Source organism: Panthera onca, chromosome B1 (genome assembly GCF_046562875.1).
Source record: "Panthera onca isolate mPanOnc1 chromosome B1, mPanOnc1 haplotype 2, whole genome shotgun sequence".
Taxonomy (NCBI): domain Eukaryota; kingdom Metazoa; phylum Chordata; class Mammalia; order Carnivora; family Felidae; genus Panthera; species Panthera onca.
In genome coordinates, this window is record NC_138342.1 from 81841042 (window position 1) to 82084834 (window position 243793).

Here is a 243793-nt window from a genome sequence, read left to right on the forward strand (position 1 = left end):
CTTACCTTTCTATTTTTGTAGGGGAGGAAGAACTTTTTCTCTACCCTCTTAGGGTCTCCAACTGGGCCTGACATAAACTGACAGAAGACAGATTAACAGAGAAAAGCATACAAAATTTCATGCATATTTTCATATATACATGGTACTTAGTCTTCATTGGAAAATTAAAACACAAAAAGCTGTTAAGCCTGGGTGCTTACATACCAGGTTGATTGAACAAAGTACAGTAAAACCTTGGTTTGTGAGCATAATTCATTCCAGAAGCTTGATTGTAATCCAAAGCACTTATAGATCAAAGCCAATGTCAAGAACCATTGGCTCAGCTGTGGTCATGTGATGCTCAGCATCACGTACTACTTGTATTATAAGACATTGCTTATTTTCAAGATAAAATTTATTAGAAATGTTTGCTTTTCTTATGGAACACTCACAGAACAAGTTACTTGTAATCCAAGGTTTTATTGTATAGTAATTATGGAAAACTATCTAAAATATATGGGGAAACTAAAGGAAGATGAGGGTTATTTCAACAAGATTTGTTTGTATAGATTCTTCTCAGCCTTGAGCTCCCTCTCTGGAGATGAGAATTTTCTTTCCCTCCAGGTGCAGGAAAGGGCTGCTTTTGCATGGGAGTTTTCTCTCTTGTTTTCAGGGAGAAAAGGAAAGATCATAGCGCCTTTCTTGCACCTATTGTTTTTCAAGTAACTTTAGCTCAAAATAGTCAATATACCAAGTCAGCATATGTTGGGATGGCAAGTTCTGAAAACCTTCATTTACATTATCTCTCTAAAAAAGGTATAATACCACTGCTTAGGGTTTTATTTATTAAAGTTTAATCACTTCCCAGACTTGCTCCTCAAGATTATTTTGATTAGGGTTGGAGGTATTCCCAAACCCTTTAGTCCTAGAGTCCTATACAGTCCCCAGGTTTTTTACTACAAAGTCACTAATTTAAGCAAATGTTTGAGTACCTATTCTATGCCAAGCACTTTTTGATGTTCTGGAAATAACCTATGACCTAGACAGACACTATTTCTGTTTTTTGAAAAATGCTATAAAAGTAGTTTTCCCAGGGAGCAATCTTACTTTTTCTTATTGTTAAGTTCTTGGGTAGCCTCTCACTGTTGTCACTATTCCCAAAAATAGATCATTGGGAAGTTTATTAAAACTTTAAATAATCATTTTATATAATAAATAATAATTTCCCAATTATCTATCATATATTGGCTTTTCTTAAAATATAGCAGTGAGGATGATCCTAACTTTTCTATTCCTCTTAAATTTAACAGTAGATAACTTTAGATAACATGTGTAGAATAGGCATTGCCGTTAATTCATGTTAAAGAGTTTGAATTAGGGGCATAGAATTTGAAAGTTGTCATTAAATTATTTGCTACATTCACATACTTCTCTCATTCTTCCCTCACCTGACAGTGTTGAACTTTCACCTGAGCCCTGTGTTTTGAGCAGCGATGGTTAAGAAATCCTTGTACCCTTTTGTGTTCCAGGAAATGACTGTCCTCAAAGCACAAACTTGGCCTCACATATTCCAAGATGTCTTCATCCTTCCTCATAACTCCCATATTGCAGATGACTAATTTGTTTACCTACCACTATAAAGCCCCCAGACTCCCCCTTTTTCTTTGAGATATTCGTCATTAATAAATTTTCTCTCTAATGCAATCATTCATATGCAATCGTCTCTTGAACTGTCCAGTAAAATTTGTCTTTTACACACCAAATCATAATGCTCAGTGCTACCTTAACACAAACTTTACTGGGTTTTTATGAGAATTAAATGATTTAGTATTTGTGTAACATTTTAAATGATGTCAGAAATCTAGTATGTGTTCAACAATGTATTATCTGTAATACCTGTATTATCTATTACTATCATCATTATTTAATTGATGTTAATTCCTAATCAATGTTAGCAAAAAACTATTTTTCAAATTGTTAAAGAAAAATTATTCATGATACTTGTTTAAGATAGTAAGGCAGACCTAATTCCAAGTGGACCATTGCAGTGTTATAGGGATAATGCAATGGGTCTCACAGTAGGGGAGAGAGATTGGACTCAACTCCCAATATAGCATGGGCAACTGGGATGGGGGTCATTACTAAGAGGAAACATTAGGGGTAAGAGGGGGTGGGATGGGATTCTGGCTAAACCGACCCAATACGGTTCTCGCTGAAGGCAGGCCACGATGTTCAGACATCACCTGGGGGAATGGTGGCAGATGAGGAGCCCAATTAGATATTGAGGGTGATCAGATATGGAAGATGGGAGATTTTAGTTACACCAACTTATCAAGACTCTTAATAAAAGTGAACAATGCTGAGAGGGTCACTGGAGTCCAAAAGTCAAGCCTAGTTGAAAAAGAGTTCAAGTGAACTCAAGTAGAGTTTGATCAAGGAAAAAAATCTTTGGCATCAGGAAAGGGGTCTGGAAAAAATCTCATCTATATATTGTATTGCTGTGCTGCAATCTGACCTAAAGTTCCCAGAAGAAGAGCAGGAAAATGTCAAGAGGGGAGGTACAGGGGAAATATCAAAACTGAGAAAAGAAGTGGTATTCTCCTAGATTCCCAATCCTACTTCTAGACAACAGAGTGAGCAATTTCCTTCCAATCTCACCATTTGAAATGTGTATCCTCAGACCAAATCCCCTACCCCTACTTCATAGCATCACAGCTCTCATCTAGCAGAGACCTCTTCCTTCTTCAGTGCCTCCAGCCTAGAACAGTCCATCCTTCCTCTACACCAATATCCTTGACATTCTAAGGTAATTTAACAGCTCCAGTTCCTTTAGTTCATATTTCTTTTTTTCCTTGACTCTATAGACCTCTCATCTCCATTCTATCAGCCAGGCATTTACAGAAACTTTACTTTGATCTTCTCATCACAAGAAATCTGAGAATCTGAGAACCCTCAGATTCTTTAAATCAGAAATCCCTCTCTTGTAATAGAATTTCTTTTTTGAATGTCACATTTACATTTGCATGTTATAGAGGCTAACTTACTTTGTACCTTCATTATGACTTTCAATTACCTAACCATTCTGTCTTTCTCAAGTTAAAAAGGACCTCCTTGCTTCCCAAGACTCTCTTCAAACTCAATGTGTTCAGGGATATGTTCAGCTTTAGGGAAGAGAAAGTACAACTAAAAGTGGCTGGAATCAGAATTCTTTCAGAGTTGCAAATGTTTAAAAGTAAGCTGAGTGTGGTCATTTAATCTTTGGAGTGGGCAAAGATGTGAAAGATTATCTCCTAAGCAGCTTTGTCCATCTACCTTCATGTAGCAGCATATGAATATGTTCATTCCTTTGTGTGCCAAGACATGGAAATGGATGGGAAGGACTGGCTTAAAGGAATAGAGGTTTACTGTCTCACCTGACATGAATGTTGGGAGAGGCATTTCCAGAGTGGTGCCATGGTTCCACAATGCCATTGGACACCCAGGCTCTTTCTACTTTCTTGGTCCACCATCCTTATCATACTATCATTTGTCTTCTTTAATTGTTGCCTCACAGTACCACATGGCATCAGTTCCTCCAGGCCTCAAAACCACAAACCAGGACAAATAAAAAAGAAGAAGAACAAGAAGAACAAGAAGAACAAGAAGAAAAGAAAGGGGGGGGGGGGGGGTAGTGACACCAGATCACATCTTATACCTCATTGGCCAGAACCAAGTCACGTGGACACTTTAGTGTCAATAGAGTCTGAGAATGGAATTTTTAGGTTTTACAGCTGCTGTAATAGAGTCAAATAAGAAAAAGGGGCGGGAGGTTGGTGGAATGGGTGTTATGTGAGCCCATCAATCTATAATATCTGACACACCAAGTTTCTAGGGTAATTCTATTTTTAATTTTTTGAGAAACCTCCATACTGACACAGCAAGTTTCTAAGATGGCAATATTTAATATAACCATCTCTAGCGGAAGTTTAATACTCTAGACGTATGGTATCTCACCCAAACCTGAATCTTCCCCAGTGTCTACTTCTAGCCTCTTATTGAACATCAGAATGATGCTGAAGGAAGAACGAGGCTAATACAATTATTCTCACTCTGCAGTTGAAATCTGACCCTTGTTGTAGCTCCAATTCTCAAACACAATCCTAGTTGTGGTTATTGTGGGCTTTCTTTTAAAATGGCCATCCCTTTTCTTCATGAGATTGAAAATAATACCAAATCTGTCTTGTGTCATATCTCATGTCATATATAGGTCAAAATTCCTTTGATGCTATTAATATGAATAGCAAAAGCAGAAAGAGGAGTGGGGCCAGGTCAGGAACCCAGCCAAGTGACAAAAACATCGAGACTAAAGAGAGGGCTAGTGTGAAAATTTAAGCTGAAAGGAAGTGATCAAGATTGTAGCTGTTATTTGGTAACAAGGTAAAGAGGCAGGGCAAGAAGTCAGGAGGGCTTGCACTACACCCAAATAAAGCTATGAGGACTGCATTATACTCTAACCTGGTCTCTTTTGAAGGCTTCTGGCCCTGCCCCCAAGAATATGCCACAGCACTCTGAACTCACCATAGGGCAGATTAATTCAGCTAAATACCTTTGCTATAGTTTCTCCTAAATTTCTATTTCTTTCCTTGGCATTTCACTTTATTTCAGTCCTACATTTCTAACTACTCACAGAATAACCCTACTCAGATGTGTACAATGTGCACAAGAACATTATAGTGATATCTGAAGCAAAATGGAAAATAAAGTCACCTGCACTACTACCCATCCCAGTGGGTTAAATTCCAATTTGTAGGATATAAGCTGTGAAAAGCTTCTTGGATGGATTACCAGGAGGAAGAAAGGTGTAGGGCGACTAAGCTCCACAGAATCTTGACACCTTGGTTTAGATGACTAGGAGCTGAAAAAAATCGCCATTTCAAAGCTGCCAATAGTTTTTTGTTTCAGAAAAACATGATGACATATTTGGGAGAAACAATCCCTTTGTCCTGATTAAACCTATTGAATTTTTTTGTTATGTTAATACAGAGCAAAGACTACAGTTTAAAAAAAAAAGAAAAGGGTTTTGTTTAATTATGCAAAAGATTGTTCACTTGGTAGAGAAGAGTTGAATTTCCAGATTTGATTCCCTTGAGTGAATGTCTCCCCTGAGATTAAGACTCCTTTATACCTGAAAAGGGTTGCTTTTTCTTGGGAAGATGTGAGTTGAGGACATTATTGGTAGAAGATAAGGACCTGGGGGCCAGAGGTTGAAGGAACTCTTTATATAAGACACATTGTGAGCCCTGGGCAGGAACAGCAGTTTTCAGCTCCAGATGGTGAAATATGATACAGAGTTGAGGAGGCAGCCTCCTCTGCCCAGAATCTTTCATCAACTAACACCCCGAGGAATGTCAGCTTTTAGAATCTCAGACCTGGAAACAGCATTCAATGTTTCCTGGTCTTTCTTTGTCTCTCTCTCTGTCTCTCTCTCTGTCTCCTTCTCTGTCTCTCTCTCTCTCCCCTCTCTCTCTGCATCTCTAACTCTGCTATCCCTCCAGTGGTTTCATTATCTCTTGCGGCAAACAGCCATTCTCCATAAGACAAGAAATAGGACCAATGGCATCTGTTTTCACAGACTTTCACAGACTTTCAAAGACTTCTAACTTTAAACTCTTGTTTAAAAGCAAGGCCTTCTTCCTTCCTTGCTATCTCTATCTAGAACAATCCTGATCATGATAATGTGACTCGGATCATATGACTTACCTCACAGAGTGAGAAGTATTCAGACTGACCTGGTTTTAACCACACACCTAGAGATAGAAGCTTTATCACTAGAAGAAGTCAGTGATCTGACTGGTGTACTTGGCAGCTATAAACAGTAGCTACCTCTTGCATTTTGTGAAAAGTTGAGTAAGATTTATTTCCCAACTCTGGGCATATATCCACTGTTTCAGAGCCCCATCTGTACTGCCTTGTACTCTCAGGCAAGCCCTTAAGGAAAGAGAGAACAGACATGTTGTCCAAATGCTGGAACACTAGCCTGAAGAATGGGACCCAAATATTTGTGAATGAAGAAATGAACAAAAATTCTGAATGCATTATTTCTTAGACCTTTCCTACTATCTACTTTGTTCACCTTACTTCTTTCCTTCATGTAATCAGGGTCAGGGAATATAGGGAAGAAGAGTGGTCTTATCTGCCCTGACTCTTAACTGGATATTAGGGGAAGGGGTTTGAGGGATACAATCTGTCTTCAACAACATAAACTTGAACCATTTAATCCCCATAAGTCTGTGAAGTAGGAATATCCAAGATTTTGGATCTTTAAACATGTAAATCAGTCAGCATGAGTGTGATAAATTTAAACTGCTATAAGATCAGAATAGATATTAATATTTATCATTATTATATTTATTGAGAAAAAATTTTCTCATAATTTTATTTAGAAAAATCAAGGAAATTAATTTTTAAAAAGAGGGGAAACAGTTTGACACCATAACAGTAATATAACTGTACTCATTAAAGAATTATTTACAGCAGATTCCTAATTATCATTCAGGACAATAACAATTATGCATTATCATTAATTATGTATCAAATTTACTGGAGTGCCTGGGTGGCTCAGTGGGTTAAACATCTGCCTCTTGGTTTCAACACAGGTCATGAACTCACAGTTTGTGAGTTTGAGCCTCACATCTGGCTCTGTGCTGACAGCGTGGAGCCTGCTTGGGATTCTGTCTCCCTCTCTCTCTGCCCCTCACCTACTCTCTCTCTCTCCCTCTCTCTCAATAAATAAATAAATAAACTTTAAAAATTATGTATCAAATTTACTTTGCAAATTTTTCCAGTTTTATTGAGATGTAATTGACATATACTATTGTATTAAAGGTGTACAATATAATGATTTGCTATATGTATATACAGTTGACCCTTGAACAACACGAATTTGAACTATGGACAGGTTTTTTTCGACAAATGACAGTACAGTACTGTAAATGTATTTTCTCTTTCTTAGGATTTTCTTAATGAAATTTTCTTTTTTTCTAGCTTTCTTTATTACAAGAATACAGTATATAATACTTATACAAAATATGTGTTAATCAACTGTTTATGCTGTCAGTAAGGCTTCCAGTCAACAATAGGCTATGTGTAGCTAAGCTTGGGAAAGTAAAAAGTTATATGCAGATTTTCAACTATGCAAGGGTTGGGGCACCACATTGTTCAAGGCTCAACAGTATTGCAAAATGATCACAACAATAGTTTAGTTAACATCCATCACCTTACACAGTTACTAGTCTTTTTTCTTGTGATGAGAACTTTTAAGATCTACTACTCTCGTAGCAACTTTCAACTTTCAACTTTCAAATATACAACACAATATTGTTAACTATAATCACCATGCTGCACATTACTTCCCCAAGATTTACTCATCTTATAACTGGAAGCTTATACCTTTTGATCACCTTCATCCACTTTCCCCACCCCTCAAGGAGGATATTGGCCTGTAATTCTCCTTTCTTGGGGTGTCTTTGTCTGGTTTTTGTCCTTTTCCTTTTCTGGTATCCATAATGCTAGCCTCATAAAATGAGCTCAGAAGTGTTTCCTCTTCCTCTGTTTTTTGAAAGAGTTTGATAAGGACTGATATTAATTCTTCTTTCAGTGTTTGGTAGAACTCATCAGCGAAGCCATCTGGTCTTTTTTGGAAGGTGTTTGATTACTGATTCAGTCTTCCTACTAGTAATTGGCCCATTCAGATTTTCTATTTCTTCATGGTTCAGTTCTGGCAGGTTCCATGTTCCTAGGAATTTATCCATTTCTTCCATGCTATCCAACTTGTAGGCATACCATTGTTCATAGTATTCTCATGTCCATTTCATTAAGAACTATTTCTGGAGTTCTTTCTTGTTCTTTTGTTTGCAACACATTCCTCTTTTTCTTCATTGGCTCTGTGTTGACATCTGTGGATTACATAAAACAGCCACCTCTCCCAGTCTTCATGGAATACTCTTATGTAAATGATGAACATATTCGTTCAGCTCACCCTGAGCTCTTGGTTGTCTCTCAAACTGCTATGATTGCACAATCCACCTTCTTTTTTTTTTTTAACGGCTCCTAGTAGCTGAAGATGTACCAAGATCTGTTGGTGTCCCAAAGGGGAGGATCTCAGTCAGCACCTAGACACTGGCTGTTTGGATGCCAAACCCAAGATGAGGTGTCACCATCTTGGACTGGACCCTTTTGCAAATTCTATGTGTTTCTGATGCTTAGTTTTGAAATCTTGGTTGTCAGCATTTGTTGTTAATATTGCATGGTCATCTGCCCATGTATAAAAAAAAAAAAAACAAAAAACAAAGAAAGCATTGATCAGTATCTCATCATGAATGCCTAATTGTTCTCTAATGTTCCATGTATTTGTATTACCTTGGAAATTTCTTAAGATATCTTACATCTGTGATTTTTTTAAGTATCCAAATAGGCCTCTTTCTGGGAAAACCTGGGAGATGGGTATTTTTGTTTGCTCTCTGTGCTGGGCCCTGGGAGGAGAGCCAGTTACGAACTTTTTCTTTGATTGCTACAATCCTGTGGGTACCCACTAATATAAGTCCCACTGGCCACCAGAGCCAGGTGATTAAGGGATGTGTCCCCTAGGTGGCATCCACAAAAGCCAGGGTGTCAGATGTGTGCATAAGCTCCTTCTAGGTGGACAACGGTCCTGTGGAACAAGCAAGAGGGATGTAGTGATAACACCTTCAGGTCTCCTGGCCTGGGAAGAATCATAGTCACCCCAGATGTGTGCTAACTTAGAATGCTGACCTTTAGACAACAGCTTTTAAAGTATACAAAAAGGCCTCTTTCAGGGACAGGGAAAGACTGGGAGAAAGGGATTTCTGTTTGTTTCTTCTGCAATGAACTCTAGGTAGATAGCCACTGTGAGTCTTTGTGAGGAGGCCGAGAACTATCTCTTTGTTGGCTATATCCCTATGGGTCACATGGATGCGCGCTCCACTGGCTTTCAGAGCGAGGTGTTCTGGGGGACTGTCACCCAGATGGAAGTTTTAAAATTTGGGGCACTAAATGTTGGGTCCAAACCCTTCACTCCACAGGAAGAAGCTGGCAGTTGTAAGTTCCCTCTGGATTGCATGTTGCTATGCCAGGGGTGAGGTTAACAGCCCTTCCTACCCATTTCCACATGGGTATTTTCTTCTTCACCCAATGTGTAGGAGTCACTCAAACGCTTTCTGGATTTTACTGGAAGGAATTGCTTTGTGTGGAGCTATAGATTCAGTATGTCTGTGAAATGAGGTGTCACCACCTTGGACTGGACCCTTTTGCAAATTTTATGTGCTTATGATGCTTAGTACTGAAATCTTGGTTGTAGGCATTTGTTGTTCAGATTGCATGGTTATCTGCCCATGTATTTAAAATGAAACCAAAGAAAGCATTGGTCAGTATCTCATCATGAGTGTCTGACTGTTCTCTAATGTTCCATGTATTTGTTTTACCTTGGAAATTTCTTAAGATGTCTTACATCTGTGATAAGGTAATCGTAGGTTGAAAATTGACACTATGACTATTGAGAACTCTTGATGGAGACAAGAAAAACATTCCTTCAAACCAGTAGGTTTTATGGCTGTCAGATACAACACTTTCTCTTTAGAGCAAATACTTTGAAATGACCACTTTACCATCCAAAATGTAATTATTTGGTGATATAACCGACAAATAATTTTGGCCAAAAAAAGGGCTATATAAGCCCTATCTATAATACAGAAGAGAAATAAAATGAATTTCATTTAAAATAAAATTACACATATATTGTTATAAATGTATGAGCACAACTTTATTTACTTAATATGGCTCTCCCTTTGAAAGTCAGCTCTATGAAGGCAAAAGAATCTATTCTGTTCACTGATATATTCTCACGTGCATAAAGTGGTGCCGGACATATGGAATATGTCACAATAAATGTTGAATAAATGTGACATTTAGGAATGCTTTTGTTTACAAATAAAACAATTAACAGTAGATTAAAGCCTAAATACATTTATTGTTTATATTATAGGAAAACCTGGTTCATGCCACAGATTCTCTGCATTGTCATTATCAAGGTGCCAATGATATCTTCCCCTATTTTAGCAAGTTGGTTGCTGTAGCTGCAAACATTATGTCTTTATACAATAGGAAGCAGAAGAAATTATAACAGAAGAAGAATATCTTCTTACTTGTTTTTTTTTTTTTTTTTCAGGATGCTAACTGTTTCCCAAATGTCTACAGTGGACTTCTTCTGAGGTCTCATTGGCCAGAATGGCTTCACACTGTCATTTCTACATAAATTACTGGCAAAAGGGAATGAATAACATAATAAGCATATATACCAATCAAGGTTTATGCCAGGGATTGGACACAATGCCATCTAAACAAAATTGGATATTTTTTAACAAAGAATTAGGAGACATGATGTCTTTCTACCTGATAGTTCAATAAATATTCTTAATTATAAATTTATGATAAATAATAAGGTTACCTTTTATAATTATAATAAATTTACCTTTCTATAGTAAGCATTATAATAAGGTTACCTTTTTAAAAATTTTAATTCTAGTATAATTAGCCTACAGTGTTGTATTAATTTCAAATGTACAATACAGTGATTCAACAATTCTATACAATACTCAGTGCTCATCATGATAAGTGTACTCTTAATCCCCTTTACTTATTACACCCATTCCCCCACCCATCTCCCCTTTGGTAACTACCTGTTTGTTCTCTATATTTTAAGACTTCGTTTTTTTATTTCTCTTTTTTTCTTTATTCATTTGTTTTGTTTCTTAAATTTCACATACAAGTGAAATCATATGGTATTTGTCTTTTCCTGACTTGCGTATTTCACTGACATCCATGTTGTTGCAAATGGCAAAATTTCAAATTTCATTCTTTTTTGTGGCTGAGTAATATTCCACTATATATGTATACCACTTCTTCTTAATCCATTTATGTATCAGTGGAAACCTGGGCTGCTTTCATATATTGACTATTGTAAATAATGCTGCAATAAACATAGGGGTGCATATATCCCTTCAAATTATTGTTTTCATATTCTTTGAGTAAATACCCCATAGTGCGATTACTGGATCATGTGGTAGTTTTCTATTTTAATTTTCTGAGAAACTTCCATACTGTCTTCCACAGTGGCTATGCCAGTTTGCATTCCTACCAACAATAAATGAGGTTCTTTTTTCTCCACATCCTTAGTAACACTTGTTACTTGAGTATTAGATTTTAGCCATTCTGACAGGTGTGAGATGATATCTCATTGTGGTTTTGATTTGCATTTCCCGGATGATGAACGATGTTGAGCATCTTTTCATGTGTCTGTTGGACATCTGTATGTCTTCTTTGGAGAAATGTCTGTTCATGTCTTCTGCCCATTTTTAAATTGGATTATTTGGGGTTTTTTTGGTATTGAGTTGTATAAGTTCTTAATATATTTTGGATACTAACCCTTAATCAGATATGCCCTTTGCATATCTCCCATTCAGTAGAATGTCTTTTAGTTTTGTCGGTGGTTCCCTTTGCTGTGTAGAAGTTTCTATTTTGATGTAGTCCCAATAGATTGTTTTTGCTTTTGTTTCCCATGCCTCAAGAGACAGATCTAAAAAAAAATGTTCTATGGCTGATATCGAAGAAATTACTACCTATGCTCTCTTCTAGGATTTTTATGGTTTCAGATCTCACATTTAGATCTTTATTCAAGTTTGAGTTTACTTTTGTGTATGGTAAAAGAAAGTGGTCCAGTTTCATTCTTTTGCATGTAGCTGTCCAGTTTTCCCAACACCACATGTTGAAGAGACTATCTTTCCCATTGGATATTCTTGCCTCATTGTCAAAGTTTAATTGACCATATTAATGGGTTTACTCCTGGGCTATTTATTATGTTCCATTGATCTATATGTTTCCTTCCTTCTTTCTTTCTTTCTTTCTTTCTTTCTTTCTTTCTTTTCTTTTCTTTTCTTTTCTTTTTTTTTTTTTTTTTGCCTGTACCATACTATTTTGATTACTACAGCTTTGTAATATAACTTGAAAGTCTGGGATTTTGATACCTCCAGTTCTGCTTTTCTTTTTCAAGAATGCTTTGACTATTCAGGGTTTTTTGTGGTTTCATACAAATATTAGGGTTGTTTGTTCTAGTTCTGTGAAAAATACTATTGGTATTTTGATAGTGATTGCATTAAATATGCAGGTTTCTTTGGGTAGTATAGACATTTTAACAATATTAGTTCTTCCAATTCATGAGCATGGAATGTCTTTCCATTTGTTTGTGTCGTCTTCAGTTTCTTTCATCAATTTTACAGTTTTCAGAGTATAGTTTGTTAATTTTTGTTAAGTTTATTCCTAGGTATTTTATTATTTTTGGTGTAGTTGTAAATGGAATTGTTTTCACAATTTCTCTTTTTGCTGCTTCATTATTAGTGTACAGAAATCCTATGACTTTCTGTATATTGATTTTGTATTCTATATCTTTATTGAACTCATTTATCAGTTCTAGTAGCTTTTGGTGGAGTCATTAGGGGTTTTTATATACACTATCATGTCATCTGCAAATTAATAATGTTACCTTTTAAATTTTAATGCAACTGAATAGGAAAAAAAAATTCCAGACTGATGGTGTATCACTTAATGTTGCTTTTAGCTGAATGAAACAGAAACAAGACTAAAATGGATTACCAAAAAGGGTTTTTTTGCTGTTGTTTTTGCTGCATTTTTTGTTGTTGTTGTTGTTGTTGTTTTAGTAACAAGAATTCCCAAAATAGGCAGTCTCAAAAACTGATAAAATGGTTTTATGATGTCACCAGAAACTCAAGCTTTATTCTGCCAGACCTCATGCAACTTTCTTTCTTTGGACCATAAAATGTCTGTTGTTCTCCTAGCATGTTTTTACTCTATGCAGGAAAAAGAGGGAGAAAAAGGGAAAAACGCAGAAGATGATTGCCAGGCAAGTTGGCCACCTTTCAAACAGTGTCTACTAAGTGATTTTTGCTTCTATCTTCTTGGCTAGAACTGGTTCACAGGTCCACCACTGTCTGGGGAGATAAGTATTTGCACTTGATTCAAACAAAAATTTGGATCTGTTATTAACAAATAAGGGGGAGAATGAATATTTTGCAGGCAACTACTCGTGTCTCGTATTTTGGTCACAAAATATTTTCACAATGGCTGCCTTTGAGTGGTGAAATTATAGATGAGTCCTATACCTTTTGTATTGCCTGAATTGTTTTCAACATGGTGTTGTTTTCTTTTAACTGGAAAAGAAAACACAACAAAGCTATATTCATTCTGAAGGAGAAAACAGAAAGTTTGAAGATTTTTTTTTTTTGCAGGCTGTACCAAAATATCCCTGACATTAAAATGTCTGTTTCAAATAATCATGTCAAAATAGTCTTACTTGCCCCTCTCATGGAGAGTCATGGCTTTGGAAGTTATTCCTCATGACCTCCATTATTTGCTACAAATAAAGTTTACTTTACATGATAAATAAAATAAAATATTAATTTAAAAACAAAATACTTTTACTGAATATATAACTTTGGTTATACTCTTTGAATCTTAGTTAACTTATCCATAAAATAAAGACACTACAGTCAACTCTCAAAGTTATTGTAAATTTTAAATTAAATAATGTATACAAAATAGGGGCACCTGGGTGGCTCAGTCGGTTGAGCGTCCAACTTCGGCTCAGGTCATGATCTCGCAGTTTGTGAGTTTGAGCCCCGCATGGGGCTCTGGGCTGACAGCTTGGAGCCTGGAGCCTGCTTCAGATTCTGTGTCTCCTTCTCTCTCTCTGCCCCTCCTCGACTTGTCCTCTGTCTCTCTATGTCTATCAAAAATAAATAAAATGTAATAAAAAACTTTAATAAAATAATTAATGTATACAAAATATATAGCATAGTTGTCACCAAATGACAGCTTTTATTTATTAGTGCTTGCATAAATGGTAGATAATATAAAATAATCCTTTTAATTAACTATATAATTTATGTATTTTACTTAGCTATATCTTTTACATTAGCTCATTTCTACTGGGCATTTACTAGGTAACAGGAACCATGCTAAGTGTCTTGCCTATATTAAATCATTTAAACCTCAAAATGACTCATGAAGTAGGTAGGATTATTATTTATTTTACAGACAAAAAAAAAAAAACCCTGCAGCTTAGAGAAGTTAAGGAAATTGTCCAGGGTTATATAGCTAGGATATGGCAAAACTAACATTTTGATCCAGGAGGTATGACACAAAGTGTTCATCCTTAAATAGTCTACCAAAACACAAATCTAAAATGCCTCAATTTAAAAATTATAAAAACATCATTAGCCTGGTTATAAATCAATTCTTCTGAGATATTACTCGTTATTTTAATTTCTGAATCTAGCAAAAAGAACTGTAGAATCAGCTGAATACATTTTGAATAATATTCAAAAATGTAAAACTTGTCATTGCAATTTTTCCTCATGATATCACCCTGGTTGAAAGTGCTGTATTGAATAATTTCTGAAAATTCTACTATAAATTCTCAGCTAAATATATCAAAATGTAAAATTTTCAAGATAATTCATGTACTGGTTTACAGTTTGGCTACATCAATCTGGAAAACTAACAACACTGTGAAAAAGAATCAGCAATCTGTAACAAAGAGTAATAAATATAGATATTCTTTCTCAGATATTTTACTTACATAACTGATGTATTAACTGCCAAAAAGAGTCCACTCATAAGTATGAAATTAATAAAATGAGAAGAGAATAATGGATTATTATATTTAAAAATACTAAGTGAAATCACTATATAAACAATTTACAAATTATCTTAGCTGAATCTAAAAGGACTATGTTAATTAGCAAAATACATTGGTAAAAAAAATTTAGACAATTTTTTAGTATTACCACTACAAGGCTAACTGCATTTACCAACACAAATAAATTAAGTTCAGTAAAAGTTAATGAGTGCCGAATATCTTCTTGCTGATTACCAGAAAAGGCAGAAGAGTCTAAGAAATGATTTTTTAACGTGCTTATGAAGCACAGAGGTTCACAGAAGAAGAAAGGATTTTACGTGGAGCTCAGTCAGAAAAGCTTCAGATAGAATATAACAGAATGCATCTTTAAAAGATAAATAGAAAACTTCTTTGGATGATTTCAATGAAGAAAAGCATTCCAGGCAGAAGGACTAATATGAGCAAAAGCAGAGTGTATAAAACAGTAGGGTAGTTTGAGTAATTGCATGCTTTTCAACACTCCTGAACATGAAGTTTTAGGAAAGTAATATGAGATTTAATGATAAAGCAGGTGATTAATGGAGGATCTTATCTGCCCTAATTGTAGTTTGAGCTTTATCCAAGCTCACTGGGGAGACATTGAAAGATTTATATCAATGAGGTAATATGGTTATCTGGAGTTTTAAATCAATCACTTTCATCACTTGCATGAAGACTCTTGTATCATGAAACATCTCTCTTTGCTTCTAAAACCATATCTTGCATTAAAAACTGTATTGAAGGGAGCCTGAGTGGCTCAGTCAGTTGAGGATCTGACTCTTGGTTTCAGCTCAGGTCATGATCTCATGGTTCGTGGGTTCGAGCCCTGCATCAGGCTCCGTGCTGACAGTGTGGGGCTTGCTTGAGATTCTCTCTCCCTCTCTCTCTGCCCCTCCCACTCCTTTCTCTCTCGCTCTCTCTCAAAATAAATAAACTTAAAATAAAACTGTTTTGATATTAGTATATCTATACCAGTTTTACTTTGGTTAGAGTTTGAATGGTCTGGAATTTTTTTTTTTTTTTTTTTTTTTTTTTTTTTTTTTATTAAAAATTTTTTTTTCAATGTTTTTTATTTATTTTTGGGACAGAGAGAGACAGAGCATGAAAGGGGGAGGGGCAGAGAGAGAGGGAGACACAGAATCGGAAACAGGCTCCAGGCTCTGAGCCATCAGCCCAGAGCCCGACGTGGGGCTCGAACTCACGGACCGCGAGATCGTGACCTGGCTGAAGTCGGAGGCTTAACCGACTGCGCCACCCAGGCGCCCCTGGAATTTTTAATTCTTTAAATTTTATGCATCCTTTTATTTAAAATGTTTCCTTTGAACATATAGGAAAGAACTTCTCCCCCTTTGACAATAGTCTTTATTGAGACTATTTAGAATATTAACCCATTTATATTTAATACAATTTTACTAATAAAACTATTTGCTTTCTAATTGTCCCATCTGTTTTATATTCCTTTTTTTTTCACTCTTTTGAATTAGTCAAATAATTTTTACCGTTCATTCTCCTTTTCTCCACCATTAGCTTATTAGTACAAACATTTTAACTTTTATTTTAGGAGTTGCTCTAGAGCAAGGTTTCTCAACCATGTTATGACTAACATTTGCATTGAATAATTCTTTATGGGGAAGGTGATGTGCTGTTCTGTGTTTATTGTAGGATGTTTAGCAGCATACATAACTTCTACCCACTACATACCAAGAATACCAATGACCCTCTTACAAACAAGACAATCAAATGTTGTTTTCAGACATTGTCAAATATCTCCTGTGGGGCAAAATCTCTCCTCACGAGAACCACTGCTCTAGACCCAGACTGTCCAATATGTTAGCTAGTGGCCACATGTGAGCATGTGAAATGATCAACAAAATTGATGAACCTCTAGCCAGACTCATTTAAAAAAAAAGAGAAAGAGAGAAAGAACCCAAATATTCTTTTTCTTTTCTTTTTTCTTTTTCATGTTTTTTTTTTTTTTTTTTGTATCTCCTTTATGCGTAAAGTTAGGTTGTTTGAGATTTTTTCCTACTCATTGATGTAGGCCTCTATTGCTATAATTTCCTCTTAAAACAGCTTTTGCTGAATCCCAAAGATTCTGCACTGTTGTGTTTTCATTTTCATTTTCATTTTTCTCCACATAATTTTTGATTTCTTCTTTGATTTCTTGGTTGACCCATTCATTGTTTAGTAGCATGTTATTTAACCTCCATGTACTTGTGGTCTTTCCAGATTTTTTTCTTGTGATTTATTTCTAGTTTCATAACGTTGTGGTCAGAAAAGATTCATGGTTTGACTTCACTTTTTTTGAATTTGTGGCCTAATATGTGATCTCTTCTGGAAAGTATTCCCTGTGTGCCTGGGAAAACAAAATGTATATTCTCCTCTTTTAGGATGGAATGCTCTGAATTTATGTGTTAGATCTATCTGGTCTAGTGTGTCATTGAAAGTCACTCTTTCCTTGTTGATTTTCTATTTGGATGATCTGTCCAATGATGTAAGTGGGGTGTTATAGCCCCTACTGTTACTGTATTACTATTGATTAATTTCTTTGTTATTAACTGTTTTATGTATTTGGGTGTTTCATGTTGGGTGCATAAATATCTACAAGTGTTATACTTTCTTGTTGGATTGTCCCCTTTATTGTTATATAGTGTCCTTTTTCATCTCTTTTTTACAGTCTTTGTGTTAGTCTATTTTGTCCTATGTAAGTATTGTTACTCTGGCCTTCTTTTGACATCCATTTGCATGACAATGTTTTTCCATCCCCTCACTTTCAATCTGCAGGTGTCTTTAGGTCTGCAATGAGTCTCTTATAGGCAGCATATAGATGAGTCTTTTTTTTGTTTGTTTGTTTTTTAATCCATTCTGTCTCCCTATGTCTTTTGATTGGAGCCCTTATTCCATTTACATTTAAAGTAATCATTGATAAGTATGTATTTATTGTCATTTTGTTACTTGTTTTGTGGTTGTTTTTGTAGTTCTTCCATGATTGTTTCTTCTCTTGCTCTCTTCTCTCATGGTTTGCTGGCTTACTTTAGTGATATACTTCGATTCCTTTTTCTTTATTTTTTGCATATCTATTACTAGTTTTTGATTTGTGGTTACTATTAGGTTCGTATTTAACATCTTCTGTGTATAGCAATCTATATTGAGTTGATGGTCACTTAAGTTTGAGTCTGTTCTGTACTCCTCTGTCTCCACATTTTAGGTGTATGCTGTCATACTTTACACCCTTTTATTTTGCGAGTCCTCGCACTGATTTTTACAGATACACTTATTTTACTGCCTCTGTGCTTTGTATTTTTCTTACTCTTATAATTTTTCCTTTCCACTCAGAGTGCCCTTTAACATTTCTTGTAGGGCTGGTCTCACGATCATGAACTACTTTAGCTTTTGTTGGTCTGGGAAATTCTATCTCTCCTTCTATTCTTAGTGATAGCTTTGCTCGATAGAGTATTGTTGGCTACAGACTTTTTTTTTCTTTAAGCACTTTGAACATATCATGCCACTCCCTTCTGGCCTGCAATGATTCTGCTGAAAAACTTGTGATAGCCTAATGGGGGTTTCCTTCATATGTAATTGTCTTCTTTTCTTGTGCTGCTTATAAAATTCTCTCTTTATCACAACTTTTTGCCATTTTAATTACGATGTGACTTGGTGTGGACCTCCTTGGTTGATTTTGTTGGGGAATCTCTGCCTTCTTTATCTGGATATTTGTTTCCTTTCTCAGATTCAGGAAATTTTCAGCTATTATTTCTTCAAATACATCTCTGCCCCCTTTTATCTCTCTTTTTCTGGGATTCCGACAATGAGAAATGTTATTACACTTGATAGAGTCACTGAGTTCCTTCAGTCTATTATCATTTTGCACATTTTTTTTTCTCACCTGCTCAGCTTGATTACTTTCCAATACTGTCTTCTCTGAGTTTCTATTTCATTCTTCTCTTTCTATAGCCTGCTGTTTATTTCATTAGTTATTTGTAATTTCATCTATTGTGTTCTTCATCTCTGATTGGCTCTTTTCTATGGCTTCTGTCTCTTTAGTAAGGGTCTCACTGATGTCCTCCACTGTTTTCTCAAATCCAGCCAGTGCCTTTATTATCATTACTTTAAATTCTCTATCAGACATATTACTTATATATGTTTCACTTTGGTATCTTGCTGTGATTTTGTCCATTTCTTTCATTTAGAACATATTCCTCTCTCTCCTCAATTTATCTGCCTCTCTATTTCTGTGTGTCAAGGAGGTGAGCTACATCTCCTGCGCTTAAAAGAAATGGCCTCATGAAGAAAAGTTCCTATAGTACCCTGCAGTGAGGTTTCCCTGGTTCACCAGTATCTGGCACTTCAGGGATGTCCGCTATGTGTGTTCTGTGTGCCCAGCTGTTGTGCCCTTTTCCTGTTGGCTACCTTTTCCTTCAGTTCCATTATCTGCAGAGGCTTTCTTTGCTCATGTGGGCAATGTTTGCTCCCCAGCCACGGTGGGGCAAACAGTTGTAACAACGTGTGCCCCGTCTACTTGCAAAATGAGACCTGCTGCCACCCACTGGGACCAAGGCCCCACAAAGCATGCTGGTCAGGAGATGGGAGACACAGTGTTAGGAAGGTTTGTGCCAGCCTTCTGGGGGTAGGGATCCACAGTGCCCAGATTGAGGCAAATGTGACTAGGAAGGGTGGATTCCCTAAAGCACAGGGGGACAGGGCTTGGTGTAAGCAAGTTTGGTAGTGAATGTGTGCTGGTTCCCACTGGTTGCCATCTGTTTTAGCTGGGTAGCAAGGGAGGTACAAGATGCCTGCCAGCTTCTTTGTTCCTGGAGAAGTCCCTCTGGGAACCCTGCCCCTTCTGGGATATACTCTGAAATGCTAGGTAACTCTCCCTCCCATTTACCCCAGGCATTTTACACACTGCAGATTCTATGTTGTAACTCCTTGTGCTGTTTGTTGTACTGTCTCTTTAAGGGCAGGGACTCGGCTTCCTGTCTGCTCTAGGTTTTCCCAGAGCCGAGCCCTCAGATTTTTAAAATTCCAGCCTTTAAGTCTTTTAAGACTTGGTTGTAAGAATTCGGCCCCTCTAGTGTACAAAACCAAATGTTATGAGGATTTGTCTTCCCCATGCAGACTCCCTGGTGTGACAGTCTATTTCTTGCCCTTCATGCCCATGGCTTCCTAACCACCCCTCTATAGATGGCCATGGTCTTCCTCCCCACCATATCTCCAGCCTTCCTACCCTCTTCTCTATCTTTAGTTGTGGAGTTTGTTCTGCCCATCTTTGGGCCATTTTCTGGGTTATTTCACTGATGTGAGTGTTATCTAGTTGTATAAGATCTAGGGGATAAGATGAGTTTAGGATCCTCTTATTCTGCCATCCTGTGACTTTAGAACACTTTCACACTATTAATTACTCCTTCTCTCCTTTTGTGTTATTGCTGTCAAGTATTTTAACTCAAGATATTATAAATGTCATTTGCCATTACTATTATTGTTTTATACAGTTAATGCTAACCCACATTTGACACGTTCTGTTACTATTTGCTGCTTCCTGCATTTCCATGCTTCCATTTGGAATCATTTCTTTCTGGCTGATGCACTCCCTTTTTTGTTTCTTTTAATGCACACCTACTATTGATTAATTCTTTCAATTTTTGTTTTTCTGAAAATGTCTTTCATTTCAGGTAAATGAATTATTATATGTATGTACATTTATGTCACCACAACCTAGATCAAGCATTCTAGAAGCATTTCCACCAGTCTAGGAGGTTCCATTATGCCTTTCCTAATCAATATTTCCCCAAAGGTAATACTATCCTGATCTTTACAACTATAAATTAGTTTGCCAGCTCTTGAACTTCATATAACTGGACTTACACAATATGTGCTGCTTTGGGCCTGGTTTCTTTTGCACAAAATTGTGTTCATGAGATTTATCTATTTGATTGCATGTGGCAGTTTTATGAATAATATTCCATTGCATGACTATACCATAGTTGATTTATCCATTATTATATTGATGTAGATTTGAGTTGCTTCCAGATGATTGAGATTATGAATAAAGCTGCTATAACCATTCTTGTACATGTATTTGGTAAACACAGTATTCACTGTACTAGGAATGAAATTGTAGACTAACAGATGACTGCCAAACAAATTCCCAAAGTAGCTATACCAATCATCCTTCCTATCAACAATTATCATTATGAGAGTTCATTTCTTCACATCCTCACTAACCCCTTGGTATAGTTCATCTTTTTATTCTTAGCCTTTCTGGTGGATATCAGGCTTTGAGTATACAGAAGTCTTATGAATATATTCTGACCTTTGGCTTCCCTTTTTGCCTCTTAATGGTGTCTTTCAATAGACATAAATTTTTAGTTTTAGTGAAGTCCAATTTTGTTCTCTATTATGGTTATTATGATTGATTTTAAGGATAATTGCTTACTCCAAGAATATGAAGATACTTTCTTATTATTTAGTCTAGAAGTTTTATTATTTAACATTCACATCTAGTTCTATGATCCATCTTAAATTATTATAAACGCTTTTGGAGAGAGAGAAAAAACATGAGTTGGGGTGTGGGGCACAAGGAGAGAAAGAGAGAGAATCTTAACCAGGCTCCATGCTCAGCACAGAGCCCAATATGGGGCTCAATCCCATAATCCTGGAATCACAACATGAGCTGAAATCAAGAGTCGGATGCTCAACCTACTGAGCCACCCAGGCACCCCAAATTATTATAACTTTTGAAGGATATATTTGCAGGTTTGTTATTATAAGGCATTTGCTTTCATTTGATTACAGAAATTATTGTATTGTTTGGTATTTCCATCATTGCTGTTGAGAAATCTCATCGTACTTCTTTAAAGAGTTTTTTCCTTCCAGCTGCTTATAAAATGTTCTCTTTGTAATCACTTTTAGCAGTTCAGCTATTAATGTACCTACATATGATTTTAATTATCCTGCTTGGAGTTCATAAAGCTTCCAGATTCTATGACTTGATATCTTTCGTAAATTTTAGAAAATCTAGGTCATCATCTCTTCAAATATTACTTCTGCTCATTCTCTCCTCTCCTTCCAGAGCTCAAATTACATGTAACTTAGAATATGTCATCATGCCCCAAAATTCTCTTATGCTTTTTTTTCCATTTCCTATCTCTTTTTCTTATTCTAATTCAATCTGGATAATCTTTTCTAATCTTTTTTTTCTCATTTATCAATCCTTTCTTCAGTCATGTCTAATCTGCTATTAAGCTCATTAAGTTCTTATTTGAGTTACCATAATTTTAAGCTTTTTAATTTTCAAAAAATTTGTCAAAATTTCTGTTGAAATTTCTTTTATCTTTTTCCTTGAATGTATTGACAGTTACTCTAAATTTCATGTGCAATAAATACAATATATGGATCTCTATGGATTTATTTATTTTATCTGTTTTGTTTTTTTTCTCTCACGTTGTGGTCTCATCCTGGAATATCTATAACTTTCCACAAAATACTGGAAGTTATGTATAAAAATTTGTAGTGATAACTTGAATCTCTGATGCTGTCTTTCTCCAGAGAAGACTTAATTCTTTATTTATGTATTTATTTTTGAAACGTTAGAATAGGGATAATCACCTGAACACGCTCTGGGGCTATACCAATTCAAAGTTTTGGTCTTTGTGATAACTTTATATCTTTTATTTGTACCATTTCTAGTGGGCCTCAACTGAGAGTCTAGAGTGTTTACCAAATCCTCTTTCCTTTGATGGTCTCTGAACTCAAATTTTATCTCCCCAGCATCATGAGAAATGAAACCCCTGTGCAGTTAATCAACCTCTTGGCCACTGCTTTCTATCTGATATCTAATCCCCCGCTATTGTACACAATTAGTGTACAGTTAGTACATGCCTGGAGGGGATAAGCAGCACAGATTGTTGGGATCATCTCAATTTATATATACCTCTTTTTCCAAAATCCTGGGTTCAGGGTTTCTTTTCCTAGTTGCTTCAAAGCCAATTTTTTACTTTATTCAGTTCTGTTAAAGTTGTTGTTGGAAAGTAAGTAATTATGATATAAGCTGGTCCATCTATACAGAGGTAAAAATCCTCTAAATCTGTCTCTGTGGATTATGTCTGTGAAAAAGAAAAAATGGAGGAGAAAGACCAGTAGGAAGATAATAACAATCTGAAGTATTGAACTTCAATCTGAGATTAAGACAAAGAGACAAAAAGTATATTGAAAAGTGAAAATTACTAGAATTTAGGGATCAGATGTGATCAGATATGTAAAAAAAAAAAAGATTCAGAAGCGACAAAAAGAACCAAGCATGCTTAGATGATGGATAGTGGTGCCACTAACTGAACAGGGCACACAAGATAAAACAGAATTGAGGGGGTCACAATGGAAAGGGATGTGGTCAAAAAGAAGAGATAATAAATTCTGCTTTGATTATGTTCAAGGTGTGTGTGGACCTGTTAAACAGAAATAGCCACTAAACAACTAGATTTGGGAAAAGAGGTTTGGACTATTGATACAAATGTGTAGTTACCTGAAATATAAGTGGTGGTTAAAATTATGATGCATGCAAAACGATATGCTATATTTATCAGGTGTTGGGCCTACAATTATGCAGGTAAAGTTCTATATGCAGAATAAGTGAACAAGGCTTAGGACATAACCCTGGAAAACCTGGATAATTAAGCTAAAGGAGGCAAATAAATGTTTAGAAGCAATATCAATTAATTATATACAAAAATACTACAGCAGTCCAAACAAAAACCATCAATCCCTTTTTTCAGTTATTCTGTGAAAAATCTTTTCTTCCCAATGTTAACTTTTCTATATTCTTTCTTTGTGTAGTTCTAACTTAACAAAGCTAGCATTTTAGTAAGCCCATAGTAAAACGGTTATCATGTATTTCCATAAAGATTTATGAATCTGGAACAAGACACAAACACCAGAATGATAAAGGAAACAAAGGTAACATGAATAAATTCAAGCTGGGGTTGATCTGGTATTATGGGTTTAGAGAATAGGCTCTTGGGGCACCTATGTGGCTCAGTCAGTTAAGTATCCACCTCTTGATTCCAGCTCAGGTCATGATCTCACAGTTTGTGGGATCAAGCCCCATATTGGGCTCTATGCTGACATCATGAAGCCTACTTGGGATTCTCTCTCCCTCTCTCTCAGCCCCTCCCCCACTTGCACACACACTCTCTCTCTATCAAAATAAATAAACTTAAAAAAGAGAGAGAATACTTTCTAAAGTAAGACTACAGGTTGTAAAATCTGAATGCCAAATTTGCATCCCGACTCTTCCACTTACTAGTTGTGTGACTTTGGGAAAGATGCTTAATTTCTCAAAGCCTCAGTTTTCTTATTGATGAAATAAAAATAATAGCAGTACTTATCCCATTGGGTTGCTATTACAGCAAAATGAAAGAATGTGTGTAAAGTGTTTAGCACAGTGTCAGGTATATAATAAACTATACATAAATATGGGAAGGTATATAACTTCAGACCAATTAAATTATATAAAGGTAAAATTGGTGTGAACATTCACACCACGGTTGGATTCAATCTTAAAACACATTTTACCTATGTCCAAATGCCAGGGGAACTTAATTGCAATGTTTTTCACCCCTTTGATTACCAAAACTAATCAAACTTTGAATATTTCCTTTTTGCTATGTTGTCCCCTAAAATGAAAATAAAGATGAACTTCCTACATAGAATGACCATCTTTTTGTCAAAGCATGTGAATGACCATGTTCCTTCCTTTAATTGCCTTTGTATATGTAATGGAGGTAATTGTAATATATGCCTTCCAAACTAGAGGGAAGGGTTATTGGCTTATGCAAAGGTATATGCTATATTTATCAGGTGTTGGGCCTCAATCAATCATACCGTCAAAAGATCTAGTTACTGCTCCTGTTAAAATTTCATGTGATTGGAATTCTCCTGGGGAATTAATTCTCCTAAACCAAGAACAAAATTTGTATTTGGCCAAGATGATAGCTTCACTCTTGAAACCACAAATTTTTTTTTTTTTTCCTTCCCCTCCCCCATGAGTTAGAGTGAGAGAGAGCCAAAGCATAAGAGACTGTTAAAAACTGAGAACAAACTGAGGGTTGATGGGGGGTGGGAGGGAGGGCAGGGTGGGAGGGAGGGCAGGGTGGGTGATGGGTATTGAGGAGGGCACCTTTTGGGATGAGCACTGGGTGTTGTATGGAAACCAATTTGACAGTAAATTTCATATATTAAAAAATAAAAAAAATAAATTAAAAAAAAAAAAGAAACCAACAAATTTTAATGATTGAAAAGCTAAATACTTGCTATTTATCCAAAGATAATAAGCAAGTTTATATTCAGCACTAACTGTATTGACTTTACTTTCTTTTGCCCTCAGAGATCTTTTTTCAACATTTTTTTTTACCTCTAATACTGTCTCCACTTGAATGTGCTTAGTTAAAATGCACTAATGCATTCAGAAAACATTCTTCTTTCTTCAAGAAAGCCACTTTACCTGGGTGCATGGAAAAGAAGAAACTTGTTGACTCTATTCTCTCATTTTCCATATTTTACAAGTCAGAAATGTTAAAAATGAGGCAGCTACAATGTATTCTTAAGAGTCTTTCAGCTTTAGGTAGCAGAAACAATACAAATTATTTGGTACTCAAAACAAATGTGTAGGCAAGTAACTGCAATGCACAGGAATGGCGCTGGCTTAGACACAAATAAATCAAGGGTTTCAAACTGCATCATCACAACCTTCATCACTATTGAAGTCTTCACTGAAGTCTGTATGTCTCTTCCTCTATTTCTCTCATCTCTCTTTTATCTCTCTGGAAAAATATGTGTATTGGTTTTCTTTTGCTGCTTTAACAAATTATCACAAACTTGATGGCTTAAAACAATGCAAGATTTAGTCTCTTCAAGTTCTGAAAGAAGTCCAAAATAAGTCTTGTAGGGCTAAAATCAAGGTGTGGACAGGAATCATTCTCTCCAGAAGTTCCAGGATAGAATCTGTCCCTTGCTATGATGGTTAATTTTAATGTGTCAACTTGACTGGGCCACATGGTATCCAGATATTTGCTTTAAATATTATTCTGGGTGTGTCTATGAGGGTGTTTTGGGGTGAGACTAAACATTTGAATCTGCAGGCTAAGTAAAGCAGATTGTGCGTGGGCCTCATCCAATCCATGGATGATCTGGATAGAACAAAAAGGGCAGAGTAAGGAAGAATTTGCTCTCTCTGCTTGTTTTGGATATGGGACATCAGTTATCTGCCTTCAGACTCAAACTCAAACTGGAACTTCATCATTGTTCTCCTAGGTCTCTCTAGCTTGCTGACTAAATATCTTGGGACTTCTCAGCCTCCATAACCACATGAGCCAATACCTTATAATAAATCTCTTTATGTTTTTTTTTTTTTTCTGTTTCTCTGGAGAACCCAAACTAATGTACTTGCCTCCTCAAGCCTTTGGAAGTTGCCAGCATTCCTGGTTTGTGGCCACATCACTCTAACTCTCTGCCTTTATGGTCATTTTGTTTTCTCCTCACTCTGTTCTCCTGCTCCCTCTTATAAGGACTCTTGAGATTACATCAAGCCCACCCAAAATGAAATATCCAGATAATCCAGGATAATCTGCTCATGTCAAATATTAATTTAATCATATCTTTAAAATCTCTTTTACCCTGTAACATATGCACAGGTTCTAGAGTTTCAAATGTCAACATCTTTGGAGGGCCGTTATTCATCCAACCAGAGAGGATGTCGTGTTCACCAATTCTAGCAGAGAAATCCTAGGGAAGACTCTAATTGGCCCAGTTTAGGGAACATGTACATCCCTAAGTCAAACATCATGGCCAAAGGGATGTCAGGATTAGTCAGCCTAACTTGCATGCCTACTCCTGAGGGATGGAATGGAAATGTTGTAACCATGGTCCAATTAGGTTTATAGGAATTTGGAGTGGAAAGGCTCCCCAAAAGAAATGTTGCATTACCAGAAGAGAGGAGGGATGGTGGTTAGACAAAAACAAACAAACAAAAAAACCCACAACAGATGCCCAGTACATATCTGAATGCTCTTTGGTAACAACAGTAGAACTCTTCTTATTTAAAAATTCTATGTGTGAGACTGTGTACTTGTCTGTATGTTTTCAGTCTGGAACAACAACAACAACAAAAAAGACTTGAATAAGGGAATGGGATTTAGAGGTAAACCAACCTGAATTTATAGTTTGACTCTACCCTTTTTGGCTGCATATAACATTTGACATGTTATTGAAATTTCCTGATTTTCAGTTTCCTCACAGGTAAAATAAAGTCACTTACTATATTGCACATGGATATTTGTCATGTTTCCAACCCAGTACATTTGAAAATATCTTTATTATAGTGGAATATTCCTGGGGAACCTGGGTGGCTCAGTTGGTTAAGCATCTGACTGCAGCTTAGGTCATGATCTTACAGTTTGTGAGTTTGAGCCCCATGTCGGGCAGAGTCTGTGTCTCCCTCTGTCTCTGTGCCCCTTTCCCACTCATTCTCTGTCTCTCAAAAATGAAAAAACATTTTTTTAAAAAGATATTTATAGTGGAATATTCTCAGTCTTAAGAGTGCTGCTTCCACAGGGTAGAATCCAGAAAACTAAATTCCCTGGGGTGCATGGGTGGCTCAGTCAATTAAGCATCTGACTTCAGCTCAGGTCATGATCTCATGGTTTGTGAGTTCAAGTCCCACACTGGGTGAGCTTGAGCCCTGCTTCAGTTGAGCCCCACTTCTCTCTCTCTCTCTCTCTCACACACACTCTCTCTCTCTCTCACTCTCTCTCTGCCCCTCACTCACTTGCACCCTCTCCCTCTCTCTCTCAAGAAAAAAAAGAAAAAAGAAAATTAAATCCCCAGCCTCTCTTGCATCTAGACCTGAGGCTATGACCGTGACTCGGCTTCTCTATTCAGACTTATATGCACCGGAATTTGCATCAGTAAGTAAGCAACAAGTAGGAGTCTCCAGTCTGAATGCATTTTTGCTGCTTCTTTTGATGGTAGCAGCAATAGTGTACGCAGTTTCTCAGTGGTTTGATGGTCAACTTCCTGGCACATAAGTGGCATGGGGGCTTGGGGAGGAGCTGGGAATTGGCACCACCTTCCCTAATGCTCTGTAGGACAGCAAGAGAAGCAGTGGTTTCCTCTTTAGTCCAACTGTACCATATGGTGTTGAGAATTGTTTCTAGGAGTATAAGTTGAAAGTCCAGTTCTCTAGGCCTTCTAACAATTCTGCAAGCCAATGAATATCCTTGTAATAAACTCCCTTCTCTGCTTAATTAGCTAAAGAGAATTAGCTTCAGTTGCTTGAAATTAAGAGTGATGACTGATAGATCTACCTCAGGGTTGGTGTATAATTAAACAAAATAAAGTATTGTCACATAATTGGGCTTCTTTAATTTGCCTGCCACTTGGGATCATCTCCCAAATACACTATCTGTGCCCAAGCTCTTGTTTCAGGGTCGGCTTTTGAGGGAACCCAAGGAGGACAGACCACGTTAAAGGAAGCGCAATCCCAAGAAAACAGTAAACATTGACTTTGAACATTTCAGATAAAAAGAGGCATTTGAAACTAAAATTCCAAAGTGAATGCCCCAATCATTCTTTTCTTCAAGTCAAATTGCTTGAACATGGAATTTTATTTTTAAAATTTTGGAATGATTCCCATGACTTTCTATGCCATTAAGGTATCTGGCATAGATTATTTATTTTCCACAGAAATGTTGACAAAATTCTCTAAAGGGAATAGTATTTTTAATATATCAAGTTATCTCTGTGTTTATCCCAGAAGTAAAAGGTTTCATATGTGTTTGCACTGAAAATAGTGCTGAAATTTGAGAATGTACTTAAAAGGAGAAGACTAACATGCAGTAATATTCTACTGGTTGGAATGTATTTTACAAGAAATCTAATTACTTTCACAGAATAGTTGAAAACCTTAGACCTAGAATATGTGAATGATTTTCATTTGAACAAATTAAGAGAATTGATTCATCTTTGTTGCAAAGCAATCTAGTTACATTTAGTCAGGGAACATTCACAATGTTTGAGCTCAGTGTTTCTGGAAACCTAAAAAGAAAACTAGAGCACATTTTCCCTGCAGGCTATAACTTGAAAATTCAATTAAGATTTATTGATAAAAGACTGCACCAGCTAAAATATATTATCCTAATTTAGGAATCAATAAGCATTTCTGTGATTTTTATGCACTATAAATTATATACTTTAATTTATACCTATCTGATGTCCAAATGTGTTGGCAAATAAGATGCCTAAAGCAACGTATGGGGATAGAATAGAATTCTGCTAATGTTGAAAAGATGTGGCATTTGTATTCTAAGCATAACAGAGCTTATGTGGACTGTTTTAACAACTTGCATACTAGAATCATTACATTTATATAGTGTCCCTTCTGTCTCTAGTCTTTTACACCTGGCTGAGCCACCCACACACCATAAAGACAGACTGAAAGCACTGAAAGTTTTAGGCAATTGCCTCCACACTTTCCCATTTCTCTTCCCCAAAACTTATACCTCCTTCTGGCCTGCTTTGGCTTTTGATAGCCTGTATGTGTAATAAGGTTTCAGGTGGGGCTGAATTTAGAACAGTGGCTGGGTGGCTCAGTTAGTTAAGTGGCCTACTCTTGATTTCAGCTCAGGCTGTGATCTCAAGGTTTGTGAGTTTGAGCCCCACTTCAGGACTCTACACTGTCAGTGCAGAGCCTACTTGAGATTCTCTCTTTCTGCCACTCCCCTGTGTGTGCTCTCTCTCCCAAAATAAATAAATAAACTTAAAAAAAAAATATTGAATGACAAACTGGCAACATTTCTTTGGTTAGTTTCCTGTAGCAAGTCCTCTTGGAGATGTCTGTTTTGCTCTCACTTATGTAAGATGGTCAGGCACCTGTTCTCATGGGGCGAGTCTCATAACCTCATGTTTTTCCTAAAGACTTCTTGATATACAGAGCATGCTTTTAATGGAAGGTATGGGGAAATTTGCATACTGATGAAGATGCCATTTGAGAAAAAAAAATGAATCAAGATCTGAACAACTTCCTTTTTGAGATTTAACATTGTTAGAAATTTTCTGACAGATTGAGGTGGTTCAGTCCAAGATTTTTCATTGGAAAGTAGCACCAAGGACTCTGAAGTAGAACTCTCCCTCAGTGATTTGTCTTTAAGACTCAGCCAACTCAAGACCTAGATGTCTAAAATAAGCACATGGGATGCATGAAAATACTCCAGTAGCTTCCGGTAATGGCCTAGCATAGATCCTTTGGGGACCAATGGCTGAATGTGTGCAAGTATAAATTTGAAAATTAACTATGCTATAACTGTAGAGGGCTAAGGGATCTGGCCAAGTAAAGGATATCCTTGTAGCAGTGGATAAGTGTTCCTGAGACTGTGTAGAACAGGTGCTTAGTAGAGATACCAAGTACAAAAGCGGAACACCTCTGGTGTTAAAAGACTTGATAGACTTTTTGGATCTCTCCTCTAGCTTCTTTCTGAAAGCTGAACTGACCATTGTGAATGATTTGTTATGGGAAGATCACAGTAGGCAGACATTGGTGTTTCTGCAAATTTGAGAATGAGATATGTCAGGCTGATAAACTCAGTTGTGGTTTCCAGCTCTATTTACTTTTAGAGTTTTGAAGCCTCCCTCTATTTTTATATCTTTGGGTATAAGCCACATATATTGTGAAACTTAGATCACAGTTCTATTTTTTTAATGGGAGTGTAATAACTGAGCAGGAAAACATAGTTGATAAATTTACTTTTTAAATATCAACATAAGTCAAAATGTTAAGAAAAATTTTAAGAACAAGAAAATAGTGTATAGATTTATAATACCCTTTTTCACAAATCTCAGTGTTTAAGTGAACAGTAGGGAGCTGGCTAACTGAGAAAGATCCTGAGATACAGAATGATTGAATGATAAGAGAAGACTATTCTGTGTTAGAATGAATAGGTGGCAAGTAGAAGACCTAGACAAAAACAAGACCAAATATAGCCAAGAAATTTACATTGTTTGTCTTAACTCTGTACTTTAAAACCCGATTCACACTCCCATTCCTTATATAGCTGGCACCCAATAAAGAAACAGAACTTTGGAAAAAAATATGTTAGAAAACAAAATGAAAGAGGGGTACCTGGGTGGCTCAGTCGGTTAAGGCACCTGGGTAGCTCAGTCAGTTAAGTGTCCAACTTTGGGTCAGGTCATGATCTTCGGATCAGGTTTGTGAGTTCCAGCCCCTCGTGGGGCTCTGTGCTGACAGCTCAGAGCCTGGAGCCTGCTTCAGATTCTGTGTCTCCCTCTCTGTCTGCCCCTCCCCCACTCACACTCTGTCTCTCTCTCTCCTTCAAAAATAAATACATATTTAAAAATTTTTTTAATGAAAGAAAGAAAATCAGATTTTAAAAATAAGGTACTTAGTAATAATCTTAAAAATAAAAGTATAAGATTTACTTGGGAAAAAAATGGGAAATAGAGATATACTTTGTATAGAATGACTTAATAATATAAATATGAGAATTTTCCCAAAGCTTAATGGGTTAAATCAATGTCATCCCAAAAAAAATTCCAAAAAAGCTTCCTTTTTTCTTTTTGGACTTGCAAAAATAATTCTGGAGTTCACCTATAAAAATAAATGTATTAGTGTAGAGCCAGAATACTTCTGAAAAAGAATATTAATATGAAGGGAAAATACCTACCAGATGTTACTATATGTAAATCTTCAACATTACGGAATATGATTACTAGCAAAGAACAGACAAATCTGTGAAACAAGAGAATTCAGAAATAAACCCCCAAATATATAGGAATTTACCACATAGTAAATATATCTTTTTGAGTCTCTGAGGGGTGAATGGATTATTCAATAAATGATACTGGAACAACAGGGTAGCAATTTAAGAACAATCTCACAATAAATTCCAGATAAGTAAATATTTAATTGTGAAAATAAAAACATAAAAGAACTAAAAGAAAAGATGAGACCTTTTTTTTTTTACAATCTTAGAGTAGGAGACTTTATAGGAAGATTGAAAATCCAGAAGTCATTAAGAAATAGAGTCATACATATGACTAAACAAAAACTAAGAGCTCCTACAAGACAACAATAAATATTACAAATAAAGACAAAACACAACCAACCAAGTAGCTGGAGAAAAAATAATTTGTAACACATGACAATTAAGTTCTAATTTTTTTAATATACAAACAACATTTGTTAATCAATAAGAAAAAAAGCAACCGAATAGATAAAAATTGACCTAGGATATAGACTTGGAAATACACTTAAAATATTTTCTTTCAGAAAGAAATGATGCAGGCACAAAACAAAGTCTCTTTCGTGAGTCTTAATTCTAGTAGGCAGGGCTGATAATCAGCTGGTAAGTTTTGTACAACCACACTAGTTGCTATTATGACTTATGCCCAATCCGATTGATTAGTGCCCATACCCTTCCCTGTTGTTAAATATTTTAAATATCATCCCTGCTAGTAGAGGATTAACAGACAATAAACCAAAAAAATATACATACCAGAGTTTCTCAACCTCTTCACTACTGATATTTTGAACTGAATAGTTGTTTATGTTGGGGGCTGTTCTGTACATTGTAGGATGTTTAACAACATCTCTGGCCTCTAACTCACTATATGCCAGTAGTAGCAGCTCATCCACCTCAGGAAAATCAAAATGGTCTCTAAACATTGTCAAATGCCCCTCCCACTGTTGAGAACCACTAATACATATAATATGCCAGGTAGAGCATTATAAAGTGTTATAAAGGAAAATAAAGGTGGGTGGGGAGTGACAGAATGGAGGGAGGCCATATGCTACTTTCAGTAGGGCGGTCAGGTAAACACTCTATGAAAAGATGACATTTGAGCAGCAACTTTAAAGTGAGTGAACTCCCTTTGAGTGTGAGAGAGGGAAGAGGATTCCAAGCAGAGGAAACAGCAAGAGCAAAGACTGAAACATGAGCAGGTCTGGCATGGTTGAGGAATAGTGAGAAAGCCACACTAGTTGGAACGGAGTGAGAGAGGGATTGATAAATGAGGTCAGAGAAGACTCCAAGAGTCAGATCTTTTAGGGTATTCCAGGCTTTGGAAAGAACTTCAAATTTTACCTTGGATAAAATGGAAAACCACAGGACAGTTTTGAGAGAAGATTGATATGATCCATCTTATTTTAACAGAAAAAAAAGGAGTAAAAATAGCTATGAATCTATGAAAAAATAATCAACTTCAGTTGTAATTAATTCAAAGGACTTTAAAAAATTGATGTATAATTTTTTTTCACCTAGGATATTAGCAAAGATTACAAAGTTGAAACATTCAGTGATACCAAATCTTTAGGGAAATAAGCACATTCCTCTGCTTTTAATGGATGTAAACTGGTACAACTTCTTTGGAGGACAATTTGTCAACACCTATTAAAATTTAAAAATTGATGCAGTAACTGCATTTAAAAGGAATTTAACATACAGATGTACTCCACAAATGTACAAAAACATAAAATTATTTCAGGGGCATTGTTTGAAATATTAAGAATTCAGCATTTTGCTCAGTGTTCACTAACATTGGACTGGTTATATAAATTACAGCAAATCTATATAATAGAAGTTGTGCAGTAATCAAAAAGTTTAAGGTAAATCTACATAGGCTGATATGGAAAGATCTTCAAAATATATTGCTCATTCAAAAAAAATAAAGCTAAATACAAAGCAGTTTATCGTATAATTCCATTGTTATTTAAAAGGATTAAAAAGATGTATGTGTTTTGCCTTAAGGATACTCATTTTCTTTATATCTGATGTCAATTAACTGATTTGTTCCCTATGTTTTTCATTAAACACAATACAAGATGATTACTAATGAATAGTTCCTTTTGTTTGCACGATTGATTTTTAGAATTTTGTTTACTTTGTAGATTTATTTTGGGGGACTCTGCTTTTTAAGATATTACATTTTTACATTTATATTTTAATTTAATTTCATAATAAATATAATAATTCTACAAGTAAAAATCTGATGAACTAGTATATGGTTAGAATATTCTTGGAGAGGTACATAGAGAAATGTTAACAATGATTATCTCTGGAGAATGGAACCAGAAGTGGATGGAGTAGGAAATTTTATATTTCATTTTATACCTCCAAGTACTCATTTAAGGGTTTTAGCATGTTCATATTTTCTACAATATCAATAATACTTCAAATTAAAAGAATACAATCTTCTGGAATACTAGTGCTATTCCATGAACAGTCTCTATACCAGTGGCTTTGAACTCCTGTCTTCTGGGCCTGTCTCTTATTCCTGGTCTAGGATTACTTCTTGGAAATAATGACAAATTTGGTTTTCCTGGTTTTTATGCTCAATTCTCTGAACTCCATTTGCATTTGGTCTGGCTTCCATTCCTCCTAGTGCTCCAGGTAACCACCTCATGTGATTTCACGTGTGATCCATCTGTGTGCTTAACTGGCACCCACTGGTCTTCCATGAAAGCGGGCCAGACCAGAGTTTCATTAACTTCCAAGTACAAGCAACAGTATCACTTAGGGAAAGTGATGGCAAAGAAATAGTGATATTTAATACAAATTGACTTCATAAAGGTGCTCATTAACTATATTGTATTCAAGTTGAAGATAAAAACTGGTCGTTGTTGCATGCTTTTATTATAAAGTTGTAGGTTATAATGAATGGCTTATATGGTTTAGGGCTGTGGGCATGCCTCGCTCAGAAGAGGTACCCACACCATATACAAACACAGTCATTACAAAATAGTAGACGAAGTTGGGTAATTGCTTTCTTACTGGCACTCAACAGGCTCATTTTTGGTGCCACACAGGCCACAGAATCTATAGGAATATTGTTTCAGATTGCCTTGGGGCCACATGTAGTTTGCAAGGGAAAACTTATCTGTTACCCACCCCACACCCCATGGTTAGTTTCCTGTCAAGATTCTTAAACACCACTTTCTGGCCATTACTCCTACTTCTCACGTGTAGGTTGAGTACTTTTCATCTCTGCTACTATGACAGGTTACCCTGAGTTGCTAACATGTAGCCAATAATAAATAATGGCATTCCTGACATTTTACAAGGAATAAAACAATGTACATAGGTGTACATGTCACTTTTTTGTTGTCCAAACTTATTTCATGCTTTTTCTAACCTTTATTTTTTGCCTAGTGTCTAACATCTATTTCTGAGCAGAGTTTTCTAGTTAAAAACTTCCTGATTTGTTGACATCTTCTGGCTAAGTAACTGTCAGATTCCCATTTGGCCTTTAAACTTTCTTCAGCTCCAAGTGAATAAACACTAAAGGGGAAAAAAACACAGATGCTCAGAACCAGAGTAAATAGCATATGTTTTTTTCCTCCTCTGCCAATGCCAGTAGTGGTATTGCAATCCTAATTAATAAATGTGGTTTACTGAAGCCAAAAAACAGTTATTATTTTTTCCAGGAATTACATTAAGACAGTATTAAAATGATTATTCAGGTACCCTACTCTTTAAGGACAGATGAGATTCTATATAACTGTCTGAAAAGCTAATTTGATGAAATCCTATTTGGTATTTTAATTACAGTATTGGGGATATTATTACCATGAAAAACAAATTCTCCAATCGCCGAGTGAAAAGCTTTCAGGAAAGAAAAGATCGCTGTGGTGGTCATTAATGTGGTTTGCTGGGCACTGTCAGATAATAGCACTCCGGATTATCATTGCATCTAGAGATCAGCTCTTTCTGCCTTCAGGTTTTGGACATTTGGACAGATCTTAGCAGTGCCTTTCCTCCTTCATGATCTACCTTTCATTTTCCTTCCATTACAAAACCTTAGGAATTTCTCTTTTACCAGGGCGTGTCCACATTCTACATAAAATTCTCCTACCTCCTATGTTTTTAAAATGTGCTTATGGACCTACACAGATACATAACTAGCACATGGTATATTCCTTGGGAAAATTTTTTAACTTTAAATGATATGTTAGTTTAATTCCCTATTGTATCAATTTTGTAAGTTTTAAGTTTTACATACTGAATAATGGTCGAGATCTGCTATGAATTATATATATATATATACATATATACGTATATATACATATATACGTATATATGTATATATATGTATATATACGTATATATATATACGTATATATACATATATATACATAGTAAACCTCACTACTAATGTAGAAAGTATGAGATATAATCAATAGAACTTTAATTTATATTCAACCAGCCTCAAAAGAACTGCTACCACTTTGTATGTGAATATCTATTTTATCTGAGATGTAAAAGGAAAAAACTGAAATTTTACTTGCCATCATAATAATTATTGGGAAGTGATAATAATGTTGTGTAAGTCTTTCAAAAATATATTTTATGAGAAATTAAAATGTTTTGATGTTTTAAAAATAGGTTCTTAAATTTAAGATACATGCATTTGCAATATGAATGGAAGGTTTCTTGAAATCTAATTTTAATTACCTGCTTTGAAACTTGTGTGTTTTGTGACCATATATAATAACTGATGATTACTAATAAATAGGTAACTCATCAATTTTTACTTATTTAATAGTTATATTGTATTATCAGCTCTCACAAAGAATAATTACTTACAATTATTATATTTAGTTTTTTTCTTTTCAAGTACCTTTATGAAACAGAGTTTCTAAAGTTCAAAACAAAAGCAAAAACATAATTTTGACCCAGATCTTTTTCCTGTATATGACTCATGTATATTCTCCTTCTAGAACTTCTTTTGAAGTGATGACAGGCCAAAAGATGGAAGAGGGAAACAATAAAGAGAAATCAAAATTTCACTGCAGTTATTTAATATTATTATAAAGTCAATTCACCAACTTTAAAAGAACAGATAGGAAGTGGTGAGAAAAGAGATCAGAGAGAATAAGTAAACAGAGATTTGATGAATGGATGAGAAATGGATTTCATTCAACAAGTAAAAAGAAGCCAGTAAAATTTCCTGATCAGGGTATTGACATAATAAAAATTATCTTTGCAAAGATTAATCTGCAACAAATTAACAAGATGGGAAACAAAATGATATAGGAATCTGTTATAGTACAGAGGTCCTGACTGCCTGGAGTAAAGTAGTTCTTATGCAGAGGCAGAGAGTGTATAAGAAATACTGTGAAGAAGAAATGGGTAGAGCTTTGGGACTAATTGGTATAGGTAACAAATGAGAGGGAAAGATGAAAGCAACTCTCAGGCAATACGTTTATGTTGCAGCAAAGTTATTTGTTTTGTTAAGGACATCTTCTGAAGATTGTCATAGCTACCAACAGGATACCAGCTATAATTAAAAATCCCGGGGCGCCTGGATGGCTCAGTTGGTTGAGCATCAGGCTCTTGTTTTGGGCTCAGGTCATGATCTCACAGTTTGTGAGTTTGAGCCCCTCATTGGGCTCTGTGCTGACATTACAGAGTCTGCTTGGGATTTCTCTCTCCCTCTCTCTCCCTCTGTCCCTCCCTGGCTCGCTCGCTCGCTCTCTCTTTCTCTCTCTCAAAAAGTAAATAAATAAACATAACAAAGTTAAAAATAAATAAAAATAAAAATTCGATGACAGGCATGCCTGCCTGGCTTAGTCAGTAAAGCATGCAACTCTTGATCTTGGGGTTGTGAGTTTGAGCCCCATATTGGGTATAGAGATTGCTGAAAAAATAAAATCTTTTGGGGTGCTTGGATGGCTCATTCAGTTAAGTGTCCAATTCTTGATTTCGGCTCGGGTCATGATCTCACAGTACATGGTTTTGAGCCTCGCGTTGGGCTCTGTGCTGACAGTGCAAACTCTGCTGGGGATTCTCTGTCTCTCCCTCTCTCTCTCTGACTCTCCCCTGCATGTTCTCTCTCATGTTCTCTCTCCTTCCCTCTCTTTCTCAAAAATAAATAAAAATTTAAAAAATTAAAAAAAATAAAGTCTTTAAAAAATAAATAAAAATAAAAATCCAGTGACAAAGAGAGAAACACATACTAACAAACAAGTGCCATTAACTCACATAATGCTTTTAGATGAAACTATATTTTATGAATCACAACAGCCATATGTGTGTTCATATTGTGCACTGTTGGGTTCTTCTGAACATTGATATTGAGATGAATGCTACCTACCAGTGGCTGTGACTATAACATCTACAATCTTTGGAAGCAGTTGAGCAAAACTTGAGGAAACCTATTTATTCAGTTCTCAGATACTATCTAGCTCAGAATGGCTTCTTTGCATGAACTCCTTAATTCCCCAGGGGCCAGTCATCCATAGATTGGCTACCAACTGGATGAAGAGAAACAGGAGTGTTATACTGTTACCAACAGTGATGGGAAAGTTCACAGAAGGAAGGACTCTTCTCCCCACCAAATCCCTGGTGTCCTTGCTTTCTTAGATGAAGTGGGAACTAAGAATTATCTACCATACAATCTTAGTTTCCTAGGGCTGCTGTAAAAACATCAACATAAATTTACTGGTTTAAAATAACAGAAATCTATCTTTCACCATTTTGGGGGTCAGAAGACTGTTTATGGTGTTTATAGGGTCATGCTCCCTCTGAAGTATGAAGGGTCTGAGGAAGAATCTTTGTTTGCCTATTCCAGATTCTGGTGACTCCTGGAAATCCTTGGTATTCCTTGGTTCATAGTCCTGCTTCATTCCAATCTCTGCTTCTGTCTTCACACGGCTTTCTACACGTATCTGTGTGTCTTCACCTCTTCTTATAAGGAAACACCTGTCATTGGATTTAGGGCCTGCTTTAATTCAATATAACCTTATCTCAAGAGCCTTAAGTAATTACATCTGCAAAGACTCTATTTCTGAATAAGGTTAACTTTCTGAGGTTCTAAGTGGACAGAGATTTGGGGGAAACACTGTTTAACCCACTATAGATACCTAAGTAAAAACCTAAACATGTCCCAGGCATGCTCCCACATCTTGTAAAGAAAAATGTTGCCTCTTTACAGTTGCTGAGTTATGCAAAGGTAAAAAAGCAATAAGTTCTGAATCTAAAGATCAAAGGAAAAAATAGCCACAAGGCTACATTGGGAGTAGGTTAAAGCAAAAATGTTTTGATTGAACACAGCAACACAGGGCATTAAAGAAAAGGCACAGTTTCCAAACTCCAGGTTTAAATTCTTGAGAACACAGCCTTCCCACGAGTGCTGGCTTTTATACACACACCTTTCCCTACTTGTGATAGACACATTCTGCCTTTATTTCACTATGAAAGAAGGAAATGAAGGAAAGAAGATAGGACATATTCCGCAGGCTTGTTATCGGACTTTCTTTTCATTAAACAAAACCCTTTTATTTTGTCAATTGATGTTTAAATTGTACATTTAATGCTATCTTCATCTTTCCTTTCATTCTCTAGTTTAGCATATTCATCCATTGAAGCCCAATTGTAATATTTTATTTTATCTAAAACACTCTGTTTAGTCATGTAGAATAGAATGTGTGCGATTTTTAAAAAATACTAGTTTGTAATTCTTTTTGAAGTTTGTGTAAAATTGTGACTTTTTAAAAACTCATCACAATTTTTTTTCTGAACATGAATATAATTTGCATAAAAAATCAGAAAGAGGTAATATGAGAAAAGATATTAGATTTATAAAACTATCTTCTTTCTTATTGTTGCTTTCACATTCTTATACAGCAAATGAAAGGAAGAATTACATCACTGTAGGAATTCAGTAAGCTTTTCCTAGATAAGACTAAATTTGTCCTCCTGTCTGAATTAAATAAAAACAGAAGAAATATGGTTAGCCAGAATAATAGAGGCTGATGATAAAGAGATGAGTGAAACTGTGCCCCTGCTATTGAAGTGCTAAACAAACTAGTGGCAAAGAAATAATTATAATGTGATGCATGCTTCAGTGGTGATATTTACGTATTGCTATGACATTATAGGAGTTAAGTTGGTCAGAAAAAGGCTTCCCTGGGAGATGGCATTTGAGCTAAATCTGGAAGGATAAGAAAGACTTTGCCAGGCAGAGATAAGTTGGAGAAGGATGCTCTAGGCAAAACAAAGAGCTATGCCAATTTGTGAATTGTATTGTGTTCAGAAAATGTTAAGACAATTATTGTATTTAAAGAATAGGGTTTGTGTGCCAGATGGAACATGGCAGGAAACAAAGATAAAATGATAAAGCAGATTAAGATCAGGTTATGATGTGCCCTGTCCATGCGGTAGGTATAATATTTTACAAACACTACATCAATGCACTTTAATGTCTCCATTAAAGCATATTCCTTTGCATGCTTGCACTTCCAAAGTCAAGCCATGAAGCTTATCATACCAAAGTATGGGAGATACCATAAGATAAGGCGGCCTTTGATTAGCTTTAAGTCTCAAAGCAGACTTTTTTTTTTACTTCTTTAGGAAGATAGTAATTGAAAGAGTCAGGTTTAAGAAGGGAGGAAAAAGGATTTACTAAATTCCTTGATCTCTCCCCCTAATATTTCAAAAGCTAGCCTAAATAGTTTGTATAAGGGAAAGGCAATCCAGAAAGGAAGGTTATGTGGGAAGAGTCTGCTTCTTTCAGTCTTGTTCATTAAACAGAAAGATGAGACAGGAAGAGTGAAACCAGGGGCATGTTTCCTCTCTCCTCCTACTTCCTGCTTTGAAAGCAGTAGGGTTGCAGGTGGAGGGTGGGGCATGAGAGGGAAAAGCATTTAGAAGTGTCAAAAAGTGAAATTAGCAAGATGGAGGGCTTTGGACCTAGGGACTCACTCCTTAGGAGTAGTGCTGGGGAGGCCATAGGCCTAGACAAACCCCACCCTTCACTCAGTGCAATGTTCAACACGGCATAGGAACCATGATGTGGAGGTGGGGATAAATGATGGCCACATAAACAGACCTGCAGCACATCTCCTGGCTGCTCATGGCTTATGCATGTCCTACAGGAATCTCAGAAGTTCCTGAATGCTTTTGAGAGGGAAGCTGAAAGTGCTGAGAATGCCAGTAGACCAGCCTAGCCTGGGGTCATAGAAAGGATACTCTGTGAGAGAACTTAAAGTCCCAGAGCAAATGACCAGGCTTCAATAGTGAGTGCCATCCCATCCTCCCAAAAGCTGCACCTCGATGTTTACCAGTCCAAGGAGAATACTCATTCAGCCTTTTCACTGTAAAGGTTAGCCCATCAGCCAAGTAACATATATTTTTTGAGCAGCTGTATTCTTTGCTGTGGGGATACAGAGATGAAGGAGACAGGCAGAACTTTGTGAAGAAGTGATATTTGACTTGAGCCCTGATTGGTGAGAAGAAGGCAGCACATGCAGATCTGGGGGAAGATCTGAAGTGAGCTAGGGCACTGTGAATGAGGAGGACAATGGCAGAGGCTAGAGTCAGAGAAAGACGCAGAAGCAGAAGATACAGAGCCTTGCAGGCCATGGTAGACAGTTTGGATTTTATTCTGATTACAATGGGGAATCATGAAGAGTTGCAGGAAGGGGAGTGACATGATCAGATTTACCCATTAGAAAGATCCTTCTGTGGGTGTCTGGGTGGCTCAGTCAATTAAGCATCCGACTCTTGATTTCGGCTCAAATCACGATCTCACAGTTAGTGAATTCAAGCCCGCAGTGACAGTGCAGAGCCTGCTTGGGATTCTCTCTTTCCCTCTCTCTCTGCCCTTCCCCTGCTGTCTCTCTCTCTCAATCAATCTCTCTCTCTCTCTCTCTCCCTGTCTCTCTCAAAATAAATAAACTTTAAAAAAAAGATCATTCTGGGTGCCATATAAAGGGCAGACTGTAAGGGACAAAAGTGAAAACAGGGAGGTGGGTCAGGAAGCAATTTTAGTATTTCAAGTGAGAGATGACAAAAGCATACTTATAACAGCAGAGACAGTAAACGTTGTTGGATTTGGCATATATTTTGGAAGTAGAGCCAATAAGTCTTGCTGATGAATCTGACTAGGATGTGAGGCAAAGAGAGGAATGGAGGCTGTTGGATTGATCAACTAAGGCACAGTGGCCATTACTTGATGGGAAGATTTGGTGGGAGATGAGTGAATTTGGGGAGAGGTGGAATCAAGAGTCTTGTCCTGGCAGTGTTAAGTTTGAGATACCAGTTAGACATCCAAGTGGAGATACAAAGTTGGGAGATAGATATACAAGTTCAGAGCAGGACAATATAGGGTTGGAGATGAGAGGTTAGTCTACAGATTATCTGTCGCATATAGATCATATTAAAAGCCAACAGGCAGGATGAGGTCATCTAGATAGGGAACAAGGAACCCCCCTCACCACCGAGAAGTCCTGTGAGCTGCACCACCCTTTCTTCCCAGCCTAGATACTCTTAGAGAGTAATGGTGGAGGGAGAAGAAATCTCAGAGACCAAGCACTCTACAAAACACTACACATTTTATCCAAAGGGATGTTTAAAATTATTTTGCTGGATTACATTTACAGGTTTAGATTAAAATTTAGATTTTCTCTTACCCACCACACAGTAAGTGAGGGCTTATCAAATCAGCCCTAAACAAAATAAAGAAATTCCATTTTCTTTGATTACCTGAGCATGGTGGGAATAAATCTGAGATCTTGCTTCATATATAACTTTAAACCAAATAATTCTTACCAACCTACACATAGTTCAAAAAAGTCAATATAATATTTTAATGTCATATCTAAAAGAAATAAAAGGAAAGTAATTTATAATAAAATAATATGTATTTCAATATGTCAGTGCTCAGACACGACTACACTAGAAAATATGAAGTAGTCAAATGCTTGCATCTATATATAGACTCACCATAAATGTGACAGCCAGAAATGTGGATGCATTTTTGGCAACTCAAATACCCAAACAGCATCCGCCATCAATAACACGATTCTCCAAAATGGCAAACAACTTTTGTAAGGTTCTGAACAAAACCTAAGTACATACTTCCCTCAATTTGCACAATACTTCCATTTCTGTAAAACCACTTTTTAGATGCCTAAACAGGCTTTCCACTTACATGAATTTCTCTGGAAACACTGTGCAAGATATGAAATAATTTTGCATTAAGCAAGAGTGTCCATGCATTATGGGCCATTTAGCTTCCCTGGCCCGATAAAAATTAATAGTACTCCCAAATCATGTGACAACCAAAAAGGCATTCATAAATTTGCAGATATAGGGAGTAGTATTACTCCCATTGAAGACTTCTCTTTAAGTAACATCAGATCATTTTTTAGTTAATATAGAGCCAATGAGAAATTATAAGCAGAAAGGTGTTCACACACTGGTGTTTTGGAAGATACCACCAATGGTATTGTATAGATTTAAATGGTGGAAATCAGTGGCTTAGAGTTCCATTAAGTGGTCTTTGCAATAATTCAGATAATAGAAAATAAAAACCTAGATCAAGATCATGGCATTATGAAGGGAGGAGAATCATAATCTAGACACAGCCTTAACAAAATGAAAAAATCAGAAAGTCCATTATACATAGATTCAGGAAGAGAGAGGAATGTGAGATGGCTCTGTATTTTCTAATTTGGGAGAAGTGATAATGTCATTCACTGTATTAATGAATATAAGAAGAAAAGCAGATTTGGAGAACAAGAGGGTAGAAAATAAGTTATATTCCACTTCAAGAAAGACTTGAAGAAGCTGCAGGACAGTTTTGTTTCCATCCATTTTACTATGACTAATTCATTAAAAAAGAATATATTGACTCAACTATTTGCCTGTCACTGGGTTTGTAGCAGTAAGACAATCATATTCTCTGCCCTCGAGGAATTTACTATCTAATAAGAAAGAAATACATCGCATTTATTTAATTATAATAGTAGTTAGCACAGTTATGATAAATGCAATAAAGACTTTGGCATCCAATGAAAAGTTGGCCTAATTAGTCTGGGCAGCAAGGAGATGTGCCCTGCCTGAGAGGCTCCAGGAACATTTATGGCCCCCAGTTTCTCAGCTGTACTTCTCTACAGCACTCTGCACTGCTAGGATTTCACATTAGTTGAGAATCATTGAGATGACCTATTGTTCAATTTCCTTAGCCATCATCTTTTTGTGGTCTCTGAGACAGGCCTGCAACCTTTATTATCTATCATGGCTTTCAAGTGAGAAAAGAGCTGTTAAATCTTTCATGGATACAAAGTGAATTCATTAGGAAAAAAATAAAATAAATCATTTTTCCGTAACCAGACTTTTTCTCACCAAACGCCTCTACCTCTTGGTAGAGTTGTGACAGCAACTGACCTTTTTGAAGTCTCATATACATCCATAGAGCTAGATACTCATACCGGTGACCCTATGCCAGAGAATTTTCAGGTATACCTGGAAATGTCTACTTGTCTTTCAATGTCACTTCTCCCACTATGTCTATAAAACTCCACCTCCACTTTCCTGATTTATATGGGCAGCCTACAAGAAAGCTGGTTCTTTCAAAAATTGTCTTAGACCAGCAGTCTTGAGGAGACTAGTAAGGCAAAAAGCCAATCTAAAACTGCAGAGCAGTTCCAGCAAAATCAGCAGATCCTCAGCCAGAATTACCTGACACTTCCCATATACCAAAGGAGACTTGGTCCCACAGGAATCCCTCCTTACTTACACGTTGTGAAGAAAAACTGGTGCAGCAATTTCTCAAATGAGAGAAAGCTTTAGTTATTATCAGAATAAGAGGGGAAAGTGTTATATAAAGTGGACTTTGGTGAGTTATAAGACTGTAGATGAAATAAGTTCCCTATTAGAATCTGACCAACTGATATTTAAAACATCTGTGTTCAAATCACTCAGTATTGAACTGGCCAGGGGAAATGTGGAAGATTTTCTACTTTGTAGTTTTCACTGCAAAACTCTTTTAAATGTAATTTTCATGAATAAGTGACTACTACAATGTAACTCATAGTTTGAAAAATCAATATTTGTGTGAACTTCGGAATTTTGCCTCTGGACCTAAACCATAGTTAACACACACACACACACACACACACACACACACACACACAACTTTTTTTTTTTAATAGAACAAATACAAAATATAAGCCAGGCTACAGTGAAAACAGAAATATCTATTAAATAGAAATAGAAACAGCTTTTAAAACACCTAAAAGATCATTAATTCGTAAAGCCCTGATCATCCTCCAAACACATTTAGATCAGTTGAGAAAACCTAGATGATTAGAAGGTTTATGGAATATTAAATAATTAAATAGAGGTGTTTCCAGGGGGTGCCTGGGTGGCTCAGTCACTTAAGCCTCCAACTCTTGATTTTGGCTCAGGTCGTGATCTCATGATTCATAAGTTCAAGCCCTGCATTGGCTCCGCACTGACAGTGTGGAGCCTACTTGGGATTTTCTCTCTCTCTCCCCCTCCCATGTGCATGCTCTCTTTCTCTCTCTCTCAAAAACAAAATAAAATAATCTTTAAAAAAATAGAGGTGTTTCAAAAAAAAACTATAAGAAAACAAAAAAATGAGGTGTTTCCAGAGGCAAAGAGGACATCTGTAATATGTTTTGCATCTGTAATATGCTATTTTACTATTATCATTGACAATTTGAAGACTATAGACACAGACATCTGTTTGTAGAGCAGATAGGATCTATGCAACATCTACAGAAGAGTAATTCATTTGTGTTGATGTCTAATTAGAAAATTGTGAAAAGCTATGTACTAAAATACTCCAGCTATTTTTAAGAAATAGAAATAATATAGGGGCGCCTGGGTGGCTCAGTCAGTTGAGCGTCTGACTTCAGCTCGGGTCATGATCTCGCAGTTGAGGAGTTCAAGCCCCACATCAGGCTCTGTGCTGACAGCTCAGAGCCTGGAGCCTGCTTCAGATTCTGTGTCTCCCTCTGTCTCTGCTTCTCCCCTGCTCATGCTCTGTCTCTCTCTGTCTCAAAAAATAAAGATCAACATTAAAAAAAAAAAAGAAATAATATAGTGTGTGTGTGATTGTATAAATATATAAGCACAAGTCACACTACTATTCTCTTTTAATTACAGTTTCAATGAAGATAGAATCAGTTGCATTTCTGATATGATAGGTGTACCTTTAAAAAATATATGTATAATTTCTCTTTCAGTAACTAAAAATGATGACTGTGGAAAATACCAACCTATCTTAATAACTAGGGGTCAGAAAAGGGATGATGATAAATACATTCAATCCTAGGGCATATATTCAAACCAAGTATGTATAAATAATGAGGTGTCCCTTAGCTATAATCTCTTTGGGAACCTCTTTTCAAATTCAGATGTGAGAACTGCAAAACACAAGCTGATGCAATATTCTGAAAAATCCTCCAGAGGCAAAAACATCTACAAAACAAGCATATCAAATGAATTGTGTTCAAGAATTTAAACCAAAATGGTAATGCTAAAAGAGCAATATAGGATCATGAAAATAAAATTATTTTGCATTATCATTTTAGATCATTCTCTCTGTTTTGGAACTGAAGTAATTACTTTCAAGAATATATTCCTTTTATGAAACCTGAAAGCTATTATTGTTTTATCTGTCTTGGTTTAAAAAAAAAAAAAGCTATTACTTTTATGATAGCATTTGACTTGGTAAAAGTAATAAAACTATAAACTCCCTTGTCAAAAGCATGGAATTATTTAAATAGATCCCACTTTGACCACACAAACATGATAAAATTAAGAGAAGTTTAATGTTCACAATAAATCCCATAGGATCTGAGAATATTTTTATGACCTTGAATATGAAAGTTCCCATGAGAAACATTTGCGTTTTTTCACTGCATAAAAAACAAAGCAAATTGCAAATAAGGTACAGAGAACTTAATCAAAAGTATTTCACCAAATGTTAACAATTGAGTACCTACAAAACCATTGTGATAATATTCTCATTGACTAGCTAACAAGGAAAAAAAAATTTAATTTTTAATTTTAAGTAGTTTTCTAAAAGTATAAAAAAAATCCTCACTCTAATCCTGGTTTACAGTTTAAAATGTTAATATATGATAATGAGGCTACCTTCTGAATTACTAGTGGAAAGTAATCACTGGGATAGCTGTTTTTATATTTTAATGTATCCAATGGAAAAAAAAAATAGTTCTGTAACTTTGGCAAGATACAAAAACTTCTAATAATTTTTGTAGTTAAACTTCTTATGCATTATTCAGTACTTACATACTATTGTTTTATACTGATATGAATAGCAATCTCACAAAGCACTTACAAAATTTAGAATCTTTGATAGAACAGGATTAGTATAAAACCTACATTAAAAATTTGTTTCTGAATTATAAAATCAAACATATTCAAAGTAAAAGAAAAAATTATATGTTTGGTATCTATTCATATTTCTATTGATTCTTCTATGTATTTGTCCACTTCTGTTTTTCTCGTGGGTTGTTTGCCCTTTTCCCATTGATTTAAGGGCTCTTTTTATATCAGAGACTGGCCCTTCAGTTAGAGAATGTGTCAAAATTTTTTCCAGATATTGCCTACTACTATTTAGTGTATCTAAGACAATTTTTCTATATACATGCTTATACAGTAACTTTAGATTTGCTCATTTAGTGACTTCTAATTTTCATGATATTCTTTAAAATATCTACCTCATTCATGTTTTCTTCTTATACATTAATGATTTTGTTTAATAAAACTTAAGCCTTTGATTTAGCTATTTTGATTTTAAGAGTAAAATGAATAGCCCTATTTCTGATTTTTCAAGTAGCTAGCCCACTTATTTCAATATCATCTATAATTTATTTTCCCTCTGACTTGAAATGATAATACTTTCTGTGATTAACAAAATAATGCTTCCCCAAAGAACTCCATATCCTAATCCCCAGAACCTGTGAATAAATTAAGTTATGTGGCTAAGAGGAATTAAGGTTGCAGATGGAATTAAGGTTGCTATTCAGATGAACTTGTGGTGTCGAGATTATCCTGCATGATCTAGGTGGGCCCAATGTAATCATGAGAATGCTTGTAAGTGGAAGAGGGAGATAGAAAAGACGGAATCACAGAGAGATTTGAAAATATTATGCTGCTGGTTTTGAAAATGGAGGAAGGGACTCCAAATAATGCAGGCAGCTTCTAGAAGATGGAAAAGGCAAGAAAATGTCCTTTAGAGCCTCCAGAAGGAATATGGTCATGCTAACACCTTAGCCCGGTCAGACCCATTTTGGACTTAGACCTCCAGAACTGTAAAAATAATAAATTTGTGTTGTTTTAAGGCAGTATGTTTGTGATAGTTTGATACAGCAGTAATAGAAAACCAGTATGTCTTATTTTACGCGTGAGAAAATGAGAATTAAAGTGACATTAATTTCCTAATTAATGGCACATTTTGGTTAATATAAAGGGATCCTTATTTTTAGGCCCACAAGCTAAACTTCTTATATTTACAAATAATAAAAAATTAGTAAAAGAAAGAGAAAAAAATAGAACTTAAAAATATAGCACAAATAATTGAAGGGTTGAACTATAAGTAAACTGAAAAAAAAAATAGGAGGTAACTGCTGCGCAGTTCAACATTACTATGGAGACCTATAGTAGATTACCCTGAGGATTGGATAATCAGTTCCTTTAACTTTAGAGTATAATTTTCTATGAACATACCTGACATTTTTAGAATTTCCAGAGCTACACAAATGAATGGCCACAATAATGATGCCATAAAATAAAACTTTTACTGAGAACAAGGAAAACTTTGAAATATTATGCAACCTTACCTTTCTACTCAATGTATGATCTCCTTTCCACATAAAGGTTGAACAGAAAAACTTTTCCTATCAGTTGAAAGTGTCATGTAAGCAGAGAGAATCTTTCCAAGTGTGCTTTCTCATGCATTTTTCTGGTGTAGAGCAAGCATGAAGCACTAGGCTTTGAAAGAATGTTCAGAGATTTACAGTCAAGGTAACACTGTAAATTTAGGCTTTGGTGTACCCCTGTAGCACCAAAAATGAATCAATAATACGTAAAAACATTAGGAGAGAAAACCAAAAAGATGTAGTCAAACTCAAACATGAGGTAGGTCTCCATGGATGAGAAACAGAAGAGAAATGCCAGAAGTTCTGCTAGACTCTAAATCCAAAAGCAAGCACTAGTAGCTAGGATTTTGTTTCTGAAGGCTAACAGAGACAACAATATGGCACGCAAGATGGAGAACTGAAATGACATCCACTGATCAAGGCTAGGGCCTGGGGTGGAACTCACCTCCTAAAAGGAAAATTAAAAAACACTGTTGTATCTGCTGCTTTGGTCACAGTACATATGGAGCTTCAGGCCTAAGCAGAGAGGCACAGCTCCTTGACTGTGGAAAAAAAGCAAGTTATTAGGTGGCTTGAGGAACAGATCTGCAGTACTGTCAAATCAACATGTACTGATGACTCCAAGTTCTATTATAAAACTCTATTTTAGCCTAGAGATTTGGAAGAGGCAACCACACGACCACCAGCTAAGCAGAGGTGAGCACAGAAGTAGAGATAGAAATGCAAAGTAAAATTTCAGAATACATACGTGTGTGTGTGTGTGTGTGTGTGCGCGCCTGTGTGTATCCAAGAACAACAACAATAAAGTCAACAATTAAAGGAATCCATTCCAGATGAAATTAACTTAGAGAACAGTCTAACAAAGATATTTAGATAGGTGTTTAGCAGGTTCATTGATATAAATGAAGACATAGTTTTCTTTAAAGAAGAAAAAGAGAAGAGCTGAAAATTTTCAAATATTGATTTAGACTAGTGGATAGGACTGACCATTTTCAATGGTCATTATCAATTTCATTTTTAGTTTCTTAAAGTACATATATCCTCAGCAGTATAGTTTCATTAATACTAGAATAAGTACTTGTTTGAAAATATCTTAACTGATACATAAATTAACTTATGCAAACCTACCTGGTTTTGCCATCTTTGGGTGTTTGTACTTTCTATGGGCTTGTAGTAAACATAAAAAGAGAAAGAAAAATTTGTCCCAGTAATACAGTACTTAAATTTTGTGTCATAAAGCTGACAATTGCTGTTCCTTTAATGTCTTCTGATATGTAAACACTGTAGCCAAATAAAAGATAAAGATAAAAAAGGAAAAGAAAAAGAAATCTGAACAAAAGGAGACAGAAATAAAAGAAAAAAAAAACCAGGTAAATATGAGAATCATAGAACTTACAGAAATTAAAAATGAAGTTATTTTTAAAAACACAATAAATTGAATAAAATTCACAATAAGACATAATAGATACAAAAAAGAGAATTAGTACACTTAAAGATAATATCAAGAAATTTACCCCAAAAGTAGAACTTAGAAACAAAGAGATTTATTATAAAGAAGATAAATAGAGGATTTAAGGGTTGATATTTATTGAAAAAGAGCAGATGACAGACTGCAAAGCTTTACTATGTGTCCAATAAGTATTCTAACAGGAGATAATGGAGGAATAGTAGAGAAACAATTATTGAAAAAATAGTACCTGAGAAATTTCCAAACTCAAGACAGACATAAATCTTCAGATCAAGAACACTCTAAACATCATGTAAAAAAATGAAACTAAATTCATATGAGGTGTATCCTACTGAATGTATATAACATTAAGAATAAAGATTAAAAATACAATGAGATACATCTACGCACTACTAGAACAGCTAAAGCACAAGGAGCAACTAGAACTTTCCTACATTGTTGGTAGGATTATAAAATCAGACAACCACTTTCAAAAATATCTTTGTTATTTCTTATAAAAACAAACAAACAAATAAACTGTATGAACCAGAAATCACATCCCTAATATTGACCTAAGAGAAAGAAAAGCATATGTCTATAAAAATATCTGTAGGAGAAGGTTTATAGAAGATCTATTTATAATAGCCTCCAAACTGGAACTCAAAAATTCATCAACTGGTGAAAAGTGAGTAGATAAAAAAAATTGTGGAACATCTATACAGTGGAATGCAACTTAGCAATAAAAAGACACAAAGTATAATGCATATAAAAATATTAATAAATCTCCAAAGCTAAGATAGAAATTAAACACAAAATCTTATATAATCCCATTTATGTAGCATTCTGAAAATGGCAAATCCATAGAAATAGTAATAAGATCATTGTCAGAGACTGGAGATAGGTGAAGGGTTGAATAACAAGGGACATGAAAGAATTTGGGGGTTGATGGCAATGTTCTATATATTGAGCTATACACATGAAAAAAGTGGATTTCACTTATGTAAAATACACCTCAATGAACCTGAATTTTTAAAAAAGAATGAAGAAAAATATTAAAAGCTATCAGAGAGAGAAAAGGAACACATTTTAAGACTTCTCCTTGAAAAATAAAAGGCAACAGAAGGCAAAAAATTATTAGATTTAAAGCAACGAGGAAAAAAATATATATAAACCTGAGCTTTTATAACCAGTCAAACTATCATTCAAGAATGAGGCAGGGGCACCAGGGTAGCTCAGTTGGTTAAGCGTCTGACTCTTGATTTCAGCTCAGGTCACAATCTCACAGTCCTGTGATGGAGCCCTGTGTCCAGCTTAGTGCAGAGTCTGCTTGGGATTCTCTCTCTGCCCCTACCTCACTCATGCTCTCTTTCTCTCTCAAAATACATCAATAAACTTAAATAAAAAAGAATGAGGCAATTATATTTTCAGATATATAAAAGCTAAAAGAGGTTACTGCTTATGGATTCTGACGAAAAGAACTAATAAAAAATGTCTTTCAGCAGTAACTAAAATAAAACCAGTAGGGACATATGAACATTTTTTTTAATGGTGTATAAAACTCAACGAAAATAAATTTAATTAGTACTGAGGGTAAGACAATTCACTGCTTTCACATTTTAAAAAGTCAAGCAATTCTAAGACTAAAGAGGATAATAATGGATCATTAAAACATGCTAAGATCATTTTTATGTTTGAAGAAGAATGGAAACACCAAATAATTTAAAGTCTGTGAGAAAAATCTATAGTTAAATATTATGCCAAAAAAATAAAGATTACAACTAAAAGACAAAATATAAAATCAACAATAAATGACTCAGCAGATATAAAGTGGAGAATAGAAAATTTTTGTAATAAGTCAGAAAAAAAGTTTTAAGTAACCAAAAAAAGAATGTGGGTATAAAATATAAAATAACTTAGTAAAAATAAGTGCAGCCATATCAGAAATATTAATAATTGAGATTATTAGGTTGGATAAAACAACAAAATTGCTGTATGCTGCTAACAATACACTAAACCTAAAGACCACACACAACAGCTGAAAATAAAAAACAAAATATATCTTATGCAAATACTAGCAAAAGAAAGTTATTTTAGCAATATAATATTTGAAAAAAATCAAATTAAAAAAGGGGTTCCCGAGTGGCTCAGTCGGTTGAGCATCCCAACTCTTGGTTTCAGCCTAGGCCATGATCTTAGGGTTCACGGGATCAATAAAAAAGACTAACTCAAAAGAATGAGATGACAAATCATAGACAAGGAGAAAATGTTTGCAAAAGACACATCTGATCAAGGTTTGTTATCCAAAATTTACAAAGAACTCTTAAAACTCAACAATAAGGGGCACCTGAGTGACTCAGTGAGTTAAGCCTCCAACTTTGGCTCAGGTCATGATCTCATGGTTCATGAGTTCAAGTTCCAAGTTGGGCTCTGTGCTGACAGCTTGGAGCCTGGAGCCTGCTTCAGATTGTGTCTCCTTCTCTCTCTACCCCTCCCCCACTCATTCTCATTCTCTCTCACTCTCTCTCTCTCTCTCTCTCAAAAATGAATAAACATTTAAAAAATGTTTTAAATAAATCTCAACAATAAGAAAACAGCCTGATTAAAACAATGGGCAAAAGACTTCAATAGACATCTCACCAAAGAAGATATACAGATAACAAATATGCATATATAAAGATGTACCATATCATATGTTATTAAGGAATTACAAATTAAAACAATAATGAGATACTATTACATATCTATTAGAATGGCCAAAATCTAAAACGGTGACAACACCAAATGCTGGAGGGGATGTGAAGCAACAGGCATTCTCATACATCCCTAGTGGGAATGCAAAATGGTATAGCTCTCTGGAAGACTTTTGGAAGTTTGGCAATTTCTTAGGAGGCTATACATATTCTTGCCTAACGCCCCAGCCATTGTGCTTTTCAGCATCTATCCAAAGAAGTTAAACACTTATGACCGCACAAAAATTGACACACAGATACTTATAGCAGATTTATTTATAATTGCCAAATTTTGGAACAAAGATGTTCCCCAGTAGGTAAATGGATAAACTGTGATATGTCTAGACAATGGAATATTATTCAGCACTAAAAAGAAATGAGCTATCGAGCTATGAAAAAACATGGAGGAATCTTAAATGCATGTTACTAAGTGAAAGAAAATAATCTAATAACGTTACATACTATATGGTTAGTATTTTATGACTTTCTCAAAAAGGCAAAAACATAGAGACAATAAAAATGTCAGTGAGTGCCAGAAGTCGGAGGAGGCAGAGGTGAAGAAGCAGAGCACAGAAAAATTTTAGGGTAATGAAAATACTCTATGATTTTATAATGATGAATATATGTCTATTATACATTATACATTATACATTTGTCCAAACCCACAGAATTTACAACACCAGGAGTGACATTTAAGTTAAACTAGGGACTTTGGGTGATTTTGATGTGATGCAAAGGTTCATCTTTGGTTAAAAAAAAAAGTATTCTGGTGAGTGATTTGATGATGGGGGAGGCTATGTACATGAAGGGAAAAGGGAATATGAGAAATATCTATGCCTTCCTCTCAATTTTGTTTTAAACCTGAAACATCTCTTAAAAAATTAAGTCTCTAAAAATAAAAAAGATGCACTATTTGGGCAGTGGTGTCTTTATAGGACTAGCTTGGCTTCAGACTTCCAACTTAGTTCCTATATGTGTAGCTTCCAAGATTGATTCCCCTTTCTTCCCAGAGATTCTGAGAAATATCCAGTAGTCTTTACCATAATCCTTTTCTGTTGATGCCTAGAGGAACTGTTTTTATTGCTTATAGCTGAAAACCTAAACTGATACAGCTCTGAGGTCCAATCTACCTGGAAAGTAAGGGAAGAGTTCATCATATAAACTCTGTTGAGAAACAAAGACTGTGCCCTTGGGCTGTATTGTTGGGAATCTGGGCCTCATGACATTAGGTGAAAGTTTGAAGAATCTAAGAGTATGCCAAATTCCACTAAAACTCTACTGAAACTTCTGTCTGAGGTCACCTATGATTTTGTTACTGTTATATCCAATGCATTTTCTTCTCAAGTTTGATATTTTGGCTATATCTGACACTGTTGACCATTCCATTCTTCTTGAAGCTCTATAGTCTCTTGACAGAGAGAATTTTGAGGGCAGAGATTGAGCAGATGATCTTTGTATTGCCAGTACATTGCATTCTGCAAGCAGAATGGCATTCAATGAGATTTCAATGAATGAATAAATACATATTTTATTTTTAACTACAACTAAAGGAGAGCGCCTAATCGAATAAAGCACACAGGAAATTTTGGTTGATAGGGAAAAAAGAACAGTAATTCATTTTGACTGTTTTGAGTCCATTGTAATTATAGTGATTAATAATGGCATGTAAGCAAATTGTAAAGTAATGCAAACGTATCAATGGGGTTGGTCTATTTGTTAACATATGTTGATTTATCAATTAAATTAGGGAGTAAAAAGATAATGAAGGATATAAAAACTGTATGCAGTTGTCAAGATCCCAAAGAACATCAAAAGTCCAGTGGATATTCAGTTAATCATACAGGTCTTTACCTCAACAAAACCAAAAGTACCTTGCTGGTTTAACAATACCATCTCATTTTTTGGAGCTTCAGAGATCACAGACTGATTACCACATCTAGATCAAATCTGAAGATGAAAGCAATTTTCACCTATACAAAAGCAAACCCAGCTCCATTGGAGGTTTATAGTTAAATAATATTTATACCAAGATCAAACTTGCCTCAACCTACCAGATATCAATCTCATGGACATTCATCGACCAGGAATAGGGGTCAGAAGACTTTAGTCTGTGGACCAAGTCCAGCCTCTCATCTGTTTTTGGAAATAAAATTTTATTGTAACATAGTTGTACCCATTTGTAAATGTATTGTCCAAGGCTGCATTTGCTCTATAATAGCAAAGTTGAGTTGAGATAGATATAATGTGGCCCACAAATAGCCTAAAATATTTACTATCTGGATCTTTACAGAAGAAGTTTGTTGATCCCTGATCAAGAATATATGAATATATGAAGAAAGCAGAGAGGTCTAATTTAGATTTTTGAACTTGTACAAGGAGCCTTGAAAATGTGAATTCTTTCTATCCTATTGTCAGAACTAAAGTTTCTCCCTCATCTCCTCCCCTCTCCATCTCACCTTTTCCTTATAGTTAGGGCTTACAACTATCAACAGTTTGTCATAATTAAAATTTGTGATTAAAAACCTATGGTGTATCAGAATTCCATGTCCACTTGTTAATTCACCTAATTCTTTTTCCTAGTTTCTCACATTGTTCTTACTTGCAAAAAAATAATGGTCCCTTTTTGCTAATACTCCTTCTTCTAACAATCCTTCATCAATCTATTTCTCTGCTCTTATTTTTTTCACAAATATCTTATATGTAATACTTCCTAATGTACATGTTCTTAGTAACATTTTCTCCCAGCTCCACACTTGTTCATGAATCATTTATCTGTCTCCATAGACTTCATCATCATTCTGTATGGCTTAATTCCCTCTTGCTTTGACCTTTCCTTTAAACCTCACACCTGCATTTCCAAATGTACATCTTCATGTGGGCGTGTTGCTTTCCTACTCACACTTGTCTGGTTTGACATCTAAATCATTGTCTCTACGCACAAAAAAACAAATCATAAAATACACACAAAAATAGCACAGCTATTCATTGTTTACATTCCCTAAAGCAATTAAATGCACCACTCTCTTACTGGTTGCCAAAGCTAGAAACAAGGGAACCTTCTCAACCATCTACATCGAACCAAACCTAAAATTCTGAAGAGTCTTCAAATTAAAATGTATTCGGGAATTGTATTCTTTACATTTTATTTTTTAAAGAGAGAGAGAGAGTGCAAGCTGGGAGAGGGGCAAAGGGAGAGAGAGAATCTTAAGCAGCCTCCACAGTCTACACGGAACCCAACGCGGGGCTCAATCCCACAACCCCCAGGTCATGACCTCAGCTGAAATCAAGAGTTGGATGCACAACCAACTAAGCCACCCAGGTGTCCCCATATCATTTTTATTACCCTATTTTATATTCTCATCATCAAATAACTTTAAAATAGTAGCAACCTATGTTCCTGGTTTCAATTGACTATTTCTCTAATTGATCACTCATATTATTCTCAGACTTATTATAATATGAATCTGATCATGAAACATCTCTGTTCAAAAACCTTCGAGATTCCCCCCCCATAACCCCCAAAGCAAAAGTTTTAGAGTGGCATTCAAGGTTGATTATGCCCTGAGTGTCTTGTCTTGTCAGATTTATTTCCACTCAAATACCCTCTTAAATTTAAGTATAATAACATTTGATTATTTTCCATTTTCCAAATATATGTGGCATAAGAGTTGAGCCATTCTTCCCATCCACACTCCTTCATAGACTTTCCTAAGCACTTGAGAAAAAAATAGGTGGTCATAGTTTGGCTGACAATTCCATTTTGGTTTACTAAGAACCTAATGCAAGCTGGCTGAAGAAGAGGGAAGGGTACAAAGAGGACCACGGAGATTCTGAGGAAATAATAAGGCAATTATAAGAAAGAGAAACTTTGCAGAAAGAGCAGGGTTTTGAGCTGTTTTGCTGTATGACTCCTTCCTCTGTTTTCTCATTAAATCTTTACTAAGTCTATTTTTCTAAATAATACTCTACACAGTTGGATTTATTTAAGAGCTAAAACTGAGTGGCCTGGCCTGAAGGAGTACATGAGGTAAGTCCAAGCTGACCTTGGATTCCATTTAACTGCATATTTGTTTGCTTCCACCTTTATTTTATAAATGTTTTTGAAGGCATGAATCAGGTTTATAGGGACTGATCTCTGCTTATGTGATTGATTTGAATTCTATTAGTCTCTAACCTGTATTTTTCCTTTAATTTCTATTTTAATACTATCTCTGTGTACTATTCTCCTAATCCTTCTAGTATAATCAGCTGGACAAATGAATTGGCTCATTTCCACAATCTTATCTCCTCTCTATTGGTGTCCCCTGCTGTGTTACTCCATTTGGGTTTTATGAAAGACCTACATTAGTACCTGTCTTCAGTAATCAAAAGAAATATGAAGAGGATTTTAGCTTTTACAAAAAAGGTGGAAGGTGGCATTTGTTTTGCAGTGAGACCTTACAGAGGCAGCAGCACCTCCAGCAGCGCCCCGGAGCTTTTTCCCCTGGAACTACACTCAACATCTCAGCATGAGGGGGCATAACTTTGAGCTGTGTCTGTACCTGTGCTTTATCTCAATCCCTTTTCTGCATCTGTTAGCAAGATATGTCCTAAGGTATGAGGAAAGCCCAAGAGAGATTATTTTGAGGGGTCTGGAAACGCTCACAAAATTTTACATAGAAATAAATGGTAATTACTTCTTCACTTTACATCATTTTGGCTCACAAATGATTTCATAGAAATGCTCTACTTTCAAATCACAGGGAGACTCATGGGGTGGGGGGTGGGGGCGTAATCCTCTCACTATCACCAACATAGCACATGCTTAGAAAAGCTCCTTGTTGGGGCGCCTGGGTGGCTCAGTCGGTTAAGCGTCTGACTTCAGCTCAGGTCACGATCTCGCGGTTTGTGAGTTCGAGCCCCGCGTTGGGCTCTGGGCTGATGGCTCAGAGCCTGGAGCCTGCTTCCGATTCTGTGTCTCCCTCTCTCTCTGCCCCTCCCCCATTCATGCTCTGTCTCTCTCTGTCCCAAAAATAAATAAACGTTAAAAAAAAAAATTAAAAAAAAAAAAGAAAGAAAAGCTCCTTGAGGCTACTTATTCCTTCCTTGAATCAGAAATCAAAAGCCATTAAAATTCTTTAGAAAACAGCTGTTGCGTTTGACTTCTTTACCACTACCAAACAACAGTTGTTGGATATGACCCCTTCTCCCACTAAACAGCATTAGATGTGAGATACTTTTAATGAGGCTTATGATAGTCTATCTTTAAAGCTCTCTTCCAGTGCACTAAATTAGAGCATGCAATTGGTGTTTAAAAGAAAATCATGCCAGACATTATTTTAACAGTGCTAATTAACAAAATCCTAACTCTCATTGTTGCTACATTCTGGTACAGGGCAAAAACAAACAAATAAGACAAGATTATATCAGACAACAATAAGGCTGTGGGAAAAATAAAACAGAGCAATGTGATAGAGTGACTGACTGATTACTTTAGATTTGTTAGCTTCAGTACATTAGAGATGTGAGGCAACTGAGGTACTCTGCGATATTTGAGCTGTGACCAGAATGACAAAAGAAAGCAATTATAGAAATATCTGAGAAAGGAACATTCCTGACTGAGGGAATAGCTAGCTCAGTGGCACTGAGGAGGAATGAACTTGGCATGTTCAGGAACAGAAAGAAAAGGCAGTGTAAGGGGATGGAGAGTTCAAAATGATGACAAAGATGCATGCATGGGGATACATCACATGAGGCCATGCAAGCCATGGTAAGGAGTATGGATTTTCTTCTAAGTGAGATAGGAAGTTTTTGAAAGGTTTTAAGCAAGAGAGTGATGGATCTGATTTACATTTAAAAATGAAGACTCTATCTGCTGTGCAGAGATGAGATTGTGAGGGGGCAAGAGGAAAAGTAGGAGGCTCATAAAGAAGTCTAGCCATGAGAAGACAGTGGCTTGGGCCAGGGTGGTGTAACAGAGACAGAAGTGGTCAGATGTGAAATATGTTTTGAAAGAATGAAGAATCAGATGGATTGGGTGTGGAGATGGGAGAGGAACAGAGAGAGAAAAAGAAGAATCAGCCAAGACTTCCATGTTTTTGGCTTAAACAAAATGAGATGGTAAATATTAACAAAGAAGCAGACTGGAGATGGCAGGACTACTGAACTTTCTTTTCTGGCCATTTCAGATTTGAAATGCTTATAAGACATGCAAGAGGAAATGCCATTATAGGTAGCTAGACACACAAATCAGAAACTCAGCGTCAAGATCAGAGATGACGTACAGACCAGGGACTAAATAGAGACTATCAGGGAGTGCATGTAGAGCAAAGAAGGGAAGAGAGAAGAGGAGATGTTTAGAGGGTATTTCTACCAATATTTTGGTGACAGCAGAGGAGAAGGGCCTCTGAGTTCGGAGGACAAGCAGAGCGTGAGCTCTTCTTTCTTTCTGAGCTCCAGACTCCTACATCCAATGTCTATTTTATAATCATCCCGAAACAACCAACAAGATATCCTTTTCCTCTGTTACTGCTTGAAGAAATTCTAGGATTTTTCTGCAATGACTTCCTCCTTTTGCCAGATTATTTTCCTGATGCAAATCACACCCCAACCCCCCCCCCTGCGCCCTCCCCCCCCCCCCCCCCCCCCCCCCCCCGGTCACTTCCAAACTCAGCATACTCTGTTCTTTGACTTTGGCATCTAGATGTTCATGCTTTCCCTGATGGCACAAGTCCTGTTGTGCTTTTTGTTTCAGAGGTACCTTTGTGTTCTGTGTTGAAGCATTTCATACCTCATCTTAGTAACTGAAGAGTTTAAGAGAAGTACTTGAGGCAGAGAGCCTGGCCAATTAGCTTAATCTTCACCACTGACTAGAAGTATAATCTTTGGTAAATCCTTGAAACTAATCTACCTCACTTCTAAAATATATACTAAAAGTTATGGAAAAAACATTAAGTGAATGAGTAAATTAATAAATGTATATAATAGGTACCTAAAGACCAGGAGTTAGATCAGATCTCTTTGTCATCTAGAGGTCTTGACAAACACTAACAGTTTTTATTCTCTATGATTTGGTGATTAAGAATTTTGCGTAAGAAAAAATAAACCAGTAATACCAGTCTCTTCATCCTCTCTCTTATGCCAATTCTCATCTTTCAATGTGAAAGTCATTGTTACAACTATTGTCTGCATGTAGTTGGGGCTTAAGAATTGTATTGCAGTGAGACTTTTTGGCATGAAGTCTCCAGTACACCAAGAGTTGCCAGAAGGAACAGTAACCTAACCCCAAAGACAGTTTCAATGTTTTACTTAGGCCTATATTGCTAAAAAACCCAGTGTCCATCCTCTTTGTTCTACTCAAAGGACATGGTTTCCAAAGTGCGGTGTACAAAACAATGGGGAGCAAGAATAAAATATTAGACTTGACACATTTATTTTGTGTCTAAAAAATATGAAGGGATTTATACTTTTGTAATACTTAATGCACTAACACGGTTGACCTCAATGTTCCACAAGTCAAACACAGTAGCATGTACAGGAGGCCCAGGAAGGGTTGGCATTGAGGTGCTCATAAGTTGATAGTTTTTCTAGGTGTTATACCGGAATTTACATGCTACACAGAATGTTGTCAATGTGGTTAATTTTTATAAGATTAGATCTTTAAAATAACAATGGAGATTTTATATACTTTGTCTAAGACAAGGTGGGACCATGAAAATATTTTTACCACATGGTAGGCAGTTCACTGGTTATCTCCTAAAAAGGATTATCCAACTAAAAGTTGAGTAATATTTATCTTTAAAAAATTTTTGATAAGTGTGTCCACTTTGCTGAGCTTTGCTATGAATACAAGTGACTGTCAGATATTTTTGAAACCAAAATAATATTCTTAATCAGTTTCTTCAAGGTAAAGGTGATATTTTCAATAATGAAGGAAAAACTGCTATTCAAAAGACATTTGTGCTACAGAGAGATCATTTTTAAAATAGTTACTTGGAAATGTCCCACTGTTTTGTTGCTGAAAACAATTTAAATGTAAAACTTCTAATATCTACACACTTAAAAACATGGAAATAGAGTTCTTAAAACTGTTGTTAAAAATTTTCCAGGTGAGTAGTTTCAATGGGTTTTAAACCCCTTTCTTAAAATTAGAAAAATGCAATAAGTTCTGATTTGTTTCTGAGAACAACTGACTGATGTTGGGGATGATACATGTTTGCTAGCTACATTTCAACAAAACCCTTTGCATAATTGGGAATGGGATTTAAAAATAAGTATGAGTTATCAAACACAGATAATGGTACACTTCTATCTGGCTGTACTTATTTTTGTGCGATAGCTCTTTCAGCTAAAATAGACATTAAAACCAATATGGGAATAAACTGAACTTAGAACCAGACCTCTGAGCCACTATATCATTAGATATTAAACCAAGATTTTTTTGCTAATGTTTTGTTTTGTTTGTTTTTGTTTGTTTTTTGAGAGAGAGAGAGCAAGTGCGAGTTGGGGAGGGGCAGAGAGAAAATCCCAAGCAGGCTTTGAAATGTCAGTACAGAGCCTGATGCAGGGCTTGAGCCCATAAACAGTGAGATCATGACCTGAAATCAAGAGTCAAACGTTAAACTGACTGAGCAACCCAGGCACCCCTAAACCAAGATGTTCTAAATTAATGATGTATGTCAACCAAATTGACATCACCAAAAAAGGCAAAAGGTTGTTGAACCATTGATAAATAGAATGAAACAGAATGATAAATAGAATGATGAATAGAATAAACAGAATGAACAATTGATAAATAGAATGAAACATTGATAAATAGAATGAAAAGATAATGGAATGAAACCAATGATAAATAATAGAATGAAACATTGATAAATAGAATGAAAAGATAATGGAATGAAACCAATGATAAATAGAATGAAAACTATTATTTAATCTTTTTTTTAATCTCATCATTCTTAATTTCTATTTTGTTTGTTTTATGAAGTATGTATTATAGTCTGGGGTGCCTGTGTGGGTCAGTAGGTTAAGTGTCCAACTTCAGCTCAGGTCATGATCTCGCTGTTCATGAGTTTGAGCCCTGTATCAGGCTCTGTGCTGACAGCTCAGAGCCTGGAGCCTGTTTTGGATTCTGTGTTTCCCTCTCTCTCTCTGCCCTTCCCCCACTCATACTCTGTCTCTTTCTCTCTGTCTCTCTCAAAAATAAACATAAAAAAACTAAGTACATATTATAGAACATGATTAAATATATATAATTAATAATTATATAATTGTAATGAATGAGCAATATTTAAACATTTTTAGTCAGGAGTGCAAAATCTAAAAAGAAATTTGGAGATCACTGCTTTAGTAGAACCAATCCCATGATGCCTCAAATTCCCGTTTACTTCACCCATCTCTGGAGGTACAAGTGCCTTTATTATCAATTACAACCTGCTGGTCCATTTCTATACTGCTTTTCAGTCTTCTAATCTGACTGAATCCCACTCCCATCTCAACCTTTCCACTCTGCCCTCTAAAAAGCCTGAGTCTGGATCACCAACTTCTTGTGGTAGCTAATCTCCTTAGATAGCTCCCAATGATCACATCTCCTGGTATTGACAATATTGTGAGTTTCTCCCTGGAATCTGGATTATCCTTGTGACTCACTGTAATAAATAGAATGTGGCAGAAGTGGTACTATGCCAGTTCTGGGTCTAAGCCTCAATAATTTCTGTGAGCTTCCACTTTTGTGCATTTGGGAGCTCTGAGCTGCCATGTTAGAAGTGTAGCAACACTGCTGGAAAGTTCATGTGGAGAGGGAGAGACCCTGAGACTATAGGGAGAGAGACAGGGAATTGTCCTAGCTGAGCCCGGCTTTCCAGTCATCTCCACTAAGGCACCAGATATGTGAATGAAGCAACTTGGATTTTCAAGCCAAATCAAATCCCAGGTGACCTCAGCCCCATCTGACATCATGCGAATTGGAAGAATCACTCAGCTGGGCCCAGTCAACCTACAGTATCTCAAGAAATAGTAAAATTATTACTTTAAGTCACTGAATTGTGGTATGGTTTATCAAGCAGCATTGATAACAAAACCCTCTGTTATATTCTTAATCTTCTAGAAACTTTCCCTTCCATCTTTTGACTGAAAACTGACTTTCCAGTTGAGGACATTTTACCCTACAGTCCTCTCAAGTGACAGCTGCTTTTCCCCTCACACCCCACCTATGCCAGGGCCAATAAACTGAGCAGGTATTGTCCTTGCTCCCCACTGTCCTCCTGCAGAGACCTCTGCTCTCTTGAAGCTCATGCCATCTGGCTATATCCTTCCTAAATCATGCTGCTGCCATCTGCTGATCTCTTGGCCATTCCTTTTACTCAAAGACAAGCTAGCCCCTGGCTCACACTCTGATTCCTGCTTTTGTCATTGTGCTCTATAATTTCAACATCCATGTGAATGACTCAGCCTATAACCTTCCTCTTAGTTCCTTGACTTCTTAAGTTTTCCTCTCCTCTTTGGCCACCTGATCCCACGGTCATACCCTCGAATTTATAAACGGAACCACCTCTGAAATATAAATTTCAAGTATCTCATTCTTTTACCTCACATGTGCTATTAACCACACTGAAACACTTATTTGGCCACATCAGAGTCTCTAATAGGCAATGACATGTTGAAGGAAATAACACAATCAGACTAACATATTTTTTCATTGATAATTACAAACTTCATACGGACATTCATCACTGTCCACAATACTAATTAGTTTCTGCATTAGGTTTGCATTCATAATTTTGGACACAACTATTTTATGCCATTTCTTCTCACCTCAAATCTCCTATTTCCCCTGCCCCTCCCCTTACCCTCCATTAATGATGTCTCCTCATGCTTCATAAATAAAATAGAAATCATTCAATGGAGACTCCACATCTTCCTGACCTCAAATCTACCAACCCACCTGTAAGTGGGTTAGTATCTTCACTCCTGTTACAGAGATTCACTTCAGGTGTCTGTCTCTCAGGCTCATCAGCCCACTAAGAGCCCTGGGTCCCATCCCCTCTTGCTTTTCCAAAGGTTTTGTACCTCCAATTATTCTGTCTACTTTGCATCACTGAGAGACCATCCACTTCAGTGTAAAAACAAAAGATATTTTTATTTTATTTTTCAAAAAAAATTAATGTTTATTTGAGAGAGAGAGCACAAGTGGGGTAGGGACAGAGAGAGAGGGAGACACAGACTCTGAAGCAGGCTCTAGGTTCTGAGCTGTCAGCACAGAGCCGAATGCAGGGCTCAAACTCATGAATCGTGAGATCATGAACTTGAGCTGAAGTCAGAGACTTAACCAACTGAGTCACCCAGACACCCCAATTAAAAATATTTTTAAATACCATATCTCCCTTTAAAACATTTTTTAAATGTTTATTTATTTTTGATAGAGTGCACACATGCATTTGCATGCGAGTTGGGGAGGGGCAGAGAAAGGGAGACAGAGGTTTGAAGAGGCTCCACACTGACAACAGAGAGTCCTCTGTGGGGCTTGAACTCATGAACTGCAATACCATGACCCCAGCCAAAGTCAGATGCTTAAAACTGAGCCACCCAGGCACCCCAAGTCCCATATCTCCCTTATTATGCTATTTTTCTGCTCACCTCCGCAGAAATTCTTTTAAAAACGCACACAAGCAATCACCTGCTAGCCCTTCTTCAAACTCTAAATCTGGCTTCACTTTGGGGCACGTGGGTGGCTCAGTCCAACTTCAGCTTGTGATTTCATGGTTCAGGGGTTTGAGCCCCACCTCCAGCTCTGTGCTGGCAGCTTAGAGCCTGGAGCCTGCTTTGGATTCTGTGTCTCCCTCTCTCTCTGTCCCTCCCCCATTCGTACTCTCTCTTTCAAAAATAAATAAACATTAAAAAAAAAAATCTCTGGCTTCACTTCCCAGTATTCCCAAAAATTATGCTTACAGAATTACCCATAATCTTCTCATTGCTAAATCCAATAAATATGATTTTCTTGCCCTCTTGTTTCTTTCTCAGTTTTCTCCATTTGAATACAAGGCATCACCATCCATCCAGTCACTGAAACCAGAAATCTCAGCCTTAATTAGCCTTAATTACTTACACTTAATTCCTCCTTGACTCTCTCACCTAAATCTAATTCATCAATAAGTGCAGTCTTTTTGCCTCTATACCTGTAATCTTTTTACTCTTCTTCTCCACTACAACCAGCCTGGTGCAAACCACATCATCTCTCACCATCAGCTCTTATTTTTTCACCGGAGCCAAGGTGATCTTTCCGAATTATAAACTGTACTTAAAATGAAATCTTAACTCTGAAACATGACCTATAAGACCCATCTGATGGGATTATAATGGTAATATTTATCCTTCCCCTCCACTCCACACATTCCATACAAAGGAGAGAAACTTCCCTCTGAAGGAAGAAAATTAAGAAAATACTCCTGTTTTCTCTCAGCAACTGCCCCCTTCACTCTCTTCCTTCCTAAGCCTTCCATCCCCTGAAAGATAGAGCTAAATTATCTCACTGATGAGTTGGGGAAAGGGAACTGAGAATGTGTGGCCAGAGATTTCTTGGGTTCTTTCCTTCAGAATGACTTAATTCTCCTCTGCCCTTTAGTAAATAGCCTGCCACTGGAGGGAAAACCCACAGTTCAGCTCTCTTTGGGATGACAGGAGAGTTGGTTTGTTCAAGGCCATGGCAGGGGGAGGAATGCTAGTATGCCCATTTGGCTCTCCTTGCTCATTAGCAGTATCTGTAATATAGCTGCTAATTTGACCTCCAGCTAATCTGACTCCTGAGTCCTGTATCTCACTTGGTTTTAAATTCTGGGATAACACAGAGGGCTTTTATTTATTGGTACCTATTAACACATCAGATTCTGCAATATTTGAGTTTTCACTGTCTCTGCGACTTCATTTTTTGCCTCTCGTACTATTATGCTTCAATTATTCTGGTCTTTTTTCATTTCCTAAAACATAGTCACAATTTTCCTGCCTCAGGATCTTTGCACTTGTGGCTCCCCCAGCTCCTCCTCTGGTTTTTTGCATGATCTGCTTCTTATCTGCAGGTCTCAGATTAATTATCTTGTTCAAAGAGTGGCCTTCTCACACAATGTTAGTTACAGAATGTTCCTTCCTCACTGCCATTTTTGTCCATTTTAGCTCCTTATCTGCTCCTCTCACAGTACTTATCATATGTTTATGTTTTGTTTATTTAGTTGCTTTTTGTCCTTCTCACTCAAATGGATTCAATGAGGAAACAAGTCTTCATTGTGAACCGCTATATACCCAAGTCTCAGCTCACAGTAGGCTAGTAATCACTGTTTGTTGAATAAATGAATGACTACATGAAAACAGTAACTTAGAATTAATATCTGACTTGTTGAACTGATAATTACAAAGTGTTAATTCCAGTAGATTTCCATGTGAATTTTTCATATTCCTATAATTGTTTCATTCCCAGAAAACTGGGAATAGGTTTGTTTATCATAGAAATTGGATTTCAAAAGTGCAAATGCCTTAGAGAGATGATTATGTCAAGAATACAGGAGTCAATCAATGATGTTTACTGAGAGCTTACACATATTGAACAATTACTAGGTTCTAGGAAGGAAAGAAAAACATTAAAAAGTGGATCTGGATAGTGGATTGGGAAAGACAAAAACCCATGAAATGATGAAAGCATACATATATATGTAGTAAAAAGTCAGAAAAACGTATAGAAAAAGTCAGATTAGAGAACTATTAATAAATTATCAAAGATACTCATATATGTAATATCACATATGTGTCATCTGTACACATAGGTTTTAACTAATTTTCATACATTTGGTATACCAAAGTAAGTTTAATATTAACTAGTCAGGTAAGTGGAATAATGCCCCACCCCAACTCCAAAATGTGCATATCTAAGTCCCTAGAGCCTGTGGATATGTTATTTTACATGGCAAATGGGACTTTGTAGGTGTGACTGAATTAAGGATTAGGAGATAAGAAGATTACCCTGGATTGTCCTAGTGGGGCCCAATATAATCACAAGAGTCCTGGCAAGGGAAAGAAAGAGTCAGAAGAGGAGGAGAAGATGTGATTGCTGGCTGGAAGGAGCACACAAGCCAAGGAATGTGGGCAGACTCTAGAAGCTACAAAAGGCAAAGAAACAGATCTTTCTCTAAAGCCTTCAGAAAGGAATGCAGCCCCCTTGATACCCAGATTTTAGCCCAGTGAGCTCCATTTTAGACTTCTGATCTCCAGAACTATAACATAGTAAATCTGTGTTGTTTTCAGTCAATAAATTTGTGTTAATTTGTTATAGCAGCCATAGGAAACAAATACATTAAGCAAAAACTATATTCAGTCTTTAATACTTCAGAATCTTGCAGCCCCTCAGGATCATCACTATAAGAATCAATTATTAGTGAACTGTAGGTAAATAGACATGCTGGTTAATGAGGCTTTTCTATTAGAAAGTCTGAATGAGCCAGTTTTTATTATAGAAGCTTTATAAGTACTAAGAATTGCTTAATCAGGGTTGAATGAGATTAAATTAGGATATGTCTCCTTAAGGAAGTCTTTAAGTGATTTTTAAAGTGTTAGAAGAGGACCCCTGAAAAGGAAATGATGGAGATTATGAGAGATCTGGAAAAATCCAGAGGAAATAGGCAGTCAATGGTGACTTGAGCTACATAGAAGTATATGGAGGAAGGATAATGTAATCAAAACTCCTCTTTTGAATTAGTTTATTTTTATTTAAAAGGCCACTCTCAAAGGGGGCCTGGGTAGCTCACTCAATTGAGTGTCAGACTCTTGATTTCAGCTCAGGTCACGATCTTACAGTTTCATGAGTTCGAGCCCCACGTCAGGCTCTGTGTTGACAGTGAGGAGCCTACTTGAGATTTCCCCCCCTCTATGCCCCTTCCTAGCTCACACACTCTCTCTCTCTCAAAATAAATAAATAAACTTGGGGGGGAGAAAGGCCACTCTCAAAATGCTTATAGATGTTTCACAAGAGGAAAGGATGATTACAAGCCTTGGGTATAGATTATTAGATTAGCTTCAGTTAACTCTGAGAAGAAAACTATTCCTAGGTAGAAACTAAATCAGACAGGTAACTTTGCCAGTATAGAGAGGTAGGTAAGATAAGATATAGGTGTTTCTTTCTTGTGCAGTGTCATAGTGGAAGTGAAGTTAGGGGTAATGAAACAGGTTGACGTTCGGCAGTGTGATGAAATGAAAGGGATGTGGACTTTGAAATCAAACAGACCAGGTTCAAATTCTGGCTCTATCTTTTTTTTCGTCATGTGACATTAGGTAAATTAATCAAACTATTTTGTTCCTCCATTTCCTTATTTGTAAAACACCTAACTCATGTGGCAAGTACTGGAGGTTAGTATTACATGAGAGTTCTTGACACATAAATAATCCCAAGAGCATCAAAACTAATTTCAATTACTTCCCAGTTTTGCCTTCGGCCAGTTCAGGGTCAGAGGAAAGGACTGTTGTAAGACTTAGAGGATTTCTCTACCAAGTCGGTGAAGATGTGTATATGTGGGCAGGTGGGGTAGAGAGTCAGATAATTTTAGGTAGTAGAGCTAAGTGCCTCTATCAGAACCAAGCATCATGAAAAATATATTCCTTAAATTTGAAAGGCAGTTCATGCTTTTTTCCCTTGACAAACTTAATTCACAGTTTTTACAAAGATGAATTGAGAGTCAGAGACAAAGTGAATTGCCCCCACCCAAGACAAAATTAACTGCCACAGACAGAAGTCTTTAAAGGTAGAATGGGCCTCAACATTCTTGTGTCCTGAACTTTCTTTCTATGGCATTGTACTCAACCATCAGTTCTCTTGGTGTTCTGAAGTCACCTATTTTTTTTTTTTTTTTACTTTGGCACAATTTTCTCATTATTATGCAATGTGGAACATACAAAGGAGTAGAGTTGGTAAAGAACCTGTAAACTGAGACCTCATCTTTCTCTAAGCTGACATCTTGCTAATGAACTCTTTAAGGACTGACTTAAATTCAAAGTTTAGAGATGAAAAGGAATGAAAATTTACCCATACTTATCCAGTGTTCTAAAAACATAGAATTATAATAAATCATTGCATATTATGATTTCAAATCCTAGATGCATAGCAAGTTTCTAACTCTCTTTTTAATGCAATAGAATGGCAAAGCCAATTGAGATTAAAATAGACTAAATATCATTTCAAATAACTGAGCCTATATCCTAATCAAAAGTAGTTGTGTTAAATTCACAAATAAAATATTATAGTAATGCAGGGATTTTGTCTTTTATATTTGTAAATTTCAGAGAAACAGGGACAAAAAATACTTTAAATACTTTAAAGACAATGAATAAAAAGACAAATAAAGATATTTTACAATATAGTATTATTTTTTAATCTGATGAGGTCACAAAAAATATAAGGTATTTTTCCTCAATACATTTATTTCCATATTATTGCAGTGTGGATTCAAACCAGAGAGGCTTAGATCTTATTTCTGCTTTATTTACTAGTTATAGATCCTAAGTTAAATCATTTAACCTCTCTGAACATGTTTCATTATCTGTAAAGCTGAGATAATAATACCTCACTCATAGTGCTGCTATATTATTTAAAATAAGCAATACTGGGGCGCCTGGGTGGCTCAGTCGGTTAAGCGGCCGACTTCGGCTCAGGTCACGATCTCGCGGTCCGTGAGTTCGAGCCCCGCGTCGGGCTCTGTGCTGACAGCTCAGAGCCTGGAGCCTGTTTCAGATTCTGTGTCTCCCTCTCTCTGACCCTCCCCTGTTCATGCTCTGTCTCTCTCTGTCTCAAAAATAAATTAAAAAAACGTTAAAAAATTTTTTAAATAAGCAATACTACACAATACCTTATCGGTCACGAAGCCAATACCATTCCCTTAGTAAATTTCTCAGGACTATCCACTACTCACTATCCCCACTGCTTCTATTTTAGTTCACCTCACACCTAGAATATGATAATGGTCTCCCAGCCTCCAGTGTAGACCTCATTCTTAGCCACTTTTCACTTTGCAACTACTAAAATATAAATTTAACTATGACATTTTCAAACTTCAAACCTTCAAACCCTTCAATAACTCCCTGCTACCCTCAGGATAATATCTAATACCTTACCTCAGCCATCACGGCCTTACAAGATTTGATCCCTCTTACTTGTCCACTTTTGTTCCATGACTTCTCCCTTTCCCCAAATCTGTGTACACCTCACCCTAACCATTAATGGCTTACAGATTCTTCAAAAAGATTCAAGCTCTTGTCTCCAGGCCCATACATATATAGCTTTCTGTTTCGTTGACTTTTATTCATCTTTCAGGTCTCTGCTGAGATGACATCTTTTCGAGGAGGCTTTCCATGATAGGGTTAAATGTCCTACCTATATTCTTCCACACTACCCATCTTGGTAGTTATAGCACTGTATTTTAACTATTTACTTGTCTGTCTCTGTGCTCTTTGAGGGCCAAAACTGTGTCCTAGTCATACTTGTATACCAGTTCCTAGGTAGACTGGCACTTGCCCTCAACAAATACTGCTTTCTTTAATCTATTACTTCTTTTCCTGCCCCTATACTGTTTTCATCATGTCATTCTATTTTTTAATTTTTTTTTTAACGTTTTTATTTATTTTTGAGACAGAGAGAGACAGAGCATGAATGGGGGAGGGGCAGAGAGAGAGGGAGACACAGAATCGGAAGCAGGCTTCAGGCTCTGAGCCATCAGCCCAGAGCCCGACACGGGGCTCGAACTCACGGACCGTGAGATCATGACCTGAGCTGAAGTCGGACGCTTAACCGACTGAGCCACCCAGGCACCCCATGTCATTCTATTTCTAAGAAACTTTCAGTGACTCTCTATTTCCTACCTTATCAAGTTTAAATTCCTTGCTTGGCATTTTTAACCCCCCACAACATGTCCCTCATACTAAATTTCCAATCTTATTTCTAACTATGCCCTAATATGTACCCTTTTTTATGATCTTACATATATGACATATCTTTGCTCATGCTGTTTCTCTCTCTTGGAATAGACGCCTTTCTTCCCAACATCTCTCCACAAAAAAATTCTATCCACCCATATCCTCTTCTTATGAAGCCATCTTTGACTAATTTTTTTTTTAATGTTACCACTCACAGACTTAGAGGATTTTCTAAATAGGAGAGACTTTAACAGGCTACTCCCTACTTTTGTTCCACATGATAAGCACCTATAGTTATCTCTTAATAGTACTGAACACAGTGCTGAGCTCAGAACAGATGATTTTGAAGTGCTTTGTCCCATTTAAAAAAAATGGGCATCTGGGTGGCTCAGTCGGTTAAGCATCTGACTTAGGCTCAGGTCACGATCTCACAGCCTGTGAGTTTAAGCCTTGCATCGGGCTCTGTGCTGACAGCTCTGAGCCTGGAGCCTGTTTTGGATTCTGTGTCTCCCTCTCTGTCTCTACCCCTCCCCCACTTGTGCTCTGTCTCTCTCTAAAAAATAAAAAAAAGAAATAAAAGAAATGTATTCAATCTGAGGCTATAGTTGCAATATGTAGATATTAGTCAGTTTGAGGTGATAGACTATGAAAAAAGAAAATTTTAACTTCATAATATTTAGAAAATGGTTAACCTATTAAGTAAATGAAAGATGTGTGTGGACTGCGGGTGGGGACGGGGGGGGGGGGGGGTAGGGTTATAATGAGCCAGGGGCTGAGACATTTCTGTTGTTCAACCTAGACCAGCCTAAACTCATAGAGATATTTCGAAAATAGTTTAGGGGTGCCTGGGTGGCTCAGTGGGTTAAGCATCAGACTTCAGCTCAGGTCACGATCTCATGGTTTGGTTCATGGGTTTGAGCCCGCATCTGGCTCTGTGCTAACAGCTCAGAGCCTGGGGCCTGCTTCAGATTCTGTGTCTCCCTCTCTCTGCCCGTCCCTCACCCTCTCTCTACAAAATAAACATTATAAAAAATAAAGAGTTTAGGTAGAAGACTGTTCACTGCCAACTCATTTTTTATCACTGTAAAGTTCAGTTAACTACTCCAGTGAGATTCCCTTAAATGATATTCAGAATGTCATGGTAAAGAAGAGGCAATCATTTCCCTATTATTCTTTTAAAGAACATTCTCTTTTCTCTCGACTTCCTCTTGCTCTTCCCTTCCCAGTACAGTTCCTTTAAAGAATTTAAATCACTTTTAACCTCTTTAAGGATATACACATCAATGAGGTAAGTCATGTTATAAACCTTGCCAAAATGTAGTGCTTCTGAGCCTTTCTAATAAGCATTTTCTTTGATCTTTCTCCACCCACTCCCAATAGCTATCTGGCTAATCATAAACCAATTTTCAAAAATAACTTGATAGACAAATAAGTCTGTGATACTTAATATATTTTTTAGATAGAATTTGAAAACCTTTGCTTTGTGCCAGAATTTCCTCCTTTGTTTTGCAGCAGGCCTAATGAAATCTTGACTATTGTCTAACCCGGAGCATGGACACTAGTAGCTTTATTTCTGGAAAACTTTTGACATCAGGTGACTATTTTCTAGCTGTTTATGTAATCAGTGACTAGAGGTATCCTCAAAGCAATTCTTCTAATAAATAAGGTTTTTTAAAAAGTTTATTGATTTTGAACAAGAGACATTGTGAGTGGAGGAGAGACAGAGAGGGAGAATCCTAAGCAAGTTCTGTACTGTCAGGGCAGAGCCCAACATAGGGCTGAAACTCACGAAACTGTGAGATCATGACCCAAGCCAAAACCAAGAGTTGGCCGCTTACCTGACTGAGGCACCCAGGCACCCCTAATGTGTAAGCTTTTTGAGGGCAGGGGCCATTGTTTATTTTTTATCCCTAGTGCCTAGTATCATAGTGCCTGTATCGTAGGCACTCAGTAAATTTCTATTAGTCAATAGAGAAGAAACTAGTACAAAGACCAGTAACCACCCAGCAGAAGACTCATAGTTTAGGATAGAAACAACACAGATAGCAGGAAGCATCATCATCATCAATTATAAATATTTATTGAGTAACTAATTTTACTTGGTAAAGCGCTAGAATTTATCAAATGAATATTAACACCCTTCTTTCTCTCTTTCAGGATAAAAACTCTGAGAGAATGAAGACTCATGCATACAAAAAATTTTTATTGAGCACTTGCTGTGTACTAGCATTGTACTGGCCCTGGGGATACAAGGGCAAATAGGGCAGACAAAACTCCCTGCCTTTGGGGAGCTTAAATTTAAATGGGGGTGAATACCATATTATTTTAGAGGTAAGTGCTAAGGAAAAAATTAGTATGGAATTCAGGATATAAAGTGGGAATGTTGAAATTTTAGATAAAATGGCTAGGAATCCCGCATGCAGGTAACTTTTGAATAAAAAGATGAAGAGAAAAAGGTCATATTCCTATAATAGGAGAAGAAAGGTGAGGTGAGGAGAACTAGTGTTCAGTGTGAAAAGGTAGGTGTTACATTGGTCCACTTCTGCATGTAGCATTAAGTATTGGGTCTCACTACCGATATACCAGTGCTTTGGGCCTCACTGTATGCAGTCTGCCTAGACAGCCCTGTAATTTTAATTGGTAGGAGTGCTGAGGGGATGGTTTATGGATTCAAGCAGAACCAAAAAAAGCACTTAAAGTAGTGTCAGGTAGGAGGCCACAAAGCTGCTGAAGCAGCTTTTGCTAGTTTCAATTTGTATATCCTAATGAAAGATAGAAAATGCTCTTAGAAATTAGTGTAATGTATAAGAAAAGGAAGTAGCAGGAAAACTGAAGCAAGTAAATTTGAGAATCTGGGAGAGATTAATGAATAAGGAAAGAGAAAGACAAAAAATGAAGAGCAGCAATACAAAGACCCCACGGTGATCTGGAGAGGTTCAAAATGAATGTGAAACATGGTGTGTGTCTCCAAAATGAATACAGAATATGGCAGGGGTGTGTGTATGTGTGTAGCTTGCATTGGTGTGTTATGTCCTGTCCCCTGCAAATTTGTATGTTTAAGACTGACACCTAGTAACTCAAAGTTTAACCTTATTTGGAAATAGGGTCATAGCAGATTTAATTAAAGATGAGGTCACACCAGAGTAGTTGGGTCTCCAATCTACTATGACTGGCGTCCTATAAAAAAGGAACATTTGAACAGACATGCCATGAAGATTGTGGAGCTATGCCACCCCAAGCCAACGACCTATAGAAGCTAAGAGAGGCCTGGAAGAGATCCTTCATTAAGTGCCTTCAGAGGGAGCATGGCCCCACCAACACTTTAATTTCAGACTTCTGGCCTCTAGAACTGTGGGACCTTCAATTTCTATTCTAAGCCACACAGTTTGTGACACTTAGTTACAGCAGCGGTAAGAAACTAATTCGGCGTGTAAGATTATTTTAAGGCAAACACCAAGAGCACTCTTTTATCACAGAAAGGGAAAGGGTGCAGAAGAGTGATGTGCCTGATTGTCTTTATGCATCAGAAAAGCCCAATAGCTTGGATATCTGTAGTTCAGTTGTATTTTCTTGTTTTACCAAACCTCTCTAATTATCGTGTTTCATTTTTGTTTTAGAAAACTCACATAAAATCTGCTCTCAACGAATTACAAGGCGCTTCTGACTTGTGTGCTTGTATGGAATAAACGGAAACTGATCTGGCTGTGGGCGGGGGAGCGGGGGGGGGGGCGGCCCGGATTAAGAGAGAGAAAGCGCCTTTTTCTCAACATTGAATTGAAAGAATAAAAGTTGAAAGGGAAAAGCAAGCCCGATTCAGCTATGCAGCATCTCACTTCCACAGGTTGTACTGCTGTGGCCCTCTCCCCTGCAGGAGTGCGGGTGCTGCTCTCTGGGGAGAGCTAGCTGATTCCTTACCACGATTACGAGGGGTCTGGGCAAGACCAGAGTGTGGAAAAAAAGAACGTTTCCTCCAGCCTCCTCCCTCCCGGCAGAAGAACCAAAAACCTGGCGCCTTGCGCGCATGCCCAGTCGGGAGGGCGCCGTCCAAAGAGCGCGCCCCTGCTTAGGCTTTTCCCGCAGCTGTTGGGGGCTGGGGGGGGAGGGGGCGGCGGTGCCGGGAACCCGCAGCGGCCCGGCGGCCGGGGGAAACTCCGGCCGGCCGACTGGGCGGGGCCGCCGCTAACTCAGCTAGACTTTTATTTTCCTGCCTGGTAACCATGTTCCCGCCACCGTCCCAGGGAGAGGGGTGTGCCCTCGCGGTGGGGTGGAGCCCGAGGGCACCCCAGTTAAAAGGCTGTTGAGGCGTCTCGGGGGAATGGAAGGCCGCGCTAATGTCGGAAGAACAGCTGACTCCCTGAAGGAAATCCAGGGCGGTCACTGTTCTCGACTGCCCAGACCTCTCTGTTTTTAAACTAGCCACAGCCAAGACAGCCCTAACTGTCCCACCGTTACGCTCGCTAACATTAAGCGCCCTCCCAGCGACCACCTCCCTGCTCTGTGCTCAGCGGGCCCACAGGCTGCTCTGAAAACGGGCGTCCTCAGGTATCTGTCTCTCAGAGGTGCTGGCCTTATCGCCTATGCGTCCATTCCAGCTTCATTTCAATGTGCCCGCTCTGCTTCTCGACCACCCTCCCGGGTCTGAGGCGGCCCAGCGTCTCCGGGAAATTCCCGCCTGTGCAACCGGGTTGTCCCGTAAAGAACATGGGTCGGTTTTCCGGGTGTGGACTGGCGGGGTCGGAAAGCAAGCCGGGGCAGGCCAGATGGTAGCACTCGGGACTCCGTATCCCCTTGCCTTGCCTTCTCCCGGCCCACCCACCGCACCGCAGGCGGTCGCCATCAAGCGCCTCCGCGGCGGCTGCAGCTGGTCCGCAAACACGCCCACCCGCACGCTCAGAATCACTTGCCTCTGGAGTGGAGGAAAAAAAAAAAAAAAAGAGGGAGGTATTGAGCATGCTCGGCGGGGAGGGCGGGGCGCTCCCGGGCCGCGAGTCAGGGCAGGCGCTCCTCAAGTCGGCTCGGCGTCTCCGCCGCCCGCCCGCTCGGAGCCGCGCCCGCCGCAGGCTGCGCCCGCCCGCCCCGCCCCGCCCCGCCCCGCCCCCCGCCGCTCGTCCCCGCCGCGGCCGCGCCGCCTGCAGCAGCAGCAGCAGCAGCAGCAGCAGCTGCTCCTCCCCGGCGGCCGCCCCCCGCGGGTCCCTCCCTGGCTGCGGGAGAGGCAGAGGTAGAGGGAGGACACAGCGCCGCGCCGCCCGCACCGGAGACCTTCGCCTCGCCCTGCTGGCTCCTCACCCTCTGGGAGGAACATGGGTAAGTCATCCTTCCTCCCCCGTCATCGCCTGACATTTTTCTCTTTCTCGGCGTGTTGCAGGGTGGGAAGCATTCCTCGCGCAAAGTTGCCAGATTTCTCAAATCCACGGGTGTAATACAGTGGCTCTTCCTCCGGGGAGAGTCGGCGCACGCGGAACGCACGCCGGTCCCCGGGCTGGGAGGGTCCCGAGCGCGGGGTGGGGTCGGGCCGCGGCTCCGGGCACCTCGCTGCCTCGCCTCCCCTCCTCCATTCTTCCTGCCCGAGCGGGTGCCCGGGCACCGCGGAGCCTGCCTCGCGGGCTAGCCTCCTCTGCCTGCCCCATCCCCGTTTCTCCGGAGGCCGCCCGCTTCCTTTCCCCGGCGTCTGCTGGGCTGGAGGCTCGGTCGGACCGCCAGAGAGACCACTTCGCCTAACTTCCCTGTCAGGGCGACCTTTCCCCATCTTGGGGACTGTTCATCCCGAGGCGGGGAAGTGCGAGCAAGTAGTTTGTCAGGGCGATTGTACAACGTGCACGGAAATTATTTTTGATGGGGGAGAGCGGACAGCCTCATGGGTTGAAAGGATGACTTGTCAGAGGCCACGAGGAACGTGAGGAAGGATGCATAGAGCCGCTAGCTGTTGAATTAGTGTTGGGTGACTACAGTGTGCAATATTCCTGTGCTCAGCCCATTTTCTTGGTTCCTTCGCCTGTCTACTGTAGGAGGAAACGCACCCTGTAACATGTTACCGAACTTACGTGTTAGTTATTCGTTCCCAGCTTAGCCTGCCTACATCTACATAATCTGATTTTAGTTCCTTTGTATGTCTGGTTAATCTCAAGAGATTGTTTTGGATGAGGTATTTAAAAGCAAATATATTTTCTAAAACTGCATATAATTTATCTTAAAATTTTTTCATAACATATTGCTTAAATACTAAGTTCAGTAATTACAAAAACGTCTGATTAATTCTGCAATTATTTTTTTTAATAGTAGCATTTCGGAATAGCATACTGCTACATGTTCCCAGTTTGCTTCCACTGTTATCACAGTTTCCTCTTTTTAAAATTTGCTCCATTGGCATCTGTCAACTCGGATTCTCCTACCCCTTCCGTGCAGGTTATTTTAAGCCTAAAATGAGTGTGGTTCTTTGATCTGTCAATACAGTGCTCAACACATCTAGAGTTAGGTCGTGGCAACTCAGAATCTTCAAGGAAGTATCTAAATCTAGAAATGGTGTCGATGGAGCTTACTGGGAAAGCAAATGCTCCAAGCTCTGTTTCAGACTTTTGAGGCTAGTGTTGCAGGAGGTGATATGAATGAAAAATGAATCTGGGTCCCTGAATTTTATTTTCAGTTCAGTTTTTCTCCCCCTTTTGGTGTGCTATTGACATGGTGAACAAATTTATGTGGAAATGGGTGGCTCATATGTACTTAGCTTTTCTCTAGGAGTAGAAATTTAAATAAATATTAATTCAGATTATCGGACACATTGTGAATTTTCCTTGAACATTCAAAAATTTACTCCTAATTGTAGGTCACAAGTTTCTCCTGTAAAATACATTTGCCCATGTTTCAAGGTGAGCTACAAAATCCATTTAAATAAAATTTTAACTTCCATGTTGAGTAAGAATCTTTTCAGTAGAAAAAATTCAGTTATGTTGCAATATGAATAAAAATACTTAAAACACAATTATTTACTTAAAAATAATTAATCTTCAAAATCTTGAATGTTATTGCTTGATTTCAAAGAATGGCCAGATAGAAACCTCTTATTTGGAGCTTCTCAGATACTCTTTGATTAAATCAGTCTCCCATAGCACTCTGTACCTTGTTGGAGGCTTTTTAGTACTTACATAATCTGCCTTATAATGGAGTTGTTTATGTGTGTGTGTGGTTAGCATTTAGTCATGAGTTCCAAAAGATGAAAATTATGTCTTATTGATTTTTGTGTATCCCCCCCACCCCTCCGTGCTTTACACATAGTAGATATTCAATAAATCTTTGGTGAATTCATTGTTGAACTTAAAACCTACCTATTATTTTCAGTTTGTGAACCTGAAAGTATGGGCTGTGAACAAACATTCAAGTTGGTAGACTATCATGGAGGCTTGGAGGAAATGGGAACAGAGAAGTATAATTTTACTATGACTACTCTTCTCTTACTAAAAAAAAAAAAAAAAAAAAAAAGAAAAGAAAAAGAAAGTTGGGTCTTCTCAGAGTTAAAGGTTTTGGAATAGCCTCCAGGCTAGCCATTTCCTTCTGCACTGCTGTTTTCAATGGTAAGGTGGTTTATCAGATGATCACTAGATACATACAATAATGTAAAATTGAAACCGTGGAAAGCAATTTCATATTCTGAACCAAGGAAGTTATAACAATTCGTGTATACATAAAAGGTATCTTGATTAATGGTAGGAAAAAAATCACTTTTTAAGGCTTTTTAATCACTTTTTAATCACTTTTTAATGCTTTTTAATCACTTATTAAATTAAATAAGGTGATTTAAAAAAAATTTTTAATGTTTGTTTTTGAGAAAGAAACAGAGTGCGAGTGGGGGAGGGGCAGAGGGCAAGGGAGACACAGAATCTGAAGCAGGCTCCGGGCTCTGAGCTGTCAGCATAGAGCCCAATGTGGGGTTTGAACTCACAAACTGCGAGATCATGACCTTAGCTGAAGTTGGATGCTTAACTGACTGAGCCATCCAAGGCGCTCCATAAATAAGGTGATTTTTAATAATCTCATGGCAGTGATTTTTCCCTGTAAGAAAGTGAAGGAAACTTCCTATATAATGTTATGGGTGATGGCTATTATTTAATGTATATATTTTATTATAAATTCAACATGTACTTAATATTTATTGAATATCAACCACGTACACTGTACTGTGGGAGGAAAGAGAGGAATAAGACATTCATATTTCAAGCTGCATATAATATTAACAGGAATGAGATGGTACATACACAGCTATAACAGAAATAAAGTATAAGTGATATAAAATAACTTTACATTTACATGTATTGTAGATTGAGGGCATGGAGAAAAGGTTTTAGAAAAATGATGTTATTTGAAACAAAAAAAGTTGGTTAAGCTTCTGAAAGGTAAAAATGAATCAGGCCGGGGGTTGGGAGGAGAGAAATGGCATAAGTGAAGTTAGAGAGGGAACACTCAAGGAGTTTCAGGATATGGTTAAATAACCATGTTTGGTTGGAGCAAACGGTAAGGTAAGAGTGTGTGTCACCTTCCTCAGTACTAATAGGTAAAGACCAGATAATGGAGGACCTTAAATGACAAGTTGAAAAAGTTTTTGGACTTTGACTTGTCTATTGAGGGACTGTGAAATGTTTTTCTGTAGTTAAGTGATGGATCAAGTCTGTGGTTTAGGAAAATTAATCTGTCAATTGAGTCAAGGATGAATTAGATGAAAAAATAGAGAACACTTCAGAGGGTGGTTGTTGCAGTGTGGGTGAAAATATTTACTGGTCTGAACTTGGCTGTGACAATGGGAAGAGAATACTGCAAATAAAGAACAGAATTTCCTTGCTAACCTATTGAATATGGAATTGAGAAAGGAGTCATACATTGTCACCTGGGCAATAGAGAGATGTAAAATTATTAATATATATTTAATCCACTGGAAGAGGAAACGTGAATCGTTAGTTTTGGACCTGGTGAATTGGACTGTTTAGTTTGCCATTTAGATTCTCTGTTCATTGATGACAGGGATTCTTATAATAGGTTTTGAATACATTTCTAACACTAGTGTCTGACACATAGTAGCCATGCAGTAACCATTTGTTAACTGACTGAAACTAGGTAAAAAAAAAAAAAAAAAAAATTTAACAAACAGTTATTTTAACTCTTAAGAGAGGATTTTGAACTAGAGATCTGGAAGTTACCCATAAATCTCCTGAGATGATATTTCAAGTTAGGTAGGAGGCTGAGAGACAACAGAGGGAAAGAAAAAATTTGTCCAAAGTAAGAATCTTGAAGAATGACCCATTGTTAGGGAAGTGGAATGGAATGATTTGACACTGGAATGGACGTAGGAGTGAAAGACTAGAATCTGCATGTGGTTGGTTTCATGAAAGAATGGTCAATAATGTCTTTTGCTTCAGACCAGTGATATGGACTGAGAAAAGGATCTTTGTTGATGTAGTTTGCTTAGGATATTACTCAGTATATTTTCTAAAAAGCAGCTTTAAGAGGTATGCTAGAAATGGAGGTCAGTTGTAGAGGCTAACTGGATAATGAGTAAGTGGAACTAAGAATTCCCAATGTATTCATGCTATATCCCTTGACCTATTTAAAGATCTGTAAGTAAGCATAGGTTTTTAAAAACATTTTTAAAATGTTGCACTTTACATGGAATGACACATGCTATTTTCTTGCCTGAGAATAATTTGTTATCTCACCATAGTGCTTCAAAATTTCTTTGACATTCCATTTTTTATGTCATTGTGTCTTAGTACAGTATGCTTTTTATGTTTGCAATATCTGTCATACAGAGTGAGCTTAGAAATGGTTTTATAATTTCACATGACATTTTACATAAAGTGTACTCTTCACTGATGAATGGTTTTATCACTTTTTATTTACTATTAGTCTTTGTGAATTTTGGATTTCTCTAGTTGTATGTATGCCTCTAATTATACTCTTAATTCCTGGAGTTTTGTTTTTCTCTATAAATTTGTGTTAGCTTTAGATATAAGTCTTTTTTTTTTTTTTTCCTCTTGTATTTATAAGTCCAGGAATGGTTTCATAAATAAATAGTAAAAAATAGTACTTTTACTTGTTCTTTGCAAAGTAGAGTGATAAAAATCTTTGTAAACTGATAATCACTAAAATTTATTATTTTAAAAGAGATTGACTAGTTCAATAATTTTTATTATGTTGCCGTTATGTCTATGTTGTATATGTCTTTTTTTTTTTTTTTTTTTTTTTTTTACTTATAGGAGAATTGAAATCATTAACTTTGGTAGAGTCATAGTCTATCTAGTACTATGGTTTGGGAGGTTTTAATAACCCTAATTCATTTTGTGAACTGTAGATTTTAACTTTCACAGGAGCTTCTAGCTGCCTTTGGGGAAGAGTATGGTTTTCCTCTTCAGAGATTCCAAGTCACCTGAATTTGAACTTGGCAATTCTGGTGTTATTGGTGGCACCAACAACAGCTATAAGAATGACTTAAATTTTTTAATCCTTGCTCATAAATATCTGGAAGAGTGGAGAAGGAAGATCCACTCCTTTGGGAACTTCATGTTAATTTTAGATAATCATGTTCAGATAATACTTAATTTAAAATACTTTCCTAGGCATTTAACTTGGCAAATAGTTCTTTCTTGTGGAGAGAGGAGGTATAATAAATGATACCAGAATAGGTTATAAAGTCTATTTTGGTTATAAAATCCTATGATTCTGTGAAACTGAACTTTAAAATGTACTCAGTATCATTGATGTCTTAAATATGCCATAAACATACTTATATAATTCATTTTTCTTTGGAGTAATGTCGACTTGAGGTAGCACTTCAGGGTTTGAACCAACCTGTTAGCTTTGTCTAACCAGACAGCCTTAAATACCGTTACTCATACTGGCTAAGATATAGATTCAAATTGCAGAGTAATGTCATTCTCTCAGTACATCCATTTATACAACTTTTGTTGCTAGAAGCATTCCAGGCATTAAAAGTGAGAATTAGGATAGTGATAAATGGAAGTAAATTGAGCTGCTAGCTATGATTGGCTATGCTTACAAACTCCAAAGTCCTTCTAACTTTTTGTACAGAAAATTAATTTTGTCTTTTATGAGCTATGTATCTGGCCTCTTCTCTAAAAGCTGTTTTGCTTAATTTTGTCCATATTTATGATTTTAATTACTATGTGTATGCTGTTAGTGCCTGTGTGTGTGTGTGTGTGTGTGTGTGTGTGTGTGTGTGTGTCTGGGCTGTCTTTTCATCTAAGAGATTATTAGACATCTCTACATGCATAGTTAATTCAAACTCATTTAGTTCAAAAGCAAACTATTGTGTAATTATTAATAATGATAACTAGAGGTGTGATGGTTAATGTTTAACCAGAAACCCTTCTCCACAAAAGCCCTGATTTGTGGTGGTTGTTGATATCCTATGAATTCATGGTTGGGAAGAGATGAGATACAGCACACTAGTATATGGTGGATCCGCTATATAGATATAAGAACCTGTGAGCACAGATAATAGTAAAGGGTAGTAAAATAATTAAGTAGTAATGAGTTTTGAGTAGTAAAATCTTTGTTTTAATATAACTTACTTAAGTTTATAAGATTTAATTTTCAATAATGTGTGTTTTAATAATTGCCTCGAAAATTCTTAAAAATTTAATAATCATTTCTCATGGGCTGGTACAGGTGGGTTCTGGTATACCACTGGATTAATAATTACCATTTATTACTGTTTAATAAGAATTATTGATGAGTTATGTTAAACTTTACACTTTCTCATATTTTTAAAATTTAATTTTAATCTTTTCAACAATTCTATGAAGTGGGTGATACTATCCCCATTCTACCGATTCAGAGAATTAAGTAATTTATCCAGGGGGAGAGAGCTCAGTCTCTAAAATCTTGTTTTAGAGCAGTGATTCTCAAATTCTGGCTTGCTTAAGAATCCTGTAGCATTTGTTAAAAAAAAAATTACTAGGCCCGCCCTCAGAAATTTTGGTAAGTAGGTGTTGGGTAGGCTGAGAATTCGCATTGTCAAGACATTGGCAGATGATGCTGCACTTTTAATAGCCTCACCATAGAGCATAGGTCTGCAGACTTTTTACATAAAGGGTCAGATGGTCAATATTTAGGCCAAGAGGCAAAATCAAAAACAAGAGAGAAAATATATATGATGAGAGAAAACAAATATCCACAAATATTTTGTTGACTATGTTCAAAATACAACATTAACTGAACAAAAGTTATTGCAATATAGGTCTACCAATGAAAATATTGTAATTCTGTTTTTGAGATAGCATTTCACTTAATTGGGACTCAGAGTTACCCTGCCATCAAAATTGATCCAGATGTTCATTTGTTAATGCAGATCTTTAATGTGATTTTATGGATTTTGTCTTTGGAACATGTTTTCACACAGATAGGTACTCTCAAATGCTCGTATCCGTGTATCCGTCCATGGGCATATGATTTTATTAATGAGACTATTTATTTCTATGGAAGGAATTATAGAATCTTTTAGATTCTTCTCTTGACATTTAACATTTAGCATGCTACTACATTGTAAATTAACCACTTGTAATAGTAGAGTAGAAACTCCTCTGTTACTTAAATGGATTTTGATGTTTGGAAGTTTCATTTGCGTCTGAAATAAGGTCTGAAAAACAGTGCTGCAACAGTAGTTTGAGCTTGCAAAATATATCTGTTGTAGATTTGTGTATGTGTGGAGATCTTATTGTATGACATTTGACAGCATGAGAAGGGTATATAGCAGATTGATGGTTACTTGTGTTTCCAACAACGTTGTCAAAATGACTTAACATAGTTATGTTTCTCATGTAAGCACTATTTTGCCTTGATTTTCAGGTCAAATTCTAGGAAACACCAAATCTGCAGCAAAATCTAATTTCCAGAGGCATTCATTGTTTGATAATAGTGGCATTTTTCCCCCAGAAATTTCATTCTCACTTTTTTTTTTTAATGTTTTACTTATTTGGGGGGGGGGGGGGCAGGGAAGGGCGGGGGGGGGGGGAAGAGAATCCAAAGCAGGCTCTGCACCGTCAGCGCAGAGTCCAACGTGGGACTCGATCTGAGCAGAAATCAAGAGTCAGATGCTTAACTTACTGAGCCACCCATGCACCCTGCATTCTCACCTTTCTGCTAAAAAATCACAATAAAACTCTACCATTGGTAAGCCATTAAACTGCTCTGTGACAAGGTAAGTCAGGATATTTGGCTTCTAATTCTTATCAAAGTACGCAGAACTGACAGTGGTTAAATCAATGAGAGTGAATGAAGTTGATACTCCTGGCATGATAATTTAAAATATCTTCCTTATAAAATGCCTGCCAATAAATAATGTAATGAATAAGCATAGACTTTAACCACCTTACATTTCCACAAACATTGTAAGTTTGTTCAGCTATGCCTTTTACTGTTCTTCACATTTTTACCATCATCATTTGTAACACATCTTAGCAGATTCCACTTCAGGTTGTACTGAATTAATATTTTCTCAACTTTGAAAATATTCTTGCCTATTCTATGCAGACTCTTCATAGAAGCTACTTCTTTAGTTACTTCACACTCAGCATCAGTCGTTCCACAGATAACATGCAGTGTCACTAATACAGGTCAGCTCATCAAGAACCAAGGAAAACCTTTCAAAATCATTTGCCTTATTTTTTAGTTGAATATTTATATTGTTCCTAGTGTCCTCACCTCTTCAAGTAGCTATCATCACAGAAAGGCTGCCTCAAACAAATCACCGCATCCTCCCCCCCCCCCCCCCCCCCAAAATATTTCTTTAGCTCACCATGAGCTCACCAAGCTTTCCGTGCTTGGTTAATGAGTGAACCACTCAGAAACTTACTTCATTTGCAACTTCATTTTCATTTTTTATTTTTGAAAAGAAATTCGGCTGTGATGAGCCATTATGTTTTGTTTTCTAATTTCTCTGACCCTTTCCTATGAATTGTGAATATGATGAAGGCTTAGTCTGATAATATAGTGCTGTATTTTTCTAGCATAGCTATAGTGTCACTGCATGATACAGTGGTTTGCTATCTTATTCAATAACAAACTAATCCATATACCACTTTAAATACCTTAAAAGTATGACATTTGAAGTATGCTTTTCCTGTTTTGACTTGATCAAAGTGAAATGTTGTGTTATGTCAGTAGACCTGGTACTTGAAACAGTGGACAGCCATAACTGTGCTATCCACGGTGCTGCCCATAATTTGGAGCACATCAAACAACAGGGCAAACTGATGAAAGTGCTACCCACGGTTTCTGTCTCACCTACTCAACTCTATCATCATAATGTGAACACAGATATAGACAATAAATACAGGAGTAAGTTGTGTTACACTAAAACTTTGTTTATGGACACTGAGTTTCAATTTCATAGAATTTGCACATCATGAAATATATTTCTCTGTTGATTTTATTCAACCATTTACAAATGTAAAACTGTTTTACCTATAGGCTATTCAAAAACAGGAGTAGGGGCACCTGGGTGGCTCGGTCGGTTGAGCGTCTGACTTCGGCTCAGGTCATGATCTCACGGTCCGTGGGTTCGAGCCCCATGTCGGGCTCTGTGCTGACAGCCCAGAGCCTGGAGCCTGTTTCAGATTCTGTGTCTTCCTCTCTCTGTGACCCTCCCCCATGCATGCTCTGTCTCTCTCTGTCTCAAAAATAAATAAACGTTAAAAAAAAAAATTTTTTTTTTTAAATAATAAAAAAACAAAAAACAGGAGTAGTTTGCTTGCTCCTACTATAGAGTCATGCTAAACTACCTCATCTTTACCGGTGACTTTTTCTCCCTGTGAATTCCCTAGCTCAGTAAATGGTATCACTATCTATCCAGTCAACCATTCCTAAAATCTAGTCATTATAACATCCTTTGGATTCCCTAAGTTCTAACAGTTCTGCCTCTTTGAATCAGCCCTCTCCTCTTTTCTCTGCTGCAAACATGCCAGTTCAAGGTTTTATTACCCCTTGAAATCTTCTTACTCTTCTGTAACAGATGTTCTTTCCCCCAGCATTTCCCCTCTTAACCAGTTTTTACATGCTGCTAGAGTACTCTGTTTAAAAGGTGAATCTGATCATTTCACTTCTTAGATATATTTTTTTCAGTAGCTCTCCAACACATCTAGCAGGGTTCCCAAACTCAAATGAAGAAACTATATGATTAAAGAGGGTTAAAGTGGTAAGCTTTTGACACCAGTGCAATTTTTTCCTCACATACTAAATTGAAAGGGATATTTTTTAAAATTAATTTATTTTGAGGAAGAGAGAGATGGAGAACAAACGAGGAGGGGCAGAGAGAGAGAGAGAGGGAGAGAGAGAAACACAAACAGACTCTGCACTGTCAATGCACAGCTCGATGTGGGGCTTGAACTCACGAACCATGAGAAGTTGACCTGAACCAAGATAAAGAGTCAGATGCTTAACTGACTGAGCCACCTAGGCACCCAAGGAATATTTTTTATTTTCATAAAGATGTATGTTTCCTCTCACTTTTCTTAAAAATTGTCTGTTTTTCATTTTCTCTCTTTTGATAAAAGACAAAGGTTAGAAAAATATCTCTCTACTATAATAAGAATAGCAATGAAAGCATGATGAATGGCAACTAACACTGGGCCTCAAGGTGAAGATACAACACGAAATGAGGAGACTATGGCAGACTAGAGGGTATGTGCCTAACCTACAACAGGAGTTCCCTACTGCACTCCAACCGTTTTTGCCGTGTAGGAATGTGGACCCAGGGAAGCCAGATTTGGGGACTTTTAAAAGAATCCAGCAATTAGATTTTTATCTACAGATAGCTGGCCCTTGAACAACATGGAAAATGGTGGCATGGACCTCCCACACAATTGAAAATCCACATATAACTTTTGATTCCCTGTAAAGCTTAACTACTAATAACCTGTTGACTGGAATCCTGACCAAGAGTAGTTAATTAACATATTTTTTAAATTTTATTTTGAGAGAGAGAGCGCGAGTGAGTGGGGAGAAGTAGAGAAAGAGGGAGACAGAGAATCCTAAGCAGGCTCCGCAGCTATCAGCATAGAGCCCAACATGGGTCTTGAACCCATGAACTGTAAGATCATGACCTGAGCCGAAACCAAGAGTCACACGCTTAACCCCACTTGGCTCAGTTCGTGATCCCAGGGTTGTGGGATGGAGCCCTGCCTTGGGCTCCACACTGAGCATGGTTGCCTACTTAAGATTCTCTCTCTCTCTCACCCCATCTCCCCCGCTCACACGCACATGCTCTCTCTCTCTCTCTCTCAAATAAATTTTAAAAAAGAAAACCGTAAGAGAAAATACACTTACAGTGCTGTACTGTATTAATTGAAAAAACATTCACATATAAGTGGACCTGTGTGTGATTCAAACCTCTGTTGTGCAAGGGTCATCTGGACTTAAGATTGTTAATGGTTTTTGGAATTGTAAGATCCAGGGCCTCCAACAACGACATCATGGCTCTGTATCTTTCTGTCCAGGGCAGAGAACTGAGGGTTAGGGAGGCTAAGAGACATGCCCAAGTTCACACATTGAGTTAGGGGTAGTGTCAGATCTAGAATCTTGATTTCCTAACTCCTCTGCAAGTGTTCTCTTCATTATACCAGGCCAGCTCCAATTTGTTAATGAAAAAAAACATATCTGTACACATACACAAACACACATACCTATACACACATGCACACAGAAATGAGCTAACTTCAAGGATTCACTCACGTAAATAGGTTAGTGGAAAACTCTTCCCTTTGTAACATTTTTATTACTAAAGTCTAGGTCCTCATCTCTTCATTCCTGTACTACTGAGACCATTTCTTAGTTGGCCTCCCTACTACTAGACTCTGTGCTCTCCAGTCTTTTCTACATGCTACAACCAGATTAATCCTTTTAGATTAGTAAAAAGATACTGCATTGATTATATCATTCTTCTCAAGATCTACTACTTGAACTGACTATCCTATCACGTCTAAACTCGGCTGAGCTTTCAAAAGTCATAGAAATCTGTTACCTTTCTTATATTTCTCTCTCTGAAATACATCTTCCTTTGATAATCACTGACCCTGAAATATTCTTTGTCAGTGATAACACCAGTATACCTTTGTTCATGTTATTCCTCCTCCTAGAGTAACTTTTTTCCTCTGTTCTTATTCATTCTCCATTGTCTAGCTCATGAAGGCTACTTCAGACCTCTTATTTCTCTGGATACCTGTTACTTCTTGGACTCCTATAACACATTCACTAATACAGTTTTAGTCACTCAGTGTTTCATATTTCTTGTTGGCATTCAGTAATACTTGTTTGTTCAAGTCATAGAGTCACTGCAGACTTAGGTCAGTCTTCTTAATTAACAGCATTATCCTATAGTGATTATAGTCATGTTTATAATAGAGCTTGCAAACCAGCAGCCAACGGGCCAAATATACTTTGCAGATGGGTTTTGTTAGAGAAGTTTTAGAAATTGGAATTAGTCAACATTTAAATAACATGAAATTTCTGATAGAAATCTATTTTGCAAATTTTTCTTGAAACATTAAAAATTTAAGATCCCTGAGCCTGTATTCCTATTGGTGACAGTTAACGATAGTGTCCTTAGGCAAGGTGTGGGGTCTCCAGTTCAGTACTTCTTCCTATTATTTTAAATCCTACAAATTTCACTCAGTACTCTATCTGGAAGATATTTTTTAACCTGTTCATTTGTACTTTATTTTTTAGTTTATTATTTTTTTTTAATTTGAGTATACCTCTTTCATCTGGCAACTATCTTTTAATTTTCTGTATTTATAGATTTGATTCTGCTTTTTGTTTATCTGTTTTGTTTGTTTTAGATTCCACATGGAATCATATTGTATTTGTCTTTCTTAGTCTGATTTAACTCACCTAGCATTATACCCTCTGGGTCCATCCATGTTGTCACAAATGGCAAGATGTCCTTTTTTATGGTTGCGTAATACTCCTGTGTGTGTGTGTGGTGGGTATGTGTACACTGCGTCTTCCTTATCCATTTGTCTGCTGACGAACACTCAGGTTTCTTCTGTATCTCGACTACTGTAAATAATGCTGATTAAACATAGGGGTGCATATATCTTTTCAATTAATGTTTTTGTATTCTTTGGGTAAATACCCAGTAGTAGAGTTATTGGATTATACGGTATTTCTATTTTTAACTTTTTGAGGAACCTCCATACTGTTTTCCACAGTGGCTGTACCAATTTACATTCCCCCTTGCAGTGCATGAGGGCTCCTTTTTCTCCATATCTTTGCCAACACTTTTTATTTCTTGTCTTTTGATTTTAGCCATTCTGACATTTAGCCAAGATGACATCCATCTTTTCATGTGTCTGTTGGCCATCTGTATGTCTTCTTTGGAGATGCGTGTTTTTATCTTCTGCCCAGTTTTTCATTGGATTATTTGTTTTTTTGGTGTTGAGTTATATAAGTTCTTTATGTATTATGTATTTTGGATATTAAACCCTTGTCCTATATATTATTTGCAAATATTTTCTCCCACTTAGTAGGTTGTCTTTTTATTTTTGCAAATATTTTCTCCCACTTGTCTTTTTATTTTGTTGATGATTTCCTTTGCTGTGTAAAAGCTTTTTTGTACGTGTATGTATGTACACGTATGTATGTGCATGTATGTATGTAGTCTTCATTTCTTTGAAAAGACATATCTAGAAAAATATTGCTGTGGTTAATGTCAGAGATATTACTCCCCATGCTGTCTTGTAGGACTTTTGTGGTTTCAGGTTTCATAGTTAGGTCTTTAATCAATTTTTAGTTTATTTTTGTGTATGGAGTTAGAGAGTGCTCTAGTTTCATTCTTTTGCATGTAGCTGTCCAGTTTTCCCAGCACTATTTATTGAGAAGACTTTTTTCCTCATTTTATGTTTTTTCCTCTTTTGTCATACATTAATTGGCTATATATGTATATAATATAAAACATATAATATTAACTGACCATATTGTGGGTTTATTTCTGAGCTTTCTATTCTTTTCCATTGATCCATTTTTATGCCAGCCCCATACTGTTTTGATTAATACAGCTTTGTAGTATGTCGTAAAATCTGGGATTATGATACTTCCATCTTTGTTCTTCCTCAAGATTACTTTGGCTCTTCAGAGTCTTAGTTCCATACTAATTTTAGGATTCTTTGTTCTAGTTCTGTAAAAAATGTTATTGGTATTTTGATAGGGAATACATTTAATCTGAAGATTGTTTTGGATAGTATGGATATTTTAACAGCATTAATTCTTCCAATCCATGAACATGAACTATCTTTCCATTTGTTTGTGTGATCTTCAATGTCTTCCATCAGTGCCTTATAGTTTTCAGAGTACAGATGTTTCACTTCCTTGGTTAAGTTTTATTCCTGGGTATTTTGTTGTCTTTGGTGCAATTGTAAATGGAATTGTTTTCTTAATTTTTTTTTTTATTCTGTTTGGTTATTAGTGTATAGAAAAGATACCAATATCTTGTTATTAATTTTGTGTTTTGCTACTCTACTGAATTCATTTATTACTTCTGTTACTTTTTTGGTAGGGTCTTTAAGGTTTTTTTATGTATAGTATGTCGTCTGTGAATACTGACAGTTTAACTTCTCCCTTACCAAAATGGATGCTTCTTCTGTTTTTCTTGTCTGATTACTGTGGCCAAGACTTACAGTACTATGTTGAATAAAAATGATGAGAGTGTACATCCTTGTCTTGTTCTTAACCTTAGAGGGAAAGCTCTCAATTTTTCACCATTAGATATGATGTTAACTGTAGGTTTTTCATATGGCCTTTATTATGTTGAAGTATGTTCTCTCTAACCCCACTTTGTTTAGAGTTTTTATCATGAGCAGATGTTAAATTTTGTCATGTTTTTCTGCATCTGTTGAGATTTTCATATGATTTTTATCTTCGTTTTGTTGTTGTGGCATATGGCCCTTACAGGTATTTGAATTTGTGATCTCTGAGATTTCTGTTATAACTTTTGAATTACCAAAGAGTTAATTGTATTCATTTGGCCATCAGTCATGGTTTAATCTGCAGTTGATCAGAATGATACAAGGAATTAGAGAAATAGAGGATAGAATCTCTCCTCTTTCATAAATTAATTCTGTAGTATAGCCTTTAGCAAGTTACTTAAGCTCTTTAAGCCCTCATTTTATCTGTATCCTTAAAGTATTATCATTATTATTGAATAAGAACCATATAATAGATTTCAAATAAAAATGGAAGGGGGAAAAAGCTCATTTCATAAAGAACTAATACAATTCATAATAAGGAATCCTTCACACTCAGTTACTTAATAAAGGCTGACCAACCCCCAGACCCAGATCTATTGTATTTTTTCCCCTTTTTTGTGTGTGTGGGGGCATGCCCTTGAGCATTAAATACACTTACTAGGGAAAATGATGGTATGGTATTTTTTAAAAAGTCATCAAAGTGCAATAGGCTGCTAGATTGTTTCTAAAAAAATTATTTTCTTGTACATATTAGAAAGCATTTTCTAACATATAAGGATTATATAAAATTATTTAAAATAATTATATCAAATGAATTACATAGAATTACATAATTTTAAAGTATTTAAAGCAACAGTTTAAATTTAAAATTATGTAAAAAAGAATTACACAAAATTATAAAAATAATTTCAAGTAACTAGTAAGTTCCCCTTTTTTATGTGTGGGGATTTTGTTTTTATAATCAGGAAAAGAAAAAAACAGGAATCATTGTACTTTAACAAAAAATTGCTTTCAAAGCTGTGAGAAGCTTACACCAAGATTATTTTTAACAAGAAATTTGTCAGGAATGAAAAACTGTTTCCTTTAGTTCTTATAAAAAATATTCCATTTTGAAGATTCCTCCAGTAGCTCCATTATAAAAGATGACACTGATCCTTATAAAGAAGCAAAGCTTACACTGAAATATTTATTTTACAGAAATATAGATGTTAGTTTATCTTTAACAACAAAATTATAATAATGACAGGACTTTTATATGAGCTGATTAACTTAATTTCCTTTTAGTTGCAAGAATGCGTTTTTGGGAAGGGTAGTGTGAAGCTCCAAGAAAGAATAACTGTATTGTGTCACATTTCTGGCTTTTATGTGGTTTGTATAAAACATCATCAGTCAGATCAGAAACACAGGACTATCCTATTAGGCAATACAGAAAGTGACAAATAATGCAAGCAGTGACAGTTTTGCTTTTGAAAAGCTTAACCTCTAACTGTAAGATAATAACATAAAAGAAATGAGTAACAGAAACAGATAAGGATATAGTTTGGATTCTTGAAAGAGAAAACGCAGAGACCAAAGAATTTAAATAAGAGAATAGATCATATTTACCTTTTAAGCACCTAATAAACCTTCTCAAGAATATACAAGCGTTCATTACTTACAGTGATCTGGAAAATTTTTCTTAGAATTTATTTTTCTATTTAACAGTTAATGAAAGCTGGAGTATGTATCCAGCATTGGTACTGCCCTTGAGATACTATGGCAGAGACTGCTCCTGGTACATCTCATTGTGATTTCCTTCCTTCCTTCCTACCTACCTTCCTTCCTTCCTTCCTTCCTTCTCTCTTTTCTTCCCTTCCCTCTTCCTTCCTTCCTCTCTTCCTCTCTTTTCTTTTCTGTCTTGCACACATTCACATATATAGACAGTTGTTAGCTCATAAAACTACCTAACACGGTTGGGTTATAAATTAATTTTTGAAGAATTTACATCTACATAAAGCAAAATATAGGTACTCCTTGCTTTGCACAGTTCTGATATGCATGAAATATGAATGAGTTTCATTTAACCTGGTACTGTGAAGATTGCCTGTTCACTGGAAAGAGCCTAGACATTGAAGACACATGTGTCTGAATTTATCCCACCTTTGGCACTTATCTTTCTGGGCAAGTTATTCAGCTTCCAGATACAACTTTCTCCATTAAAATATGGGCAATAACAATAACACCTATTTCACAAGGTAGTTACAAATATTGATGAAATAATAACTATATAAATTTTAATTTCTATTCCCAAAGGTGAACATACATTTTTTGGGAAACTGTATCTTGTGTTCAGATGAAAAAGCAGTCAAAGGATCTAATGCTGTTGGTTGTGTTATTTTAACCAAATCAGTATACCGAATATCAAATTATTATAGCAGATTGTGCTTTCCAAAGATGGCCACAACAATATGTCTTTCCCCACACATATTTTTCAAGAACTTGCCATTCCCCATTGAGAGCTGGGGAGTTCTCTTCCTGTTTAAAATGAGCATGCTTGTGACTCACTTGTAACCAATAGAATGCACCACAAGTGTTCTATCATTTCCTAGGCCTGATAGTAAAAAATGTTGCTTCCATACTGTTTGTGGAAATGCTGACCTGCTTGGAGCCCTGAAAGTCTGACCCTGTAGCTACCATTCTGTGGGGGAGCCAGGCCATCTGGAGGAGCCTCGGGTCTCAGGTTGGCATTCATAACCTCCCAAGTCCTTTCAGTCCAGTCACCAGAACCATCAAATGATTCAGATGATGCCAGCCCCTGCTATTTAGTCACTCTCGGAGACACACCCCTATCTTTTGAGACTCTTCACTGAGGCCCCAGACCTTGTGGAACAGAGACAAACCATCCTCAGTGTGCCCTTTATGAATTCCTGGTTCACAGAATCCGTGAGTTCAATAAAACGGCTTTTGTTTTATGCCATGAAGTTTGAGGGGGCGGGGGGGTTGCTAATGTAACAATAATAATTGGAACAGTTATAAAACCTGAAAGATACATTGTTTCAGTAAGAAATGGGTTGCTATTAAAACTTTCCAAAGTGGGAACTACCTGATGAATAAATGTTTACTGGGTTTTTCTTTTCATTTTAAACAAAGATGGCCTAACAGAGAATTTTGTCTAGTAAATAGCATTTCCCTGTGGTTTATTTAATTGTCTTTTACTTGACATTGATTCCCTTGAAGAAATATTTGCTGCCAGAAAAGAAATATGCATGTTTAAACAGTTTAAACAGTTTTATTATTGCTTTATGGTAAACTTTACCTGTTTGGCTAATAAAAACTGTCAATACTCTTAGTAAGGATAGTTACCACTAACATTTGTGTATTTTTAAAAAAATTTTTTTGTTTATTTATTTTTGAGAGAGAGAGACAGAGACAGAGAGAGAGAGAGAGACAGAGGCAGAGCATGAGCAGGGGAGGGGCAGAGAGAGAGGGAGACACAGAATCCGAAGCAGGTTCCAGGCTCAGAGCTATCAGCACAGAGCCTGACATGGGGCTTGAACCCACAGACTGTGAGGTCATGACCTGAGCCAAAGTCAGATGCTTAACCAACTAAGCCACCCAGCCACACCAAAATTTGTGTATTTTTTTTCTCAAAGCACAATAGCCTAATAAAACCTGATAGGAACAAAGGAATATCTATATTCATCTTTCCAAATTAAAATTTAGTAGTTATCCTTAATACCAATTTTAATGTTGATCTTATAATAATAACCTCATATTAGTATATTTGGCAAAATTATTTTGAATTTGTGTCTTTCCTATCACTTTTTGGGGGACTGTGGATTTCTACATTTATTACCACCAAATAATAAAATAATACTTTGTTGTACATTTACCAAGGGATTTCAGTTATAGGGCTGTTATTATGATTTTCTAAAATATAATTGTCATAATAATGGTACTTTTTATTAAGGCTATTACCATGCAGAAGATAATCAGTATTGTAGTAACATTTGGATGGGCTGTGCTTTAAAGTTTGTGTGTGTGTTTGTAAATATAAATAACTGCATATATATACACATGTATATACATATGTGTACATCTATATACACATACACACACACACAAGGTGCTTCTAGAAGAATGCACAAGAAAATGTTAACATTGATTGCTTCTGGGAGTGAACTGGGATATGTGAAGGTAATTCCCACCCAAAATAAAATCGAAAGTAAGGGGGAACAAAAAGTTTTTCTAACTGTGATAACTGTGGTATCTATATTCATGTTTGTATCTTTGGCACTTAGTGCAGCGTTTGGTGCTAGGTCAGCCTTTAGTTAGTATCATTGAACAAAAAGAAGCTTGAGGTTATCTTGTTAATGTATTATTCACTTGATCCACAGCATTCATGACCTGATACATTATGATATTTTTCACTGAAAGAGCTAATATTCTTTGTCTTTTCTCACATAATTTCTCATTTTTCTAAGAAGGCTATTTATGTATCTGTACTAGTCTAGGTCTAATCAGAAGACAGACCACATAATGTTAAATTTATATGTATATATAAATATCCTGACAAGAAACATGAAGTATATACATCATACAACATAGCTTGTTATTTACAGAGCATTTTAGTACATACAGCAGGGTTGCACCACAGGAGAGGAACTCTGAAATTACAACACTAAAAGCTTATGTAGGGTTGCTGGCACATCTGTCATCCAAGATACACACACACGCACACACACACAGACACACACACACACAGTCTATAATCTGGAATTAAACAAATCATTCCTACTGAAGGGGAAAAGTATCTCTAGTGTTATTACCCTAAATGTAAGCTAAAAACAAACCTCTGGAAAGAAGAGGGGGATTTTTTTTTTTTTTTTTATGTTCCTAGAATGTCTCCAGAGAAGGAGACTTATTATAGCTTATCAATTTCCCTTGCTCAGAAGGCCCTAGTAGTAAGGAATGTCAAGAAATCCAGGGAGAATGGTCTTCCGTTACACAGAAATGTAAACAGGAGACATTTAATGTAAAAAATATTAAGCAATGATAGGAGAGTAACTTTAAAAGTATATAACAAATCTGATGGGTAACCTTGAGCTACGAGAGTACATCCAAGGAAGGACAAACTTCCTCGGAAGGTGAGTTCTCATTAAGATATAATTAAGATCACTGCGTTGCCCAGGCCAGAGGTAGCCCACAGTCACTAGGCCTGCAGGAACAACTCTTTGGAGAGCATGCAAGCTGAGGTTGATGAGTGGTCCCCAGACAGTAGGGCATGCAGAGGAAGTTGGGGTGCCCCAGCAGGTACTGCTAGAATTGGGCTAGAGAAGCCCCTTTCTACAGGAACCCAGCACACTTCTTTGTACCAGAAGTGTACCAGAAGTTTGGACCAGAGCGGCTCTGGGCATCCAGCCCCACAGGGTTTCCAGCGTGTACATTTCCAGGGCTGAAGAGATGATGTGGGAAGCAGTGACTTGGGCTGGGATGCAAACGAGTTGTCTGGGGCTATTGTACAGAGTTCTCCTGCCTCAGTTGAGAGCTGGAGAAAAAGTATGGTGAAAGCTATGACTTGCAGATGTGTGGCACTGGAGAAAATTATGAAGACTGAGCATGAAGGAGAGCACTTCCTCTTCAGTAGTATCCATTGTCCTCTACAGATATACCTTGTATCTTGCCATCTGGCAAAGGGAGAATATTTAAAGGGCCAGGATTCATTTTTACAGATCAGGCAGTGAGGGTGAATTTGGAGCTGAGAGACATAAGTTGATAACTGACCTAATGTCTCTTCATCCTGTTGCTTAAATTTTCTTTCAAATTTATGGTGCATCATAGCTTTAACACCATTTAAGTAAGGGCATTGTCATACTTTCTGATTTATTTAGTTCTTATCTAAATCGTCTTTTGTTTTATCTTGACTCTAAATTTTCATTATGCTTTCTGTAGCAGTATCCTGGGAAAATATTTCTTTTGTGGGTTCATAAATAATAGTTTAGACAGTATCATTTTCTAAAGATTTTTTAGAAAAGATTTTTAATATATACCTATGTTTAACTCACCTGTCACATTTATGATTACTTGTGTAGGTATCATTTTTTCTTTTTGGCATTTTATTCAGAAAAGCTAGTGTTGCCTAAAAATTTATAAATTTCAGTGTACATTATCTCTTCCTTGTTATTTATTAGATTACTAAGTGAAACTATTTGCTTTGCACCGATCTTAATGAAATATACTTCTTTATATGTTTCTCCAGCTAAAGAAAGTTCCTTTTCTGTAGGTCTTTTATGTCAGTCTTCCATCCAATTCTCTATTATTACAAAGCGTTGTAAACAGGGTCTTTCCTTCTTTCTCTTTGTTTGATTAGTGACAGCTTTAAGTATATTCTGATGGAGAATCTTGCTCAAGACTGCTTGTAAGTCAGAGTGTTTAGCCCCAAACACTTCTCTCTATCTATGTTATGTAGATAGCCTTCGGAAATTCCCATACACTTAGGCAGAATTTCCTCTTATATTATCTGCCCCTTGTCTGACCTTCCTTCCCTGTCAGGCATATCTTAGAGTCTAGGACAGAGCTTGGAGGCATGATATCATTTACTCTTGAATGTTAAGTGCCAGGAACCAAAGCATTGTAGGCAGATACTTAAGTATTATCCTGGAGGAGTAGAAGGTCACAGCTAAAATAGTTAAGTCTAAGATCAATGTGTTAATCTAAGGGGCTAAGTGGAGTGTAAGGGATAAATTAGATGGGGCCTGAACAAAACTGGGAAATACAGGATAGAACATTGTTCTGTAAGAATCTTGGTGGTAGAATATTGATACTGTGAGAACTCTGGTTTGCAGGCACATGCTAGGTATAAGAAGTTAGAGCAGAGCATATATATTTCATGTGGTTATTTGTATGTTTACAGAGTTTCTCTTCTGTTAAGGACTCAATGAGCTTACCTGTACAGGAGTAAAGTTTGAAAGTATATAGTTTCCACTTTCCAGCATCTTCTGGAACTCATGTGTCCAGAGAGCATCCCGGTAGTTCTTCACACAGAAGCTGTTTGTAATGACAGATTGCACATTTTTACCAACATCATTCTGGTATAATTCTTGGGTTTCTTTAAATTCTTTGACAAATGCCATCAGACTTTGTTGATTTATCTACATTGATTTTCTAAGTTGGCTTATAATATTTTGGGTGTTGAACTACTATTGGGTATAGTATTTTAAATCATTCTGTTAGGGAATAGTTGAGAAAAAGAAATCGCCCTCATATTTTTCTGGGTCATTTCTGCGACAAGGCATTAAGCCTGGATCTCAGTGTAAATCCCTATCTAATTTTAAAAAGCCAATGTATTAACTTTTTATCAATTATGTTATATGCTAAAGCTATAATTGATAGTTATAAAACATGAAAATAATTCTTGAACTCTAAGTGAAAAGGTTTTAGGCATAGTGTGAAATAAAATTTTACAAACTATTTCTTGCTTTTATCCATGATCGCTTAATATTATAGTTGTGAAGATCATCTGTCAGACTCTTGACCCTCTAATCAAATGTGACAAGTTAGACTACATTGTTTCTGGTTTAAACTAAAATAGACTTTAACATCATTTAAGAATGAATGAAAAGTGATTGCTCATAAAGTTTTTATCTGATTTCTGAAATAATTAGAATGAGAAGAACACTTAGAAATGTTGTTATTTTTAGGATAGTTCGTCTTAATAAAAATATTAATTATGGTGGTTTGTACCATAATTTATAATAAAAGATGCAAGCACAAGTAACTCAGAAAGTAAGGTAGATTTTCAGGATTTGTGAAGTTTCTACTATAGAGAACAGTGTGAGTATCTTAGAAGAATTTCCTGTGCTACAAGAATTTTCCTTTAGTATAATAAATAAGCTAAATAAATTTCCCTCTAGTATAATATCTTAGTGTCTTAGTATCTTAGGGTATCTCAGAAGAATTAGCATCTTAGTATCTTAGAGTATCTTAGAAGAATTAGTATCTTAGTGTCTTAGAGTATCTTAGAAGAATTTCCTGTGCTATAAGAATTTCCCTCTAGTATAATAAATAAGCTAAATAAATTTCCCTCTACTATAATAAATAAGCCAAATAAATTTCCCTCTAGTATAGTAAATAAGCTAAAAGAGTTTTATTAACCCAGGACTATAAAACTAGCAAAATGAAAAAAGCAGAAGAGATAGGGTGATCTTGGTTCTAACATTGAAGGTGCAGAGAGAGGAGAAGGCCAAGAACAAATGTTCAGAGACTGGTGTTTTGAAGTCAGTAGAAACTATTCCAAAAAAAGAAAAAAAGTCTGTTGCTTCAAAGATATCAAATAAGAGGACTGAGAAAAATCCACTGGATTTGTCATGATATCATTTAAGACCTTTGCCTGAGTAGTTTTGATAGAATTTAAGAGGACTTGGTTAGATTGTGGTTTTAAGAGTGATGAAATGGTTAGAAGTAGGAGATGCAGAATTAATGACCAAAGTCAACTTTGCTTACCTCTTTGAAGATGTTATGTTTCTTTTCACAAGGCAGGCTAGACCATCTACTGTCATATAGGAAATAAATTACTTTTAAGAAAAATTATTAATATTTCTTAGTAGTAGAACCTCCCGTGAAAATTATCATTCTTGACTCACTGTCCCCCCCCCCCCCCCCCCCCGGCACTCCCACCAGCCAAAAGCTGACAAATTTTTCATTAGAAGAGTTTCAGTGTCTTAATGGTAAGGATTCATTGCTGAGATTTACTGTCATGGTTTGAGGGAGTCCAAAAATAACACCCTCTGTTCCTTACCCAAGTTCAGAATCACTGGAGACATAAGCAAATGAGTTCTCTGATGGAATTCAAAATAACTGCTTTAAAATTGGTGAAGGCTTATTTGTATAGTTACAAAGGAACTGCTAATACTCCAGGGCTGAATTAGATGTATTTGCTAATGTTGTCACTGGTGTAGCTGGACACCCAAAGGTATGGAGGAACAGAGAGTTCTTGCCATTCTAAAAAATCAGGAACCCAGAAGGGGCTGAGTTATACATATCCATTTCTTCTTTCTCAACTTATTAATCATATACATTACTTCTTTCCTAGAGAACAGAGGTAATGGTGGGCAGTTGCCAAGGGAGTACGCAGAAAGGACCAGAAGTGTCAGTGTAGTAGAAATTTTTCCATAAGGAAGCTTGAGGCCAGTGGGAAAGGGGTTGCAACCCCAATCATTTTATTCTCCAATATGCTCTTTTATTTTATTTTTGTAATGTTTTATTTATTTTTGAGAGAGAGAGGGACAGAGTGCGAGCAGGGAAGGGGCAGAGAGAGAGGGAGACAGAATCTGAAGAAGCTGGTTTCAGGCTCTGAGCTGTCAGTACAGAGCTTGTCGCAGGGCTAGAGCCCGCAAACCCTGAGATCATGACCTGAACTGATGTCAGACGCTTAACCGACTGAGCCACCCAGGCTCCCCTCCAACATGCTCTTTTAAAATTGATGTATATTTGGGGTGCATGGGTGGCTCAGTTGGTTAAGTGTCTGACTCTTGGTTTCAGCTCAGGTCATGATCTCATGGTTTGTGAGTTGGAGCCCCTCATCCAGTTCTGTGCTGACAGTGGGGAGCCTGCTTCGGATTCTCTCTCTCTCCCTCTCTCCCCAACTCGTGCTCTGTCTCTCTGTCTCTCTCAAAAATAAATAAACGTTAAAAAAATAAAATGCTTAAAATCATAATAATGTGTAGTAATTCTCTTTGACAGCTTTAGTTGTCTCTGGATGAAGAATTTAATGAACTTTCCTAAAAAGATCTCACATCATTAATAGGCATGTAATTATTCCCATGGAGAGACTGAATGATTTTTTGTCAATAAGAAATCTTTTAAAAGTAGGATGATCTATGTAGGTTTTAGTTATATATTTTATATTCTTTAATGCTTCAGTTGACTTCATTGATCTTAAAATATAAGACACTATATACTTCAAATCATATGGAGTACATAGTAGGTGCTTAACAGGTCACATTTACCTTCCCTTTGCTATTGGTACACTTTGGTTCTTCAGCATGTCATACAAAGGATGGTAACTAGACAGCTTTGTACAAGTAATTCATTCATTCCTTTGTTTACTCAATTAACAAATATTTACTGGATACCTCCTATGTATCAAGTGATAGGTATAGTGCAATGACTATAATTAACAAGATGCCCCATACAATATAGTGGGGAGCATATGTTAACAATTAAAAAATATAATTAAAAATTATCAGGGGCGCTTGGGTGGCCCTCTTGGTTGAGTGTCCGACTTCAGCTCTGGTCATGATCTCACGGTTTGTGAGTTCAAGCCCCGCATCGGGCTCTGTGCTGACAGCTCAGCCTGGAGCCTGCTTCAGATTCTGTGTCTCCCTCTCTCTCTCTGCCCCTCTTCCACTTGTGCTCTGCCTCTCTCTGTCTCTCAAAAATAAATAAATAAATGTAAAAAAAATTAAAAAAAAAATTTAACCTGGGGCGCCATGGTGGATCAGTCGGTTAAGTGTCTGACTTTGGCTCTGGTCATGATCTCGCAGTCTGTGAGTTTGTGCCCTGCACGCCAGGCTCTGTGCTGACAGCTCAGAGCCTGGAGCCTGCTTCAGATTCTGTGTCTCCTTCTATTTCTCACCCTTCCCCACTTGCTCTTTCTCTCTCTCAAAAAAGTAAATGAACATTAAAAAAAATTAAAACAAAAATCCTGTGAAGGATGGATATAGCGATTGAGAATGAACCCGTAGGGTTAAGGAAGAGGACACTTAGGTGGAATGGGCAAGAAGGTCTCTAGGGTGGTAACATCCAGATTGAGACTCGATGAGGAGAGCATGTCAGGTAAGGAGCTTTGGGAATGGGATAAAGGGAAGGAAAGAATTAAAAAAGACCCAGATGCCAATATAGAGTATGAATAACTCTTAACTGCTTTTTATTACTTGTTTACAGATAGTTTTGATAGATTGCTATAATTTGACCAACATAAGTCTTACTTTTTTCCTCAGTGTTGGGATAATTGCTTTTCATTGCTTTTAATAATATGAACTTAGATATTATATGTTATTCATACTTTATTTCAGGAAAATCACCTTAATATGCACTTAATAAGTTTGAACAAGAATATCTAAGATATGATTCACTACAACTTTCTTTTTAGCTTATAGAAGAGAAGAGATAATATACAAATATACGGTTTTCTTTAGACTAAAAATCAATTTCTCAAAACTGCTTAGTCCCTCTTAAGAAAGTAAATATTAATCTTGGATGTGAAGTCCAAGGTTGTCAAGGTTGTACGAGGTGTCACTAGACCGTGTTAGTATTATTAGATATAAAATTTAAGTTTACTTTTTCTTGGGTTGGCAGGGAAAATAAATTATCTTTCATTTCATAATAGGGTATTTCATCATATTTTTAGAATTGTCATCAGCTGGCAATGTACAAAAGTCTATTAAAATGTATACCTTACTTTGAAGTAAGAAAATGCCTGAAATTCTAGTACTGTAGCAGTAATGCTGGAGGTCCTTGGTATCCCATTAGGGTGTCTATGAAGTCAATACCATTTGCATAATGCTATCAAGACATTATTTGTCTTTTTCACTCTGTTGACATTTCCCTTAACAGTACAAAAGCAATTATGGGTACAAAATTGTGGGTGCTTTCAAGTATATGTGTATCAGGGTAGTAGCAGCACCAAACTAGTATTAGTACTAGTAGTATTCTTCACCATGACATACTTAGAGTAAAATATATGTACATATACATACACACACACACACACACACACACACACACCAGTTTCACGTAAGAATACCCATGATGAAGCAGGAAAAAATGTTTAAAAAAAATCTCAGTCTCCTTAACACACTTAAAAAATATTCTGTGTAATGGAAGGTGCTCATAAAACACTTTCATTGCATTGCAAAGTCTGATGGCTGTTTTGAAGAGAAGCACTTGTGCAGTTGTTTGAGTTATGAGCTGACCAAGGTACCTTTTTCCATGGAAAAACATTTTTTATTTGAAAGAACTGAAAGACAAACTGGTTTTTCATATTTGGAAGACGTTTTCTCACAAATGAATGAAGTTCATTTTTCACTTAAGAAAAACAACTGACAGTATTTGTTGCTGGTAGTAAAATTGAAGTTTGTAAGAGAAGATTAGAATTTTGGAAAACTTGGGGGCACCTGGGTGGCTCAGTCAGTTAAGCATCTGACTTCGGCTCAGGTCATGATCTTGTGGTTCCTGGGTTCAAGCCCCCTATTGGGCTCTGTGCTGACAGCTCAGAGCCTGAAGCCTGCTTTGGATTCTGTGTCTCCCTCTCTCTGTGTCCCTCCCCCACTCATGCTCTGTCTCTCTCAAAAATAAACATTAAAAAAAAGGATTTTGAAAAACTTGTATACCTTCAGCTTGACATTTCACCAGTATTTACAAAGTGTCTTTTAGTAAGATTAGTGATGATACTAACAAATGTGATCTTTTGAAATAGTACAATGAAATGTGTCAATATTTGGAAGATAACTCCATGACCTAATTTTTTAAATGACCAATGCACTGATGATAAATATCTCACCTGCATGAAGGATTCAAATTGCAAGAGATCAGTGGTTTTGAATGTAAGAATTGGAAGCATTTATTAAAATTGTTTCAGATTTCTCATGGCAACCAACCTTTAAAAAACTACCACTTTTCAAGGTTTGGTATGGTATCAAAGACTATCCAAGATTATCTGAAAAGGCTATTAAAATACTGTTCTGATCTTCCAACTATGTATATATGTAAGGCTGAATTTTTTTCATCTACTCAACCCAAGCGACAAATTATAGAAGATTGAGTACAGAAGCAGATATGAGAATCCAGTTATCTTCTATTAAGGCAGATTTATAGAGATTTGTAAAAATGTAGAATAATATACCACTCTTTTCAGTGAGTTTTTTGTTTTTGTAATATATTTTATATTAAAATAATAATTTTAACAAGTAATAGTTTTATAATATTAGGTTTAAGTAAATTACTAAAATAAATCCTAAAAAGTCCCAGTTTTAATTATTAGTATGTTAAATGTCAATAGAAATAATTGATGTAAATTAAAGCCTTTTAAGAATCTGAATTTTTAATAGTGTAAAGAGATTTTGACAATCTATGGTATAGCAGAATCCACATATAATTTAGCATGAGAGCACAGCTTTATAATCCAAAATGTACATGTTTTGGCTTCAAGCAGTGCTTTGGTTTGAAGTGTTTTTCAAATGGCAGTGTTAAAGTAGGTTTTATAGTCATCAGCTTTGTATTATTTTAAGTCACATTTTTTTTAATGTTTGTTTATTTTTGAGAGAGAAAGAGAACGTGAGTGGGAGAGGGGTACAGAGTAAGGGAGACGCAGAATCTGAAGCAGGCTCCAAGCTCTGAGCTGTCAGCAAAGAACCCAATGCAGTGCTCAAACCCGCGTACTGGGAGATCATGGCCTGAGTTGAAGTTGGACGCTTAACGACTGAGCCACCCAGGTGCTCCTAAGTCACATTATTTGAAACTTTTCTAAACCTTCGTTTTCATTTTATGTCTTTAAAATATAGCAGAGGAAGCCAAAAATGAAACAAGATATTATTTGCAAAGCTATATAATTTTTTTGTGGATGTTCAGTTTTTTTTCAATTAATCATGGCTGGTTTCCTGAACAAGCTAACTATGGAATAAGAATCCCGAGAAAAATGTTCTGTGATAACCTGTATTATTCCTGAATATTCCTGGTATCTTAATGGATACAGATTGAATATTTCATATCCAAGTTAAATGGGTACATTTGATTTAAAAAATTTGTAATAGTATAGTCGATTGCCATTTTGTAATGTATGTGGGAGTTAATTTGCAATAATGAGGGCCTGTTGCCTGTTAGTGATAACTGCCATGAAACATGATGATCATATGTTAGTGAGATTTCTGATTTCTCTTTTTTTCTATATGCAGATAATCTCAGTGATACCTTGAAGAAGTTGAAGATAACAGCTGTTGACAGAACTGAGGATAGTTTAGAAGGATGCTTGGATTGTCTGCTTCAAGCCCTGGCCCAAAATAGTAAGTTTCATTATGTTTCGAATGCCAAACAAAAAAGTCAAATCAGCAGTCATTCAGAAATTGGTATGTAGTTTAGCACATAACTTGCATTCACATAACTTGAGTTCTTTTGAATCCTATCCCAGAATACTGGGGTTGTTTCACATATTCCCCCCCCCACCCCACCCCCCCACCCACCCCCCCGCCGCGCTCAAAGTACTGAAAGCCAACTTGATAGGCAGAAGAAAGGAGGAATTGATTGGTGGTGATGACATTAATATCAGCCCCAGAGAGAGACCATTATTTCATTCCTAACAGATAAGCAACATAGTTGTTTTTTCTTCTTAACTCCTACCTTTGTTCTTTGAACAAGACTTCTGTGCATTTGTGGGGAGACTGGGGAGGAGAAGCAGAGGGGAGCTTAAAACACCTAAAAATTTTTTCTGAGATCTTATGGTCACCTTTTTATTTTTATTTTATTGTTATTATTATTATTTATTATTTTGAGAGAGAGAGAGAAAGAGAGAGAGTATGAGCAGGGAAGGGGCAGAGAGAGAGGGAGAGAGAATCCCAAGCAGGCTCTACACTGTCAGTGCCAAGGCTGATACAGGGCTCGAACTCACGAAACCTTGAGATTATGACCTGAGCCGAAATCAAGAGTAGGATGCTCGATAACTGAGCCACTCAGGTGGTTCCTTTTTAATAAAAGTCAACTTTTTAATAATTTTATTTTAAAATAATGTAAAATAATGTTTATGCTTAGATTTAATTGGAAAGAGCCGCAAGTCATCCAAAAATCCCTTAAACCTGAAGTAAGACTTGATCTTTGATGCTGTAGTAAATAATAACAAGGATAAAAATTATACAGCTCTTCATTGGCTAACGTATTGTTGCACTTGATCCATCATATTTCCATTCATTAATTTTTGTAGTATCACAGAAAACAGGTACAGAATGATTTTTATCTGCTCCCTTAATTCTGCTTTGTCCTGCTATGGCTTGTGCTGTACTAGTTTTTAATTACACCATTATCTTATTCTAGGACTAATTATGTAGCTGTCAAAGAATTCAGGAGAAAGTATGTAGTGTTAGAGTTTTAATTTCAAATACTCAGAGATGTTTGTATTATTTCTTTTTTACTTTATTTTTTAGTGTACTATGCTTAGAAAATCTAAGATGATTGCAGTACTCTCCATCAAAAAACACATTTTTAAAATGTTTGTTTATTTTAAAAGGGGGGAGGGGCAGAGAGAGAGGGGGGAAGAGAGAATCTCAAGCAGGCACCACACTGTCTGCACAGAGCGAGATGTGGGTCTTGAACTCACGAACCTGAGCTGAAGTCAAACACTCAACCGACTGAGCCAACCAGGGGCTCCTCGAAAAGCACATTTTAAAGGTAGCTTGGAAAATTCTTTTTTAGTAGTTCTCTTTGCTTTTGAGATTGTAACTCTGTCCAGCTATTTAATCTTAGAGATAACAGAGAAAGGGTTTGAAACAAGGAGTTCAATAAGAGCAAGGTTCACCATGGTAAAGAGAAACAACAGAAAAGCAGAGTGTCTAAGGCTGTGCCGTCCATTGTACTGGATATATGTGGCTATTTAAATTTAATAATTTAAAAGTAATTTCCTTAGTCTTACTTTTCAATAGCCATATTTGGCTAGTGATTACTTTATTGAAGATCACACATATAAGCCATCTCCAACGATTACAGGAAATTCTTTTGGATAGCATAGGTCTAGAGGCCTAGAAAGAACCTGATTTTTAAACATGGCTGTATAGGCAGATTTACATAATCATGTGATTAAGCCTAAATAAATTGAATATCTCAAGCCCATTTTTTTGGGAAGAGTTGTTTTATTATACTCTTGTTTTCGGTGGCCTTTTTTTTTTTTTTTTTTTTCCTGTTTAATGAAAGAATTTTCTAGATGGACCATTTGTTCAGGAACTGAAGGATATGGAGGCAGTGTTCTTGCTTATATGTAGAGGATTGTTAAGTCCTGTCCTGGAAAGACTAATGACAGAGAAGTGAAGTTGAAATGAAATGAAATGAAATGAAATGAAATGAAGTGAAATGAAAAATGAAATGAAAAAAGGAAGCAAAAGTTTATAACTTTTTGAAGAATAGATTTAAGGAATACAAGTATATAATTGTTGGATTAAATTTCAGATCCATTGCAGACTTACTCGTTGAACCCACTGATTGAAAATAGCTTTGAAATTGTATATTATAGTGTTAAGGCCAAATAGCCACAAGGTGTTAATAAACCAACAAATGCTACCAGTTTAACTCTTGACTCCCCAAGAAGGGAGCAAAGGAATATGTCTTTTTGAGACTCTGTAACAAAATTCATGTGTCCTTACCTCTAAGACTATTGACACTAAAGAATTTGACACAGGAAGACAGAGTTCGTGGAAATGTTCAGTCTATGACTTAAGAGTGATATCTGTCATTGATTGAGTGCCTCCTGTGTATTCAACACTGGACTTGGGACTATATCTGTTATTTAATCTTTCCTATAGTCCCATGAAGACAGATTATCATCACCATGTAAAGGAAAAGGAATAGACACTATAAGGTTACTTCCCTTGCTCTGACAGAATTTAGCATTTGGATTTGAACTCTTAGTTTGGATTTATTTTGAACTACCAAATAAAAAAATTACATTCTGAGTAAAGTGTGGCTTTTTGCTGAGTGTATAGAGTACAAACTTGTTTCCAAAAGCTAGGTTTTAATATTGTGTCTTGAATTTTTGCTTTTTCTTTAAAATAGGTTCAAATTATATTACTAAAGAGGGGAATGATACATAAACTTTTTTTCCCTTGAATTACAGACAAATGGATTATTTTATAGGTATTGATGTATTTTTTTTAAATTAGCATGTAGCTTTTAAACAAGAAAAAGTAAAAAAAAAAAATTGGTAAGATCTTTATTTTCTACAGTTGTTCTTCCTTGAAGTGATTGATCCATTGTTATTTTCATCCTCTTCAAGGTAAAATTATAAAACATTTAACTTAAGTGAATCTGTACTGGCTTTTTTTTTTTTTTTTTTTGGAGAGACCTTCTGGTGTCATAATTCTTCCTTAGTGTCAGGTGTTTTAGCTAAAAATATCCCTCTTTGTACCAGAATTACACCTGATCAAGAAACAATGATTTCTCCATTCTGTACAAGATGGTAATGTGTGTTAATAAAATCTGAACTTAAATTTTTATTTTACAATCTACTAACCTGTCATTGGAAAGGACAAATCTGAAAGGAAAGAAATTATGCTTTTTAAAATTTTTACACTGTGGGAATTCGGTATATTTGAATTGCCCATCAAAAATCGTAATCTGAAATTAGAATATTTGCTTTGATGTATGACTTCAGAGTGATTTTCTTTCTTAAATTTTTGGAGTAACGTTTTATACACACACACACACACACACACACACACACACACACACCAGAATCTTAAGAGGCATGAGTTAGAACATTTTAATACTGACCAGGTTTTATGGAAAACATTTTAAGTATTTTGTGTAAATCTCTGATCTAAATTAATAATAGAAGCAATTATTTACTCATAAATACTTCAGATCTCAATTTTAAAATGTTTTTAGGGGCGCCTGGGTGGCTCAGTCAGTTGAGTTTCCAAATCTTGATTTCAGCTCAAGTCACGTTTTCATGAGTTCGAGCCCAGTGTCTGCCTCTGCACTGACAATGTGGAGCCTACTTCTCTCTCTCTCCCTCTCTCTCTGTGCTCCTCCCCTGCTTGCATGTGCGTGCACTCTTTCTCTCAGAATAAATAAATAAACTTAGAAAAAAATAAAAACATAAAATGTTTTTAGTAAATATTTGAAGGCCATCCACTAAGATATCAGATTTTATTTACTCTTGTCTCTTTTGATTCAGAGAATAGAAGATTCTCTGTAAATGCTTATTGTAGTATGCTTACTCTATTTCATGCTTATTTGAAAATTTAAAACAATAGGCCACATTTTCATCCCTAAACATTAGGACAGGAATTGTCCTTAGAGAGTATGATATCTAAATCACCTTGTCAGACAAACTACTAGCATAAATCAAAGGTCCAAAGACAAAAAAAAATTAACAGTCCATTCATGGTAAAAAATTCTATTCCATTGTAAGAGCGTGGGGACCATGTTCTGTTGCTGAGGGAACCACAAAACAATGCCAGCATGATCACCAACACAGCCTTAAATTCTTGTTCTAAAGGATTAGGCTGTTTTCCTCTGTCTCATTGCATCATGTATCTTTGTACTCTTTGTTTAGTTAATTGCCTGACTTGATACAAGTCACATAAACGTTGATTTTCTGTAGAACAACCCTGTGAGAGAACACCAGTTTACTTGTCTTTAAAGAAAAATGTATTTAGTATATAGTTCCACATTCCTAACTTTATATCGTATTCCTCTACTTGTCTTAGGATATTTCTTAGCCCTTGTTCTTTTTTTTATTCTTTATTTTGATTTTTGGCTCCCTTCTAGGCTATAATCCTAAGCATACCAGATTATGTATACAAACTGCTAATGTAGATTACTCTGAATCTTTTCTAACAGAACTTGCTGTTGTCATTTGCTTTTAGTCTGTTTCATACCTTTAATGTTTCCTTTTTAAAATTTTTTTTTGAATTTATTTTTGAGAGGGAGCGCAAGTTGGGGAGGAGCAGAGAGAGCGGGACAGAGGCTCTGAAGCGGCCTCTGTGTGGACAGTAGGGAGCCAGGTGTGGAGCTTGAACTCAGGAATTGTGAGATCATGACTTAAGCCAAAGGCAGACGCTTAACCGACCGACTGAGCCATCCAGGCGCCCTTTAATATTTCTGAATTGGCTTACTTTTGGGTAACAAAATTATTTCCTAAGGGACTTTGAAACTTGTTATCAGATGGTTTTCAATAGCCATGTTAAATCTGAAATCACTGACCATGAAAGATTACTGCAAATTTAGTAGAAACAAAAAATTATTTTACTTCTTTCATAGTAATATCTGGATTTCAATTTTTTTAATGTACCATAGAAGCGTACGATGTACCACAGAAGCAATATATTTCTTTTGCGAGCCAAATTTTTTATGTTGTTTACCTCATTTACATAGTTTTCTTTTATGTGATTCTTGTAGTTATTGTGTCCATAGTCCATAAGGGCTTATTAGTGGTGCTAATCATAGATTATCAAAGTTCAGTTTTTACTAAATAAAGATAGCATTGTGGAATAGAGGAGACTAAAGTAGAGAAAATGGTCCACCAAAAAGACATTGACAGTACTGGATGAATTGAGACTCCTGGATTGCCATAGAATAGTGGGAGCAAGTGACCTAAGTCAGAAGTTTCCACACATTCTCTAAAAACTCATACAGATCAATAAAGATACCAGGTAAATATATGAATTTAGTGCCATACTGTTATCTGAAGATTTCCTGTTTCTGGTGATGTTCTCTGGTCCTTTGTAGTCTTTACTGCTTTCCACTCAGAGAGTCCCCCTTAGAATTTTTTGTGTGGCTGGTTTAGTGGCCACAAACTCCTTTAGTTTTTGTTTGTCTGGGAAAGTCTTTGTCTCTTCTAGTCTGGATGACAGCCTCACTGGATAAGGGATTCTTGGCTGCATGTTTTTCCTATTCAGCACGTTGTATATTTCCTGCCACTCCCTTCTAGCCTGCCAGGTTTCAGTGGACAGGTCTGCTGCTACCCTTATGTGGCTACCCTTATAGGTTAAGGCCCGTTTGTCCCTGGCTGCTATCAGAATTCTCTCTTTATCTGTGTATTTTGCCAGTTTCACTATGATATGTTGTGGTGTTGACCTGTTTCAGTTGATTTTGAAGGGAGTTCTCTGTGCCTCTTGGATGCCTATTTCCTTCCCCAGTCTAGGGAAGTTCTCAGCTATAATTTGTTCAAATAAACCTCCTGCCCTTTTTCTCACTCTTCTTCTGGGACCCCTATGATGTGGATATTGTTTCATTTTTTGGAATCTCTTAGCTCTCTAATTCTCCTCTTGTGATCTAGTAATTTCCTTTCCCTCTTTTTTTTTTTTTTTTACCTTCATTATTTTCCATAATTTTATCTTCTACTTCACCTATTCTCTCCTCTGCTTCTTCATTCCTCACTGTCACTGTATCTAGTTTATTTTGCATCTCAGTTATAGCAAAAACTGAATAGTTTTTAGGTCTTTGGTCTCTGCAGCAAGGGTTTCTCTGGTGTCTTCTATGCTTTTCTCAAGCCCAGCTATTAGTCTTATGGCTGTTGTTCTAAATTCTTGTTCAGATATATTGTTTATATCTGTTCTGAGCAATTTTCTGGCTGTGATTTCTCCTTGATCTTTCTTTATTTTTGAGACAGAGAGAGACAGAGCATGAACGGGGGAGGGTCAGAGGGAGAGGGAGACACAGAATCTGAAACAGGCTCCAGGCTGTCAGCACAGCACAGAGCCTGACGCAGGGCTCGAACTCACGTACCGCGAGATCATGACCTGAGCCGAAGTCGGACGCTCAACCAACTGAACCACCCAGGCGCCTCTCTTGTGTGTGTTTTAAAAGCTTGTTATGTGTCCTGCACTTGAGAGGACTACTATATTAAAAAGGAGTCATACACTGTCCAGGGCCGGACACTCCAGGAAGCATTCCAACAAAGAGATCAAGTAAAACCAATTAACATAACTTATGTCTTAAGCATAACTAGAAGTTAGACTAAAACCTTCAAATTATTAGGGAGAGAAATGAATATCAAAATCTAGCCTACTCAGCATCAGAGCCATGATAGAGAGAGTTCATTGAGACTGCAGAAACTGCATGGAAAAGAGGAAAGGAAAATTGATTGAACCAGGACCCCAAGGGTGATAGCACATATTTAAAATTGCCTTTAGAAAGAAAAAGTCCTAGCCTGAGAAAATACTAAGATCTGGTCTTAGATTTGATTAGAATATTTGCTATTGAGATATCAAAAGGAAGAGACTTAAAAACAGGACCCTAGGTAACAGATCAAGTGAGTGCCACTTTTGAGGATGAGCTTATTCTGCCTTGCAGACTTGGTGGTGGATGGAAAGAAGGAAGCAAAATAGGGAAATTAAGTGTTCTGTATAAGTAAGAAAACCATAAAATTAGAAGACACACTAATAATCCCCTTTGGTTTAAGTTCAGAAGAGGGAGCTTTTGAACTAGAAACCTAGATGTTGATCCCAGATCTTTACCCTTTTTGCATACATTTTTATTGCTTGTATATACAGAATTTGAAATTGTAGGTGATAAACATACAAATTGCTATAATGAATAAAGCAGAAAATAAGAACCAACATTTTAGCTATTAAAAGTTTTCTTCCTAAGCCAACCATAAAGCAGTTATCAGTAACAGAACACCATGACCTATATTAAATATCTTTAAGTCTTTGCATATATGAAAACAAATCCTCAAGTAAGAATTTCAGATACTTGGAATAAAATTGGATAAATACCAGGATGATGTGAAATAAGAGTTAACTAGAAGACTGATTGAAGAAAAAGAATCATTTAAAAACTTTTTTTTAATGTTTATTTATTTTTGAGAGTGAGCAGGGGAGGGGCAGAGAGAGAAGGAGACAGAATCCATTGCAGGCTCCAGGCTCTGAGCTGTCAGCACAGAGCCCAACACAGGGCTCAAACCCACAAACTGAGATCATGACTGAGCCGAGGTCAGAAGCTTAACTGACTGAGCCACCCAGGCATCCTGAAAAAGAATCATTTTAGTAATTAAAACTAGATTATAAGGTATCAGGAAAGAATAGAGGTGACTGAAAATTAAGGGGCTTTGAAGAAAACAGGCAAAAGAATGAAGACAAAACAAAGGATCAGAGGTAAATTGATAGATATGTAAGATAGGCAAAAAGATCCAACATACACACAATTGAAGCCTAAAGGAAAAAAAAAAAAAAATAACAACAACACTGAAACAGAGCTAATATTTAAAACTATGAACTTTTCTGAAATAAAGACCACAATCTACATGATGTGGAAGAGCCAGCCATGTACTTGCAAAAATTGACCTGTAATGGTCAACTCAGAGAGTTAGTCTAGTAAAATTTTTTACTTTATTTTTTAAAGATTTTTTTAAAAATGTCATCTCTACACCCAATGTGTGCACAAACTTAAAATCCAAAGATTAAGAGTTACATGCTCTACAGACTTAACCAGCCAGGCTCCCCAAAAACTTTTACTTTAAAAGTAAAAATAAGTACAAAGAAAAAATCCTTAGGACCTACATTCAAAAAGGTCAAGTTATTTAAAAAGGAAAGAAAATCAGATTGGCATCAGACTTCTCAGCAATATATTGCAATATAAAAGCAATTCAAAATGAAACAGTATTTTAAAAAAAATTCAAGGAATAAGTATTTTATATTGAGGTAAGCTGCTCAGTATCAAGGCTATTAAAAACAACAACAACAAAACAGTTAAATGTGGAAAAACCCAGGGAACACTATACTCTTTAGTCTTCCACAGGAATCCTCTAAACTCATGCTGTCCAGTATTCCTTCACTGACATGGCTATTGAACATTTGAAATGAGGCTAGTCTGAATTTAGGCACACTGTAGATTTCAAAGACTTAGTACCAAAAAATAAAATAAAATAAAAATAAAATAAAAATAAAATAAAATAAAATAAAATAAATAAATAAAATAAAAATAAAAAAAATAAAAATAAAATAAAATAAAATAAAATAAAATAAATAAATAAAATAAAAATAAAAAAAATAAAAATAAAATAAAATAAAATAAAATAACCTTATTAACAGTTTTTAAAATATTGATTATATATTGAATCTCATTTTTTAAAAGTTTATTTAAATTCAGGTTAGTTAACGTACAATGTAGTATTGGTTTCAGGAATAGATCCTAGTGATTCATCACTTACATAAAACATGCAGGGCTCATTCAAACAAGTGCCCTCTTTAATGCCATTCATCCATTTAGGGCCCCCCACCCCCCACATTCCCTCCAGCAGCAACCCTCAATTTGTTCTCTGTATTTAAGAGTCTCTTATAGTTTGCCTCCCTCTCTGTTTTTATCTTATTTTTCCTTCCCTTCCCCTATGTTCATCTGTTTTGTTTCTTAAATTCCATATGAGTGAAATCATATATTTGTCTTTCTCTGACTTATGTAGCATAATACTCTCTAGTTCCATCTACTTGAATCTCATTTAAAAAAATTTTTAAGGTATTTACAAATACTTGATTTCTATAAGCCATTGTTTCTTGAATGGTGGCTGGTGGCTGATTAAAGTGGGTTTAAGAGTTGGGCTGCCCAGTGTGATATGATGGAAAATGCAACATCATCAATAAAATACAATTGCGTTATTCAGTGTAGGAGAGGACATTTATAAGAAGACATTTAAAATAATGAACTTAAGTTCATTAGTCAAGGGTCACATTCTAAGGAAGAGGCAGCATATTGGTTCCAAGATATGTTCTGTGCACTTAGTCAAAAGCAGAAAGAAGAGGACAGTGTATATCCAAATATATTTGTATCCAGGAGTTTGCAGAAAGGCTTGAATCTGATTGTAGGAATGAGAAAGACCGTCTTGAAATCTGTCACAGGCCATGAGATTAGCAACAGAAGCAAAGTATAACTATGATACTGGACGCTGTTTGCCTTTTGAGGTGCTTTTAAGCTGTACTTCATAAGGAGCAATAAAAGCACTTGTTTTGTGCATTCTCCAGAAGGAGATAAGCTTCCATTGGTATTTGTACTTTGTGATTAAAACATTGGCAGAAGACCTGGTTTTCTAACATTAGCTATAAATGTTACCATTTTGCTTCTTAAGTTTGCTAAATTTGAAAAACTTCTTCTGTTCCTAACAGAGAGTAAAATATGTAAGAGAAATGATGCTATATGCCAAATATATACTTAAAAGGATCTGTCCTCAATATTCATAGTACCAGTGCTGACTTACTATCACTAAGGAGTACACTTTTAAGTTATTGTTGAGGGAAAAGTGATGGGGTTTGTGCTGCTCTGTTTTTTTGACATTCTTTTTCAACAGAACAGGGTTGCATGTAACTCTGCCTGGACAGCTACTGTGGGTTTTCTGTGGTTATATGCTTGATTGATGTAACTGGCTTCTTTTATTTATTTTTTTTATTATTTTATTATTTTTTATTTTATTTTTTATTTAAAAAGTTTTTTTTTTTTTAATGTTTATTTTTGAGACAGAGAGAGAGGAAGAAAAAGAGAGAGATGGAGTGCAGGCTGAGGGAGGGGCACAGAGAGAGGAGACACAGAATTTGAAGCAGGCTCCAGGCGCCGAGCTATCAGCACAGAGCCAGATGTGGGGCTCAAACTCACAGACCACGAGATTATGAATGACCTGAGCCGAAGTCAGATGCTTAACCAACTGAGCCACCCAGGCACACTTGACTTCTTCTTCTTTTTTTTTTTTTTAAGTTTTTATTTAAATTCCAGTTAGTTAACATAGTGTAATAGTAGTTTCAGGTGTACAATATACTGATTCAACATACAACACCCGGTGCTCATCACCAGTGCCCTGCTTAATCCCTATGGCTTGTTTAACCCATCCCCCACCCACCTTCCCTTTGGGAACCATCAGTTTGTTCTCTAGACTTAAGAGTTTGTCTTGGTTTGCCTCTCTCTCTTTTTCCCACCTTTGCTCATTGTTTTGTGTAACTGGCTTCTCTCATCAATTAAGCACTATCCCAATATGTTCTGAATGTGTTAAAGAATATGAGGTATATAGATTGGACTTTTGACTGATATAGTGAATTAGAAATGAATTAATACATTCCTAACAGAAAGGTATAGTTGATATTTAATGGAAATTCTCAACAGAAGGGTATAGTTGATATTTAAAGGAAAATAGCACAAAGTAATAGATTGACTAATCTGTATTCAGTGTCTTTACTGTGATTATAAATGTTTGAAGCTGATATTAAATGTATGGGCAGTATCATACCTTTTACCTCTGTAGTACCATAGTCCATGGTGGTTGTGTTTCCTCTAGCAACCTTCCTTACATGGTTTAAATGTTTTCACTTTTACCTCTGGTAATTCAGATTTCCTGAGTACCCATTTGAAACAAAGATTAAAGTTTCACCATTATGTACTCTTTCAATTCTATAAATGAGAGAGTTTGTGAAATAATAAACATTTAATCATTTTCCTAATGGAAACTTTTTAATAAAATATACATATTATAATTAATTGATAGAATTATGTTTATGACTTATTTTGATATACGATATAAGGTGATGATCTAATTTTATATTTTTCTAGACAGTCACTTTTCCCCAATACTCTGTGTTGTTTAGTCTCCCTATTGGTTGATGATGCTCCTTTTATCATATAATAACTACATAATTTAATGTAATTGGGCCAATTTTGTAGTTTTATTCTATGCCATTAATCTGTTTGTCTATTATTGTGTTGTAGCCATGCTATTTTAATTATATTAGCTTGATGGAGGAAATTTCTCTATAAATCTGTCAAAAATTTTTATTTTCATGGGTTTAGTATATAACAGAAATTTTGGAAATTTGCATTGTCATATTCCTGTAACAATCTAAGAACACAGATTATATCTTCTTTTATTTAAGTTTTTTTGTGTCTCAGTGAGATGTAGTTTGGTACATATGCTTTCCATACATACCCCATTTTAAGTATTCGTATTATTTTACATTTTTTGGTTGTTATAGCAAATGGAATTTTTGCCATTATAACTTCTAAGTGGTTATTGTTGGAGATCAATTTTAAATCTGTATTGATTTTTATATTTTTATTTGTATTCAGCTACCTTCTAAACCCACCTAGTAGTTAAAATAAAACTTCAACTAGTTCTTTTTGATTTTGCAAGCAGAACATCTGCACAGTCACATTTTTGCTTCCTCTTTCCCTTGTAATTCTAGATGACTTACCATGTTAGCTTGAAATACCAGCAAAACAGTAAATAACAATTATATGGATAGTATCTTACTTTAATTTCTGCTGTTAATGGCAGCCCTTTTAATGCCTCATCATTCAGTATAATACCTCTTGATTTAATGTAAAAGTTTTCTTTCATATTAAAAAAATAGTCTTAATGAATTTTTTAAATCAAGAGGAGTTTACCTTTATTATTATTTTTTTTTTTAACGTTTATTTTTGAGACAGAGAGAGACAGAGCATGAATGGGGGAGGGTCAGAGAGAGAGGAAGACACAGAATCTGAAATAGGCTCCAGGCTCTGAGCAGTCAGCACAGAGCCTGACACGGGGCTTGAACTCACAGACCGTGAGATCATGACCTGAGTGAAGTCGGACGCTTAACCGACTGAGCCACCCAGGCGCCCCGAGGAGTTTACCTTTAAAGCATAAACCTTTAGCCTAATCAATTAATACTAAAAATAATATTATTTTTAATATTATAAAGTTTATGATAAAATTATTTGTTGGGAGAATTATTACTAGAGGAAGTTTTTCTTAAGAATGGGATGGACAACATAGCTTTACAATTTCAGATTGAAGGCCATTTAGTATACCAGTAAGGTTCAGTATGATTTATATTTTCCTTTGCATATTCAGGGACAAATACTTACCTAATAAGAATTAGTACCTGAAGAATAATTAAAATTAACAGTATGAATTGTGTATTGTAGAATGAGTGATTATTAAATGGTCTGATAAACATTCTAGGAAATTTCTCAATTTAGTACTACATAGCCCTCAAAGTTTTCAGAAGTACAGTCAGTAAAGCATTACTTTTTTTTTCTTTTTATAGGGGTGTCATACAATTTTTTAATTAAGTTTAAAAATTTTAATTTCCATATAATCAACATACAGTGTGATATTAGTTTCAGGTATACAGTATAGTGATTCAGCATTTATATTTATTACTCAGTGCTCATCATGATAAGTGTATTCTTTAATCCCCATCACCTATTCCACCCATTTCCCCAACCACCTCCTCTCTGGTAACCATCAGTTTGTTCTCTATATAGTTTGTTCTCTATAGTCTGTTTCTTAATCTCAGTCTCTGTCTCTCTCTCTTTCCTTTGTTCACTTGTTTTGTTTCTTAAATTCCACATATGAATGAAATAATATGGTATTTGCCTTTCTCTGACTTATTTCACTTAGCATAATATTCTCTAGTTCCATCCATGTCACTGAAAAGTAAGATTTCATTCTTTTGATGGTATATATATCTATATATATATATCACATGATATATATATATAGATATATATATAGATAGATAGATCACATCTTCTTTATCCATTCATCTTTCAATGGACACTTGGGCTGCTTCCATAATTTGGCTATTATAAATAATGCTACTATAAACATCAGGGTGCATGTATCCCTTTGAATTAGTGTTTTTGTATTTTTTGGATAAATGTCCAGTAGTGCAATTATTGGATTATAGAGAAGTTTTATTTTTAACTTTTTGAGGATCCCCCATATTGTTTTCCACAGTGCCTGCACCAGTTTGCTTTTGCACCAACAGCTCACGAAGGTTTCTTTTTCTCCACTTCTTTGCCAACACTTGCTGTTTCTTGTGTTTTTTATTTTAGCCATTCTGACAGATGAGGTAATATCTCATTGCACTTTTGATTTGCATTTCCTTGCTGATGAGTGATGTTGAGCCTCTTTTCATGTGTCTGTTGGCCTTTTGTATGTCTTTTTTGGAGAAATGTCTGTTGGTGTGTTCTCCCCATTTTTAATTGGATTATTTGTTTCGGGTATATTAAGTTGTATAAGTTCTTTATATATTTTGGATACTAACCCTTTATCACGTATGTCATTTGTTAGTGTCTTCTCCCATTCTATACATTGTCTTTTAGAATGTTGTTTCTTTTATTGTGCAGAAGCTTTTTATTTAATGTAGTTCCATTAGTTTATTTTTGCTTTTACATCCCTTGCCACAGGAAGCATATCTAGAAAAATGTATCTACAACCAGTGTCAGAGAAAATACTGCCTATGCTGTCTTCTAAGATTTTTATGGTTTGAGGTCTCACATTTAGGTCTTTTGAGGGTTTTTGTGTATGGTGAAAGAAAATAGTCCAGTTTAATTCTTTTGCATGTAGCTGTCCAGTTTTCCCAACACCATTTGTTGAAGAGACTTCTTTTTCACTTTGATATTCTTTCTTGCTTTGTCAAAGATTAATTGACCATATGACCGTGGGTTTATTTCCGGGTTTTTTATTCAGTTCTGTTGAGCTGTGTGCTTGTTTTTGTGCCAGTACCATACTGGTTTGATTACTGCAGCTTTTAAAAAAAGTTATTTTCAATGTTTATTTTTGAGAGAGAGAGAGAGCACACACACATGAGCACGCATGAGTGGGGGAGGGGCAGAAAGAGAGAGGGAGACACAGAATCCGAAGCAGTGTCCAGGCGTTGAGCTGTTAGCACAGAGCTCGCATCCACAAATCATGAGGTCATGACCTGAGGCAAAGTCAGAGGCTTAACCGACTGAGCCACCTAGGCACCCCAATTACTACAGCTTTGTAATATAACTTGAAGTCTGGAGTTGTCCTACCTCCAGTTTTTTGTTTTTGTTTTTGTTTTTTTTTTAAGATTGCTTTGGTAATCAAGGTCTTTTGTGGTTCCATACAAATTTAAAGATTGTTCTTTTTTCATGAAAAAGCCTGTAGGTGTTTTGATAGGGATTGCAGTAAATTTTAACAATTTTTGTTTTTAACAAAATTTGTTTTAACAATATTTGTTATTCCAGTCCATGAGCATGGAATGTTTTCCCATTTTTTTTGCATTGTCTTGAATGTCTTTCATCAGTGTTTTACAGTTTTCAGAGTAAAAGTCTTTCATCTCTTTTGGTTAAGTTTATTCCTAGGTATTTTACTGTTTTGGTGTAATTGTAAATGGATTGATTTTTATTTTTTGAGAGAGAGAGAAAGAGAATGAGTAGGGGATGGGCAGAGAGAGAAGGACAGGGAGAAAAAGAGAGACAATCCCAAGCAGGCTCAGCAGCGTCAGTGCAGAGCCTGATATGGGGCTCGAACTCATGAACTGTGAGATCATGACCTAAGCTGAAATTAAGAGTTGGATACTTAACCAGCTGAGCCACCCAGGCATCCCTAAATGGGATTTTCTAAATTTCATTTTCTCCTGATTTATTATTAGTGTATAGGATGCAACAGATATCTGTACGTTGATTTTTGTATCCTGAAACTTTACTGAATTCATTTATTAGTTCTAGTAGGTTTTTGGTGGTGACTTTAGGGTTTTCTATATATAGTATCACGTCATCTGCAAATAGCGAAAGTTTTACTTCTTCCTTACCAATTTATTTATGTTGTCTGATTGCTGTGGCTAGGAGTTCCAGTACTATGTTGAATAAAAGTGGTGAGAGTGGAATCCTGGTCTTGTTCCTGACCTTAGGGGAAAAGCCCTCAATTTTTCCCCATTGAATATGATGTTTGCTGTCGGTTTTTCATATATATATGGCCCTTATTATGTTGAGGTGTGTTCCTTCTAGACCTATCCTGTTGAGTATTTTTATCACGAATGGATATTGTACTTTGTCAAATGCTTTTTTCTACATCTGTTGAAATGATCATACGGTTTTTATTCTTTCTCTTGTTGATTGATAATATCAGGTAAAGCATTACTTTTAGTATAAGAAAACTGTTCACAAAGTTACATCATACAAGCTTTTGAATTGTGCTATAGCTATAAATTTAGATACTCATTTTTTTGCCAGTTTATGTTTATATTATTCAACACTGAAAGTGTGAACTTGATTGCTTCTGATTTTTCTTACTTTAATGTACTTTTATATAGATACCTCTTAGTGAGTTTTTAATGTCATGTGAATTTGGTAGTTTAAGATTTAATGAAATAATGAAGTATACATATAAGTTATTTTATAAATTAAAAGTGTTTTAAGTACTTAGCCTTAAAGACTATTTTTTTTAATGTTTTATTTTCATTTTTAAGAGAGAGAGAGAGCACGCTAGCAAGGGAGAGGCAGAGAGAGAGAGAGAGAGAGACAGAAGCTGAAGCAGGCTCCAGGCTCCAAACTGTCAGCACAGAGACCTATGCAGGGCTCAAACTCATGAACCGTGAAATCATGACCTGAGCTGAAGTTGGGTGCTTAACCGACTTAGTCACCCAGGCGCCCCACTAGAGACTATTTTAAAAGTTTCTAACACTAGCCAGAAAAGTAGGTAATTAAAGTAAATTCTTCCCCTTTTTTGAAGTTTGATTTCATGTAAATCTTCACATAAAATTATAGTTTTTCCATTATGTTAAAACTGAAAGAGATATCACACCATGGGAATATGTTTTATACCAAGTTAATAAGTAAAAGCGAAGTAGTTTTATTTTTCATTGTGACTCATTTATTATTAACTGCAACTTTCATTTTTTTTGAGTTAGGAATATATGTGAATATTAATGACCAACAGCAAAATTGTTAAATTGGAAAAATAGTCATAACATTAAAGACAAAATAGAGTAAAAGATTAATAACTCTGCCTGAGATAGTCAAAGTTTAGACAGGTTTAGAGGAATTTAATTATGAACTTTGTGCTAGACCTTTGAAGAAAGATTTGTGGAATTTTGTCAAAGACTCTAACTTAAAAAAAAAAAAAGTGAGTATATATTTGTCATTGTGTTATTAAGAAAATGAAGAGAAAAATAAAAGCAACTGTTTGTCCTATGGGAAAGTAAGATTCAACCTATCATCTCTAAGACAACAGAATTTACTTACATATCTAAAGAAAGGAGAGAAGGAAAATTGTCATAAAAAAAAATCCACATAGTTATAAAGATACAATTGTGTTGGCACAGAGAGATCTTTTATCTAAAGTATTTGCTTTTTTCTTAGATATTTTCTCATTTCTGTATTCTTAAAAACAGTTAAGCAGTGGATGATGAAATTAGAATGGGGAGAAACATAAGGTAGAGAAAAGTCAGAGAAGGAAGGGGACAATAGTAGAGGATGGAAGAGAATAGTAAATAATAATAGAAAGCAGTGAGGACATAGATGATTATATTTAAGGTTGGGAACAATTCTTGTAGTGTCTTCTGTTATACTTGCAGACCTGTTTGGCTAACTATTTTCGGGGCCAAGGAAGGTGTTTTTGTTCATGGAAGGTGTTGTTCAAATAGTTACTCAGGCTTTATGAAGAGCTCCATTATTTTTAAGAAAATCCCTTTGTTTTTCTTTTTCTTTTCTTTTTCTTTTTTTTTTTCTTTCTCTTTTCTCTTTCTTTTCTTTTCTTTTCTTTTCTTTTCTTTTCTTTTCTTTTCTTTTCTTTTTTCTTATAGACCTAAGACTAGTAAATACTTTTTAATATTGATTGTTCATCCTTGCAGTTGCCACTCTTTGGTCCTATTTGTAGCTCCTAGATAAACAAACAATATTTCCTCCCTAACAGACCTTCTTTATTTGGAGATAACTATCACATTTCTCATTTCCTTAGTTGGTCTTTGTATGACAAAGAGACAGTAGTATATTGATATAAGGTGATAGAACCAAGGTTGAGAATATTTTTTCCTACTATCTGCATGGCATGTGTGTGTTCTTCCTTAGAAATGTTTAGGAGGATAAGATGATCCTCTTTTCTAGGGGCAGAGGTATATTAGGGTTCTCAAGGGAAATAGAAACAATAGGATATATGTGTGTATATCTATACATATGTGTGCGTGTGTGTGTGTGTAGGTGAGAGAGAGATTTATATTAAGAAATTGGCTTACTTGATTATGGAGCCTGGTAAATCCAAAATCTGCAGGGTTGGTTGGCAGGATGGAAACCCAGGGAAGAGCTAATGTTGCTGTTCAAATCTGAAGGTTGTCTACTGGCAAAGTTTCCTCTTGCTCAGGATGAGGGGAATAGGGTAGGTGGAGGAGTGGGGAGAAAGGGTTAGGGAGGTTAGTCTTTTGTTTTATGTAGGCCTTTATCTGATTGGATAAGGTCTAGCCACGTTTAGAGGGCAATTAGCTTTACTCATACTCTATGCATTTAAACGTTAATCTCATCCAAAAACACCCTCACAGAAACATCCATAATAATGTTCCAAAAAATATTTGGGCACTGTGGCCCAGCCAAGTTGACACATAAAAGTAACCATTACAGGGGTACTTGGATGGCTTGTCAGTTGAGCATCAGAGCTCTTGGTTTCGGCCCAGGTCCTGGTCTCATAGTTCCTGGAATTGAGCCCCAACTTTGGGCTCCAAACTCAGTGTGGAGCCTGCTTGGGATTCTCTCTTTCTCCTTCCTCTCTGCCCCTCCCTGACTCATACACACATGCTCTCTTTCTCCCTCTCTCAAGATAAATATTTTTTTTTTTTTAAAGTACCCATCACAAGTGGAATATGTATTCTACTGAAATATCAAAATGGATTGTGTGGCATAATACTTATGTTTTGGGATAGCTGCTAGTGAAGAATGATGCCATTAGTATTAGAACTTTCCAGAGAGGAATCTATAACTGATTTTACTGAGGTTTTCCATGACCTCTGTTTTTTAATATTCATTGGGATAAACCCAAAAATAAGGCTCAAAAAGGCAGAGTAATGGGCTTTTTAAAAAGACATAAATTCAAAGTCTAGGTTTTAGCACACAATGTTCTGTGAGGTGAGTTCATTTTAGATGCATGTAATTTTCTCTTCCCATAGTTAAGTATTACACATCTTTTCTATTCATTGTACTAAAGGAGCAAACAGAATGTTTTCGTTTGGCTCATAATAACTTAGTTATGGATTGATCATCTTTTCTTTCTGATGTGTATATGTGGGAGGGATAATATAAAGGCAAGGTAATTTTCTGCAATGATTTCTGAAGGTTTAAAGAACATTTTTGCATATGTTTGCTTTTGAAAACATGTAATCTAAGGCCTGATTAGCCTAATGCAAAGTGAAGAGTTTAGTCTCTGCATGAGGTAGTGATAGGTAATTCTACAAGAAAACTTCATTTTTGATGGGAGAGTTCTTAAAATATAAGGCAATCTTACAAGCTCTATTCTCTTTTCTGTTAGAAGTAACTGTGCCTATGACAACATCAATAAATGTAACGTGGTTACTCCATCTTTAATATTCTATAACAGTTTATACATACCTCTGTTTGAACTTAGTGTGTATTAATTGTGTATGCCTTTTTCATTTATTCAGGGCAGGGCAATTCTATTCAACTAGCGTTAGTTGGGTACCGCCACACATTAATTGGTACTTTGCCCTGGAGAGTTTAGACAGACAAGTGGTAGATAAATTTTAATACAATATAATACATTATGTAATAGAGCTGATTACAAAGTACTGGGGAAACAGCTGGATTCAAGTCATATTTTAAGAGTCTTTCAGAGTATCATTGACATCTCACCTGGGTTTGATGGATAAATGAGTATTTTATAGGTGTACACTTCTACCTCCCTCTTCTTCATACCTTGGATAATACCAACTGTCTACCTTTTTCACTTCCCAATTCTGGTACCCTTCAGCTGTTGGCCAAATAAAATAAAATAAAATCACCCAATAGTATGGAATGTTGCTGTTTCAAATTTAGGGTCCCTAGCCTCAGCTGGTAATGCTTGTACATATTCCTTTTTTGTAGAATATATTTTTCTCCTTTTCTGCTTACAATACTTTATTATCCTCCAAAACTCAGCTCAAATGTTACCTTCTTATTGAAAATTTCCATGATCTTTATGGAACTGTGATTGCTTCCCACTATATCTGTTTTACATAACCTCATTGTGGTATTAGTCACATTGAATCATGATAATTTATTAGCCCCTTTCTTTCTCTTACTAGACAGCTTTATGTGAGGATATGCCATTTCCTGTTTGTCTCCTATTCCCAACATAGTAGGAACTCTGTAAAAATTAATTTTTTTTTAAATGATCTCAGATCTACTCCCAAGTCTTCAACTATCAAATAGGTGTTAAGAACTTGGAAACAATTACAACATTGTGTGTGAGTATTGGAGGAGAGGTGTGAGTTTGATAAGAAGGATCATAGTGCTTCTTAGATCATAGTGTATTTTGAAAATACAGCGCACTTACCCAGGTACTGGTGAGGGCTTAAGGATTATGAGAAGAACATCCCAAGCAGAGGAAACAATATACACAAAGTTGTAGTAATGATAAGAAAAAATATGGTTCAATAAGACACTGAAAAGTTTGGTATGGCCAGGAAAAAAAAAAAAAAGTACATTCAGGGAAGGGGCAAGAGATGATAAATGGAAAAGGGAGTAAAGGGTTCAAATTATGAAAGGACTTTTATGACATGTGTCTTTGTCTGCTTGGGCTGCTATAACAAAATACCCAAGACCAGTTTGCATTTCTCACAGTTCTGGAGGTTGGGAAGTCCAAATCAAGACAGTGGTGGACTCAGTGTCTGGTGAGACCTGCTTCTTGATTCAGATAGCTTTTTGCTGGAACCTCACATAGTAGAAGCAGCCAGGCATCTCTCTGGGGTCTCTTTTGTAAGGTCACAAATTTCATTCATGAGAACTCCCCTTATGATATAGTCATGTCCCAAAAGGCCCCACCTCCTAATGGCATCACTGGGGTTAGGTTTCAACATCTGAATGGTGGGGTGGAGGAGGGGGACACAAACATTCAATCTATAGCACCATCCTAAGGGAACCAGCACAAGCAAATAAACATCAGATTTGTGTTTTGAAAAGATTATGGTAACAGTTTGAAAGAAGGGTTGGGGGATAGGCAAGGAGAAGAAAGAGGAGGAGGACATTTTTTCTCAGAGGCAGGAATTAAGGATAGGTAATATCATAGGTAAGTTTAACTGTGAAGGAACAAAATATTTACACTCTGAATTATTAGGAAAAGTTATTTGTTGACCATGATGGAGAATATGGCATATGTATAGAATAGTAGATGTTTAGAATTATTGGCTTAGGAAATGTGGAAGGGAAATAACTAGGGATAAATAAAAGGATTGCTGAACAATGTTGAGGGTCCCGTTAAGATTGTAAAATGTGAATTTGTTGTGGTACTAGCTATCATATTTAATAACATTTTAAAATTGGAGAGCAGGAAGAAGTATATGGCTGGATTCATCCAGTGTCAGGGATTGAATGGCAAGGTTAAATAGCTAGGTAGAGTTTTAGGGAACTGAGGTAATACTAGAATTGCTGAAATCATTGATCATTTTATTCAGAGTAGGTAGGGATGAAGTCAGTCATGGAAAGGACTGATAGATTGGGAAAAGAAAGGAGGAGTTGAATGAATAGAGGTTTCAGGGAGATTAAAAAATATTTGCTTCCTAATAAGGAAATAAAATACATGATAAAATAGCAGACTGTAATAGAAAGTAATTCCCAAACTTAAGCTTTCAACTAGCTTTCAACTGTGGAACAACTCTCCAGGATGAAGGGGCAAGGGCCCTGGGTGTTACTGTGTGAAGGTTTGGTACAGAGCAGTGGAGAATTAGGCCATTTATTAAAGACAGGGAATGTGAGGCCAAGTTATTAACTTCCCTGTGTAGATTCACAGTTGTTCAGAATGATGGCAGGAATTGGAGGGGAGAGAGAACCTAAGAGAAAGATCCAGTGTACTTGAGGGTTAGGATACTAGTGATGAGAATTGCACGATCTTACTGGATGGTAGGGGTTGAAAAGAGAGAAATTGTTTTTGAGTGAAGCCAGAGGACTAATGGTTTAGAAATTATATTTTTGAGCTCAGAAAATACCAGCTCAAGCTCCAAGCTCTAAGCTCTGAGTCTTGTGGTAAAAGGGGAAGAGAAGAGAGTTGAGATCTGCTTGAGAGCACTTCACAGGAAATTCCTAGAGAGGGATTCCAGCTGCAGTGAAGGTGGGGAGGTAGAGTTCGGAGAGGGACTGGTGTTTGTACACAATAGTCAAGGGATCCAAAGGACACAGTAAGGAAAGGTTCAGATGAGGTCTGAAGAAGGTTAGGGATGGGAAAGTTCTTTAACTGGCCATCTCACAATTATTCTTTTCCCTGTTACCGTGTTCTGTCTATATAGCTTGGGATATTGTGATCCATTTTCTCATTTATGATCTTTTGTCAGTCTCTGCTTAGCAGAGTGAATTCTTCTTTGACTAATGTTTCCCCTTTTGTTCTGGGTTAGGCACTGTTAACAAACCTCCATCACACTTTTTTCTCTTACCATTTAGGTAAGCTACCCTGTGATGCCCTGCTTTCTCTCTTAGAACATTTTGCCTGGACCTTTCCCTGTTGGTTTGTAGGATTTTTACAGTTTGATATTTGTCTTCAGTGTTACAGAGACCTAGTCAGTTATTCCAGTGCCATGATACCTGGTAAATCCAGGACCAAGTTGGAAAACTTTCAGCACTCATTTTAGGGTGCTACATATTACCATTTCCCACAGTTTGCAAAGTGCATTGTAAGTTTTTAGAGCACAAACATCTCCAAATTGGGGCCAAGGTTACTTTGCCAGTCTTGCTTTTACTGTCATAGGGCAATTGGTTGCTATGGTGATAGGACTGGGAGAGTAAGTGTGGTAGATAATGAAGAGTTGGAGCTGTTTTTGAGCATAGGGCTGAGGTAGAAGACCATTTTGAAATATTGTACTTGGAAGAGTGTTCTGACATCTGCAAGGTTCTGTAAGCCAAACTAGTGTCTTTATGCTCTAAGCTATCATGGAAACTTAAGTGGCTACAAAAGTTGTATGTGGGTTAAGGAGAGGGAAATGGATGGTGAAGATCCTAGTGATGATAACTGACCTCCTGATATGTTCTGTTACTTCCACTGTGAAATCTACTGTATTCTTGAACCCTGATTCTAACCACCTTGAGTAAATATTCTGCCTAGTCTAGCTTGGTCTGTAATACCTTCCATTTCAGTATGGACTTACAAAGGAGTAGGGTACAGAAAATGGTAATTCTCTGCAGGAAATGAGGTTCTAAAATGATGGATAATCATCAAATATTATGAAGATTAGACAAATGGAAGTCTACACTGAGTTTGGTCCCTCTGTACATTAAGTCTGCTGTGGGATTTTTATCAAAATCATATAACTTCTTTTATACTCTTTGAGGGCAAGGTATAGACTATATGTCTTGTTAGCCATTTGCCTAGCACAGGGTAGGTATTTACTAAGTATTTAAAGCTAAGCCAGTGCATGAATCTAGTAATTTTCTTTAGAGTGGTGAGGAAGACTTACAAATGTTAATAATGTAACTTACATATTTGTAATGGTGATATCCTGCTCCTTCATTAAGCTTATATAAGGTTTCTTTAAGGAAAGGAAAGAAGTTTCTCAAGTAACATGGCACATGTTTCCTCACAGCTTTCATTTAATGATGTGTAATGTCTGTTGGTTTACTGATAGCTTTTCAGTCTCGTGTGTATTTTAAGAGCTATTTAGTTACTATTTTATCAGCAGTAATTTCAACGCATAACTTACCCCCAATTTTGGTAGGTTATGGTAGTCTGAAGTCTGTTTCTCTTTTCGGAGTTTAGTATTGGGGTTTTTTGTTCCTACTGTAGCCAGAGTATATTGGAAACATTTACTTGGAAAAGTTTACTTGATTCACCTCTTTCAAAATGATTCATGCACTTGTAGTACTAGACATATTTTGAATAGGATTATCAGTATTTTGCCAATTGTTCTTTACCCTTGTTCTTGATGTCTCTCAACAAATATAAAATCATTTATGGTCTCTGAAAGTCTCTCATGACTTATTCTGTAACAATTACTGTTTGTTTGGGTTTTTTTTAACGTTTATTTATCTTTGAGAGAGACAAAGACAGAGTATGAGCAGGGGAGGGACAGAGAGGGAGGGAGACACAGAATCTGAAGCAGGCTCCAGGCTCTGAGCTGTCAGCACAGACAGAGCCCGACATGGGGCTTGAACCCATGAACCGCGAGATCATGACCTGAGCCAAAGTCGGATGCTTAACTGACTGAGCCACCCAGGTGCCCCGGCAATTATTGTTTCAACTGACAGTCTTTTTTGTTATTTTTTTTGAAGTGCTTTGGCTTGGTATTTCTTCCATTCATAGCACTTCATTCTCCAGTCTCCCTAACACACACTTTTTAAAATAAAGAATTTACTTAAAATATATTATAGTCAACTATTCCTGTGTCACAGCATATAGCCTAGTCACTCATTCCCCCTAATAACTAAAAACTTCTGCCAAAAGTTTACATAAAATTGATTATCATTTCAACATTAGGTCATCTGTTCTGAAGTGTTTTTAATCTTTGTGAAATTAACATCAATTTTTTTTCTTGATTAGTAATATCTTCTCTTTTGCTTTCTTAAAAAATTTTTTTTTAACGTTTATTTATTTTTGAGATAGAGAGAGACAGAGCGTGAATGGGGGAGGGTCAGAGAGAGGGAGACACAGAATCCGAAACAGGCTCCAGGCTCTGAGCTGTCAGCACAGAGCCCGACGCGGGGCTCGAACTCACGGACCGCGAGATCATGACCTGAGCCGAAGTCGACCGCCCAACCGACTGAGCCACCCAGGCGCCCCTCTCTTTTGCTTTCTTATTCTCACTCTTCATTCACTCAATTTTTTTTTTTTGTTTTGTTTTTGTTTTGAGAGAGAGAGGGCACAAGTGAGCAAGGGGCAGAAAGAGGGAGTGAGAGAGAGAGAGAAGAGGGACTCACCCAAAGCATGCACCAGCTCACCTGCAGCAGGGCTCAAGCTCACCTGATGCCAGCCTCAAACTCACAAAGCGAGAGATCTTGACCTGAGCTGAAGTCAGATGCTTAACTGACTGAGCCACCCAGGCGCCCTCACTTTTATTTTGAGTATAGCTGACACAATGTTACATTAGTTTCAGGTATACAGCCTAGTGATTTGACAGGTTTATACATTATGTTGTGCTCACCAAAAGTGTAGCTACCATCTGTCCTGTTACATGGCTATTATAATATCATTGACTGTATTCCTTATGCTGTATCTTATTCCAGTGACTTACTCATTCCATAACTGGAGCCCTGTATCTTGAGCTTTGCTTGATAACTTAGTTCCTATTCTCTAGGACTATACTTGAAAGAAAATTATAATTTCCTCCCACAAAACTTTAAAAACTTTTCAACTTTACCTAAGCTAACATAATTTTATTTGGGTTTGTTTCTTCTTTCTAATAGAGCAGTCGTAAATCACTACAAATCTTGGTCAGTTCTTTGTTTCATTTATGCCCTGTGTCTCTTCATTTCCCCTTTTTCTTTACTGTGACTTAAATTCTTCTCCCCATCTTCCCCTCTTTTTCTCATTAGACAGCTCTCCTCCTTTGGGGAAGCCATGAAATTTAACTCCCAAGATTATAGGGGCTATTTGCTGAAATTGGTTCAGGCCTAAACTAATCAATACATGGCATGGCATGGCATGGCATGGATCTGGCCAAAATAACTAATTCAGATCGGTTCAGTTTGGGTGAACCATGGTACTTTTGGGGTTTGTTTTGTTTTTTGAGGCAGGGAGGAGCGGTGTGGGGAGAGAAGACTTCTGTGTTGCTCTTCAGTAAGACCTGAAACTGGTACAACCATTTTTCCTCCATGATATGGGCTAGTCTGATAATGTCAACACACAGAAGAAGAGAGTTGAGGAGAGCTCAGAGGAATGCAGCAGGAGCAGGAAACCATTCATGAAGCTCACTATACTTTCACATTTTACAATGGTGCAAATTGTAGGGTAGTACATTCCTCTGTTGGAGCATAAATTGGAGTATGTAGTAGTTTCTGTTATTTACAGTATGTCCTGATATGTACAGATTTAAAATAGATTTTCTGTTTATAAAATAATGCCAGCATATGGTATAGAACTTGAAAATACAGAAAATGTTTTTATTGTAATTTTTTTATTTTATAAAATTTGAAATCATGCCACGTAAGCATAGCTTACTTTTTTAAAAATGCTTTTTTGTTGTTGTTGTTTATTTTTGAGAGAGAGAGGGAGACAGAGTGTGAGCAGGGGAGGGGCAGAGAGAGAGGGAGGCACAGAATCCGAAGCAAGCTCCAGGCTCTGAGCTGTCAGCACAGAGCCTTACGTGGGGCTCAATCAAACTCACGAGACACGAGATCATGACCTGAGCTGAAGTCGGATGCTTAACTGACTGAGCCACCAAGGCATCCCTAAAAACTTATTTTTGAGCATCTGCTTATGATGTCAGATATTTTTAAATGATGTTTTTAATGATTACATAATGTTCTTTTGGATGGCTAGATCACAATGGTAGTATCTATTGTTGGATATTTCTTAATTAAATCTTAATTAAAGATGATAATGTGAGCCATTCAGCTCTCCTTCGTCCAAGGTTACAGTAATGTCAATTTTAAGTGACTCCTTTTTTCCTTTTCTGTATACTTTTTTGCTGTTTGTTTTCCTGAAAAGGTGGAGTAAATTTTACATCATGTTGACTTGTTTGCTTCAAGTTGACTTGTTTGCATTAAGTATTATTTCCTTAAGTGCATTTCTTGGATCACTCTTTTTTTTTTTTTTTTTTTTTTTTATGATGCTCCATTAAGAAATGACTTGTTTATTTGAGAAAGAATATATACTCCTGTTATATGCTTACAGTAAACATTAACAAATTAAGGACTTTAAAGAATCCTGAATCCTACAGATGTCAAATCTCTAGCTTTCTTTATGGTTTCACCTAAAGTATTTGACTTAGAGTGGAGATGTGTCATTTACTGAAAATATTGCTGCACTGTGTTTTACTATAACCTCATACTCTTAATTTGCAATGAAGAAATCCATATTTACTATAGGAACCATATTTTCAGTACTTTCAGCTTTTAAGTGAACAATTCTAGTTATATACTCTGCTTTTATTGCAATCATGAAAACACTTCCTCCTGGTGTTTACTTTCTCAGTAAATATCTTTCTTTTATTTTTTAACCACAGAACTCTTAATTTCTTAGCAACTGTTTTATGACCTAGTTAGTGGTAATGTTAAAGTAATCAAACTAGTAGATATCCTGGCTTTTTCTTGCAGAGATTTCCAAACACATGACTTCTCCCACTCCCACAGCTTACATTATCCCTGGAGTTGAAATGACTGCAAGACTTTCAGAATCATTTGTTGTAATTTTATAAAATGACTGTCACAACTTACTCTTTTAGTAAGACCTGTTTCTGATGGTGAGTCATTGTGTAAATGGGTCTTTGTTCTGCCCTCTTTCTTTTCATGACTGCATACATTTTCTCGCATCTCATGGTCCTTTTATTTGCTTAAAATCCTTACTGGAGGAAAAAAAGATTCTCACCAGTGAAAGAAACTGTTTTATTCATTCCCCACTCCCCACTTCATATATTTCCATTTTCTTTTAGGAACATTAATTTCTTATTTGTCAGGCTCTTACTTTAATCTTCTGAAGCCAGCATACATTCCTCTTATGTGTTTTAAATTGGTTTTAAACCTGCTTTGCTTTCTCTATACTTAGTTCCCATTCTTTCCTTCAATTACTGCCTCATTTTATCTCAAAATATTGTATATCCTTTTATTACTTCAGTTCTTACTACTGCAAAATATGTCAAATAAAAATATTTCTTGGGGTGCCCAGGTGGCTCAGTTAAGCGTCCAACTTCAACTCAGGTCATGATCTCATGGTTCATGAGTTCGAGCCTCGTGTCGGGCTCTGGGCTGACAGCGTGAAGCCTGCAGCCTGCTTTGGATTCTGTGCCTCCCTCTCTGCCCCTCCTCCATTCATGTACTCATTCACTCTCACTCTCTCCCTCTCTCTCTGCCCCTCCCCCGCTCACTCTGTCTCTGTCTCTCAAAAATAAACAAACATTAAAAAATTTTTAAAATATTTCTCACATAATAACTGGTAAATCTAGTCAAAGTATTGTTATCACCACATATCTGAATGAGTTGTGGTAGGAAGAGTAGGGGACTGGGAATCAGAGAAACTGGTTTCTTTTTTCTTTTCCAATATAATCTTATGTGGCCTTACTTGTAATATTAGAAAAACATAACCTGTAATGCAGTTCTACATGACTGTTTTAAAAATGATGAGAGAATATCTTTGAAATTGCTTTGAAATTTAAAAAATGCTCTCAATACAAATTTAAAGTAGCTGTTATGCTGGTCAGATATGATTAGAAAGATTGATGGACTTTCAGTCAGGCATCTTTAAATGAAAACACTGAGTCTGAGTAGGAATAACCTAAAATGGTGGGGTGGCATTTCAGAGAGGAAACATGTGCAGTAAGGACGTATAAAATAAGGTTAATTTGTTTTACTACAAGTAATTTAGTGTGACTAGCATGTAGGATGTCAATGCAAGAGTTGGGAGACCGGTTGGGAAATATGACAGATGTGCTTCACTATTTCATTAAATGTTATGGTGGATCATTTAAAGATTTCAGTAGAGGAGTGACATGAAATTTACATTTCCTGAAGTTTATTTTGGTGTCATTGTAGATGACAGATGGGGGAGGATGGGAGCTGGAGTTAAGGAGACTCTTGAGGAGGCTGTTGGATTTAATAAAGGTCAGAACTGAGAACCTGAAGTAACATGGATGTACAAAGGATAGATGCAAAAGATGCTGGTGAGATGGAATCTGTGGAGCCTGTGTTTTTGATTAAATGTAGGTGATAGGAAGGCATTTAGTAAAAGAGACAAATTTATAATCATTCAAGAGCTTCTGGCTTAGATGGGTTTCCTGCCATTCACTGAGATAGAGACTAGTATGAATCTAATGGCAAAAGGGTAAATTTAATTTTGGAAATGTTAAATTTGAGGTATTTATGGCATATCCAAGTGCAAATGCTTTGTTTTCAGTTGAATAAAAGAAGAGAAGATTTGGGACTTGTCTATGTGGTAATAATCAATGATGCCTTGCATTTGGGTCAGATGGCCTAGGCACAGGGCCAGGTCTCTTGTTACACCTTATTCTAAAAATCTACCCCTTGAGAAATACATAGTTCCCCAGGGAACTTTGAGTTCCCTGGCCCTTTGGGTCATGAGTCCTATTCTTGGTCCTTGCAGTCAATCCCAAATCTGAATCTTTTCTTCATAGTCATAAAGCTCCCTTGGACATGTAATATAAAGATACCAGTTCTTTATTCTTCCCATAATTCTAAGTAAAATTGCACACATTTTTTTTATTACTCTAAATCAATACTTTTAATCTAATCTAGGTACATTTTTAATCCTATAGAGTCATACTAATAACAGTCATTATTTTTGTTTTTCTAACTTGGAGTTTACTATAAATTGGTTATCAGATGCATGCCGTTAATTTATTCTCATGTAGTCTATCTGCTGACATAACACCATAAATTCAGCTTATCTTAGTAACATACCTGAACACCCCCTCTTGGTGTTTAACTGTAAACCCAGTTACTTTAATGTATTTACTTTGCAGCTTTGTTGGGAATTTTGGACTTTGTAGAAGGAATTATGAGTTCCTTCTCATTCCACCTACTCTTCTACCAGGTTATTGGCCTTGAGAAGTTCTACAGGTAGTTCTTTAACTTCTCCTCTAAGGCATTGTGTGTTATTGGCATTGTAGCCTGGCTCCTTGATTTATTCTTCTTTCAAGTTTCTCTAATCCAGTTGCCTGCTTTTCTTGTTCTTTCTATCACTGGCAGTTTCATAACTAAGTTGCCTCCTTGCCATCAGGAGGTCATGTGGAGTGTGGACATAGGACTGCAGGAACAGAATGAGTGCTTGCATAACTGCAAAGGCTACTGTGATGGATGTGATTCTTGCAGTAGCTCCCCCCAGATATTACTTAAAGTAGCAATTGTCCTTCATATATGGGTCCTTCAAACTTCAAGGACTGCCAGCTGCCTATAATTTGTAGGCATAGTCAAGCATTTTTATGACCACACCTAAATGTGAAGGGGGCGGGGGGGAAGATGTTGAATTGATTCCCACAAACATTTACCAGGAGTGTAGTTAAAATGTCAGTAATAGTCTGGCTAAAGATAATGAAAAGTCTACCTTTTTTTTTTTTTTTTTTTTCCTAAGACTCACAACCACAGTGCATGATTTCTTTACAGGTAGCCAATCATTTGGATTGCAAACACTAACTGCCGACTATTTCTTAATGTTCTTTTAAAATTATTTCAAGAGTACTCACAGATATCTGAGAACATCTTTTCGTTCACAGATAAATATACATTTTGAGATACAGTAGATGGCCAGTGCAGAAAGTATATATGAAATGAGGCTCAAACTTTGTAATTATTTACTCTACAGTGGCATTTTAGTGGTAAGCAATATTTGGTTCTTTATGTTTTTATGCCTAAGGAAAGAAGATAATTCCCAGCTGTTTAATTTAAAATGAAACTTACATAGAAATCCTATGCTAGCAGGTTAATAGAATTCCTGTAAGATTTTTCTAAACTGTAAATCAGATTTATGTGAAAAAAAACAGATTACATTTTCCCTTTTATTTCTCTGACAATAGCATTAAAAAAATACTATTCCCAAATCCTCATTCGTTTTAGTGCAAACTATTTTCCCAATTCCTTGGATTGTAATCTGTGGCAAGTCTCATCAGAGTGTAAGAGTTTTGTATTGTTTTGTTTTCATTTTTGCCCCTGATAGTTCAGCTCTGATGCTAAGCCATTCTTTCAGTTAAGGTTAAAATGAGACACGTATGAGTGATTTGCACTTAACTGCTCGCCTCCACACACACAAATGCCTCAGCGTCACATCTAATTGTGATTCACGCCTTATGCCAGACTCTTGCTGTCATCCCAGCACCAGCAGATGGTGGGACAAGACCCCTAGGGCAGCGTGTCCCAGCATTCTGGGGATGTACATCTTCTGGTAACAATGGTCAGAAAAGGGAGGATTTTAATATGGCAAATTGAGTTCAGTTCTTTTTGGCTTCTTGGGGAAAAAAGTCAATTAGTGGAAATTTGGTGTCCAATTTTCAGGTAGTACCTTAAAAACTTATTTTTTAGTCCAAGAAACAAAATAAAAGCAAAACATCACACTGTATTTTATAAATATTCTTGCTCAAAGGGCAGCTTCTGTGTTTAAGTCCCATCATGGGTAGTTTATGTTTGTAATAATCTGAATTATAAGAAACTTAGTAAGAAACTGCACACAAAAGAACAGGTTTCCCCTATTCATGCTCAAGTAAGTGTTCTTTAAGAAAAACATACCAGTGGATGCCAGATAAGACACATGTTGATTTGTTAGTGTCAGCATCTGAAGTTGCTGTTTATGCTTTATGATTAGTGGCTTTAGACAAGTTTTACTTCATCTTTCAGGGCTCTGTTTCTTCACTTAAGAACTGAGGTTGTTTTAAGGTATCCCCACAATATCCTTTTTATTGTAGTATATAAAATATAAGAAGCTAAAATAGTATCAGATGTGTGAAAATGTACTGGGTTTATGGTAGCAACAGGAAATGCATGGGTGGAGTTTCAACATTGAATAACCTTGGTTACTTGATCTGTAGTACTGATATCATAGGTGAATACACACACACATATAACCAATTGCGCATAACTTTTTTTAAGATAATAAATCCATGGAAGTACAATTTTCCATACAGTTCTCCTTTTCTTCAACCATTTCACAGTTCTCCTGATGATGTTAAGAGAATGTTAAGGTTCTTTAGCTCAGAATCCGCTGTAGTCAAAGAGTGCACAGAATAGTGGTTTTTAACTTTTTTGACCAGAACCTATAATTAGAAATGCATTTTGCAGAGAGCAGTCATACACGTACAGTTACACGTGTGTCTGCATACACATGGTTCAAACCAGAGTTTCACTTTTTTACCTCACTATGGGCAAAATTTTTTTCTGTTCTTTTGTTGTTGCAGATATTATTTTTGTTTCTCTCTTTTTTTAAAGTATGGTTTAAAAAAAATTTTTTTTTTACATTTGTTTTTGAGAAACAGAGTGAGACAAAGCGTGAGCGGGGGAGGGGAAGAGAGAGAAGGAGACACAGAATCTGAGGCAGGCTCCAGGCTCTGAGCAAGCAGTCAGCACAGAGCCTGATGCGGGGCTCGAACCCACAAACTGTGAGATCATGACCTGAGCCGAAGTTGGACGCTCAACTGACTGAGCCACCCAGGTGCCCCAAGTATTTATCTTTGAGAGAGAGAGAGAGAGAACGAGAACGAGCTGGGAAAGGGCAGAGAGAGAGGGAGACACAATCTAAAGCAAGCTTCAGGCTCCAAGCTGTCAGCACAGAACCTGATGCAGGGCTCAAACCCACAAACCATGAGATCATGACCTTAGCTGGTCGGATGCTTAACCTACTGAGCCAACCAGGCTCCCCTTTTGTTTCTCTTTTTAAGAAAATACTGGTTCTTGTTCACCAAGCCAGAGTTCCTAATGGGCATTGGGATCCACAATTTGAAAAACACTGTACTAAACAGTCAGCACTTACCATAAAGAAATACATTATTTTTTGGTAGACTCTCAAATTATTCTATTAAAAATGATTTTCTGGGGCGTTTGGGTGGCTCAGTTAAGTGTCCAGCTCTTGCTTTAGGCTCAGGTCACGATCTTATGGTTCTTGAGATTGAGCCCCACATCGGGCTGTGTGGTGATGGCACAGAACCTGCTTGGGATTCTCTCTTTCCCTCTCCCTCCCTTTCTCTCTCTCTCTCCCCCTCTCTTTCTCTCTCTTCCTCTCTGCCCCTTGCTTACTTGTGAGCATGTGCATACAGACTCTCTCAAAATAAATAAACTTGAAGAAATGATTTTCCTATTTCCTACTGATCATATCAGCTGCCATTTACTTAACAAGAAATCTTTAGAGTTCTCTCTTATTTGTACAAACATTTGAAAGGAGTGTAGTTACAATGTCAATAGTAGTCTGGCTAAAGATAATGAGAAGTCTACCTTTTTTTTTTTTTTTTTTTAAGGATATAAAGGATACAGAGGACTAAATTTAAATTGAACGTTTTAAAGAGCTTTTTAATTCTCTGTCTTTAAACACATGCCATTCCTCTTCCTTGATCAGAATCAAATAATGATTTTAAGTTTTGTTTCCTTGAGTTTTTCTTTAGTTCCTTCATTCCAGGTTCTTACTGTCTTTTAACAGGTCATGCTTTCAGTGACATGTTAAGAAAAAGTGAAGTAGCTTGGTTTCATAGAAAGGCTATTTGTATTTTAACAAAGAAGAGAAGGGAAAAAGGGAACTCTTGAATTTCTGTATCAACAAATAGAGTTCTGAATACCATGGCCTTATTGCTGCTCATTCTCTTCTTCATGAGCAGTTATTTGAATGAGTTATATGAAAAACATAGTATTGGAACTATATGGTCTCCTCTATAGGATTCCATATAAAATGACATAAGGTGAATGATTTGCTCATTTAATTGTCATTAAAAAATTGCTATAACATTGTAGGAAACCATAGAAATTATATAGATAAAGATATGCTGTTAAGAATTCAGAAGGGAAGTAGAAAAAAAGGCCTTGCTAGTCCAAATAGACCAGGTTGGAACTAACATTGAAAAGCAGATTTGGTATGCCAGTGGTGTATATTCAGAAAGGATTCCTTTATAATATGACTGTAGGTAGACAAAACATTGTATTATAAAGTATTTTGTGCAAACAAAAACTTAAGGTAAAAGCAGCTTTTTGAACTGAAAATTATAAATATATTTCTTTTGTATAAATATATATACACTTGAACATATACTGAAGCAATTTCTATTATGGATGGTGGAAATTCTTGGAAGACTTTATTGTAGATAATGTCAGTATTAGTGTTGAAGATTTTCCTTAAAGCTCTTTGTATCTCTTTCAGATATGGAAACAAGTGAAAAAATCCAAGGAAGTGGAATACTTCAGCTGTTTGCAAGTCTTTTGATTCCACAGTCTTCCTGCACAGCCAAAGTAGCTAACATCATAGCAGAAGTAGCCAAAAATGGTGAGGTTTTCCTCAAGAACTTTTCTGCTGGGAACATCTTCAGTTTTACACCTCACTTGTCAGTATGTTTTATTAATTTATGTTTTAATTTTGTAGATTAGACATTGTCCATTTCTTTCTATTTCTCTTTTCTTTGACTTTTTTTCCCATGTAATTGTTTAAAATGACTATACTTATAGTTATTCTATTCATACATTTCCCATTTACTATTCTGTTCCTTCAGGGTAGAATTAAAGGGAAGTACTGCTAGTCCCTGCTGTACCTGTGTCATTTATTACTTTGGTAATAGGATTCTTGAGCTTGCCACTGAGTCATTCATCTTTTTTTTTTTTTTTTTTTAATTTTTTTTAATGTTTATTTATTTTTGAGACAGAGGCAGAGCATGAACAGGGGAGGGTCAGAGAGAGGGAGACACAGAATCTGAAGCAGGCTCTAGGCTCCGAGCTGTCAGCACAGAGCCCGACGCAGGGCTCGAACCCACAGACCGCGAGATCATGACCTGAGCCGAAGTCGGATGCTTAACCGACTGAGCCACCCAGGCACCCCTGAGTCATTGATCTTAATTGTCACAGGACAGCTTACCTTTTTCAGTGTATTATATGTTGGTGTGTATTATACCCAGATAAACTTCCCTTTTTTTTTTTTTTTTTTTTTTTTTTATTAAATAGTCTAAACCTATCCTACCAATATTGGCACTTGGCTCTTAACTGCAACAGTGCAGTTGGAATGTATGTTCTGTTTTCTGCACTCACCTATGTAGGACATCTTTCTTTCTTTCTTTTTTAGTATTTGTTTATTTTTTATAGTGCAGGCAGGGAAGGGGATGAGAGAAAGGGGAACAGAGGATCTGAAGTGGGCTCTGTGCTGACAACAGGGAGCCCAGTGCAGGGCTGGAACTCATGAACCATGAGATCATGACTTGAACAGAAGCTGGTCACTCAACCAATTGAGCCACTCAGGCGCCCCAGGACACATCTATTTCTTAATTTTCCACATAAGAATACTATGAAAAAACAACAATGACAGCAAGACTTAGATTATATGATATCTAATCCATCCTATTACATGTGGTTTATGTCCAGTGAGAGATTCTTTGGAAGAATTGTATTTAAGCAGAAATATTTGCACATGATTTTAATTCAGTTTGAGAAAAACATGACTTCTTTTTAAATTTTTTTTTTAGAGGCCCCTGGGTGGCTCAGTCGGTTAAGCGTCCAACTCCGGCTCAGGTCACGATCTCACTGTCCGTGAGTTCAAGCCCCGTGTCGAGCTCTGTGCTGACTGCTCAGAGCCTGGAGCCTGTTTCAGATTCTGTGTCTCCCTCTCTCTCTGACCCTCCCCCGTTCATGCTCTGTCTCTCTCTGTCTCAAAAATAAACGTTAAAAAAAATTAAAAATAAATAAATAAATATATATTTTTTTAATGTTTATTTACTTCTGAGAGAGAACGAGGGAGACAGAGTGCAAGCACGGGAGGGGCAGAGAGAGGGGGAGACACAGAATCCGAAGCAGGCTCCAGGCTCCTAGAAGTCAGCACAGAGCCTGACACAGGGCTTGAACCCACGAACCATGAGATCATGACCTGAGCCAAAGTCAGACGCTTAACTGACTGAGCCACTCAGACACCCCAGAACACTGACTTCTTAAAGCTGTTTTTAAGTATAAGGGCTTTAGTTAATGTCATGTCTTTAGTGTGCCTGGATTCTCAAAATTTGATATTATTTTTAGGCCTTTTATTTTAGTAATTTGCATATATTATACTTTTAAGAAGTTTTAAAAATTCTGGCTTCATTTACATAATCAGTAGAGCAGGTGGCATGTAAAATACTGGTGTGTGTTGTTTGGGGCCCAGTGAAACAACTTGTTCATGTGTGTTGCCAAAAAAATTGCCATGAAATTTTTTCATTTGTTTAGGAGTTCTCAAAATGTCTTTCAAATTCCAATGGGGTTCTGTATTGGTAACTCATTTTTTGGCCGTTAGCTGAAAACTGGCCACCTATTGTTTTATGTCATGTCTCAGCTACTGTACATATATAATCACTATGCTGTGCTTTGTAGTTGAGCTGGTCATAAATGTTCAGATTCCTAGTGGTTTGGGAGTATTTAGTGTACTTCAAACAGATTTGAACTGCTCTGAATAGATTGCCTTGGGGCAACAAAGAACTCCAGAAGCAGATCTAGTTTGAGAATGGAACCCTTCCAGATGTTGTTTGTTAACCTAGACCAACCACTATGTGAATCTTCTTAGATGGAATACAGCTTGATTTCTTTTTTAACTGAAAAAAAAAATTTTTTTATGTTTATTTTTGAGACAGACAGTGTGAGAGGGGAGGGACAGAGAGAGATGGAGACACAGAATCTGAAGCAGGCTCCAGGGTCTGAGCTTTCAGCACAGACCCTGACGTGGGGCTCGAACTCACGAGCTGTGAGATCATGACCTGAGCTGAAGTCAGATGCTTGATCAGCTGAGCCATCTAGCCACCCCAATACAGCTTGATTTTTAAGATCACATGGTTTATTTTTAACTTAGTGAGAATTACAGTATAGATTTCCAGAAATCAGTTATTTTCTCAAAGTCTTTTCTCTCTTTTTTTCTTCTCAAATCTTTATTTAAATTCTAGTTAGTTGACGTATAGTGCATATTGGTTTCCAGAGTAGAATTCAGTGATTCATCACTTAACAACATCCAGTGCTCATAACAAGTCCCCTCCTTTAATACCCATCACCCATCTAGCCCATCCCACACCCACCTCCCTCCATCAACCCTCAGTTTGTTTTCTATCTTTCAGAGTCTCTTGGTTTGTTTCCTGCTCTCGTTCCCTCCCCCTGACCCTTTATGTGTTCATCTCTTCTGTTTCTTAAATTTCACAAATGTGTGAAATCACATGGTACTTACCTTTTTCTGACTTACTTCACTTAGCATAATACACTCCAGCTCCATCCACAAAAGCCTTTTCTCTTAAGAATGAGTTTCCATACTAATTTTAGCATAGATTCAGAAATTTTGGATAGTAAATTTTTGTGGATTGCCATTCCTCTGTGATCTTACTTTTAATATCAGTCATTATAATATTTTGTCACAGTTTCATGATAACTCTGCTGCTATAGGTTGCTTCTAGTAATACTTTAGTAGATGACAGCTATGTTCTAAAGACATAATAGAATTTGTAGCATTTATACTTTTAATCAGAGGCTTGTTAAGGGCATATCACTTACCTCTACTGGTTAAAATAAGTGGGATACATTTAAGTAGTTATTTTTTGCTTAATCACCACATTGTTTTTGTAAGTGACTGGCTGAGAAAGTAAATTAGAATCTTTTTTAAAAATATATAATATCTTCAGAAATGCAACATGACCCACAGAGTACATTAATTGGGCTTATATTTCTTCTTTTTAGAAACTTGGTGGTGAAAACAAGATTTTGTGAACCAGAGTTAAAAAGAGATTGGAAGGTGATTTTTTCATCTCCACTCTGCTGTGCATTTTATGTAACTACAGAGGAGAAATATTAGCATATACTTCATAGATTCAGATTAACCTTAAAATATAATTATGTTTAAATTTGTGCATACAAAATCTCCCAAAAATTAGCATACTAATGTTGAAATTCGAGAGGATTAGCAAGAAGTTTCATGTGCAAGTTTAATGTGGGAGCATAGCCATGATCATAATTACAGTAAAGGATTTTAATACCTTTAAATAAAATATTCCCCTATGCAATACACTTAAGACTGATTTGAGGCAAAGAAGAAATAAGCAAGATAGGAGGTGTCTATGAATGTTTCCTCCTTTTCAGAATTGCATTGTCAAGATATAATAATAATTTCCTAAGACTAGGTGCCTGCCATTAATATGCCTACATTGTGCCAGGAGTTATTTCAATTCTAATAACAACCCCATATGAGATAGGATTTTGCACATGAGATAACAGGCTAAATATCTTGCCTATCTTTACACAGCTAGTAGGTAGTAAAGCTGAGATTCAGACACTTATGTGGGGCACCTTGGTAGCTCAGTCGGTTAAACATCCAACTCTTGATTTCAGCTCAGGTTATGATCCCAGGGTCATGGGATTAAGCTTCACATTGGGCTCTGTGCTGAGCATGGAGCCTGCTTAAGATTTTCTCTCTCCCTCTGCCCCTCTCCCCCACATGTATGTGCTCTCTCTTTAAAATAAAAAATTTAAAAAAATATATGTGATAGTCTTTGGAATTTATGCTTCACCTTGTTTTATTCTTCTTTACTTCTCTTCAGTAATGAGATATTATGATAGCAGTGGAAGAGGTACTAGTGATTTTAATGCAGGGAGAGCAGTGTATGACCTGAAAGATTAAGCTGATAACTGAAGTTAAAGGGTATAAAAAAGCAGACAAAAGGTCAACCACTTGGCTTCTGTTCCTTTAGTCCTCTAAAACACTCCTTCCCTGTCTTGGACCATCAGCATCAGAATCACCAGGAACTTATTAGGATGCAGATTCTTTGATCCTCTCGTTCAGACCTATTGAAACAGGGACTCTAGGACTGGGATCCAGCCATTTGGTTTAACAAGTCCCCCAGTGATTCTCATACCTCTATAGCTTGAGAACTAAATCGCAGTCTAACGTAATATGGAATCAGTAGTTTGGATCAACATTATGCTTTTTCCCCCATCTGTACTTTATCAGATTATAAAAGTCACTATCAAACTTTTCCACTTGAATGCTCCCAACCACAAAAGAATAAAAGTGTACGCCTCGGATGGACTAGAGAGGGCACTGCCAGAAACATGGAAGTCTCGTGTTTTCTCTTGTAAATTTGTTTTAATTTTGCCCTCTACTCTATAACAAGTATATGTCTATTTTAGTATTAAATATATGTATGCTCTAGAAAAGTTGTTGGATAAAATTAATACCCACCACCAAAAATAATGCACCAGGTTGTCAGGTAGCTTTAAGTATTCCTTGATATTGTAGTTTTGGAAGTTTAACCTCTGTCATTTTGTAAGAATTAGTAGCAATTTTTTAACAAAAGGCAATACAAAGTATAAATGAAAAATGTGACAACAACCTGCATGTAAAAGTCACAGCTTTTTATATATTTATGCCTCATAGTTTCCCTTGTTCTTCTAAAGAAAACTATAAAAAGCTAAGAGTTAATAATTGCTATGAGGTTATTAGAGAAAATTCAAACTGAATATACTTATTGTTTAGTGTAACAAACATTAAGGCAGACTCTAACACTCTGTTTTTATTTGGCTTAAAGAGTTTAGTTTTAATAAAATAGATTTGGTTCTGTCTGGCAGCTGAAAGTGGCTTTTAATATTTGATAAATAGATACGTAAAAAGCAGGTTTTATAAAAAGAAATTTTTTATTTTATAGTTTTATCACAGTACTGTACTTTGTGATGATGCTAAATGATATGTAATTCAAGTAGGTTTGGGAAAGTAAAAGCAAAAAAGAAAGGAAGACTGGATTTAGAAAGAAATAGAGATATTCTATCAAGCATTTGAGTGTTTTGCTACAAAGGAAAAAACTACTCTTAAGAAATCAACTTTATGTTAATAAATTTGGGTTGGTATTGAGATAGAACAATGCCTATTCCTTAAAGCTCTATATTGAATTTCTGCATTGAAGTCCACACATTATGCAAAAAGCAAAATGAATTTTATCTTGCATAGACACACATACATGCGTACAAATACTTAATGTTTTCCTTTTTTTTAAAAAATTTTTTAAATGTTTATAATTTTCGAAAGAGAGAGAGAGAGAGAGAGTGCAACCAAGGGAGGAGCAAAGAGAGAGGGAGATGCAGAATCTCAAGTGGCTCCAGGCTCTGAGCTGTCAGCACAGACCCAGATGTGAGACTTGAACCCACAAATCCTGAGATCATGACCTGAGCTGAAGTCAGACACTTAACTGACTGAGCCACCCAGGCACCCCAATGGTTTCTGCCTTCTATTGCATAATGGCTTCCACAGACTTTGGTTTTTCCACTCACTGTCATTCTGAATGTATCTTAGTTTCAGCTTTCCCCTGATAGTCCTTCCCTCACTCCGCTGGAGTAAAAATTGTCGAGAGAGGATCTGATTTTTCTTTCTTCTTCTTTTTTTTTTTTTAATTCATCACTATTATCCTGTTTAGTAGATGTTTTTTTCTTAACTGGGCTCCATATCCAATATGGGACTTGAACTCACGACCCTGAGATCAAGAGTCGGGTGCTATACCACCTGAGCCACCCAGGTGCCCCATTTAGAAGATTTTTTGAATTAGAATATCTGATAGGCCAGCTTGTATAGTCTGGACTTGAGTCAGAGTCCATCCAGCTATGATCAGGTAACAGGCACAAGCAGTGTGAACTAGGGATGTGTCTAGTGGGAACCCCTTTGAACAGGGATGACTGTCACAGCCATTCATTCAATTATATATATAATATTATACATAACATATAATTATGTTACATATATAATATCTTAATTATGTTATATATATAATATCTTAAACACATTCCTTTTTAAGTCCTGGTATATTTTTACACATATCCATCTAAAGGATGTAACTACATTATATAATGCTATATATATATAACTATTATATACTCTATTTCATATATAACACTATATTATATATTATAATACTATATTATATATTATATCATAACATAATTACATATATTATATAAGATCTTAAACATATTCCTTATTAATTCCTAGTATTTTTACATATATCCATCTAAAGTATGTAACTACGTTATATATATATATTATATATATAATATATATAATGCACATATATATGCATATTATATAACTATATATATAGCTATTATATACTATATTTCATATATAACACTATATTATATATTATAATACTATATTATATATAACATAATTATATATATTAATTATATAAGATCTTAAACATATTCCTTATTGATTCCTGGTATTTTTACATACATCCTTCTAAAGTATGTAACTTCATGTCTTTAAAACTAGCTAAGGAGGGCTGCACTCCTCAGTTAAAAAACAAATTGGCTGAAAAGCAGGTTTTAGAAGGGAATTTACTCTTTTCAGGGACTGGCAGTATTGCCTTTATATTGAAAGCTAAGGAATGTACTAGTTTTATTTTATTTTTAATGTGCTTTTAAAAAAAATTTTTTTTACATTTATTTATGTTTTGAGAGACATAGAGAGACAGAGCACAAGTTGGGGAGGGGCAGAGAGAGAGAAGAAGACACAGAATCTGAAGCAGGCTCCAGGCTCCAAGGTGTCAGCACAGAGCCTGACGCGGGGCTCGAACTCACAAACTGTGAGATGGTGACCTGAGCCGAAGTCGGACACCCAACCGACTGAGCCACCCAGGCGCCCCTTTAATGTGCTTTTTAAAAAAATTGAAACCTAATTGACCTATAACATGGTGAGTGTTTAAGGTGTTCTTTATATGTTTTTCTATTTAAAAAAAAATGTTCAGAACAGCTTTAGTTTTATTTGAATCTGCAATTTTCCTGTAATTACTTATTCTCTATCATTTCAAAAATAACTGAAGCTGTTGATTGTACCATCAGAATTTTGAAAGATATGTTGGTATCATATAGACAATTAGGGTATCAAAGCAAAAATAGTAGCTCATCAGTGTTGCCATTGCGTGAAGCATAGCAACAAACAAACCAGTACAATCTAACAACAGATTCCATTTATGACATAAGAGTGCAAATCAGACTGTTCCTAAATTTCTTATTTTAGTAGTTATTAAAATGATCTCACTGTTGGAAGCTAGTTATAGGAAAAGGTAGAAGAGATAATGAATATGTGTATTTAATTTGATTAATTTGAGTTGGTGACGTGCTATTTTAAGATTTGAAATACATAAAGATCCTGAAGTGTGACCATTAACTTAAGAGGTAGACAAGTATATTGATGTGTCATCTTCCATAGAAGATGGTCATTGAATTCTTGGAAGTACATATAGCGTGATTTGTTTTCCCAATAGGGAAAACTCCTGTTAGGGAGTTAAAAAAAAATTAACAGTAAACTTAAAAGTTAGCTTTAGAAGTAACAAGTATTCTTAATCTTGGAAGTTTAAATTACAGAGAGCTTTCAATAATACAGTAGTAAGTAAGAGATATAATAGAAATGCAATCCTTTGTTTAAGTAGAGAGGAATACTTCTGTGACTCATAGCTATGTTAGCAGGAAAAGTTGTGTCAGAGGTAACAGCTCACATAACAGCCCTATATGATGTGCTCTAGGAATTTGAAAATGAAGAGAATGAGAAGGAGGGTTGCTTATGATGGTGTTTGTGGAGCAAGCTAAGGAGTGGGCCCCCTTGAAAGTAATACTGAAAAGATAGTGATTTATTTATGTAGGATGGGTTATAGGTAGAGGAATTAGATGTATGTTGACTAACTTCATTGACCAGTACATCCTTACAGCAAATCATGATGTCCAAAATAATGGTTCTAAATACTGATTATTTGGAGAACTTTTATTAATTAGATGTCATTATTATCCTTTAATTATGTAGTAGTCTATCATGAGACACCGTAAAACTTATGTCTAATCATCACGACTGTGATGCTGTTATTGGGAGACAATAAATTTGAGAATGGTTTACTATAGAGCTAATGAAAAATGAGTTGGAAGCATAAGAAAACTTAGCATTTGGTACTTAAGACCTATGAATGTGTGGGTGTAACAGCAGATACTAATGATCCATACAAATAAAGAGTAGGAATGAAGATAAGGAATAGATGATTCCACTAGATCTTAGCAATTGAAAAGGACCTATTATTTTTAATGAGACACTTGAACCTTTGAAAAAAATCATATTTTGTCTTTTTTAGAGACCATATAGTGAAAATTCACACAATTTGATAACTTAGTTTATAACTGTAGTACGTTAATTATCAGGTTCATGGAAGGAGCATTGCCAATGTTTCCATCATCACACATTGCTTCCCAAGCACATTTGTAATTATAAGAAGATAGTAATCAATTAGGTATAATGAAAGTTAATTAAAACTCTTTTTGGTTGTGGCAGAGACTGTCAATAAAAATAAGAGCCCACTCATTTTGTGTACTTATTCTATGAAGTATTTAGTAGGGTTATAATGGTGCTTTTGAACAGAATGTACTCTTCAAATGGTAAGCCATCTTAAACATTTTAATCGTAGGTATTTATTAAGGGACGTGATTTATGTAAATTGTGAATTTTTAGATTTTTAATTACATATGTCTCTTATTTTCAGAATTTATGCGTATTCCATGTGTGGATGCTGGATTGATTTCACCACTGGTGCAGCTGCTAAATAGCAAAGACCAGGAAGTGCTACTTCAAACGGGCAGGGCTCTAGGAAACATATGTTACGATAGCCGTAAGTGTTGAAATATCAATGATACACTTAAAAACTTTTGTTTAAGAATTATGGTTTTCAGACTAATTCCACTTTTAGTGTTAGCACTGTCTTTTCTAGGCTAAGACACTAACATGAGCCAGATGATTTAGCTCTGCTTGCTTAGCAGAACCAGTGGAAATTTGAGCCATAGGATTCTTAACTAAGAAGTTAAGGAAGTGAATTCTTTTTCTCTGCTATCACAAATAATACTTTCAGAGGAAAGTAAGTCAATTTCTGAGAAATTGGGGTTTTTTAAGCGTTTTAGAACAAATGTATATTGTCTTTTCAGTTAGGTTTTATTGCAGTTATAGCTCTGAATGAGAATGCTTATGAACACAGTTTTTTAAAGTATTTAAGTCTGTCCAAATAAATTTTTAATTACTTGTAATTCAATAAAACCATTAATAAAAACCATTGTCTTCTCAAAAGCTAGACTGGCCTACTGCATCTGCATTGACTCCATTCCTATTTGTCATAATGTCATTATCATCCTCACCGCTTTCTGTAATACGCTACCGTGCCAGGTAAAGACAAAGCAAGAACTTGGGTTTGGATATATTGCAAAAATTTTACATTTTCTACTTCTGCTCTCCACAAATATGTAAACAAAATACAGAAAAATCCTTAGTATATTCAGTTAAATTTGCCTTATCCTGGATTTTCCTTAGATTTATATTTTCTGAGCCAGAAACACATATTTTAACATTTACCTTTAAAGTCTCCTAGGAATTTAGTTCTATTTATATAACTAAGATAACTTTTACTATTTATTTTCCCCAGTGATTTCATGCACAAAAGACATAACCCTTTCATCATAGGCGATGCCTCACAAAGTGATTTGGACATGTAAACCAGATAGAAAATAAGGTCATAAACATATTTATTTATGATAAAAGAAAGTAGAAAAAAGACTGAAATTGTAACTTTCAGGTTTAATTTCTTTGTAGCATTGGTGGTAAGGCTAGCCTAACTTATTCTCCTTTCCTTACTTTTTCTGGAACATAATATATTATGTGTGAGGATGTGGATGTCTTAATATGAATTTTAACTTACAATTTCCAGTCCCCAATACTGATTATAAAATTATCTATCTGTTCCTTCCTTCTAGTGCCTTTTATCCTAGGGTATTAGCTTTATTTATAAAATTCTAGTGCTTTATGTTTGTAACTTTGCCTTTTTATATTTAGGATTTTTATTAAACATCATAGCTTACAGTATTAGCTTTGAGTTTTGAGTGAACCATTTAAGATATATTTTATATCATTAATGTTAAGAATAAAAGTTAAAAAGATCTCTACAGAGTAATAGTCAAAGATTGATGGCATGTATTTGGTGACCATTGATCATTACTATGTTTATTCTTATCCTTCTGTGTTATATTACTAGAATTTAGGGCTGCCACAAGTATTCTTTAACCCTTGCTCTGTTTAGTTATTCTTAAATTATGCATTATTTAAATATAGGAATTCTCTATTTTAAGTACTTTTGTCCTGGAGTTTCCCTTAGTTTTGGCACAATAGAAGAAACACTCATAGTGATCTCTTATCTCATACTGCTATTATTTTTATGGGCACACAGTAATTTTATTTCCTGTGTACTCTAAAGAACCATGAAGTTAGGGTAGTAAATGTGTAGTTAATAAGATTATCATTCTGATGAAAGTAAAGTCCATTTGCTCTGTTCTTATGAGGTATAAAGTCTGTGGTGTGCTTTAGGCTATGAATTTAATTTTTTTTTGTTTCATTTACTTATAAATATTTATAACCACTTCATTTTCATTTAATTCAATGTAAATTATAGTTAAATGGAAAATTAAGCATAGCAAATATAGGCTGTTTTTTATACTTGTAAACCTTGTTTAAGGAAAGTGAAGTTAATAGTCTTAAAAATGTATAAAGAGTGATTTATTACTGTAAATTATCTGATAAAATGTATTCATTGTGCCATGCTATCTTATGCATATAATTTCTATAAGCCTGTATGCTTTCTTATCCTTTTATTTGAAATTAAATCTCTGTGAACATCTCAGTGATTTTGTCAGAATAATTGTAAGAAAAGTACAGCACTTTTATTTGAATTACGAAAATGATATTTTAGTCTGTAAATATGATGCTGTGTGCTTGATTTGTGAATTTATTTGAAATGCATTTCTCATTATATATTTTGACAATTAGGAGTTTGAAAGAACCCAGGAATTAGATTTCTTTTTTAAAAAGTAGTGAGTAACTTCTCTTTTAATTAATTAGCCTTCTTCCCTCTCAAGAATGTAATGCTTCATTATTGAGGGTGGCTCAGTCGTCTAAGCATCTGTCCTCAGCTCAGGTCACGATCTCATGGCTCATGGGTTCGATCCCCACGTCAGGCTTTGTGCTGACCACTCAGAGCCTGGAGCCTGCTTTGGATTTTGTGTCTCCCTTTCTCTTTGCCCCTTCCCTGCTCACACTGTCTTTCTCAAAAATAAATTAAAAAAAAAAAAAAAAAAAGAATATAATGCTTCCTTCTTAAAAAGAAAATAGAAAACTACACATGACAGCTTTATAAATACAGGGAATCTTTTTCTTATAAATAATACATGTTTTAAAATTCACATTGGTGTTTTATCAAACTTACCTGTCAGACTAAGCAGTTTACTTACATTTTATAAATGCACTCCCAAGTGGCTAATTTTTTTATTAAAAAATTTTTTTAATGTTTATTTTTGAGAGAGAGAGAGTGGGAGCTCAAGTGGGAGAGGGGCAGAGAGAGAGAGAGGGAGACACAGAATCCGAAGCAGGTTCCAGGCTCTGATTCAGGCTGTGATCTGTCAGCACAGAGCCTGACATGGGGCTCAAACCCACAAAACAATGAGATGACTGAGCCACCCAGGCACTCCTAAGTGGATAATATTTTAATGCAGGTTCATTCAGAATGTTACTAGGCTTACAACAGATAATAAAGCCAATATATGCAAAAAGCACCAGAAGGAATTCACTATAAGAGATAAAAATTTGAGAAAATTTGTGTATATTTTATGGATTTTTATTTTAACCCTTAAAAGATAATGCAGTTGCTAAGATATTTCAGTCAACACAGTTTATTTGAAAGGAGGAGAACTCCAACTGTAAAAGGAATTACACTTGCCATAAAATCCATGGAAATCTTTTGAAAAAAGTAGGTCAGATTTCAGTTTTACTGGCTTTGACATTTTAGGAACTCTTCCGAATGGAAGGAAACTCTTACATAACATAGGTAGCAGGCTGACAGAACTGCTAAATAGGACGGAGTGAGGCTTTGTTACTGATCAACTTTTTGAATCCCAGTCTTTCTCCTGCATATAGAGATGAAAGAATCACTGGATAAGAACATTTTTCATTTAAGATGCCTGGTCTTTTTTCTGATCTTCCAAAGAGCCTCCAAAGATACTTCAGTTATGGATTTTTCTTTCCAAGTATCCAAACAGACTTCTGATATAAGCAACATTTTAAAGCTGTCTTGCCTTGAACTTTGCCAAAAAACCCTTTTTATGAGACATTTGAGATGCTTTAAATCAAAGATTAGGGGGGCGCCTGGGTGGCTCAGTCGGTTAAGTGGCCGACTTCGGCTCGGGTCATGATCTCGCGGTCCATGAGTCTGAGCCCCACGTCGAGCTCTGTGCTGACAGCTCAGAGCCTGGAGCCTGTTTCAGATTCTGTGTCTCCCTCTCTCTGACCCTCCCCCGTTCATGCTCTGTCTCTCTCTGTCTCAAAAATAAATAAACATTAAAAAAAAAATTAAAAAAGGTTAGGGAAAATTTGTATTTCAATTTAGAAAGGAATTAGCAAAATTGTGATGGGATATGTTGGGTAATGTGATTTTAAATAAAGAGAAGTAGCATTACATTTCAGAATTGCATGCCTTCAGCCTATTTCATTTACATTTCTCTCAAAGGAGATATTAAAAAGAATGAGTTCTTTTTTTTCTCATTTGTCTATCTCTGTAGTATTCCCTTCTTTCAATGACTAGTTTTGTTTATATAGCTGTACACATTTTATTTTATTTTATTTTTTTTTTTAACGTTTATTTATTTTTGAGATAGAGACAGAGCATGAATGGGGGAGGGTCAGAGAGAGAGAGGGAGACACAGAATCCGAAACAGGCTCCAGGCTCTGAGCTGTCAGCACAGAGCCCGACGCGGGGCTCGAACTCACGGACCGCGAGATCATGACCTGAGCCAAAGTCGGACGCTCAACCGACTGAGCCACCCAGGCGCCCCTAGCTGTACACATTTTAAATTGTTGATATAGTTAAATAGCCTTATGGTAGTGAAGAGCTGCTTTTTAAATTTCCACACTGTATTTATAATTTGTTAAGGATAAATTGGTGATTGGAGACTGAGTTTTCTCTGTTTGAAGATGTTACTGCTTGAGGTCAGGAAATAATTGATATTAGATGTATTTGTCCAAGGTTATTTAGTAGAAGCTGGAAGAAAATGATTAGACAAATATTTCTGCCTTTCTATATACCAGAGAAAGAATAATGTACAATTCAAGTTAATACATATTAAAATTAAATGTGCATCTTTATAGAAAATTAATGATTATTATATAATTGATACTATTATTGGAAAGGTGCACACTTAAGAAACATATAATATGCCATCTTACATGATATGAAGAAAATTGGATTTGTGCTCACTGAAGAATAAATGAATATTCAAAATGAGATGATGATCAGGCTTGCCATAGCCAGTATTTATGAAGTGAAATAAATATTGTTTATTTCATTGACTTCAAGTATAAATGGAAAGGATACCAAATATATGCCTGGACCTATTTATATATTAATGATTATAACTTTGCTACACTATTTTTATGTAAAAAAAGAATTCATCATTCTGATTGCAAATGCTAAAATATAATTTGCATTAATTCTATAGTATTTTGTAATATAAGTTGGTTAGATAAGTATGTGTTATAATACAGACACGCTTTGAAATTGCCTAAGTAAGCAAAGTGTATTTGCAAATTTATGCCTGGCATTTAAAATAAATGCTTATTTCAGTGGTATAAATTAGGTTAAGTATTTAATCATGTATTAGAGAGTTTTGCAGGTTCATACATTTACCCTACTTTGTGTCAGTAGTCAGTTTTAGAATAAAATAGAATTATTATCCAATAAGTAAAAACCAGATTCTTTTATCAGTTAATCTGTTGTATAAGAATGGGTTTATCACCAAAGTGTATTATGTATAGGAGAATAAAAAACTACATGCAACTGCAATTTTTAGAGATAGTAATTATGGCTATTATCACATGAAAATACTTTATTACACAGATATGCTGAATATATGGGGAAAAAATGTTGTTTTGTAACACGATTATAAACTGAAAAATTTCACGCCATTAAAGATGTCTGTCTCTAATATGATAGAGAAAATAAAATGCACAAAGGAACACAACTTGTTGACAGTTAAAAGTACACACTAAATTTATGTGGGTTTTGGTCAGAATAAAAATAAATAGATGATAGGAGTTGTAATTGGAGCCATTTTTAGAAATTAAGCAAATAGTGCATTGCTTATATAAAATATAGTTCATTTTAAAATAGTAATTATAAATAAGTGAGATTTTACTATGCCCCTGGAAGGCAAATATTGCAGATGTTAAGATTTCCAATTCTGCCATTTACTAAGTTGTCATTTAATCTTCCTGAATTTTAATATCCTCATTGGTAAAGTGGACTTATGTGAATTAAGTTAGGTTTATATTTAGATGTATAATACAAATTTTGGGCTGCTGTACAAAGGAAATATGTAGCATATATGCATGATCCTTTGTCTTAGTTTGGGCCACTATAACAAAATATCATAGACTGGGTGGCTTAACCAACAAACATTTGTTTCTCACAGTTCTGGAAGCTGAGGAATCCAAGATCAAGAAGCCAGTAGTTTTTGCTCACAGCAAACTGTATGCGTACATGGCAGAGAGAGAAGCAAGAGAGGAAGCAAGCTCTCCTGTCTGTTATAAAGGCACAAATCCCATTATGAGAGTTCTACCTCTATAACCTAATTATTTCCTACTACCATCACATCAGGGATGTGAATTTTGGAGGGACACAAACATTCAGTCCATACATTATTATTTCTAAAAGTGTGCTGTGACATAATGTAATACATATACTAATATACATAAGATATCTAAAATAAAGATACAAGGACCAGAAGCCATATAAAGAGAGGCAAAGATAAATCATTTAAGAATCAGGGATAATATACTTACCATAATAAGCACTAATTTAATTTGAGCTTCTTGGCAGCCAGGGTGGAAAAAAAAAAGTTGTTATGCTGAGTAATTTTTATTTTATGCTAAGGAGAAATAGTCTAGTTCTTTGGTCAAAAAAAAAAAAAAAAAAAAACTGTTGAGACAAATGCTAGAAGAGATTTATCACTGGGATATCAGCTCCCTAGATGAATCTGTACACATCCCTCTTAAAATATGCAGAGGATATTGGCTGTCATTGGAGACAGCATCTTCAATAATGGCTGTATAAAAATTGCCTAGATAGTCTCCATATGATTGTTTCTTATACCAAATCTTCAACAGAATCCAAGAAATAATACTGAATACTTTAAATTTTAATTGGACATCATAGCCCAGATATATTGTTTTTTAGTGAACTGAAAGCATACAACTTAAAAATTTGAAATTTTGACTTGAATGTATTTTCTAGTTTATTTTCAGCCAAAATACAGTTCTACTTTGTTTGTACTCATTGTACATGCTCAATTTCTATGTTGTTTAATGTATCCACGTTTCTGTTTTCTGAGACCAAAAAAAAAAATGCTTATCTTTTATTTTTAAGCCTGTTATCAATTTGATAAAAATCTGGTTTGCATGAAAGTGAATATTTAAAAATACCACATATTGAGGGTGGCTGTATGAATCTATATATGTGATAAAATTGCTTGGAACTATACATGTCCATACACATACTCAAGTGCCTATGAAACCTGATGAAATCTGAACAAGGTCTGTGGGTTGTATCAGTGGCAGTTTCCTGGTTGGGGTATATTGTATTAAAGTTGTGTAAATGTGACCCTTCGAGTGAGCTGGATGGAGGGTACATGGGACCTTTCTGTACTGCTTTTTTTTTTTTTTTTTTCAGTTTCCTTGAGCATCTAATTATTTCAAAATTAAAAGTTTACAAAGCTCCTTATATCTGAGAGGCATACATGTTCTTTCTTGTATGTGAAATGACCTTGTTTCTTTCAACTCTACTTGTGTGGAGGAAATATATATATATATATATATATATATATATATATGTATATGTGTATATATATATATATATATACACACACATACACACTTATGCATGTATACACATGCATATAAAATTTTAAAGTATGATCTACAGCAATAACTGTTGGGGTTTTTAAGGTTTTGTTTGTTTTGGTTTACTGGGTTTGCGCAATTAAAATGGAGGATACAGTTGCCTCTATTTTTTTCTCCCTTCAAATTTTCAAATTTGACTTTCAGGAAAAAATCAACAAAAAATTGCTAGTCCCAAAATAAGATTTAGGGAATTTATTTTATTTTATTTTATTTTATTTTATTTTATTTTATTTTATTTTATTTATTATTTTACTCTATTTTTTTGTCAAGTTAGCTAGCATACAGTGTATACGGTGTGCTCTTGGCTTCAGGAGTAGATTTCGGTGATTCATCACTTACATAAAACATCCCAACAAATGCCCTCCTCAGTGCCCATCATCCATTCTCCCCCCACACCTCCCCACTCCCTTCCACCCTTTATCTTTCCCTTCCCCCGTAGTCTTCTGTGAAGTTTCTCAACTTCCACATATGAGTGAAAACATAATGGTATCTGTCTTTCTCTGACTTACTTCACTTAGGATAATATGCTCCGGTTTCATCCACATTGTTGCAAATGACAAGATTTCATTCTTTCTCATTGCTGAGTAGTATTCCATTGTATATATAAACTACATCTTCTTTATCCATTCATCAGTTTATGGACCTTTGGGCTCTTTCCATAATTTGGCTATTGTTGATAGCACTGCTATAAATATTGGGGGTGCACGTGCCTCTGTGTCAGCCACTCCTATATCCTTTGGATAAATTCCTAGTAGTGCTATTTCTCTGTCTTAGGGTAATTCAATCTTTAATTTTTTGAGGAACCTCCACACTTTTCCAGAGTGGCTGCACCAGTTTGCATTCCCACTAATAATGCCAGAAGGTTCCCCTTTCTTAGGGAGAGGGAATTTATACTCTCAAGTCTTAGAACAGGTAATGAACAAGTTACAACTTATTAGCTTCTGCCTTCTATGCAACCTATGGTGATAGGTTACACATTAGCATTCCTAGTCTCAGGAGAATTTCTGTGTTTGGCCACAAGCATCTACTTCAGGTGAGATTTCTGGTAAGTATCAGCCTTTAAGTAGTTTATAATTTACCCTTGTTCTAGAAAACCAATACAAATAATGTGAGGGGGAAAATGATTTTGCTGATAATCACTTCTGTTTCTGTCCAAGTGTGTCTCATATTTAAAGAAGTTGTAGTGTATTCATTGTATTGAAGCATGTATATCAATGTTAAAAAACAAGGTACTATGTAACAAATGCTAAAAGAGGTTACATAATATAGGTCTAGGAAGGACCTCATTTGTGATTGAGCTCTTTCAATAGTATCCATGAAAAAGAAGGCATTTAATCTGCATAGGATTTCAGCCTGTGGAGAGAATGTTAAAGGATTTTTTCAGGAGCACAGAAAAGCCTTTTAAAAGATAGATAATATAATGGAGTGATGTGTCAGGAACCCAGGTTAGGGAAGAGCTTCTGTAATGGGGAGCCGTTGAAGGTATTTCAGCAAAAGAATGAAATGTTCAAATTGATACAATAGACAAAGTTAATTTGAAAGAGATGTACATTATAAGATAGGCAGCCATTCTTAAGAAGTGTGCATCTGAAAACACTTAGGGAACATTTTCAGAATACGTTTTTGTAGTCATATGCTAGAACAAGTAAATCATCAGCATCTCTGAGGCTAGAATACAGCCTATTATATACATATTCTGCAAAGGCTCCCTAAATGATTCTGATGCACATTCCTACTTAAAAATCATTGGGCAGTGGACTAGATGAAGAATAACCACTTAAAAAGCTTTTTTTTCCCCCTTTTTCAAATTGAGGAACAAATGAAAGAGAACAGGAAGGAAGTGTGTGTGTGTGTGTGTGTGTGTGTGTGTGTGTGTGTGTGTGTGTAGAATCAAAAAAGGTATCATTTAAGAGGAAGGAGTCCATGGGTCCAGAATTTGAATCAAGATAATACCAACAAAAGACATAAATCGTGAGATCCCATCTAGGTGAATATGTTTGGAGGCGTGTTGAACCTGAAGTGCTGTTGTCACATTCTGGTGAATGTGCTTTAGGATTCATGCATTTATGAGTGATCGTTGACCCATGAGAATAGAAGAAACGCTTAAAGGAAAACAGCCATATTTAGGATGTAGAAGACATGGAGGAGCTTGTGAAGAAGCACTGAAAGATTCAAGGGAAATAAATTTATGTCTTGTCATGGATTTCATAGAGTTGGTGCTAAACAGTGTCAAGTACTGCCGAGAAAAAAAATACTGAGTTTTGGTGACTGGAGAAAGAGACATTCATATTTTAAAAGACATCTTTAAGTTGAGTCTTGTTTAGAGAGAAGTCAGATTTCAAGGGCTATGGTGGGTAATGAGGAAATGAAGGGGGAATATTAACTTTCTGGAAGTTTAATGAGAAAAAAGATGAGTAGTTTGGGGGAAGGGCAGCACTGTGAGAGTGATATAGAGCAGCGGAGAGAGGAACATATGTGTTAGGCTAGAACCTGTGGACAAGGACAGAGTAAATCTCTTATAGGGAATAATTGATGGAGAAAGATCATGGATGAAAAGAGGAGAAATGAAATCGTGAACCCAAGTAAATCTGGTATTATAGAAAACTGTTACAAGATAGATGAAAGTATAAAAAAGAAATGTTAAGGCAGTAAAGAGGGCAATCAGAATAGTGTTTCTGGCATGGCCTCCTATCTTCCCAATAAAATAGAAGTCAAGTCCATCTGTCAGTAAAAGTCAGCAGCAAGGCAATAGTAGGAAACTTGTGGTGTGGGGGGAAAGTTCAGAATTGGGGCTGTGGGGCATGATATCAACTGTCATGAAGATAGAATTTTTTAAATAACTAAATAATAGTGGAGGTTTACTGTGGTTACACATCTTGATTTTTGCATCCATGTGTCAATGTGTGTTGTGCACTTAAAATGTATGTAGACTATAAGGAGTTATTTTGTACTTTGATGTCTGGACAGGAGGAAAAAACACTGAAAATAACTTTAAATTGATACTTCAGCTTCATAGAAGCATATATTTGGATCAGAATGGGAAGAAAAGTGAGGCAAAAAGAGGAGGAAGCCATTACAGTAGGCCAGGTGTGATGTGGTAAAAACTGACTACAACAGAAGGAATGAAATTATAATATGAATTAAGATTAGATTGTTTATTATCAGTGTGGTTTATTTTTGCAAAGTAAAACATGCACTGGATTTAAACAGTGCATGAAGGGTTAAACCTGAAGGGTTTAAATAACCCTTCAGATAGTTTACATGTTGAGGAACTGTGATCTTTTCCGTTTTTATACTTGCTATCACATTCAGATGCCTCTTGTTTATTAAAGTGGCATTTAAAGCTCAAAGGTTCTTTAAATTTTTACCTCGATAATTGTAGGGCAAAGGACACATTACAGAGCTGCTTTTTTCCAATACTTCATTAGTTTCCAAGTACTATAAAGATGTGACTGTCTTGTTAAAAAGAGATGGAATAATCATTTTCAAGCAGTTGTTACCAATTTTATAGATATGAAGGTGAAGACAGCATTTGAGAAAGTGTTGCATGTGACAGAAATATTAGATGATTTTTCTTGAGTTCAATAAGAAGTCATACATAGTTGCCAAATTAATTTTTTTTTTTTTTTTTTTTTTTGTCCCTGGATACCAGGCTCCTTCCTAGTCTCTGAGTCAAAGCCTGAATGGCCTTTGGAATTTTTCTTTCCTGAATAATAAGTCTTAGGGTGGGGAAAGTCTAATTTATCAAGCTCTTCAAAAATAAGATTTGTTTTTGCTTAAAACTTTCCCCCCTTTATTACCTTAATTTCACCGTTAAAGATGAAGTCAACGTTTAGATATATTAAACATAAAATTTTCAGTCTGCTTATGAGAACCTTGTTAATACATGTTATCCTCTGCTCTTAATTGTGTTCTGTTTTAATTTTTCAGTTTTTGTTCTTTGTAACCAAGCTGAAGTACTGAGAACTCTCTCTGTTCTTAATCAGTAGTCTCTGCTGCATGTTGCAGATATTTCCCTTGGCTGGGAGGGAATATAAAAGATAAATGCTATTTGAAAGTGAATAATTCACATTCTTCTTGCTGGCTGGAATAAATGTTTGTATCTTTCTCAAAACCGTGCTGTTGTCAGTTCAAGTTAAATTTTAAGTCGTAACTGTATATACATGTGGGCACACATACACACATACATATACATAACCTAGCATTTCTTTTAAGTATGAAATGGTCTCATACAAAAGCCTCTCTCATATGTAAAATAATTGGAATAAAATTTAGTTTTGATCTTGAGCAGTTTAGACTTATAAAGTAGAATAATAAATTATTTACATTGTAACCCAAAAGCTATTCAGAAATCATTTAAGGTAATTTTATGGAAATAATTGAGTTTAATTATTGTATAATTTTCTTATAATCTGCAGTTACTCAGTCTTTTGCTAATAAAATGATAGTATAGAAATATAAAAATAAGCGGAGTAATTTCAGTGATTTCTTGGTGATTCGTGGATGCTCTATTATTTAAAGGCTTTTTGAAAAAAAAGATTATCAAACAGTTTAGGCTAATGTAAGAAATCTATTGACTGCAGAAATTAGCACAAGTATCATCAGGCGCCCCAAAGCTATGTCTATCAGATGCCATGTTGTGACCTAATTTTAAACTGCATCTGTGGAACTAGTGCTTTCTTCCTGATCCTGCATTATAAATGTAAATATGTAAATGTATTTGAAATTTTCCCGCATAAAGACAAAATTTAAACCTGAATATAATACTGTGCCACAAAATTGCAAGTTTGATGCTTTTTTGATATGTGAGTATTTATTTAATGATCATGGTTTTTTCTTCATGACTCTTTTTTGTAATTTCACTGATGTAATATTTATAGCTTTTACTTTTATATCTAGTCTTTCATACATTTTACCTGCACCTGGTTCATGAATAAGTTGCTTTTTGAGTTCCAGAAAAGATACTGATGGATTCACATTTTTCGTTTAAATGCTTAAGACATATTTGAATAAACTAACAAAGATTTGACCTGTTGAACCATGCTTTCAGTCAGTCTTTTATATGACATAGGAAAAAATTTATCACTACTAGGAAGATTAGATTTAGAAACATGCCTTTATGTCATTGAAGACATGTATTTATGTTCCTGCCTCTAGAAAGTCTCAGCATCTACACCATGGGTCATATGGTTTGAGTGTTTTTATTCCAGTAGTGATGATGAGTAAATCCCTGGAAATTCTCACTTTGTGTCTTTGTATTCTTTTGTGTATATGGATGCACCAAGTACGTTAATCAACAAATATTGATTGAGCCCACTGTGTTCAGGGCACTATGCCAGTGATGGGCATCATAGGAGAAAATAAGAGCAAGAAATTCACATCCTTGTGGGGCTTACACAGGAGGAAATAAAGAAGTAAATAGCACAAGAAGAAAATATTTACAGACTGTGGTCATTGATATCAAAGGAATAAGCAAGATGATGTAACGGAGAGAATCTGAAGGTGAAGAAAGTTGTCTCTGAGGATGTTATTTGAGCTGAGGTCTGAGAAAGGAGAATAAACTATTTAAAGAGAAGGGGAAGAATATTTCTTTAGAAGTATAGCAACTGCAAAGCCCTGAGTGAGGAAAGAACTTAATATGTTTAAAGAACAGAAAAGAGATCAAGATAAAGGAGCTGCGGTGTACAGGAAGAGTATTGTACAAAAACATGGAAGAAGTAAGACCTAGATCATAGAGAACCTTGTGGATTATTCTAGAGTAATAAGAATTTATCAAAGGGGATCTGATTCGGGTTTTAAAAACCTCACTCTTGGAGCTGCATGGAAAGTGGGTTGAAAAGAATGGAAGTTGAGTAGTAAGATGGAAGCATGGAGACCCAATTGTGAGACTTGTAGTTGTCGTTGTTGTTGTCGTTGTTCAGGCAAGAGGGAAGGGTGACCTGGTTTAGGATTATGGTAGTGAGGATGATGGAAGGCATCAGAAGAATTTGAGAAGTATTTGCAGTGGTGGATGGATCAGGAATGTGAGAATAAGAGAGAAATCAAGAGTAATGTCTAGATTTGGAGCTTCAGCAGCTAGAGGTTAGGGCAGTTTACTGATACAGGAGAGAACAAAGATTGTTTTCTTATATCTTTCTGACTTTTGCTCTTACTGCTGCTTGTTTTTCTGGGGGCAGTAATAAGTCTGAGTTTTTAATAGAGATACACAAGAGGAATGATAGGTGGGCAATTTCTATATCTTTATATTCATGTACATTTTGGGGATAAACACCCAAAAAGTTTAGGTAATTTTTTGCATTTAGCATAATATTCAGATTATACTTGGATAGGTGGTGTAGATTCGGAAAAAAAAAAAAGTAGAAAGCTTAAGGGAGTAAAGCTAGAATTCATCATTTTTAAAATAATGATTTCTTGGGGCGCCTGGGTGGCTTGGTCGGTTAAGCGTCCGACTTTGGGACTTCGGCTCAGGTCATGATCTCACGGCCCGTGAGTTCGACCCCCGCGTCGGGCTCTGTGCTGACCGCTCAGAGCCTGCAGCCTGTTTCAGATTCTGTGTCTCCCTCTGTCTCTGCCCCTCCCCTGTTCATGCTCTGTCTCTCTCTGTCTCAAAAATAAATAAACGTTGAAAAAAAAAGTTTAAAAAAAAATAAAATAATGATTTCTTTAAGTACAAGAAACTTCTAGAATCAGTCATCTATTCCACCCCTTCCAAATTTTACAGGAAAGGAAACTGAGTCCTGAGAGTTCAAGTGATTTTTCAGGTTAGTGTTAAACTAAAATCCATTTCTTTGGTTCATTGTCTCTGTAAGTACTATATTTGAAGAAGTTATCACTTTCATAAATACATACTTCATTAAGTACATTTATGCTTCAATTTTTTTTAGTTTTTTTAAATGTTTATTTATTTTTGAGACAGAGACAGAGCATGAATGGGGGAGGGGCAGAGAGAGAGGGAGACACAGAATCTGAAGCAGGCTCCAGTCTCTGAGCTGTCAACACAGAGCCTGATGCGAGGCTTGAACCCATGGACCGTGAGATCATGACCTGAGCTGAAGTCGGACGTTCAACCGACTGAGCCATCCAGGCGCCCCAATTTATGCTTCAACATTAATGGTTCAGCTCTGAGAATTGCAGATATAGGGGGAAAATTGCAGCTATAGGAATATGCTGTAAGAATTTTGCTAAAAGCTAATCCTAAACCAACATTTTGTTTAATCTGTTAAAAATCACAAAAATAAACTTTACCTAATTGAAAGAGATGGAGCAGAACCAAGTGAGGAGGGAAAAGCTCCTTACATTTTTCCAAATTTGAAAATGTTATGTAAAACATATATATGTGCATAAATATGCTTTATTATCATATTTGATCCTTTACTTTTGTCATTTTCTATAAATGTAGAGGAGTCTATGAAATACTTCCCTGTTTATTCACTGGGAAATAAAAGACACTGTGATTTCATTAGGATTCTTAGTAAAACTAAGGAAAGCCATATAACAATCTGAGAGTTTTATTGTTCTCAAACCAGTTAGACAAAGATAGGTTTTCAGACAAATATCTGTTGCTTTGTCTTATTTCTTGTGTATACAAAGTGATAGATGATAAAAATTAAAATTATACTGTCTTTAATAATTGTCTGAAAAAATTCTGCCATTCCTGGCATGAAGAATGATAGAAATTTATACACATCTTACATATTTTTAACAAATATTTTTTCTAATGTTTATTTATTTTTAGGAGACAGAGACAGAGTATGAGCAGGGCGGGGGGCAGAGAGAGAGGGAGACACAACTGGAAGGAGGCTCCAGGCTCTGAGCTGTCAGCCTAGAGCCTGACACGGAGCTCGAACTCACAGGCTATGAGATCATGACCTGAGCTGAAGTCGGAGCCTTAACCAACTGAGCCACCCAGGCGCCCCAACAAATATTTTAAAATTAAGTTTTGATCAACTTTTACTGATTGATACGCTTTTAAATTTGTCTAATTTATTGGCATTGTAAAGTGATCTTTTCTTTTTAGTAGCTCACTAACAGAAAATTTTTTTTTGGATACTGTGCTTTGATGAAATAAATTGAGGATTTATTTATTTTTAATATAAGTCTAAGTTAACATATAGTGTGATAATGATTTCAGCAATAGAATTTAGTGATTCATCACTTACGTATAACACCCAGCGCTCATCCCAACAAGTGTCATCCATATAGCCCAGTCCCCCACCCAGCACCCCCACCAGCAACCCTCAGTTTGTTCTCTGTATTTAAGTCTCTTGTGGTTTGTCTCCCTTTCTGTTTTTATATGATTTTTGCTTCCCTTCCCTTATCTTCATCTCTTTTGTATCTTAAATTCCTCATATGAGTGAAGTCATATGATATTTGTCTTTCTCCGACTGACTTAATTCCCTTAGCATAAATACAGTCTGGTTCCATCTATGTTGTTGCAAATGGCAAGATTTCATTCTATTTGATTGCTGAGTAATATTCCATTGTATATATTCCATTGTATACGCGCACGCGCGCGCGGACACACACACACACACACACACACACACACCACATCTTCTTTATCCATTCATCAGTCGATGGATTTGGGGCTCTTTCCACACTATGGCTATTGTTGATAGTGCTGCCCTAAACATTAGGGTGCATGTACCCCTTCAAAACAGCACTCCTGTATCCTTTGGATAAATACCTAGCAGTGCAATTGCTGGATAATAGGGTAGTTCTATTTTAAATTAAAAAAAAATTTTTCTTATTAGTTTTCTTTAGTTTTGAGAGGCAGAGAGAGAGCATGAGTGGGGGAGGGGCAGAGAGAGGGGGGAACCCACAATCTGAAGCAGGCTCCAGGCTCTGAGTTGTCAGCACAGAGCCGATGCAGGGCCCAAACTCACTAACCGTGAGATCATGACCTGAGCTGAAGTCGGACGCTCAACTGACTGAGCCACCCAGGTGCCCCTCTATTTTTAATTTTTTGAAGAACCTCTATACTGTTTTCCACAGTGGCTGCACTAGTTTGCATTACCACCAGGAGTGCAAAAGTGTTCCTCTTTCTCTGCATCCTTGCCAACCTCTGTTGTTGCCTGAGTTGTTAATTTTAGCCATTCTGACAGGTGTAAGGTGGTATCTCATTGTGGTTTTGATTTGTATTTCCTTGATGATGAGTGATGTTGAGCATATTTTCATGTGTCTTTTGGCTATCTGGACGTCTTCTTTGGAAAGGTGTCTATTCATGTTTTTTGCCCATTTCCTCACTGGATTATTTGTTTTTTGGGTGTTGAGTTTGATAAGTTCTTTATAGATTTTGGATATTAACCCTTTATCTGATATATCATTTACATTTGCATTCTGTCGGTTGCCTCAGTTTAGCTGATTGCTTCACTGTGCAGAAGATTTTTTATCTTGATGGGGTCCCAGTAGTTCATTTTTGTTTTTGTTTCCCTTGCCTCAGGAGACATGTCAAGTAGGAAGTTGCTGTGGCCGAAGTCAAAGATGTTGTTGCCTATTTCCTCCTCTAGAATCTTGTTAGTTTCCTATCTTACATTTAGGTCTTTCATCCATTTTGAATTTATTTGTGTGTATGGTGTAAGAAAATGGTCCAGGTTCATTCTTCTGTATGTCGCTGTGCAGTTTTCCCAGCACCACTTGCTGAAGAGACTGTCTTTATTCCATTGGATATTCTTTCCTGCTTTGTCAAAGATTAGTTGGCCATACATTTGTGGATCCATTTTTTGGTTCTCTATTCTCTTCCATTAATTTGTGTGTCTGGTTTTGTGCCAGTACCATATTGTCTTGATGATTACAGCTTTGTAATTTAGTTTGAACTCCAGAATTGTGTTGCCTCCAGCTTTGGTTTTCTTTTTCAGGATTGCTTTTCCTATTCGGGGTCTTTTCTGGTTCCATACAAATTTTAAGATTGTTTGTTCTAGCTCTGTGAAGAATGCTGGTGTTATTTTGATAGGGATTGCATTGAATATGTAGATTGCTTTAGGTAGTATTGACATTTTAACAATATTCTTCTAATCCATGAGCATGGAATGTTTTTCATTTCTTTCTATCTTCTTCATTTCTTTCATAAGCTTTCTATAGTTTTCAGTGTATAGATTTTTCACCTCTTTGATTAGGTTTATTCCTAGGTATTTTATGGGTTTTGGTGTAATTGTAAATGGGATCGATTCCTTCGTTTCTCTTTCTGCTGCATCATTATTGATGTATAGGAATGCAACCGATTTCTGTGCAGCAGGGTTATATCCTGCGACTTTGCTGAATTCATGGATCAGTTCTACCAGATTTTTGGTGGAATCTTTTGGTTTTCCACATAGAGTATCATGTAGTCCATGAAGAGTGAAAGTTTGACTCTCTTCTTGCTGATTAGGATGCGTTTTATTCATGGTGAGAGTGGACATATTTGTCGTGTTCTTGATCTTAGGGGAAAGCTCTCAGTTTTTCCCCATTGAGGATGATTTTAGCTTTGGGTCTTTCGTATATGGCTTTTATGATCTTGAGATATGATTCTTCTACCACTGCTTTCTTTCTTGAGGGTTTTTATCAAGAAAAAACATTTTGTCAAATGCTTTCTCTGCATCTGCTGAGAAGATAATGTGGTTCTTACTCTTTCATCAATGTGATGTATCACATTGATTGATTTGTGGATATTGAACCAGCCCTGCATCCAAGGAATAAATTCTAGTTGATCATGGTAGATAAGTATTATATTATTGGATCCAGTTTGCTGGTTTCTTGTTGAGAATTTTTGCATCATGTTCATCAGGGAAATTGGTCTGTAGTTCTCCTTTTTAGTGGGGTCTTTGTCTGGTTTTGGAATCAAGGTAATGCAGGCCTCGTAAAATGAGTTTGGAAGTTTTCCTTCCATCTCTATTTTTTGGAATAGCCTCCAAGGAATAGGCTTTAAATTAACTCTTCTTTAAATGTTTGATAGAGTTTCCCTGGAAATCCATCCGGCTTAGACTCTTATGTTTGGGAGATTTTTTGATTATTGAGTCAATTTCTTTACTGGTTATGGGTCTGTTCAAATTTTCTATTTCTTTCAGTTTTGGTAGTTTATATGTTTCTAGGAATTTGCCCATTTCTTCCAGGTGGCCCACTTTGTTGGCCAGATATAATATTCTGTTATTATCGCTTGTATTTCTGCAGTGTTAGTTGTGTCTCTTTTTTTTATGATTTTATGTATTTGGCTCCTTTCCTTTTCCTTTTTGATCAAGCTGGTTAGGGGTTTATCAGTTTTGTTAATTCTTTCAAAGAACCTCCTCATGTCATTGATGAGCTCTACTGTTGTTTTGATTTCGATACCATTGGTTTCTACTCTAATCTTTATTATTTCCCATTTCTGCTGGTTTGGGGCTTTATTTGCTGTTCTTTTCCCAGCTCTTTTAGGTGTAAGGTTAGATTGTGTATTTGAGACCTTTATTCCTCCTTTATGAAGGCCTGGATTGCCATATACTTCCCTCTTACAACTGCCTTTGCTGCACACAAGAGGATTTGGGCTGTCATATTTTCATTTTCATTGGCTTCCATGTAATTTTTAATTTCCTCTTTAATTTATTGGTTAAGCCATTCATTCTTTAGTAGGACGTTCTTTAATCTCCCAAGTAGTCATGACTTTCCAAATTATTTTGTGTGTGGTTGATTTTGAGTTTCATAGTGCTGTGGTCTGAAGATATGCAAGGTATATCTTCTTGATCTTTTTGTACTTGTTGAGGGCTGATTTGTGTCCCAGTATGTGATCCACTGTGGAGAATGTTCCATGTGCACTTGAGAAGAATGTGTATTCTGCTGCTTTAGGATGAAATGTTCTGAATATATATGTTAAGAATTAGATCTTCTTTGTGGATAGACCCCTTGATTATGATATAATCTCCTACTTCATCTCTAGTTACAGTCTTTATTTTAAAATCTAGTTTGTCTGATATAAGTATGGCTACTCCATCTTTCTTTTGATGACCATTAGCGTGATAGATGGTTTTCCATCCCCTACTTTCAGGGTGCAGATGTCTTTAGGTTTAAAATGAGTCTGTTGTAAGCAGCATATAGACAGGTCTTGTTTCTTATCAATTCTGATGCCCTATGTCTTTTGATTGGAGTGTTTAGTCCTTTGACATTTAGAGTAATTACTGAAAGATATGAAGTTAGTGTCATTGTGTTGCCTCTAGAGTTGGTGTTTCTGGTGGTATTCCCTGGTCCTTTCTAGTCTTGCTGCTTTTGGTCTTTTTTGTTTTGTCTTTTCTCCACTCAAACGGTCCCCCTTAAAATTTCTTTCAGGGCTGGTTTAGTGGTCATGAACTCCTTTAGTTTTTATTTGTCTGGGAAACTCTCCTTCTATTTTGAATGACAGCCTTGCTGGATAAAGAATTCTGTCTGCATATTTTTCTGATTCAGCCTGTTGAATATATCCTGCCACTCCTTTCTGGCCTGCCAAGTTTCTGTGGATATGTCTGCAGCAAACCTGATTTGTCTTCCCTCATAGATAAAGGACTTTTTTCCTTTGCTGCTTTCATCATTCTTTCCTTGTTATGTATTTTGTTAATTTGACTATGATATGCCTTGGTAATGGTTGGTTTTTGCTTGGATTTTGATGTCTGCATCCTTCCTCAAATTAGGAAAGTGTTCCGCTCTCATTTGCTCACATAAAAACTTCTGCCCCTTTTTCTCTCTCTTCATCTTCTGGGACTCCTATGGTTCAGATGTTATTCCTTTTTAATAAGTTGCTGAGTTCTCTAAGTCTTGTATCATCCTCTTTTGCCTTTGTTTCTCTCTTTTTTCTGCTTCCTTATTCTCCTTAATTTTACCTTCTGTATCACTGATTCACTGCTTCATCCATCCTTGCCATCATATCATTCATTTGAGATTGCCTCATGGTTATAGCATTTTCAATTTCATTCTGACTAGATTTTACTTCTTTTTTCAACCCCAGCCAGTATTCTTTTTATTGTGGTTCTAAATTCTAGTTCAGACATCTTGCTTATCTCTGTGTTGTTAAACCCCTGGCTGTCATTTCTTCCTGTTCTTTCTTTGGGGTGAATTCCTTCATTTTGTCATTTTGGAGGAAGAAAATGAATTAGTAAAATAACAATTAAAATTAAAAACAAAACAAAAAATTAAATAAAGGAAGCTAGATCCTAGGTGTGTTTGGTCTGCTTGTTGAAAGTAGCTTGATAGAATAGAGAAAGGAAAGAAAAGAAAGAAAAAAAAAGATAAAAAATATAAGAATAAAAATTATATGCTAAAAAAGAATAAAAATGAAATAATTTTTTAATTAAAAATAAATTAAAAAAATTTTTTAGATTCAAAGAAAAATATATTTTTCTCTTTCTGTATCCAAGAAAAAGAAAACAACTACAAAAACAATTTAAATAAAAACAGAAGCAAAAAAAAAAAAATGAATGAACGAGCAAACACAATGAAACCTGAGTAAAGTTATATCCAGTTTCTCCTAGAACTGAAACTATGAAGGTTCTATTTTCTGTTCACTAAGCAGGTGGAGAGACTTGTGCTGGTTTTATAGGGGATGTGCTTGGAGGGCACAGTAGGGCAGGATTTGGTGTATGGCTCCATTCTCCACTAGGTGGTGCTTCTTAGCTTACTGGCGTGGATCATTGAGGCACCAATGCATGAGAGAGGTTTAAGTGGCTTCACCCAGCTCCCTAGTCTGATACAGGAACTTTGCATTCTCACCTACCTGCAATCAAGCACCCCTCCTTTGTCTCAGGGCTCTTTCCACTCCTACCTGTACCTTGTCCATGTCCCAAGTTTTCTGCCTGCCAGGCAGCACCTCCCTCCAGAGTTTTATCTCAGAAGGAATGTGTTTCAAAACCACACACTTCAGAAACCCCTGTGGCTTGGACCCACGCCAACTCTCTGGGAGCTGGTCTCACTGAGCAATGGCCAGGTGCCAGCTTGCCCCAGAAAATGTTCATGTGATCACGCAGTGCAGAGGTTCAGAGATTGTAGCAAATCACAGCACACAGCTGGCACCAGGTTTCACCACACTCTGGCATCTTTGTCCCAATACCAGCAAATGTGGCTGTTCTCCAGGGTCCAAAGGGACCTTTACCTGTGGGGAGACCAGATGGTCTCTACCAAATGCTCTCCAAGCAGGAGAACCACTTCTCCCCATGTTGCACAAGGACCCCTGAGACCCGATGCCCTGCTTCCTTACCAGAGCACCACCAGATACAGAGCACTGATACTTCAGACTCTGTGCTGCACTGTTTATAGAATCCTGTTGGTAGTGAAACCCTCTCCTTCCTTTCCATCAGTGGTTTTAGGGAACAGATTTCTTGTTCAGTCGCCTGCAAGTGTTTTTATTCTTTCTCTCTCTCTAGCTACTTTCAGGGGAGTGTTTTTCCTGCGCTCTCCTGATGCTCTGCGTTCTCCCTCTTTCTCTGTCCTCTCTCTGCAAAAACAACTCCCTACCTCTTCTGTCCCCCAGTTTACCTCTCCGCACTGCATAGCTGCCGAGTTCTGTGGCTCAAGTTATGCAGATTGTTTGTTAATCCTGAGATCATTTTCACAAGTGTGCAAAATGGTTTCCTGATGATCTTGATGCGTTTCAGGGATGAGACCAGCTGAGGGTCTCCATGCTGCTCCGCCATCTTTTTTCCTCCAACCTAAATTGAGGTTTTAAGCTGCAAAAACATAGTAATGTGTCAAATAAACAGCAAAAAAAGTTCTTCAGTGACCTGAAAAACCTTAAAATAAGCAGGGATAGGAAGATGAAAGAACAGAAACTGTTGTTTCAACTGGACAGCTTGTCACTTGCGTGAATACCAGGTGATTGTTGTTGTTTTTTTCTTTGTTCCACACAATATAGTATAGGCCAATTCATAACTATTTAATATATGTCATTTGTATCACCTAAACTTTACTAAATCATGTCAGTATATAGTGCTTTATGATAAAGAAATGATGGAAATGAAGAAATGCCAAGTCATTTTTTACAGAATGGTATATATTTCAGGAAGCCATAACTGAATGAAAATCACAGGCAATTTTTTACATAATAATTTAATGTTAAAATTGATTGACTTAGAACCAAGCCTCCAGGTGAAAATATTTAATGATTTCTGAGTGTAGGATCAGTGCTATTATTCTTGCACAAAGACCTGGTTGCCTTTTTCCTCTTCACATTTCTGAGTTGTTATGACATAATTTCTGTCATTTCTAGAATTTTTTTCTTAGCTACCCTTATTTCTTTTAACCCTGATTTTCCCCTCATTTTTTGATTTGGATGAATATTATAAAGTTAATTAGGAAAGTTGTACATTAAAAGCAATCTTGTAGAATGGGGCTGATGCTTTTCTGTGGTGGCCAAAAGTGATTTTGGAGAAGGAGAAACCCTGTCCTTACAAAGTTATGAAGCAGCTAAAGTTTGCCTTCAATTTGATGTGTATTTAAAGCACCTCTTAAATGTCAAGAATACTTACTTTTTTTTTAAGGTTTTCAATTTTTATAGTATTTGAACCTTTTTTTCTTGTCGTTTATTTATTTTGAGAGAGTGAGAGTACACACACGCACAAGCAGGGGGAGGAGCAGAGAGAGAGAGAGAGAGAGAGAGAGAGAGAGAATCCCAAGCAGGATCTGCACTGTCAGCACAGAGCCCAACACGAGGCTCGATCCCATAAACCATAAGACCTGAGCTGAAATCAAGAGTGAGCCACCCCATGTGCCCAGTATTTTGAAAACTTAAGTAAAAATTTTCAGTGGTGTTTCACATTCTTCTTTTAAATATAATAGCGCTCAATAATGATACACTCATAAATACCCACCATATGATTCAGCTATTCCATTCCCAATTATTTACCCAAGTATTTGTATATCAGCATTCGATGCAGTTGTATTCACAATATCCTCAAACTAGAAACAACCCAAATATCTACCAATATAGGTAAATGGGTTAAAAAAATAGTCATGTATCCATATGGTAGAATATTCTTTAGCAGTAAAGAGTAAACCACATACATACCTGACACCATGGATGAACCTCCAAATCATTAAGCTGAGCTAAAAGAGTGTCAGACATAAAAGAATACATACTGTATGAACATACATATAATATATTTATATCTAATGCACATATATATATATATATATATATATATATATATGCATATACATACACACACAATGCAAAATAATCTGTACTGACAGAAAACATTCATTGTCTGGAGCCAGAGGTAGAGGGAGAGATGGTTTGCAAAGAGACATGAGGAATCTTTTGATTGTGATGAAATACTTGCTATGTTGATTGTGTTGGTGGTGTCCAGGGTAAACAGAACCATCAAAACTCATCAGGTATACATTTTATATCTATTTAGTTTATTTTACATAAGTTTTCTTCAATAGAATTAATCAGGGAATCAGAATCTAAACAAAAAAGTCCACATTTTTTTTTATACATATAATAAATGCCACTGGTCTTAAAAGACATTCTGGAAAACATGACCATAGGTCTTTCTCTGATCCTTCCATGTAAACTAATTTCCTTATTTGTCCTTCCATTATATTCTGAAAACTTTATTGTGTTTACTGCTTAAATATTTTCCTTCATACTTTTCTCTCCTTAACTGTGAGTTATTTTTGTATTCCTAAAACCTAGCTGAAGTTTATGAAGAATCATAGGTACCCACCCCCAAAAGTTTGATAAATAAAGGCAGGAAAATGAATGCTAATTTGGTCACAGGTTTTGAAATCCCTTGACCAAAATGATTATGCAATATATGTCATTAATCAGTATTTTAAGAAACTGTTACTCCTATTTAGTAGTGGCTAACTTAGATTACAGGTGAGCTAGAGAAGACACTTTAATTTTACTGTATAAATCTACTCATTATGAATTCATAATGTATAGATCTTAGGTGAATATACTTATGTTTGTCATAAATATGGACAGTTAATTTCTGTGAAATTTTATATAAACCATCTTTCTCCTTTTTTTCTCCATCGGCTCCTCCAGAAGATGTGTATATTCTCTGTGCTTCTATAACACCCTATAAAAAACTTTATTGAAGCATTTATTGTTTTTCTATTCTTATCTCCCTCATGGGAATAGAAACTCCATGAAAGCAGCATCTTATATTTGTTTGTGCCTGACACAAAGGCTAAGTTAACGTTTGATAAGCACCTATTCTATAATGAAATGTGCCAATCAGTTAATAGTTTTTATTTTGTAAATATTGAAGGTCTGTTTAGGATTGTATGTCTTCTTAACATTGTATTATGTCCCACTTTATCCCTGGTGATACTGCTTGTTCTGTGTCTACTATCTCTGACCGTATCGACACAGATTTCCTTTGATTAGTGTTTGCATAATATATCTTTCACTGTTCCTTCATTTTTAATTTGAATGCCCTTATAAAGTGGGTTGTTTATAGATAACACAGTTGGTCTTGCTTTTTTATCCAGCCTATCTCTACTTTTTAAGTAGCAGATTTAGAACATACGTATTTAAAGTTACTTTCTGTGGTTAGCTTTACTTGACATTTTGCTAGTTGTTTTCTGGTTTTTTGAACTATTCTTTATTCCTGTTTCCATCTTTTTCTGATTTCTTTTGGAAAAATTGGGTAACCTTTATTCTTCCCGTGTAGTCCCATTATTGGCTTATTACTTACACCTTTTAAATTTTTTAGTGGTTCCCCTTGGTTTGCAATATAGATCTTTAACTTATCACAGTTTACCTTAAAATATATCATATATAGTTTAATAACCTTACATCTGTGTACTTCTAATTCTTCCCATTCTTTGTGCTATTGTCATATATTTTGTTTTTACATAGGTTAGAAACCCCACAATATATTGTTCTTTTTACTCTAGACAGTTAATTATCTTTAAAAATAGGAGGAAAATTTAATATTTAGTTTCATTTTTGTCATTTTCAGTCTTCTTCATTTCCTTGGGTAGATCCAAAATTTTGTTTAGTATTGTACACCTTTTGCCTAAAAAACTTTTGTGAATATTTTTATGCATGAGAGATTTGCTGTCAGTGAGTTCTCTCCACTTTTATTTGTTTGAAAAGTTTGTTACTTCACCTTAACTATTGAAAGATATTTTCAATGGCTATGGAATTCTGGGTTGCAGGTTTTGTAAAAAACATTTTGAAATACCATTTCAGTATTTTATAGATGTTATTCCTTTGTCTCCTAACTTGAATAGTTTAGATGAGAAGTCTGTTGCTTTTCTTATTTTTTCTTATCCAAAATTAATTTTTTTTCTTTCCCCCCACCCAACTGCCTTCAAAGATTCTCTCTCTCTGTCTCTCTCTCTCTTTTTTTATCAGCTTGGCTCTTTGATATGTATTTTTATTGTGTGCTTTTTTGGGGTTCCCTAAGCCTCATAGATTTGTGGCAAGGTATATTTCATTATTTTTGGAAAATTCTCAGCCATTAACTCTTTAAATATTTTTTCTACCCTATTCTTTATCTCTTCTTCTGGGATTCTAATTATAGTATGTGTTAGACTGCTTGCTATTTTCTGTGCTTCTATAACACCCTTCATTTTTAATTTGAATGCCCTTAGGTGCTTTTCAGCTCTTAGGTGCTCTGGGTTTTCTCACTCTTTTTGTCTCCTTATATTTTAGTTTTTATAATTTCTCTTGATCTACAATTACTGAGTCTTTCTTTGGTTTTGTTGAGTCTACTGTTAAGCCTCTTGAAATAATTCTTCATCTTTAATATTGTGTGTTTCTTTTCTAGCATCTCCATTTAACTGTTCATAGTTTTCATTTCTCTGCAGAATTCCACATCTGTTCATGGACATTATTTACCTTTTCCACTAGTTAATCATAGTTATTTTAAAGCCTGTCAGGTATTTCTAACATGTAGGTCACAATGAGTCTCATTCTTCTTCTTTTTAATATAATTTTTTTTTTTTTACATTTAATTATTTTTTGAGAGACATAGAGAGACAGAGCACAAGTTGGGGAGGTACAGAGAGAGAAGGAGACACAGAATCCGAAGCAGGCTCCAGGCTCCGAGCTCCGAGCTGTCAGCAGAGCCCCACGTGGGGCTCAAACTCAGAAACCGTGAGATCGTGACTTGAGCCAAAGTTGGATGCTTAACCGACTGAGCCACCCAGGCGCCCCACAATGAGTCTCATTCTGATGATTGTTTATCATTTAATAGTGGATTATTTCTTTTCTCTCTTTTTTAATACATCTCTTAATTTTTTATTGAGTGCTGGGCATTATGTATAGAAAAACAGCAGAGACTGAAATGAGCAGTATTTAATCCCCTGGAAAAAAAAGCACACTTCCTTTTTTATTTCAGGCAGTCAGTACAGGGTGGAGGTCCAGCCAATCTAGTCAGAAGTTGGCTGGGTTCACATTTTACTGTTGCTAACTTTACTTCAGTGCAGGAGTCTTCAAACTCTCTCAGTAGTGGGCTCTTCTTACCTTGTGCTTAGAGGAGGCGTGCTTACTGTTCTTGCTTTCTCTTCAGCCTTTATTCATCTGTGCATACCTAAAGGTGGTATGTGTGTACCACATGTGGTATGCATGTGCCACAAAGGGATTCCCTGCATATTTCTATTCCTCTTCCAACAGTAGACTGTGGTTGACAAGCACAAGGCAGAACCTCTATCTCTATTACTACTAGTGCCCAGAGTAAAACCCATTTCTAAACATCTGGATGCTAAGTGGGAAAAAAAAATTCAAGGACAGTCAATTAAGTAATGAGGAAATAATTTTCCATAGGTTGTGCCCATATCACAGTTTACTACAGGTACACTGACTATTGATTAATTAAAAGTGTATATTAATTATACATTATTGTTAGTGATCTGAAAACCATAATTTCTGTGAGCTGTATAAAATCTGAATATATAGTAAAGGCTTACTTGAATCTTAAATGTCAAATCCTTTTTTTCTGCTTTTTAGTATGAAGCTTGAATATTATACGTTGTTTATGTGGGGGAGTATAATAGTTTCCTAGGAATGCTATTACAAAGTACTACAAACTGGGTGGCTTAAGAGAACAAAAATTTATTGTTTTATAGTTGCGGAGGCTAGAAGTCCAAAATCAGAGTGTCAGCAGGGTTGTGTTCCCTCTGAAATCTGTAGGTGAAAAGGACTTTTGTGCCCCTCCTGATTTCTGGTGTCCTCCAGAGTTCTTTGGCTTGTGGGAGTAAACTCCAGTCTCTTCCTGTCTTTACATGGTTGTCTTCTCCCTTTGTGCTTTTATAATTTCACATTGGCATTCTCCTCTCTGCATCTGTCTCCTTTCAAGAAGATACCAGCCATATTGCATTAGGGACCCACCCTACTCTAGTATGACCTCATCTTCTCTACTCACATCTGCAGTGACCATGATTCCAAATAAAGTCAGATTTTGAGGTACTGGTTGTTAGGACTTGAACATATATCTTGGGAGAACATAGTTTGACCCCATAATAAGCAGGCATAAAGGCTGTATCTCAAAAGCGTACTTCTATATCAATAACATTATCTCAAGCAAGTAAAGATATCAAACTACTGAATTTGAAAGACAAGCTAAGAATACATTCATGAGTAAATCTGTGTCATGGATTTATTGTAACTTTTTAGGAAGGATTTTGATAGCTGATTCCTTTTCAATTCAAGTAAATTTGCAAACAGCAACTGACATTTTAAAAATCACATTTAATGAAAATATTTATAAACTCTGTCCCATTTGCTGTTTATTTGGAGCACTGTTTGCATAGAACTCTGGTGACATCAGGCAATTCAATCCTTTCCTTAACTCAGTAATGGGATAGTTTGGGGATTTTCAGTAATATTGTTCACTTAGCTTTCTAAAACATCTGAATTGCCTCACACATGTGGCTGGCATTCCCTGAGAAGTAGTGGGCTCTTTGAAGTTTAAAATCTAGTCTCTAGCGACAGTTTGGGCTCGACTAAACAGACTCAGTAGTATTTGTGTCCCTACATTTAAGAGTCTAATTTACGTTGCCTGTTGTTTTGAATCCCTGCGCAGAATATATTTACATGTATAGGTTCTATCATAATAAAATATTTGTTCTTAGAGGTTAAAAAGTAGCTTAGCAATGGAGTTTGAAGAAAAGCAGTGATGGACTTCATTAAAATAAATTTTATCGTGGCACCTTTGTAATGATTGCTTTTTGCAAACTAACACTAGTAAGGACTTCAGTTATAATTGTTTGACTTAAAGCATCTACTCTGAATCACGTCTGTGTTCACTAAGAAAGAACACTTCAAAAATTATTATTTTTAGACAGTATAATTTTTCAGAACTCAGCAGGAAAAAAACCAGGTCTCAGCTTTCCAGCTTAGCTTGTAAAAAGAATGTTTGATTTATTTACCATACGTCTTTTATAGTTTCTAGTAATAGTTACTTGGGGAAAACAAAAATAAGTACCTGATATAATGATTAATGATTGGAAAGTTAAAAGAACAAGATTTGAAGGTTTTTAATGCGTTAAAAATCAAAACTAAACACAGCATATACTAAGTACTTCCTGTGTGCACGACACAGGCAGAGTAGAAATAGAGGTTGAAATAGAAATGAGTTAGAGTGTCAGAGCTAAATAGAAGCTCAGAGTCTTCTGTTCCTTCATCCCTTCTTCCAGAGCAGGGAACACATCAACAGAGGTTAAGAGGCTTTCTTATGGTCAAATTTAACAAAGCTTATAATCAGGAAACCTTATTATGGCTACTTTATAAGTCACTATTACGTCAATGATAATACAGTTTTTCTAATATTAAAAGCTGATATCTTGCCGAATTGAACTTCTTAAGTTAACATTTCAACTTTTAGGTAACAAAGAAATTCTGACTCCCTCTCCCAACAATCAGGACTAGTCCTAGGTTTTCATTATGAAATGTTCTTTGCATTCAGCTCCTCAGAGACCCTAGCTTATGAGACGCGTACAACTTTGTTTACTTGAAGAGTAAAAGTTTTACCTCCTATTATAATTTACTTTCTTAAATTACAATAGGAGAGTCTAAAAGTGTTTGGGAAAGGATGCACATACTCCTACAGCTAATAGTGGAGAGGGTGAAAAAGTGAGGAAAGATGGTGTTAGATGTTTTCTTTGTGGAGCAGCAGGTGTGGTTTCTGTTAAGAATGCAGGCATTGAGAAAGGGAGGGGCTTTAGAAAGTTGTGACTGGGTGGGTCATCGTGGGTGATGTGACAGGGACATGTGAGGAAATATTGCAGCACAGTTTGAGATTTTGTCCATGCTTATGAGGCTTACAATTTTTGAGTTTAAGAAAAGATTATATAACTTGTCCATTCTTTGCAATGTTTCTAAATATTGTTATTAAAAGCACATTCTCTAGGAGTGTTAGAAATTTTTCACTCTCAAAATGGATCTCATTGAATGGATTAGTGGCTATGAGTTTTGACATGGCTGTGAAAATTGTGTTATTGTACTTTGCCTCTTTAATCTTTAACCAATTATATGTGAAATAGAGTTTGTCTATCAGCTGCTCTCTGTTTAGTGTGCATTTTGGATGGCTGTTGTAGTGTATAAATTAGTCTTAATATTTATTAAGTTCATGGATAGTCTAAAAAGATTTTTGGCAGGAAAGATACCAAGAACTTTTCAAAAGTGTATCTCCAAACATAGATTCTCAATTGATAGTAGACAGTGCTATTGTCTTAATGAAATGAATGGCAAAAGTATTTCAGTGTGCCTTTTTTGTGTGTTAAATGAGGAAACATTGAATTAGAATTCAGATTTCCCAAGTTGTAGTTCAGAATACTGATGTTTAATTATAATCTCTTTAAGCAAAGTCCAAGTAGAAAAAAGGGAAAAAGAAAAACGGTTTGTAATTCATCTTTTTAATTCACTTATCAGAGTATTATCTCTGAAGTACATTTACAATATAAGTCATTTGTATTTATCAGCTCAGTGCCTTAGCTTCTGTTTTTGCCATCAGTAACCTTAAAAAGCCTTTATAGCTTTATGCTCTATGCCATTTTAAGCTACACCAAACACTCTAGCACTTACAGCAGTGTGTGTGCAGCCTGTGAACAGCCAGCATCATTAATTAACCCTTGCAGAGTATTATGTGCAGGATGCTTTTCTAGAAAACAGAAAAAGGGAGACAGTGCCCAAATCCATGGCACTTTAGAATGTTAAAGGTAAACTTTTTATTTGCTAAGAGTTCTTTGAAAGGATAAGAGATAGTTTATTTAGCAGTATCTCTATAAACATATACTTTCTCATGATCCTCGGTATGAATTTCTAACAAAATTTAAATGAAACCTTATTAGTATGATCAGCCACTGTTTGTTTCTCTCGTGTCATCTTCTGAGCTGTACATGATAGTTGTCACCACAATAACCATTCCTGATGTCACAAAGAATTATGACTTCTGTAGGAAGTAAGTTTGAGCAGATGAATGCATAAGGAAGCAAGATCCTATTGTTATACAAATAATTAGAGGGTGGGAGGAAACTAATTTTAATTATGTATGTAAGCATAATTTTTAAAATAGATTTTAAATTTGTATTTCATACTGAGAATTTCTGAGAAGAAATATGAAAAAGGTGATGTTTAAATCACAAAAGTGGAAGGAGCATGGAAATCATAGACTTTTAAATTGTAAAAATAAATTAATACTGTAAAAAATTTATTTCAGATAATATTTGCTATTGCAGAGTCTAGTTTTTTTGTTTTTTTTGTTTTTTTTGGTTTTTTTATCCAGCAACATGCCACCTCCCCAATTTTTTTCTCTTTAGTCTTTTCAGAGAGTTGAGTCTTTTCTTTTGGAAATCTGGTGATGATAGAAATGATAACTATGTATTTGCTGATGTTATTATACAGCTTTTCTATAAAGCATGAATATAAAAAAGTTCCAGAATTATGCCTATCTCATCATATTTTACATGAAAGGCACTTTCTACTAGCTACTTGGCTGCCTTTCCATTTTTTCTTTCAAGTTGTAACATCTATGTATCTCTGCATTTATCTGTTTCCCTCGTTTCCTCCCTAACTTGAACTGTTGTGGGGTTTTATTTTTTCATGTACATGCTGTATACACTTGATACTAACTTGTCTTATTGAATGTACAGAAAAGTGGACTGTCAACAAAGACCTGCTTTTGTATATTCTGGAATAGGTTCAGCCTTACCTATCAGATTGCCTAATCTTTAAAAGTCAAGCAACCCCACAACCCCAAATCAAACAATACCCAAGTAGTAGTGGAGGGATGAAGCCATAGGAACTCACACGCTGCTGGGAGGAGTGAACACTGGCCTTGGAAATTATGTTTCCATTATGTTGTCATTATGGAGAACCTGGAAGATGTGCAAATTGTGTGAACCAACAGTACCATCTGTGAATTATTAATGATAGCCCAAACCTAGGAACAACCCAAGTAACAGTCATCAAAAGAAGAGGCAAATAATTGCAAATAACAAAGCATGAGTTTCACAAACCTAATGTTGAGTGTAAGAAGACAGGCACAAAAGGATAAATGAGGGGTGCCTGGAGTGGCTCAGTCTGTTAAGCATCTGACTTCGGCTCAGGTCATGATCTCGCGGTTCATGAGTTCAAGCCCTGCATCAGGCTCTGTGCTGATAGCTCGGGCCTGCAGCCTGCTTCGGATTCTGTCTCCCTCTCTCTCTATCCCTTCCCTATTCACACTCTGTCTCTCTCTCTCTCTCAAAAATAAACATTAAAAAAAAAAGAAAAGAAATGCAACATAATTCCATTCAAATAAAGTTCAAAAAACAACCAGAGCTAAACTATTCTATAACCATATTGTGCTGCTTAAAACAAAAGCAATTATATTATTTTCATTTTCATTCTCTTTCTTTCTGACACATGTACCCATACACCACACATACACACATTCACGTTCATCCTCAAGGTGAATGATAATTACCAAAATGTAGGCAAAGGCCCCACTTATTCACTAAATACCAAGTGTCTACTATGTACTGAGTATTGTTGTCCACAGGGAGAGAAATATACAAGTCAATCTGAAATTAGAATACACTCTAGCACATCACAATGATTGTATTCAGTGGTTGTGTTTAGGTTCTTTCCTCAGCCTTAGGGTATAACTTGTACCTGATGATGGAATACCAACTTGGTAACTTTTTTTGGTAACATTTTTTCTTTCTCATTTGTGAAACATAATAACCATGACATACAGGTTTTATTGTTTCCTGCTTTTGGCTACTGAAAAGTAATGGAAGTGCAGTATCTCTTTAGATTCATAGCTCTCCTCTTACCTAGTGTGAAGAAAGATCATACTTGTGCTGGAAACTACTTCCTGTGACAAGTCATAATTAAAGAATGTAGCAGGGCCCCTAAAGAGTTGGTGGGCTGCACTTTCATCAGTGGTTGGATACCTTATAACTATCGAAAATTAAGATAAATTCTATTTCTAGAAGTAACATTGCAGGATGCGTCACAAATTAGAAGATACTTACTATGAGAAGAGTTAAAAGTCAGCCTACATTCTGGGGATATGAAAGTTTAGGATAAGGTACCTTTGTAAATTATTTTTAAGTGAACAATAATAACTCATTTTAATACTGTAACATAAAGCTATAGAGCTACCTTTATTGTAGGAGAATAATTTATATGGATTTGTGCAATGAGAGATGATCTAATATGTATTTAAATGATTTGTAAGGTATCTTTAAAGACATACTCTTTCACTGGTTTTGGTGAAGTAATAGAATTCAGCATTTTACATTCCTCAGATTCATCCCTGGCTAACTTACTAAAATAGGGGGTGGTGAGGGGGAGGGAAGGAGAGAGGGAGGAATGAAGGAAGGAAAGAAAGAAGGAAGGAACTGTATAAATGTTGCTGTAGTGATGGTTAATATTTTTTTTTAGCTTAGATTTCTATTAGTATATCTGCTTTGCTTTTTTTCTCAAATTTGTATAATGTAATTTCTACTATAGAGATTGAGTTTACATTCTGTAACCAACCCCTGATAATACATGACTGAAGATCTTTGTTGTAAATAATCCAAACCGGGCAGGAAGGGAGGAAGGAAACTGAAGAAGGAAGCAAAGGACAGGAGGAAAAACACTGTGTCTCTGAAACACAAATAGGTAGTTTGCTTTCTAATTGTAGTTACGTTCTTATTTACTGCATTATTAAATTTGATGAACAAGTTTGTTGAATAAATTTGTATTAAAGTTTGTTACATTATTGAATATTTTGAATATTGAATAGCTAACTTTTGAAAGCCAGCTTAGCTTTTAAAAGTCACAGCAAATAGGCTCTATAAAGATTCTTAGTTTCCTAGAACATGAAATTAAGGCTTACTTTAGCAATTCTCTAAGATTTCTAAGTCTAAGCATATGTGATTTATATTTTGAAAGCACATACTCAGCAGTTTGAATCAAAAACTATTAAAGCTTTACATTTTAGGCATGGGCTATACTGTATATTCATAATATTGAAGGTCTAACCATTTAGATTTGTAATCATACTGTTCAGTTTTCTCGGACATCATCCCCATACAAATTGCCCAGCAACTGAGATAATTTACATTTATGTTATTGGATAGTAAAACCTTGGATATTAGATTTCTAAATGAGATATTACCATTGTTCTCGGCTGGTTCATGACTAGTTACCCTGAAAACTAAAAATTTTCTGTGGTCTTATTAGCTGATTAGCATAGTTTCCTGTTCTGCACGTATATAACAATATAGTAAAGCTAAGTGGACATGGCACAAAACTAAGTGAACAAATTTTTTTTTTCATTTGAGTTATGGATTTCCTGAAAATTTTTCAAAATTATGAAACTAGAATTTATGAGGCCCTGCTTTGTAAGGTGTGTGTGTGTGTGTGTGTGTGTGTATCATAAAAAATGATATATATTGTTTCATTGTCTAATATGATTCAGCAGCGATTATAAAGATATGACCTTAGTTTCAGTTCTCTTACTAGAAAAAAAAAAAATCTTTCACTTACTAACTTCATAGCTGTAACTCCTTTGTGAGCCATTTCTTTTACTGATCCTTTATATTAGGCTTCTGTAGCTGCACTCTCCCGTACGGTGGCCACCAGCCAGATTTGGCTATTAAACAATTGTGAAATGTGGCTTGTCTAAATTAACATGTAACTGTAAGTGTAAAGTGTACTCAGATTTCAGAGATTTGTTGCATAAAAATGTAAAACATTTCACTAATAATTTGTATATTGATAGCATGTTGAGATGCTGTTTTATTGGATTCTATGAAATAGATTATTCCAATTGATTTTTTACGTATTTCTTTTCACATTTTTAATGTGGCTCCTGCTAAATTTAAATATATATTAATGTGGATCATACTTAGGCTCTCATATTTCTATTGGACAGCACTGTTCTAGAGTCTCTCATTGTTTGTATGTGGAAGTCAGATTTAGAAATGCAGATACTCTTTCTTTCATCTCTTTCCATTCCTGCGCTCAGGGGTCAGAAAGTATTCGAAAGCTCTTTATATGTTCCAACAGTTAAGTGACATCTATTCTATGTAATATAGGTGTATACATAAGAGAAGGTATGTTTAACTATCATTTTGACCACTGGTTGTAATGATGAAGTGTATTGGTGTGTTCTACAATGGAGGGAATAAGATGAAACACAAAGTAGCAAGAATTGAGAATGGGAACATGCTTATAGACTATAGAAATGCCATTACAGAGACCCCAGTACTAATATTTAAGAATTATATTTCGTGATCTCGAATTATTCTGTAGGTCAGAAGGTTTTCTTTGATAATAACTAACTTTGAAAAACACTGATAGGAAGATATATTTAGTAGTTTCCAAGCTGAGAAAAAAAAATGTCTACAAAATATTAGTTCCTGTTTTTTCCTCTAATTCAGAATTATCAGTTGTGAAAGAGGAGGTGAAAATTTTCACATGTGATAGTCATACATTCCTAGGACACAGAGAAGTTCTTTAAGCTCCTATATGATGCCAGTGAGAATAATCTTTTTTCTCTGAAAAAGTGATTGTTTCTTTTCCCCATCCCACCCCCATTTCCATGTTTACTTGTTTTATTTTGTTTTGTTTTTCCAAAAAGACATATTTAATGCCCTGCTTAGTTTATTTTCTACTTACTCACTAAATAAGGATTAACAACACTGTTATGTTTTATATTTGAAATTGTAAGGTACGTTTCTTTTTTCTTTTATTTTTAATTTAACTCTTTGTTTTACAGATGAGGGCAGAAGTGCAGTTGACCAAGCAGGTGGTGCACAGATTGTAATTGACCATTTAAGGTCACTGTGCAGTATAACAGATCCCGCCAATGAGAAGCTCTTGACTGTCTTTTGTGGCATGCTGATGAACTATAGCAATGAGAATGGTAAACAAAATTGAAAACTTGCTTTATCTCTGGGGGAAAATTAAAAATCAAACTACAGTACAAACCAAAAATATTTAGAAAAATGATGAACAAAGAATTCATAAGTGGCATATAAAATTAATAACTAGCCAACATTAGATCACAGTGTTTCAAAAATACAGAATGGTCTAATTATTAAATGGGATGAGTTTTTGAAGAGTTACCCATGTTAATTAATACCAAAAACAAAACAACATAAATGGTTTAAGATTTCTCACTGTGCACATTTTAAAAATAACAATATTAAAATAGCTTCACATTTATTACTTTATATTAATGCCAGGAGTAGCTTTAAAACACAAATACTGTCTATATAAGTAAAATTACTTTATCTAGGTACTAGATTTACCTGTAAGAATAGAAAAAAATTTTTGTAATTGTTTTTTTATGTTTATTTATTTTTGAGAGAGAGAGCACACGAGTGGGGAGGGACAGAGAGAGAGGGAGACAGAATCCTAGGCAGGCTCTGTGCCATTAGCACAGGGCCCAACGTGGGGCTTGAACTCATGAAGTGTGAGATCGTGATGTGTGCCAAAATCAGATGCTTAACCAACTGACTAGACTTAGAAAAATAAAAAAATCTGGACTTAGAAAAATAAAATTCAGGGCAATTGCAGTGTCTGATTTTAGAAATTTACTAAATATTTGTCTATAGAAGTTTCTTTTCTCTGTAAAAACATTCTTAGAACCTAGCAACAAGTGACATGTCAAAATTTTCAGATAATCTATATAGTCATTAATTAAATGAACATAGAATCAGTGATATGAAAGCTTCACTATACTTTTGAATGTCACAAAAAATGATTCATCTTCTATGAGTTACGGCATGGATCAAACACTCAAATTCTGATCATTTTCTAGACTGTAATATATACATAAGGTCTTTTTATGGTTTGTTTTATGATGGCATCTCAAGCTGTAGTCTTTGGCAGAGACAGATTTTATTTGCATATTGAACACATTATTCTTTACTTTCATGTGTTCTAGAAACATGTGGACCTTCAGGCATATTTTTCAGTTTTCAGTTTTATTAGTTACAAGTCCAAAGAAATACTCTTAATAATTAAAAAAAAAAAAAAGAGAAACATTGATGACAAATGGCTTCTGACATTTGGCCTTGGTGTTGGTGACAACCACAAATGGTAGAGACTGTAACCCTTGTCCCATTGTGTGGAGAGAGTCACTACTCTCCTCTTGCTGGTGGTTTCTATATAGCAATTTGGCCAAATACTGCCAAATCTTTTCATTTGGAGATGGGGTGGACTGAAAATCTGTCTTTTCATGTGATATCTGAGTTTTAAATGTTGGATTATATATGCTTTTTTTTTTTTAATATTTATTTATTTTTGAGACAGAGAGAGACAGAGCATGAACGGGGGAGGGTCAGAGAGAGAGGGAGACACAGAATCTGAAACAGGCTCCAGGTTCTGAGCTGTCAGCACAGAGCCCGACGCGGGGCTCGAACTGATGGACCGCGAGATCATGACCTGAGCCAAAGTTGGACGCTTAACCGACTGAGCCACCCAGGCGCCCCTATATATGCTTTTTAGCACTGTACAAACTAAACTTAGAATGTGTCCTCAGGTCACATCCTAAGCAGGGGATACCGGCTTTAAACCTTTGAATTAAATTTTCCAACAACAACAATAATAAAATAGTTTTTATTTGTCAAATGTCTGGCGTATTAAACTGAAGCTAGTAACAAATGGTAGTGTTTATAGGGTCAACTACCACTATTTTTTTTTTTTTTTTAACCCTGTAGTGGAATCATTTTTGAAAAGAAAATGAACAGGGGAAACAGAAATGATAGAGTCTAGGTAATCTACAAATTGAGGAGCTAGTTCCTAAATAATTGAAATTTGACCATAATAGATATGTATCTGAATTGCATTAAGAACTCATTGGCCAGTTATTCATGTTCCTTTCTCTTCAACTTCATTTGGGACATCTTGGACACCCATCTTCACTGGGTGTTCCTCTTGGACACCTTGAGAAAGTGGGACAAGCGCTAAATAGGAGAATTGTTTAGAAAAGTAAATGAAAGAAACTAGTCATGAAGCTATTATAGCTGCTTTGGATATAAAGGAATTGTTATGAATTTGAACTCATTGTTTGTCCTTTGAGGAAGCTGTTGTTCAAAATCTATGCAAAAACATATCAAATGGCTAAATGGTCTTTAAAAATATCACTAATTCTAATCCAAAGGAGACTGCAATTTCCTTTGAGTCTCTACAGTAGGATATTACAGCATGTAGACATATGTACTGAGAAGGAAATGATTAACAACATGCAGAGTCCACAGATGAAATGCATAATATATTTGTTTTGTAAGGATAGGCTTTTTTTCTGGTGTGCAAGTATTCCCCAAAAGTAGATACTTTGGAAAACTTGATTAACTTTTCTCAGAAAATTATTGAAGCAGAAGTGTTTTTGTTCCATCATTCTAAAAGCTGCAACTTGAATGCAGCCTCAAAACTTACTAGATAAAATAGAAATACAGTTATCTTTAGTATTTTAAACAAACAGATGCCAAATGTAGAACTATCTTCTTTCCTTTGCTTGTATTTACATTTGTCTCTCATGGGATCATAGTTTGTGAAGTGATTCTTTTTCTCCATAATACTCTTTAACTTATATTCCTTTTCATTTTGCGTAATTATTGTGTCTTTGTTCTGTTGATTACTTTTTCTTCAAAATGCCTGTTTAAAGACTTTCCTAGTTAAATATTAGGTCTTTTTGGCTAACTTCAGGTCTTTTGATATTGTGTACCCCTAGATGAGTCACTGAGAAAAAAATAGAGCTTTTTGAAATTCAGGAGACAGTTTTTATTAGCCCTCGAAAATGAGTTCTTCTTATGAGTATTTACTGTTGAATTTCAGTACGTAAGCCTCTTCTAGTTTTTGAGTAGAATAGTTGACTGATAATACCCCCTTGTTACTCTACCAGAAAAATTAACTGTGTCTTTAGACCCAGTAACTTAAGCCTTATTCATAGTTAGGGAGTTGTTACTTTAGCTTCACAGATAAGAATTTTTAAATACAAAGATAAGAAAGTACTGAAAATGGTCACAAAGACCTACCAATATAGTTTCTTTGATGAGAATATTTTCAAATTGTTTATTAGGCCTAAAAGTGAATTGACACAAGACCGAGACCTAAGATAATCTTGATTCCTGTCCATCTGGTGGACAACTGTGAGCACATCCAATTTTTAAATACATTAAATAGGGAATAAAAAAAATTTCCTAACCACATGCCAGACAGATATAGTGTGAAAATACCTATGTGGAAAAGGCATTCTGGTACCCTTTGATAAAGCTGTATAAAATTCAAAGTTCATGAAATTTTAAACTTTTTGAACCAGCTCAAGACTATATACACTTTTAAACTATGAGCTGGATATATTCTTTTGTTTCCCCATTGGTGAAGCAATTAAAATTTTTATACCCAGACTGGTAAGTATGGAGTATCTGAATAGAAAAAGTTATAATTGCTTAGCCAGAAAAGTTGTATCCATAATATTATATAAATCAAATCATGTTTACATAAAATAAGACAAAATTTTTGTTTAGGAAAAATCATTTACAATTTATCCTTTTGGGAAAAATCATACCTGTTTTTCACATGGCAGAAAAGCACTCTTCAATTCTGTTGCCCTCCAAAATAGTCTGAGTGTTAGACAGTTGTGGTTATAGTAAAGCATGTTGACAATTTGATAATCAATTTGAGGAAATGTGCTGAGCTTCCTATATTTTCTTCATCTAGTTATTATTCTATAAATAAGAAACCTAAGCCTATTATTATGGATATTTTTGTATCTCATTAGTTTCTTGGATATCTTTTTTTTCTAGCATTGTTTACCCAATACCAAAACATTGCAGTGAAGACTAAATATTTTGTTCAGATCTATTTTCAAATATAACACCATTTTAGCATATAGTATACAGTTGGAAAATATTTATTGACTTTTCTGGAAATTTAGTATTGTCTAAAATTTTTTTATTAGAAAAATCAATACTTGGAAGAAAAATGGGTTTTTGGAATGCATTTTCTTTATTCTATCAGAAGATGATAATCTCTTGTCTACTGTATTAGTTGATATTCTCTGTTCACATACATGGCAGCAGCAGAAAGTGGCATTGAAAACATCCTGATAATAATGCCAAATCTGTCATCAAAAATTTACTCTAGGTGATCCACAAATTTAATAAATCTGAAAGTTGATTGCAATTTGAATACAAACAAACCAGTAATCTAAAGCAAAGCACCAGTATAATTTAATACTTTGTTGACAAATCTTTTTGTGGTTACCATTTTTATTATCTTACATGTACTATGTAATAACCATGATTAATCAGTAAATATCTCTTAGAAAACTCTGTAATTGAGAAAGTAATTTTTTTTTCTTAATATACCTATGCTAGAGACATAAAATACAGTGAAAACTCTGTTACAATTCTTAGGAAAATTATTGGTGGTAAGCAATAAAACAAGGACTGAAGTGACTTGTTTCACATAATCTGTGCCATAAGAGAGAAGAGTAAAGGAAATAAACTTGCCATCAAGAAAGGAAAAATTAGTTTCTTTCTAAAATGATTAACATAATATACACAATTTATGACTGGCTTCTTCATGTGACCTATATTATATATGTGATGTGTGTGTATGTGTGTGTGTGTGTGTATATATATATATATACACACACACACACACATATAATCAATTAAGGAATATGATGTATATTGGATATATAGGATATCAGTTTGAGGATATGATATGTATGCATATATACCGTATATATGTGACATATATGTGAATATATATATGATTTTTACAAATAGAGTTGATTTTTCTCTAAAATCTTAATAACTCCCTGTTATTGAAAGAGTAATTTCTCTTTTTTGTGGTTTCTAAAAATCTCTCTGGGATACTCTTAGGATAATTCTCACATTAATTTACAGCACAGACTCACGATAACTGAACTATGATTGAAGGGAGGCTGTGCAGTTTAGGAAATGCAACTCAAATGCAAGGGTATGTTGTTGGAGCTAACAATTGAATTTAAGCATTCAGCCTAGTGCATAAATTCAGTTCTTTAAAATAGGCCTGTAAAGCATTTTCTCTCCTCTAAGTAAAGATTACTTTATACATAATTAATTTTAGCTGCTACCTTCATTTCAACCATTAGCAACAATTTCACAATTTTAATCATTTTCCTAGTGAAATCAGTCGAGTAACTTGCCTTACTTGATTTTTCTTCACATTTAAAATAAGAAGAAAAGAAATTAATAAGGAATAATCCTGATTAAAAACTAAAAAGCACTTTGGTGTGAGCGACTTATCTATATTTACATTTTGGTATTACTTCATTACAGGTAAAAAAGGATACTACTTCCTAGATGTTAGATGTTTAGAAAATGATTTGCTTTGCATGAGTGAGGAACTATTTCTGCAATTTATTTACCATGGGTACAAGCTAATTAATGATTACATATATTTTCTAAATACTAACAAATTTTTCCCTAACTTTAAGGTAAAAAAAAAATCAAAATGTAAAATTTTATCTTTGCAATTTATTGTCTTTTATTCCCTTAATTATATTGATTTTTCAGTATACCATTTTCAGTGTATTTTGTATTCATTTTTTTTCCTCTGTTTATAAAGACCTGGAAGATGTGCTTTTAAGCTCACATTCTTTAAAGTCCTGTTTGTCAAATTAAAGTATTCTACTAATGTTAAACAAATTGTGTTAAAGACTTTTATTATGCACCTAAAAAGTTTTTAGGCTTTAAAAACTTTTGTAGAAGATTTCTGAATTTCCACTGTTTGTCCAACAGAGCATTCAAATTTACTCACCCGGTTTGCACTCATGAAGTTCTGCTACGAATGTCATTTTAAACAAATTATTTCACTGAAGGGCAGAGCAGTTAGTTTTTCTTTTGCCTCCTGTTAATTTGTGTATTAACTTGGACCTATTACACTAGCTTAGCTTTTCATCATACTCCTTCTGAAAAATTACTAAAATGCTATTACTTAAGATAGGGTAAGAACTTGGTTTTTAGTAGAAGTGTACCAAATGCACATTTGGTTTAATTCCACATGGTCAAGTAGTGGCATTATTTAGCTTTGACCATTATAGAATGAAATTCTAAATGTAAGAATCTGAAATTTTATCAGAAAAAAAAATGAATGATTCATACTTTTTTTGTTAATGATTTAAATTTTGGCATTATGGTACAGAAATAATACTTTCTTAGTATTTTCAGCTTCTAGATTTTTCCTATATCATAATAGTACATTTATAATTGTGATACTAAATAGGTAACACAGTTTTAACTGAGGGCAGTAGAGTAACAAAATATGTTTGTGATTCCTCATTCTCTAGCATGTTTTTCTTTATTTGCTTCATGTCTGGATTGAAGATGATTAATTGTAGATATTATTGAATATCATTTTCAAGATTTTCCTCATAGTAAAAGTTTGAGGTGACAGAGGTGGGTTTCTGATTTTAATTCATCCTCACAAGATATAAAGAATTTCCAATTTGGGCTTTCTGAAAGATTCATGGCCTGAATGAAATTAAGTAACTAAAAATTAAAAGCAGTTCCTAATATTTATTATTGTAAATTCTAAAGAGGATACTCTAATCTCTATTATTGTGCCTTAATTTAATTTTTATATTTGTATATTTGTCACCATCATTAGTTATTGCCACATTTTAAATAGCGCAATGTAAATATGCATTTACATTTCAGCTGACTGACAGAATTTCAGCATATGAAGCACAGAGGGAGATTTTCTCTACACGTGAAATGCTTCCCAAATTTAAAAATGAGTATTTAGAGTAACAGTAAAACTGAAAGACCAGGCCTTGTTTTTATTCTTGACGTTACTGTACCAGTTGAAATATGATGGTGTCAGGCACATGATTATTGGCCACATACAGGTTTGTAGGTGCCAGAAGTGACATTGGAGTAAGTTTTCAGGTGTTTGGCCTTCTAAGAGCTAAGGCTAAAGCCAGGGATAAATGATGGAATTTGTCCACATAGCCATCTTTAATGTGGGGCTACTTACAATGTCTGCCTAGAGAGAAATTCAAGGCAGAGAGGTATCATATGTAAATTCTTTTGTATAAAAAGTAGTAATCCTGCTTTCTAACTACCAGTAAAATCCAGCCAACATCAAACTGCCTATATTTTGTTAACTGAAACATTTTTAAGTAAATACTGTTTGAAAGATGGATATTGTCCAGAAATCAGAAATCTTGTGTTATGTAGATATATCTTGTTAACACAGTTTGTGCATTGCAAATAACTTCAGTATAATTTTAAAGTGTGGAAACTTAGTATAATGCTCCAGGGTAACTAGCAATATTTGTTTGGGTTTTTTTTAAGCTAGTAAATCCTTTTGTAAAACAAAAGACTTTTTGTTTTTAAAGATACATGTTCATAAGATATACATGTTGTGATGTACATTAACCTGGCATTTAGTTTGATTTGCTATACAAAAATGTAGGCTTAAATTTTCACCTACTATGGATGTGGCCTTTCTCTCAGCAATGAGAACAGAGACAGGATATTTTTCTTCCACTAAGAGCTGCTTAAGCAGCAGCTGGTAGTAGTCCTCTTAAAACAAAACAAACAAAACAACAAAAAATTTTAACCTTTGAAAGACAGTTTTCTTCAGTCAGAGTAGACATACTTTGTAGAATTTCCTTTTTAGCAGTATCCATTATAACAAGAGTGAGCCTAGGAGAAAAAAATTAGTCTACTATACTAGATTGAGACATATTCATTCTAGATGTCATTGGATTGAGAAAAGTAAATGGGTAGGTGTCTTAAGAGTAATAAACCATTTTTCCTTTTTGTGATTCTGCTTTGGGGATTTTGCTGTTGCTATTGTTTTACATTATACTCACTCGTAATTTTGTCATTTCTCTAAAACTTTTACAAAAAAAAGGGAAATTTTACTCTTGTAGAGACTCTTGATTTTCAGAACCCAGAAAAAACTTTTGAATTCTTTTCTGTTTTTTATTAACTGTTAAAAAGCAAGAAGTGTGTAAAGGTATTGCTTTAAACCTCCATGATTCTCAGTACTAATGAATCTTGATTCTCTGTTTTTTTTTTTCATTGAAATTACTGTTTGTCCTTGAAATGCATAACCTAGGGCTTAAATTATAGGGATAATCCAGGTGTAGAACACATAATGCATGTTTTTGTTTAAAAAGAGCTTTTAAAATTGAAGTTAATTTTAAACACATGTATTTTTATTTTTTTATATGCTCAACACTAGGTTTAGAATAAAAGTTCTCCACTTTCCTGACCAATCAGCAAAAAAATACTAAGTAATAAGTAACTGAAAAGGAAGTCTACTTATTCCTGCACATGTGTATGTGTAAAGTTTTTAACCATGAATCATCCTCTTGGTAGCTGTAAAGTCAGTTTCCTTTTCACTATTATATTCACTACAACTTGTTTAAACTTATCATTTCTATTCACTGTTTTACATCATTTTTAATTTTTGTAGCCTTTTTTGGAAGTATATATATGCCAATAGTTAGGTGCACTTTCTTCAGTCTTTATTCTTAAATGGCTTTTATCCAATTTGTATTACAACTCTTCATCAAGATTTATATTTGCTTGTTTTTGTTGTTTCAGCTGTATATAATTCACTTGATTGTAGATGGGGTTTTTATGCAAGCCTGTAAATAGGAATATTGTACTCTTTATACTATGAACAGTATACATACTATTTATACATACTAATGTAGAGACTATGTATTTTGAGTTGTGTATATCTTATTTGACACAGTTTCATCATTAAATCCTGTTTACCAATAAGTTTAATCTTGTAACATTGTCTATAAGGGCCTTTTCTTGTAAATAAGGTAAACATGTGTTACAGTCTTCTTAAACTAATTCTTTATAGTAATTGATCAATGTAACTTCAGTTGAGTTACTGGGATTCTTTTCTGGACCTATAATCTATCTATACCAATGTTTTAAACATTAAACTTAAAACTCAGGGGGAAAAAGGTTCTTCAACTTAAGATCTTCTCTCCAGATCTCCATTCTTTGGAGTTTCCATGAGTGTGACCTGAAGAACTTGGAACCATTGAAATTCAAATGTAGGTAGGTAAGTGTTCACACCAGCGCATGCGTTGATTGCCTTATATCTCTTTGTATATGCATCTGTATTGCACCCCCTCAGTGCCTTTCTTCCTCTTCCTCCCCATAGATCATGTAGGGCCTGTGTCATCTTGATATTTTGTAATTCTGTATTTTGGTCAGTATTTGTCTGTGATGTGTGTCAGGAGCAGTTTTTAAAAGTCTTCAGACGTTTATGACATCGTGCTGTCTAAAGACTGTCTTTCACACATAAGTGTTTGCTATGTACGAGCCTGGGTTGCATTTTGTGAATTGTGTTTGTTGAGCTCTGATAAACATTCCCCTGGAGTTGCTGGTATTCATTGAAGGATACAAAACTTCTCAGTCTTGGACTGTTTCACTTTTTCAATTCTAGAGAATGCAAACCATTTCTGGTTCTAAGAATTTTTTCCAGTTAGTCTTTGATTTAAAAGTCATACTCCTGATAACCATTCTTAATAACATGAGCGTGTCACCTTCTATCCTTTGAAGACCATTCATAAGCTTTCTTTGGGCAATAAGAAAAAGTGATTAAACTTCATCATTTGCTTCCAGCAATAAGAATTAATACCAATTTATTCCACACAATTTATTCTACTTAACCCCCACCCCACCCTCCAAAAAACTATTGCTAGCTAACATACTAAGTTGTAACTGAAATAGGCAAATAGACCCAATCATGGAATAGTCCCCTAAGCTTAAGTAGAATTTCTACCCAAATAAGCAAAATAGGATGTTCAGGTGCTTAATGTAATTTTGGTTAAAATATCTGAACACCAAAATCTAGTATTCCTACCGTGCTTTTAATTTTTATTTCTTTTCCTGTTATCTCATCTGCCAAGCACATCATTGAATTTCAGAATCTCTATTCCATGTTTTGTTTTATTTTCAATCTCCTCTAAAAGGTAGGTAATCCTTTGGCAGTGGTTCTTAAACTTTTGGTCTCTGAACTCTTTTAGACACTTAACAATTACTGAAGACCCTATAGAACTTTTGTTTATAAATATGGACTATTAAAAAAATGAGCTACATCTATCAATATCTACCATATTAGAAATTAAAATGGAAACAGTTTTAAAAATTATTTAATATTGCATATTAAAATAATAGCTCATGTTACCGCATCTTTTTATGCAAAATAACTTCAATTTTAAAAATATTGCTGGGGCACCTGACTGGCTCAGTCAGTAGAGCATATGACTCTTGATCTGAGGGTCATGAGTTCAAGCCCCACCTTGGGCATGCAGCCTACTTAAAAATTAAATGCAAAATTAAATATATTGCTGAGAAGAATAGCATTTATTTTACTGTGAATGTGTGCTGCAGAAGAATATGATGACTACCAACACAATTTGGTGCCACCGACTGGGTCATAATAAAGCCCAGCGGTTTTACCCACCATTGTTTTTGTACCATTGGGTAAATATCAATACAGTGAAAAAGGCACATAAAATCTTGGTATTTTTATGAAAGTAGTTTTGATTCTGTGATCCTCTGAAAAGGTTTTAGGGACTCCATTTTGAGAACCGTGTTCTAGGATGCCTGCTTATCTTGAAATGAAAATTTGTATCAATCTGTTTGAGTAAAGTTTTTTTTTCCTCATTTGGGCCTTCATTATCCAGGGAGAATGACTTGCCTGCAGTTGATATAAACAGACGTTAGAGTTATTTGAGTATAATTTTTGTTTTAGTTAGCCTCATAGAAGTGGATATAAAAGAAAACACCCAAGTGATCAAAAATGGGTATGTCCATTGGATGACTATATAATTTTTCTCTTTACTTGTGTGTGGTATGTGTGTTGTATGTGAGTATACAATTAATTTGGCTCCTGGGTAGCTTTGAAACACATTTTCCCAAAACAAAGTGATTTTCATGATTTGTGGCGATTTTCATCAAATGCCATTGGGCTATACTTTTTCTCCTGATCTACTATAATTTCAAATATTATTGCTTCAATTTGTATGCCAAAGATTTTATGAAACTATGCAACATTTCTTAACTTTTTGCCCCTCATTTCCCTGGAACCAAAATTCATACCTTACAAGCAGTCCAAGAAAGTGGTAGAGATGCCAAGTTAGGAGAATATGAAGAACATCCTCTTCTAAGTGGCATTCTCCTATTGAGTTATCTCCTTCATAACATTTGTTATTCCTCTGATGTCCCTGGACTGTTGGATTTGTATAGTTTGTACCAACAGTACTGAGGGGGTGTGTGATGCTTACATATATGCAGACATACAGTGGAGTTTGACTCACACTCAATGCATGCGCTAGTGCTCACGCTTACATACCTGAAATTTAATGATTCAACAGCTCTGCAGTATTTGAAGAGGTAGTCAAAATGAGTAAATAAATAAATGAAAGTTAAAAATACTGCTAAGGAACAAAGATCTGCAAAGGTGATCCAATAATAAGGAACTTACTGGTAAGTAATCAAAATAATTTCTAACTTGGAAGGCTTATTGGTGCATGATCATTACAAATACTGTGGCCACAATACAAGTTTTCTGCCAGTATAACACTTAATACTATACCTTATAAGTAATTTAATAATACCTTATACCTTATAAGATAATTTAATAGTGTGAATCATTCATCAGTTGCTGAGTTGTATAAGAAGAAAATATTTAGCATCAAAAGCATAAAAACATCATTTAGTTGAATATATTCTTTTATTTCTGTCTCCTTTTATAACAGATTTCATAACTCCATTGCAAAATTTGAAATTGTTTCAGATTTTTTGAACTCTAAATGTAAACTTCCCTTTTTCTCAGGGCTGTTTTCTTGTTTTGGTGATAGGCCCCTTTCTAAGATAGATGGGCCCCCAACAACTGAACCAGATACTATGCATACACTCATCAGTTTTCAGGGTGATAAGCCTCTGTTGGCTGTCTCTTCATACTTTACGCTGAAAATAGGAAAAATTAACCACCGAGACTGCCAGGCATACAATCAACTGGAACGTGAGGCAGCTCAAGGGCCTTCCTGTTCTTATCTGACAATCACCCAACTGCCTCCTTATCTATTGGTTAAGAACTATAAAGAGTGATGAAGGGTTATTAGGCAAACTGTCAAGGGATGCATGCTAAAAGGAAAATGTGTTTGTAATAAACAGGATTTTTATCTTTAGATTCCCAATAGGGAACTTAAAAGAATTTGGAGAAAATTATTATCTTAAAAATGGCATATAATTTTTAAAAAATTTGAAACCATTCTTGTATCTTTGGGTGAAACAGTTATTAATAGTGTTTTGCATAAACATGTGTTGATGTTTTTCTTAGCTTATTCTGAGAGGCAGTACTTTTGGTTTTCATTTGGTTTATTTACCTTCAGCTTTGGTACAGGTATTCTATCATAATTGTTCATGAAGACCATTGTGGAAATCCAAGGCATATTAAATACTTTAAAACCAATTAGTTTCTTAGAAAATGAAGGCAAACAATGATGACAAAGCTTATTGATCTCATTCTCTTCACCTCTCAAGCCAAATTTTCCTTTCTTTACTAAGATGCTTGTCACTATTATTAAAGAAAACGTTGAAAAGAAAAATATTTTAAGTAATACATTTTTTCCTTGTTAAAACTACTTTCCTTCCTAGCAGTCATCGAAGAACGCTCTGGTGCAAATGATCAAAATAATTTTTGTGTCTTATATATACTTTTCATTATTATGAAGCAACTATTTTTAAAAGATTCTAAGATTCTGTCTTCTCTTGGTCTTTATTAAATTGGTTTCTCTATGCTTTTCATATAGTCTGATTTCCTATAATACAAATATTACTTTGACTAACATTTTCACTTAACAACCAACGGTAATGTTTAATTATTTATGCACTTTTAAAGCCTGCTCTACAAAAGTATAAGACCCTGTTTTAAAAAAATGATTTGACACATTATTTATTTCATTTCTAAATTTCCTTTAATCATTGAAAAGATTCAAAACTCAGCTCTTGTGAACTAATGTTTTAAAATGTTTCAGATAATTATATGGATGAACTTAATCTTGTTTTACTGTACTTGAAATAGTATTGAGTTTGCAATAGGGAGAATAAGGTGTTTTCTTCTTACTAATGTCCATTTGATACATAAACACTTCTGTTTGTTTGTTTGTTTCTTACAGATTCCCTTCAAGCTCAGCTTATCAATATGGGTGTTATACCTACCTTAGTGAAATTACTGGGCATCCATTGCCAAAATGCAGCTCTTACAGAAATGTGTCTTGTTGCATTTGGCAACTTAGCAGAACTTGGTAAGTCCTAGCCATGAACCACAAATGTAATTCACTTATCAGTGTACTTACAATAAATTTTCCTTTAGATGTGAACACCCGAAGATCCACGTAGATTGTATTATTATTTTTTGGCAGCATTTGGCTTGCTTCAGTGTTTAAACAAGTAGATCCAATTATATTTTATGATTGAATTGTTTGTAATTGGAGCTGCTTTGCTTCCCTCATTGTTTTATTTATCAAAATTTAAAATTTACACTTGTATATTATTCATTAGAGTCAAATATTTAAAATGATTTCCACTTGACTTTAGTATTCTTATATGAGAGACAGTCTTGAAATCAAGTATTGTATTTCCAGGACAAAAATAAAGTCGGTAATTTATTACATTTTATATAAACTATTTGTTCATCAGGTAAAAAGGAGTCTAGCAGACTAAGGCTTTCCCCCTCTTTTTACAAAATCCATCAAAATGAGAGAGGACTTTTTTATAAAAATATGTTTATAACAGCGTTAGAAAATATTCTGAGAACTCCTTGAAAATCAGAAGGCAGATGGAAGCAGACCAGCCCAGTCATAACAGAGAAGGGGACTGATGATTCCAGCAACCCTATCTCTTTTCTCTGTTTTATTTTTCTCTGTATCATTAATGATACTCTTCTTTCTGGCCTCCCTTCCCATGATTCTTGATATAAAGTTACAATTCCTGGTCTGAATCTACCCCCACAACCATATTCATAATAAATTTCATATTCTGGGAACAATGAAGCCAAATGATGTTTTGTCATAACTAAATATAACAGCTAAAGCAAATTCTATTAATCATACCCATTTTATACATAAATAAACAGAAGCACCAGGACTCTAACCTTGGATTTTCTAACTGAAAGCTCACGTTCTTACATACTGCATATTGAAGTCTTGATCTCAGTACTTTACTTTTGCATTGACTTCAAGTGAAAGGAACAGAGATTATTTATCAGAGCTAAATTTTAAAAGTCTTTTTTTTTTTTCTTAAAAATAGCAACATGTTTAGATTTAATTTCTTTTCATGAGACAACTAGATTTTTTTTAGCATTGATGACACACAGTGTTAAAAGTCATTCTTATTCAGTGGGTCATCTCCTGGTATTTATGAATGTTCTTGTCTTCTATTTTCTTCTGCTTTTCTTCTTTTTCATACTGTCTCATTATTTCTATCATTCACGTAAGACCAAGAATGAGAGAACATTTATTCATTGTTTTACAAGATATTAAAATGGGTTGTCAGTTTGTGTTTGGTATACTGTATAGAAATAAAACAGAAGTCATGTTATAATCCCTGATAATGTCATAATCTTTGTAACAGAAGCATAAACATCATTTAATGTGTGTTGCCTGTGTTAAGGTATCAGGATTTATTTGGGAGATTGCATAGACCACCTCAATTCAGCCTCCTCTCCCTGGCCTTTACTAAAAGATGGATATACACTCAATTAGTTCGGTCCGATTTCATAGTCTATTTCCAGTTGTTACTGCCTTTACCCCATTTGGAGGACAAAAGGATAACCAGCTGTTACTGCCTTTACCCCATTTGGAGAACAAAAGGATAAAAGAGAAATATTCCTTTATATACTAAGACTTCTAGAGTTTATATCATGTCTGTTATGTTCATGTACTGTCTAGGTTATATGTCAATACTGAAGTAGAACCTTATGCCCCAGGATACTTTTCTTCTTTTCAGTGTGTGCTTTATTCCCCATGAGTTAAAAAATCGACATAGTATTATTTTTATCATCATAGGGTAAATATCAAGTTCCTATCATATTTGTATTACAGACTTCTGAATATGGCATATCACTATATGCTAGGGTTACTTTTTGTCAAAATTTTTAAATAAAAATGCTAAACAGCAGAAATTTTTGTGGTTTTTGCTCACAAAACATATAGCTTAAAGACAAAATATAAAATAATTCAATAAGTACAATCTATTATGGAATTGGGGACAAAAAAAGGAAAATGCAGCTCTGCCTTTTTGTTCTCGTTGAACCCTAGTTTATGTACACATAATTTTTTTATATTCACAATTATAGCATGAATACAGTTTTAAAGTTTGCATTCTTATCTAATATTATAGATTAAGTATGGGATTTTTTCCCTTTTTATTTGGTTCCAAAATCTTCTATAAAGAAAATTTTCTGCTTAAAATACTAGGATTTTGAGGGTAGAGATGTTAGCATAAAAACTTGAGTTTAATTTCACTTCCTTCTGGAAACTAAAACTTCAGTAAAGGGATACTTTTTAAAAGGCTTAAATTTTCAAGGAAAGGGGGAAAAAAGGGAGGGGAGGGGATAACAAAAACATTTTAGGACCTGGGAAGAAATACCAGCAATAACTTGTATTTTTAGCAATACTTTGATAACTTAATCCTGAATTGGAAAGCCAAGAAGTAACCAATTTGCTCTTTGGAATCTTCAAAAGGATCAGAATTTGGTGGAATGAAAATGTTATTCTCTTTCCTCTTTCTTGTTCTCTCTCTCTTTCTCTTTCCCTCTTTCTTTTTCTTTCTGTCTCTGCTCCCTCCCTTCCTTCCTTACTTCCTTCCTTCCTTCCTTCCTTCCTTCCTTCCTTCCTTTCTTTTTCTCTCTCTTTCTCATTCATTCATTCATTCATTCATTTAATCAAACGTGTTTATGGGGATAGTTTCCTACTCATCGTGATTCAGGGTGCTTTTAGTGCTGCTTCCATCTGAAGGAACACCCTTCTGTAAGCCTTGCTTTTCCTCCCATAGACTGGCAAAGGACAGTAGAGCAGCCAACACAAACAAATTCCTTTTGGGCATGGATGTTTTGGATACTAACCCTTTAATGGATTTGTCCTTTGCAAATATCTTCTCCCATTCTGTAGGTTGCTTTTTAGTTTTGTTGACTGTTTCTTTCACTGTGCAGAAGCTTTTTATTTTGATATAGTCCCAGTAGTTTACTTTTGCTTTTATTTCCCTTGCCTCAAGAGACTTTATCTAGAAAAATGTTATTACAGTCAGTATTAGAGAGATTACTGCCCATGCTCTCTTTTAGGATTTTTATGGTTTCAGGTCTCACATTTAGGTCTGTAATCCATTTTATGTTTATTTTTGTGTGTGGGAAAGAAAGTGGTCCAGTTTCACTCTTTTCCATGTGGTTATCCAGTTTTCCCAACATCATTTGTTGAAGAGACTTTTTCCTATTGGTTATTCTTTCCTCCATTGTCGAAGATTAATTGACCATATAATCATGGGTTTATTTGGGGGTTTTCTCTTCTTTTCCATTGATCTATGTGTCTATTTTTATGCCAGTACCATACTGTTTTAATTTTGTAATTACTTTGTAATATAACTTGAAGTCTGAGATTTAGATACTTCCAGTTTTGTTTTTCTTTTTCAAGCTTTAGCTATTCGAGGTCTTTTGTGGTTCCATACAAATTTAAAGATTGTTTATTCTATTTCTGTGAAAAATAGTATTGGTATTTTGATAGGGATTGCATTAAATGTATAGATTGCTTTGAGTAGTATAGACATTTTAACCATATTTGTTCTTCTAACCCATGAACATGGAATGGCTTTCCATTTCTTTGAATGGTCTTGAATATCTTTCATCAGTGTTTTACAATTTTCAGAGTACAGGTCTTTCACCTTCTTGGTTAAGTTTTCTCCTAGATATTTCATTGTTTTTAATGTAATGTACATGGATTATTTTCTTAATTTCACTTTCTCTTGTTTCACTATTAGTGTATAGTAATGCAACAGATTCCTGTACACTGATTTGTATCCTGCTACTTTACTGAATTCATTTATCAATTCTAGTAGTTTTTTTGGTGGAGTCTTTAGGGCTTTCTATATATAGTATCATGTCATCTGCAAATAGGGAGAGTTTTACTTCTTCCTTACCTATTTGGATACCTTTTATTTCTTTATGTTGTCTAATTGCTGTGGCTAGGACTTTAGTACTATGTTGAATAAAAGTGGTAGAGTAGAATCCTTGCCTTATTCCTGACCTTAGGGGAAAAACTCAATTTTTCACCATTGAGTATTATGTTCACTGTGGTGTTTCATATAAGGCCATTATTATGTTGAGCTCTAAACTGACTTTGTGGAAGGTTTTTATAATGAATGGATTTTCTACCTTATCAAATGCTTTTTCTGCATCTATTGAAATGATCATATGTTTTTTTATCTGCTCTCTTATTGATGTAACATATCATACTGATTGTTTTGCAAATATTGAACCATGCTTGCATCCCAAGAATAAATCCCACTTGACCATGGCGTATGATTTTTTTAAATGTATTTTTGGATTCAGTTTGCCTAATGTATTGTTGAGGATTTTTGCATCTATATTCATGAGAGATATTGACCTAGAGTTCTCTTTTGTTGTAGTGTCTTTATCTTGCTTTGGTATCAAGGAGATACAGGCCTCCTAGAATGAATTTGGAAGATTATTTCCTCTTTTGTTTTTTGGAATAGTTTGAGAAGAGTGGGTATTAACTCTTGTTTAAATGTTTGGTAGGGTTCACCTGTAAAGCCATCTGGTGCTGGACCTTTTTTTGTTTGGAGTGTTTTGATGACTGCTTCAGTTTCGTTGCTGTTAATTGGTCTGTTCAAATTTTCTATTTCTTCCTGCTTTAGTTTTGGTAGGTTATATATTTCTAGGAATGTATCCATTTCAACTTGTTAGAATACAGATTTTCATAATATTCTGTTAGAATTATTTGTATTTCTGTGGTGTTGGTAGTTGTTTCCCCTCTTTCATTGGTAATTTTATTTGGACCCCTCTCTCTCTTTTTTTTTTTTTTAATGAGTCTTACTAGAGGTTTTTATCAATTTTGTTGATCTTTGCAAAGAACCATCTCCTGGTTTCATTGATCTGTTCTATTGTTTTTTGTTGTTGTTTGTTTTGTTGGTTAGTTGGTTTCTACATCATTTATTTCTGCTCTAATCTCAATTGTTTTCTTCCTTTTGTTGGGTTAGGCTTTTGTTTGTTCTTTTTCTAGATCCTTAAGGTGTAAGGTTAGGTTGTTTGAGATTTTTCTCTCTTCTTGAGGTAGGCCTGTGTTGCTATAAACCTCCCTCTTGGAGCCACTTTTGCTGTATTCCAAAGATTTGGGACTATTGTGTTTTTGTTTTCATTTGTTTTCATGTAATTTTTTATTTCTTCTTTGATTTCTTGGTAGACCCATTCATTGTTTAGAAGCATGTTATTTAACTGCCATGTATTTGTGTTCTTTCCAGATTTTTTCTTGTGGTTGATTTCTAATTTCAGAACATTGTGGTCAGAAAAGATGTATGGTATGACTTTGATTTTTTTTAAAACGTTGAGATTTATTTTGTAGACTAATATGTGATCTATTCTGGAAAATGTTATATATGCACTTGAAAAGAATGTATGTTTTGCTGTTTTAGGATGAAATGTTCTAAATATGTCTTTTACATCCATCTGGTCCAGTGTGTCATTCAAAGTCACTCTTTCCTTGTTGATTTTCTGTGTGGGTGATCTGTCCATCAATCTAAGTGGGGTGTTAAAGTCCTCTACTATTACTGTATTACTATCAGTTAGTTCTTTTAAGTTTGTTATTAACTGTTTTATATATTTGGGTGTTTCCACGTTGGGTGCATAAATATTTACAATTGTTATATCCTCTTGTTTGATTGTCCCCTTTACTATTATATAGTGTCATTCTTTGTCTCTTGTTACAGTCTTTGTTTTAAAATCTATTTTGTCCAATATAAGTATTGCTTTGCCGGCTTTCTTTTGACAGCCATTTGTATGATAAATGTTTCTCTATCCCCTCACTTTCAATCTGCAGGTGTGTTTTGGTCTGAAATGATAAGCAGCATGTAGTTGGGTCTTGTTTTTTAATTCACTCTGTCACCCTGTGTCTTTTGATTGGAGCTCTTAGTGCATTTACATTCTAAGTAATTATTGATTATTGCTATTTTGTTACTTGTTTTGTGGTTTCTGTAGATTCCCTCTTATCCTTTCGTCTTGTGCTCTCTTTCATTGTTACCTTTCTTTAGTGATATACTTGGATTTCTTTGTCTTTATTTTTTGCATATCTATTAACTGCTCTTTGATTTGAGATTGCCATTAGGTTTGTATATAATCTCTTCTGTGTATAGCAGTCTATATTATGTTGGTGGTTACTTACATTTGAGTCGTCACTTCTCTCCCCACCACAATTTTAATGTATGGTGTCATACTTTACATCCTTTTATTTTGTGAGGCCCTTGACTGTTTTTTACAGAAATATTTATTTCTACTGTTTTTGCGTTTTTTTATTTATCATACTCTAATTTACAGTTTTTCCTTTTTCACTTGAAGAGTCTCATTTAATAGTTCTTGTAGAGCTGGTTTAGTGTTCATGAACTCCTTGAGAAACTTTTCATCTCATTCTATTCTGAATTATACCCTTGCTGAATAGAGTATTCTTGGCTGCAGATTTTTCCCTTTCAGTACTTTGAATGTATCATGCCACTCCCTTCTGGCCTGCAAATTTTCTGCTGAAAAACCCACCGATGGCTCTATGGGGTTTTCCTTGCATGTAACTGTCTTTTCTCTTGCTGTTTAAAAATTTTTTCTATTGATCACTACTTTTTGGCATTTAATTACTGTGTGTCTTTGTATGGACCTCCTCAGGTTGAATTTTTCGAGGGAATCCCTGTGCCTTCTTAATCTGATACCTGTTTCCTTCCTCAGATTAGGGAATTTTACAGCTATTATTTCTTCAGATAAATTTTCTGCCACCTTATCTCTCTCTTTTTCTTTTGAGATCCCTATAATGTGGTTGTTATCACACTTGATGTAGTCAGAGTTCCCTAAGACTCTTCTCAATTTGTAGAATTTCCTTTCCTTTGCTCAGCTTGGTTACTTTCCATTACTGTCTTCTGGGTCGTTAATTCATTTCTCTGCTTCATCTAACCTGGTATTTATTCCATCAAGTCTATTTTTATTTCATTTACTGTGTTCTTGATCTCTGATTGGTTCTTTTTAATCTCTGTGTTAATGGTCTTACTGATGTTCTCCACTCTTTTCTCCAGTCCAGTGAGTATCTTTATGATCATTAAATTCTCTATCAGGCATATTACTTGATATCTGTTTCATTTTGGTCTCTTGCTGTGGCTTGATCCTGTTCTTTCATTTGGGAGATGTTTCTCTGTCTCCTCATTTTGTCTGACTTTGTGTGTCTGTTTCTGTGTGTTAGGAAAGTCGGCTACTTCTCTTTCTCTTAATGATATTAGTCTTATGAAGAAGTGGTCCTGTAGTGCCCTGCAGTTCAGTGTCCCCTGTTCCCCAGGGCCTGCACTTCAAGGACAATCTCTTATGTGTGTTGCATGTGCTCTGCTGTTGAGTCTTGGCCTCTTTTTCCTTCATTCTAATTATCTACAGAGTCTCTCTATTGTATGCAGTAAGGTGTGTGGTGGTCAGCTTACGAAACACCTGCCCCTGCTGGGACTGAGGTCCTGCAAAATGAGCAGGTCAGGAGATATGTTATTGCGAGGGTTTGTACTGGTTTTCTGGGTAGGGAGTGGATAACGCTGGGACTGAGGTGAGCATGACTGGGAAAGGTGGATCTTGACCAACGTGTTGGGGAGGGAGATTTGATGCAAGCAAGTAAGGTAAGGAGTGTGGAAGCCTCACTGGTTCCCACAGGTGGCTATTGTTTTTGCTGTAGAGGAAATGGTACCTGCCAGCTTCTTTATTCCTGAAAGGGGTCTCTCCATAATCCTTGTCTCTCCTAGCTGTGCTCTGAGATGAGCAAATTACTCTCTCCTCACCTGCCCCCATCCTCCCACCCCCTATTTGCCCCCGGGGTTTTCCAAACTGCTCGTTCTACACTGTATCTGCACAAGCTGTCATGCTATCTCTTTAAGGGCAGGAACTCTGCTTCCTGATACCTTCTGGGTTCTCCCAGAGTGGAGCCTCCTTATTTTTAAAGTTCTAGTCTTTAAGTCATGCTGGTTTCAAGAACTCATGAAATTTGGCCGCTTTCACTTTCAAAGGTAAATATTAGAGACCCATCCTCCCTGTTTGTTGTGGAAGATTTGTTTTCTGCCCTTCTCTGTACTACCAGCTTCCTCCCCACCATATATGGCCACAATTTGTTTCCCTCCCAGGTTTGTTTCCCTCCAAGACCACATCTTCGCATCTTCACCCTTCCTACCTTCTTTGATGTGGCCTCTTCCCTGTCTTTAGTTGTAGAGTTTGTTCTCCCAGTCTTCAGGTCATTTTCCTGGGTTATTTATGCTGATATGGGTGTTATCTAGTTGTATCCATGGGACAAGGCAAACTTAGAGCCCTGCTATTCTACCATCTTCCCAGCCAACTTAAATCCTAATCTTTAATGAATATGCAGACAATGAGACAGGTGAGGATAGCTTCTAACATGAAAGATAATGAAATAAATAGAAAAAAAGCATTGTAGAGAAAATAGAAACTGTACAGGGTAAGGAAAAAACCAGTATCTTCAGATAAGTTAGAAAAACATACTGTGAGCATGAAACTATAATGGGATGCTATTTTTAAGAAAGAGGAACAGAATGAAAAAGGCTGAATGTTAAAAGCACAATAGCTAAAATGAAAGACAGATGTTTGGAGAAATAGTTGCAGAAGTAAAGCAAAAAACAAGAAGATGGGAAATACAAAAAAATATAGAGAGAATTGGGCCAAGAGTTTTAGAAAGAGATAAACAGGAGGAAATCGCCAAATAACTCACATATCACAGAACTAATGTACATAATTTTCTATGATTAGAAGGGTCTGTCAAATGCCTAGCCTAATGGATAAAAATAGACCCATATCATGGCCCATCAATGTGAAATTTTAAAATGGGACAGGGGCACCTGGGTGACTCAGTCGGTTAAGCAGCCAACTCTTGATTTCGATTCAGGTCATGATTTCACAATTCGTGATCAAGCTTCACGCTGGGCTTCATGCTGACAACACAGAGCGCGCTTAGGATCCTATCCCTCTCTGCCTCTCCCCTATTGATTCTCATTCTCTCTCTCTCTCTCTCCCTCTCTTTCTCTCAAAGATAAATAAACTTTAAAATGGGACAAAGAATATCTTACAAACTTAGAAAAAAGTTACATACAAAAGACTGTAAATCAGTTGACATCAGATATCTCAAAACACTGGCCGTCAGAAGAAAATAGAGTACTGCCTTCAAATTTTGAGGGGAAATTAGTTCCAATATAGAATTCTATACCCAATCAAACTGTCAATCAAGTGTGAAGTTATAATAAAGACATTATCAAACATGAACATCTCAGAAAATCAGTATCCTACATACTTTTCCTCTGGAAGCCACTGAAAATGTGTTCCACCAAAAGAAGGGATTTAAATTAACAAAGAAGACTACATAGGAATCAGAAAACAAGGGATCCAACAAGAAAACAAAAATTCCTAGTAGTGTGGTGACACAAGAGCCCTAAATGGCCTGTTTTCAAAGAGCAACCAGTCCAGATTGGAACAAGTCAAAAGGCTAGACTCAAGATTGGGGTAATTCTTGGAGGAGATGAAATTGATTAAATACTTAAATAAGCTTAGTAAGAGAAGATCAGATAATTGATGGGGAATTTGGAGTTTAATTAATGATAAGTACTAGACAACTGATGGAAAGTTTGGAGTTGAATTAATGATAACTACTTAGAAACTAAGCAAATGAAAAAAATAATCCCAGGGGAAGTAAAAGTAATTCTAGGGAAAATAAAATACTATGAGAAATACTTGGAGGAATAGAATATGGATAGCAAAAAAGAACACTAACACTATCATTTTTAAAAGAGTGAGAGCACATAACCAGATAAATATTAATGTCTTTCTGATTCACCCCTGATTTTATGTTTCTGAAATTCTTCTCCTTTGAAATATTGTCTGAAGCAAAGGAGCAACCAACAGTGTTCAGGACTTAAGTCATCCCTACTTATATCAAAGTAACTTTTTAGACTAAGGCTGCTCACATTTATAGAATATGATCTCTGAGGGCTTAGGTAGCTTATTGGAAAAGACAATCCATACTCCACTCCTACTTCTTTTTTATGGCATTAAGGAATCTTTCAAGTTTTGGAGTGGATTTTCATCATTTTGGCATCGATCTGGTGTCAAAAGCAGTGTAACAAGAGAACAAATCAAAACTGTTAAGCCATATTAAGATTTGTTTTTCTCCTTTCTTTTAAAGTTTGAATTTGCAAACTTTTTTATTTGGTATCAATGGATATTTACCTGAAACTAGAGAGTAGAACCTCACTCCTGTATTTATTTAACTGTTCATTCAGTCACACATTCATTCAATCAAGTGTTCTTAGGTACTGGGCATTATACTGTATACGGTGTTTGTGGTTGTTAATCTGCACTGTCCCTGCCCTCAAGGAGCTTATTATTATACTTTAGCTTATACTCAAGGGTGAGATGGAAATTTATTTTTTATTTATTTTTATTTTTTAAAGTCTATTTATTTGGCGGGGGGTGGCAAAGAGAGAGGGGGAGAGAGAAAATTCCAAGCAGACTCCATGCTATTAGCATGTCATGAACCATGAGATCATGACAGCCAAAATCAAGGCGGAAGTTTAACCAACTGAGTCACCCAGGAGCCATGGAAATTTGTTTTTTAAACAAATTTACAAACAAGCATATAATTATAAATTGTCATAATTTCTTGTATCAGAAAGTAATGGAATAAGGTGAGGGACTAATTTAAATTAGAGGCATAAACTCTGGGTGGGATAAAGCATTTTCAGACAGTCAAGATTTCAAAATATTTACCTCCTATATATATTACAGTTCTCTTAGGAAGCTGCTAGAGGATGCTTCTATCAAATCAAAACAAGTGAAAGCAAAAGGATGTAGGTAACAGAGGAGAAGAAAGTATCAAGATAATGATAAAAAATAAATTCTAGGATATCAGCTGTGCCCCCAAAACAGAAGCAAATCTATATTGGATTTGGTCAGAATTCTCTGAAAATTCTGGATAAATTATTGGGAACTCTGAAGCAGCAAAGCAAATTAAGAAGATAATTGGAAAGAAATGGAATGGATTACTGTTGTATTTTGGGGGTAGATTGGTAGACTTTGGTAATTCATTGGATGTAGAATTAAATGAGAACAAGTGAGCAATGACTCCTAGATTTCTGCCTGCATAGATGGATAGATAAACTGTTCATTTACCAAGTAAAGGAAGTCTAGAAGAAGACAGATTTCAGGTAATACCAGAAGTCCTTTTTAGACATGGAGTTTGGATGCTACAGGGGGGAGTATTCAAATGGAGATGTCAAGTGACCAGTTAAATAAATAGCTTGAGGCACAGAAGAGGGCTAGAGATGTGACTGTATAACTATCAACATAGAGGAGCAGTTTTGATGCTATGAAAGGGAATTAGATTTTCTGAGATGAGAGTAACAACCAAAATAAGGTAAGAAAGAAAAGGATCAAGTCCCAAGGAAATGGAATTTATAGAGTCTGGTGGAAAAGGAGGAGCAAGTTTGAAACTACAGAGGGTGGATGTAGGCCAAAGCTAGTTTGAAGTGGGTTTAAGAATGCATGTGAGTTGAGAAAGTAGAGACAGTGTATGTAGACAGTGCTATCAAGGAACTTGTTTGTGAAAGTGAACAGAGATTGGATGGTAGTTGAAGAACAGTGAAGTAGAAGAAAGTTGTTTTTAATACTGCTTTTTTTGTATAAGAAATATTAGAGCATATTTAATTGCAGATGATGAGGCTATAGAGCGAAGAGAGATTGAAGATGCTAAAGAGGCAAGCGGGACTGAGACCCCAAGCACATGTGAAGCATTGACCTTTAATAGTAGGCATATCATGCCAGTGCAAGAGCATACCACTTTAATGATCTGAGGGTAATAATAAGTCACCTTTACTTCAGCCATGTAAAAATGCAGCCTAATAAGAGTAATTTTTCTTCTTTGGCTAAAAGCCTTGAAACTATGAATTTATAACTTAGTAATTTAATTGTTGCTATGGTTACACCTATATGTTATGCTGGTGAACATTTTTTTACAGCCTTGAATAAAACTGGGTTAGAACGTTTTCTTTAATGCCATTTTTCCTTTTCAAGAGCATTTAAACTGTATCTGATAGTTCCTGTATTTGAAAAGTATTTGCATTTATCAGTAATGGTACAAAATGAGCATGTATTGAAAGTAATGGAATACAGTTACTGTGTTTAAATTTTATTTGCTTACTCTATATGTCCCTCTCCTTTTTTGCAGAGTCAAGTAAAGAACAGTTTGCCAGTACAAACATTGCTGAAGAACTGGTAAAACTCTTCAAGAAACAAATAGAACATGATAAAAGGGAAATGATTTTTGAAGTCCTTGCTCCATTGGCAGAAAATGGTGAGAAATTAAATGCACCTCTTGATTATTTATCATGTATGCTTTCCATTCTTCCTGATATTATTGAATTGCCAGATATTTAACTCAAAGCCCTTCTTTGCTTTATTAATGATGTGTTAAGTTTTATTTTGGGTGTCCATAACTTTAGCTACATTATCTACTCGATTACTATATCTACATTGGCCAAAGCTACTTACCAAGTTTCTTTGATTTTAGAGTCTTGCCAAACATCGTTCTGTAGCTTACACATTTTTGTGCCCATCTGGAAAAGGCACCAGAGAGGCTGAACTCCACTTATGTAACCTTGCAGGGCAAAGGGACAGTGTAGACACTGGTAAACTATTCTCATCTTTGCATTAAAAAATCTTAAGGGATACACCATTGGAATAAGAGTGAACCAGAGTAAACAAAACATCCCATATAATTTTTCAGATACAGTGTCTAGCATAATCAGAGAAGACCAGATACATGAGGAGACAAGATATTGTAAGCAAGAACCAGCACAAAGAACAGGCAACCACAGCAAATCTCCAGATATTGAAATTATTAGACAGTGATTCACAGGTATGCTTATTATGTTCAGAGAGTTAAAGGCAAGCTTGAAACATTTAGAAGGAAACTAAAAACTATAAAAGGTAACATAGCAGACTTGAAAAAGAAACAATTAGAAATTCCTGAATTGGAACAATACAGCCCCAAATAAGAACCTAATGGATGCATTTAACAGCAGATTAAATATAGTTGTTTTAGAGAACCAGTGAACTGGAAGATAGACTGGAAGGAAATCCACAATGAAGTATAAAGAGAAAATAATCAGCATACATAAAAAAGAGAATAAGAAGTACAGAGGATACAGTGAGAAGGTCTCATATACATTGTTTGGAGTTCCAGAAAGTGCAGGGGGGGAAGCAGAGGCAATATTTTTTTTTTTTTTTAATTTTGGCATAGAATTTACCAGAAATTGTGAAAGATAACAAAGATTCAAAAACTCAAATGAATCTAAAACCTGATAAAAAGAAATCTACATTTTTTTTTTATACTGAAACTACAGGAAACTAATGACAAAAATCTTAAAAGTAGCCAGGAAAATAATAGATTATCCTAAAAGAGGTGATAGTTTGACTGATTGTTAATCTTCCAGCACAACAATGAAAGTCAGATGACAATGAAACATCTTCTATGTGATGAAAAAATAAATAAATAAATGCTAACCTAGAATTCTAAACCCAATGAAAGCATCCTTCAAAACTAAAGACAAAATAAAGATATTTTCAGAGTAAAAACTGAGAAAGTTCACCACTGACTTTTAAGGTGATTACTAAAATAATTTTTAAAAACAACATGTAACTGCCAAACTAATGGAAGGATTTATGGGAAGATTTTTTTTATCTTTATTAAAAAATTTTTTTTTTTAATCTTTATTTATTTTTTGAGAGAGAGACAGTGTGAGCAGGGGAGGAGCTGAGGGGAGGGAGACACAGAATCTGAAGCAGGCTCCAGGCTCTGAGCTGTCAGCACAGAGCCCTACGCGGGGCTTGAACTCCCGAACCGTGAGATCATGACCTGAGCCAAAGTCAGACGCCTAACCACTAAGCCACCCAGGCGCCCCTATGTTTATTTATTTTTGAGAGAGAGACAGAGCACGAGTGGGGGAAGGACAGAGAAAGAGGGAGACACAGTACCTGAAGCAGGCTCAATGCTCTGAGCTGTCAGCACAGAGCCTGACTGGGGGCTTGAACTCAGGAGCTGTGAGATCATGACCTGAGCCAAAGCCAGATGTGTAATTGACTGAATCACCCAGGCGCCCTGGAAAGATTGTTTCTTTAAATACACCTTCAATCAATACACCTTCAATAACAGAAAAGAGGAGAGAAAAAGGAACATAGAACAGGGGTTACAAATACAGCATAAAAAATATATTAGATTTAAGACACAGTATTACAGTAATTACATTAAATGTACTTGACCTAAATGCTTTAATTAAAAGACCAGTTGTCAGCTGAATTTTAACAATCAACTATACTTTTGGGATGCCTTGGTGGTTCAGTCGGTGGAGCATCCAACTCTTGATTTCAGCTCAAGTTATGATCTAACGGTTTGCGGGTTCGAGCTTGTGTCGGGTTCTGCGCTGGCAGCACGGAGCCTGTTTGGGATTCTCTTTATTTCCTTCTCTCTCTGCCTCTCCCCTACTTGCTCTTTCTCTCTCTCAAATAAATAAATAAAACTTTTTTTTAATTAAAAATTTTTTTTTTAAAAATTAACTATACTTTTTAAAACAAACAACCCATTTGTTAAATATAAGGAGATTTAAAAGATTTAGAATAAAAGGATTTAAAAAATCATTCAAACTTAAAGAAGGCTGAGATAGTAATATTTAATATTAAATAGAATTTAAGATTAAAAGACTCAATAGAAATAAGGTGACTTATGGTGATGAAAGTTTAATTCAACTGTGAGCTATAATAAATATACATTACCCCAAAACATATGAAGGCAAAATACTCAGAACTATGAAGAGAAATAGAAAAATTCATAAATATCATGGGAGCTTTTAATGCCTCTGAGTAATTTATACTACAAGCAGATTAAGAAAAACAACAAGGATATAGAAAATGTGAACAACATGATTAAGAAAATTGATTTAATGGATGTATTTTAGAGTACTGCACCCAGCTGCAGGGCCCTTTCTTTTCAAATACACATGAGATATATAAAACATGCATAGTTATGAAAAAGTTTTAACAAATTTCAAAGGATTGCAACCTTATGGAGTATATTCTCTGACTTAAGTGAATTGTCTAATAATAAAAAGATAACTAGGAAATCCATTTATACTTACATATTTAACAATTTACTTCGAATACCTCAGAGGTCAAAGAAGAATCATGTTGGAAATTAGAAAATTTTCTAATAATGAAAGCAATGCTATATTTTAAATCTTATGTAGGTAAAGTCATACTTGGAAAGAAATCTGAAGAGCTGAAATTAATAAAATAGAAAATTCATAATGCAATATCGGTGTATAATCACTAAAATTCAGTCTGAAAGACTAAATAAAACTGGTAAATCCCTGCTAGGATTAATCAAGGAAAAAAAAAAGAAAAAGGAGAGAGAGCAAGAAAAGGCATAGATAACCAAAATCAAGAATGAAAAAGGAGATCTCACTATACAGATCTTATATCAAATACCAACAGACACCATTTATAAGAATAAAGGCCAGTCTCACCAAGAACATAGATCTAAAATTCCCCTTCAAATTTTAGCAAGCCAAATCTAATAATATATTCAAAATTAATCATTATAGCAAAATGGATTTATTCTGAAAATACAAAGCAGTTTAATATTCAAAATGCAATGAATATAATTTGTATTAAAACTTGTTAAAAGAGAAATCAAATGATCTTCAGAAAAGAAAGCATCTGGTAAGATTAACTATCCATTCATGATTTTAAAAAACTCTTTGCAAGCCAGCACTAAAAGAGAGTGAGAAGGATATATATCAGAAGCCTACAGAAAGTATCATACTCAATGGTGAAACAAAAAGTATTTCCCTTGAGTTCATGAATAAGAAAAATCATTCCTGCTTCTGTTTATTATTGTCTTATGGGAACTAACCAGTGCAGTAGAGAAAAGATACAGGAAAGACATCAAACAAATAAATAACATATACCTCCTTATTCATAGATGATATGGTTATATATGTCAAAAATTCAAAAGAATATTTTGAATTAAAAGAAGAGTTTTTTATTTAGAATGAGTTATGTTGGGGTGCCTGGGTGGCTAAGTTGGTTGAGCGGCCAACTTCGGCTCAGGTCATGATCTCGTGGTCCATGAGTTCGAGCCCTGGATGGGGCTCTGTGCTGACAGTTCAGAGCCTGGAGCCTGCTTCAGATTCTGTGTCTCCCTCTCCCTCTGCCCCTCCCCAACTCATGCTCTCTCTGTCAAAAATAAACAAACATTAAAAAAAAAATTTAGAATGAGTTATGTTGCTAGCCAAAGCAAAACATAAGCAAACAAAAACTCAAAAACATTTTATTCCTATAAATCAGCCAAAAAATAGTTACAAAATGCATTTTTAAGAAATATATTATTTATAAAGCATAAAAAACAAAATACTTTAAGAATGGACTAATAAAAGATGTGCAGGGTCTCTTGTAGAAAACTGTAGAAAAACATCAAGAGATGATATGTTGTAAAAGTATTATATCTCCCCATATTGATCTGTAGACTCAGTGGAATTCTAACCAAATCTCAGAAGACCAGGTATAGCCAAGACACTGAAAGAGAACAAAGTAGCAAAACTGGTTTTACTGCATAACAATAATAAAACTTTATTCTGATAAAACTATAATAATTAAAAGGCAGTGTGGTATTGGTGCTCGGCTGAATGAGAAGACCAGTAGAACAGGATACCCCAGAAACAAATGGATGCATTAATAGGTGCTTATTTTATTAGGAGGAAGAAAAGTTGTCACTGCAAAACAGTGTGGAAAGAAGTCTTTTCAATAAACAATGCTGGGAATATGGGGGGAAAAATCAATTGAAGACACGTATATAAACTCCCATTTCATACTGTACTAAAAAAAGGTATTCAGATAGATTATTAAGCGAAATGGAAAAGTTAAAACCAGAAAGCATACCTTAAAAAATAGAAGATAGAAGAATATCATCATGGCCTTGGAGTATAGTTTTATTAGGTCACAACAATCTCAAGCATAAAGGAAAAGATTGATAAATTTGGCTAAAACTTTCTAATAATGAAAATGAAAGACACCAAAAAAACACCATTAAGAGTAAAAAGCAAGACAGTGTGTGAGAGAAGATATTTATAACACACATAATCAAAAGAGTGTGTAAATATATAAAAACTCCCACAAATCATTAAGAAAAATGTAGAAATTCCAGTGGGAAAATGCATAAAAAATTTAAATAGGCACTAGACAAAAGATACAATCCAAATGGCTAATAAACATGAAAATATGCTTAACTCATTAATAACTGAGATACAAAATAAAATCACAATAAAATACTACCATGTATCTACTGGAAAGTATAATAATATCAAATGTTGATGCGGTTGTGGAGTAGTGGAAACTCGTTACATGCTGGTGAGTGTGTACATTGGTACAATTTGGAAAACCATATCTGTTGAGATGGAGATTGTATTCTGTGTGATCCAACAATTTTGCTCTTAAAGTGTACCCAGAAACATGCACATGTGCACCAGAAGCCATTACAGGAATGTTCTTAGCACTATTTATAATAATGAAAAATTAGAAACAACTCCTATCCATTAACAGTAGAATAAATAATGGTATATTCATATAATGGAAAAATATATACTTACAAAAAGGAATGAAGACAACTATAACCAGTAGTATAGATGAATCTTATAAACATTGAAAGGGAAAAGCCAACACTGAAAAATATGTATTGTAAGATTCCACTTATATAAAGTTCAAAAAAATGTAAAATTAAACTGGTTTTTAGGAATGCCCATTTGATAAAAAATAAGGAAAAGTATGACTATGATTACCATAAAAATCAAGTATTTAGAGGGCTGGAGGGAAGAATATGTGATAGGAAAAGGGAATGCACAGAGGGGCTTCCTGGGATGTTGGCAATGAATTTCTTGATCTAGGTAGTAGCTGCATGGTAATTTGCTTAATAATAATTAAGCTAATATGTATATTATGCACTTTTCTGCATTTGTGGCTTTTTTCACCATTTAGAAAAGATATATATATATATATATACACACACACACACATAGATACATATTATATACATACATACATATGCAAATAGTAGTTATAAAGATAGATGGTCCTTAGGCAGAATGGTGTTAATAAATGGTGCTGGGCTGTCTGCTTTGGCAGACTGCCTTGCTGATCTTCCTTAATAAGGCTATTGAAGCCTCCCACATATATATGTATATGATTAAAGTCAAACTGTGAGAGGAGAGATCTATAAATTTTAATCTTGACAGATTTAAAATTTTCTAAATGCCTTAGATCTTATTCTTTAGGCAGAAAGTTGTTTTTCATCTCATTTGGTGGTTTGGCCAAATGAAATTTTTATGGTGACCTTCAGTCAATTTTATGCCATAGAATTACCTATAACCTTTCTTGTAATATGTCAAAATAACAGTTTTTCTTATATGTTTTCTCCTTTACTATCTTCACTTCTATCTTATAATCGTGCAGCAAATTGAATGATACCTTTGAAAACTTGTTTCTGGACTATCGTTAGTATATCACCCTTGGTTTTCCTTATGTGCAAAGGAGACATTTAAATTGGGATTTGTATAATTCAAGGTTTTTAGGAATTTTAAGGTTTTTTTTTTTTTTAACATGGCTTTGATTCTAGTCACCACACATTTCTAGCCCTAGCATTCTGTAACCAAGGAAACGCCCTACTTTCAGCATAGCACAGTACAAGTGTACCTTTTAGAAAAATATTCCAGTTTGAATATTCTGTGTATTCTGGAGATAATATTCTAAAGATTATCAGTGATCCTGGTGTTAGGGGGAAATGAAACCTAAATTTTATATCTTAAAATTGCCCAAAAGAAAATGTCAAGTATAAAAAAGGTCTTTGTTTCTCCCAAATAATAATAACCTGAAGCTGCCATTGCTGTATATGTGCACATATACAGCTTAGGGAAACCAATGGCTAAAATAAAATCCAACTAAAAAATAAAATTTAAGTTTAAAAATTTCTATGTAGCAAGTTTCTAAGGTCAGTTCATCTACATTTATTGTAAGCTGTATAAATATACCCAGAGCATGTAGGTAGACCAGTTTAGGTCAAAATACAAAGATGAAAGAGGTATGTCTACTCTAATGAGGGAGACAGATATGGATATGAATATAAAACCTGCAATTAAGTAAGTTCTATAATAAAAAAAAGTTATTAGGGGTGCAAACAATTTGATAAGAGTAGAACTTACTATGAAGAGAATTGTTAACAATATAATTGGGATGTAAACTTTTCTGTTAAAATACCTTCACACTGTTGGTTATCAGAAAGCTCAAAAGTTATTTTTTTCTTTCAACTTTTATTATGGAAATTTTAAAACCTATTCAGATGTAGTGAGAATATAGTCTAATGAACCACCAAAGATCCATCACCCAAGCAAACTTGAAATTAATGAAAACCTGAAGTCCTTTTTCAAAACATGGCTTTTAAAGTTCAGAAAGTTACAGATTTATTAACTGCCTTAGAAAAGTAACATCTAGGGGCACCTAGGTGTCTCAGTCTGTAGAGCATCCGACTTCAGCTCAGGTCATGATCTCATGGTTCGTGGGTTTGAGCTCCATGTAGGGCTCTGTGCTGACAGCTCAGAGCCTGGAGCCTGCTTCAGGTTCTATGTCTCCCTCTCTCTCTTCCCCTCCCCCACTCACACTCTGTCTCTCTCAAAAAAAATAAATAAATAAACATGTTAAAAATTAGAAAAATAACATCTATACAAGTATGAATCCAAATATATACGTATGGTATAGTTTGAAATTTACTAATAGCTCTTTACTTTTCAATAACTTTCTATTCACATGCCATTAGTGAGTATATTTTTACTTTATATAACAGCATATCTGTTTTAGTTTAAACAGTGTATTTAATAGTATTACCTTTTTAAAACATGAGCATAATATCTACAATAACAGTGGAGTGCTATTACTTTCCTTCAAAGCTGAGAATCAATTTGTTTAGGTGCTGCAGACATTGCAAAAAGTGCCCTAATGTCAAGTAAAAAAGAAAAGTGAAATAAAACTTTTGTGTATATAACCTGCACTGTCAGATAGTTCCTTTTGAAACTCAAATCTTCAAACATGTATTATGTAATCATGCATTTTCTTGATTTCTTATAAGTCTTCATAATAGGTTGCTTATACCAGAACTTCTGTTTCATCTCAAGTTTTGGTTATTTTGTTCACATTATTTTTTAGATGCTATTAAACTACAGCTGGTGGAAGCAGGGCTGGTAGAATGTCTACTAGAGATTGTTCAGGAGAAAGTGGATAGTGAAAAAGAGGATGATATTGCTGAGCTCAAAACTGCTTCAGATCTAATGGTTTTATTACTTCTTGGAGGTGAGTTATAATTTAAGTCAACCTAAGAACATGATTATTAGATTTTTTTTAATGTATTGTCTCTTTTGTGAACACTATATATATTAGGCATTTTCTCATTTTCCTGCCTCATTTAATCCTGGTGTGATGATTTGAAACCTTAAACACATCATGAAGAGAACTAGAGATAGTGAACCTGGAAAAGAGGAGTTTTCACTATCTTACAATATTCAAAGAGCTGTCATAGGACAACTGTGGCACTAAAAGCTAGAGGGCTACTTGGGACTTAGACTAGAAAAATCCTAAACTCTTTTATAAAAAGAGTCATTACTTGTCCTTTCATGAAATATCATTTCTGAAGTAGATAGTTATCCAGTTGGATATTCATTTAGGAATATGGATTTGTTGCTCTATATTCTTTTCCTTTTATCTATTTGTTTCATTTACTTCCAGATGAATCCATGCAGAAATTATTTGAAGGAGGAAAAGGTAATGTGTTTCAAAGGGTGCTGTCCTGGATTCCATCAAATAACCACCAGCTACAGCTTGCTGGAGCACTGGCCATTGCAAATTTTGCCAGAAATGGTAAGCATCTCATATTATCCTTTTTAAATCAGATGTTCTATTTTGTTTTTGTTTTTGTTCACCGTTACATGTACTAAAACGAACAGTTCAGAAGTTAGTATGAAGTGTACTGCTACCTTAATTTTTTAGAGATACGAAATACTTAGTGTTTGTTTTTGTTTTTGTTTTTTTAAAGTAAGCTCTGCTTACCAACATGGGGCTTGAGCTCACTACCCCAAGATCAAAATTCACATGTTATACCAGCTGAGCCAGCCAGGCACCCCTACTTAGTGCTGTTTCTAGCAAATTACATATTTTGTGCAATTTAACTAAGTCCTGGTATTTTAAAGATCATGGATAGTGATTGTAAAGTCCTTCTTTGAGTACTCTGTACTTTAGAGATCAGTAAATTTGAGTCCCATTCTAATATCCTCTTACCTGGGAGGATATGCTCTCTTGGCTGGTGATTGTTTTTTTAAGTTTTTATTTATTTATTTTGAGAGATAGAGAACGAACAGGGGAGGGGCAAAAAGAGAGGGGGGAACAGAGGATCCAAAGCGGGCTTTGTGCTGACAGCAGAGTGCCTGATGTGGGGCCCAAACCCATGAACCATGAGATCATGACCCAGACTGAAGTCAGTTGCTTAACCAACTGAACCACCTAGGCGCCCCGCCTGGTGATTTTTTAATTTAATAATGTGAGTATTATTTGTAGGGTTATTGTGCCTTATTTATCCTTTTATGCCTACTGAACTTAAGTGTGAGTAATCAATCCTCTCATTTAGACTAGAATATTTAATTTGCTTTAATAACATTTCCAAGGCACCAGACCTTCATGTTCCTTTCTGAAGTCTGGAACTTCTGTTCAGTCTAGAAACTTATACTGTGTCTAGGAAAATCAGTTCTTCTTGTTTTTAGCTTGAATTTATTCTAATGTGAATTGTATATCATAATGGATGGCTTATTTCATTTTTACTTCCTTCTGAGGATGATCATTCACTCCTTAGTGATGTAATTAGGAATAGTAAAATATTGGTAATTGTTGAAGGTAAATGTGGAGTAGTGAGTGGTTCATTATAATATTCTCTCTGCTTGATACATACATATTTCAAAAGTTTTATCATTGAAAAATAAACATCAACCATGATAACAAAATATAGAGTACTGTCACTGTAACATTGGCAGGATTTAGGCCTACTTGACTATAAATGAAAATTATTGGTAGACATTTTAAGCATGTGGTTTCTATTTACTCATCTAATATATTGTCAGGCTCTATGCTACAGATTTTTCTGGTCATGACTTCTCACTCAATAAAGAAAAAAATCTATAAATCTGATGGGAGAAAGTATTGGAATTCATCTTATTTTCATGTAGTTCCATTTTCCCTAATGTATAATGGACAATTGATAGGCATCACTATTATAAAATATTTATAGGTATTTGTAAAGAGGAAAGGAAAAAATGCTTTTGTTTTGTTCAGATGGAAATTGTATCCATATGGTAGACAATGGAATTGTAGAAAAACTTATGGATTTACTGGACAGACATGTAGAAGATGGAAATGTAACTGTGCAGCATGCAGCATTAAGTGCCCTCAGAAATCTGGCCATTCCAGGTAAGACGTAAGAATGGTGAACAACTATGTAAGAAATAAGATCTATTGTTTTGGGAAGGTGTTTATTTTATGTGATTTGTGGACCTGCCCTGACCAAGAAAAAAAATCTTCAAATTATTTATATTTTTCTCACTAGTAAATGGAGATATATCAAATAAGTTTTCTAAGATTGTACAGGTATAATTGTTGTATTTGTTCAGATCATTCAAATATTCTGTTACCTTTTGTAAACTCCTAGATTTTCATCATATTGTATGGTTAAGCTTTTTTAAGCATCTTCAGTTGAGGTAGGATAATAGCATCATTTAAGAGAGTCCCTATAAGAATGACTTTTAGGGGGGTTTTCCCCTTCTATATAAGCAGACATAATTTTTAAAAATAGCCTTAATGTGTCTTTGGATTAAAGACACTTTGAGCCATGAAATCACATTATCATGGTAAATAGTACAGGAGATAAAGCTATTATTCTACTTTCTAAAAATAAATTTCTGATTAGGTAAAATAGTATAACTGTATGATGATACAATCTATAAGATATCAATTTGCTTCATATAACAGATTAATATTGCTTATTAATGTCTATAACATCTATAGTAACACAATTGGATCAAGAACACAGGTAAAAAGAAACATTAAACCTGAGGAATTGTGCTTTTTGTAAATAAGAAGACAACATTGTCAGAGTTCCTTTTCAAATTGTTTAAGTGTTTTGAGATTAGGTTTAAAAAGCCAGTATGTATGATTTTGTATGTTATGCTCCTATAGACAAACAAGATAATTACCCTCACCCCCAGTCCCATTCTTAAAATACACAGAAAAGCAACATGACCTTTAAGTAGAAAAATGTAATGTGGGGCCTTAAAAATAGTAAGACAATAAATGTATATTGAACTGAATGACTATCATCAAGAATGCTAGCACCATTTTAACTATATTCTTTTTCCTCTCCCTCTCTCTCTCTCTCTCTCTCTCTAGTTGTAAATAAAGCAAAGATGTTATCAGCTGGAGTCACCGAGGCAGTTTTGAAATTCCTTAAGTCCGAAATGCCCCCAGTTCAGTTCAAACTTCTGGGAACGTTGAGAATGTTAATAGATGCACAAGGTAAAAGAAATGCTTTCCCAAGGTACATTTTTGGTATGACAGTCAGTGTGCCTTAGTTGAAAAGGACTTGTTTTTAGCTTTGAGAATTATGTAATCATAAAGATAAATGGCAAATAAAAGGCAAAAAGAGATTGGTTTTAGAGCTCCATTCATTAATCCCCATGCTTGGTTATAATTGACTTTAAATGGAAATTATATTGCATCTCTTTATTGTACATATAATCCTGGTTTATCACTGATTCATTAGCAGTTCTGAAGGGTTTTTATGTTTTAGTATTTCATACCCATTTTTACTTTGTCTTAAGAATCATGTCTCAATATACTGACAGTCGAAATTTTTTTAAATTCGTTTGGCAAACAGGGAGATCATTTTTCTGTTTACAGAAACAACCATGAAAACCACTGCTTGGAATGAGTTACGTTTATTTACTTATTTCTAAATTCTAAACCTTTGTCTGTATTGACTCCTCAGAGTCCTTCTGATACTCTTTGTTGTATTTTGCCAGAGTACTAACAGACTACCAGGCTGAACCACAAGAGTATAAAATTGTATTTTTGTATTTTGTATGAAAGTCCACAACTTTATAGAAAAAGCTAAACAGTCCATCAGATACGGAGTATTCGCAGTTCTTAATAAAATCATTGTGCTGTGGTTTTAGATGTATAGTTTCCTTTTGCACTCTTACAGTCTGTGCCAGGTACTTCAGTTGGTTGCCTATCAGTGATTGTTTCTTTTGTGGTTTGCCTTCTTTCCTATAGCAGAAGCTGCTGAACAACTGGGAAAGAATGTTAAATTAGTGGAGCGTTTGGTGGAATGGTGTGAAGCCAAAGATCATGCTGGTGTGATGGGGGAGTCAAACAGACTGCTGTCTGCCCTCATACGACACAGTAAATCAAAAGTAAGTTCCAGAGGAAACCATTTGCTGGAAAACCTGCAAGTGGCCCCTTTGGAAACTCAATATCATAGATCCTATAAATAAGCTTGCATTTCACTATTTATATATAAATACATTACAGGTGTACCTCAGAAATATCATATAGGTTCAGTTCCAGAACACTGCAATAAAGTGAAAATGCAGCAAAGCAAGTCAAATGAACATTTTGGTTTCCCAATGTATATAAAGTTGTGTTTACACTATATTGTAGTCTCTTAAGTGTGCAATAACATGTTTTAAAAAATCATTTTTATGCCTTCATTAAAAAAACTCTTCATGCCTAAAAATGCTAACCGTCATCTGAGCTTTCAGTGAGTTGTCAATCACTGATCGTACATCACCATAACAAACATAATAATAATGAAAAAGTTTGAAATTTTGTGAGAATTACCAAAAGGTGATGCAGGCATAAAGTGAGCAAATGCTGTTGGAAAAATGGCTGACAGACTTGCTTAACACAGGGCTGCTACAAACCTTCACTTTGTAAAAAACACAGTATCTGTGAAACACAATAATAAAATGAAGTGCAATGAAATGAGGGGTGCCTGTGATCCAGAATGCTGAAAAAAGAACTGAAAATTGAGGCTTTTAATTAGTTCTAGTCCATGATAGTTAAGAGTAAGGCTTTGGAATCAGACAGAGGAGTTCACGTAGTATCCCCACTATTTACTTGGTCAAGTGTCTTTCACATCTCAGTGTATTAAACCTGGGGTGATACCCACCCGAAAGTGTTGTGAGAATGATTCAGTGAGATCACCTATATGAAGTACTCAACTGGAATGTAGGACAAAGTAAGCACTCAGTAAATGGAATCACCATAAATGTTGATGTTATTATTTTTACCACTATCCTCAGTGTAAAATATCTTCTGTGTACCAAGCACTGACCAAGCTAGCTAATGATATTAAAAATTAAATGATATCTAGATAGTATATGGTGCCCTGAACTCACAAAGTTGGATGAAATCCATTCTTATAGCAGTGTCCAGTCTAGTATGTGTCTGACATGTGGTTGATAACCTGTGTTTGTTCAGTGAATGACTAAATGAATTATTTTAAAGATCATGATGGTGGGAAGCTAGGCCAGCTGATTTAGTATCTGTATTATATACCTTTTATTTTTTTTAAGCCTGTTATCCAGAGTGAGCCTTTTGACCATTTCACTTATTTCCATGGGAAAATGCATCACAACTTCTTAACCTAATCTTGGAACTAAATTCATTAAACTGTTAGACTAAATTGAGATTTGAGGCTTTTCTGCTAATATTTATCACAGGGTTCCCTTTCCCTCATCTAAACCCCTACTCTCCCCTCCCCCAGCAAAAAAGCTTTCCGGTACCCATTAAGCATCCATCACATGTAGGTGCTTTAAAAAGACAAGAGCAACATTACATTGTACCTTTCTAGGGTGTGTGTGTGTGTGTGTGTGTGTGTGTGTGTGTGTGTGTGTAACAAAAACAATTTCCCCCATAGAATCTTTTTTTTTATTTCAAGTTTTTATTTAAATTCTAGTTAGTGTAACAAAAGGGACGCCTGGGTGGCTCAGTCGGTTAAGCATCTGACTGTTGATTTCAGCTCAGGTCATAATCTCAGGGTTCGTGGGTTCAAGCCCCACATCGGGTTCTGCACTGACAGTGCACAGCTTGCTTGGGATTCTCTCTCTCCCTCTTTCTGCCTCTCCCTCACTTGTGCACTCTTTCTCTCAAAATTAAATAAATGTAAAAAAAAATTTTTTTAAAGAAAACAGTTCCCCCCATGAATATTCCCTTATTTTTTTTTCTTTTCAATTTTTTTTTTCAAATTCTAGTTAGTTAACCTATATGGTAAAATTGGTTTTAGGTGTAGAATTTAGTGATTCATCACTTACATACAATAGCCATGATACAAGATTATAACTTTATGGGCACATTATAACTTTATGTTTATAATTCAGTACCAAATAGACTGGGTTTTGTTTGGGGGTTTTTTTTTTGCATATCTTTCCTACAGTTGAGTGTATATTGCTGCTAAGCAGCAATAGGAACCTTGATTGACATACTTTAATGATCAGAACACAGGTGTGTTCCTTGTGGAGCTCCAGATTAGAATTATTTTCAAATTTCACAAGCATTGAAGTGGAATCTGGGATTCCTTTTGAGCAGTTTCAGAACATGTTCTATTGAATAATAACCGTAAAGAATATTCCACAAAGAGAAACGGTTGTACGATCAGATTAGAGAAATAGTTCATTTCTTTTCCCTGCCTTTGAAATTCACAGCACACATTAGCACTACTCTAAAAAAAAAACAAAAAAAAACACATCCTTTACTATCGCACAGTGGGTCTTTTTTGCAAGTTGCATCTATTAAATACATTCCACTGAACATACTTTGGAAAATGCTGCTCTGGAATAAGCTTTTAAACACTAGGTTCAAGGGTTTTTTTTCTGTTTTTTTGTTTGTTTGTTTGTTTGTTTTTTACATTCCTGTAGATCCTTAACCAACTGTTGTGAATTATAGCTCTGTCCTTGTGTTATTTTTAAACTTTGAAGATCCTACTCCTTTTAAAGTCACCCTGAATTCTGTCTTAGAGTCCAACCCTCTGAAAGTTTGCACTGACTCACAGGGTTTCACACTAGCTTAGTCATCTCAGCCATATACAGTATATTTCTGCACTTGTGCCAATAGGTAAATTCACATCTTCCTTCAAAAGAGTGCCCTGGACTAGAACTCTTGAGCAACTAGCCGGACCTTCTGATTTAGATATCAAAAACAGAAAATATATTTTGCCTCTACATTAGGAACATAAAAATTACCTCCTGTCAAAGGCACTTTTTTCTTTCCTTTAAGAGTAAAACATTCTTCATCAATTATCAAGCTAAAAACTTGTCTAAACAAATGTTTTTAGTCATTCACTCATTCATCTGACAAACATTTAAATCCTATACTGAGAAGTAGTTTTTGATGCTACAAAGTTGAGAAAGAAAATTTTTTGTTAGGTGATTCAGTGCCTACACCAATCTGCAATCTTATAAATTACCTTGAACTCAGGCCTATTTCAGAACATTACGTTGTAATAATCAGTGTTACTATACAGTTTTCAACAAAGTTTTTAGCAGGAATTTATCTCAGTTATTAAGGGCATATTGACCGTAAAAGTTAAATATGCAAGACTGTTACATAGATAATTTGCCTTGGTTATGTATGTACCAAAATTTAGCTTTCCATAAGAAAACTTGAGAAACAGGATTGCAAAATAACACATCATTTAAAACGTTGTAAAGCATTAAAGTATGTCCAAAATTTTTGGAAATTTTGCAGATACATCTAGGGTTTAGAAGGATTACCCAGAAAAATATCTTACTATTTCTACAGTTTACTTATTATAAGTGAAATGATTTTAGAAAAGTTAAAATTATTTTTAGATGTGGATATTGAAATTATTTGTAATTCTCCAGACGAACCTCTTTGCTCTGTGGAATGGTGCTGATATCCCTTTTTTTTTTTTTTTAAATATCTTGAAGTTTAAAAATGTAACTTTAAAATACATCCATAGAGCCTCTTTAGAACACATTAAGTGACTGCCTGTGCATGGCACTATGATGAATTCAGTACACTTACTTTTGGTTAGACCACAAACGGTCTAACTGCCTGGATTTGAATCATGGCTTTTTACCTCTTAATCACTGACAATTTTCATAACTTAATCTGAGCTTCAGTTTCTTCGTCTATTAACTGGAGAAAATACTAGCTAATGGGATTTTCTTTGAGGATAAAAATATGCTAATATCTGTAAGCTACCCGGTATAATGTCCAGCGTGTAGTGGTTGCTCTATAGAGGGCAGCTATCAATATCATTCTCTTTTGTCATATAACACAAGTACAATGCTTCATTTGTCTTTTATCCCCCATTCTGTCAGGCACAGTAACTCCATAGCGGACCTACTCAGTAAAACTTACTGAAGTAGGAGGAGAGAGGGCAAGGGATTTAAAAAAAAACAAAAAACTTCAATATCTGTTCAAAAAACTGAGATGGAAAAGGACCTATGCTTGAACTTATGGGGGAGCTATTTGCTTCTGATATACAGTTTCCTTCTTCATTCATGACCTGCCCCTTCTACTACAGTAGACTTTCCAGGGTGAATCACAAAATAAAGGATGAAATAATAGGCCAGGAACCTTCATTAGGTGACTGCATGTGTGTCTATGAATCTCTTGTGGTCTATACTCAATAAATTCCTTTGTGATTTTTATAAAATGCTTCACTAATTTTAAGAATTTTATATCTGTTTCAATAAAGTGCCCACCCAGTAAGCAGTGTGTTGAGAGGCTTTCTTTTCATTAGAAGAGATTTTAAAAGATCATTTTTCACTTACTAAAAGAGGTTGATGAGAAAAAGCTTGTTGGATGCTAGAACACAACTACCATAAAATCTCAGTACTAGGACCCCATCAGTTTAGATTGTTTGATCTCTAAATGTTGTTTGGGCTCAAAGCAAAGACATTACAGATAGTTTTCTTAAGAATTTATATAAGGTGGAACCATTAAAAAAAAAACAAAAAACCTTTTTCAGGGTGCCTGGGTGGCTCAATCGGTTAAGCGTCTGACTTTGGCTCAGGCCATGATCTCACGGTTTGTGAGTTTGAGCCCCACATCAGGCTCTGTGCTGACAGCTCAGAGCCTGGAGCCTGTTTCAGATTCTGTGTCTTCCTCTCTCTCTGCCCCTTGCCTACTCACACACTCTCTCTCAAAAATAAACAGTAAAAAAATAAAAATAACCCTTTTTCAAATATTTTAGCAGATTAATTTTAAAAATATTTCTAATTACAGTAGTTTTATACTCTTGAAGGTAATGCAGATGGGGTATTTAATATCTGGCACTTCAAATGACTGAAAGTAGTAAGAACCAAGAAAATTACTTTTAAAAATTCTCTAATTGAGACTTTGCACTAAATCATATTTAAGCCAAGAGTTTTCAGGCAACAAAACTTTGAGATGAAAACAAAAAAATAAATAAACGTGACCATTTTTAAAAATCTAACTTTTGCCATATATTCTTATATGTTCTTTTTATGTAATAACCGTGTAATTATCACACAAACATATGATAACACATTATTCCAGCATTATAGAAAAAGTCACCAAGATGCAGAGAGGTTCTGTAATTTCCTTGGTCAATGTTGGCACTGGGCTTTTTTCAATCTGGAGCACACTGTCTCCTTTGCCATTGGAGAAGACAGAGCTATAGGTACCATGAGAAATGAGGGAAACAATTTTTTTTTTTAATGTTTATTTTTGAGAGAGCGCATGCACATGAGCACGAAGTGGGGAGGAGCAGAGGGAGGGAGACACAGAATCCAAAGCAGGCTCCAGGCCCTGAGCTGTCAGCATAGAACCTGATGCAGGGCCTGAATCCACGAACCTTGAGATCATGACCTGAGCCAACGTTGGACGTTCAACCAACTGAGCCACCCAGGTGCCCGAGGGAGACAGAATTTTGACGTAAGTTCTCCTCAAGTCCCTTTGCATGTAATCCAGTTTTGTCAGATCCAACAAAGACATAAAAGCTTAAAAAAACAAGAGACTTTACCTGGATCACCTGGGGAACAACTGCCTGGTGCTTTAATAAATATTTAAAAGGAAGGACTTTTTTTGTTGTTGTTATTCCAAGTCTTACTCTCTTTTGTTAATCCTATGGTAAGGCAACATTTGGGGCAATCACACTTTTATTTCTTTGGTAGCTTCTGGGACTCCCTATTCCTCGCTATGAACTGCAATGGTCTTTTCCACCTGGGTAATTTAAGTTGTCATCTTTTGATGAATTTATTTAAAGCTAAAAGCTTTTTCCTTTTCTTCTGTGAAGAAAAAAAAATATGGTTAAATGTAATGATTCATACAGGACACTGTCAGGAAACCACTCAATTTAACAATGAATTGACTGACTATAGTGCAGTTTCTTTCTGTTTAAAAGTAAAGTTTATAATTCTTTGATATTTATTTATTGTAGGATGTAATTAAAACCATTGTACAGAGTGGTGGCATCAAGCATCTAGTTACCATGGCAACTAGTGAACATGTAATAATGCAGAATGAAGCCCTTGTTGCTTTGGCATTAATAGCAGCTTTAGAATTGGGTAAGTACCCCAGTGTCAAACTTATTTTCTCCTATTTTTATCTTGGATGAAATGAAGCACAGGAGTGGAATAGAAGTCAGACAAAACCTTGACTAGAAGCCTTTTGCTAGTGTGTGTCTGCGACCTAGAGCTAAGAATATAGGAGATCATGTTCTGTAGATTGCCACGACAGCTTTTGCTTTCGGTAACATTTTTAGGCCAATCATTGACTCTTTTTTAGAGTTTGACTCTTAAATGTTACTTCAAGTTATAGGCACTTAGTGAATACAGAAAACATTTTCAGCAGGCCTCCCAGAGAAATGAAACATTATTTAGAACACAACAGCGGGTTTAGAGTCTGCTACTCTTCCAGTGACCCAGACCTTCTCTTCCATCTCTACTACTGATTCTCTTATCTCCTTCTATCACCATGGTTTCTATTGCTTTACAGTATTGCCCTCATTCTAAATTTTCACCTTCTGGGTCAGTCTTCTGTGTGTTTTACATTCAGAATCCTGTAAAAGCAGAGTTTAAATTAGTTAATTTCTGTCTAGTATACAGCATCCCTCTTGGTCAGAATTCTTCTTGAGAAGCTAGTTCATAGGCATCTAGCTTATGGATAGTAACCTTTGTCCCAGGAACCAATCTCTGATATAGTTAGCTGGGGACAATCAGTCACATGCCTGTGGTTAAGGCCTGAGGCTGCCTTCCACAAAGGAGGACTATAGACTTAGTAGGTTTGTCCTGTCAAAGCCATTTAGATAAACACTGTTAACTGATCACCTCTTAATTCCCAGTGATGACTTATATCCATAATTCTACACAAGAGCAAGTGGACCCACCAACCCCTATCCTAAGGGAGCGGCCAAAACATAAACATCATATATCTTCCTCTAGTGTCACATTTACTCAGAGTTTAGATGTGAGAGATTTGGATTTTTTCATCTAAAAGGGTTTTGAATTTTAAAAGTTTTTAAAAAATCACAGGTATAAATAGGATGTAAAATTTTTCTTAATTTTAAAGATAAAACACTTCAAGAAAACATATGCTTATTCTCAGTGACTTGGCCTATAGTTAGAGATGCTTTGGAGGTCATTTTGAGTCCTGGATTAGTCATGACTTAACACAGGGTTTGGGTGGAATCAGCCTAGAAGTCCAACCATCTTGGAGGGTTAGGTTGGAGGAGCTATGATGAATGAAGGTGGGAATCATTGAGGACATTGAATACCAAACTGGGTTCATGGCATGATTTTAAATGGTTTAAAGTGATGGGGCAATTTCAGAATAGGCTTGACCACCCAGCCTGGGATGAATCTGGTTTTGTGCCAGTATCTTCCAAACAAGCTGTAATTGCATCGCTTCCTGATAGCAGAGCATTTGCCTGAATCTGGTCCCCTTACCGTAGAATTATATAAAAGGCAGTACATACTTTTTTTATTGTTACCTAATGTTTTCTAGGCTCCTTGGGCTTAAGATAATAGTTTTTAATACACAACCCACTTTGAAAACCATATTTTTCTAGCCTTGTTTCCTTACAAGTGTTTGATATGATTAAGGAATTGCAAATCTTTTGTATGATAATAGTATTAAAGCAACCTTTAAGAGTCTTTTTTTTCTTTTTATTTAATTATAAATTCACATGCAGTTTTGTAAAACTAAAAAAAAATACTACAGAGATCCCTTGTATACTTTGCCCAGTTTCTCCCAATGGTAACATTTTGCAAAACTATAAACAATATTTTAACTATTCATTTAATTTACCAGTCCTACACAGATTTCCCCAGTCGTTTGTATGCGCTTGTTAAGTTCTATATAGTTTTATGATGTGTAGGGTTGTGTATCGACCACCACAGTCAAGCTACTGAATGGCTTAATGCCACAAGGATCCCTCCACTTATAACCACACTCACCTACCTCCTACTCTTACCCCTCACCTTGCTTCTAATCCCTAGAAACCACTAATCTTCCCTTCATTTCTAAAATGTTATATATATAGAATCATGTAGTATGTGACCATTTGGGATTGTCTCCCATAATTTCCTAAAGAGTCATCCAATTTGTTTGAGTCTCAATAATTTTTTTTATTGCTGAATAGTGTTCGATGGTAGGTACATACCAGTATTTGTTTAACCATTCCTGTCAAAAAACATCTGGGCTGATTCCAGTTTGGGGCTTTTAAAAATAAATAACTACTATAAATATTCATGTGTAAATTTTTTTGTGAGCATTGTATCCATTTCTTTGTATATATGTCTAGGAGTGCAATTGCTAGGTTATATGGTAATTACAGGTTTAATTTTTTATGAAACTGTCAAACTATTTTCCAGAATGACTGTACCATCTACATTCCTGCCAGCACTATATAGGTGATCTAGTCCTCTCCACATCCTCACCAGATATTTGGTGTTGACACTTTTTTATTTTAACCACTCTGATAGCTGTAGTTAAAGTATCTCATTATGGTTTTACTTTCCATTTTTCTGATGGTAAAGCATATGAAAAGATGTTCATTATTTGCCATCTGTATACATTCTTTGGTGAAATACCTATGGATATTTTTTGCTCATTTTTTTTAAATTTATTTTTTAATTTACATCCAATTTAATTAGCATATAGTGCAATAATGATTTCAGGAATAGAATCCAGTGATTCATCCCCTGTGTGTAACACCTAGTGTTCATGCCAACAAGTGTCTTCCTCAATGACCCTTGCCCATTTAGCCATCACCCCACCCACAACCCCTCATTTTGTTCTCTATATTTAAGAGTCTCTTATGTTTTGTCCCCCTCCCTGTTTTTATATTATTTTTGCTTCCCTTCCCCATGTTCATCTGTTTTGTATCTTAAATTCCTCATATGAGTGAAGTTATATGATATTTGTCTTACTCTGACTTATTTCGCTTAGCATAATACCCTCTAGTTCCATCCACATTGTTGCAAATGGCAAGATTTCATTCTTTTTGATTGCCATGTAATACTCCATTGTGTATACATATACCACATCTTGTTTATCCATTCATCTTTCGGTGGTCATTTGGGCTCTTTCCATACTTTGACTATTGTCAATAGTGCTGCTATAAACATTGGGGTGCATGTGTTCTTTCAAAACAGCACACCTATATCCTTTGGATAAATACCTACTAGTACAATTGCTGGGTCGTAGGGTAGTTCTATTTTTAATTTTTTGAGGAACCTCCATATTGTTTTCCAGAGCAGCTGCACCAGTTTGTATTCCCACATGCAAAAGAGATCCTCTTTCTCTGCATCCTCACCAACATCTGTTGTTGCCCAAGTTGTTAATGTTAGCCATTCTGACAGGTGTAAGGTGGTATCTCATTGTGATTTTGATTTGTATTTTCCCTGGTGATGAGTGATGTTGAGCATTTTTTCATGTGTCGGTTGGCCATCTGGATGTCTTCTTTGGAAAAGTGTCTATTCATGTCTTTTGCCCATTTCTTCACTGAATCATTTGTTTTTTGGTATTGAGTTTGATAAGTTCTTTATAGATTTTGGATACTAACCCTTTATCTGATAAGTCATTTACAAATACCTTCTCCCATTTGTGGTTGGTTTTTAGTTTTGCTGATTGTTTCCTTCACTGTGCTGATGCTTTTTGTCTTCATGAGGTCCTAATAGTTCATTTTTGCTTTTGTTTCCCTTGCCTTTGGAGACATGTTGAGTAAGAAGTTTGGCTGAGGTCAAAGAGGTTGCTGTCTCCTTTCTCCTCTAGGATTTTGATGGTTTCCTGTCTTACATTTAGGTCTTTCATCCATTTTGAGTTTATTTTTGTGTATGGTGTAAGAAAGTGGTCCAGGTTCATACTTCTGCATGTTGCTGTCCAGTTTTCCCAGCACCACTTGCTGAAGAGACTGTCTTTATTCCATTGGATATTCTTTCCTGCTTTGTCAAAGATTAGTTGGCCATATGTTTGTGGGTCCATTTCTGGGCTCTCTGTTCTCTTCCATTGATCTAAATGTCTGTTTTTGCGCCAATACCATACTGTCTTGATGATTACAGCTTTGTAATATATCTTGATGTCCAGGATTGTGATGCCTCCAGCTCTGGTTTGCTTTTTCAGGATTGCTTTGGCAATTCGGGTCTTTTCTGGTTCCATACAAGTTTTAGGATTGTTTGTTCTAGCTCTGTAAAGAATGCTGGTGTTATTTTGATAGGGATTGCCTTGAATATGTAGATTGCTTTGGGGTAGTATCGACATGTAAACAATATTTGTTCTTCCAATCCGTGAGCGTGAACAAAAGTAATATTTGTTTTTCCATTTTTTTGTGTGTCATCTTCAATTTCTTTCATAAGCTTTCTCTAGTTTTCAGTGTATAGATTGTTCCCCTCTTAGTCTCATTCCTAGGTATTTTATGGGTTTTCGTGCAATTGTAAATGGGATCGTTTCCTTGATTTCTCTTTCTGTTGCTTCATTATTGGTGTATAGTAAAGCAACCAATTTCTGTGCATTGATTTTATATCTTGTGACTTTGCTGGATTCGTAGATCAGTCCTAGCAGTTTTTGGTGGAATCTTTTGGGTTTTCCATATAGAGTATCATTTCGTCTACAAAGAGTGAAAGTTTGACTTCCTCCTTGTTCATTTGGATGCCTTTTATTCCTTTGTGTTGTCTGATTGCTATGTTAAATAACAGTGGTGAGCGTGGACATCCCTGCCTTCTTCCTAATCTTAGGGGGAAATGCTCAATTTTTTGCCATTGAGGATGATACTAGCAGTGGTCTTTTATATATGGCTTATGTAGTCTTGAGGTATGATCCTTCTGTCCCTACTTTCTTGAGGGCTTTTCTCAAGAAAGAATGCTTTATTTTGTCAAATGCTTTCTCTGAATCTATTGAGAGAATCAGGTGGTTCTTGTCCTTTATTTTATTAATGTGATGTATGATGTTGAGTGATTTGTGGATATTGAACCAGCCCTGCATCCCAGGTATAAATCCCACTTGATCATGGTGAGTGATTCCTTTAATGTATTGTTGGATCTGATTGGCTAGTATCTTGTTGAGAATTGTTGCATTCATGTTCATCAAGGAAATTGATCTGTAGTTCTTTTCTAGAGTGGTCTTTACTTGGTTTTAGAATCAAAGTAATGCTGGCCTCATAGAATGAGTTTGGAAGTTTTCCTGCTATTTCTGTTTTTTTGGAACAGCTTCAAAAGAATAGGTGTTAACACCTCTTTATGTGTTCAGTAAAATTCCCCTGGATAGCCATCTGGCCCTGGACTCTTGTTTTTTGGGAGGTTTTTGATTACTAATTCAATTTCTGTAGTGGATATGGGTCTGTTCATATTTTCTATTTCTTCCTTTTTCAGTTTTGGTAGTTTGTATGTTTCTAGGAATTTGTCCATTTCTTCCAGATTGCCCAATTTATTGGCATATAATTTCTCATAATACTCTCTTACTATTACTCATATTTCTGCAGTGCTGGTTGTGATCTTCCCTCTTTCATTCTTGATTTTATTTATTTGGGTTCTTTCCTTTTTCTTTTTGATCATACTGGCTAGGGGGTTATCAATTTTGTTAATTCTTTCAAAGAACCAGCTCTTGGTTTCATTGATCTGTCCTACTATTTTTTTTTTTAATTTTGATACCATTGATTTGTGCTCTAATCTTTATTATTTCCCATCTTCTGCTGGCTTGGGGTTTTATTTGCTGTTCTTTCTCCAGCTCTTCAAGGTGCAAGGTTAAGTTGTGTATCTGAGACCTTTCTTCCTTCTTTAGGAAGGCCTGGATTACCATATACTTCCCTCTTATGACTGCCTTTGCAGTTTGGGGCTGTGGTGTTATCATTTTCATTGGCTTCCATGTACTTTTTAGTTTCCTCTTTAGCTTTTTGGCTAACTCATTCATTCTTTAGTAGGATGTTCTTCAGTTTCCAAGTATTCATGGTCTTTCCAAAATTTTTCTTGTGATTGATTTCTAGTTTCACAGTGTTCTGGTCTGAAAATATGCATGGTATCATCTGGATCTTTTTGTACTTGTTGAGGGCTGATTTGTGTCCCTGTATGTGATCTATTCTGGAGAATGTTCCATGTGCTCTAGAGAAGAATGTGTATTCTGCTGCTTCAGGATAAGTCCGGTCCAGTGTGTCATTGTTTCCTTATTGATTTTCTGCTTAGATGATCTGTCCGTTGTTGTAAGTGAAGTATTGTAGTCCTCTACTATTATGGTATTATTTCAGTGAGTTTCTTTATGTTTCCGATTAGTTGATTTATATATTTTGGTGCCATTTATTTATGTTGGGGCATAAATGTTTACAATTGTTAGATCTTCGTGGTGAGTAGATCCCTTAATTATGATATAATGCCCTTCTTCATCTCTAGTTACACTCTATTTTAAAACCTAATTTGTCTGATATAAGTATGGGTACTCCAGCTTTCTTTTGATGACTGTTAGCATGATAGATGGTTCTCCATCCCCTTACTTTCAATCTGAAGGTGTTCTTATGTCTAAAATGGGTCTCTCATAAACAGCATATAGATGGATCTTATTTTCTTATCCATTCTATTACCCTATCTCTTTTTATTGGAGTGTTTAGTCCTTTTACATTTAGGGTGAGTACTGAAAGATATGAACGTATTACCATTGTATTGCCTCTAGAGTTGGAGTTTCTGGTGGTATTCTCTGGTCCTTTCTAGTCTTTGTTGCTTTTGGTCGTTTTTGTTTTATTTTATCTTTTCTCCCCTCAGAGAGTCCCTCTTAAAATTTCTTGCAGGGCTGGTTTAGTGGTCACAAACTCCTTTAGTTTTTGTTTGTCTGGGAAACTCTCTCTCCTTCTATTTTGAATGACAGTCTTGCTGGATAAAGAATTCTTGGCTGCATAATTTTCTGATTCAGCATGTTGAATATATCCTGCCATTCCTTTATGACCTGCCAAGTTTCTGTTGATAGGTCTGTTGCAAACCTGAGCTGTTTGCCCCATATAGGGTTAAGGAGTTTTTTCCCCTTGCTGCTTTCATCATTCTTTTCTTGTCTGTGTATTTTATAAATTTGACTCTGATTGCCTTGTTGATGGTTGGTTTTTGTTGAATCTAATGGGAGTTCTCTGTGCTTCCTAGATTTTGATGTCTTTTTTTCCCCCAGGTTAGGAATGTTTTCTGCTATGATTTGCTCACATAAACCTTCTACGCATTTTTATCTCTCTTCAGTTTCTAGGGCCCCTATGATTCGGATGTTATTCCTTTTTAATCCATCACTGAGTTCTCTAATTCTTATAGTGTGCTTTTTTGCCTTATTTCCCTCTTTTTTCTGCTTCATTATTCTCCATAAGTTTGTCTTCTATATTGCTAGCTTGCTGCTCTGCTACATCCATTCTTGCCACTGTGACATCCATTCGAGATTGCATCTCAGTTACTGCATTTTTAATCTTGTCCTGACTAGATTTTACTTCTTTTATCTCCGCAGGAAACAATTCTATGCTTTTTTCAACCCCAGCTAGTATTCCTGATTCTAAATTCTGGTTCAGACATCTTGCTTGTATCTGTGTTAAGTCCCTGGCTGTCATTTCTTCGTGTTCTTTCTTTTGGGGTGAATTCCTTTGTTTCATCATTTTGGAGGAAGAAAAAGAATAAAAACATACACACAAATCAAGTAAAGGAAGCTAGGTCCTAGATGTATTTTGGTGTGGTTTGTTGAAAATAGCTTGGTAAAATAGAGAAGGGAAAATAAAGAAAAGGAAAAAAAAGAAAACATTCAAAAATGTATACAATAACATAGGACAAAATGAAGTAGACTACAAAAAATAATAAAAATATCGTCAAAAATTTTTAAAAATCTTTTTTATAAAACAAAATAAAAATAATTTTTTTCTCTTTCTCTATTCATGAATAAGAAAAGACAAAATATGAATAGATGGACCAGTCAACAGAATGAAATTACATCTAGTTTCCCCTAGAAGTCAAACTGTGAAGCATTTTATAGTCCATACACTAAGTAGGGGGAGAAATTTGTGGTCATCCTCTAGGGCTTGGTTGGCACAATTGGATGGGGCTTGGTGTAATGGCTCCATTCTCCACTAGGTGTCGCTGCTTAGCTTACTGGGGTGGATTGGTGTGGTGTGCATATGCGTGTATACACTTGTGCAGGGGAATCACCCAGCTTGCCAGGTTCTAGCATCAGAGCTGTGCTCTTTCCAACTGGCTGTCAAGCATCCCTCCTTTGTCTCCAGCTTCCATCCACTTCCGCTTCTTCACTGTCCACCACCAAGCCATTAGCCTGCTAAGCAGCACCTCCCTCCCAAATTTTATCTCAGATGTTTCTGTGTTTCCAAACCCCTCACTTCTAATGGCCCTGCGGCTTGAACCCACTCTGACCCTCTAGGGGAGGGTGTCACCAAGCAATGGCTGGGTGCCGGCCGGCAGGCCAGAAATGCTCCCACAAGCACACCACTTCAGAGACTGTGTCCGGGTGCCAGCCCACCCCAGAAAAATTTTGCATGATGGTGTAACAGCAGCGATCCAGGGACTAAGGGAAATCATAACACATATCTGGCTCCAGGCTTCACTGCACCCTAGCATCCTTTTTCCAACACCAGCAAACTTGTCTATAATCTAGGGTCCACTGGGACTTTTGCCTGTGGGGAGGTTTCACGGCCTCTACCAAATGTCCTCCTGGCAGGGGAACTGCTTCTCCCCGTGTGGCCCAAGGACCCTTCAGACCTCACTGTCTGCTTCTAGGGATTCATCCTTCCCACCAGAGCCCCACCAGGTATCAAGCTGTGGAGTTCCAACTCTGTGCTCCCCTATTTATAGAGTCTTAATGGTATTGAAACCCTCTCCTTTTTCCCTTTATTGTTCAGTTCTTTGTGGGTATTTCCACTCTTTCTCTTTCTTTCTAGAGGCTTTTGGGGGGAGTGCTTTTCCTGTACTTTTCCCCCCTGTCTTCACCCTGTCTCTGCAAACAAAAACAGCTCCCTACCCTCCATGACTTCTTTCTCCCCCAGTTCACCTCTCTGCACTGCTTACCTGCTGAGTTCTGTGGCTCTAGTTATGCAGATTGTTGTGTTAGTCCTCAGCTCAATTTTCTAGGTGTGCAAAATGGTTTGGTGCTGATTGAGCTTCATTTCAGGGATGAAAGAAGCAGAGAATTTCCATGCTCCTCTGCCATTATGACACCTCCCTCTTTGCTCATTTTCTAATTTTTAACTATTGAGTTGAAAATTTTTTATATATTCCAAAAGTTTTATAGTTTTACATTTTCTACTTACGTCTATAATCCATTTTGAGTTAATATCTGTACAGGGTGTGTGGTTTAGGTCAATGTTTCTTGCAGAGGCTATCTTGCCTTCCCTGAATTGATATTGTACCTTTGTCAAAAATCACTCTGGGTCTATTTCTGGGGTTCTCTGTTAAATTCTCTGTCTCTCCACCAAGACCACATTGCTTTGATAACTGTGCTATATAGTGAGCCTTAATATCAGGTAGAAAATTCCCCCCACTTTATTACTTCTTTATCAAGATTCTAGGGCCTGTGGCTTTCCATATAAATTTTAGTATAAACTTAGCGATTTTCTACAGAAAATCTGCTGGTATTTTGATAGGAGTTGCACTAAGAGACTTCATTTCTTAAAGATACATACCTAAATACATATGAAAGAAGCCATGTCATTTTTAGGATTTTCTCCAAAATAATTTGGGATCGGTGAAAGTAGGTGAATGAATCTAGAGCTAGATGAACATGTTTGGACATAATAGTAATGTATCACTATGTATTCTTTTCTACTTTTGTATGTGTTTAACATTTTCCAAAATAAAGATTTTTAATTGCCTCAAAAGGAATATTGTAAAGCTAAATTTTAAGCTTAAACTCCTGAAATATCTGAATTCTTAACTCTATTTTTTAAATAAGGTCTAAATTTAATATTCTATCTCTCAGTCATTGTTATTTAATTTAATCAGTCCCTTTTGGAGGGTTTTATGTGGTCAGTTTCTAGAAAGGGAATCGATGTTTAGCCACATTGCACCAGGCTCGTAAACAGTGGTCATAACTGATACTTTGTTTCATATTCTAGGCACTGCTGAGAAAGATCTAGAAAGTGCTAAACTTGTACAGATTTTACACAGACTGCTAGCAGATGAGAGAAGTGCTCCTGAAATCAAATACAATTCCATGGTCCTGATTTGTGCTCTCATGGGATCTGGTAAATATTTCTTCTATCATTTTACATCTATCAACATATGGTTGACATTAAATATAGAATAGTCGTAAATGGTGGCTTTGGATTTTAAGAACATTAGAAATTAGTTTATGGAGGATATAGGATTACTTGAAAATATTTCAAAAAGATTAAAATGAAAGTATCATATAGCAAATAGTCAAAAATCAGTGTTAAAAAAATAATACCTGTTTCATCAACTCAAATATTTCATATAAAGAACAAGTTCTGATTTTGTGTATCATGATATTAGCTAAGGGATTTGGTCAAGAAATCATAGGCATATCTTGGTATATGTTCCATGGACACTGAAAAGAGTGTATATCCTGTTTATTGGGTGGAGTGTTCTTTAAAATGTCAGATCCTTTTGGTTGATGGTAGTGGAATTGAGTTTGCTATATTATTTTGATATTCTAATTGTTCTGTCTGTTGTTGAGATAGGGGTGTTGAAATCTCCAAAAATAATGGTGGATTTATCTATTTCTCCTTTTAATTCTGTCAATTTTTGCTTCCCATATTATTTAGCTCTTTTGGTAGATACACACACCTTTAGGATTACTGTGTCTTCCTGGTGGATTGACATTTCTATCGTTATGTAATGTTCCTCTCCATCTCTGGTAATTTTTTGGCTTTGAAGTCTACTTTATCTGATATTAATATAGCTACTTCTACTTTCTTTTGAATAACATTCACGGGATCTTTTCCCACCCTTTTAGTTTCCATCTGCTTTATCATTATATTTGAAGTACAGTGTATTGTTAGGTTATGTGCTTTAATCTACTCTGTCAGTCTCTTTTAATTGTGTATTTAGTCCATTTACATTTATGTAATGACTGATGTTATGGCTTATGTCTGCAGTTTAATTTTTTTTATTTTCTGTTTGTTTCTCATTCATGGCTTCTTGTTGATTGCTTGAACATTTAGTTTCATTACCCTCTCTCATTTATAATTATCTAAGATATTCCTCTTATATATTTACAACAGCATTTAGACATTGTTACAACTTTTGTTTTCAACCTTCAAATATAATTCAGAAAACTCAAGAGAAAGAAAGTCTGTTCTATTTATTTACATCTTTGCTATATGTGTTGTTTTCCTTCTTTATGTTCCAAGGTTCCTTTTCTTTTTTTTAAAAACATTTTCCTTCTATTTAGAGAAACTACTTTAGCCATTCTTTTGGGTTAAGTCTACTAGTGACAAATTTTCTTTGTTTTCTGTTATTTTAGAATGTCTTCATTTCCCCTTTTTGTGAAAAATATTTTCTCTGGGTATAGAATTCTGGGTTGACAGTTCTTTTCTCTCAACACTTGAAAAATGTGCCACTTTCTTCTGGCCTCCATAGTTTAAGAAAAATTCAGCCTTCGTGTTATTTTTTTCCCTTGTTGGTAAGGTGTCATTTCAAGGGTTGGGGTTTTTTTTGGGGGGGGGGGGGAGGGGTCTTTAATATTCAAGTTTGACCATGATGTGTTTTGGCATGGATTTTTTTGGGGTTTATTCTGTTTCAAGTTTTCTCACCTTCATGGTAGGCTTATGTCTTTTGCTAAACTTGTAAAGTTTTTTTAACCATATTTCTTCAGGTACTTTTTCATTCCTACCCTATTTCTCCTTTCCTTCCAGGTCTCTAGTGGCAGGAACGTGAGATCTTTAGTTATATCCCACAAGCCCCTGAATATTTCATTAAATTTTTCCCAGATTTTTATCTCTCTTGTTCAAATTGGGTAATTTCTGTTGTTGTTAAAGTTCACTGATTTCTTTTATCCCCTCCATTCTACTCCACTCTGATTCAAAATTATCCAGTAAGTTTTTATTTCAAGTACTATAGTTTTGGGTCCTATAATTCCCATTTGGTAGTTCTTTATGTCTTGTTCCCTTGCAGAGACTCTGCTATTGAGATTATTATATACATAAAGTTTACCATTATAACCATTTTTAAATGTACAGTGTATTGGCAGAGTAGTACATTCACACTGTTATACAACCATCACCACCATTGTTTTTCCCAAACTAAAACCCAGTACTCGTTAAAATATGTCACCAATCACCCATCCCCCAGCTTTTGGCATCTACCATTCTGTCTTCTGTCTCTGAGAATTTTATTACTCTAGGTACCTTACATAAGTGGAATCATGCAGTGTTTTGTTTTTGTTTTTTTTGGTCTGGCTTATTTCACTTAGCATAATGTCTCCAAGCTCACCCATGTTGTAACCTGTGTCAGAATTTCATTCTTCTTAAGGCTGAATAATTTTCCATTGTATACATGTATTACATTTTGTTTATTCATTCATCCATCAATGGACATTTGGGTTATTTACACCTTTGGGCTATTGTAAATAATGCCACTATGAAAACGCTGGTGCACTAATATCTTTTTCAGGCCCTGCTTTTAGTTATTTTGGGTATATACACAGAAATGGAATTGCTAAATCATACAGTAATGCCAAGTTTAATTTTGGGGGAAACCATCACCCACAGGGGCTGCACCATATTACATTCCTACAAGCAATGCACATGGGTTTCAATTTCTCTACATTCTACCATTTATTGTTTTGTTTTTTCTATAATAGCCATCCTGAGGAGTCTGAGGTGGTATCAAATTGTGCTTTTGATTTGCATTTCCTTAACAATTAGTGACATTGGGGATCTTTTCATGTGTTCATTACCCATTTGTTTTTCTTCTTTGGGGCATGTCTATTCAAGTCCTTTGCCCATTTTTTAATAGGGTCATTTTGTGTTGAGTTGAAAAGGTTCTTTGTATGTTTAGGATATTAATCTTTTATTGGATATATCATTTGCAAATGTTTTCTTCCATTCTGTGGGTTGCCTTTTCACTCTATTGGTAGTATACTTTGGTACACAGAAGTTCCTAATTTTGATGAAGTCCAGTATATCTGTTTTTCCTTTTGTTGCCTGTGTTTTTTCATGCATATCCAAGGTCATCCTTGCTAAGTCCAATGTCATTTCCCTTTCTATTTTAAGTCTTAACAGTTTTAGTTCTTAAATTTAACTTTTGTATATAAGGGCTTGTGGCTCTCCAATTTTACCAGCACCATTTGTTGAAAAAACTGTCCTTTCATCATTGAATGGTCTTGACATCTTTGTCAAAAATATTTTGTCTACATATATGAGGGTTTATTTCTGGGATCTCTGCTTTATTCTGTTGGGGTGTGGGTGTGTATATGGCAACCTATCTATATGATATAAAGACAGCACCACACTGATTTATTATAGATTTATAACAGGTTTTAAATTAGAAAGTGTGAGACCTCAAACTTTGTTCTTTTTTGAGATTGTTTTAGATATTGAGAGTCCTTTGAAATTCCATCTGTATTTTAGGATGTGTTTTTCTATTTCTATTAAAAACATTATTTACAATAAGACCTCGTCTTTTTAATGTAAATATATCAATTTAAGGAATGCTGATTACATTAAACTTACTAGACCTTAGTCTTCTCATTTGCAGTCTCAAAGTCTTAAGAAGAGCCTTGTATTTTCCTGTAATTGAGGTTAAATAGAGCAAGAAAGCCAGAAAGAGGATGATCAGGAATAAAAAAGGGAAGCCTGTTGACACAGAAATTTGTTGAAGGGATGTGAAGTACAACCTATTCATTTGCCACAAAATTAATTTGAAACAGATCTGAGATTTTTTTTAAGTCATCGACTTCATATTTGAACTGATGATAGAGTCAAGGGGTATATAACTGAAACTTGAGATCATACAATGAGCTGTGTTTCATTATAACTCATTACCCTAATCAAACTTAGACTATAGAACTTGACATTTATCTATGTATAAATATGGCAAGTAAAGTTCCTTTGATTTTTTTATAACACATCTATAAAGAAGACATTTTTAGGCTACTGCTGTGCCCACTTGTCTTTAAAAGTGTCTTAGCATTTCTAGGCTACTACAGTTTTTTCAAAATATTATCTAAATAAACATTTTGGGTATATGTATTGGATAGACTGTATAGTAAGATTAGAACAGTTTAATAGAAGCATCTCTGTTATCTTGTTTTTTTGTCTTCCAGAATCTCTACACAAGGAAGTCCAGGATTTGGCCTTTCTAGATGTTGTATCCAAACTTCGCAGTCATGAGAACAAAAGTGTTGCCCAACAGGCCTCTCTCACAGAGCAGAGACTTACTGTGGAAAGCTGAGAACTGCCCTTCCCTGACACACAGCATCATCCCACCTCTGATTTCCCTTGTCCTCCCATCCAGCTGCCTCTTCTGCTTCATTTTCTTCCATATCACTTGTGCATGCGTGTAATGTTCCCGTACCAATTGAAGAACTGCTGTAGGTACCTGCCCAATAAGATTTCTAAACCCATAGTTAGTGTGAACATGAATTTGTCAAAAACAAGTCTCCACCCCATAACTGTTCTCTTGTATTCCTGTTGCTTGAGCTACATTAAGTAGAATGTGCATGTTGTAGTCCTATGATGATGTAAACTTGGTACTACATAATGACTTGCTCCTCACACTTGGTAAACTACATAATAATGTACTGGTAAATTAGAAACAAACAAGAATGCAGCAGGATCTGTCTAGCTTATTAAAGATGGAATTGAATAGTAAAAATAGCTCCATTTTTTGGTGCTTGGGAAGCACAGTGACCAAAAAACTGTATGGCTGCTCATTCATTAGTCTTACTTACTAATGTCAAACCATGGTACCTAGAGTTAAATAAAATCCAGTGCTCTCACTCTTTACCCTATGGTTTCTCCTTCTTCTTAACTATGTAGACTCTTGAAATTGCCACAAACTTGGCAAGACTTCCCTGAGGTTTTTAAATTTCATATTTAATTGGCTATCATCAGTAGCCTGATATTGAAAACATTTGTGGTTTTCAGCATGAAACTAAGGGGCTGAAGAATCTATTTTACACTAAGTACATCTTTTTTTTTTCTCTATATTTTAGAATCTGATATAGTTTGACCTCAGCACTTCTTCTATCAATTAATCAGCGTCGTCCAACACTTGTCTTTAAAAGTCACTTGGCATTTGTTTTCACCTAAGGAAATTGAGTATAGTTCATTGGAGGGTAGTTCTTTTGGGCGGTTTTTTGGTTTTTCTTGGCTGTTTTTCATCATTCAGCTTGAAAGTAAGACATTTCCCCTGTTATAATCCTTTTAAACCTTCTAGTAAAACTAGCAGGACATAGGAAACATGATTAAGAAAATAGAAGTAGCAGTACATAGAATAAAAGATTAAGAAAGAAGTTTGTCTATACTAAAGAAAGGAAGCAGGTTATAAAAGCCATAGTAGCCAGTCCAGTTCATTCTGCAGATGGCCTCATACCAAGTAGCTGTTAGAGTGTCCCACCTCCATTTGCCACAGAGAACTGCAATAGATCTTAAAGCTATCAGAAAAGGTGACAACGCCAAGACCCAAGAGATGAGAAGACCCTCTTGGCGAAATATAGTGTATTCTTCACTGCCACTACTACCACCAAATGGGTTTTTAGAACTTTGAAACACAATCTTTGTAAATCAAAAGATCCTTGTGACATACCTGTCTTGTCCCCATGCACAAGTTTGACAAATACTGGCTGAAAGGTACGATGATGGGCTCCAATATGGAAGGACTGCAGGACAGTAGAATGGGCTGCCCGGGGTGACAGAAGCTCTTTCCTGTCCAATGGGAGATGCTGCACATATCTATGGAGTGATTGAAGTTGGACTTTTGACTCAGAAACAGTTATAATTCAAGAAAATTAAAACCTCAGTGGAGGTAAAGAAACTTTGTTCCCTTTGATGTCCAGAAAAGGAACGATTATTGTGAGTGCTTATGCTACACTTACTGTAAGAATGATCTTGTTTATTGTCTTCTTCTGGGCTGGATAGTGGACTATATTTTATTATAGGTTTTGAAAAACATCTGTAATGTTGAATAGGCTATCCATATTAATAACTAAATAAATAAATAGTATATCAAACTATTATGGCATCATTTGGTTTGTTTGTATATTTTACTTCTATTTTCAGCTCCTAGAACAGTAATTGCTCATTGTTGGTGCTAAGTATTTGTTGATGAATTCCCATTTACATAGAGAAATTGAGATTTAGGTGTTTTTGTCTGGCTTCCAAGAATATCTTTTATAGGATCTATCCCTATTGAAAAGCATCATATAGAAAACCTCAAGTCAGAGGCATCCAAAAGTTACAGATTTAAGAGAAGCTATCATCTGGGCCACCTACCAGCAATCAATTGATACACTAGGAATTCCCATCTGCAGCAAAACAAAGTACATTTCTAATCACCAGTCTTTCTACAGCGAGACCAGAAGGCTGTGCCCTTATGATAACAGAGGTCCACCAAACTGGGTGACGTGCTGCTCTGCCAGGGCAGGAGGTGGGAGTCTACAGACAATACTATACCATATATCCTGCTACTTCATCTTAGTTCTAGAGGCC

General features: G+C 35.6%; 1 protein-coding gene across 5 annotated transcripts; it reads left to right on the plus strand.

Annotated features, from left to right (window-relative positions):
• The first annotated feature begins 75731 nt into the window (after positions 1-75731).
• Positions 75732-243318, plus strand: RAP1GDS1 (Rap1 GTPase-GDP dissociation stimulator 1). Of its 5 annotated transcripts, none has more exons than XM_060654592.3 (15): positions 75732-75884; positions 104254-104361; positions 137952-138074; positions 147298-147423; positions 182924-183070; positions 196373-196501; positions 208712-208837; positions 216787-216930; positions 217363-217494; positions 218956-219090; positions 220066-220191; positions 220954-221090; positions 227111-227237; positions 237236-237364; positions 241408-243318. In XM_060654592.3, the coding sequence occupies exons 1-15, from the start codon at positions 75881-75883 to the stop codon at positions 241533-241535; spliced, it is 1821 nt and encodes a 606-aa protein (XP_060510575.1). In that variant the 5' UTR covers positions 75732-75880; the 3' UTR covers positions 241536-243318. The 5 variants fall into 5 exon arrangements, with proteins under 5 accessions (XP_060510575.1, XP_060510574.1, XP_060510576.1 ...); XM_060654591.3 differs by having other exon boundaries at positions 75733-75884; positions 220951-221090; XM_060654593.3 differs by lacking the exon at positions 182924-183070 and having other exon boundaries at positions 75736-75884; positions 220951-221090.
• The last annotated feature ends 475 nt before the right edge of the window (positions 243319-243793 follow it).

What these genes read in the sequence shown, in the direction of transcription:
- RAP1GDS1 (XM_060654591.3), top strand. An exon ending in TCAAGCCCTGGCCCAAAATA is followed by an intron (nt 104,362 to 137,951) that starts GTAAGTTTCATT and finishes TATCTCTTTCAG; the next exon opens with ATATGGAAACAAGTGAAAAA. An exon ending in TACGACACAGTAAATCAAAA is followed by an intron (nt 221,091 to 227,110) that starts GTAAGTTCCAGA and finishes TATTTATTGTAG; the next exon opens with GATGTAATTAAAACCATTGT.